This window comes from Nerophis ophidion, linkage group LG06 (genome assembly GCF_033978795.1).
Source record: "Nerophis ophidion isolate RoL-2023_Sa linkage group LG06, RoL_Noph_v1.0, whole genome shotgun sequence".
Classification (NCBI taxonomy): Eukaryota; Metazoa; Chordata; class Actinopteri; order Syngnathiformes; family Syngnathidae; genus Nerophis; species Nerophis ophidion.
The window spans coordinates 69,380,581-69,620,637 of record NC_084616.1 but is presented as its reverse complement, the minus strand read 5'-3'; the positions used below and the strand labels follow the sequence as shown (position 1 = coordinate 69,620,637).

Below are 240,057 nucleotides of genomic sequence, written 5' to 3'. Positions count from 1 at the left end.
TGAATTGCTCCCACTGCCGTGGCCTTTCCCCACCCCTAGTGCTTCACTCTAACTTTCCTCATCCACTAATCTTTCATCCTCGCTCAAATTAATTGGGAAATCATCGCTTTCTCGGTCCGAATCGCTTTTGCTGCTGGTGGCTATGATTATAAACGATGTGAGGTTGTGAGGGGCTCCACAACCCGTGACGTCACACACACATCGTCTGCTACATCCGGTACAGGCAGGGCTTTTTTTATCAGCAACCAAAAGTTGTGAACTTTATCGTGGATGTTCTCTACTAAATCCTTTCAGCAAAAATATGACAATATCGCTATCCCCGTTTAATGAGGTGGCGACTTGTCCAGGGTGTACCCCGCTTTCCACCCGATTGTAGCTGAGATAGGCACCAGCGCCCCCCGCGAACCCAAAGGGAATAAGCGGCAGAAATGGATGGATGGCATTTCAATAGGCCTTGTCACGCCAAATTTCTTCCCCCTACAAAAACTTTCCCCGCCAAAGACATTTGGTGTGACAGCCCCTCTAATGCCAGAAGGAAGGACCTTAAAGCAGCCCACACAGCTGCCTGTTTTAAAAGCATTATAATTGGCTGGTTGTCATTGGTGAAAAATAACGGTGAGGAAAAAATAACCCTTCAAGCGATTTTTGCTTCGCTAACTTTGCAGCTGTAACCCTTAAGAGTCATATAACTTGGTATTATCACGTCCTCATTGGAGTCCTTCAAGCATTAGAGGGGCTGTCACGCCAAATGTCTTCCGGGGGGAAGGTTTTTGTAGGGGGGGAGAAATTTGGCGTGACAGCCTTTTACTACGTCTGGCAACCCTGCTAATGCTCCTTCTTCGCAGGACAAAAATGTAACTGAACCACACGAGCTAATTCCTTCCGCGCGACATCCAGATATTTTCTTGTATGAAATAGTTGAATCCTGCGTATGATGACCGTATTTTATATATAATTCAGTTAAATGTTTTAATCAGACTTTTTTTTTTTAAATAAATTTCTATTTAAAAAAACAACAAACATTTTTTTTAAAATCACATCAACATAAAAAAACACAATATACACTTACAATTAGTGGTTTTAATCAGACTTAATTTTGTATTTTTTTACTCATCGACCTCATTTCCGGTGGCGGCGGAACTGACGTCAGAGTTCTCGGGCAAAACAAGCACATGTGAGGACTGCGTGGTAAGACGTTGACTATTACCTTCTTAAATCATAGTTGTCGTGAATCGACGGGCATGGATAAACCAGGCAACTACCCTGCGCCCAACTTTGATTCGCCAACTCCAAACTCCTTCCAACTGCCATGGCAGCAGCAACCACTTCTTCGGACTAGCAGCTTCCACCCCAGCATGTGGACCTGGAGTGAAGCACCTATCCAGCCCGGTTCGGCCTACGGCGGTCAAACTACAGGGAACCACGGGGCAACGACAGGCTCCCGTCCTCCTTCAGGAAACTACGGGTCCCAATATTTATACGGTCAGCATCAATGTTAAATGTATAATAATTTATTACATACAGTGTTTCAATTCACTTCACTTCCTTCCTTCCTTACACTTAAAAGTGCGCCGCCAGTACCCGGATGTTACAACCCAAATGATAACCAGTGATCATACTTGCCAACCGGGAGGTGGGGGTTGGGGTGTGAGGGGGGGGGCGTGGTTAAGAGGGAAGGAGTATAATTCACCAACTCGAGTATTTCATATCCATCCATCATCTTCCGCTTATCCGAGGTCGGGTCGCGGGGGCAGCAGCCTAAGAAGGGAAGCCCAGACATTCCCTCTCTCCAGCCACTTCGTCTAGCTCTTCCCGGGGGAATCCCGAGGCGTTCCCAGGCCAGCCGGGAGACATAGTCTTCCCAACGTGTCCTGGGTCTTCCCCGTGGCCTCCTACCAGCTGGACGTGCCCTAAACACCTCCCTGGGGAGGCGTTCGGGTGGCATCCTGACCAGATGCCCGAGCCACCTCATCTGGCTCCTCTCGATGTATTTTATATATATTTCATATATATAAATATATATGTATGAAATACTTGACTTTCAGTGAATTCTAGCTATATATATTTATGGGCTTCACGGTGGCAGAGGGGTTAGTGCGTCTGCCTCCCAATACGAAGTTCCTGCAGTCCTGGGTTCAAATCCAGGCTCGGGATCTTTCTGTGTGGAGTTTGCATGTTCTCCCCGTGATTGCGTGGGTTCCCTCCGGGTACTCCGGCTTCCTCCCACTTCCAAAGACATGCACCTGGGGATAGGTTAATTGGCAACACTAAATTGGCCCTAGTGTGTGAATGTGAGTGTGAATGTTGTCTGTCTATCTGTGTTGGCCCTGCGATGAGGTGGCGACTTGTCCAGGATGTACCCTGCCTTCCGCCCGATTGTAGCTGAGATAGGCGCCAGCGCCCCCCGTGACCCCGAAAGGGAATAAGCGGTAGAAAATGGATGGATATATAAATAAAATAAATAGTTGAATTTCAGACGGCACCTATCAAATACACAGTAATAAAAACACAGTTGTTCTACTAACTGTACTGTGCTTGCTGGTTACTAAAAAAAACCCAACAACAACACTTACCTTTCACTATTTGAGTAACCTTTGTTCTTTCATCCATTTTCCGTTTTTTTTTTTTGTTGTTCTGCCATTTGCGCACTGGCGAGAGTCACTCGCCATCAGGTGCACAACACCACGTAAATTGTTGGCCAATCAAAAAGCAACCCCATAACGCTATAGCCAACATTCACCAGGAGATGGCAACAGACAACATGGAATCACTCTATTACAGACGGCGTCGCCATGGCTGTCACTTCCTCGTTCTTCTGCTTTGTCTCCTTGTGTGTGCAGTTTTTTTTAATTAAAATCCGTAGATCTTGTAATGTGATTGGGCAGGCAAGCTGTTTATATAACAGGAAAGCGGACGTGAAAACAGGCTGTCCACACTCATGTCCAGCTCCGGCTGAATTTCGGGAGATTTTCGGGAGAAAATTTCTTCCGGGAGGTTTTCGGGAGAGGCGCTGAATTTCGGTAGTCTCCCGGAAAATCCGGGAGGGTTGGCAAGTATGCTAGTGATTGACACTAGCCATCACCACCACCAATCCTCTCCATCGTGGCTACATATGGGAAGGAGAGGGACTTAAAGGCCTACTGAAATTAGATTTTCTTATTTAAACTGGGATAGCAGGTCCATTCTATGTGTCATACTTGATCATTTCGCGATATTGCCATATTTTTGCTGAAAGGATTTAGTAGAGAACATCGACGATAAAGTTCGCAACTTTTGGTCGCTCATAAGAAAGCTTTGCCTGTACTGGAAGTAGCAGGCGATGTGCGCGTGACGTCACTGGTTGTGGAGCTCCTCACATCCTCACATTGTTTACAATCATAGCCACCAGCAGCTACAGCGATTCTGACAGAGAAAGCGACAATTTCCACATTAATTTGAGCAAGGATGAAAAATTTGTGGATGAAGATAGTGAGAGTGAAGGACTAGGAAAAAAAAAAGGCGAGGGCCGTGGGAGCGATTCAGATGTTATTAGACCCATTTACAAGGATAATTCTGGAAAATCCCTTATCTGCTCATTGCGTTACTAGTGTTTTAGTGAGAGTATATGGTACCTGAAAGTCAGAGGGGTGTGGTGACCGCCAGTGTCTCCGGTAGGAGGGGGTAATTGTCCGCAGCTGCAGGAGGACGCAGGCTCCGCTCATGTCTACAGTAAGAGCCGATTTACTAACCAAATTTTCTCACCGAAACCTGCCGGTTGACATGTGGTCAGAAACCATGTTCGCTTGACCGCTCTGTTCCATAGTAAAGCTTCACCTTCAGGTATGTAACCAAGGAAACATCGGCTGTGTTTGTGTTGCTAAAGACAGCTGCAATATACCGCTTCCCACCTACATCTTTCTTCTTTGACTTCTCCATTATTAAGTGAACAAATTGCAAATGATTCAGCAACACAGATGTCCAGAATACTGTGTAATTATGCGATTAAAGTATAGCTTGGATCAGGCTGTAAGAAAATGTCCGCTACAACCTGTGACGTCAAACGCACGCGTCATCATACCACGACGTTTTCAACAGGACACTTTGCGGGAAATTTAAAATTGCAATTTAGTAAACTAAAAAAGCCGTATTGGCATGTGTTGCAATGTTAATATTTCATCATTGATATATAAACTATCAGACTGCGTGGTCGGTAGTAGTGGGTTTCAGTAGGCCTTTAAAAGGAAAGAAGACGAGATGGTGGATACATTTTACTTTTTGGGACAGCACTACGCTGCAAAAATTACATGGTAGTAATCAGTAGTAAATCATGATCTTAATTAAAGATAAGTCATTTTTCATTTACTTTACCTAAATATCGAAAAGTATTCATATTCTCTTCATGTCATATTATGTTCCTTCCAGTTCTATTGTTATTAGATTAGAATTGGTATCCAATCAGCATTCAGTGAGCTTATGTTGCCATGCTGTGCGAAATCTGCCCCAGGCCTTCAGACTCAACAATGCTGGTTTCTGTGCATTGTATGTGAACGGACACATACAGGTGATAGACAATTGCCATAGCCAATCAGATCAGTTGTTGTCAGTAAGACCTTCTCGCTGGCCCTGACATTCATGCGTCCTGTGATTGGATACTCACTCGGGAGTCCCAAGTAAGTATCCAATCACAAGTTGCGAAAACAAGAAGTGGCACTGAAAGCCACAGAAAACTCACCGGTACTAACAAAGAAGGAGAGCAAAATGTTGATTAGGTGGCAGATATATATTATTGCAAGGCCATTTTCCAGAAGAATTCTTAAGAGAAACTACATCTAGTGAGACAAGGTCGGCCGACACCGGAAGCTATTGCGGTGACGAAATGGTTTGCCCGCGACTTTCACACGAATCAACCAACTACGACCAACTACCGACTACGAGCGGTACTAATAACTTGTACGTCGTCGAATGGGTGCTACAAATTGTGAGTTCAAATATTTTATTTCAAAAAATGTTTATGTTTCATTGCTTTTATACAATTTTGACACTACCACATAAGATAAGTTTTAATTGCTGAAAGGGGTTAATTGAATGTTAAATGCACCGAAAAATGGACCGTTTTGTACACTGTTGAGGGTATTTAATGTAGTGTGGGAGTGGGTTTCTGTATAGTATCTCCAGCTCTGTCCATGTGGTGACATAAATTCCGGTATTTTGAGAGGTGAAGTAGGACATCACTGAAAGCCTAGGTGAGAAACGGACGGCCAGCCACTGGTAGTAGGGAGTCAAACAGTACAGAAACAGCGATGCATTATAAAACACAATAAGTTATACTGTGTCCCTTAATATCACAATGTGTTAGGAACTGAAAGAAGCAGTACCTGAGTGAACACGGGGAGAGACATGCCACATTTTGATTGTATAGGGCAGGGGTAGTGAACCTATGGCTCTAGAGCCAGATGTGGCTCTTTTGATGACTGCATCTGGCTCTCAGACAAATCTTAGCTGACATTGCTTAACACGATAATTATAAATAATTTCACTGGTAATCACAGTGCTAAAAATAATGTGCAAAATATAAAAAATTCTCATGCATTTATATCCATCCATCCGTTTTCTACCGCACCTGTTCAAGAAGTTGCATTAATGGTAAGAAGTATTTTATGTCATGATGGGGGGGTTGCAGCTTGCTGCAGGGTCGTTCTCCCAGGAAGGCAGACGGACTACACGGGACATGGCATTTAGGTAAAAACAAAAAAATATATATAAACAAAAATCGCTCACAGCGGAGGCACAACTTGGGCTAAAGAACAAAGCTAACGCATAAACAGACTAAGAACATAAATCAAACAAAACTTACTTGGCATGGCATGAAGCACGAAACTATGGCAAGGCATGAAACAAGTCAGCACAGGGCGACTGACTGGCAAAGACGAGCTTAAATACTGCCACTGATTAGTGCTCTGTAAGCAGGTGAGCGAGCGTTTTGTCCACCAGAGACAGGTGGACAAAATGAGTAACCAAGGAAACCAGACAAGGGAGTGGCTAAAAACAGGAACTTAAAGAGTCCAAAGGACAAACAGCACATTGCCAAACAAAAACATGATCAACAGAAATGACATTTTATTTATTATTGGTTAGCTTCAGAATAACAATGTTATTAAAAAGAATAAGAGACTTATTCTACTCTAAAAATGTTGGTCTTACTTAAAAATGCACGCATTTAGTTGTATTCAGTGTTAAAAAAATATTATGTGGCTCTCACGGAAATACATTCTGAAATATTTGGCTTTCATGGCTCTCTCAGCCAAAAAGGTTCCCGACCCCTGGTATAGGGCCACACAAGATAAATGGTCTTTTCCTGTTCACTATTTCATTTATCAACCGTAGTTGCGCATTTCGTATTCCTTTAAGCCCAACTATTTAAAAAAATATATATTATATTTGCTAACAATCAATCAATCAATCAATCAATGTTTACTTATATAGCCCTAAATCACTAGTGTCTCAAAGGGCTGCACAAACCACCACGACATCCTCGGTAGGCCCATATAAGGGCAAGGAAAACTCACACCCAGTGGGACATTGGTGACAATTATGACCCAGTGGGACGTCGGTGACAATGATGACTATGAGAACCTTAGAGAGGAGGAAAGCAATGGATGTCGAGCGGATCTAACAGGATACTGTGAAAGTTCAATCCACAATGGATACAACACAGTCGCGAGAGTCCAGTCCAAAGCGGATCCAAGACACAGCAGCGAGAGTCCCGGTCACAGCGGAGCCAGCAGGAAACCATCCCAAGCGTAGGCAGACCAGCAGCGCAGAGATGTCCCCAGCCGATACACAGGCGAGCAGTACATGGCCACCGGATCAGACCGGACCACCTCCACACGGGAGAGTGGGACATAGAAGAAAAAGAAAAGAAACGGCAGATCAGCTGGTCTAAAAAGGAGGTCTATTTAAAGGCTAGAGTATACAAATGAGTTTTAAGGTGAGACTTAAATGCTTCTACTGAGGTGGCATCGCGAACTGTTACCGGGAGGGCATTCCAGAGTACTGGAGCCCGAACGGAAAATGCTCTATAGCCCGCAGACTTTTTTTGGGCTTTGGGAATCACTAATAAGCCGGAGTCCTTTGAACGCAGATTTCTTGCCGGGACATATGGTACAATACAATCGGCAAGATAAGATGGAGCTAGACCGTGTAGTATTTTATACGTAAGTAGTAAAACCTTAAAGTCACATCTTAAGTGCACAGGAAGCCAGTGCAGGTGAGCCAGTACAGGCGTAATGTGATCAAACTTTCTTGTTCTTGTCAAAAGTCTAGCAGCCGCATTTTGTACCAACTATAATCTTTTAATGCTAGACATGGGGAGACCCGAAAATAATACGTTACAGTAGTCGAGGCGAGACGTAACAAACGCATGGATAATGATCTCAGCGTCTTTAGTGGACAGAATGGAGCGAATTTTAGCGATGTTACGGAGATGAAAGAAGGCCGTTTTAGTAACGCTTTTAATGTGTGCCTCAAAGGAGAGAGTTGGGTCGAAGATAATACCCAGATTCTTTACCGTGTCGCCTTGTTTAATTGTTTGGTTGTCAAATGTTAGAGTTGTATTATTAAATAGAGTTCGGTGTCTAGCAGGACCGATAATCAGCATTTCCGTTTTTTTGGTGTTGAGTTGCAAAAAGTTAGCGGACATCCATTGTTTGATTTCATTAAGACACGCCTCCAGCTGACTACAATCCGGCGTGTTGGTCAGCTTTAGGGGCATGTAGAGTTGGGTGTCATCAGCATAACAGTGAAAGCTAATACCGTATTTGCGTATGATGTCACCTAGCGGCAGCATGTAGATGCTGAAGAGTGCAGGGCCAAGGACCGAACCCTGGGGAACTCCACACGTTACCTTAACGTAGTCCGAGGTCACATTGTTATGGGAGACAAACTGCATCCTATCAGTAAGATAAGAGTTAAACCAAGACAGGGCTAAGTCTGACATACCAATTCGTGTTTTGATACGTTCTAATAAAATATTATGATCGACGGTATCGAAAGCAGCGCTAAGATCGAGGAGCAGCAACATAGATGACGCATCAGAATCCATCGTTAGCAATAGATCATTAGTCAGTTTTGCGAGGGCTGTCTCCGTGGAGTGATTTGCCCTGAAACCGGATTGAAAGGTTTCACATAGATTGTTAGACGCTAAGTGTTCATTTAACTGCTCCGCAACAATTTTTTCAAGGATTTTTGAAATAAAGGGAAGGTGAGACACCGGTCGGTAATTTACCATGAGGTCAGGATCGAGGTTAGGTCTTTTAAGAAGAGGATGAATAACCGCTTTTTTGAATGCTAGGGGAACAGTGCCCGAGGAGAGTGATAAGTTTATAATATTTAGCACTGATGGACCTAATAATACAAAGAGCTCCTTGATCAGTTTCCCAGGAAGAGGGTCAAGTAAACATGTCTGTTTTATTCCATTTACACGTTGTAACAATTCCTCTAATGTTATTTCCTCAAAACGAGAGAAACTATTTTGGAGGGCAGTATCCGCCGTATATACAATCGTGTCAGTGTTAATAGAACCCCGTTGTAGGTGGGACGCATTGTCTTTAATCTCCTTTCTAATGACTTCAATTTTCTTACTAAAGAATTGCATAAAGTCATCAGCTGAGTGGGTTGAGCTACTGGAAGGAGTCCCTTGTTGGGTTAGCGATGCTACCGTACTAAACAAAAATTTAGGATCGTTTTTATTACGGTGGATGAGATTTGAGTAATATTTAGCTTTAGCTAAGGTAAGCATGCGTTTATAAGTTATTAAACCATCACTCCATGCTTGATGGTGCACCTCAAGTTTAGTCGTGCGCCATTTGCGTTCCAGCTTTCTACATAATAATTTCTGAGCTCTAGTTTCTTCTGTAAACCACGGGGTGCGCTTTTTTGGAGCCTTTTTTAACTTTAGCGGTGCTATGTTATCAATGGTTTCGCGCAGGGCGTCGTTAAAGTTGTTAGTGAGGTTATCAATAGAGCCCACATACTTTGGGAATGGTGCCATTACCGAGGGCAGTAGGTCAGCAAGAGTTGTCGTTGTGGCTGTATTAATGTTGCGGCTGCTATAGCAGTTATTATTATTATTAGTTTGACGAACATGCGTCTGAACCTCGAATTTTATAAGGTAATGATCGGACAATACTTTAGTATACGGGAGTATCGTAACTTTGGAAACGGTGATGCCCCTGACAAGCACTAGGTCTATCGTATTACCGTTGCGATGCGTGGGTTCATTTATTATTTGTGTGAGACCACAGCTATCAATTACAGTCTGGAGCGCTACGCATGGTGGGTCCGATGGGGTATTCATATGGATATTAAAGTCCCCCATTATGATTATATTATCGGCGTGTGTCACTAGATCAGCAACGAACTCTGAGAATTCATTAATAAAGTCCGAATAGGGCCCTGGGGGGCGGTAGATAACAGCCAGGTGTAGAGGCAGCGGTGTGACAGACCTCATAGTAAGCACCTCAAACGATTTATATTTATTATTTATGTTAGGACTAAGGTTAAAGTTTTCGTTGTATATTAGTGCGACCCCCCCACCCCTTTTGAGCGGACGGGCAATATGCGCATGTGTAAAGTTAGGAGGACATGCCTCATTTAGCGCAAAAAAGTCGTTTGGTTTAAGCCAGGTTTCGCTGAGACCGATGACGTTAAGATTGTTGTCTCTGATAATATCATTAACTAACAACGTTTTAGGAGACAATGATCTTATGTTTAAAAAACCTATATTATAGGTAGTGGGCTGTTTTAGGGAGTTTTTGATCAAATTATCCGTAGTAGCAATATTAATAATGTTGTGTTTATTATGCCCGGTGCATTTAGTATAGTTACGACCATATCTAGGAATTGATACGACAGGAATTTTCCGATTGTTTGATTGTTGCTTTGATAAACTGCACACATCATGGTTAGCCACCTCAGTAACGGGGATTTTCCGAGTGTTTGTTTGTTGCTTTGATAAACTGCACGCATCATAGTTAGCCACCTCGGTAACACACATGTCCAACTCTGAAACACTCAAAGCAGAAAAAACTTGTTTTCTAATTTAACTGACTCTTTACCCAGACCAGTAGTCTCGCATTTTCCATCTAAATCCGTCTTCGGGATGGAGGAAAGTGGTGTTCTGTGGGGATTAGCCTTCTGCTTTGTTTTTAGCCCCGCTCGGCATCCGCGTTTCCGATCACACCGCTGGCGTCTGCTCCGTAGACGGCCCCCGCTGCTACTAGACTCCCCTGCTTCACAGGCCGCTGGATGTAGCCGCCGATGTATTCCCATGCTAGTTAGCAAGTCTAGCACGCAAGTGTCTATCAGTCCAAAACGGCCCGATATGTCCACATCCAGAAGTGTCTGGCGGTCGTACGTGATCACAGAGTGACCACGATGCGAGCCAGCCATAAAGTTTGTGGAATTGTTCGGTATTTCTGCCAAATGTTCCATCTTTAGCAGGAGCTCCTCGAGAGCGCAGCCCGTCCGGGCGCCGCCATCTTTGAATATACATCTTGAAGTGTAAGAATGGAAGTGTGTGTATTGAAACATGGCCTATGTCTTTTTTTTTTGCTTTTGGAGTTTGACACCTTTGAAAAATACCTACCTTGTATTTGAAGTTGTTATAGGAAATAATCACATAACATCTGGAGTCATTTTGTGTATGTGCACTGCCTTTCACTTATTCATGTAGGCCAAAATTCTGGTCGTGAATGGTATCAAGCAGGACATCAAGGTTATAGACCAACAGGCAACTATGGAAAAAAGGTACATGTTTTAATTATTAATCACTTCATGCCCTCAATTTGCTGTATTTATGCAAATGATAAATGTCTCTGCCTTTTGATCAGAGCAACAATGGACCTTCCTTTTTGCATTTTTGTGACACCTGTGACCGTGGTTTTAAAAACCAGGAGAAGTTTGAGGAACATGTTGCTCAACATGTCAAGGTAATGTATTTTTGTTACAGTACTGTCTTTGAAGTACCACCTACTCTTTTGTTATGTTGCCCCACTTTGTAGTGTTCTGTCCAAGACTGCAGCTTCACGGCTCATGAGAAAATAGTTAACATCCATTGGAAAAATGTAAGTTAGTTTTTATTGCCTATGTTGTGTTGTGCCCTTTGCTAATGTTAGTGCTCGGTCATTTCTTAGACCCATGCACCAGGAAGGAAAAGAATCAAGTTGGACACCCCTGAAGAGATTTTGAAGTGGAGAGAGGAAAGACGCAAGTTAGTATTCAGAAAATGAGCATTGCAAATGTTACGTTGGAAGTCTTTACCCTTTTTGCCTTTTCTTTCCAGGAACTATCCGACTTTGCAGCATGTCGAAAAAAAGAAAAAACTGATGGAAGGGCGAGAGAGGACTGGAGCGGTTCTGGAGACAGCTCAGTTTGGGTATTTTTTACTTCCTTCTATTCATGTCCTAACCAAGGCCATTTTGATCTTTTTAATTTTGTAATTGTAAAACCAACCCATATGCAAAGAGGTTATATTCATTTAAAGTAAAAACAAGTTTTTATATCAGCTTTGTGTTGTAGTTGGCAAAGTGTATTACTACCATTATTAATCTAGTGTTTGTCATTTCGGGACCGCCACAGATAAATGAATGCGTTACATGTGCTACCTACACAAATCTTTTTGTGCTCGCTCTTGTACACATTTTAAAAAGGATATATTATGCAAAACCAACTTTTCTTACCTATTTGGTACCGGTTTTTGTGTGTTTGGGTCTGCATTAAGTCCAGAAAGGTGAAATCAAACCTTGGACTCATTGCGTTAATATTCATAGAAAAATTTTGCCTTCCTCCAAACGAGCCAGTTGGAATATTCCCCATTTGTGACTTTTTTCCCAGTTATGACCTCAGCAGATGTCCCCATATATGGTAGAAATTTAACCTGAAATCGTTGCGGGATTTAACGAGCGCCTTTTTTTCCCTATCCTCTTGTTGTGGTGACAGACTGGCTGTTGCCATTTCGAATACTAAATACAGTATAGTTGTAACTTATATCTGTCACTAGAGTCGATAGGGAAGCGCTAAAACTACAACATGGCTGACGGGGATAAGACGCTGTCAAAGTGGAGGCACGCAAATGAGACCGCCCACAATAAGTGCGTCCTAAAGGGACAGTCGGAAAGCGGCTTGAAGATGGTCTGTAAAACATAATCCAACATATTTTTTGGACCACGGAGCGCACCGGATTATAAAGCCCACTGCCGATGAGCGGGTCTATTCAGGTATATTTTCATAACTAAGATGCACTAAATGGGCTATATTATATTATATATATATATTTTTTTCATTTAAAACACTTCTTTGTGGTCTACATAACTTGTAATGGTGGTGCTTTGGGAAAAATGTTGCATAAATTATGTTTTACAGACCTTCTTTAAGCCGCTTTCTGACCATCTCTTCAGGATGTGTCGTTTAGTGGACAGTCTTATTTACGTGTCTTCACTTGGACAGCGTGTTATCTTTGCTGGTCCGGTAAAATGTAGCAACCAGAATGTCACAAATCGGCGGACTGAAATTCTGACCGGAAAGCGGAGCTTAGCCAACCCATTATATACTAAAACATCTACCCTGAAAGGAACCTCTGCCCTGTGCTCCTCGATGAGGGTCTGCACCGGAGCTAAACAGCAGGAAAGGTGCAACTACTACATTATTACCTGTCACTATTTATAACACCCTGTGCAGATCTGAATGTTCATTATTTAGATGCGCGTTTGTTCGTCTCTCGCTTCAAACATAAAGAAAGATGTCTGACTCTGACAGTGCATTTCTCTTAGCACTTGAGCGTGTTTGTTTAACAGAGGAATAAACTGAACAGAGTAACCCCTTTTTCAGTCATTCACAATCTTTGTCTTAGCAGAGATGACAGCGGGGCGCTCACAGTACAGAAAGCCTTGCGACTCGCCAGTGAGAAGTTCCACAAAGTAACACAAATTACGAGGAAAACCGTAAGATTATAAAGCCAAGCTATTGTCGGAATATTTTTGCTTCAAATATGATCAGCAATATGAGCCCATCAACACATATGGACAAGCGAAAATTCCGCCGTGATCACGCGATAGCAGTAATTAAAAAGCTTATGTCCGACCACACTTTTCCAACTGGTAAAAAAAAACTAAACAAACTTTAAGATGTTCAATATTTATTAGGGTTAAAAATCTTAGTATATTTAAACGCTTACTGAAATGCGATTTCCTTATTTAAACGGGGATAGCAGGTCCATTCTATGTGTCATACTTGATAATTTCGCGATATTTCCATATTTTTGCTGAAAGGATTTAGTACAGAACATCGACGATAAAGTTTGCAACTTTTGGTGCTGATAAAAAAGCCTTGCCTGTACTGGAAGTAGCAGAAGATATGCGCGTGACGTCACGGGTTGTGGAGCTGCTCACATCTGAACATTGTTTACAATCATGGCCACCAGTAGCGAGAGCGATTCGGACCGAGAAAGCGACGATTTCCCCATTAATTTGAGCAATGATGAAAGATTTGTGGATGAGGAAAGTGAGAGTGAAGGACTAGAAAGAAAAAAAAGACAAGAGGGCAGTGGGAGCGATTCAGATAGGGAAGATGCTGTGAGAGGCGCCGTGGCAGCCGTGGGGGTGACAGGACCAGTCGGCCTGGCCCAACCGCAACAAGGGATAGAGCCATACAGCATTGAACGTGACGCTGACGGTGATGGTCAGGAGGACGCTGCTGATATTGATGCTGGAGTAGCACACGACATAGATCGCCTTCAGAATACAGAATGGTAAAAATGATCGCTGCATAATACACTGTACTTTGTGTGTGTGGTCCAATCCACCCGTGTTCGCTTGACATCTCTGTTCCATACTAAAGCTTGACTGTCATCTTTCGGAAATGTAAACAATGAAACACCGGCTGTGTTTGTGTTGCTAAAGCCGGCCGCAATACACCGCTTCCCACCTACAGCTTTCTTCTTTGATGTCTCCATTGTTTATTGAACAAATTGCAAAAGATTAACCAACACAGAAGTCCAGAATACTGTGGAATTTTGCGATGAAAACAGACGACTTAATAGCTGGGCACGATACGATGCTGGCACAAAATGTCCTCTACAATCCGTGACGTCACGCGCAGGCGTCATCATACCGAGACGTTTTCAGCATTGATATATAAACTATCAGACTTCGTGGTCGGTAGTAGTGGGTTTCAGTAGGCCTTTAATTTTTCTTTGTGTATTTATTTAGGATAATAAAGTTATTTACCTTCCAAATACAGTAAAATGGTAAACTATCTTACAGTAATGAGGAATATAAGTTTATTATATAATTTTAAATGATTACTTGCATTATTATTATATATTATGATTACATTACCTTATTGATTTATAGTTTTTATTGGTTATTTCTTCAGATTATGATGTAGACATAAGCTTTTGTTTTAATGTGTGGCACTTGGAGACAAAAATATGTTGGCAGTCTAAAGGTAACATGTCCTCCTTTTGTTATTTTTGCAGTTTTATGTATAAAATATAAAAATCCCAAAATGAATCACAATGGCAATTTTGAAGGGAAAAAATCGCAATTAGGTTTTTTTTTGCAAAATCGTACAGTCCTATTACATAGTGATGTTTTACATTGGCTGTTAACTATACAATTTTTTCAATAGAAATCAAACATTAGCTGTGTGTTTATTCAAAATAAAATGAAAAATGTTTCTCTATTTTCCTCTTTAATGTCTCTTTTCTAATCCACTTTTTTTTTGCTTCCAAGTCTTTTTGACAAAATCCTCCTTAATTGGACAAGTATATGAGCTTTGAAACACCAGTTTGCTAGCAAAGTTTTGACCCGCCATACTCTACATTTGATTGGCTTTAACCCCACAAAAACTGGTGTACTGATAGGCTGCTTGTTCCTGTCATTCATATGAGCTCTGGGTTTCACAGAGGACAGCGCTGCGCAGTGAGCACGCGCACTGCAGCAGGACAGGAGAGATGACAAAAATGGTGAAAATAAGACTTTCGTGCTGATCAGATTTAGTTACTTGGCCTAGTATTAATGCAATTGGGTCAATAGTGTCAGTGGTACTTCATTGTATTGTTGCTTAAGTCAAACTATTTACCAACCTTGTTGTACTGTGTTCTGATATTAAGACGAATGAGAGGCAGAGGACGTGGCCAATGGCGTGGGAGAGGGTTCCAACGGCAACATCCCCAAAGTCCTCATCCATTGGACAGTGGCACTGCAGTAAAACAACTCCTACCCATCACACAGTCCAACCCGGATTGTGATCCATTGGGAGTGTTGCTCAAAAGTGACAATGGTTAGTGAAGGAACAACATGTCAAAATCCGAGGTTTGCAGCCTCAGCAGTTTTCATGCATTTGTGAGCTGTAGACTTCAGCGCGCTGCACTAAGGTGAAGCACGATCGCTCTTTTAATGAGTGGCCTCTGTTGAGTGTTTGTGCTGGGTCCTTTGGCGGCTCAGACTGTGACTTTGTATATGACCATAGTCTTCTGATGACACTGTTGTATTTTACTGTATATTGTACTGTGTATTGTAATTGTCTTCCCTCACATTTCCTTCAGATTCCGAGAAAGAGGATGCAACGGCTACCTCCAGTGGTGCTGGCCTAGTTGTGGCCCCGAAGCAGATGAGCTCAGCTCTGGGGTCTCTTGTGGCCAACTATGGCTCCATGAGTGAGAGTGAAAGTGATGATGAAGCGCACAGTGAGTTGACCACTTTGTTATCAACTTACTTCTGAGTCTGTACATCTGTCTCTCTGCATGTAGTTTTAGTGACTATTTGGAAATGACTGTATAAATCGATCCATCCCGATTCTGCACTTACACAATGAAAATGTCTCGACTCTGTTACAAAAAACAAACATACTTTATCTTTTCTCTTCACCATTAACGTTGGATAGTTTTAAACCAGAACTGTAAACAAGAATCTAAAAAGTGCAATGCCATCCCTGTGAATAGATACTGTTTCTTCAAGTGCAAAATTATAACAGTAAACATGTAAGCTGTTTCTTGTGACACTTGTTTTGCTGGCACAATCAGACTGCATGTATAAACCCTGTTTCCATATGAGTTGGGAAATTGTGTTAGATGTAAATATAAACGGAATACAATGATTTGCAAATCATTTTCAACCCATATTCAGTTGAATATGCTACAAAGACAACATATTTGATGTTCAAACTGATAAACATTTTTTTTTGTGCAAATAATCATTACGTTTAGAATTTGATGCCAGCAACACGTGACAAAGAAGTTGGGAAAGGTGGCAATAAATACTGATAAAGTTGAGATATTCTCATCAAACACTTATTTGGAACATCCACAGGTGTGCAGGCTAATTGGGAACAGGTGGGTGCCATGATTGGGTATAAAAACAGCTTCCCAAAACATGCTCAGTCTTTCACAAGAAAGGATGGGGCGAGGTACACCCCTTTGTCAACAACTGCGTGAGCAAATAGTCAAACAGTTTAAGAACAACATTTCTCAAAGTGCAATTGCCAAAAATTCAGGGATTTCAACATCTACGGTCCATAATATCATCAGAAGGTTCAGGGAATCTGGAGAAATCACTCCACGTAAGCGGCATGGCCGGAAACCAACATTGAATGACCGTGGCTTTCGATCCCTCGGACAGCACTGTATCAAAAAGCGACATCAATCTGTAAAGGATATCACCACATGGGCTCAGGAACACTTCAGAAAACCACTGCCACTAAATACAACTGGTCGCTACATCTGTAAGTTCAAGTTAAAAAGCTACTGTGCATAGCGAAAGCTATTTATCAACAACATCCAGAAACGCCGCCAGCTTCTCTGGGCCCGAGATCATCTCAGATGGACTGATGCAAAGTTGGAAAGTGTTCTGTGGTCTGACGAGTCAACATTTCAAATTGTTTTTGGAAATATTCGACATCGTGTCATCCGGACCAAAGGGTAAGCAAACTATCCAGACTGTTATCGACGCAAAGTTCAAAAGCCAGCATCTGTGATGGTATGGGGGTGCATTAGTGCCCAAGGCATGGGTAACTTACACATCCGTGAAGGCACCATTAATGCTGAAAGGTACATACAGGTTTTGGAACTACATATGGTGCCATCTAAGCGCCGTCTTTTTCATGGACGCCCTTGCTTATTTCAGCAAGACAATGCCAAGCATTCAGCACGTGTTACAACAGCGTGGCTTCGTAAAAAAAAGAGTGCGGGTACTTTCCTGGCCTGCCTGCAGTCCAGACCTGTCTCCCATCGAAAATGTTTGGCGCATTATGAAGCGTAAAATATGACAGCGGAGACCCCGGGCTGTTGAACGACTGAAGCTCTACATAAAACAAGAATGGGAAAGAATTCCACTTTCAAAGCTTCAAAAATTTGTTTCCTCAATTCACAAACATTTATTGAGTGTTGTTAAAAGAAAAGGTGATGTAACACAGTGGTGAACATGCCCTTTCCCAACTACTTTGGCACGTGTTGCAGCCATAAAATTTTAAGTTAATTATTTGCAAAAAAAAACAAACGTTTATGAGTTTGCACATCAAATATCTTGTCTTTGTAGTGCATTCAATTGAACATGGGTTTGAAAGGATTTGCAAATCATTGTATTCCATTTTTGTTTACATCTAACACAATTTCCCAACTCATATGGAAACAGGGTTTGTAACTTTGAGATTTTATTGTGGATGCTAGAAGTGTGCTCCGGGTTTTTTGGCACATTTGATGATGTGTGCGAGGATATTTGTAAACGGTACTTCTCGAGTTAGACCTACCGTGCTTTCATCATTGTGCGCTTGCAGTACATCAGCGGTAATCTTACAAGACTCTCAGTTACAGATATATAACTGAAAAAGCTTGACTCCATCTCCTAATAGTAGAGAATGCGTTAGAAAAAAATCTGGAATCCAGATGGTGATGCCGATCAACTCTGAAATCAGGGTAATGCGGGGTCTTAAAATGTCTGAAATGTAATCATGTGAATTTAAGTTCTTCGATCAAAATCTGTACTACTTGGAAATACTATGTCACATCCTGGGTAATTCCTCTAAGTTCGAAATGGGCTTTGATGTGGTGAAGAAAACAGGCATGTTTTATTCTGACAAAAGTTCATAGGTACTTTTAAAAATACCATTTTAAATGACAAAAATGCTACCTCCTCACATAAGCGAAATATTTTAATGTTGGTATGGTTAAGAAATGTGGAGGTAGTTGAGCACCAGAAATGAGTTGTAATAAAAATAATAAATAGAGGAACTTTGGTGCAGAATAACATGCTGAAGAGCATTCACACAATCATCATCGTCTTTGGCGGTCACTTGAAGCGAGTATGACGATCCTCCTGGTAGGGGTGTATCCCTTTATGGAGGATGCCTGTGCGTGGCTTAGTTTAACGTGGGGAGACTTCTGCACAGACAGTCACCACACGATCTTTGACAGAATCGGGTCAGGGTCCAGTGGCATGGTGTCCAAGATGACTGGGGACCCTTTTCTGCTGCAGCCTTCTTCCGCCATTGCAGCTTTTGTGGTAGTTCTTAAATCTATCGTCTTCGCCTGCTCTGCCGTTGAGGTCTTCACCGTATCCCTGGCTAGGAGGCAGTCAGGTACTAGGCCTTTGCCAAGGTCCACCTGGGGTAACAGTAGTAAAGGGGTTAAACTCCTAGTGCCCCAAGACCAATAGAGCAGTGGTTCTCAACCTTTTTTCAGTGATGTACCCCCTGTGAACATTTTTTTTAGTTCAAGTACCCCCTAATCAGAGCAAAGCATTTTTGGTTGAAAAAAAGAGATAAACAAGTAAAATACAGCACAATGTCATCAGTTTATGATTTATTAAATTGTATAACAGTGCAAAATATTGCTCATTTGTAGTGGTATTTCTTGAACTATTTGGAAAAAAATATATAAAAATAACTAAAAACTTGTTGAAAAATAAACAAGTGCTTCAATTATAAATAAAGATTTCTACACATAGAAGTAATCATCAACTTAAAGTGCCCTCTTTAGGGATTGTAATAGAGATCCATCTGGATTCATCAACTTCATTCCAAATATTTCTTCACAAAAAAATAAATCTTTAACATCGATATTTATGGAACATGTCCACAAAAAATCTAGCTGTCAACACTGAATATTGCATTGTTGTATTTCTTTTCACAGTTTATGAACTTACATTCATATTTTGTTGAAGTATTATTCAATAAATATATTTATAAAGGATTTTTTAATTGTTGCTATTTTTACAATATTTTTTGAAAAAAATCTCACGTACCTCTTGGCATACCTTCAAGTAGCCCCAGGGGTACGCGTACCCCCATTTGAGAACGACTGCAATAGAGGAGCCTCCACTGCCAGATGCACTTTAAAGTCATGCTCAGTACACTCACCCAATTAAGTGCTGAACACAATAATAGTTGCAGTATCGAGTGAAATGTATGTTCTTTTTTTTAAGTCTTTGACAGTGGTCTTTTCTAAAAAATAAAAAAGGAGTTCTCTCTGTTTCAGCCCCAACTATGCAAAAAGCCAAAGAAATGCCCCAAGAAAACAAGGTTGTGCAAAATCAGCACACACAAGCTTCCAGGGTCTCCAATGGCTGGTCCAATCAGAACATGGCAAACAACCTAAGAGGAGGAGGAGGACGAGGACGAAGAGGGAGAGGAGGAAGGCGTGGTCGAGGTGGACACTGTGATATGCCAATGGGACGGAGGCCTACTCTCCTTGAGATGGTGAGAAGCTGGCATATATTGTACAGTCAAAGTAGGGCTGGGCGATATATTGATATAAACGATACATCGCAGGTTTGTCTCTGTGCGATACAGAAAATGACTATATCGTAATATTCGATTATATGTTCTCCCACACTTGCTTTTAGCTGCATGCATTACTTTACTGGCGTTTCTCTCTTTTTCTTATGTCACCTTCTCACAAAGACATAAAACAAGCCCGCCTTGGCTACTGACGCGCATGTAGCGACACACGCTCTCGCCGAGAGCTAACGTTAGCTGAGGCAGGTCGAGTTAAAGTTAAAGTACCAATGAATGTCCCAATCATACTAGATGTGGCGAAAGTATTCTCTGCATTCGACCCATCCCCTTGACCACCCCCTGGGAAGTGAGGGGAGCAGTGGGCGCGGCACCGCTGCTGCAGGAATCATTTATGGTGATTTAACCCCCAATTCCAACCCTTAATGCTGAGTGCCAAGCAGGGAGGTAATGGGTCCCATTTTTATAGTCTTTGGTATGACTCGGCCGGGATTTGAACTCACGACCCACCGATCTCAGGACGGACACTCTAACCACTAGACCACTGAGTTGCTTTTAGCTGCTTGCATTACACTACAGGCATTTCTCACTCCTCCTCGTCTCTCATTCTCACAGAGACGGAAAACAAGCCCGCCTTCTTACATACGTTACATACTGTCGCGAATGTAGCGTCATATGCTCTCGCCGAGCAGAGAGGTAGCAGCATGGCTAACGTTAGCTGAGGCAGGTCGTAAAAGCAGAGCGAAGCAAGATGGTGTGAAACTGATCACAAATGGAGGAAGAACAATAAATGCCCAAAATAAAGAGCAGGGGGTCCATCATCTGGTGGTTTGGCTTCAAGCGGGAAGATATTCAGCAGACAACAGCAATATGCCAAGTATGCAGCAGAAGTGTTACTACAAAAAGGTAGCAACACTATTAATTTGTTCTTTCATTTAAAAAGTCACCCGCGAGAGAATGAAAAGTATTTAATAAATACAGTTTTGGTCAATTGACTTAGTTGTGATTTCCCTCTCTGCATGGAAATTTAAAAGGAGCATATATTAATGCAGTATGAAGAAGAATGTTTTAATGTAGACACATAGAATCATCATACTGCTGTGATTATATGGCCAAGGCAAAATATCGTAATATATATTTTATATCGCAATATGGCATAATAATATTGCAATTTTAATAAAAGGCAATTTCCCCCAGCCCTAAGTCAAAGGTTTTTTTTATTACTAAGCAATTTTGAGATGACTTTCTGTTTTGATTCGTCTAGCTCCTCGCACCAGACATCCGCCATGAGAGGAACATCCTCCTGCAGTGTGTTCGATACGTGGTCCGAAACAACTTCTCTAGGCTGGAGAACCAACCTAAACTCCAACCAGGGATTGACTTGAGACAAGCTATCGGAAGTACAGAGCAAGAAGTTGAAAATGAAAAGCCGTCAGTGGAAGCCAGAACTTTGTTTTCCTCTTTGGTTACTGAGGAGAGATGTTCTGTCAAGGATGGGACCACGTCTCAAAGAGCCACCACAAAGCCAGGAGTTAGGGAGGAGGAGATGGTGACTAGTCAATCTAACGCGGGTATAAACTTGGCTGTTAATCACTGCTCGCCACAGAATCATCTGGCTCAGTACCCACTTAGTCACCAATCTGCCCTTGGACAGCCGGGTGACTCAACTGGCTGTGGACCGACAGATGACCAAACCGACCCTGTTTTACCAGGAGACCAGACTGTCTCTGAAACCGCTATTTACGAAGATGGCTGTAGTTTACCATGTAACAAAGCAGTTTATGGACTCCCAGAGGAAAAAGTTTGCTAAGTTGGCCCCAGACCCCCTCGTGAGCAAACATCTTATAGACTTTTAAGTGAGAAAACTGGCCCTGGAGTGAAGGGTTATCAAGCTGCCTCTGGGATCACCAAACGACCAAACTGGCTTTGATTCACCAAACTGGCCCTGGTTTACCAGGAGAGCAAACAAATTCTGAACCGGCTATTTGCAAAATGGCTCTGGTTCACTATGTGACAATGCTGTTTATGGACTCCTTGAGGAAATGTATGGCTATAGTCTATTTGATGCTCCTTGTGGACAAGCTTGCTGTGGATTCCCCGGTGACCACATTTTCACCAGAGTCATTTCAAGTGACAAAACAGCCTCTGTTATCAATATGATTCATGATGATGAAATACGGAAAATTGGTATTCATCGAAAAATTCAGACTTATTTGGCTTAATTTGAATTATGACATAATTTTGGCTGATTTATATTTTGTAGAATATATTGATAAAATATATTTTTCTCCAAAAATAAATGTTAACAAATCAGAGCTATGTAGATTTTTGTTGTCGTTGATTTTAAGTTCGAACTGCCCAGTGACATCTGGAAAGTATTCACAGCGCTTCACTTTTTCCACATTTTGTTAAGTTTTAGCCTTATTCAAAAATGGAATTAATTAATTTTGTCCTCAAAATTCTACAGTCAATACCCCAAAGTGACAATGTGAAAAAGGGGTTTTATCTTTTTTATTTTGCTAATGTATTGAAACAAAATGTTTACATAAATACTCACAGCCTTTGCTCGATACTTTCTTGATGCATTTTTGGCAGCAATTACAACCTCAAGTCTTTTTGAATGCGGTGCCACCAGCTTGGCACACCTATCTTTTGGGCAGTTTTGCCCATTCCTCTTTGCAGCACCGCTCAAGCGCCATCAGATTGGATGGGAGATGTTGGTTTTTATTCAAGATGTCTCTGTATATTGCTGCGTTCATTTTGGTCTAGTCAGGGAAGTGACCAAGAACTTGATGGTCACTCTAACAGACCTACAGCATTCCTCTGTGGAGAGAGGAAAACCTTCCAGAAGATAAACAATCTCTGCAGTAAACCACCCATCAGGCCGGTATGGTAAAGTGGCAAGACTGAAACCATTTTTTTCGTAAAACATTTTTTGTCAAAATGCACCTAAAAGACTCTCAGGCGAAGAGAATCAATTCCCTGGTCTGAAGACACAAGGAATAAACTCTTTGGCGTGAATGTCAGGAAACTTGTTTGGAGGAAACCAGGAACCACTCATCACCAGGCCAATACCATCCCTACAGTGAAGCATGGTGATGACAGCATCATACTGTGGGCATGTTTTTCAGCGGCAAGAACTGGGACACCAGTCAGGATTGAAAGAAAGATGAATGCTGCAATGTACAGAGACATCCTGGATGTAAAACCAATGCTCCCCATCCAACCTGTGAAGCTTGAGAAGTGCTGCAAAGAAAAATGAGTGAAACTGCTGAAAGATAGATGTGCCAAGTTGGAGGCGTTGTATTAAAAAATACTCCAAGCTGTAATTGCGGCCAACGGTACATCAACAAAGTAGTGTACAATTGCTTGGGAATCCTCAAGTAAGTATGTGTGATTTGTAAAAAAAAAAAAAATCACAATAAATATGTATAGTTTTATAAAACATTTTCAAGTTATCAAGGGGCATTTGAGGACAAAAATGAATTTATTTCATTTTGGGATCAGGCTATAACGTAACCAAATGTGGGAAAACATTAAGCACTGTGAATACTCTCTGGATGTTGTGTACAAACCCCGTTTCCATATCCATCCATCCATTTTCTACCGCTTATTCCCTTTTGGGGTCGCGGGGGGCGCTGGCGCCTATCTCAGCTACAATTGGGCGGAAGGCGGTGTACACCCTGGACAAGTCGCCACCTTATCGCAGGGCCCGTTTCCATATGAGTTGGGAAATTGTGTTAGATGTAAATATAAACGGAATACAATGATTTGCAAATCATTTTCAACCCATATTCAGTTGAATATGCTACAAAGACAACATATTTGATTTTCAAACCATTAAACATTTTTTTTTTTTTGCAAATAATCATTAACTTTAGAATTTGATGCCAGCAACACGTGACAAAGAAGTTGGGAAAGGTGGCAATAAATACTGATAAAGTTGAGGAATGCTCATCAAACACTTATTTAGAACATCCCACAGGTATGCAGGGTAATTGGGAACAGGTGGGTGCCATGATTGGGTATAAAAGCAGCTTCCATGAAACGCTAAGTAATTCACAAACAAGGATGGGGCGAGGGTCACCAATTTGTAAGCAAATTGTCGAACAGTTTTAGAACAACATTTCTCAACGAGCTATTGCAAGGAATTTAGGGATTTTACCATCTACAGTCCGTAAAATCATCATAAGGTTCAGAGAATCTGGTTAAATCCCTGCACGTAAGCGATGATATTACGGACATTTGATCTCTCAGGCGGTACTGCATCAAAAACTGACATCGGTGTGTAAAGGATATCACCACATGGGCTCAGGGAAATTTCATAAAAACAATGTCAGTAACTACAGTTAGTTGCTACATCTGTAAGTGCAAGTTAAAACTCTGCTATGCAAAGCAACACCCAGAAACGCTGCCAGCTTCGCTGGGCCCGAGCTCATCTAAGATGGACTGATGCAAAGTGGAAAAGTGTTCTGTGGTCTGACGAGTCCACATTTCAAATTATAATTGGAAACTGTGGACATGGTGTCCTCCGGAACAAAGAGGAAAACCACCATCCGGATTATTATAGGCGAAAAGTTCAAAAGCCAACATCTGTGATGGTATGGGGGTGTATTAGTGCCCAAGGCATGGGTAACTTACACATCTGTGAAGGCACCATTAATGCTGAATGGTCCATACAGGTTATGGAGCAACTTATGTTGTCATCCAAGCAATGTAATCATGGACGCCCCTGCTTATTTCAGCAAGATAATGCCAAGCCACGTGTTACAACAGGGTGGTTTCGTAGTAAAAGAGTGCAGGTACTTTCCTGGCCCGCCTGCAGTCCAGACCTGTCTCCCATGGAAAATGTGTGGTGCATTATGAAGCGTAAAATAGGACAGCGTAAACCCCGGACTGTTGAACGACTGAAGCTCTACATAAAACAAGAATGGGAAATAATTCCACTTTCAAAGCTTCAACAATTAGTTTCCTCAGTTCCCAAACGTTTATTGAGTGTTGTTAAAAGAAAAGGTGATGTAACACAGTGGTGAACATGCCCTTTCCCAACTACTTTGGCATGTGTTGCAGCCATGAAATTCAAAGTTAATTATTATTTGCAAAAGAACAAAGTTTATGAGTTTGAACATCAAATATCTTGTCTTTGTAGCATATTCAACCGAATATGTGTTGAAAAGGATTTGCAAATCATTGTATTCCGTTTATATTTACATTTAACACAATTTCTCAACTCATATGGAAATAGGGTTTGTATTACCTGGCTTTGTAAAGTCTGTCTGTCTACTCGGGCCTGCTAATTTCCTGCGTTTTTAGGTAAATGCCACACCATACAAATTAATCAATATACTAAAATAACATACAGTGAAATAAAATACAAATTATAATAGTAACGATATGAACAACACAACAGAAATAGTTTTGAAAAAAAATGACGCGTCCTGAATAGTTCGATGTCACCACCAAAGTATTTATTCGATATTGATACCTTACCATGAATTGATTAACGTGGACCCCGACTTAAACAAGTTGAAAAACCTATTCGGGTGTTACCATTTAGTGGTCAATTGTACGGAATATGTACTGAACTGTGCAATCTACTAATAAAGGTTTCAATCAATCAATCAATCAAACCCGCCCACCACAAGATGGCCGCCTGTCAGGTGAAGGAGTTTGTTCATTTCCAAAAGCTTGTTTTGTCTATCCTTCTATCAATTTACGACCACTTGTCCCTCTCGGGCTCGCCTGGAGCCTTATTCAATTTGATGTCATTTTAAACAAATTTTATTTTCTCTGTTGAATTTTATAATTGTACTGCTTTTCCTATTTTTTTTCCCTCGTGTTACACTTTGACCTGACCAATATATTTAGAATAACTACGGAAAGCGAGACGTGACATATTGCGTCCCAAGACCAAAACTGCTGATAAATACGGTATACTTAGTTGAATTAGTTTAAATTACTGTTCGCTCCATTTTGTCCACTAGTGACGCCGAGATCATTATCCATGTGTTTGTTACGCCTCGTCTCGATTACTGTAATGTCTTATTTTCGGGTCTAGCATTAAAAGATTACAGTTGGTACAAAATGCGGCTGCTAGACTTTTGACAAGAACAATCAATCAATGTTATTTATATAGCCCTAAATCACCAGTGTCTCAAAGGGCTGCACAAGCCACAACGACATCCTCATAAGGGCAAGGAAAAACTCACGACCCAGTGGGATGTCAATGTGAACGACTATGAGAAACCTTGGAGAGAACCGCAGGACCCCCAGGGGAGACCGGATGCAATGGACGTCGAGTGGTTCTAACATAATATTATGAAAGTCCAGTCCATAGTAGATCTAACATAATAATGAGAGTCCAGTCCATAGTGTATAGAAAATGTGCTCACAAAGTACTTATACAAACAATTTAACACTATAACTAAACACAAACTTTCCAGGCAGAAGACATAAGCACTTTGAATTGCCTTGTGTACGAATATACAAGAACAAGAAAGTTTGATCACATTACGCCTGTACTGGCTCACCTGCACTGGCTTCCTGTGCACTTAAGATGTGACTTTAAGGTTTTACTACTTACGTATAAAATACTACACGGTCTAGCTCCAGCCTATCTTGCCGATTGTATTGTACCATATGTCCCGGCAAGAAATCTGCGTTCAAAGGACTCCGGCTTATTAGTGATTCCCAGAGCCCAAAAAAAGTCTGCGGGCTATAGAGCGTTTCCATTCGGGCTCCAGTACTCTGGAATGCCCTCCCGGTAACAGTTTGAGATGCTATGTCAGTAGAAACATTTAAGTCTCATCTTTGTCATGAAAAAAGGACGTTTTTGTCATAAAAAAGGGAAGTTTTTGTGGTTGGTGCACTAATTGTAAGTGTATATTGTGTTTCTTATGTTGATTTAAAAATTAAAAGGATTTTTTTAAAAATAAAAATGAATAAAAATTCTCCTGCGGCACGGTACCAATCGGGCCACGGCCCGGTGCGGCCCGGTGGTTGGGGACCACTGCCCTAGGGGAGGGGGGTTGCCCACATATGCGGTCCTCTCCAAGGTTTCTCATACATAGTCATCATCGTCACTGTCACCAGTGTTTTTCCTTGCCCTTATGTGGGCTCTATGGAGGATGTGGTTGTGGTTTGTGCAGCCCTTTGAGACACTGGTGATTTAGAGCCATATAAATAAACATTAATTGATCTCGGAATTCGATCTGGGTTTTTATGGGTAAGGTCGCCATGACAACAAGTGTAGCGACAACCCCCTCCGCCCCCCAGTGCTGCTGGAAGTTATGTTTAACTCAGCAGAAGTATACTTTTACAACAAGAAACAGGCGTCCTGACGTCCTTGCTAAACATTTGTAAACGTCAAATGCTACGTACCACCGCGTAACTCGCTTTAAAACATTTAAAACGGTGCGTCCTCGTGTAACCATTCGATCAGTGACGTCATTGATGTTACCCTGGCAATGGCGACGGAAGCAACTTGGGACGGCAACTCGGTGGAAAAGACTCAATAGATAGCGCGTTGCCAATTCGACGTGAACACGCGTTACAGGTGCCAACCATGGCCGATAATTGTGTTCAAGTTCACCCGCCCTTCGTGGAATTCAAAGACGTGCAGGTGGGCAAAGTTTACAAGACCACCGTCATGGCCACTAATGCTGGCAAAGCAATGAGGGAAATATGGTTTGAAAGGCCCAAGCGAAAGGTAAAGAATGCTATATTGTTTTCAACTTGTTTTTTTTTCTGTATGACTATTTTGGATTGATTGATTGATACTTTTATTAGTAGATTACACAATTCAGTACATATTCCGTACAATTGACCACGAAATGATAAACACCCGAATAAGTTTTTCAACTTGTTTAAGTCGGGGTCCACGTTAATTAATTCATGGTACAAATATATACTATCAGCATAATACAGTCATCACACAGGTTAATCATCATAGTATGTACATTGAATTATTTACATTATTTACAATCCGGGTGGTGGGTTGAAGAGCTTTGGCTGATATCAGTACTTCAGTCATCAACAGAGAAATGGACATTGAAACATTGTAGGCCTTTATTGTCATTGCAACAAGTAGAACAAAACTTAGTTTTCAGCACAAACCTGTTCAAGATTAAACAAACAAACAGTGTACAGCAGGGGTGTCAAACTCAAATACAGAGTGGGCCAACATTTAAAACTGAAAAAAGCCGCGGGCCAAGGTTGAACAAATTAACCTTTTAATAGGGAGCCAAACAAGTGTTGCATTGAATATTGAACAAGCAAGGCTTATAGAACTTTATAGTGACATACAAAATCAAGTTTCAAATAATAATAATTAAAAAATATCCATCCATCCATTCATTTTCTACCGCTTATTCCCTTTTGGGGTCGCGGGGGGCGTTGGCGCCTATCTCAGCTAGAATCGGGCGGAAGGCGGGGTACACCCTGGACAAGTCGCTATCTCATCGCAGGGCCAACACAGATAGACTGACAACATTCACACTCACATTCACACACTAGGGCCAATTTAGTGTTGCCAATCAACCTATCCCCAGGTGCATGTCTTTAGAAGTTGGAGGAAGCCGGAGTACCTGGTGGGAACCCACGCATTCACGGGGAGAACATGCAAACTCCACACAGAAAGATCCCGAGCCTGGATTTGAAACCAGGACTGCAGGACCTTCGTATTGTGAGGCAGACGCACTAACCCCTCTGCCACCGTGAAGCCCAAATAAAATAAAATAAAATAAAATATAAAATCAAATCAAATCAAATCAAATCCCAAATATCAATGGCATATCAAATTAAATTTAAATCCAAATTGTATGACTCTTTTCTATTTGCAGCCTTTTGGGGTAAATATCAAAATAAACTTTTTCCACAGGCCAATAATGAATTTGAAAGTAAAATAACAATAAGGAATGAATCAAACCTTCAAGCCTTGAAGTAGCAAGAGAGAATGCATGAATAAAACATTAATTATTGCTCAGTTTGCTACACTGATTTGCTTTAACAACGCTTATACAACTTAATAGTGCAAAATCCATCCATCCATCCATCGATTTTCTACCGCTTATTCCCTTTTGGGGTCGCGGGGGGCGCTGGCGCCTATCTCAGCTACAATCGGGCGGAAGGCGGGGTACACCCTGGACAAGTCGCCACCTCATCGCAGGGCCAACACAGACAGACAACATTCACACTCACATTCAAACACTAGTGCCAATTTAGTGTTGCCAATCAACCTATCCCCAGGTGCATGTCTTTGGAAGTGGGAGGAAGCCGGAGTACCCGGAGGGAACCCACGCATTCACGGGGAGAACATGCAAACTCCACACAGGAAGATCCCGAGCCTGGATTTGAACCCAGGACTGAAGGAACTTTGTATTGTGAGGCAGACGCACTAACCCCTCTTCCACCGTGAAGCCCAAATAAAATAAAATAAAATAAAAGCCCAAATATCAATGCCATATCAAATTAAATTTAAATCCAAATTGTATGACTTTTTTCTATTTGCAGCCTTTTGGGGTAAATATCAAAATAAACTTTTTCCACAGGCCAATAATGAATTTGAAAGTAAAATAACAATAAGGAATGAATCAAACCTTCAAGCCTTGAAGTAGCAAGAGAGAGTGCATGAATAAAACGTTAATTATTGCTCAGTTTGCTACACTGATTTGCTTTAACAACGCTTATACCACTTAATAGTGCAAAATCAACTTTCAAAAAACATAACAGAAATAAAAATTAAATAAAAAATGTAATGCCTCTTTTCTATTTGCAGCCTTCTGAGGTAGATATCAACATTAACTTTTTCCACAAGCTAATACATTTGAAAATAAAATAACAGTGAGGTGGTCGGAGTTGGGGTGTGGCGGGGTTTGGTGGTAGCAGGGGTGTATATTGTAGCGTCCCGGAAGAGTTAGTGGCACAAGGGGTTCTCTGTATTTGTTCTGTTGTGTTTCGGTGCGGTTGTTCTCCCGAAATGTGTTTGTCATTCTTGTTTGGTGTGGGTGCACAGTGTGGCGCATATTTGTAACAGTGTTAAAGTTGTTTATACGGCCACCCTCAGTGTGACCTGTACGGGTGGCTATTGATGAAATATGCATTGCATTCACTTGTGTGTGTGTACACAAGCCGCATATACTATGTGACTTGGCCGGCACGCTGTATGTATAGAGGAAAAGCAGACGTAACGACAGGTTGTGGAGAACGCTAAAGGCAGTGTCTTTAAGGCACGACCCCAATATTGTTGTCCGGGGAGAAATTCGCGAGAATGGTTGCCCCGGGAGATTTTCGGGAGGGGCACTGAACTTTGGAAGTCTCCCGGGAAAATCAGGAGGGTTGGCAAGTATGAGTATAAGCGGTGTTACACCGGCACCGCCTCTGTATAATACCTGCGGGCCAGCTCTAATGATAATTTGATATTGCCTCAAGGGCCAAATGAAATTACACGGCGGGCCAAATTTGGTTCCCATGGTGTACAGGGTTACAGAACAAGAACGCTGATGGGTCGTAAAAGATGGTAAAAAAGTAAACGCTGGGGAAGGATGAGTAAAAAAATACAATCTAGACTGGGCTCCTAAGGGGGGCCAGTTCGGAGTGAGAAAAAACCTCCATAGCAAAGCACATATACATATTTTAACATACATCTCGAGATATCTAGCAACAGAGGGAAGGTAGTTCAAGGTCATGGTGGTAGGCCGCAGCTCTCAGGCGCTGACCATCCATTCATCACCCTACGGGATTGCGTCGAGGGCGTCGGATTGGGGGACGGGGGTGTATGTGTGGCGTATATTTTTTTTTTGTAGATGTGTGTGTGTGTGTGGGCTTCACGGTGGAAGAGGGGTTAGTGTGTCTGCCTCACAATACAAAGTTCCTTCAGTCCTGGGTTCAAATCCAGGCTCGGGATCTTCCTGTGTGGAGTTTGCATGTTCTCCCCGTGAATGCGTGGGTTCCCTCCGGGTACTCCGGCTTCCTCCCACTTCCAAAGACATGCACCTGGGGATAGGTTGATTGGCAACACTAAATTGGCACTAGTGTTTGAATGTGAGTGTGAATGTTGTCTGTCTGTGTTGGCCCTGCGATGAGGTGGCGACTTGTCCAGGGTGTACCCCGCCTTCCGCCCGATTGTAGCTGAGATAGGCGCCAGCGCCCCCCGCGACCCCAAAAGGGAATAAGCGGTAGAAAATCGATGGATGGGGTGTGTGTGTGTGTATAAGCCCATAGTGCAGGGGTCGGGAACCTTTTTGGCTGATAGAGCCATGAAAGCCAAATACTTTAAAATGTATATCCGTGAGAGCCATATCATATTTTTTAACACTGAATCCAACCAAATGCGTGCATTTTTTCGGTAAGACCAACATTTTTAGAGTATATTAATTCTTTTGAATAACATTGTTATTTCTTGAACAGGTGCGGTAGAAAAACGGATGGATGGATTAAAATGCACGAGAATGTTTTATATTTTGAACGTTATTTTTAACATCGTGATTATTCATTACTTATCGTGTTAAGCAATGTCAGCTAAGATTTATCTGAGAGCCAGATGCAGTCATCAAAAGAGCCACATCTGGCTCTAGAGCCATAGGTTCCCTACCCCTGCCATAGTGTGTCTCTGTTCCGTGGCCTTGATGTATTTGCCGTCGCTAGTCCAAAGTTCACAACAACAGGTGTGTGTCCATGAGAGACAAAAAAGAGAGTTTGTTGTGTCTTCCTGCAGTGATCTTCAGGAGAGTCTCGAAGCCAGGGAAAAAAATCCAAGTTAAGATTATTTGTATGCGAGTGAAAATAAAATTTGCTTTTCACTCTAAATTTGTCCATGACTGGTCCTCAAAAACTGCGGGGTAGACAGTCCGATGTAATCCACAGTTCTTCCCGCATCCTCCAATCATTTGTGGCAGCTTTGGGGTACTTTGAAGACTGCCAGCAACTTCCAATTTGTTGCCAAAAAGTTACCAAAAATTACCGAAAAGTTCTATTTTGGTTTCATCTGACCACATGACATCCTCCCAATCCTGTGCTGTATCATCCATGTATCCATTTTGGTATCAATCAATCAATGTTTATTTATATAGCCCCAAATCACAAATGTCTCAAAGGACTGCACAAATCATTACGACTACAACATCCTCGGAAGAACCCACAAAAGGGCAAGAAAAACTCACACCCAGTGGGCAGGGAGAATTCACATCCAGTGGGACGCCAGTGACAATGCTGACTATGAGAAACCTTGGAGAGGACCTCAGATGTGGGCAACCCCCCCCCTCTAGGGGACCGAAAGCAATGGATGTCGAGCGGGTCTAACATGATACTGTGAAAGTTCAATCCATAGTGGCTCCAACACAGCCGCGAGAGTTCAGTTCAAGCGGATCCAAGACAGCAGCGAGAGTCCCGTCCACAGGAAACCATCTCAAGCGGAGGCGGATCAGCAGCGTAGAGACTTGTCGTGTTTGGAGGAAGAAGAATACTGAGTTGCATCCCAAAAACACCACACCTACTGTGAAGCATGGGGGGGGGAAACTTCATGCTTTGGGGCTGTTTTTCTGCTAAGGGGACAGGACGATTGATCCATGTTAAGGAAAGAATGAATGGGGCCATGTATTGTGAGATTTTGAGCCAAAACCTCCTTCCATCAGTGAGAGCTTTGAATGGTTGACCAAATACTTATTTTCCACCATAATTTACAAATAAATTCTTTAAAATTCCTACAATGTGAATTCCTGGATTTTTCTTTTCACATTCTGTCTCTCACAGTTGAAGTGTACCTATGATGAAAATTACAGACCTCTGTCATCATTTTAAGTGGGAGAACTTGCACAATCGGTGGCTGACTAAATACTTTTTTGCCCCACTGTATGTGTGTGTGTGTGTGTGTGTGTATATATATATATATATGTGTATGTATGTATGCCTAGTTTAGTCTACACACAAGTGTTTAATTTCTTTCCTCTTAAAGTAAAAGTGTCCCCTATCGTTACATTTACAGCATTTTATATACTTACATTTCATTTAAGTGTTGTCCTCTTTCAGTAAAGGTGTCCCCAGACAAGCTTTGTTTAATTTACAGCTCTTATATGTATAGAATACAGGAGGCCAGGCCTATATGCTCATGTACAGGCTAGTTACAATACATGGATTTAATAATTTATCTAAACATGTCTACACAAGTTCAAGTGTTTCATGTATTTTTTTTGCGCGTTAAACTGCAAATCTTTGTTTAATTTACAGCACTTTAGCTATGTTCATTGTTAATATAACTAAATGCTTTCTTGACTTCCCCTTCCTTAATGACCACCAAGTGACCCCATGGGCCAGGGCCAGGGTCCAGAGGCTAATATGACGTGTGAAATAATGTTAATGAAATCAAAGCATTTAGTTTTTTCATATACTGGATACACATGTTTCTATGCATTTCACGGTTTTGCGGAGCCAAACCCTCAAATTTCTTTCGGCCGTGAGGAGTGTTCCTTATTTCCGGTTCTGAAAGGTGGCGACCCTAGTAAGAAAATATCATTTTGTGCATTTTTGTTTTGCTTCATGTTTGTTACTCACTTTTTGCAAACAACTAATGGCCAATTGTGCAAATTCGATACTTATGTCATTATGTCTATTATTAATGTGCAAAAACTTTCCAGTATTTATACTTTCATTTATTTAATTTGTATTTATCTTTATGTATATTTCACAGTATTTACAAAATAAGTGATTACATTCCTGTGTTTCTTTCTCTTCGTGCTTTCTTGCAGATATTTAAATTCTCAGCACCCAGATCTGCTAAAAACGTAGCTCCAGGTTTGTCTGTGAGTGGCGTGCTGGAGTTCACCCCGCAGGAAGAAGAGGAGATCAGAGACTGTATTAACATTCACATAGACGTGACACAAACCATCGAAGTGCCTCTTCGTGTGTAAGAAGGCATCTAATTTTTCCAAATAATATACATTGTTTGTGGACATGTCCTTTTTTGTTTTCATGTAGTTATCCAAGGGGTTGCGCTCTATCCATGGATTTGAAATTAGACTTTGGCTTCGTTTCTGCCAGCGGCCAGATGAATAGCAGACGTCTTCCTATTACCAATAAAGGCTCATCATCAGGTAAATGATCTCTTAATATAAACTATTTTGGTGGTAGATAGAGTTCCCCACTTTCTTAATTTTTACGTCATCTTTGGGGACAGTAAAAACTCATTGGAGCCCTGACCTATTGGTATATAAAGTATACCACAGACCAAGTGGTACACATTTGAGGGCGGAATAGAATAGAATAGACTTTATTGTCATTATATGTGCATATAACGAGATTAAAGACTCCAACTCAAGGTGCGGTTGTGGGAATCGCCTGTTTGTCTGCTTCAGTGCAGCTGGCGTACCACACTGCATAGCACGGTGGGTAGAGCGCCGTGCCAGAAACCTGAGGGTTGCAGGTTCGCTCCCCGTGTCTTACCATCCAAATCGCTGCCGTTGTGTCCTTGGGCAGGACACTTCACCCTTTCCCCCAGTGCTGTTCACACTGGTGAATGAATGATGAATGATAGGTGTTGGTCGGAGGGGCTGCAGGCACAATCTGCCAGCCACGTTGCCGTCAGTCTACCCCAGGCCTGTTGTGGCTATGAAAGTAGTTTACCACTACCAGGTGTGAATGAATGATGGGTTCTCACTTCTCTGTGAAATGCTTTGAGTGTTTAGAAAAGTGCTATATAAATCTAATCCATTATAAAACATGTTTAAAGAAACACTATTGTGTGCATAGTAGGGGTGTAACGATACACAAAAATTTCGGTTCGGTTCGTACCTCGGTTTAGAGGTCATGGTTCGGTACAGTAAGAAGACAACAAAATATCAATCAATCAATGTTTACTTATATAGCCCTAAATCACTAGTGTCTCAAAGGGCTGCACAAACCACTACGACATCCTCGGTAGGCCCACATAAGGGCAAGGAAAACTCACACCCAGTGGGACCTCGGTGACAATGATGACTGTGAGAGTCCCATTGCTTTTATGAGCGGTCAAGCAAAGCAAAAGCCAAAACAAAAACAAAAAAAAATCAAAATTTTTCCTTTTTTTATTTTATTTTTATTTGTGGCGGTCGTGATTCTTTCGTAGCGGGCCGCCACAAATAAATGAATGTGTGGGAAACCCTGCACTCTACTGAAATGTTTCTCTCTTATATGCACAACTGAAATCCTCTCATACACACAACTGAAATTGATAGAATTTCAGTTGTGTGTGTGTGTGTGAGGAAATTTGAGAGAATTTCAGTAGTGTGTGAGAGGATTTCAGTAGCGTGTATGAGAGACAAAAAATATCAGTAGTGTGTTAGAGAGGTATTTGTGAATAATGTCCCGAATGACTCCTCATAAACATGCTTCCAGTTGTTTGTACACACTTGTAGTGTTGCCAATTTTACTACAAAATAAGAGACATGTACATAATGCCATGGTGGTGTCAACATAATGTGGGAATACAGAGTAAGCTTATATTAATATTCTGATTCAGCTGGAGATACAAAAAGTGTGTATGTTCCCTTGATTCCTTACTGTATTATTGTAATAACTGAAACTTCAAAGAAAACACAATTTAGCCGTTTTCTTGGGGCTGTGAAACCCATGTCAGTTAGCCTCACCACATAGAAAACTGTACAGACATGTCTTTTTTTATTTTTAGTTTTTTTTTACATTTAATTTGTATAATTTTTATTTTGTTCTTGTATTTTTAACCTGTTCTGCAGTCGCTGAAACACAGCTTAGAACCATACACAATACTTCTGTTGCTATAATATTTTTTTGTCGTTTATTCTGTGATATTCTTTACCAGTTTGCCCGTTCATGTGTGTTTGTGTTTTGAAGGTGTATTCCATGTGATGCACAGTGGAGATTCTTCCATCCGACTATCACCCTGCACTGGAGTCGTAGCGGCTGGTGCTAAAAAGTGGCTGAAAGTTGAATTACTTGCTGACAGACCCAAACACGTTGATGAGAAGTTAATGTAAGATTTGGTTTTTGATACATATCAACAGTTTCTGCAGGTTATTCATTCTAGTTTATTGCACAGGGACATGCACAATGCTCCTTCTAGGGAGGCTTTCTATATCGGGTCCCTGTTTTTTTATGCTCAGCACTCATTTGGTGCCCTATACAGGTGGGATACCGCCCACAATGCTGCTCATATAAAGTGGATAGTCACACCCATACTGTGGCGATCTTGAGTCACACAGGAAATTGCCACAGCCAGGCTAATCTCATCTTGTAAACAATGCGTGTTTGGCAAACAGTCAATCACACAGCAGAAAATAACGTAGGGTCATCAACTCAGACCACTGTGTCTCACGGTGTGATCAACAAAAACACAAGGCATGCTGGAAAGCCCCATGGCACAGTTTTTTAACATCCTGTAATAAATAATACATGATCCTAATAATACTTCTATTTATCATTATTGTATCTGCAGCAACTAACGCAGGACAAACCCTCACATGTTAGGGTCACGTTTCCAGTGATCTTGTCACACCTGGGTGACGTATTGTCTGGGTTTTGTTTGGTTTCATGTTGTCTCGTCATTTCCTGTTTTATTTTGAAAGGTTAACTCTCCCTCTCGTTTCAGGTCACTTGCCCTTCCTCCTGTTTCACTGGTCTGATGTCTCTCCTGATTGCCTGATTGTGCCCACCTGTGTCACCCTCCCTCATGTGTATAAATGTCTGGTCTTCCTCTTGTCTCGGGCCAGAGTATACTGTTAAACCTTGGTGAGAATGAGGACTCAGGTGCAGAAGGGGGACAATTGACACAGGCGTTAAGTTTTCTTTGAAATCTCTTTGAACAGAGTGATTAAAGCAAAGCGGCTATGGAATCTATGATAAAGACATAGGCAAAACGCAATAAACAGAAAATCATTCCATAGGGAGGAAAAAGGCAATAGCAAAATTACACACAAATCTTCTAACAAAAGAACAACAATCTATGATTAGCTAAAAAAAAGGTAAATCACTCACGCAGAGGAGACAAGAACTTTTTAACAGAAAGTGCGCTATAAAAAGCTGAGAAAACTACAAACTAAAGCACTCCAAGAGGAGGGGGAAAAAAAGGAGGCAAAGCACTGAAATTAGACACAAAATTCTTGACCAAAACCTTTAACAAACAAAATCACTCTTTCTCAGAGGAAACAAAGAAATCAATAAATAAGGCAAGGCAATACTTAGCAAAACTTGGTACAAGGCTGGAGGCACGTAGCGAGACGATATACTCTGGCACAAGACAAGAGGAAGACCAGACATTTATACACATGAGGGAGGGTGACACAGGTGGGCACAATCAGGCAATCAGGAGAGACATCAGACCAGTGAAACAGGAGGAAGGGCAAGTGACCTGAAACGAGAGGGAGAGTTAACCTTTCAAAATAAAACAGGAAATGACAAGACAACATGAAACCAAACAAAACCCAGACAATACTTCACCCAGGTGTGACAAGATCACTGGAAACGTCTCCCTATGAGAAGTGTGCTGTTAGAAATTTGTAATAATTTGTGCAATTTCTTTGTTAAAAAAGCGATGTAATTTACGACCAAAGTTGATTAAAAGCCAACCACATGGACATGTTACATCATTAGATTCATCACATTGTATTCTTGTGGGTTTCTAGCAAACTAATAATGTACATGCACCTTTACATGGCTCTGCACCACAATGTGATGCATTTACTAACTCGCACTATTGACAAACTTAACCGTCTTGTTCGAATAAATATATGTTTCTAATTTTGCATCTTTAGGGTCAAACTTCAAGGCTGCTCTCCTGTGGCTCTCAATATTAAGGCTCAGGTGGTTGACCAGCATCTTGAGATCTTGGACACACAGGTACTACAGCCAGTTCTTTTGTTCACTGTGATGTGTCTTTGACTAAGGATTTTCATAAGTCAAATCTGATTTGTTAGATTTTGCCTCTACTTAACTATGAGTTGAATCTATGGCTTTGTTTTTTAAAGGGAGAAACAAACTGTTATGATGTATAGTACTGTTCACGGTCTAGTCAAGGGGACTCATGCAGATCTAGCCGCTGTGAGGTATTTTTTCCAAAGTTATTCAATTAAATGGATAAATAACAAATACTGTCTTTTATTGAATTTAGCAAAACAAAGATCTCAATTGCGACTTTTTTTTTAACCTCATAAAAGGCAAAACCACACTGATAGACCCCAAACTCTCTTGGAGGGAGGAGGGGGTTTAATGTTGGGCGATTCAACTGCGAGGTTGATAGTCAAATCAGACTCCTACAATTGGAATCATTGAATCTCCGACTATTCACAGCAAGCTCTACTGTTATGTATTTTGTCATTGTGTGAATATACTTTTTAATTTTCCTGAATGAACTCTCCTGAAGGAATCAATAAAGTACTATCTATCTATCTACTTGCTGTGCAACATTTGACAGGGAGTATCTCTGTCCTGCCTGTGGTTCGGACCCGCCTACTTTGGGACATCTTGTGTGGAGCATGTGGTCTTAAACAACAACGGGCCAGATGCATGTGACTGGGTTTGCTTGCTAAAGGAGTCTGCTGCTGGGACCGAAAACGTAAGTCATGTCCCGGGGAAAAAAAGCACACCATGTGATATGAAGGGAAGCAAGACAAAAAAAAAGAATAAAATCAGTTAAGGTCCTATTCTCCCATTCTCCCAACTGTTTATCTATGTGCATATTTCCCTTATTCATATTCATATTATCCTGCCTCTGGACCAGGGCCGTAACCAGGATTTGACAAATATCAAGGTTAAAAATTGGTGGTCTAAGAGGAGCTTTGAAATGCTGAAATCATGGGCATTCCAGCACCATATGAATAATATTTGAGTAACACAATGAACGATCCACAAAAAAAAAAATACTATGCTGAAGTTTAGCATGTTAAACAATTTCAACATCATTAAAACATACATTTAAAAACATTGGATTATTTCAAGGCTGAAAAATTAAAAAAGTTTAAAATTAATTACTGGTTCTTGCTCTAATCAAAAAAAATTTTGATCTCTTTCGGAATTGAAACTAAACCACTTTTGCAAGATCTTGCAAACGATCGATTCGCTACTGCAAATCGGTTCTCATTGTTTAAAATAGCCGTTCAAAAGACACCACTTGTTTGTGAACTTCACATCTTCAACAGGTAAAGACAGGTAACTCTGATAATTGGGGCCGAGACTGAAAACCATAAATAACTTTACCCTAAGTCGACAAATCGGTGCCAATGTCAGACGCATGTTGGCTGTTGTCACAGTCACATGGACCCTATTAGTTGCCCAATATAGGATATTATGCACCAATGCATGTACATGTAGGAGCCAACTTTTGTACAAAGGAATAAACGTAACTGAGGTGACATAAGATGAATGACATACATTTTTCTAAATGAATGGGTTCTCACTGAAACTGAATGGTAAGACATTTGAATAATACTTACCTGTCTACTCAAAGTGAGGAAATGGGTCAGTTGAAATGAATGTGATGTTTCTTTTTAGGGTGGAAATCTTGACAAGAGCACAGATGCCGCCCTGCTATCCAAAATTGAAAATTGCAGTCCAGTCACCCCAATCTTATCTTCGGTATTGGAGTGTATTCCAAACCAAGGCCACCTGGGACCATATAAGAAAACTACTGTGGCAGTCCGCTTCAGTCCCATTGCTCATAGGTAAACTTGAAAATGAGTAGGGAAAACACACTCACCATTACATTGGCAAGGAGACAAAAATCACCTTTTTTAATTTCCTTTCCTCAGATTACGTCAGAAGAAGAGTGATCGCCTAGCATCCCGGCAGGACTATTGTCTTTTTCTGCACTTTGACTCAGTTAGGAGTAAACATGGCTTCACTCACCCAAATGGTATGCATATTAGAGTATTAATTTGGTGGTTTTGTAAACACTTAAATTTGACCGACATTTTACTTCCTATTCACTGCAAAGTAAATTTAAAAATGAAAGCATTGTAGTAATATTCTGGATTTTACCACAGCAACTAACAAAACGTAACAATTTAAATTGTTTTTAGATCGTTAGCCACTGTGAGTAAGATTTGTGCATGCATTTAACTCTACTGTCATTGTAGTATAGACATACATTACCACAGCAGCTCTGTTAGAGTACAACATATGACACTATGAAAAATGAAAACACAAAAATAGAAGTAATCCATGCACAAATGAAGTAAAACAATGCCAGCAAATTTTCAAACTACCATTGGTTAAAAATCTATAATAGGACCCATTCCAAAAGGGTATTTTGGTGTGGGTTATGTTCACAACCGCTCGTGTAATTGTTAATTAGCCAATTTGAAAGGCGTTGACATGAACAGGTTCCACTGTACAAACCCCGTTTCCATATGAGTATGTAAATTGTGTTCGATGTAAATATAAACGGAATACAATGATTTGCAAATCTTTTTCAACCCATATTCAGTTGAATATGCTACAAAAACAACATATTTGATGTTCAAAGTGATTAACTTTTTTTTTTGTTGCAAATAATCATTAACTTTAGAATTTAATGCCAGCAACACGTGACAAAATAGTTGGGAAAGTGGCAGTAAATACTGATAAAGTTGAGGAATGCTCATCAAAAACTTATTTGGAACCTCTCAAAGGTGTGCAGGCTAATTGGGAACAGGTGGGTGCCATGATTGGGTATAAAAACAGCTTCCCAAAAATTGCTCAGTCTTTCACAAGAAAGTATGGGGCGAGGTAAACCCCTTTGTCCACAACTGTGTGAGCAAATAGTCAACCAGTTTAAGAACAACGTTTTTCAAAGTACAATTGCAAGAAATGTAGGGATTTCAACATCTACAGTCCATAATATCATCAAAATGTTAAGAGAATCTGGAGAAATCACTCCACGTAAGCAGCATGACCGGAAACCAACATTGAATGACCGTGACCTTCGATCCCTCAGACGGCACTGTATCAAAAACCGACATCAATGTCGAAAGGATATCACCACATGGGCTCAGGAACACTTCAGAAAACCACTGTCACTAAATACAGTTTGTCGCTACATCTGTAAGTGCAAGTTAAAGCTCTACTATGCAAAGCGGAAGCCATTTATCAACAACATCCAGAAATGCCACCGGCTTCTCTGGGCCCGAGATCATCTAAGATGGCCTCATGCAAAGTGGAAAAGTGTTCTGTGGTCTGACGAGTCCACATTTAAAATTATTTTTGGAAACTGTGTCCTCTGAACAAAGAGGAAAAGAACCAACCGGATTGTTATAGGCGCAAAGTTGAAAAGCCAGCATGTGTGATGGTATGGGGGTGCATTAGTGCCCAAGGCATGGGTAACTTACACATCTGTGAAGGCACCATTAATGCTGAAAGGTACACACAGGTTTTGGAGCAACATATGTTGTCATCCAAGCAACGTTATAAACCCTTGCTTATTTCAACAAGACAATGCCAAGCCACGTGTTACAACAGCGTGGCTTCATAGTAAAAGAGTGCGGGAACTAGACTGGCCTGCCTTTAGACCAGACATGTCTCCCATTGAAAACGTGTGGCGCATTATGAAGCCTAAAATACGACAACGGCGACCCCTTTCTTGTGAAAGACTGAGCATTTTTTGGGAAGCTGTTTTTATACCCAATCATGGCACCCACCTGTTCCCAATTAGCCTGCACACGTGTGGGATGTTCCAAATAAGTGTTTGATCAGCATTCCTCAACTTTATCAGTATTTATTGCCACCTTTCCCAACTTCTTTGTCACGTGTAGCTGGCATCCAATTAATAATTATTTGCGGAAAAAAAAAAGTTCATCAGTTTGAACATCAAATATGTTGTCTTTGTAGCATATTCAACTGAATATGGGTTGAAAATGATTTGCAAATCATTGTATTCCGTTTACATTTACATCGAATACAATTTCCCAACTCATATGGAAACGGGGTTTGTATTTACTATTATCAGGAACATTTTTACATTCTTACGGTTGGTAACACAGAAACTGTGTTGATTTTCTTTAGACTCTGCAAAGGTACCAACATCTGGACTAGTTCCTGAAGGGTTTCGGTAAAAAACCGTGTCCTCTGCAGTAGACATTTGTTTGGAAATAAAATAGCCAAAGTGTCCATTGCAAAGGACATTGGGTGTCAGGAGGATATACTTTCTCACACTTAGTGACTCACAAACATTCTCTTGTCTTGTCTCTCGACAGGTAGCAGCATTGTTGAGCTAGCAGTGACAGGCTCCGGGCTGCCTGTTGCTCTGCGTCCAAATCCATCAGAGAGTTTTGACTTCTCCACCTGCAATGTGGGCCATCGTGCAGAACGCCTTTGTGTGCTGCAGAACCTCTGCCCACACCTTTCTGTCAACTTTCGATTCCGCAGGTTAGCGCATTTCAGCAGCGAACCCTCCTTCGGCACCATCGCCCCTGGACAGTGTCAGGTAATACCAGGAGTTGTTGTTAAAGCACAGTATTGTAGTTAAATGGTGTTTTCTCTATGTTGCTTCCGCAGGATGTAGTTTTGTATTTCAACGCACGGCAGCAGGGAAAGTTCCAAATGTGCCAGAAACTTGATGTTTTGGGGTATGTTGTTGGCCGAAGAGGTAACACCAGTGAGGATGACGCTAAACTCAAGTTTGGCAGCTTCTACACCATTAATCTACATTTATCAGCGATCGGCAAAATTGCGTTGATGCCACCTGTGCCTAAATTAAATCCCGGTAAGTAATAGAAAATATTGGATTGTATTAAAGGGGCTGTTTGCAACCTTTACGCATATGCGTAGTGGGCGCTAACTTTTCAAAGTGTTTTAAGCATTATACCTCACCCTCTTCCGGTTTTCATCATGTGATGAAGTAACTACGGAAATATGGACAGAAATGTAAAATATATCCATCCATCCATTTACTACCGCTTATTCCCTTTTGGGTCGCGGGGGGCGTTGGTGCCTATCTCAGCTACAATCGGGCGGAAAGCGGGGTACACCCTGGACAAGTAAACACAGTAAATAGAATTTTTAGACAGAATGTAAAATGAGGCTTGATTTTAACATTACTGCTTTCTTTGTGGACAAAGAAATACACATATAACATGCATATATTTTTACAAAACAATAGAACCCCATTAATAATTAATACACACAGAACCCATAACAAATTCAATTAATTAATTAATTAATTAGAAAATATTCAAAACATAATGCTAATGACTTCAACATGAAGGCACTGAGCCATGGGGCTGTTATAATTCAATATTTTAATTGTTTAAAGGCCTACTGAAATGAAATTTTCCTATTTAAACAGGGATAGCAGGTCCATTCTATGTGTCATACTTGATCATTTCGCGATATTGCCATATTTTTGCTGAAAGGATTTAGTAGAGAACATTGACGATAAAGTAAGCAACTTTTGGTCGCTAATAAAAAAGCCTTGCCTTTACCGGAAGTATGTGCGCGTGACGTCACCGGTGTGAGGGGACCTTATATCCTCACATTGTTTATAATGTGAGCCACCAGCAGTAAGAGCAATTCGGACCGAGAAAGCGACAATTTCCCCATTAATTTGAGCGAGGATGAAGGATTCGTGGATGAGGAAAGTTAGAGTGAAGCACTAATAAAAAAAAGAAAAGGCGGCGGCTCCAGGCGGCGGCAGTGTGAGCGTTTCAGTTGTAATTAGACACATTTACTAGGATAATTCTGGAAGATCCCTTATCTGCTTATTGTTTTAATAGTGTTTTAGTTAGATTATAAAGACATAACTCAATGTCTGATGGCTGCGGTGAACACACCAGTGTCTCAGAGAGAAGCCGAGGAGCCAAGCTCACAGCTGCCTTTTTTGACAGCTACTGCAGGAGGACGCATAATCCACTGATGTCTCCGGTAAGATATATATCACAATTTTCCCATCCAAAAACATGTTAGTTGACGAAAAGAAACATATTCGCGTGACTGCTCTGTGTTAAAGCTTCACAGCAAACAAAAAAACACCGGCTGTGTCTCGGTGCTAAAGGCAGCTGCAATCCACCGCTTTCCACCAACAGCATTCTTCTTTATAGTCTCCATTATTAAATGAAGAAATTGCAAAAGATTCAGCAATACAGATGTCCAAAATACCGTGTAATTATGCGATGAAAAGAGACGACTTTTAGCTTTAAGTGGTGCTGAGCTAAAATGTCCCCTCCAACCAATAACGTCACAAACACACGTCATCATACGCGTCATCATTCCACGACGTTTTCAACAAGAAACTCCGCGGGAAATTTAAAATTGTAATTTAGTAAACTAAACAGGCCGTATTGGCATGTGTTGCAATGTTAATATTTCATCATTGATATATAAACTATCAGACTGTGTGGTCGGTAGTAGTGGGTTTCAGTAGGACTTTAATTTACGTATACTATTCTATATGACATTCTGTCTGTAATAAACATTTTATTATTAAAACTAATTCTTATTAAGTAAAAGTTAAAGTTATGATTTATTTCTTGTATTTAAGAAGTAAAAAACTCTTCCATCAGGTGTACAGTATGTAGTAGCCAGGGTTGGTTTAGTTCAGGGGTCCCCAAACTTTTTGACTTGGGGGGCCGCATTGAGTTAAAAAAAAATTGGCCGGGGGTGTGTGTGTGTGTGTGTGTGTGTGTGTGTGTGTGTGTGTGTGTGTGTGTGTGTGTGTGTGTATGGAAATTTATACGGCAGAGGGGTTAGTGCGTCTGCCTCACAATACGAAGGTCCTGCAGTCCTGGGTTCAAATCCAGGCTCGGGATCTTTCTGTGTGGAGTTTGCATGTTCTCCCCGTGAATGCGTGGGTTCCCTCCGGGTACTCCGGCTTCCTCCCACTTCCAAAGACATGCACCTGGGGATAGGTTGATTGGCAACACTAAATTGGCCCTAGTGTGTGAGTGTGAATGTTGTCTGTCTATCTGTGTTGGCCCTGCGATGAGGTGGCGACTTGTCCATGGTGTACCCCGCCTTCCGCCCGATTGTAGCTGAGATAGGCGCCAGCGCCCCCCGCGACCCCAAAAGGGAATAAGCGGTAGAAAATGGATGGATGGATGGATGGATGGATGGATGTAAATGTGTATATATATACTCCTCGATACTAAATGACTAAAGAGTGTGCATTTGCCGCGATGATATGATGTTATCGATGGGAAAATGCATTTTTTGACATTATGATTTGCCTGAGCCACTAGGAGACCCCGAGAGTAACAAGCGGTATAAAATAGATTAGAAAGTACAAATAAGAAAAAAAAAAATTATACTTCCCGCGGGCTGTAATGATGAAACTGACAGAAAAAGTTAAATTCGATCGGGAACAAGTGATTAGATTTTGGGGGTGATCCGGATAATTTATTTTACGTTACCTTACGTTTACATTAGGAGGCTGAACTTTTTCGTGTTCATGCTACACCCAAAGAGAAAAAGACAGTGAATATCTGACGAAGGTTCACTAATTCCACTCTTTTATGGCACAAACATGCCCAAATGTTGATACCTGTGCAAAGAATGAACTCTCTTGCAAAACAAACAAACAAAAAAACATGCACAGACGTGCCTATTTAATTTATCCTTTGATTTGCTGAGGTTTGTTTCTCTGTTAATTAGTTAGCAATATAACACAAAACTTTATGGGTGGATTATGATTAAACTTTCAGGGCATGTCAGAAATGGGAATTGGATCAAGTGATTAGATTTTGGGGGTGCAAAATCACCGTCTTTATTCTGGATTCTTAAAGGATTCTTTACTATCGGTAGATACGGCCTGCTGGAGGTGTGCATTCTCTTAGTACTTTTCTAGGTATTTAATAAAGTAATTTCTGTAATGTACACTATTTATATTTTATGTCAATGAAAACTTAATTATTGGCTACTATTTCAGGTATTACACCACAAGTGACCAATCCGAGCGGATCCCGTCCTCGCGTTCCATCTTCTGAGTTGCCCCGCTGCTATGGGATGGTGCGTGCTGCAGTGCTCAACGCCTGCAAGACCAATTTCCACATGCATCACAGAAAGGGTCCAAAACCAGATGGTGAAGTTTATGTGGCTCTGCCGAATGACCGATCCAGCAGTGTCCGACCATCCTCACCACACACGCAATACAGGTAGTGTTAGGAACACATACCTCAAAAGTTACACCGAGGTAACATCCTGTGTTTACAGGACCATCTTCACTGGAGTACACCGGTATAGCTTTGTGGATCCTGACTACAGCTTTACTTGGCAGGAGACGGAGCAAAGACAGAAACATAAACAGACTTACGCCGAATTCGTCAGGCAACTCAGACAAACACGACTGCAAAAGATTAAGACCAAGTAAATACAAAAAAATACATTTGCACTCAAAATGATCCAACACTCAGGTTTCTAAACTTGCCATATTTTGGAACAAATCAAAAATACAAAGAAAATGTTTCTTACCAAGCTTCTTGTAAATGGTCTTGTAGTCCATTTAACAGCTCTTTGGTAAATCGGTTTAAATGGAATAGAATATTTATGTAAAATGTGTTTTTTAATTAGCAATCTATTGAAACATACAGTGGTGGCAGAATTATTTCAAGTGCAACTGTATACTTATAAAAGTAGCATGTGATATTAGACCAATCTTTGTTATGTTTGGTTATTAGACAGGAAGCCCAAATGGAGAACTATGGGATTATAGCTTCTCAAGGCCTTGTACCTCCCAAGATCCTCATCAGTGACTTGAATGGGAAACAAAAGTCCAAGAGCAAGCCTAAGCTTGCTTCCTTTGGCCGGTCCCAGGGCATGACTGTCAGCAGAGGGCAGGTCAGTCTCTTAAATGATGATTTAGTATTCCACACTAATGTCTGCCATGTTTAAGGGAACTTGTTAATTGTCTGTATTAAATTTGGAAGATGTGAAGGAAGGGGTTTATGAGTTGGTCAGTCGGTCACTAAGTTATCTGAACAAAACATCCACTTTGTGTGGGAGGTCCAACCCTTCATTTTCTACCGTTCGCCCCTTTCGGGGTTGCAGAGGGTGCCGGAGCCTATCTGTGCTGCAATGTAAAGAGCATCCATCCATTCTCTACCGCTTATTCCCTTTCGGGGTCGCGGGGGGCGCTGGCGCCTATCTCAGCTACAATCGGGCGGAAGGCGGGGTACACCCTGGACAAGTCGCTACGTCATCGCAGAGCCAACACAGATAGACAGACAACATTCACACTCACATTCACACACTAGGGCCAATTTAGTGTTGCCAATCAAACTATCCCCAGGTGCATGTCTTTGGAGGTGGGAGGAAGCCGGAGTACCCGGAGGGAACCCACGCATTCACGGGGAGAACATGCAAACTCCACACAGAAAGATCCCGAGCCTGGATTTGAACCCAGGACTGCAGGACCTTCGTATTGTGAGGCAAACGCACTAACCCCTCTGCCACCGTGAAGCCCAATGTAAAGAGCAGTGGTTCTTAATTTTATTTTATTTGATTTTTTTTTTCGAGGTACCGGACCCCACCAATTACATATGCATATTCACCGAACCCTTCTTTAGTGAAAAAAAAAAAATGTAAAATGTAAAGAGCAGTGGTTCTTAATTTTGTTCGAGGTACCGAACCCCACCAATTACATATGCACATTCACCGAACCCTTCTTTAGTGAAAAATAAAATGTTTTTTTGTTTTTTTCAAATTCAAAACAAAGTTATACGTTTTTGGTAACACTTTAGTATGGAGAACATATTCTAAGTAATATATACTTAACTTAGAGTTATTTGGTTAGGGTTAGGGTTAGAGTTATAATAAGTCCATGCCAAATAAGGCATCAATAAGTAATAAATAATGATTAGTTAAGAGCCAATATGTTACTAATTTGCACGTTAATAAGCAACTAATTAATGGTGAATATGTTCCCCATACTAAAGTGTTACCATGTTTTTTTACTGGTGCACAAAATGCAAACATGAAAACCAGCACAGTGCATAAACTCACAACAAATTACACACCTGCAAATCAGTCAGCTGTTGCCGTACCCGTAATATGCCGATAGGGAGAAGTTTATATTTACACGATGAGTCGGGTGTGTTTTGACCTCCGCCGGACCCCTGAGGCTAACTCACCGAACCCCAAGGGTTCGATCGAACCCAGGTTAAGAACCACTGGTATGGAGCATTTCTACCTTTAAGGTACTCAAAGCACTTTGACACTATTTCCACGTTCACCCATTCACACACAAATTCACACACTGATGGCGGGAGCTGCTCTGCAAGGCCCTAATCACTACCCATCAAGAGCAAGGTTGAAGTGTCTTGCTCAAGGACACAATGGACATGGCTAGGATGGCGGAAGCTGGGGATCGAACTACGAACTCTTATGTTGCTGGCACAGCTGCTCTAACAGGCGAACCACGCCATCTCCAAAAATGTGTTTTTATAGTTACTCTGGTAGAATCCAGGTAAATACTGCATTGCTTTACACTGAACAGGAAGTGACTGTGTGCAAGTTAACAATACTACAATGTTTAATAGAAATGACAATTTCGATTCTCTTATTTTATGTTGACAAAAACTGTTAACCATATATGTTTTAGGTCAACGTAAGCGTGCACATTTTTGAAAAATGCTATGGACCAGGACTTGATGAATTGGTCTACATAGTCAAGGTGTTGACATAGATGGTACCAACGTAAACAGGTTGCACCTTATTTTAAATATCAATCAATCAATCAATCAATGTTTATTTATATGGCCCTAAATCACAAATGTCTCAAAGGACTGTACAAACCATTACGACTACGACATCCTTGGAAGAACCCACAAAAGGGCAAGGAAAACTCACACCCAGTGGGCAGGGAGAATTCACATCCAGTGGGACGCCAGTGACAATGCTGACTATGAGAAACCTTGGAGAGGACCTCAGAAGTGGGCAACACCCCCCCTCTAGGGGACCGAAAGCAATGGATGTCGAGCGGGTCTAACATGATACTGTGAAAGTTCAATCCATAGTGGCTCCAACACAGTCGCGAGAGTTCAGTTCAAGCGGATCCAAGACAGCAGCGAGAGTCCCGTCCACAGGAAACCATCTCAAGCGGAGGCGGATCAGCAGCGTAGAGAAAATATCTCAATAATAAGGAATTATTGGTATTGTTATAATTTGTTGAGGTCAAATAAATATGTCCCTACAACCCTGGTGTAGAAGCTTGTCAATGGTACGGCATGGGTCTTTATACAGTTGGGTGTCTTGCAATGTAATTTAAGGTCATTGAACAAAATATGGGCTTCACGGTGGAAGAGGGGTTAGTGCGTCTGCCTCACAATACGAAGGTCCTGGGTAGTCAGGGTTCAATCCCGGGCTGGGGATCTTTCTGTGTGGAGTTTGCATGTTCTCCCCGTGAATGCGTGGGTTCCCTCCGGGTACTCCGGCTTCCTCCCACCTCTAAAGACATGCACCTGGGGATAGGTTGATTGGCAACACTAAATTGGCCCTAGTGTGTGAATGTTGTCTGTCTATCTGTGTTGGACCTGCGATGAGGTGGCGACTTGTCCAGGGTGTATTCCCCCTCCCGCCCGATTGTAGCTGAGATAGGCACCGGCGACCCCAAAGGGAATACGCGGTAGGAAATGGATGGATGGATAAACAAAATACTCAACATGACATTTCTAGATTGGGTGTATTTAGCATTTTATTTTATTTGTCACTGAGTAAAGCATACTGCACCTGTTCACACGGAACATTTTTGGAAGGTGAAAGCATAGAACAAAGAAGAACTGAATTGTATTTAAATGCTGATGTAAATGTATGATCTATAGACTGCATAATGTTATGTTAAATTTGTGACAATATTTATATTTAAATAAGTGCCATAAAGCGAATACGGATGTAGAAATGGCAGTAAGATTATTCTGGTTGTCCTTGTACTGTTATAAATATTGTATCTCCCATCAAGGTGTCAGACCAGTTGCATGCAGTTCCAGCTACCAGCCAGGAGGTGGCAGACTGTGACAGGACTTTGACAGCTCAGCAGCTTTATCAAGTTGTCATTGGTATGTTTTGCACCTTTTAATGGTGAGGATGTAATCAGAGTTGTATGTGTTTTACATATTTCTGTGTCCTCTCTCATATTATGACAAGCTCCATTATTCGTGGACTTTGGTGAGGTGTGTGTGGAGTCGGTGTGTGTGCAGAACCTGGAGCTGACCAATCACCTGTCAGTGTTTGTGAGGGTCCAGTTAGAGGTGGACTGCCCTGAGCTGCAAGGATTGTCCCCATTGTCTCACGTGCTACCACCAGGATCCCAGAACCAAATACCTCTGACCTTTCAAAGTCACCGGCTGGGTGATTTCTGCAGGTTTGAGGAAGAAGAAAAAGTTTTGTGTCTCCATTCATTCTAAGCAAACCAGTATGGTTGTTAGAAATAACATTTTTTGGGTATCTTTTGAACGCACAGTAGACAAATTAGTATTTGATCTCGTGCTGAATTTTTAAGTTTACGCCCTGACAAAAAGGATATGAAGTGTACATCATTTTTGATGATAGCATTATTGTAACAAAGAAAGACCAAATATAAAAAAAACAATATAAGATTTTAATGTATTTGTATTGGATTGAACTAAATAAGTATTTGATGCAAAGGTGAGTAAGAACAACCTATAATAAATGATGAAATCACCAGACTTGGACGATTTTCATCCAGATGTTTAATTTGGTTGAATAAAAGCAGATACACAGACATGACACAAAAATACAGTAATTTCAAATGGCAACTTTCTGGCTTTAAGAAACACTAGAACAAATCAAGAATAAAAACAGTATTGTAACATTAATTTTTAGATCAAATTATGGAATCACTGAATTCTGAAAAAAACACCAAGGATTACCCATGTAAATTTTAATTTCCAAAGCTAACACCTGCATCCCATTTAATGTGTTTATTAATTTGCGGTTAATAAGTAGTGTTTACACCTTGGAGAGCTGTTGCGCCAGATGGGTTGACATGAATCATTGCTCCAACACGAGATATGTTAATTGAAACAACAAAGAAGATTATCAAATTTCTTCAAGAAGGTAAATAATAACGCAATGTTGTAAACAATATTGATTATTTAGTCTGCTGTGTCTAAAGTCTAGACTAAGTACTGTACACAAAACATGAAAAGGTTGTAAAAGGCCAGAATACTGGTAGACCAAGGAAAACATCAAAGTGTCAAGACAGAATATTTAAAGAAATGTCTTGAAAACAGAAACTGTACACCAAAACAAATGGGTGGAAACTGGAGTCACCGCCTGTGACCGAACTGCAAGAAACCGCCTAAAAAAAATGGGATTCAAACACAGAAAAGTTAAACAAAAGCCATCACTAACAACTGAACATAAAAAACAAGGTTACAATGGGCTAAGAAAAAGCAATTGTGGACTATGGATGACTGGATGGAAGTCATATTCAATGATCAATTGCAAATCTGCATTTGGCAAGGTAATGATGCCGGAACTTTTTATTGTGCTGTTCCAATGAGATTTGTGAAGACGACAGCTTGAAAAAAAGGTGCACATTTCCACAGTTATTGATGATATGGGGCTGCGAGTCCGGTAATGGCACTTAAGAGATGGCTGTCATTACATCTTTAATAACTACAAGTTTACATTGACATTTTGGGTGTAATAACATGTGTGTGTGTGTGTGTGTGTGTGTATATATATATATATATATATATATATATGTATATATATATATATATATATATATATATATAGTTTGTTTCTGTTATGTATATATTAGATGGATAGATAGATAGTACTTTATTGATTCCTTCAGGAGAGTTCCTTCAGGAAAATTAAAATTCCAGCAGCAGTGTACAGAGTTGAGATCAATTTAAAAAAAAAAAAAGTAAATAATGGGGGTTTAAAAGGAAACAAAATAGAGAAATATTACAAAAAGAATAAAAACAATGGGAATAACAATATAACAGTAAAATAAGAATATAACAAGACAAAGTAGGCAGTAGTGACCATGTTATAAAAACGTATTGCACTGTTAATGTTTTGCATCCCATGTCATCCTAATACCCCCCGGCCCCCGTCCCAGAGAGGAGTTGTACAGTCTAATGGCGTGTGGGACAAAGGAGTTCTTGAGTCTATTAGTCCTGCACTTGGGATGAAGCAGTCTAGCACTGAACAGGCTCCTCTGGCTACTGATAACGCTATGCAGAGGGTGACTGGCATCATCCAGGATGCTCACTAGTTTGTCAACAATCCTCTTCTCTGCCACCGTCACCAGTGAGTCCAGTTTCATTCCCATTGTAGAACCGGCCCGCCTGATCAGTTTCTCAAGTCTGGAGCTGTCCTTCTTAGATGTACTGCCCCCCCAGCATACTACCATGTAGAACAGAACACTGGCAACCACAGACAGGTTTAATATTATTAGGATGTTTGGGGATGACGACATCGATGTTCAATACGAGAGTGTATATTGCCATACAGAGCAGAAATTGAAGACTTTCTTGGAAGAAAGATACATTAAGTCAATGTCATGGCCCTGCTTGCATATATTTGGATTTCAATCTAATTAAAAATCTGTGGTGGAAATTGAAGAAAATGCTCAATGACAAAACTCCAACTTGCAAAGCTGATCTGACAACAGCAATCAGAGAAAATTAGAGCGAGATTATCGAAGAGAACTGTTTGTCACTTGCCTCAGAATGAAAGCCAGAAGTGGTGCAGCATACTAATAGTGGTGTGTTGGAGTGTTTTGTGTTTGTTTTTCACAGTTCCATAAATGGTTCCTCAGAATTGAGTGATTCCCTATAATCACTGTTTGATCTAAAAAATAAAACTGTTCCTATCAACATTTTTATTCTTGATTTCTTTGTGTTTCTTAAAGCCAGAAAGTTGCCATTTGAAATGACTTCAGTTTTGTGTCATGTCTATTGTCTGCTTTTTTTTCTACAAAATTAAACAACTGAATGTACAACCTCCAAGACTAGCGAGTCCAGATGGTTGTGGTTGTGTGTTGTTATTGAGCAACACATTGGTTAAACTGGGTGAAACCTAGGCTGCAAGTTTCCCGGGTTGGTAGACATGCAGCAGATCTGTTGCCTTCTGTCAACTTTTCCAAATGACTCTTTCGGGAAGGAGACTGCTAAATGGGGAGGGGGTCTCTTTCTTTGGTCTATAGTGGATGAGTGGTCAGTCGAAGGGGCATGTGTTCCGTGGTTTCCTTGCCTAGGCCATACTTTCTGCAGGTGGTGTCCACCGCTCTGCTGATCTTTTCAAGCCACTTTTGCAGGTCGGGGTGATGGCCGCTATGCAGGCAACTCGATGTAACTTGCTCACTTCTTGTTAGGTCATTCTCTTCACGTCTATTGATAATTTCACCATTAGCCACCTGTTGTTTTTAGCATTGTTCACGCTTAACCCGTAAATAGAATTCCCATTTGGTGAATGTCTTTATCGATCATCACAGCACGGTAATATAGATTATTTTAACACTTAATTAAGGCCAAAAACACATAGAATATGCTTTTATTAAAAGTAAAAAAAAAAAAAAAGTACTTAAAAAAAAAATCTGCGATATAGTCAAGCTGCAAACATGTAGCAATTGACTATATTTAAGGATCCACTGTATATTTATGTATTTAATTGTTTTCATCTCCAGACCTGTGTCTTATAAAGTGAATCAGCAACATCCTGGACAGATTCTGGTCAAGGCCGTAGTTGTCCGAAATTATTTGGAACTGTCCACCCAATTGCTGATTCTCAGTCCCACTCGCAACCTGCTGGCATCATCAGGCTACAGGAGTTGGATTACCCTTCGAAACCCACGGAACCAGGTGGCTGAATTTACTTGGTGCCCGGTTGTTCCTGAAAGCGGCATCCTCTTCTCCATTCGACCAGCCACAGGTTCCAAAATTTTTATACATGCGCAATCACCACGCCTTTTGTATCACTTTTACCTTATTGTGTTGGATTTAAGTGGACTATACCCAGTCTATCTCTCTCCACCAGGTACAGTGGAGGCATACAGGGAACTAGAATGCGAGGTGGTGTGGCACGCCTCTTACTCGTCCCCTCAGGAAGGAGACTTTGATCTCTATGTCCTGGATGGAAACGTTCAACGCCTTCACTGCATTGCTAAGGTCTCAAATGACTAGTTTCATCATGATCATGTGCTCAATGTATTTACTTAATTGTTGTACTTAATTTCATGGCCAACATACAGTGGAGCAAAAAAGTATTTAGTCAGCCACAAGTTCTCCCACTTAAAATGATGACAGAGGTCTTTAATTTTCATCATAGGTACACTTCAACTGTGAGAGACAGAATGTGAAAAAAAAATCCAGGAATTCACATTGTAGGAATTTTATAGAATTTATTTGTAAATTATGGTGGAAAATAAGTATTTGGTCAACCATTCAAATCTCTCACTGATGGAAGGAGGTTTTGGCTCAAAATCTCACGATACATGGCCCCATTCATTCTTTCCTTAACACGGATCAATCGTCCTGTCCCCTTAGCAGAAAAACAGCCCCGAAACATGATGTTTCCACCCCCATGCTTCACAGTAGGTATGGTATTGTTGGGATGCAACTCAGTATTCTTCTTCCTCCAAACACGACGAGTTGAGTTTATCCCAAAATGGATACATGGATGATACAGCAGAGGATTGGGAGAATGTCATGTGGTCAGATGAAACCAAAATAGAACTTTTTGGTATAAACTCAACTCGTCGTGTTTGGAGGAAGAAGAATACTGAGTTGCATCCCAAGAACACCACACCTACTGTGAAGCATGGGGGTGGAAACATCATGCTTTGGGGCTGTTTTTCTGCTAAGGGGACAGGACGATTGATCCGTGTTAAGGAAAGAATGAATGGGGCCATGTATCGTGAGATTTTGAGCCAAAACCTCCTTCCATCAGTGAGAGCTTTGAATGGTTGACCAAATACTTATTTTCCACTATAATTTACAAATACATTCTTAAAAATTCCTACAATGTGAATTCCTGGATTTTTTTTCACATTCTGTCTCTCACAGTTGAAGTGTACCTATGATGAAAATTACAGACCTCTGTCATCATTTTAAGTGGGAGAACTTTCACAATCAGTGGCTGACTAAATACTTTTTTGCCCCCAATGTATGTAAAATATTGCGCTTATTCTAAAAGAGGACCATATGCTTGACCAAGGATAGAAACGAAGAACATGATGCTGTAAACAATTTACAATGCAGTTCTTTGAAATTTGGGCGTTGACTGGTTTGAGAATGTTTTTGATTGATTTCTTGAAATCAATCAGTCTGGGACAGGGTTTCTGCAAAAAAGGCAGTCCGTGAGGAAACTTCCGCAGTCACCAATTATATGTGTTTAAAATACCCCAGTACAAGGTGTCCTCAAAATCTGGACAAATATTCTAGACAAAAATGCATACATTTATTTAACATGAGTTCCTCTGCAAAGGATGTGTCTCTCAAAACGATATTAAAATATATTGAAAAATACTTTAAATTTATTATCTATCTGTGTTAGGGATAGGCTCCAGCACTCCCGCAACCCACAGAGGGACAATTGGTAGAAAATGGATCGGTTATAATTTATGTAATTTAATATTCAATGTTACATATCAATCAATCAATCAATGTTTACTTATATAGCCCTAAATCACTAGTGTCTCAAAGGGCTGCACAAATCACCATGACATCCTGGGTAGGCCCACATAAGGGCAAGGAAAACTCACACCCAGTGGGACATCGGTGACAATGATGACTATGAGAACCTTGGAGAGGAGGAAAGCAATGGATGTCGAGCGGGTCTAACATGATACTGTGAAAGTTCAATCCACAATGGATCCAACACAGTCGCGAGAGTCCAGTCCAAAGCGGATCCAACACAGCAGCGAGAGTCCCGTTTACAGCGGAGCCAGCAGGAAACCATCCCAAGCGGAGGCGGATCAGCAGCGCAGAGATGTCCCCAGCCGATACACAGGCAAGCAGTACATGGCCACCGGACCGGACCCCCTCCTCAAGGGAGAGTGGGACATAGAAGAAAAAGAAAAGAAACGGCAGATCAACTGGTCTAAAAAGGGAGTCTATTTAAAGGCTAGAGTATACAAATGAGTTTTAAGGTGAGACTTAAATGCTTCTACTGAGGTGGTATCTCGAACTGTTACCGGGAGGGCATTCCAGAGTACTGGAGCCTGAACGGAAAACGCTCTATAGCCCGCAGACTTTTTTTGGGCTTTGGGAATAACTAATAAGCCGGAGTCCTTTGAACGCAGATTTCTTGCCGGGACATATGGTACAATACAATCGGCAAGATAGGATGGAGCTAGACCGTGTAGTATTTTATACGTAAGTAGTAAAACCTTAAAGTCACATTTTAAGTGCACAGGAAGCCAGTGCAGGTGAGCCAGTACAGGCGTAATGTGATCAAACTTTCTTGTTCTTGTCAAAAGTCTAGCAGCCGCATTTTGTACCAACTGTAATCTTTTAATGCTAGACATGGGGAGACCCGAAAATAATACGTTACAGTAGTCGAGGCGAGACGTAACAAACGCATGGATAATGATCTCAGCGTCTTTAGTGGACAGAATGGAGCGAATTTTAGCGATATTACGGAGATGAAAGAAGGCCGTTTTAGTAACGCTTTTAATGTGTGCCTCAAAGGAGAGAGTTGGGTCGAAGATAATACCCAGATTCTTTACCGTGTCGCCTTGTTTAATTGTTTGGTTGTCAAATGTTAGAGTTGTATTATTAAATAGAGTTCGGTGTCTAGCAGGACCGATAATCAGCATTTCCGTTTTTTTGGCGTTGAGTTGCAAAAAGTTAGCGGACATCCATTGTTTAATTTCATTAAGACACGCCTCCAGCTGACTACAATCCGGCGTGTTGGTCAGCTTTAGGGGCATGTAGAGTTGGGTGTCATCAGCATAACAGTGAAATCTAATACCGTATTTGCGTATGATGTCACCTAGCAGCAGAATGTAGATGCTAAAGAGTGCAGAGCCAAGGACCGAACCCTGGGAAACTCCACACGTTACCTTAACGTAGTCCGAGGTCACATTGTTATGGGAGACACACTGCATCCTATCAGTAAGATAAGAGTTAAACCAAGACAGGGCTAATATATTACATTTAGTTTCAGAACATTTTAATTAAATATTTGTATTTATATTATTAAATATTTAATACAACACTTTCTTAATTGTTTTCATTGGGTTTTGTTTTTTTAAATAATTATGTAATTTATTATGTATCATTTATTTATCAATCAATCAAAGTTTACTTATATAGCCTTTAATCACAAATGCCTCAAAGGTCTGCGCAAGCCACAATGATATCTGCGGCTTAGATAACCCCTCCCTGGGTGACCGGTGCAATGGATGCCAAGTGGATACGGTTAATAATGTGAGAGTCCAATCCATAGTGAAGTGAAGTGAATTATATTTATATAGCGCTTTTTCTCTAGTGACTCAAAGCACTTTACATAGTGAAACCCAATATCTAATTTTTACATTTAAACCAGTGTGGGTGGCACTGGAAGCAGGTGGGTAAAGTGTCTTGCCCAAGGGCACAACGGCAGTGACTAGGATGGCGGAAGCAGGGATTGAACCTGCAACTCTCAAGTTGCTGGCACGGCCGTTCTACCAACCGAGCTATACAGCCCCATAGTGGTGCTTTAATCATTTTAAGAACTGCATCTAGTGTCGATACTTTTTCCTGTGTAAATACAATATGTGACATAATCTAAATTGAGAATTTCCATGAATTGTGTCCCCTTAGGTTGGAAGCACAAGCATTGAGCTAGCAGAGGATCGCCTGATGTTTGAATCGGTTCCCCTCAATATGCCTTCTATCCGAACTGCCGTGTTACACAATAATGGACAAAACCATGCATACTATCGAGTAGGTGCACTGCAATTGGTTGTCGTGTAGTTTTTGTTTATAGATTCAGACAACAAAATATTTCTTTGTTTGCAGGTTCTTGATGTGTGTCCTTTGCCGTGCATGGTAGTGAGCCCATACGAGGGTGTGTTGCCGAGTCGGGGAAAGGCTGTCCTGAAGATCCACTTCAACCCCGACTCTGTCATGAAGTTCGACACGCGCGTCGAGGTAAGACATTGGTGTCCGGGGGCCACTTTTGCTAGGAAGCTTGTTTCTCAGTTTGCCTACATATATTTTTGCAAAAATAACAATAAAATGGCCTGCATTAGAACATTACAAAGGATAATAAAGGCCAGGAATGGAATTTGGGGGGAGAACAGAAGGAACTTGTCACCCTTCATTTTTTCAAAAGGCAGTTTTGGCGTTCTTGCACTCGCATTTGGAGGACTCGGGTTCAAGCCCCGGGCAGAACGGAAGCAGGGGCTGGACCAGGCAGGCTACACACTACTAGCAGAATAAAAAAATCAAAACAATAGGGGGCTTGTGCTTCATTTGAGGGTGGCTATGTTGTTAAAATAATCACACCAGCTATCACCGTTAAGAGAATAAGAAAACATATTAGTGCGTCTGCCTCACAATCCGAAGTTCCTGCAGTCCTGGGTTCAAATCCAGGCTCGGGATCTTTCTGTGTGGAGTTTGCATGTTCTCCCCGTGAATGCGTGGGTTCCCTCCGGGTACTCCGGCTTCCTCCCACCTCCAAAGACATGCACCTGGGGATAGGTTGATTGGCAACACTAAATTGGCCCTAGTGTGTGAATGTGAGTGTGAATGTTGTCTGTCTATCTGTGTTGGCCCTGTGATGAGGTGGCGACTTGTCCAGGGTGTACCCCGCCTTCCGCCCGATTGTAGCTGAGATAGGCGCCAGCGCCCCCCGCGACCCCTAAAAGGGAATAAGCGGTAGAAAATGGATGGATGGATGGATGGATGGATTACACCTTATTTCCGTTGATCCATGATGGCGCGATGGCTCATAATCTTCTTTTTTGTTGAACAGGAAGATGGTTTGATCCTCAGCCAGGGCATATGAAGTAAACAGGACTCTATTAATCATCATGCAATCTTGAAAAATAGATTCAGTATTTTTACACTGTTGAGTATGTTATTTTGTAAATAAAAAAAAAAAAAAAAATATATATATATATATATATATATATATACATATATATTGTCATGATACATTGCCAGGGTCATGTTTTTTTTAGTTTAGTATTTTTTTAGTTGTTGGTTAGTTCTGTTTCAGCACTCTTGTTTCTGTTCTTAGTTGCCATGGGTGCTGATTTTTGTCACCTGCTTGTTGTATTTTACTAAGAGGGGAGATGACGGCAGACTAACACCAGGTGGCAGTAATGTCCAAAGATTTATTTATATATATATATATATATATATATATATATATATAAAAATATATATATTAACCACATATATATAATAATAATCAAAAAATAGAAAATATACTAAGGAAATGGAGTGTGAACTAGATTCAAAAGGGAATTGGTGACAGACTATGTGTAGAATTTAACTTAGGTTTGTGTTACCAAAAAGTTGTGAAGAGAGAACGCGGAAGTCCGTTGGGCAAGCAGAGGGTCCAGGGCAAACGAGAGGCATGGGGAGGCACGTGTCCAAGCGGGAGGTCGAGAATCCAAAAGGCAGTCCGGGAGGCAAGGGGAACAACAGGGGATCACAGGAGACACGGGGAGTGTCAGGTACAGAAGGCTATAATGCGGCGAGTGATGGCAGGTTTATGAAGGCAGCTCCGTCATTACCGTCAGGTGTGAAGATTGCCGGTGATTGATCGCAGCTGACGGCTGCTGCAGGGCGGAGACGCACGTGGATCGTTCCTGGCTGTTTGCGCCCGTGGCCGTGTCCCGATGTGCGCACAGACGGACGAGCGGCGCTGGCAGGAGTGTGAACCGTAACACTCTCTCTAATTAGTGGTCGGGACACTCATCTGCTCCTGGTCACTAATCAGAGAGCTATTTATACCTGCCTCGCACCACACTCTGCCTGGCAGTCTTGCTCGCTCTTCGCAACTGTGCAACTGGGCAGGCACAGCTGCATCCAGCCAAGCGCCCAGTTCTTGCGCGGCCTCCACCCCCTGTCCTGTGCCCAGCCAGGCTTCTACCTCCTGCTTGGCCCCCGCTGCTTGTGCTATGCCCCGCTCGTCAGTCCAGCCTCCTTCTGCTCCAGCTCTGCAAACGCCGTCAGTCAAGCCGCCATCATTGTCTTCAGTGGGTCTTTCACACGACGGCGCCATTGTCCTCTTCAGCAGGTCTTTCCACAATGCTGCCATTGACGTCTTTGGCAGGCCTTTCCATGACGCCGCTATCATCGTCTTTAGCGGGTCCTCACACGACGCTGTCATCTCCGTCTTCAGCGAGTCCTTCTCGATGCCACCATTTTCGTGTTAAACGAGTCCTCCAACGACGCTGCCAACTTTGTCTTCAGCGTGTCTTCCCACGTCGTCTTCGGCAGGCTCATCGTCAGCTCCAGCATCATCATTGCCTCCCGCTTGCCTCTCGCACAAGCGGCCATGAGACACCTGCACACGGTCCTCTCGTCTGCCGTTTCATGGATTCCCTCTGCATTAGGCCCAGGACCTGGGAATGGACGATTACATTACAGCTGCTGATGCGCCATGGTCCCTCACATCCGCCTCCTCGTCGGCCACCAATGTGGCCAGTCCCTGGGCGCCATCTGACTCTTTACTGATGGTTGCGAGTACATATGGCCAGGCGACCCACCGCCTAGTTCTCCCTCCGCCCTCTCGTGACTTTGGGTTTTTCGGTTTTTGTTTCCCCGAAATGTCTGGAATCCGTTCCTTAAGGTGGGGAGAAGGGAGGAGTAACTGTCATGATCCGTTGCCCGGGTCATGTTGAGTTTAGTTTAGTATTTCCTTAGTTGTTGGTTAGTTCTGTTTCATTACAGGTTATGTCTACACTAAACAAATAATTATTTAGCCTAAGCCTCGTTGCAGCCACACTAAATCACCGATTAAGGTCCCCCTTCTCAGACAATTTTTTACGTGGGTAAATGTGCCGTCTATTTCTTCAATCTCCGGCGCTTAGCTTTGTATGGACTAATCGATCGTTTACAAACTGAGCTTGGAGAGGAAGTGAGGCCAGAAAGACAGTGTCCCCCACAGGAAGTGACATCAGAAAGAACGCGCCACAGACACCTTCATAACAACCCGTTTGGTAACTCGGCGGCAACCACTAGAAAGATGGAGGCAAGTCATCCAGACATGTCCGTGTTTTTCCTTCTTGTACATGTACAGGGGCTTTTGCAAATCACACATAAATACCTTAAGAGCAGGAAACGGGCAATTGCAGCTATTTTGGATACAACACATTTCAGACCGCAACATAGCAATGTTGAGTGACTGTTTTGGATAAGTCCTGGAAGAACGGTGCCCGGTGGGATATGTTTGTCAACGAGTGTGTTGTGTCAGAGGAACGGCAAGAGAACTTTCGAGTGTCCAGGTCAGCTGTGATTCTACTCAGTGAAAAACTTTGTCCAATTGTCAAAACAGACAGTGACAATGCGGGCTCCCGTGAACAAGGGAAGACTACGAAAAATAGCGAATGCATTAGGACTGGCAAAGCAGACTGTCAGTTATTGTCCGCCATATATTTCAAACGATCACTCAACGTCTAGTTATGTACTCCATAAGTATTGGGAAGCCAAGAAGTGGTTGTGACCATCAAGTACGATCGCTAATTTCAGTCTACAAGCCCAGTGTCCTGTTGTTGTAAAATGTTTTTCATCACATTGTTTACTTTCACACGTCCTTTAAAGATATGATTCATGTATGATGGCTCAAGTGTCATTCACTGCAATAGTCTAACAGCTGCTGATGGCGAGGCAAGCAAGATTTACTGTTGAAAGAAATGTGACAATAGTCCACATTGAAACACAGGGTAAGGATACACTACCAGGTCAGAGATGACTATGATGTAGGGCTGGGCGATATATACGATAAATCGCAGGTTTGTCTCTGTGCGATAGAGAAAATGATTATATCGTAATATTCGAGTATACGTTATCACGTAGTTGCTTTTAGCTGCGGGCATTACACTTCAGGCTCTTCTCACTATTTCCTGTCTCTCCGTCTCACAGACAAGCAGGCGCACAAACTTACACACGTCACATACTTTCACGTCATACGTCACATACGTATACGCCCTCGCCCAGCAGAGAGGTAGCCGACTGGGCTACGAGTGGTAATACGACAGAAAGAAGGTGCGGATCTGGTAACAAATGAAAGAAGACTTAATTCCCAATAAAAACAGCAGGGGGTCCTTCGTCTGGCGGTGGTTCGGCTTCAAGTGGGAATATGTCAAACAGACAACCGTAATTTGTCAAGTGTGGGACAAAGGCATTGCTATAAAAAGTAGCATTACTGCTAATATGTAGCATCATTTGAAAAGTCTACTTGCTAGAGAATGAAGAGAATTTCTTAACGTCCGTAGTAACCTACCACATAGTGAAGGACGAATACTATTGGATTTCCAATTATGCAGCTCATTTTTATTTGACACTTAAATAGTCTCTGACAATCTTTCACTTTGTTTTGGAAATGACTTGAATGTTTGTGCCATTGCTTAATGACTTTGATAAATACACTTTCGGTCAATTGACTTAGTTGTGATTTCACTCTCTGCATGAAAGTTTAAAAGTAGCATATATTAATGCAGTATAAAGAAGAATGTTTTAATGTAGACACATAGAATCATCATACTGCTGTGATTATATGCATCAAGTGTTCATTCAAGGCCAAGGCAAAATATCGTAATATATATCGTATATCGCGATATGGTTTTAAAATATCGAGATATTAATAAAAGGCCATATCGCCCAGCCCTACTATGATGCGCGCATTTTTTGTTGCACATGCGTAGTAGGTCGCGTTGCACCGGCGGACGGACGCGGGAGGGTGTCTTAAACTGTAGCATTGTTGTATGTGTAGACACGGATAAGGCTAGGTGGGATTTACCCTGGATAACCTTTTCCAGCTTAGTGTAAAAGGGGCCTTAGTTGCCATGGGTGCTGATTTTTGTCACCTGCCTCTGATTAAAGGTCGAGACGCTCACCTGCTCCTGGTCACTAATCAGAGAGCTATTTTTTTTCTGCCTCACGCAACACTCTGCCTGGCAGTCTTGCTCGCTCTTTGCCACATTTACGTTGGTTCCTGTTTCACCACGCTTTTGTATTTTCCTAGTGTAAGACTTTCACGCTATTCACCCTTGGCGATTATTCTGTTTTTTTTGGCTCCACACTTGACGAGTGTCTGAGTTTTTGTACTTGTTGTCCTGCTTATTGGAATAAATCGTCTTCTTACCCATATGCTGATTCTGGACGTCCTTCTGCATCTTGGGGAAATGGCCACCGCAAAACCATGCGACCCCGACGTAACAATAATATCGGACAATTTCTTTCCCATGTATTATTACTACAAAACATGCATCTAATCCCTTCAAGCCACACCCCCTTCTCAAGCCAATTGTGTGTGTCCCACATCGGAAATAAAAATGTTGTTCCTGATTAGGTTCATACCAGAAGTTACTGGAAATAACTTTATTTCAAGGTTAAATCTACAACTGTAAAAACTTCACAAATAATATTTGGCTAATGTAATTTCTAAATAGAAAAATTAAAAGTCAACATAAGAAAAATAACAGAGTATAAATACTATACAACACAGTAAGAACATGTATTTATTACAGGTAGCTGTGAGAAACATGAGGTCCATTGAGTTCCGTGTGGGTGGATCGGTGGAGCCTCCGGATGTTGAAATCAGCGTGGTAAGTACAATATATTATGAATATGGATAGTATATTGCACATATTTTATAATGCACAATATAAATTACACATATATAATTTATATACCATTATTCCAGGAAGTATTTATCTCTACAATAGAGAGTAATTCAGAAATAGAGAACATTTTAGCTGCAACTAATAAATTAATGTATGGCGTGATCCCACGAGAAGGACAAGCGGTGGAAAATGTGTAGGCGAGGCTCATGAGGCTTTTAGGTAGAATCTGGATAAAGGTGCCAAAAAATATTTTCCCTTTCCTATTTAGATTTAATTGCTGGGTTACAGCAACATGACGAATGGGAAGTCTGTGTCACTTCCCAAAAAAATAAATTAAATAAAATAAAAACTCTAGTAAAATATCCACCGTTATGTTACTCTCTTTTACCTGTCAGTTTGGTCCTGTCTCTCCATGACTTTCATTCCAGGCTTCAAGCCCTTGATGTTCCTGCATGGCATTAACATACTGACAACAGACATCATTGTATACTATACAGCAGTGGTCCCCAACCAGCGGGCCGCAGAATAATTTTTTATTAAAAAAATAAATAAATAAATAAAAAATATTTTTATTAAACAACATAAAAAACTCAATATACACCTACAAATAGTGCACTTACGACAAAAACTCCCCATTCATGACAAAAACGTCCCTTTTTCATGACAAAGAAGAAAAAAAAAAAAAAGGACCCGACCCGATCCTGGGTCCCGACTCTGGACAGCCAGTACTTCATCTGAAATGCTGCATATCCCATAGCAACCACATACTGTCAAACATCTACACATAACTTTTACATCTCACAGAAAACCACTCAAATAATCATTAGTTTTAGCTTAAAAAAAGAACAAATAAAGCTAGTTAAGGTGTTTAGTGGGTTAAAAAAAATGCTACACATATTACACCCCCCACATGACAACAACACAAAAATATTCCATGTGGAAGTGTCCTCAAGAAAACTGCTCATATATAAGTATTTGGAGAATAATAAAGAGAATAATAAATAAATAAATAAACTCTATTTTATGGTTTATTTCAAGTTCATACAGATATTGACAAAGTAGAAACTTGGTTCTATTTGACTAGAGCAAAAGCACGATTGGAATAAATTCCACATGCAAGAACACTGTATGTATGCAACATTTTTACTTTGATTTCGCTTGACATCTCGCTGCGACTTCGTTGGTGTGCCCCCCAAAGGTTTAAACCTGTGACAACAACAACTGAATGTGATGTCTGTTGCTGTCAATTGCAAGTTTGTCCACCCAATAACGGCACAGCCCATCTGTGTAAGAGTATCAAACACAGTCTGGCCTTTACAGACGAGATTTGTTGTTATATTTTGTTATCATATTACTACTAAAATGATGTGTCTATCCTAAATAGATTTGTCTTCGAGTTCAGCGATTCCCAACAACTGTGCCACATCACCTTAGTGTGCCAAGAGCGATCATAAAGTACCATCATCTAGTGGAGGAGCATTTAATTGTTCTGTCCGTCAATATACAATACTAGCATCAATACATGAACAAAAATACATTATTTGTAGTAGATAAAAAATATTTATGAAACACTTAAAGGCCTACTGAAACCCACTACTACCGACCACGCAGTCTAATAGTTTATATATCAATGATGAAATATTAACATTGCAACACATGCCAATACGGCCTTTTTAGTTTACTAAATTTCAATTTTAAATCTCCCACAGAGTTTCTTGTTGAAAATGTCGCGGAATGATGATGCGTGCACGTGACGTCATGGACTGTCAGGAAATATTAGTGCAGCACCATTTGCGGCTAAAAGTCGTCTTTTTTCTTTGCGCAATTAAACAGTATTCTGGACATCTGTATTACTGAAAGTTTTGCAATTTGTTCTATTAATAATGGAGAAGTCAAAGTACAAAGATGGAGTTGGGAAGCTTTAGCCTTTAGCCACACAAACACACGGTTATTCCTTGTTTAAAATTCACAGAGGCGAAGCTTTACAATGGATCAGAACGGTCAAGCGAACATGGTTCCCAACCACTTGTCAACGGGCAGGTTTCGGTAAGAAAATTGTGTTAAAAAGTCGCCTCTAACCGGAGATCTGTGGAGTTTGCGCCGTCCTTGTATCTGCCGTGACTTCCCGTGGACACACTCCTCTGACTATCAGGTACTATTTAATTTCACTAAAACACTAGCAACACAATAGAAAGATAAGGGATTTCCCAGAATTATCCTTGAAAATGTGTCTAAAAACATCTGAATCCGCCCCAATGCAATCGCCTTTTTAAAAAAAATGTTTCAAGTCCTTCGCTATCAATATCATCATCCACAAATCTTTCATCCTCGCTCAAATTAATGGTGAAATTGTCGTTTTCTCGGTCCGAATAGCTCTTGCTGCTGGAGGCTCCCATTAAAAACAATGTGACGTCATCGTCTGCGAGTTCCGGTATAAGCAAGGCTTTTTTATCAGCACCAAAAGTTGCAAACTTTATCGTCAACGTTCTCTACTAAATCCTTTCAGCAGAAATATGACAATATCGCGAAAAGATCAAGTATGACACATAGAATGGACCTGCTATCCCCGTTTGAATAAGAGAATCTCATTTCAGTAGGCCTTTGAATGAGATTGGATCATTTGGCATGGCAAACCTGATGTAATTACCCGGTGTATTCACTTTTTACCATTCATACATTTTTCTTTGATGGTGTGCAGAGAGATTTTTGTATTGTAAAATTGGCTCATTAAAGGTTGGAAAACATTGCCCAAGTTGACTTACTCTATCCACCACCCCTTAGACAATGTTCCAGTTCCACGGCGTCCATCTTGGCTGTCAGAGAGCAGTGCCGTTTAAGCTGACTAACCACTCGTCAGCTCCGGCTCGGATAGCCTTCGACCTGTCGCAATACCCAAATTTCACCCTGAAGCTTCCCCAGTGCTCTGCAAGTAAGTATGCATGCACACCATTCTAAACTCCTTTGTCACAACATTTTCACTCTGATTTTACAGCTCTTTTATTTGTTTTTACAAGGAAAGAGTGATCAGGTTGTGAGTGTTGTGGAGATAGAGGCTTACCAGACAGTCAGCTGTTCTCTTGTCTTCTCCCCTACGGAGGTAAGAAACTTTGTCCAGGTCGTCCTCGTGTTAGAGTGTTTCATGGTTACGACACAGTTGCATTAGTTAATACTTAAAAAAAAAAAAAACACTAATTACTTGCACCAGCAGAAGAATACAGGCCAAAGAATACTTTGGAATCGCTACATTTAGGAAGGACAACGTCACTTTTATTCTCTTTAATTAGCTTTTTGCCTTTAATGAAGTTCCCCAAGTGTGAGGCACCCTCTTCTGATGGCAGTGCATCAAAGTAAAGTCAAAAGTGAAGTCAAATTAGACTAGTCAACTATTGGACCATCCGATTTGGTAAGAGTCTGATTTGACGATCAACCTTGCAGTCGAATCGCCCGACATTGAACCCTCCTCCGCCGTCCATATGAGGGAGGCCAATTTAAGTACCCAAAAACCCTGAATACAGTGGATAGATAGATAGATAGATAGATAGATAGTACTTTATTGATTCCTTCAGGAGAGTTCCTTCAGGAAAATTTAACATTCCAGCAGCAGTGTACAGAGTTGAGATCAATTTAAATAAAAGTAAAAAGTAAATAATGGGGGTTTAAATGGAAACAAAATAGAGAAATATTACACTAAGAATAAAAACTAAAAAGCAACAATGGGAATACAAATATAACAGTAGAATAAGAATATAACAAGACAAAGTAGGCAGTAGTGACCATGTTATGAAAACGTATTGCACTGTTATTGTTTTGCATCCCCTGTCATCCTAGTACCCCCCGTCCCCCGTCCCAGAGAGGAGTTGTACAGTCTAATGGCGTGTGGGACAAAGGGGTTTTTGAGTCTATTAGTCCTGCACTTGGGATGAAGCAGTCCAGCACTGAACAGGCTCCTCTGGGTACTGATAACGCTATGCAGAGGGTGACTGGCATCATCCAGGATGCTCACTAGTTTGTCAACAGTCCTCTTCTCTGCCACCGTCACCAGTCCAGTTTCATTCCAATTGTAGAACCGGCCCGCCTGATCAGTTTCTCAAGTCTGGAGCTGTCCTTCTTAGATATACTGCCCCCCCAGCACACTACCATGTAGAACAGAACACTGGCAACCACAGACTGGTAGTACATCCACAGGAGTTTTTTGCAGATGTTGAAGGAGTGCAGTCTCCTGAAGAAGTACAGGCTGCTCTGTCCTTTCTTGTACTGATGGTCCGTGTTTGTCCGATGTCTAGAGAGGAGGGGCCAGAGTTCTCCTTTGGACACAAGGACCACCGTGACACTGCAGTTAGAAGCCACCCGTCAACCCGGGTGGAACGGGCTGGAAATAGTACACGGCGTGCTGAGAAATGCAGCCACCAAGATGTAGTTTCAACCAGTAGCTTCAATCCTTAACCATGTTCCAACTCTTACTTCCTTTGAATAGTCTAGTCCAGGGGTCACCAACCTTTTTGAAACCAAGAGCTACTTCTTGGGTACTGATTAATGCTAAGGGCTACCAGTTTGATACACACTTAAATAAATTGCCAGAAATAGCCAATTTGCTCAATTTACCTTTAACTCTATTATTATTATTAATTAATGATATTTATCTTTGTGGAAACACTGATCATCTAAATGATTAATCACAATAAATATATATTTTTGATTAAATGTTTTAAATAGGTTAAAATCCAATCTGCACTTTGTTAGAATATATAACAAACTGGACCAAGCTATATTTCTAACAAAGACAAATCATTATTTCTTCTAGATTTTCCAGAACAAAATTTTAAAAAGAAATTCAAAAGACTTTGAAATAAGATTTAAATTTGATTCTACAGATTTTCCAGATTTGCCAGAATATTTCTTTTGAATTTTAATCATAATAAGTTTGATGAAATATTTCACAAATATTCTTTGTCGAAAAAATAGAAGCTAAAATAAAGAATTAAATTTAAATTTATATATTATTCTTTACAATAAAAAAAATACATTTACTTGAACATTGATTTAATTTGTCAGGAAAGAAGAGGAAGGAATTTAAAAGGTAAAAAGGTATATGTGTTTAAAAATCCTTTTTAAGGTTGTATTTTTTCTCTAAAATTGTCTTTCTGAAAGTTATAAGAAGCAAAGTAAAAAAATAAATGAATTTATTTAAACACGTGAAGACCAAGTCTTTAAAATATTTTCATGGATTTTCAAATTCTATTTGAGTTTTGTCTCTCAGAATTAAAAATGTCGAGCAACGTGAGACCAGCTTGCTAGTAAATAAATAAAATCAAAAAAGTAGAGGCAGCTCACTGGTAAGTGCTGCTATTTGAGCTATTTTTAGAACAGGCCAGCGGGCGACTCATCTGGTCCTTACGGGCTACCTGGTGCCCGTGGGCACCGCGTTGGTGACTCCTGGTCTAGTCGTTTGATCGTCTTCTTAACGCTTTGCCAGAGCAGAAGCTAAATTGACAGTGCCGATCTGAGAACCTCATTAATCCATATCTCTATTGTGTTTGTTTATCTTAGTGTTTTTTATGGCGTCTGTGTATTTGCGGGAATCCCATTAGTTGTGTTCCATTCAAATCAACTGATTGGCAACTATGAGAAAAATTTAACAAGTAAGAGGAAACACGGAAAAATCCTTACTTGAAGTCAGCCTTCTAATCTTGATATCTACAATATGAAGATATAGTAAAATACTTAAACTGAGAAATGGAGATCGACATTTTCCACATGCTTGTTCTAATCCAGGGGTTCAAACCCATGGCTTGCGGGCCATTTGAAGTCCACAAGCCAATATTGTGTAGCCCTCTACGTAACTTCATAGTTTTGTGTAATTGTGGCCATGCACCCTTAGCAGCTAATAGCTAAATACTGTATATTATGTGTGTGAATGTTGTCTGTCTATCTGTGTTGGCCTTACGATGAGGTGGTGACTTGTCCAGGGTGTATTTGCCCAAGTGCAGCTGGGATAGGCTCCAGCACTCCTCACAACCCCGAGAAGGACAAGCGGTAGAAAATGGATAGATAAATTATGGCAATCTTGAATCACACTGAAAGACAGTAACAGTGCAAACACAACAATTACAGCACAATAAGTACAGTGGGGAAACACAAAAAGCAACTTCCTTTAAGCAAGTGGAGATGTCTCTGAACATCTGTCAAGATATAACATTTTTACATTAAATTTTACATTCATAATCCCTAAAAGATGTCCATTTTTTTTCTATATTTAAAGGGGAACTGTAATTTTGGGGGAATAGTTGCCTCACAATCCTTATGTAAGACAAGAACACATATATGTTATGTGTTTTATGTTTTAATGCATTCTATGTTGTAAATAAATGCAATCAAAAGTCCGGTTACAATAGAGCCTATGGGAGCCACTCTATTCTGTCTATAAAACCCCTTAAACATCCAAACAGTTCTATTAAGGTTTTATACACATGATGTATGTATATATGTATTGTAGTAACGGACACATTAATATTTACGTATTTTGATCATTTCAAGGATTAATATAAAAAATGCATCACATTTGTCACAAAATGTAATGGAGTATTGTTGGCACTTTTTGGATGGTTATTTATTGGGTGTTAAAGGCTCCGTTGTAAGCGAACTTTTATTAACGTTTATTTACGAGTTAGAATGCATTAAAAGATATCCATCCGTCGTCATTTCTTTCATAATGATTGTGAACGATAGGCAAAATTTCCAAAAAAGCGCAATTCCCTTTTAAAACACTTCCGTGTGGTCGACATAACATGTAATGGTAGTTCTTTGGTCATAATTTTGCAAAGATTGAGGTAGCGACTTGTCCAGGGTGTACTTCGCCTTCCGCCCGATTGTAGCTGAGATAGGCACCAGTGCCCCCCCGCGATCCCAAAAGGGAATAAGCGGTAGAAAATGGATGGATGGATGTTTTACAGACCATCTTCAAGCCGCTTTTTGGTATTTTAGGTCTTATTTACGTGGCTCCACTTCATCAGCGTCTTCTCCCTGCCATCTTTGTTGTAGTTTTTAGCGGTTCCATAGCATTACCTCCCTGCTTGGCACTCAGCATCAAGGGTTGGAATTGGGGGTTAAATCACCACAACTGATTCCCGGGTGCGGCACCGCTGCTGCCCACTGCTCCCCAAACCTCCCAGGGGGTGAATAAGGGGATGGGTCAAATGCAGAGGACAAAGTTTGCCACACCTAGTGTGTGTGTGACAATCATTGGTACTTTAAATCTATTGATAGATTTAAGTTACAACTATACGCTACTTTGTATCGGAAATGGCAACAGTGGAGGAGGATATATGCTCATTTGCATGCCAGGTCGCCCCACAACAAAAGGTTAATGAAAAAAATAAGCTTATTGACTACAGCATCAGACTACAATGGTGGATGTGGCGCAAAGCTCTTCGAGTAAAACTTTACCATATAATCTGCTGAAGTCACCAATGGGGCAAATGGAACGTTTGGCGGAAGTTTGAAGGAAGGTAAGATTGTTTTATAAATATCTCTGCAATGCCTCCATGGTTTGATTTCAAATTTTTGGGACTTATGCAGATCCTAAATACACAAACAAATACACTTTTCTCACCAATTGGTAAGACAAGTTGGTTTTGCATTATAGGGCCCCTTTAAGCCTTACACTCAAGGTCACTATATCCATAAATTTAGTCACATGGTTAAAACACCTCACCCCGACTCTACCTCAAGATTGAGACCACATCATTTTAGTATAATTACCTTTAAAGTATGTTTTTGTTTTTAACTTCAGATAGCTGAATATGACTTTGCCCTACCGCTGATGGTTAGTGGAATAACATGGTCCGTTGCTTCTCCACCGCCTTCAACCTCGTCCGTCTCAACCTTTTTGTCATCGGGATCCAGCAAATCCATTGTCAAAGTGCTGCCCTGGTCTGTCGGCATGAAAAAACAACAACCACGCATACAAGCCACAGGTGGGCTCCCTCATGTGATGACGATTATGACGTTGGTGTTTATAATGTTGCCTCATGAAGTCTCTTTCCTAAAATAGTGCTGCTTGCTCCACTGGAAGTGTCCCCTTCAAGTCTACAGTTTCTCATTGATGATGATGCGCAACAGTCTAACTCTTGCACTCAGGTAAATTTCCTTAACAATTGCAGTGCAACCTCTTGAAGTCGACCCCTTTTATATCGACATTTCTAAGTTAAAGGCCTACTGAAACCCACTACTACCGACCACGCAGTCTGATAGTTTATATATCAATGATGAAATATTAACATTGCAACACATGCCAATACGGCCTTTTTAGTTTACTAAATTGCAATTTTAAATTTTCCGCAACGTATCCTGTTGAAAACGTTGCGGTATGATGATGACGCGTGCGCGTGACGTCACGGATTGTAGCGGATATTTTGATCCAGCACCGATCACAGCTATAAGTCGTCTGCTTTAATCGCATAATTACACAGTATTCTGGACATCTGTGTTGCTGAATCTTTTGCAATTTGTTTGATTAATAATGGAGACGTCAAAGAAGAAAGATGTAGGTGGGAAACTGTGTATTGCGGCTGCCTTTAGCAACACAAACACAGCCGGTGTTTTCTTGTTTCCTTGTTTACATTCCCGAAAGCTGACGGTGAAGCTTTACTACGGAACAGAGCGGTCAAGCGAACATGGTTCCCTACCACATGTCAACCGGCAGATTTCGGTGAGAAAATGGTGGTATTAAGTCTTACCGTGGTTATGAGCGGAGAGCTTGCGTCGTGCCTCCTGCAGCTGTGGACTCGCTCGTCTCCTCCAACCGGCCGCCCCAGACTGTCGGATGCTTACACGGTGGAAAAAAAAATCCCAGCCTAGCTGCCTTGCCTCTTCGAGAAACGTGGCTTCCATCGAAGACACTGGCGGTCACCACACCCGTGGCCACACTCTTCCGACTTTCAGGTACGACCATACAATTTCACTAAAACATTAGTAACACAATAAGCAGATAAGGGATTTTCCAGAATTATCCTAGTAAATGTGTCTAATAACATCTGAATCGCTCCCACTGCTCTTGTCTTTTTTATTTTTATTTTTTTTTTCTAGTCCTTCACTCTCCCTTTCCTCATCCACGATACTTTCATCCTCGCTCAAATTAATGGGGAAATCGTCACTTTCTTGGTCCGAATCGCTCTCGCTGCTGGTGGCCATGATTGTAAACAATGTGAGGATGTGAGGAGCTCCACAACCCGTGACGTCATGCGCAGAGATCATCTGCTTCTTCCGGTACAGGCAAAGCTTTTTTATTAGCAACAAAAAGTTGCGAACTATCTGTGATGTTTTCTACTAAATCTTTTCAGCAAAAATATGGCAATATCGCGAAATGATCAAGTATGGCACGTAGAATGGACCTGCTATCCCCGTTTGAATAAGAAAATCTAATTTCAGTAGGCCTTTAAGTTCTGGTCCAATGTGTTCTGATTTTCACAGTGGAACTTTGATCTCTGAACTTATTTTGTTATTGAACAGGGTTTGTAAATCAAAAACTTTCACATTGCGAAGCAAATTTCTCCATAAGAAACAATGTAAATATATATATTGGGTTACAGCCCCAAAAAGGGACAAGCGGTAGAAAATGGATGGATGGATGGGGTTACAGCCTTGACAAAAGTATCCATTTTAGTGAAGGTTTGTACACTTTGAACTTTGAACACAATATAAAATACGATATTATACTGTATATTTATACAGACATAAGAAGGGTGTGATGGATCGTTATAATAAATAAAGTAAAAACAACCACAAGCTGCTGTATACTCTGCTCTGCCAACACGCACACACAGAAGTCACTATAGTGGCGTCTAACAAAATCCCCAATTCAACAACTAAATTGCTAAAATAATAGATATTCAAAATAGTAAACTCCACCCACAGTAACATCGGCAGTGGAAAGTTGACGAGAAGCAGCAGACATATGAAGAAGGAACGGAGCCGGAGGAAAGAGGAAGGGGGAACGAGAGGAGAGATACTGTCTTTTTCTCCGCTGTGAAATAAGTTTGCTTTGGCATATTTTTCCAGAAAAGACCATTTTCATCATATTTAAATGATGTGGTTACTCACAATGGTGTGGTCATGCTTTTTAACGCCATTATAATATCACAGTCAAAATGAAAGCTTGTTCCCATAGGCACCATAAACTGTTAATAATGTTTAGACAAAAGTGTATATTATATATACTATTATATATATTGTATTTATATAGGTGTGTGTGTGTGTGTGTGATGGATATGTGTGTATTTTGGGTATATGCATGTGTGTATGATTGTGTGTGTATGTATATATATGTACATATATATATGTATACGTATATATATATATATGTATATATATATATATATATATATATATATAAATTGTATATATGTGTGTGTACATATGTACATATGTAAGTGTGTGTGAATGTAAATGTATTATATATAGACAATATATAGCAGCAACCACTGAATAGAATTATATTATATATATTATTGTAGTATATATTGTATATATATATTGTAAATGTATAGGGGTGGGACCTAATAAGTTTACTTCTTCCCACTCCCTTTTTAGCTAATCTTGACATCTACAAAAGATTAGGCATATGTAATGTTTTCAATGTAGGTGTAAAAATAATGTATCTATATATTTCTTTTGTATTTTATGTCATTCGCTTGTTTTGTTTGCATGGCTCAAAATAAACCCATTCATTCATTCATTATGTACTTTTCGCAAATAGTTTTTTTTTAACTCCACAGCCATTTGCTCCCTTTTTCCACGCTGGTCTATTGAATTCTCGGGATCAGATTGAGTGAGCAAAATGGACAAAACTTGTCAAAAGGCGAAAAAAACACAGGAAAGACACACAAGCTGAAGTGCTGAACGTTAGTCCTCACATCAATGTTGTGCCCTCCTCACAACAGTGTTGTGCCCTGCTTTTTTGTTTGCAGGCGCCTGATTGAAGCGTTCGTAGACAGAGACATGGTTTGCACACAAAAGGAATATTTGGCTAGATTTAAAAGATCATAAATCGAAAAGTTCACAAAGAGAGGGGTTCCTAAATCTAACTCGCTGAAGCCAAGGTTACCACATATGACCACTTTTCTTCACATAACATTTGAGAGCTATGAGTGTGACTTATATGGAAAAATGGATCACTTTATTTCGACAAGCTGTAGAAATTTTAACTTCATCCTTATCGCAAAGCAGCGTGAAATGAAGCGCCTCAGACCCCCGATGGGTCGGAGTCTGAAGCGCCCCAGACTCCCGATGGGTCGGAGTCTGAAGCGCCCCAGACTCCCGATGGGTCGGAGTCTGAAGCGCCCCAGACCCCAGATGGGTCGGAGTCTGAAGCGCCCCAGACCCCAGATGGGTCGGAGTCTAGCTTTCCAAGTCTTCTTTGCCATGCCTTCATGCACTTTTCGAAATATTCTTCAGGGGTCTTCTACAGAATGCTCACAGCATTGTAAGCAGGCGCCTTGTCATGGTGAAGCAACCAGGAGTTTTTATGCCATCACTCTATCCTCTTTTTGCACTCCAAACGATGCAAATGAATATATGTTATTAGCTTCATTTCAAAGTATCATGTGGGTCTAAGCGCAAAATGTGTGAGGTTATTCACAAAAAAGTAATACCTTCACAATTAAAAATGTTGAATACGCTACACACAAAATGTTTGGGACACTTGGTTTTCAGTGTAACGCTAATAAATACATGACTACAAGCTTTATAGGTGAACTTAATTCCACTAATCTGCACTTCGGAATGCTCTATCTCAGGGGTCACCAACGCGGTGCTCACGGGCACCAGGTCGCCCGTAAGGACCAGATGAGTCACCCGCTGGCCTAATCTAAAAATAGCTCAAATAGCAGCACTTACCAGTGAGCTGCCTCTATTTTTTAAATTGTATTTATTTACTAGCAAGCTGGTCTCGCTTTGCTTGACATTTTTAATTCTAAGAGAGACAAAATTCAAACAGAATTTGAAAATCCAATAAAACATTTTAAAGACTTGGTCTTCACTTGTTCAAATAAATTCATTTATTTTTTTACTTTGCTTCTTATAACTTTCAGAAAGACAATTTTAGAGAAAAAATACAACCTTAAAAATGATTTTATAATTTTTAAACACTTATACCTTTTTACCTTTTAAATTCCTTCCTCTTCTTTCCTGACAATTTAAATCATCCATCCATCCATCCATCTTCTTTCGCTTATCCGAGGTCAGGTCGCGGGGGTAACAGCCTAAGCAGGGAAACCCAGACTTCCCTTTCCCCAGCCACTTCGTCTAGCGCTTCCCGGTGGATCCCGAGGCGTTCCCAGGCCAGCCGGGAGACATAGTCTTCCCAACGTGTCCTGGGTCTTCCCCGTGGCCTCCTACCGGTTGGACATGCCCTAAACACCTCCCTAGGGAGGCGTTCGGGTGGCATCCTGACCAGATGCCCGAACCACCTCATCTGGCTCCTCTCCATGTGGAGGAGCAGCGGCTTTACTTTGAATTCCTCCCGGATGGCAGAGCTTCTCACCCTATCTCTAAAGGAGAGCCCCGCCACCCGGCGGAGGAAACTTATTTCGGCCGCTTGTACCCGTGATCTTGTCCTTTCGGTCATGACCCAAAGCTCATGACCATAGGTGAGGATGGGAATGTAGATCGACCTTCCGGCTCAGCTCAATGTTCAAGTATTTTTTTTTTATTGTAAAGAATAATAAATACATTTTAATTTAATTCTTCATTTTAGCTTCTGTTTTTTCGACGAAGAATATTTGTGAAATATTTCTTCAAACTTATTATCATTAAAATAAAAAAAGATATTCTGGCAAATCTAGAAAATCTCTAGAATCAAATGTAATTCTTATTTCAAAGTCTTTTGAATTTCTCTTAACATTTTTGTTCTGGAAATTCTAGAAGAGGGCTTCACGGTGGCAGAGGGGTTAGTGCGTCTGCCTCACAATACGAAGGTCCTGCAGTCCTGGGTTCAAATCCAGGCTCGGGATCTTCCTGTGTGGAGTTTGCATGTTCTCCCCGTGAATGCGTGGGTTCCCTCCGGGTACTCCGGCTTCCTCCCACCTCCAAAGACATGCACCTGGGGATAGGTTGATTGGCAACACTAAATTGGCCCTAGTGTGTGAATGTGAGTGTGAATGTTGTCCGTCTATCTGTGTTGGCCCTGCGATGAGGTGGCGACTTGTCCAGGGTGTACCCTGCCTTCCGCCCGATTGTAGCTGAGATAGGCGCCAGCGCCCCCCGCGACCCCGAAAGGGAATAAGCGGTAGAAAATGGATGGATGGAAATTCTAGAAGAAATAATTATTTGTCTTTGTTAGAAATATAGCTTGGTCCAATTTGTTATATATTATGACAAAGTGCAGATTGGATTTTAACCTATTTAAAACATGTCATAAAAATTATAAAATTAATCTTAATTATAAAAAATGTTCCATGAATTCTTTTTAAATTTTTTTTCAAAAAGATTCAAATTAGCTAGTTTTTCTCTTCATTTTTTTCGGTTGAATTTTGAATTTTAAAGAGTCGAAATTGAAGATAAACTATGTTTCAAAATTTAATGTACATTTTTTTCAGATATTTTTCTCTTTTAAACCGTTCAATTAAGTGTTTTTTTTAATCAAGTTTCATGAGGGGTTCCCTCAATAATCTCCTGATGATTGAGGGAACCCCTCATGAAACAGTTCTGTAGAGACGAAGTAGTCTTGTGATTTTTCCCACACCTACATATTGCGCTCTACCACGGTATCGAGCACTATTCTCTGGATAATCCAATCAAGATATATATATATATATATATATATATATATATATATATATATATATATATATATATATATATATATTAAAGGTAAATTGAGCAAATTGGCTATTTCTGGCAATTTATTTAAGTGTGTATCAAACTGGTAGCCCTTTGCACTAATCAGTACCCAAGAAGTAGCTCTTGGTTTCAAAAAGGTTGGTGACCCCTGCTCTACATTGTTTCTTTTGCAATCCAAGACATTGTTGAGGTTTCCTTTCATACTCAGACAGTAAAGCTGCAAGCAGAGTGCGAACAGAGCGTCAGTTGGCACAACATCCAAGGGAAGAGTTTGTGCTGGCGATTGGACTGCAGTGAAACAACATCACCGGAGGACGGAGGAGAAAAGGACCAGCCTCGTTTGTTTGTGTTTCCATCATCGGGTTGTCTGACGCCTGGCCAGTTAATCTGCTCGGCAGTCAGCATCATGCCCCAGGCTATCGCCACACGTAAGAAATTACCAGAGAACTCGCATTCATCTCTTACTGGCAGTATTTTCACATTTTCTATCCTGGTAGGCACAGTGACCGAACTTTCGCTCAGTCTTTACCTGGGAGACACAGACAGCAAGATGGGGGAACCTTACAAAGAGCTGCCAGTCACTATTATCCACCAGCTGCCCAATATCATTATCACCCCCCCACAACTGCTCCTGACACCAGTTCCCCTGGAAAGCAGCATTACAGCAAGACTCACCCTACTGGTCTCAGGATATACCAGGTGGCTACACAAGCAAACAGTTTTTATTTTTAGATGGAATATAACTCACAAAATGTTCACATTTATCATGTCATTAATTATAATAACTTAGCATGTTGCTACTACCAATATGTCTTTTATTGGTTATCATTATGTTTGTTGTGGTTGTTTGCCAGCTATGTGCAACAGTTTTAGGAGCACACACGCACACACACACTCATAGAGTGGAGCAAAAAAGTATTTAGTCAGCCACCAATTATGCAACTTCTCCGACTTAAAATAATGACAGAGGTCTGTAATTTTCATCATAGGTACACTTCAACTGTGAAACACTGAATGTGAAAAATAAATCCAGGAATTCACATTGTAGGAATTTTAAAGAATGTATTTGTAAATTATGCTGGACAATAAGTATTTGGTCAACCATTCAAAGCTCTCACTGATGGAAGAAGGTTTTGGCTCAAAATCTCACGATACATGGCCCCTTTCAGTCTTTCCTTAACACGGATCAATCGTCCTGTCCCCTTAGCAGAAAAACAGCCCCAAAGCATGATGTTTCCACCCCCATGCTTCACAGTAGTTATGGTGTTCTTGGGATGCTACTCAGTATTCTTCTTCCTCCAAACACGACGAGTTGAGTTTATACCAAAATGGATACATGGATGATACAGCAGAGGATTGGGAGAATGTCATGTGGTCAGATGAAACCAAAATAGAACTTTTTGGTATAAACTCAACTCGTCGTGTTTGGAGGAAGAAGAATACTGAGTTGCATCCCAAGAACACCACACCTACTGTGAAGCATGGGGGTGGAAACATCATGCTTTGGGGATGTTTTTCTGCTAAGGGGACAGGACGATTGATCCGCGTTAAGGAAAGAATGAATGGGGCCATGTATCGTGAGATTTTGGGCCAAAACCTCCTTCCATCAGTGAGAGCTTTGAATGGTTGACCAAATATATATTTTCCAACATAATTTACAAATAAATTCTTTAAAATTCCTACAATGTGAATTCCTGGATTTTTTTTCACATTCTGTCACTCACAGTTGAAGTGTACCTATGATGAAAATTACAGACCTCTGTCATCATTTTAAGTAGGAGAACTTTCACAATCGGTGGCTGACTAAATACTTTTTTGCCCCACTGTATGTGAAAGGTATGTGTATATATGAATATGAATGCTTTAATATTTCCCTTTGGCTCCACTTTGGACTGGACTCTCACAGTTGTGTCTGATCCACTGTGGATTGAACTTTTACAGTATCATGTTAGACCCGCTCGACATCCATTGCTTTCGGTCCTCCTAGAGGGGGGGGTGGTTCCCCACATATGCGGTTCCCTCCAAAGTTTCTAATAGTCATCATTGTCACTGTCTCCGACGTCCCACTGGGGTGTGTTTTCCTTGCCCTTATGTGGGCTCTACCAAGGATGTCGTTGTGGTTTGTGTTGTGGTTTGTGTTGTGGTTTGTGCAGCCCTTTGAGACACTAGTGATTTAGGGCTATATAAATAAACATTGATTGATTGATTGGTTGATAATATCTTAAATGCAATACAAAAAATAAGAGTATCTTTCCTTTTAAACAGAATGTTTTCAAAAACCTCACTTTTCCTCGGGTTTGGTTTTTGAAAAATATTTTATCAAAAGTTATCCTGTTCTTTGTTTATACCAAGATACAGCCAATCGTTGCACATAACAAACTAGTCAGTTTCACCATGTAACATTCAATGAAAAAATCCCACATTTTGCTGACTTGATTTTTTTAATAAGTATAACTGCAAAATAATCCAACATGTGTCAAAGTTAGTTGTTGACGAACCCCAAGATGCAGAAAAGGAGGGAGGCATTTTGCAGGAAAACATGGTTTGATTTAAAACGCTGAGACAAAAACAAACAAAGGGTACAAACAAAAAGCGCACACCTGGGCAGATAACAAACAAAAAGAGCTAGCATGGGAACTAGAAAATAAACGGAGCTTAGCATGGAAGCTAGCAAAAACAAAAAAGGGCCTAGCGTGGAAGCTAGCGGGTAGCGAGCAGGAAAACAGAAGTCGTACTTATAATATGAAAACTAACTTGGAAGCAGGGAACGAAAGACAATAAGCTACAAACCTCTATCGAATATAGCTTACCCCAACGCTGAATTGACACGATATGATACGACACGACAGGTAGCAACGACAAGAGCGACATCGACATGACAATAATCCAGCACTGACAGGAGGACAAAAGCAGGTACAAATAGGAGCGGGCTGATTGACACCAGGTTTGGCCAGTTGCCAATCAGCCGCAGCTGAGGAGAAAGCTCACAGGGAAAAAAACAGGAAACAGACAAAATAAGAGCGCTGACAGGAACTAAAAACAGGAAATACTAAACACACACAGAGGAAAAACTGAAACACAAACAAACTGTCAGTGGCAAGCCTGACACCATGGGACAAAAGAAAGTTGGAAGTGCAAACACTTTGGAAAAAAAAAGGTGAGAACACTATTGAATTTGAGAATTAACTCATAGGCCATTATGCATGTGGCGTCTGCCTGGCTCTCCCCTTATTGCCATCCACAACAACAAAAGTCTTCGATAAAGATAAAATTGATGCTAAATGTATTTATATTTTTAAATAATCGCATATTTGTATTTAATGCATGTGCAATTCTGATTATTCTCCATAACTGTGTTTTCTGTTAATATTGTTGGGTGTCTGGAACGGATTAATCAGATACACATTATTTCTAATGGGAAAAATTGCTTCAAATTCTTACAAATTGGTTTTTGTCTGACCTTTTGGAACATATTACCGGTAGTGGTTAGAGTGTCTGCCCTGAGATCGGTAGGTTGTGAGTTCAAACCCCGGCCGAGTCATACTAAAGACTATAAAAATGGGACCCATTACCTCCCTGCTTGGCACTCAGCATCAAGGGTTGGAATTGGGGGTCAAATCACCAAAAATGATTACCGGGCGCGGCACCGCTGCTGCCCACTGCTCCCCTCACCTCCCAGGGGGTGATCAAGGGTAATGGGTCAAATGCAGAGAATAATTTCGCCACACCTAGGGTGTGTGACAATCATTGGTACTTTAACTTTAACAAAAAAGTGGTACTACTTTAAACTATAATAATAATAAAGTTTAATATTATTTATTATTATTGTTTATTGTGAGCGAACAGTGGTGCTGAATTTCCCCCAGAAATCAATAAAGTACTTTCTATTCTATTCTATTCTATTCTACTTTGACTAGGTCTCATTTAATTTTGTACAGTATTAATCATTCATGGGAGTGTGTTGTAAGTATGAAATTGCGTAACACGATACTGATTGGACCTAGAGAAGATGTATGTTCTCTTAGCTTTAGAATTTGCTTCCTGGTAGTTAAGTAGCATTTCACCCACTTTAAAACAAACCCCAAGTTCCATGTGTGTAACCTTTTCATTAAGATGTTAAATACTGTACATACCTGTTCATAAGACATTCAGCGGGTTTCTTTATGCTTAAAGGATTAAGTCAACATTCATTATTCAATGTTAGATTGGATTCTGAATTTGGCTTCAAAGTATAATGGCCGCTACTGTTTTGTTTTGAAAAAAGACATTTTAAAGCCGCCAGACTTCATGCTTGCTTTGTTGACATTTCTGTTACGTTCTACGTAGTGGAACCCAGTTATCAGCTGAGGTGGACGAGGTGGAACTAGAGCATGGAACCAAGGTCCAACCAATCTGTGTCACCTTCCCAGAGGGCAACAACATCCCTGCCCAGGACAAGGTCAGGCTTGACTTACTCTGACCATGATGTTGATGGACATGTCACCATTCACCACAGTGATGTGTTAAAGTAATGGATTTGTCACCCATGAACACAGGCAGGCACTGTGACGTCGCTGATCTGCAGAGTGTCTTTTTTTTCCACAGTCTCTCTCTCCATTTGCACAAGCATCACCTTCACTGACCACCTCAATAACAGGTGACACTTTGTGCACAGCAACAACTGTGACAACATGTAATGCTTTTAAGTGTTGATATGCAGCTTCTTAAGACGCGCGTGTCCACCTAAAGAATATTTTAGGCACCAGTGTAAATACAAGTCATTGTTGACTAGGGCTGCGAATCTTTGGGTTTCCAACGGTTCGATTCAATATCGATTCTTGGGGTCACGATTCGATAATATATCGATTTTTTTCGATTCAACGCAATTCTCGATTCAAAAACGATATTTTTCCGATTCAAAACGATTCTGTAATTATTCAATACGTGGGATTTAAGCAGGATCTACTCCAGTCTGCTGACATGCAAGCAGAGTAGTAGATTTTTTTTAAAAAGCTTTTATAATTTTAAAAAACAATGTTTTATCAACTGATTGCAATAATGTAATTTTTTTTTTAAACTAGTAAACGAACCAAAAATATGACTTATTTTATCGGTTGGGGACATCTCTACGCTGCTGAGCCGCCTCCGCTTGAGATGGTCTCCTGTGGACGGGACTCTCGCTGCTGTCTTGGATCCGCTTGAACTGAACTCTCGCGGCTGTGTTGGAGCCACTATGGATTGAACTTTCACAGTATCATGTTAGACCCGCTCGACATCCATTGCTTTCGGTCCCCGAGGGGGGGGTGGCCCACATTTGAGGTCCTCTCCAAGGTTTCTCATAGTCAGCATTGTCACTGGCGTCCCACTGGATGTGAATTCTCCCTGCCCACTGGGTGTGAGTTTTCCTTGCCCTTTTGTGGGTTCTTCCGAGGATGTTGTAGTCGTAATGATTTGTGCAGTCCTTTGAGACATTTGTGATTTGGGGCTAACATTGATTGATTGATTGATTGATTGATTATCTTTGTGAAAATATTGGACACAGTGTGTTGTCAAGCTTATGAGATGCGATGCAAGTGTAAGCCACTGTGACACCATGTTCTTTTTTTTTTACATTTCTATAAATGTCTAATGATAATGTCAATGAGGGATTTTTAATCGCTGCTATGCTGAAATTATAACTAATGTTGATACTGTTGTTGATAATATTCATTTTTGTTTCACTACTTTTGGTTTGTTCTGTGTCGTATTTGTGTCTCCTCTAAATTGCTCTGTTTATTGCAGTTCTGAGTGTTGCTGGGTCAGGTTTGGTTTCGGAATTGGATTGCATTCTTATGGTATTGCTGTGTAGTGGTTTGTTGGATTGATTAAAAAAAAAATATGTAGATTTAAAAAAAAATGAGAATCGATTCTGAATCGCACAACATATTCGATTCGTATTCAAATCGATTTTTTTCCCACACCCCTTTTGTTTACCCTCGAAAAAAACTGCAAAAGCCGGTTTGCCATGGCAACAATGTTATTAATTCATTATTATGCTTTTAGATTTAGCAGAATTTCCTGTTGTTGTCGCAGGTTTCGGATGAAGCTGTATGCTACAAGCGACAACTGCCTGTTGACTGTTTGGCCCCAAATGGCTCTCCATCGCTCCACGCAACAGATAGTTCTTAAGGCCGGTACGCTATTATTTCCACAAGCACACATCCATATTTGTCAACCAAGTTAACGGTGTGTACTTTTCCTTGTTTGTTTGCCATTAAGGCGCAACGATTATTGAAGCCATCTCAAATCACACACCGAGTTCTGCATCTGGTCCGACTTCCTCCTCCTCACCGTTTGAACCCAGCACCTCGACACCGAAGAACTCATCATCAGGTCAGAAATTGTCTCAGATGATCACAACTGTAACGGTTTTGTGGCACCTAACCAAAATGTTTTTGTTTAGACTTCTTCACACAAAGTGACAGCGGGAGTCTAATCAGCAGCCAAAGTTGTCCAAACGCAGACACCCCACTGACTGATGTCGGACTCCCACAATTCCCTGCTTCAACCTCAGCGGAGGGTCAATATTTCCAGGATGTCTTATTAGCATTGGAGAGGTGGTTTAGCCTCTTTGGCTGGCCAAGTGGGCCGTATCCCATCACAATACCACACACACTTAGAAGGTAAATTGTCTTTTTCAGTGTCACCTTGGATGTGGTCATTCCACCTGTTTGTCACTTTTTATATTCCCTTCTTCAGAACTGTGTTCAAATTTGAACTTGGTACCACAATTGGACGGACTCACCGCGTCACCCTGAATAAAGACACCAGGTATGCACATCACGGTCATGGTTTGTTTGTTCCAAACATGCTCGTTGACAGTACATTATACGTCAGTAAATCGTAATGCGCCATATTTCATTGTCTTTAATGCCATCAGTATTGTAACGCTCAAAATACTAATTCATTACATTATCTAATAGTGGAAAAGGCAGTGGTAATGGCCCCTTATTTCCTCGTTAATGATTATGATTAGGCCGGGAGCACTTTTTAAGGACCTACTGCAAAAATGATCATCGATGACCCTTGCAACATTTTTACTTCGGAGTTTAATGACTTGCTGGCAGATGTTTGGACCTTAAAGACCTACTGAAATGAGATGTTCTTATTTAAACGGGGATAGCAGGTCCATTCTGTGTCATACTTGATCATTTCGCGATATTGCCATATTTTTGCTGAAAGGATTTAGTAGAGAACATCGACGATAAAGTTCGCAACTTTTGGTCGCTAATAAAAAAGCCTTACCTGTATTGGAAGTAGCAGACGATGTGCGCGTGACGTCACGGGTTGTAGGGCTCCTCACATCCTCACATTGTTTATAATCATAGCCAACAGCAGCAAGTGCAGTTCGGACCGAGAAAGCGACGATTTCCCCATTAATTTGAGAGAGGATGAAAGATTCGTGGATGCGGAAAGTTAGAGTGAAGCACAAAAAAATAAAAAGGCGACGGCTCCAGGCGACGACAGTGTGAGCGATTCAGATGTTATTAGACACATTTACTGGGATACATCTGGAAAATCCCTTATCTGCTTGTTGTGCTAATAGTGTTTTAGTGAGATTATAAAGTCATACCTGAAAGTCGGAGGGCTGCGGTGAACGCCAGTGTCTCTGAGAGAAGCCATGGAGGAGCCAAGGTCACAGCTGCCTTTTTGACAGCTACAGGAGGAGGTCGCATAATCGCATAATCCACTCAAATCTCCGGTAATATCACAATTTTCCCATCTAAAAACTTGCTGGTTGACGTAGAGAAACATGTTCGCTCGACCGCTCTGTGTTAAAGCTTCACAACAAACTAAGAAACACTGGCTGTGTTTTGATTGCTAAAGGCAGCTGCAATCCAACGCTTTCCACCAACAGCATTCTTTTTTATAGTCTCCATTATTAATTGAACAAATTGCAAAAGATTCAGCAACACAGATGTCCAATATACTGTTGCGCGATAAAAAGAGACGACTTTTAGCCGTGAGTGGTGCTGCGCTAAAATGTCCCCTCCAACCAATAACGTCACAAACACGCGTCATCATAAGCGTCATCATTCTGCGACGTTTTCAACAGGAAACTCTGCGGGAAATTTAAAATTGTAATTTAGTAAACTAAACCGGCCGTATTGGCATGTGTTGCAATGTCAATATTTCATCATTGATATACAAACTATCAGACTGTGTGGTCGGTAGTAGTGGGTTTCAGTAGGCCTTTAAAGGCTATGTGTTGTGTTATTTTAAGGCAGAAATAAATATAGACTATTAACCAAGCTGTACACTGACTATGTACATTTTTCTCAAAGTGTCATTTCTTCAGGGTGAAAAATGTTTACAGAAATGTGAGGGGTACACCCACTTTTAAGAAGTGCATTATATAGCTTATGCACTGAAATAGAAGAAACGTTTTTACAATGAGAGTTAATAATCAAAGTTTGTAGATACATAGAAAATAAGGTAAATAGATTAAGATGATTAAATAAATAAAAATTATGAGCAAAAAAAATGACTTAAAGGGGCCTTAAAGTGTATTTTGAATATATTTACAGCGCTTCACATTTGTTGTTACAGCCTTATTCCAAAATGGAATACATTTTTTTTTCATCAAAATTCTACACACAATACCCCATCATGACAATGTAAAAATGTTTTTCAGAGCTTTTTGCAAATTTATTAAAAATAAAACCTAAGAAATCGCATGTACAAAGGACATTTGTGATTTGGGGCTATATAAATAAACATTAAACATTGATTGAATTCACAGCCTTTGGTCAATACTTTGTTGATCAATCAATCAATCAATCAATCAATGTTTACTTATATAGCCCTAAATCACTAGTGTCTCAAAGGGCTGCACAAACCACTACGACATTCTCGGTAGGCCCACATAAGGGCAAGGAAAACTCACACCCAGTGGGACATCGGTGACAATGATGACTATGAGAACCTTGGAGAGGAGGAAAGCAATGGATGTCGAGCGGGTCTAACATGATACTGTGAAAGTTCAATCCATAATGGATCCAACACAGTCGCAAGAGTCCAGTCCAAAGCGGATCCAACACAGCAGCGAGAGTCCCGTTCACAGCGGAGGAGGCAAGAAAACATCCCAAGCGGAGGCGGATCAGCAGCGCAGAGATGTCCCCAGCCGATACACAGGCGAGCAGTACATGGCCACCGGATCGGACCGGACCCCCTCCACAAGGGAGAGTGGGACATAGGAGAAAAAGAAAAGAAACGGCAGATCAACTGGTCTAAAACGGGAGTCTATTTAAAGGCTAGAGTATACAAATGAGTTTTAAGGTGAGACTTAAATGCTTCTACTGAGGTGGCATCTCGAACTGAGGGCATTCCAGAGTACTGGAGCCCGAAATGAAAACGCTCTATAGCCCACAGACTTTTTTTGGGCTTTGGGAATCACCTTTGGTAGAAATTACAGCCTCAAGTCTATTTAAATGCGATGCCACAAGCTTGGCCCACCTATCTTTGGGCAGTTTCGCCCATTCCTTTTTGCAGCACCTCTCAAGCTCCACCAGGTTGGATGGCAAGCGTCGATGCACAGCCATTTTCAGATCTCTCCCAAGATATTCAATTGGATTCAAGTCTGGGCTCTGGCTGGGCCACTCCGGGACATTTACAATGTTGCCCTGAAGCCATTTCTTTGATAGCTTGGCTGTGTGCTTAGGGCCGTTGTCCTGCTGAAAGATGAAACGTTGCCCCAGTCTACGATCAAAAGGTGTACTTTGGAACAGGTTTTTATCCAGGATGTCTCTGTACATTGCTGCATTTCCCTCTATCCTGAGTAGTCTACCAGTTTCTGTGGCAGAAAAACACCCCCACAGCATGATGATTCCACAACCATGCTTCTCTGTAGGGATGATATTGGTCTGGTAATGAGCGGTGCCTGGTTTCCTCCAAACATGATGCCTGGCATTCACACTAAATAGTTCAATCTTTGGCTCATCAGACCAAAACATTTTATTCATCATGGTCTGAAAGTCTTTCTGGTACAATTTGGCAAACTCCAGGTCTACCATGTGCCTTTTACGAAGGAATGGCTTCCGTCCGGCCACTCTACCATACATGTTTGATAGATGGATTGCTGCAGTGATGGTTGTCTTTCAGGAAGGTTCTCTTTTCTCCACAGAGGAATGCTGTAGTTCTGAAAGAGTGAGCTCCTGGGTCTTGTTCACCTCCCTGACTAGGGCCCTTCTCCTCTGACCGCTCAGTTTAGAGGGTCTTGTTCACCCCTTGACTAGGGCCTTTCTCCCCTGATCGCTCAATTTAGATAGCCGACCAGCTCTAAGAGGAGTCCTGGTGGTTCCAAACTTCTTCCATTTACAGACGATAGAGACGACTGTGCTCATTGGGACCTTCAAGGCAGCAGGTATTTTTATGTACCCTACCCCAGATTTGTGCCTCGAGACAATTCCTTCGACCTTATTTTGGTGTGTGCTCTGCCATGCATGCATTGTCAAGTGTGGGACCTTATATATAGACCTTTCCAAATCATGTTTGAACCCACTGAATATACCACAGGTGGTAAAAACATCTCAAAGACGATCAGCTGAAACAGATTTAATTTTTGACCTTCATGGCAAAGGCTGTACATGCACGTGTGATTTCTTATTTTTTTACTTTTATCACATTTTCAAAAATCTCGAAATACACTTTTTCACATTGTCATTATGGGGTTCCGTGTGGAAAAGTTTGAGGACACATGAATTTATTTCAATTTGGAATAAGGCTGTAACAAAACAACATATGGAAAAAGGGAAGTGCTGTGAATACTTTCTAGATCAGGGGTCGGCAACCTTTACCACTCAAAGAGCCATTTTGACCCGTTTCACAAAATAAAGAAAACAATGGGAGCCACAGAACTCTTTTGAAATATAAAATGAAATAACACTGCTTACAGAGTTTTTTTTACTTTGTGCTATGTATAAACCAGGGGTCTCAGACACGCGGCCCGCACCTTAATGTGAAAATTTAATGATAGTGGGGCCCGCGAGATTTTTGTGAATGCCGCTTGACAGCATCACATACCGAATGTCTGATCAACCTTTCTCGCGAATGTTTGCAGAATTTCCCTCGATTAATATTAACAAGGGCAACCTATGAAGGTGCTGCCTTTGACGCCCTCTACAACACATCCAATCAGCTTGCCAGTCCAATCACATGTTGTACGAAGCTTCTGCTGACATACGCAACCGATTGCAAGGCATACTTGTTCAACCGCCATACATATTAAACAACTTTAATACTCTTACTAATATGCGCCACACTGTGAACCCACACCAAACAAGAATGACAAACACATTTTGGGAGAACATCGGCACTGTAACACAACATAAACACAAAATAACAAATACCCAGAATCCCATGCATCCCACTCTTCCAGGCTACATTATACACCCTGCTAGCACCAAATCTCCCCACCCCTTCCGTGCGTCGGTTGAGTTGGGCGGGATTGGAGGGGGCGGGGTTTGGTGCTAATGTAGCCCGGAAGAGTATGGATGCATGGAATTCTGGGTATTTGTTCTTTCGCGTTTATGTTGTGTTACAGTGCCGATGTTCTCCCAAAATGTGTTTGTCCTTCTTGTTTGGTGTGGGTTCACAGTGTGGCGCATATTAGTAAGAGTGTTAAAGTTGTTTATATTACAACCCTCAGTTTAACCTGTATGGCTGTTGACTAAGTATGTGTTGCAGTCGCTTTCGTGCCTTAACAGACGCTGAACATAATATGACCAGTCGACATGCAGATTGCGTGATGTAAAAGCGGGCGCGACGACATGTTGAGGTTAAAGACATTTCCATCACTGCACACCCTCAGTATTGTAGTCCAGGTGAAAATTGGAGAATGTAATCCCCGGGTGATTTCTAAGAGAGGCACTAAAATCCGCAAACCTCACAAATAGTCGTTGGGGTCGGCAATTTAGCAGCTGAGCCACATCAGAGAGATCAAAGTCCGTAGCCGCGGGTTGCCGACCCCTATTCTAGATGCACTGTATCATGCAAAACAAACTTTTCTTATCTATCGGTACCTGTTTTTGTGTAAATGGGTGTGGTGGGCGTGGCAGGACCGGCTTCGAGATTAGCGACGGGTGAGTGGATGACATAGCTGACAGTGTTTGTCTAATCACCTGTCGCTCTGTTAAAGGCAGCAGCCTGGAAGGAAAAGGGGTGGTTGATGGTCGTTGTTGGTGGGTAGTGGAGCATGAGTGAGAACGAGAGCGAAATTTTACACACAAGAGACAAATTGCTGAAAAGCAAAGCCAAGGACGATTTATTTAAAAAAATAAACCTTGTGTGAACCTGGAAGAGCCTGTCATGTCGGTGTTTGGTGGTCCGCAGAACCGGGAAGAAAGAGTCTTCCACAATGGGATACCCATAAATCACGAAAATTTGAAATCAAATAATGGAGGCATGGTTGAGATATTTATAAAACACTATTGCCTATTTCCAGTTATGCTCCAAATGAGTTGTTTGGAATTTGAGACTGTAGTGGCAAACTTTGCCTAACTTTGCCTTAGTTATGTAATTTCCAGAATGGTAGAGGTTTACCCAAAGAACTTTGCGTGAGTCCGCCATATTTTTCAGTTGCAGTCAATAATTTCCTTATTTTTCTCTATTTTGTTGCCGTGGACTCGTACCTGCACATGCATCCTTCACTGTTGCCATTTCTGATAAAAAAAGGTAGTGTATAGTTCCAACCTGTATTTGTCAATAGACTTAATATGGAAGCGCTAAAAACCACAACGTAGTTGACGGGTTGGAGACGCATTCGAAGGGGACTGGGCCTGGAGGAGGTCTTTTGCATGGAAATAAGACCGCCCACAAAACCGCCCATTCTGAAGACAGGGTTAAAAAGAGGCTTGAAGATCTTCTGTAAAACAAAATCTATGCACATTTTTTATCAAAGAACCGCCATTAAATGTTATGTAAACCACAAGGTAGTGTTTTAATATGTAGGAAAAAAATCATAATATGACCCCTTTCTATAACGCTTATGCAGCGAGGAAAAGTTAAGACAAAAAATAATTGATAAAAATTAACAAATGGTAACACATCAAATGAAATTAAAATAAATGGTAATGAATATAAAAAAGAGGAAAAACAAATATAAGGATTAAATATAAACCATTAAATAAATACTGACCAAAACATTGTATAATGTCTGAAAATATGATTTTTATGTCTGAAAATATTATTATTATGTCTGAAAATATTATTTAAAAAAAAAAAAAAAAGAAGTACAAAATGTCTGGTGTGTTAAAGGAGGTGCTTTTTGTTGCACCCATTAACGTATTTATATATTTTTTTGTATTTGGAAGTTTTCTTTCTTTCAATGTATTTTATTTATTTATTTTTTCTTTTCTTGTTGTTGTTCTTTGTTTTATGTGAAGATTGCCGAAATAAAAATACATTGATTGATTAATGCGTATAATAAATATCAGATATAGTTTGTTGTTATTGTTTTTTGTTTATTTCGAACCTTTCTTTATGTAGGGCTGCAGTGGAGATGATGAATCATCTGGCTGGCAGGCAGATTCCTAATGTTCCTCACTGTCAGACCTTTTCCATGGACATAAAGCAACGTATCCATCAGCTGCTCCTGCAACATGAGGTCATTCTCGCTTTTCTCAGGTACAATTGCGTTGTAACCCTTAAGTACCTTCAAAACTTGCAGCAACAAAGCAAATAAATGTAATGACACAAATAAGAAACAGGTTTTGAAGTATAAATTTGTGTTCAGATCACAGGGAGCCTGTTTAGGTCACATCCGACCTGAGTACCTACTTGATGTGCAGGAGTTCAAGCTATGGTGCTCCTTAAAGGTATACACACACTGACTCAAAACGTTGATTTCATTTGGAACTGTCAAAATAATAATGACTTCTATAACTAATTCATTACCGCATTCATCGGAGTATAAGTCGCTCCGGAGTATAAGTCGCACCTGCCGAAAATGCATAATCAAGAAGGGGAAAAACATATATAAGTCGCACTGGAGTATAAGTCACATATTATGGGGAAACGTATGTGATAAAACCCAACACCAAGAATAGACATTTGAAAGGTAATTTAAAATAAATAAAAAATAGTGAACAACAGGCTGAATAAGTGTACGTTATATGACGCGTAAATAACAAACAGAGAACGTGCCTGGTATGTTATCATAACATATTATGTTAAGAGTCATTCAAATACAAACTCCGTTTCCATATGAGTTGGGAAATTGTGTTAAATGTAAATATAAACGGAATACAATGATTTGCAAATCATTTTCAACCCACATTCAATTGAATATGCTACAAAGACAACATATTTGATGTTCAAACTGATAAACATTTTTTTGTGTGCAAATAATTATTAACTCTAGGACTTGATGCAGCAACACGTGACAAAGAAGTTGGTAAAGGTGGCAATAAATACTGTATAAGTTGAAGAATGCTCATCAAACACTTATATGGAGCATCCCACATGTGTGCAGGCTAATTGGTAACAGTTGGGTGCCATGATTGGGTATAAAAGCAGCTTCCATGAAATGCTAAGTAATTCACAAACAAGGATGGGGTGAGGGTCCCCACTTTGTAAGCAAATTGTCGAACAGTTTTAGAACAACATTTCTCAACGAGCTATTGCAAGGAATTTAGGGATATGACCATATATGGTCCGTAAAATCATCAACAAGTTCAGAGAATCTGGAGAAATCACTGCATATAAGCGATGATATTACAGACTTTTGATCCCTCAGGTAGTATTGCATCAAAAACCGACATCAGTGTGTAAAGGATATCCCCACATAGGCTCAGGAAGACTTCATAAAACCACTGTCAGTAACTACAGTTGGTCGGTTCATCTGTAAGTGCAAGTTAAAACTCTACTATGCCCAAGGCATGGGTAACTTACACATCTGTGAAGGCACCATTAATGCTGAAAGGTCACTACAGGTTTTGGAGCAACATATGTTGTCAACCAAGCAACGTTATCATGGATGCCCCTGCTTATTTCAGCAAGACAAGTGTTACAACAGCGTGGCTTTATAAAAAAAGAGTGCGGGTACTTTCCTTGCCTGCCTGCAGTCCAGACCTGTCTCCCATCGAAAATGTGTGGCGCATTATGAAGCATAAAATACGAAAGCGGAGACCCCGGACTGTTGAACGACTGAAGCTCTACATAAAACAAGAATGGGAAAGAATTCCACTTTCAAAGCATCAACAGTTAGTTTCCTCAGCTCCCAAACGTTTATTGAGTGTTGTTAAAAGAAAAGGTGATGTAACACAGTGGTGAACATGCCTTTTCCCAACTACTTTGTCACGTGTTGCAGCCATGAAATTCTAAGTTGATTATTATTTGCCAAATAAAATAAGGTTTATAACTTTGAACATCAAATATGTTGTCTTTGTAGTGCATTCAATTGAATATGGGTTGAAAAGTATTTGCAAATCATTGTATTCCGTTTATATTTACATCCAACACAATTTCCCAACTTAAATGGAAACGGGGTTTGTAATTATAACATATAAAACATGCTATACGTTTACCAAACAATCTGTCTCTCCTAATTGCTAAATCCGATGAAATCTTATACGTCTAGTCTCTTACGTGAATGAGCTAAATAATATTTTTTGATATTTTACGGTAATGTGTTAATAATTTCAGACATAAATCGCTCCTGAGTATAAGTCGCACCCCGGGCCAAACTATAAAAAAAACAAACTGCGACCTATAATCCGAAAAATATGGTATTTTGTTTGTAATGCATATCCACATTAAGGTGGGGCGCGAGGAGGGGTACACCCTTTACTGGTCGCCAGCCAATTGCAGGTCACAGAAAGGGATCTCAGAAAGACACGCCACAGTTCTTGAAACTTTGCCAAGCAACTGTTCAATGTCACCCTAATCTTTTCCAGATTAACATCTTTAATCCAGCGTCGTGTGACAATATTGTTTCAAGGATAACTCCTAAACCAAACATGCAGTATGTGTAAAGCTGCCTTTGTCAATTTATCTCTGTTAGTTTTACCAAAAACATGTGCTTTTGTAAGGTTTGCAAACGCAAAAATTTGTTTTTAACTCAAAATGACAGTTATGTTCTTAGAATCCGGAGAAAACTCATTTGAAGCAATAAAAATTAGTTTCACGGATAGCTCGGTTGGTAGAGCGGCCGTGCCAGCAACTTGAGGGTTGCAGGTTTGATCCCCGCTTCCGCTATCCTAGTCACTGCCGTTGTGTCCTTGAGCAAGACACTTTACCCACCTGCTCCCAGCGACACCCACACTGGTTTAAAATGTAGAAATTCAGGTTTCACTATGTAAAGCGCTTTGAGTCATTAGAGAAAGAGCGCTATATAAATATAATTCACTTCACTTCACTTCAAACATGCAATATGTCTAAATATGCCTGTATTAATGTATCTCTGTTAGTTCTATTGAAAACATTTTCTTTTGTTAGGTTTGCAAACACAAAATTTAGTTTTTAACTCAGTATGACAGTATTGTTCTCAGAATCTTAGCCAAGACATCCAGGGGGTTTACCTTGCTCCTCTGCGGGAAGAGACTGCCGTCGTCCCTGAATAGATCGCACTCGGGCAGATTCAGTGGTGGTCTATTTTCCAATATTGCAGATTTCGTTGACTTTATCATTGGAAATGCATCTGCTTTGAGTGTCGCAGGATATTGACACATTCCATCCATCCATCCATCCATCCATCCATCCATCCATCATCTTCCGCTTATCCGAGGTCGGGTCGCGGGGGCAACAGCCTAAGCAGGGAAACCCAGACTTCCCTCTCCCCAGCCACCTTGTCTAGCTCTTCCCGGGGGATCCCGAGGCGTTCCCAGGCCAGCCGGGAGACATAGTCTTCCCAACGTGTCCTGGGTCTTCCCCGTGGCCTCCTACCGGTTGGACGTGCCCTAAACACCTCCCTCGGGAGGCGTTCGGGTGGCATCCTGACCAGATGCCCGAACCACCTCATCTGGCTCCTCTCGATGTGAAGAAGCAGCGGCTTTACTTTGAGTTCCTCCCGGATGAAAGAGCTTCTCACCCTATCTCTAAGGGAGAGCCCCGCCACCCGGCGGAGGAAACTCATTTCGGCCGCTTGTACCCGTGATCTTATCCTTTCAGTCATGACCCAAAGCTCATGACCATAGGTAAGGATGGGAACGTAGATCGACCGGTAAATTGAGAGCTTTGCCTTCCGGCTCAGCTCCTTCTTCACCACAACGGATCGGTACAACGTCCGCATTACTGAAGACGCCGCACCGATCCGCCTGTCGATCTCACGATCCACTCTTCCCCCACTCGTGAACAAGACTCCTAGGTACTTGAACTCCTCCACTTGGGGCAGGGTCTCCTCCCCAACCCGGAGATGGCATTCCATCCTTTTCCGGGCGAGAACCATGAATATTGACACATTCTTGTGTGGATATCGGAAAAATAACAGAGCTGATTTGACTTGTTGCGTGTAATAAGATTGAGAAAATGGCGGATTGCTTCATGTTGTGACGTCACGGGTGAAAGGTCATCGCTCGTCAGGCTATTAATTAAAAGGCGTTTAAATCGCCAAGTTCACCCTTTTGGAGTTCGGAAATCGGTTAAAAAAACATATGGTCTTTTTTTCGGCCACATCAAGGTATATATTGACGCTTACATAGGTCTGGTGATAATGTTCCCTTTTAAAACAATTAGAAATATTGCTTCTATTGTTTAAAAATATATCATACGTCAAATGGAATGAATTAAAAAACATTCCTGCAGTGTATTAAAAAAAATGTTGACATTGCATTTATTTTTCAATGTTGTGCCATCTAAAACTAAAATAGAATTATTGAACTATCCCCTAATGAAATAAATGCCAATATTTCTCTAAAACAATTATGCATGGTCATCTAAAATTAAGTAGAAGATGGATGGAATGCTCCACAAGTAAAACCCCCTTCTTTTTTTTTTTTTTTACTGCTGCTTGTCAATAAAAAAACACCTTGTGTGGGTACACTGTAATATATTGTATATGTTTGTCTTTCAGGCTAATGAGGAAGAACTTGGTGTGCCTTATAACAGTGCTCAATTTGAGTCTCTGAGCAAACGATCTTGGACTGATATGCTGCTGCAAATATACAAGGTCAAAAAAGCCTTCCATTTTGTGTCTATCATAGGTTATTTATAATTGGAACTTTTAATGGAAACACCAACCTTGACTGTTCCTCCACCAGGTTTTGGTGCTGTCTCGTGTATCACAGTGCAGTCCAAACGTAGATTGGCAAAAATGTTGTAAAGATGAAGACGGTATTCTCAACATCCACTCACTCCCCAGTAACCTGTACTCTCACCATGAGCTCCAGCTGCTATCGTGGCTGAATTTACACTATCAGTGCATGAGGGACAAAGTGTGGGGTTCAGGTATCTACATTGATAATCCTGCTTGATTTTGTGGAATGGTTGCAACTTTTCCAAAGTGCTCTTGTTCCTTCTGTTTGCAGGTACTATTCCACCAGTACGCTGGATTGTCAATTTTGACTTGGACTTGACTGATGGACTGGTGCTTGGCACTGTGCTCGCCGCCCACTGCCCATACCTGGTGAGTATGGAGGCATGAATAAAAAATGTAATCATTCATCCAATCACCCTTACACTGGAAACATGGCACTCTTAAAAAGAGTAAAAAAAAAAGATGTAATCCAAGTTAATTTTGCTTGAAATGAGCATAAATAAATCTGCCAATGGAACAAGTCATTATATTTAAAGGCCTACTGAAACCCACTACTACTGACCACGCAGTCTGATAGTTTATATATCAATGATGAAATATTAACATTGCAACACATGCCAGTACAGTCGGTTTAGTTTACTAAATAGCAATTTTTTATTTCCCGCGGAATTTCTTGTTGAAAACGTTGCGGAATGAGGACTCGTGCGCGTGATGTCACGGACTGTCAGGAAATATTAGCGCAGCACCAGTTACGGCTAAAAGTCGTCTCTTTTCATGGCGCAATTAAACAGTATTCTGGACATCTGTGTTGCTAATTCTTTTGCAATTTGTTCAATTCATATTGGAGAAGTCAAAGTAGAAAGATGGAGTTGGGAAGCTTTAGCCTTTAGCTACACAAACACACAGTGATTCCTTGTTTAAAATTCCCGGAGGTGAAGCTTTACTATGGATCAGAGCGGTCAAGCGAACATGGATCCCGACCACTTGTCAACCGGCAGGTTTCGGTGAGAAAATTGTGTTAAAAAGTCGCCTCTTACCGGAGATCTGTGGAGTTTGCGCCGTCCTTGAATCTGCCGTCGACTTCCTTCAGACCCTGGCCTCAATACACCCGTGGACACTCCTCTTTCGACTATCAGGTACTATTTAATCTCACTAAAACACTAGCAACACAATACAAAGATAAGGGATTTCCCAAAGTTATCCTAGTAAATGTGCCTAAAAACATCTGAATCCATCCCAACGCAATCGCCTTTTTTTTTTTTTACTTTGTTTATTTAATTTTTTTTTTTCTAGTCGTTCGCTATCAATATCATCATCCACAAATCTTTCATCCTCGCTCAAATTAATGGGGAAATTGTTGTTTTCTCGGTCCGAACAGCTCTTGCTGCTGGAGGCTCCCATTAAAAACAATGTGAGGACGTTAGGAAACCTCACCCTTGTGACGTCATCGTCTGCGACTTCCGGTACAGGCAAGGCTTTTTTATCAGCACCAAAAGTTGCGACCTTTATCGTCGATGTTCTCTACTAAATCCTTTCAGCAAAAATATGGCAATATCGCGAAATGATCAAGTATGACACATAGAATGGACCTGCTATCCCCGTTTAAATAAGAAAATCTCATTTCAGTAGGCCTTTAAGCTTACAGAACTTAAAAGTATCTTGAAATTAGCAATTAAAACGTATTATTATCTATACTAGTTTTGTGAAAATGTATGCTTTACAACAGGGGTAGTGAACCTATGGCTCTAGAGCCAGATGTGGCTCTTTTGATGACTGCATCTGGCTCTCAGATAAATCTTAACTGACATTGCTTAACATGATAAGTAATTGATAATTCCGCTGGTAATCACAGTGTCAAAAATATAAAACATTCTCATGCATTTTAATCCATCAATCCGTTTTTCTGCCGCACCTGTTCAAGAAGTCATATTAAGTATTTTATATATTGTTGGTTAGCTTCAGAATAACAATGTTATTAAGAAGAATAAGAGACTTATTATACTCTAAAAATGGTGGTCTTACTTAAAAATGCACGCATTTAGTTGTATTCAGTCATAAAAAAATATATTATATGGCTCTCACGGAAATACTTTTTAAAATATTTGGCTTGTATGGCTCTCTCAGCCAAAAAGGTTACCGACCCCTGCTTTACAATAACAAACCTGTGATGCGCAAATGTAGTTTTTATTTTTATTTTTTAGAAGATATCTATCCATTTTCTACCGCTTATTCCCTTTGGGGTCGCGGGGGGCGCCGATGCCTATCTCAGCTACAATCGGGCGGAAGGCGGCTTACACCCTGGACAAGTCGCCACCTCATCGCAGGGCCAACACAGATAGACAGACAACATTCACACTCACATTCACACACTAAGACCAATTTAGTGTTGCCAATCAACCTATCCCCAGGTGCATGTCTTTGGAAGTGGGAGGAAGCCGGAGTACCCAGAGGGAACCCACGCATTCACGGGGAGAACATGCAAACTCCACACAGAAAGATCCCGAGCCTGTGATTAAACCCCAGACTACTCAGGACCTTCGTATTGTGAGGCAGATGCACTAACCCCTCTTCCACCGTGATGCCCTTTTTTTAGAAGATATATTGCCTAAAAAACAAGTTCTCATCTCTCGCTGAAAAAATACTACGTAGAGGAATGTGATTTGTATTAAGTTTTGTTTAGATATTTTGACTACACATTTGTGAGTTTTTCCAGAGTGGAGGCATGGGGCGGCATGGCGTAGTGTAGCCGTGCCAGAAACCTGAGGGTTGCAGGTTCATCCATCCAAATCGCTTCCGTCGTGTCCTTGGGCAGGACGCTTCACCCTTGCCCCCAGTGCCGCTCACACTGGTGAATGAATGCTGATTGATAGGTGGTGTTCGGAGGGGCCGTAGGCGCGAACTGACAGCCACGCTTCCATAAGTCTACCCCAGGGCATCCATCTGTAGCTGTGAAAGTAGCTTGCCGCCACCAGGTGTGAATGAATGATGGGTTCTAACTTCTCTGTGAAGCGCTTTGAGTGTCTAGAAAAGCGCTATATAAATCTAATCCATTATTATTATTAGTATTATTATAAATACTTGAATCATACTGTGGACACACTTTGGACACCTTTGACATTGCTGTTAACAGAACAAACCCATAACAGTTGCTTTCATCTAAACCAGGGGTGTCCAAACTTTTTCCACAGAGGGCCGCACACAGAAAAATTTAAGCATGCGGGGGCCATTTTAATATTTTTCATTTTTAAACCATAACAAAATATATGGATTTTTTTTTAAGCCTTAGGGCTCCTGGGGAGCATAGAGGGTCTCAGTCACTAAAATGTTGAAAATAAGTCAAATTATTATTATTTTTTATTTATTTAATGCTTACAGTAAATCTCTATATCAACTTGAGGTTGATATTAAGTAAAAAAATAAGGTTTTATGCCTTTTCTTTCAAAGACAACTTAGTTTTTTATAATACAACTGAAATATGCAGTATTTAGATAGATAGATAGTACTTTATTGATTCCTTCAGGAGAGTTCCTTTATTTAGCAATTAAAGCCCTCGAAGATCAGTAATGCAGGACACCATTGATTTTAATTATTTATTATTTTTGAGTAATCACAGTGAAAATTCAATAAAATCCTACTAAATATATTTGAGTTCCGAAAGGTGATACATTTTTATTAGTTTTGTTTTTACTTTTAACACAAACATTTCAAGATCACCTTCCGATATATCCGTCGATTTTAAGTTTTAACTATTATTTTGTTTGTTTTATGCTCTTTTGTCAAAACTTTGATGTTTTTATATGGCAACCACACAACATATGCAATTTTTTTTCCACATAAAAGATGTTAAAGTGATAATTTTTAGGTAATAATTCATTATAACATACATTTTTTTGTTCTTTTTTTTTTTGGAGCAATGGAAAAAAAAGAAAAAGACAAAAGGAAAAAAAACTGCATGCATGGCAGCTTTGTGTCAACATTGCCACTTTTTCTCATTAGATTTCACCTCATTCCACTTTTTTTTTAAATGTTTTTTTTTAATTTTTGCAATACTATCAATTTTGCAATTTTTGCAGAATGTGTGGCGGGCCGGTAAACGATTAGCTGCGGGCCGCAAATAGCCTTCGGGCCGCACTTTGGACAACCCTGATCTAAACCAACAATGGAGCAAATGAATACTGTCATAAAATCCTCAATGTTTTAATGAAAGTAAAAATGCATTGAAAGTAGAGATGGACCCTTTTTCAGGTTTTCAAGTCATATGAAAACACAGATAAAGTACCGATACTGGTACCATTGTTTCTCCTTTATTGTTATAGTTATATATTTGTATGCATGGAATTTGCCTGATAAAAGGTATTCAATGTGGTTACATCGCAATGCCATGCAAAAATCATTATTGATTATGACTCACATAACTATGACTCAGAATAGGTGTACAGTTAAATGTAGATTGAATGACCGCTTCCACAGCTCATAAAGATGGTGACTTTGAACATATGAAAGGATCTGTGAAGTGAAGTGAATTATATTTATATAGCGCTTTTCTCTAGTGACTCAAAGCGCTTTACATAGTGAAACCCAATATCTAAGTTACATTTAAACAAGTGTGGGTGGCACTGGGAGCAGGTGGGTAAAGTGTCTTGCCCAAGGACACAACGGCAGTGACTAGGATGGCGGAAGCGGGGATCGAACCTGCAACCCTCAAGTTGCTGACACGGCTGCTCTACCAACCGAGCTATACCACCCCTGCTCCTATCATATGGGCAGTGATATCTAGGAAGCAAAGTGGTCTTATTATTGTGACTTTCTTCCAATAAGCCTGCGTCTCCCTCCTGTGGAACACCCCAACCACAGTTATATCGTTTAATTCTTGAATGAAATAATTTTTTATGTATTTCATGTGTACTGTGGACACTGTGACTGACTTGGGTGTTCAGTTGGATAGCATTTAGTGATACTGTATGTTACACTAAAACTCAATTTCCATACCCGTCGTAAAACAACTCATTCATATCCCAAGGACCACCTGTATACATTTTTTTTCGATATATGATCTGAGATCGGCTCCAGCACCCCCCCCCCCGCAACCCCAAAAGAACAAGCGGTAGGTAATGGATGGATGAATGGCTCTGATCCAGTGCATTTGGCCAGTATCAGACCCATCTTGATTACAGCTACTATTACATTTTAGGAAAGTAAAATGTTTTGGTTTTGTTCACTCTGACTGAGGGCATGATTTACTAAGATTGAAATAACACACACTAAACAGTTTGTGTGAACTATAAAATTTTGTGTACTATTAGTGGGCGTTTTGCGTGTGATCTACTGTGTGTACAATTGACAAGTGCAAAAGTGGTGCTTGATTGATTGATACTTTTATTAGTAGATTGCACAGTACAGTACATATTCCGTACAATTGACCACTAAATGGTAACACCCGAATAAGTTTTTCAACTTGTTTAAGTCGGGGTCCACGTTAATCAATTCATGGTAGACCGCCATATTTAATTGAGGTTTCTGCGTGTACTACTAGCAATATGTGCCCACGGACACACTGATTTACCTCCACATTCATGTTATTGTGCACTCCAACCTGAAGGATTTTGCAATGTTAAACAAGCAGGACACATCTATAATTTTTAAGACCTTTTCCGCAATATAGAATCGCAATCTAAACAACAGAAACACTTTTTAGCACGCTGACGCCATGTAGGGGAGGCAGTGGACGATCACAACAGCGTATGAAATGAATATGCATAATGCAAGATGTTTTTTTCATTTAGGAGATATTTTTTAATATATACAGTGGGGCAAAAAAGTATTTATTCAGCCACCGATTGTGCAAGTTCTCCCACTTAAAATGATGACAGAGGTCTGTAATTTTCATCATAGGTACACTTCAACCGTGTATGCTAAGTAATTCACAAACACAGATGGGGGAGGGTCACCAATGTGTAAGCAAATTGTTGAACAGTTTTAGAACAACATTTCTCAACGGGCTATTGCAAGGAATTTAGGGATTTTACCATCTACGGTCCGTAAAATCATCAAAAGGTTGTGAGAATCTGGAGAAATCACTGCACGCAAGCGATATTACGGACCTTTGATCCCTCAGGCGGTACTGCATCAAAAATCGACATCAGTGTGTAAAGGATATCACCACATGGGCTCAAGAACACTTCATAAAACCACTGTCAGTAACTACAGTTGGTTGCTACATCTGTAAGTACAAGTTAAAACTCTGCTATGCAAAGCAAAACCCATTTATCAACAACATCCAGGAACGCCGCTTGCTTTGCTGGGCCCGAGCTCATCTAAAATGGACTGATGCAAAGTGGAAAAGTGTTCTGTGGTCTGACGAGTCCACATTTCAAATTATATTTGGAAACTGAGAACGTGGTGTCCTCCGAAACAAAGACGAAAATAACCATCTAGATTGTTATTGGCGCAAAGTTCAAAAGCCAGCATCTGGGATGGTAGGGGGGTGTATTAGTGCCCAAGGCATGGGTAACTTACACATCTGTGAAGGCACCATTAATGTTGAATGGTCCATACAGGTTTTAGAGCAACATATGTTGTCATCCAAGCAACGTTATCATGGACGCCCCTGCTTATTTCAGCAAGACAATGCCACGCCACATGTTACAACAGCTAAGGTTTCGTAGTAAAAGAGTGTGGGTACTTTCCTGGCCCGCCTGCAGTCCGGACCTGTCTCCCATCGAAAATGTGTGGCGCATTATGAAACGTAAAATACGACAGCAGAGACCCTGGACTGTTGAACGACTGAAGCTCTACATAAAACAAGAATGGGAAATAATTCCACTTCCACAGCTTCAACAATTAGTTTCCTCTGTTCCCAAACGTTTATTGAGTGTTGTTAAAAGAAAAGGTGATGCAACACAGTGGTGAACATGCCCTTTCCCAACTACTTTGGCACATGTTGCTGGCATGAAATTCTAAGTTAATTGTTATTTTCAAAAAGAATAAAAATACAAAATTTATGAGTTTGAACATCAAATATCTTGTCTTTGTAGTGCATTCAACTGAATATGGGTTGAAAAGGATTTGCAAATCATTGTATTCAGTTTATATTTACATCTAACACAATTTTTCCAACTCATATGGAAACGGGGTTTGTCGATCAGCTTTGCGTTTGCTGTCAAGTTTGCACATGTTTTAGTACACGCACACCTTTAGTAGATCAGGCCCTAAATCTCATTATGGTCTTTTTAGATTTCAAGCCACTTTCAGAGGATGTACACGAAAACCTCTACACTAGAGCAGATTCTGCACAACAACATCATTGTGATCCAGGCCTTAACCACACTTTCTCTCAACATGGATCTGCAGGTAAAATGAACGTACTGCATTCTCAACTAGCCATTGTTAGCTCTGGGATTATTAGTTACCTGGAATGTCATGTATCATAATTGCAAGTTTATATGTGCAGCCCACAGACTTGTCAGATCCCAACCCAGTGCAAATGTTGATGCTGTGTGTTCATTTATATGAGAGGCTCCCACAGTACCGGCCCGTAAACACCATTACCCTCTCTGGAAGCCTGAATAGCACTTTCAGCAAAAAGGTCAATCACATATAAATATGCCGTAGCTACCTGGTAAAATATAGTTTCACTGTATTACTCTGTCCTTGCAGTAATGTGTGTGTTGTTTCGTGTTTTCAGGTGCATTTGAAAAACCCGGCGACTCGCGTGGTCAAATACCGGGCATTTTTTCTAGGAGAGGATGCCAGTTGGTTTTCCTTGCCTGACGGTTCTGCAGTGACCATTCCCTCAAAGTAAACAAGAATGGAGTCTACTCACTATCCTATGCCATCCAATTTGTAAATGCAGTACACGCTATTAGGGGTGTTACAATACGGTAACAGTGTATTTTGATTCAGATTTTTCAGTACAGTGGCATACCATGTACCCATTAAAAGGGACGGCATGAAATGCCACTGGATCGGTTTGCAGCCGAGTGTGAAGCAACCGGATTGAAAATCAGCTCCTCCAAGTCCGAGTCCATGGTTCTCGCCCGGAAAAGGGTGGAGTGCCATCTCCGGGTTGGGGAGGAGACCCTGCCCCAAGTGGAGGAGTTCAAGTACCTAGGAGTCTTGTTCACGAGTGAGGGAAGAGTGGATGGTGAGATCGACAGGCGGATCGGTGCGGCGTCTTCAGTAATGCGGACGTTGTACCGATCCGTTGTGGTGAAGAAGGAGCTGAGCCGGAAGGCAAAGCTCTCAATTTACCGGTCGATCTACGTTCCCATCCTCACCTATGGTCATGAGCTTTGGGTCATGACCGAAAGGATAAGATCACGGGTACAAGCGGCCGAAATGAGTTTCCTCCGCCGGGTGGCGGGGCTCTCCCTTAGAGATAGGGTGAGAAGCTCTGCCATCCGGGAGGAGCTCAACGTAAAGCCGCTGCTCCTCCACATCGAGAGGAGCCAGATGAGGTGGTTCAGGCATCTGGTTAGGATGCCACCCGAACGCCTCCCTAAGGAGGTGTTTAGGGCACGTCCAACCGGTAGGAGGCCACGGGGAAGACCCACGACACGTTGGGAAGACTATGTCTCCCGGCTGGCCTGGGAACGCCTCGGGATCCCCCGGGAAGAGCTAGACGAAGTGGCTGGGGAGAGGGAAGTCTGGGCTTCCCTGCTTAGGCTGCTGCCCCCGCGACCCGACCTCGGATAAGCGGAAGAAGATGGATGGATGGATGGAAGTATAAGTCAGAGAAGTAAGTTAGTTTGTACAAAACCCAAAACCAGTGAAGTTGGCACGCTGTAGATAAAACAATACAATGATGCAAATCCTTTTCAACCTATATTCAATTGAATAGACTTCAAAGACAATATAATTAACGTTTGAACTGGTAAACTTTATTTTTTGCAAATATTAGCTCATTTGGAATTTGATGCTTGCAACATGGATTTTGCCATTTACGGTCCGTAATATCATTAAAACGTTCAGAGAATCTGGAGAAATCACTGCATGTAAGCAGCAAGGCTGAAAACCAACATTGAATGCTCGTGACTTTCGATCCCTCAGGCGGCGCTGCATCAAAAACCGACATCAGTGTCTAAAGGATATCACCGCATGGGCTCAGGAACATTTCCGAAAACCACTGTCAGTAACTACAGTTTGTCGCTACATCTATAGTTGCAAAGCAAAAGCCATTTATCAACAACACCCAGAAACGCCGCCAGCTTTGCTGGGCCCAAGCTCATCTAAGATGGACTGATGCCAAGTGGAAAAGTGTTCTGTGGTCTGACGAGTCCACATTTCAAATGGTTTTTGGAAACTGTGGAAGTTGTGTCCTCCGGATCAAATAGGAAAAGAACTATCCTGACTGATATAGGTGAAAAGTTCAAAAGCCAGCATCTGTGATGGTATGGGGGTGTAATAGTGCCCAAGGCATGGGTAACTTACACAGCTGTGAAGATGTCATTAATGCTGAGAGGTACATACAGGTTTTGGAGCAACAAATGTTGCCATCCAAGCAACGTCTTTTTCATAGACGCCCCCTGAAAGACAATGCCAAGCCACATTCTGCACGCGTTGCAACATCGTGGCTTCATAGTAAAAGAGTGCGGGTACTAGACTGGCCTGCCCGTAGTCTAAAATACGACAACAGAAACCCCGGACTGTTGCACAACTTAAGCTGTACATCAAGAAAGAATGGGAAATAATTCCACTTAAAAAGCTTCAAAAATTTGTGTGCTCAGTTCCCAAATGTTTACTGAGTGTTGTTAAAAGGAAAGGCCATGTAACACAGTGGTAAAAATGCCTCTGTGCCAACTTTTTTGCAATGTCTTGCTGCCATTAAATTCTAAGCTAATGTTTATTTGCAAAAAAGTATATTTCTCAGTTCTTATGTGTAGTCTATTCAATTGAATATAAGTTGAAAAGGATTTGAAACTCATTGAATTCATTTTTTTATTTACAATTTACACAATGTGCCAACTTCACAGGTTTTGGGGTTTTATAGTTGTAAACATATTTCTATGTTTTTTACACATTTTTTTGCAAATGCGTCACGTAAATTTGACATTTACGTCATTACACCAAATTTGCTGATAACATCATTGTGTCCAACAACCAACCCCACCTCCATCCTGCCCCAACCCACCAACCGTTAAGCTCCTGAAACCCTCACCACTGCCACAAATACTGGCGATAAGTCCTGTGAGAAACACTGCCATTGTTTAGTGGAGAGGAGGAACGAAGCTACGAACTAGGGCTGCGAATCTTTGGTTGTCCCACGATTCGATTCAATGTCCATTCTTGGGGTTGCGATTCGATTATATATCGATTTTTTTTCGATTCAACGCGATTCTCGATTCAAAAACGATATTTTTCCGATTCAAAACGATTCTGTATTCATTTAATACATAGGATTTCAGCAGGATCTACCCCAGTCTGCTGACATGCAAGAGGAGTAGATTTTTTTTTAAAAAGCTTTTATAATTGTAAAGGACAATGTTTTATCAACTGATTGCAATAATGTAAATTTGTTTTAACTATTAAACGAACCAAAAATACAACTTATTTTATCTTTGTGAAAACATTGGACACAGTGTGTTGTCAAGCTTGTGAGATGCGATGCAAGTGTAAGCCACTGTGACACTATTGTTCTTTTATTTTTATTTTTTATAAATGTCTAATGATAATGTCAATGAGGGATTTTTAATCACTGCTATGCTGAAATTATGACTAATATTGATACTGTTGTTGATAATATTCATTTTTGTTTCACTACTTTTGGTTTGTTCTGTGTCGTGTTTGTGTCTTCTCTTAATTGCTCTGTTTATTGCAGTTCTGAGTGTTGCTGGGTCAGGTTTTGTTTTGGAATTGATTGCATTGTTTGTTGGATTGATTAAAAAAAAAATCGATTTAAAAAAACAACAGAGAATCGATTCTGAATCGCACAACGTGAGAATTGCGATTCGTATTCGAATCGATTTTTTTCCCGCACCCCTACTACGAACTAAAACTTTTACCCAAAATAGACTAAACCGTGACCTTATAACCGAGGTACATACCCAGCCGCAATGGTGCCATATATTTATAGCCCTAAAATTGTCCCTTTGAACTTTTTTGCTAAGATAGCAAAGCTAAATATATTATTTAATATGTGTCAATTTTGGTGCTAACACTAACATTAAAAGTGAAAAGACAGGACTAAATTGAACACTGGTTAATATGTGACTTCATGTCCCAATCTGAGCAATCTAATTTAACTTTTTCCCTTCACATGTCAGCAGATTTAACTTGTATACACAAATTGAGATTTATGGAGTATACAGTATAGCCTTCAGTGCCACAATAGCATTAGCGTGGCTGCTTTTCTCTATATGCATTACCACAACAAAGTATTTGTGTGAGGGCTTGATAACAGCATTCATTTTTCTTAGAGGGCAATATGTCAGGATCCAAGACTTGGATCATGTCATGTTCTGTGTTTGTTTCTGTTTTGTTAGACTAAACCATTCATTTTTCTTAGAGGGCAATATGTCATGATCCAAGACTTGGATCATGTCATGTTCTGTGTTTGTTTCTGTTTTGTTAGACTAAACCATTCATTTTTCTTAGAGGGCAATATGTCATGATCCAAGACTTGGATTATGTCATTTTCTGTGTTTGTTTCTGTTTTGTTATCACTGTGGCTGGAACTGTGACTGTGACTTGGGCTAGGACTGTGTCTAGGACTTGGGCTAGGACTGTGGCTAGGACTTGGGCTAGCCGCCTCCACCGGTATTCCGGATAGCTCCTCCTAGGCCGCCTCCACCGGTAATCCGGTTAGCACCTCCTAGGCCGCCTCCACCGGCACCACGGCTAGCTGTAGCAAGTCCTAGCCCAAGTCCTAGCCACAGTCCTAGCCACAGTCCTGGCCACAGTCCTAGCCACAGTCTTAGCCACAGTCTTAGCCCAAGTCCTAGCCACAGTCCTAGCCACAGTCTTAGCCCAAGTCACAGTCACAGTTCTAGCCACAGTGATAAAAAAACAGAAACAACCACAGAACACGACATGATCCAAGTCTTGGATCATGACACAAGATGCAGAATCCTACCACCAAATCATCAATGTCATGTTCTGATGCAGTAAAACTGATGCTGGATATCGAGACGGTCTGTTATCAGAGAGCTTCCTGTTGTTTTTCCCAGGAAGAGCACTGAGCTGACAGTCCGGCACAACTGCTCCACCCTGCAACCTAAAGTAGCTGTCCTTCTGCTCATCTCCGCTTCTGTTTCCAACTTGCAAGGCACCACTTTGGTCTTCAATGTGAACACCCGCGTCGAACAAATCAAAGCCGCAGTGAGTACACCATCAATTCTGGCTTCATTGGAGTGGAGCAAACTGAATGTTTGACCTTTGCTACAGAAAATAATCTTGACAAGGTTTGTACCAATGTTCGGACATACAGTCAAGCCCGACAATATAAAATTTTCAAGTATATGTATTGCTACACCCCTAAAAGGCCTGTTGCACACATGCACAGACATCAATTTGCAATTAGTGTTTATGTATTTACAATTGAATGTCATAAAGGGTGAAGTTTGTGTCCCACTGCTTTTGTCCAAATAGGGCCTGATCCAAATACAATGCACTATAGCAGTGGTTTTCAAATGGGGGTACGCGTACCCCTGAGGGTACTTGAAGGTATGCCAAGGGGTACGTGAGATTTTTTAAAAATATTCTATAAATAGCAACAATTCAAAAATCATTTAGAAATATATTTATTGATTAATACTTTAAGTTCATAAACTGTGAAAAGAAATGCAACAATGCAATATTCAGGGTTGACAGCTACATTTTTTGTGGACATTTTCCATAAATATTGATGTTAAAGATTTCCTTTTTTGTGAAGAAATTATTTGAATTAAGTTCATGAATCCAGATGGATCTCTATTACAATCCCCAAAGAGGGCACTTTAAGTTGTTGATTACTTCTATGTGTAGAAATCCTTAATTATAATTGAATCCCTTATTTTTCAATAACTTTTTAGTTATGTTTTATATTTTTTCCCAAATAGTTCAAAAAAGGCCCCTACAAATGAGCAATATTTTGCACTGTTATACAATTTAATACATCAGAAACTGATGACATAGTGCTGTATTTTACTTCTTTATCTCTTTTTTTCAACCAAAAATGCTTTGTTCTGATTAGGGGGTACTTGAATTTAAAAAAATGTTCACAGGGGGTACATCACTGAAAAAAGGTTGAGAACCACTGCACTATAGCATATCTATCGATCCATCCATCCATGTTTTACCGCTTGTCCCTCCTGGTGCAAAATTGTGTGTGCTATTAGTGCGCGGTTTGCAGGTGATCCTCTAAGACTGCGTGTCCAGTTGATAACAAGTGCAAAAGTGGTGCACACACCCTGTTACTGTAAATAAGGTTTATGCATGTATTACCAGCTAAAACTAAATAGAGATTAATTTCCACAGTCACATCATATGTTTCGAAAGTCCAACCTCTGCTGTTTTGTTATGTTGTGCACTATGTACCGTATTTTTCAGACTATAAGGTGCAAATAAAAATCCTTTCATTTTCTCAAAACTCGACAGTGCGCCTTATAACCTGGTGCGACTATTGTACGGAATTTTTTGGGTTGTGCTTATCAACCTCAAAACTATTTTATTTGGTACATGGTGAAATGATAAGTGTGACCAGTAGATGTCAGTCACACATAAGAGATCCGTGTAAACTGCAATACGATGGCAGTCACACAAAAGAGACACGTGTAGACTGCAATATGACTCAAGTAAACAAAACCAAAATTGTATATGTTCCTTTGAAAATGTACAACATTACACACGGCGCTCAAAAATGTTTTAGTAGGTGAATTTTCCTTGCCCTTATGTGGGCCTACCGAGGATGTCGTAGTGGTTTGTGCAGCCCTTTGAGACACTAGTGATTTAGGGCTATATAAGTAAACATTGATTGATTGATTGATTGACTTTTGTAAGCACCGCATGATGGATTGTCCTGTGCTTCAACATACGAGTATTGTTATGGTGTGTAAGACATTTTATCTGGCGTTTTGCAATATTACGCAAAATTAACTTTCCTTACCTTCTGGTACCTGCTGTATTTGGGAGCTGCATAAGTCCTTAAAATTTGTGCACGTCCGCCCTTGTAGTTTGTGACAAGAATGTCGTCGATAAGTTTATTCTTTTTCTCTATCCTCTTGTTATGAGACATTCACCCTCCTCTGTTGCCATTTCTAAAATACAGTAGTGTTAAGTTCTTACTTATATCTGTCAGTAAACTCGCCATGGACGCACTAAAACACACTGGTAATAACTTCAAATGATTCACCCAAGGAACTGCAGTTATTAGAGAGTTCCGGTCAGACGTTTTTTCACGGGACACATTTCCGGCGTTATTATTGCACTAGTGAGGCATGAATGAGGAGATACTGCTCCGTTATTGTTTTAATTAAAGTCTGAATGTCACTAAAACCGTTAGCTCCATCTTTTGACAGTTCTTCCACTCCCGTCCTTGCATGCTACACCTCGACAACAAAGCCATGTAAATAAGACCGCCCACAAAATGGCGCATCCTGAAGCGACTGTCAGAAAGCGGCTCGAAGATGATCTGTAAAAAATAATCCATGCAACATTTTGACCAAACAACTAGCAACATGTTATGTAGATCACGAGGAAGTGTTTTCAATTTTGAAAAGAAAAAAACCAAAAAAAAACCCTGTAAGGCGCCTTATAATCCGGTACTCCTTTATATGAAAATAGACCAGACCTGACCTGACACACTCATCGGCAGTGCGCCTTATAATCCAGTGCGTCCTTTGGTCCGTAAAATACGGTATCTTAGTCACCATTTATAGAGATTAACTATAGAAGTGTGATGTAGACAACATTAAGAACGCCAAAGGTACGCTCTGGGAGGCAGCGGTGTTGTGATGGTGCTTCTGGAATGATCCAGAAACGCATGTTAGAATGAACACAAGTTTTCATATTGGTGGTATGTTATAAATATATTGCAAAAATATGAAATAAATAACGGCAAAACATTTTTTTTTTTGCCATCAGACACCAAAACGAATCATTAGAATTTGTTTTAATAAGCTCCTTAAGTTATTTGCAGTAAATCTGTTGACATGCCCACAGATGGACGATTGTCTCTCCATTGTCTGTCTTGGCACCACATTGCCTTCTTTTTCACAACCATTTCTGTCTCTGTGCCAATTTTAGTGTTGATATATCATGCGGGTGCTAAATAATTATATTTGCATCTCCTCCTTTCAACATTGTGGCCGTTCTGATAATCAGCATATTTTTTTGCGTATACTTTACATAAGGGATCCCCAACCTTTTTTCCACCAGGGACCGGTTTAATGTATGCATTATTTTCACGGACCGGCTTTCTACTTGTGGGAGATAAAATCAGCAAAAAAATGAGCCTTTGGCTAAAATCTGGCACATTACGATTTTATATGTCCATTAAAGAGGAACATTATCATCAGACCTATGTAAGCGTCAATATATACCTTGATGTTGCAGAAAAAAGACAATTTCCGAACTCTAAAAGGGTGAATTTGGCGATTGAAATGCCTTTCAATTGTTCGCTGTAGGGGCAAAGACCTTTCACCCGTGACGTCACAACAGGAAGCAATCCGCCATTTTCTCAAACACATTGCACACACCAAGTCAAATCAGCTCTGTTATTTTCCGCTTTTTCAACTGTTTTCCATACCTTGGAGACATTATGCCTCGTCGGTGTGTTGTCGGAGGGTGTAACAACACGATCAGGGACAAATTCAAGTTGACTTGCGTGGAATGTGCTAATCAGACATATCAATGGTCACGGCATGCTAATCGATGCTAACATGCTATTTAGGCTACCTGTATGTACATATTGCATCATTATGCCTCATTTTTAGCTATATTTGCATCCAGCCTTCCCCCCCACCCACATTTAATGTCAAATAAACACATACCAATCGACGGATTCAAGTTGCACCAGTGGTCAAAAGATGCGAAAGTCCCTCGTTTGTTCTGTTCTGTCGTAGCATCGCTACCGACGATAGCGATCCTACGACAGAGATGTGTGGATATCTTGCGACACTCAAAGCAGATGAATTTCCAACGATAAAGTCAACGAAATCACAAAGGTGAGTTTTTTTGATGTTATTGACTTATGTGCTAATCAGACATATTTGCGCACGGCATGACTGCAAGCTAATCGATGCTAACATGGTATCTGGGGCGGCATGGCGTAGTGGGTAGAGCGGCCGTGCCAGAAACCTGAGGGTTGCAGGTTCGCTTCCCACCTATTGACATCAAAGTCGCTGCCGTTGTGTCCTTGGGCAGGACACTTCACCCTTGCCCCTGGTGCCGCTCACACCGATGAATGAATGATGAATGAATGATTGGTGGTGGTCGGAGGGGCCGTAGGCGCAAACTGGCAGCCACACTTCCGTCAGTCTACCCCAGGGCAGCTGTGGCTACAGATGTAGCTTACCACCACCAGGTGTGAAGGAATGATGGGTTCCCACTTATCTGTGAGCGCTTTGAGTATATAACAATAGAAAAGCGCGATATAAATCTAATCCATTATCCATCCATCCATCCATTTTCTACCGCTTATTCCCTTTGGGGTCGCGGGGGGCGCTGGCGCCTATCTCAGCTACAATCGGGCGGAAGGCGGGGTACACCCTGGACAAGTCGCCACCTCATCACAGGGCCAACACATATAGACAGACACCATTCACACACTAGGGCTAATCCATTATTATTATTATTATTATTATTAGGCTAGCTTTATGTACATATTGCATCGTTATACCTCATTTGTAGCTATATTTGCATCCAGCCTTTCCCTCCACCCACATTTAATGCCAAACAAACACATACCAATCGACGGATTCAAGTTGCCTCAGTGGTCAAAAGATGTAATCGTTGGTTAGAAGGCAATCGCCGAATTCGTCCTCGTTGCCGCTGTCTGTCGTGATATGGCTCAATAGCTTAAGTTTCTTCTTCAATTTCGTTTTTGCTATCTGCCACCACACTCCAACCATCCGTTTCAATACATGCGTAATCTGTTGAATCGCTTAAGCCACTGAAATCCGAGTCTGAATCCGAGCTAATGTCGTTATATCTTTCTGTTCTATCCGCCATGTTTGTTTGTATTGGCATCACGCAGTGACGTCACAGGAAAATGGACGTGTGGATATAGCGATGGTGAAAATCAGGCACTTTGAAGCAGTTTTTCGGGATATTGCGTGATGGGTAAAATTTTGAAAAAAACTTCGAAAAATAAAATAAGCCACTGGCAACTGATTTTTATTGGTTTTAACCCTTCTGAAATTGTGATAATGTTCCTCTTTAATGTGCATTGTCCCATGTACTATAACAAAATAGTTGTAATATACAGTACATCTATTAACAAGCTTATTGGTGTGTTTAGTGGGACAGGTGGAAGATAATTCAAAGAAAATGCGGTAGTTTATGAATCAGTTAAGGTTTCTGTGCAGAAAACGTGTCACGGACCTGTACCGGTCCCAGGACAAGTGGTTGGGGACCACTGCTGTACATGATGGCAGACACGCTAAATTAATTCCGCTTTCTATTTTGCTCATTTAGGAGATGCAATCCTCTGTGCACAAGCTTGGTAGATCAGCTTTGCGCGCGCTGTCAACATTACATGTGTTTTACTACACGCAAACCTTTATTAGATCAGGCCCTATGTGTTTGTAGAATGAATAAAGAACCAAGTTGCCTTATCAAATGTTTCAGACAAAACCAAGTGAGACCCAATGACTTTTTTTTTTACTTACTCAGCACAGAGATCACAGTGCCTTTCTTAATGTATTTCTCTCTTAACAGAAAAGTATCAAGTGCAGAACGCCATGTTACATGCTTAAAGTGATAAGACTGCCAATAAAAAATCCGTTCAAGATGGAAGCCAACTTCCAGTAAGTGCTATAAGTATTCTGAAACAATTTGCAGACAAATCTGTTGAGTGCTTTCTTCAAAATGATAAATGTGTGTGTTGGTTCAGAGTGATGCTGGTGGAGATGACAGTCAACCCGCTGGAATCGGAAAAGGGAATCGACAGGCTGATTCAACAGGTGTCTTCCAAAACCAAGTAACCGCAACACAACATGAGTTCTCAATTTGATGATATTTCAGGGGTGAATGTGGTGTTCATTTTTGAATTTACAACTAATCATTTGAACCTTTTAGAGATACTCCCAATTATGGATTTAAAGGCCTACTGAAACCCACTACTACCGACCACGCAGTCTGATAGTTTATATATCAATGATGAAATATTAACATTGCAGCACATGCCAATACGGCCGGGTTAGTTTACTAAATTCCAATTTTAAATTTCGCGCCGAAGTATCCTGCTGAAACGTTGGGGTATGATGACGCGTGCACGTGACGTCACGGATTGTAGAGGACATTTTGTTCCAGCATCGTTCCCAGCTATAAGTCTACTGTGTTGCTGAATCTTTTGCAATTTGTTCAATGAATAATGGAGACGTCAAAGAAGAAAGCTGTAGGTGGGAAACGGTGTATTGCGGCCGCCTTTAGCAACACAAACACAGCCGGTGTTTCATTGTTTACATTCCCGAAAGATGACGGTGAAGCTTTACTATGGAACAGAGCGGTCAAGCGAACACGGTTGGATCAGACCGCACACACAAAGTACAGTGTATTATGCAGCGACCATTTGGAAAGATCATGTTTCGAAGAGGGTCCCTTGCGAAGGGCAGAGATGGGCATCGCCCCCGTCCGTCGACTGGTGCTGAAGAAAGGGGCCGACCTAAGGTTGTACAGGTACGACCATATAATCTCACTAAAACACTAGTAAAACAATATGCAGATAAGGGATTTTCCAGAATTATCCTAGTAAATGTGACGAATAACATCTGAATTGCTACCTTTTTTTCCCTTTTTTTTTTTCTAGTCCTTCACTCTCACTTTCCTCATCCACGAATCTTTCATCCTTGCTCAAATTAATGGGGAAATCGTCGCTTTCTCGGTCTGAATCGCTCTCGCTGCGGGTGGCTATGATTGTAAACAATGTTCAGATGTGAGGAGCTCCACAACCCATGACGTCACGCACACATCGTCTGCTACTTCCAGTCCCGGCAAGGCTTTTTTATAAGCGACCAAAAGTTGCAAACTTTATCGTCGATGTTCTCTGATAAACCTTTTCAGCAAAAATATGTCAATATCACGAAATGATCAAGTATGACACATAGAATGGACCTGCTATCCCCGTTTAAATAAGAAAATCTCATTTCACTAGGCCTTTAAGAATTCAAGGGGCGCCCATTTAAGGACGGGGGCATATTAATACATTTTGTACATTAACTTCACTTGGGCGACATGGAAAATGCTAAATACTGTAGGTGGCGTAGCATGATTACTCAGCCACACAAACGCTCTCTTTGGACTCATGTTGAACGTTCAGACTTCAAACTGCCTATGAGTTTTAAATGGTGAAAATGGGTCAAGTAAAATCTGATTTAAAATCAATATTTACCATGACTTTATCATTGTGTCATTCACATTTGTAAGTGCAGAGACCGCATTAAAAGCAGTAGACATTTACCGAGACATGACACCATTTTCCTGTTGCTGGCAAAAAAGCTTGTCATGAATCAAAGTATGAACAGCCTTTTGTTTACAAAGGGGAAGGTACTTCTTGCAAACAGTGCCATCAAGTGACAAACTGACACAAAAACTTGATTATTTGCACATTCATGCTACCATGCTCCTACCTGGGGTGTTTTGCCCTGTGCACTACCTTTTTCTGGACATTTCAAAAGCAGTCCTGCGGTGCATCTATACTGGGGTTTTTTTTAGTACTTGGAGGGTGCGCTCATTGTAGATGTTTGCAGTCAGCCCCCGATTGTGCAAGTTCTCCCACTTAAAATGATGACAGAGGTCTGTAATTTTCATCATAGGTACACTTCAACTGTGAGAGACAGAATGTGGAAAAAAAAATCCAGGAATTCACATTGTAGGAATTTTAAAGAATTTATTTGTAAATCTATGGTGGAAAATAAGTATTTGGTCAAACATTCAAAGCTCTCACTGATGGAAGGAGGTTTTGGCTCAAAATCTCACAATACATGGCCCCATTCATTCTTTCCTTAAGACGGATCAATCGTCCTGTCCCCTTAACAGAAAAACAGCCACAAAACATGATGTTTGCACCCCCATGCTTCACAGTAGTTATGGTGTTCTTGGGATGCAACTCAGTATTTTTCTTCCTCCAAACACGACGAGTTGAGTTTGTACCAAAATGGATACATGGATGATAAAGCAGAGGATTGGGAGAATGTCATGTGGTCAGATGAAACCAAAATAGAACTGGTGTTTGGAGGAAGAAGAATACTGAGTTGCATCCCAAGAACACCAAACCTACTGTGAAGCATGGGGGTGGAAACATCATGCTTTGGGGCTGTTTTTCTGCTGTTGGGGCTGTTTTCCACCATAATTTACAAATAAATTATTTAAAATTCCTACAATGTGAATTCCTGGATTTTTCTTTTCACATTCTGTCCCTCACAGTTGAAGTGTACCTATGATGAAAACTACAGACCTCTGTCATCATTTTAAGTGGGGGAACTTCCACTATCGGTGGCTGACTAAATACTTTTTTGCCCCACTGTATGAAGTGAAGTTAATTATATCTATATTGCGCTTTTTTGTAGTGAAACAAAGCGCTTTACATAGTGAAACCCAATATCTAAGTTACATTTAAACCAGTGTGGGTGGCACAGGGAACAAGTGGGTAAAGTGGCTTGCCCAAGGACACAACGGCAGTGACTGGGATGGCGGAAGTGGGGATCGAACCTGGAACCCTGAAGTTGGTGGCACGGCCGCTCTACCAACCGAGCCATACCACCCTTCTAAATATACCGCCTTTCTAATCTTCTATAACTTCTATATAATATAACAAACGTCATTTAACCAAATACATAAGCAGACACCAAAACACATCGATTGAATTTGTTTTAATCAAGCTATCCAGTAGCTATGAAATTAAAAAATTATATTCCTGAATAGGCAATGTGTGTTCATTATTTGACGGTACAAATATGTTGACAAGCGTAAGTAGGATGGGGCGGCAGGGCAATAGCGTCCTTTCTCACAGCCGTGTGTGTAACTGTCAGTTTGCACATACTTTTTATCCTTGTCAGTCAATTCGCAAACCCCGTTTCCATATGAGTTGGGAAATTGTGTTGGATGTAAATATAAAAGGAATACAATGATTTGCAAATCATTTTCAACCCATATTCAGTTGAATATGCTACAAAGACAACATATTTGATGTTCAAACTGATAAACATTTTTTTTTTGCAAATAATCATTAACTTTAGAATTTGATGCCAGCAACACGTGAAAAAGAAGTTGGGAAAGGTGGAAATAAATACTGATAAAGTTGAGAAATGCTCATCAAACACTTATTTGGAACATCCCACAGGTGTGCAGGCTAATTGGGAACAGGTGGGTGCCATGATTGGGTATAAAAATAGCTTCCCAAAAAATGCACAGTCTTTCACAAGAAAGGATGGGGCGAGGTACACCCCTTTGTCCACAACTGCGTGAGCAAATAATGAAACAGTTTAAGAACAACGTTTATCGAAGTGCAATTGCAAGAAATTTTGGGATTTCAACATCTACGGTCCATAATATCATCAAAAGGTTCAGAAAATCTGGAGAAATCACTCTATGTAAGCGGCATGCCCAGAAACCAACATTGAATGACCGTGACCTTCGATCCCTCAGATGGCACTGTATCAAAAACCAACATCAATCTCTACGGGATATCACCACATGGGTTCAGGAACACTTCAGAAAACCACTGTCACTAAATACAGTTCCTTGCTACATCTGTAAGAGCAAGTTGAAGCTGTACTATGCAAAGCCAAAGCCATTTATCAACAACATCCAGAAACGCCACCGCCTTTTCTGGGGTCGAGATCATCTAAGATGGAATGATACAAAGTGGAAAAGTGTTCTGTGGTCTGACGAGTCCACAATTCAATTTTTTGGGGAAAATACTCAACATCGTGTCATCCGGACCAAAGGGGAAGCAAACCATCCGGACTGTTATCGACGCAATGTTCAAAAGCCAGCGTGTGTGATCGTATGGAGGTGCATTAGTGCCCAAGGCATGGGTAACTTACATATCTGTGAAGGCACCATTATTGCTGAAAGGTACAAACAGGTTTTGGAACAACATATGGTGCCTTCCAAGCGCCGTCTTTTTCATGGACGCCCCTGCTTATTTCAGCAAGACACTACCAAGCCACATTCAGCACATGTTACAACAAGAGTGCTGGTACTTTCCTTGCCCGCCTGCAGTCCAGACCTGTCTCCCATCGAAAATGTGTGGCACATTATGAAGCGTAAAATAGGACAGCGGAGACCCCGGACTGTTGAACGACGGAAGCTCTACATAAAACAAGAATGGGAAAGAATTCCACTTTCAAAGCTTCAACAATTAGTTTCCTCAGTTCCCAAACATTTATTGAGTGTTATTAAAAGAAAAGGTGATGTAACACAGTGGTGAACATGCCCTTTCCCAACTACTTTGGCACATATAGCAGCCATGAAATTCTAAGTTAATTATTATTTGCAAAAAAAAATAAAGTTTATGAGTTTGAACATCAAAAATCTTGTCTTTGTAGTGCATTCAATTGAATATGGGTTTAAAAAGGATTTGCAAATCATTGTATTCCGTTTTATTTACCTTTAACGCTATTTCCCAACTCTTATGGAAATGTCTTACTGTATCTTGGTTGACGATAATGAGGACGAAAAATGGTAGTGAATGAAAATCAACACTAGTATGAAGCAGCCTTTGTGACGTCTTTTCACCAATTTTACTAGATTGAGCAGTTGTAACTAATGTCGTGGTCGTTGAGTACATTTTCTTAACCTTCCAACCCAAGTATGTACAAAATAATGATTTTGAATTAATGTAGTGTAAAAGTCTTATTTGACTAAACAAAGGATGTTACACCTGATGATCCAGTAACTGAACAATACAGGTTTGATTCTAATACCTGAAGATGATTTGGGGTTCTTTTTTTGGACTTTCTTCCAGGAATGGGAACGTGACTTCAGAAATGAGCTGCCAGGATGAGACGGAAGGAAAGGGTTTATAGTAGTTTGACATGCAACTCTAAAAAGCTATAGCACACATCAGTGTGTGTGTGTGTGTGTCAATCCTTCAATGTGATTGACATGATATTTGTGTGACTTTGTCAGATGGTGATGGCCGTGAGTTCCTCAGCACAGTGAGCAGTGTTAGTCTGAGACCAGGGCAGTCAGACGTAATTGCCATCCACTTCCTTCCTTTCCGTCCTGGAATCAAATACTGCGCTGTGTTGCTTGTTTGCCCGCAGGTGACTGTTTTCCGCATGTGTGTGTTGAGTCAATTCTCACCTGATTCAAGGAACTTTATTGTCATAGCAGCACTCAAGAGATGGCACAACATTGAGTACCAAGGGTGCCAAATTTAGTCCAATGAGTACCATGAGAACAATAGTATGTACATAATAATGTAAATAAAATAGAGCAGTGTTTTTCAACCACAGTGCCGCGGCACACTAGTGTGCCGTGAGATACAGTCTGGTGTGCCGTGGGAGATTATCTAATTTCACCTATTTGGGTTAAAAATATTTTTTTAGCAAACAGGTCATTATAAATTGCAAATTATGTTGTTGTTAAGTGTCGGTGCTGTCTAGAGCTCTGCAGAGTAACCGTGTAGTACTCTTCCATATCAGTAGGCCGCAGCAGGTAGCTAATTGCTATGTAGATGTTGATACAACAGGAGTCAGTATGCTGGTAAAAAGGTATTGTATAAACAAGAAATAAACAAAAGGTGAGTGCCCCTAAGAAAAGGCATGGAAGCTTAGGGAAGGCTATGCAGAACAAAAATAAAACTGAACTGGCTACAAAGTAAACAAAAACAGAATGCTGGACAACAGCAAAGACTTACTGTGGAGCAAAGCTGGCTTTCACAATGTACATCCGGACATGGCATGACAATGTCGCCACAATGAAGGATAAAAACAAAGTAGATGCGGGAAGTATTGCTCAAAGGAAGACATGAAACTGCTCCAGGAAAAATCAGACAAAAATCCACCAAAATAGGAGCGCAAGACAAGAACTAAAAGACTCCACACAAGAAAACAGCAGAAAAGTCCAAATAAGTCAGGGTGTGATGTGACAGGTGGTGACAGTACACCTACTTTGAGACAAGAGCTATAGTGATACATGCTTGGTTATGCTTTAAAGTCATATCCAACAATTGCGACGACGGCTTTTTATTGTCAACTGAGTTTCGTTTTTTTAATGATTTCTGCTGGTGGTGTGCCTCCGCATTTTTTTAACTCAAAGAATGTGCCCTGGCTCAAAAAAAGGTTGAAAAACACTGCAGTAGAGTGTAAAGAGAGGAGATTTCACATAGGTGAAATGTAAATAGAATTGAATAAACAGAAAAATAGAATGAAAAAACAATGAGGGAAAACCAAACTAAATAAAAGTATTTTACATGCATTGTTTAAAGTAATATTTTACCTTTTTAACTGCTATACGAATAGGAAAATAAGATAAATGAATGATAATACAATAAAACGTGTATATAAATGCGGACGTGTGCACCCTACAGTTCCACGCTTCTGATCACATTTTCCCTTTTTGCTCCAGGTGGGTGATGTGGTTTACACACTGAAGGCATCAGCAGACTTGCCTCCTCCTTCCCTTTTTAGAGTCAGGCCCAGTTCAAACATCTTCACCATCCCTGGTAACTCTGGTAAGAGACCTACATGCTACTGTACCAGTGACCACACTTTTTATATCTATAGGGGTGTACAGTGAAGTCTTATCGTCTTGTTTAGTTTTATTGTTTAAAGGCCTACTGAAACCCACTACTACCGACCACGCAGTCTGATAGTTAATAGATCAATGATGAAATATTAACATTGCAACACATGCCAATACGGCCTTTTTAGTTTACTAAATTGCAATTTTAAATTTCGCACGATGTATCTTGTTGAAAACGTCGCGGTATGATGACGCGTGCGTGTGACGTCACGAATAGTAGCGGACATTTTGTACCAGCCGGATCACAGCTATATTGAATATATGTATTCTAGACATCTGTGTTGCTGAATCTTTTGCAATTAGTTCAATTATTAATGGAGACGTCAAAGAAGAATGATTTAGGTGGGAAGCGGTGTTTTGCAGCTACCTTTAGCAACACAAACACAGCCGGTGTTTCCTCGTTTACATTCCCGAAGGTGAAGCTTTACTATGGAACAGAGCGGTCAAGAGAACATGGTTCTCTACCACAGGTTTCAGTGAGAAAATTGTGGTAATAAGTCGGCTCTTACCGTAGATATGAGCGGAGCTTGCGTCGTTCCTCGTGCACCTGTCAAAGAGGCAACTGCGGACTCTCTTGCCTCCTGCGACCGGCCGCCCCCGAACGTGGGATGCTTCCACCGCGGAGGAGGGGAAAAAAAAGCTCAGCCTGGCCCAACCGGCTGCTTTCGCTTCGCCTCGTCGAGAAACGTGGCTTCCCTCAGAAACACTGGCGGTCACCACACCCGTGGCCACAACCCTCCGATTTTCAGGTACGACTATATAATCGCACTAAAACACTAGTAACACAATAAGCAGATTAGGGATTTTCCAGAATTATCCTAGTAAATGTGTCTAATAACATCTGAATCGCTCCCACTGCCCTGCCTTTTTTTATTTTATTTTTATTTTTTTTCCTAGTTCTTCACTCTCACTATCCTCATCCACAAATCTTTCATCCTCGCTCAAATTAATGGGGAAATCGTCGCTTTCTCGGTCCGAATCGCTCCCGCTGCTGGTGGCCATGATTGTAAACAATGTTCAGATATCAGGAGCTCACCAACCCGTGACGTCACGCGCACATCATCTGCTACTTCCGATACAGGCAAGGCTTTTATATTAGCGACCAAAAGTTGCGAACTTTATCGTCGATGTTCTCTACTAAATCCTTTCAGCAAAAATATGTCAATATCGCGAAATGATCAAGTATGACACATAGAATGGAGCTGCTATCCCCGTTTAAATAAGAAAATCTCATTTCAGTAGGCCTTTAACTGTATTATTTCAAATATGCTACAGGCTTGGAAAAACTATTAGATCCACATGCACGTTCTCATTAAATCAAATACAAGCGATGTCTATATTTGTAGTTGTCGTCGCAGCGGTGTCGATTTACATTCTATTATACGGACGTGGTTTACATTTTTTTTTTTTTTTTTTTAAAGATAATAGCATCAGTGTTTTTTGTTTTCTTCAGTGGGCTCAGATGGTTGTGTGTCGGTGCTGCGCCTCCACTGCATTGTGGGCCAGACGTGTGACGAGGTTGTCTGGCTGCCCTTAACCAATACAGCCTGGGAAAACGGTCTGGCCACTTGGGCTCAGCACAGGATGAGTGCCATTGAATATCAGAGGCGGATGTTGACGTCCACTTTGCACAGCAGCACCGTGAGGGCGAGCATGGCTGCATGTATGCTTTCCAAAAAACAGGTACATGCACATGCAGATATATTTACCCTTTGACCACAACAAATGCATTATGGAGGGTGTCCTTAAAGCCTGGACATATAATATCCTATTTATATGATTAAAAATAATAAACGCATGAAACAATTTAATGTAATAATGTTTTAAAAAGTATTGAATTAATCAATTTTGTAAATCAAAGATAATAAATAATTACATTAATATATAATGAATAAGTAAACTAATGTATTTATTTATCAAAACAATCTATTACATTGATATAAATGATGCTATGCCTAAAATATAATTTATAACATATATTAACATTAATAAAGTAAAATAAAATATATTATACAGTATCCACTTAGTTAACAATTTCAAATACCTGCAGTGTTTTTTTGTTTCTGATTTTAAATAAATGTATGATGCATTTTTGCCTATTTGTCCATGCCAGTGGTTCTCAACCTTTTTTCCAGTGATGTACCCCCTGTGAACATTTTTTTAACTCAAGTACCCTCTAATCAGAGCAAAGCATTTTTGATTGGAAAAAAAGAGATAAAAAAAGGAAAATACAGCACTATGTCATCAGTTTCTGATTTATTAAATTGTAAAATAGTGCAAAATATTGCTCATTTGTAGTGGTCTTTCTTGAACTATTTGGAAAAAAAGATATAAACATAACTAAAACCTTGTTGAAAAAAAAACAAGTGATTCAATTATAAATAAAGATTTCTTCACATAGAAGTAATCTTAAAGTGCCCTCTCTGGGGATTGTAATAGAGATCCATCTGGATTCATTAACTTAATTCTAAACATTTCTTCAAAAAAAAGAAATGTAACATCAATATTTATGGAACATGTCCACAAAAAAATTTAGCTGTCAATTGCATTTCTTTTTACAGTTTATGAACTTACATTCATATTTTGTTGAAGTATTATTCAATAAATATGTTTAGAAAGGATTATTGAATTGTTTCTATTTTTAGAATATTTTAAAAAAATCTCACGTACCCCTTGGCATACCTTCAAGTACCTCCAGGGATACGTGTACCCCCATTTGAAAACTAATGGTCCATGCTATAGGGGCGCCGTGTTTAGTAGAAGTGTTCCAAACCGGAAGTGGGAAGCTAAAAAGGATGTAGCTCTGTGCTTATTTTTCACTGCAAAATATTTGTATTTTGGTAGTCTCACCACAAACCTTTCGCTCAATCAGCAGCCTGCACTCTTACCCAATGGAGGAAGTTTTTTGTTGTGAAGCCAAAGTATCTCCTGCTAAACAAGAGGACAAGTCTTTGATATACAGTAGCGTTGGGGTTTGTTTACAAGGAGTGCGAGCCTGTGTGATGAGGAGGAACAGAGATGCAAGTTTAATGTGAGAATGTTTTGAAGAAAAAAAAAAAGACATTTGGGTGCTTTTTAAGATTTTTTTACTCCTGCCTTCAGGGAGTTAACATTTTGAACAGTGTGTGTAGCATTATATAGTACAGTAACAGTGCAATATGTAATACAATTTCGCCTCATTTAATCAGCTAAGGCATGGGTGTCCAAAGTGCAGCCCGGGGGCCATTTGCGGAAATCCAGGAATTCACTTTGTAGGAATTTTAAAGAATTTATTTGTAAATTATGGTGGAAAATAAGTATTTGGTCAACCATTCAAAGCTCTCACTGATGGAAGGAGGTTTTGGCTCAAAATCTCACGATACATGGCCTTATTCATTCTTTCCTTAATACGGATCAATCGTCCTGTCCCCTTAGCAGAAAAACAGCCCCAAAGCATGATGTTTCCACCCCCATGCTTTGCAGTAGGTATGGTGTACACGGGATGCAACTCAGTATTCTTCTTCCTCCATACACGACGAGTTGATACATGGATGAATCAGCATAGGATTGGGAGAATGTCATGTAGTCAGATGAAACCAAAATAGAACTTTTTGGTATAAACTCAACTCGTTGTGTTTGGAGGAAGAAGAATATTGAAGTGCATCCCAAGAACACCACACCTACTGTGAAGCATGGAGGTGGAAACATTATGCATGCTTTGGGGCTGGTTTTCTGCAAAGGGGACATGACGATTGATCTGTGTTAAGGAAAGAATGAATGGGGCCATGTATCGTGAGATTTTGAGCCAAAACATCCTTCCATCAGTGAGAGCTTTGAATGGTTGACCAAATACTTATTTTCCACCATAATTTACAAATAAAATTCCTACAATTTTTTTTTTCACATTCTGTCTCTCACAGTTGAAGTGTACCTATGATGAAAATTACAGACCTCTGTCATCATTTTAAGTGGGAGAACTTGCACAATCCGTGGCTGACTAAATACTTTTTTGCCCCACTGTACATATGCTGTACAGTACCAGTTGGAAGTTTGGACCTTCTCCCTCATGCTATTGATTGAACAAGTGTGTCCAAACATTCGGTACTGAAGCACTACTGTACATAGGGTTTGTGTAAAATGTAAAGAAAAGTGTATTCTTTGTGTGGATTAACTTCCTGCCTTACCATCTGTTAGGTCCAACTGAGAGGTGTTGACCACAGAAAAGGGGTAGAGTACAGTGTGGAGGTTTCTTTGCCTCAATACTTCACTGTCCCCAGCTCTGTTACAATTCCTATAAAGAAAGATGTCAACATATGGAAGAATCCTGAAGGTATGCACACTGCACAAAATCATATTTGCAATAAAATAATGTCATTACACGTTTTATATGTAAAATAATTCAGAATTAGACATATTTTGATTTTGTGACTTTGTCTATTTTAGATCATGATTGTGTGCAACTCCCCTTGCGTTTCAAAGCAGACTCCGTTGGTCAGTTTATGTGTAAGATGGTTCTGAGTTCCTGCTTCGATACCAGAGTCTACCAGATGGAGGCGCTGGTTGCTTCTCCGGTACATCTTGACTTAATCTGGACCTATTTTATATGTTAAAGGAATATTTAATCACCTCCTTGAACCTATGTGAACACATGTTAAATGTCAATTAATGAGCCTAATTATGTCAAAAGTGCAGCCAGGGGATCATTTGCGCCCTGTAGCTTGTCTGAAGTTTAAAGGGACAAGCTTCAGTTTGAACTGCGGTTTTCCGTTTGGCACAAGTGTTTGACTAGCCTCCATTCAATAGCGTTAACATATTCTTGGACGGCAAAAAATGCAAAGGGCAAAAACTTTTGAAAGAGTACAGGGGACATGTCCCTCTTGACGCCCCCCTAATTACGTCCTTGCCTGTGTGCACATGGCTGGCGATCAGCAGTGAGTGACAAGCCTGAACGCCAAACAAATTCCTCTGTGCGAAAGACAATTTGTATTCAATATAATTGTGATTTTGTGAAAAATATGGGAATAAGCGGTAGAAAATGGATGGATGGATGGATATAGAAACTTTTACATGTATATGGTCTGTTAAATCAGTAAGGGTAACGTGAGCTCGCCCGGGGGTGCTCTAATAGTTTTTGGTTTAAAATAAATATAACTGGCCCCAAACCCCTCAAAAATGTCAACTGAATGTAAGTCAATGATGAATTCTGTGCATTCTGCCCTGGATAAATATGTGAACAATTATGTAGATGACCAAATTAGGTTAAAAAAGGTGAGCCCTGCCAAAAACAGATATTCCGTAGTTTTAACTCAGTAGTGCTAAGACAGCAGCTGTGATTACAGTGGTGTTCAGTGGTGGTTTTATTTTGCATTTTGTGATAACAAATTTTTAATATACCTACAAAACCCAAAACCAGTGAAGTTGGCACCTTGTGTAAATCGTAAATAAAAACAGAACACAATGATTTGCAAATCCCTTTCAACTTATATTCAATTGAATAGACTGCAAAGACAAAATATTTAATGTTTGAACTGAGAAACATGTATATATATATATATATATATATATATATATATATATATTTGCAAATAATAATTTACTTACAATTTAATGGTAGCAACACATTGCCATTTGGGAACTGTCGGAGACCAAATTTTGAAGCCATTCTTACTTGTTGTACAACTTAAGTTGTTCAACAGTCCAGGGACTCCTTTGTCATATTTTAGGCTTCATAATGCACTACGCATTTTTAATGGGAGACAGGTCTGGACTACAGGCAAGCCAGTCTAGTACCCACACTCTTTTAATACGAAGCTATACTGTGGTAACACGTACAGAATGTGGCTTGGCATTGTCTTGCTGAAATAAGTAGGGGCGTCTATGAAAAAATATGTTGTTTCCATGGAACTGTATGTACTTTTCAGCACTAATGGTGCCTTCACAGATTAGTAAGTTACCCATTTCTTGAGCACTAATACACCCCCGTACCATACACCATTTTGAATTTTGCGCCTATAACAGTCCGGGTCGTCATTTTCCTCTTTGGTCCGTAGGACACGACGTCCACAGTTTCCAAAAATAATTTGAAATGTGGAATCGTCAGATCGTAGAACACTTTTCCACTGTGCATCAGTCCATCTTAGATGAGCTTGGGCCCAGCGGAGCCGGCGGTGTTTCTGGATGTTGTTGATAAATGGCTTTGGCTTTACATAGTAGAGTTTTAACTTGAATTTAAAGATGTAGCGACAAACTGTAGTTACTGTCAGTGGTTTTCTGAAGGGTTCCTGAGCCCATGTGGTGATATCCTTTACACACTGTCAGTTTTTGATGCAGTACTGCCTGAGGGATTGAAGGTCACAGGCATTCAATGTTGGTTTTCGGCCTTGCCGCTTACATGCAGTGAATTCTCCAGATTCTCTGAACCTTTTGATGATACAGCATTATGGACCATAGATGGAAAAATCCCTAAATTCCTTGCAATAGCTTGTTGACAAATGTTGTTCTTAAACTGTTCAACAATTTGCTCACGCATTTGTTTACAAAGTGGTGACCCTCGTCCCATCCTTGTTGGTGAATGACTGAGCATTTCATGGAAGCTGCTTTTATACCCAATCATGGCACCCACCTGTTCCCAATTAACCTGTCCACCTGTGGGATGTTCCAAATAAGTGTTTGATGAGCATTCCTTAACTTTCTCAATCTTTTTTGCCACGTGTGCCAGCTTTTTTGAAACACGTTGCAGGCATGACATTTCAAAGAAGGTAATATTTGCAAAAAATAACCAAGTTTACCAGTTCGCGCGTTAAGTATCTTGTCTTTGCAGTCCATTCAATTGACTATAGGTTGAAAAGGATTTGCAAATAATTGTATTCTGTTTTTGTTTACGATGTACACAATGTGCCAACTTCACTGGTTTGAGGTTTTGTATATTCATTGTCCATTTTTGTTTATATAGTCACGAAATATGCATCTGATGTCGCACCTCACTTTGACGCAAGTCCTCACTGTAAAAGCTTTTAGTTCAGCAGACAACAGAGAATGATTTTGCTTTTCTTTGTTGGTATTTTACATTTATCATTTCGAAGAAGGAGCCATCTCAAGGTTCAAGGTTTTACTCGTCACATGCAGAGTACACCAAAGTGAAATGCTTTTTTTTCCCATGCTCTTCAGATATTGCGTACAGTGGGATCCAAACACTAGTTTCAGAATCTAATACAGTAAATACAAAAAATACAAACATTTGAATAGCTCTGATGTACATTAATTACAAGACAAGTTGCACAATAAGTCACAGAAGTTATGGTAGAAGTATCAGTACAAGTAGAAGTACAGTAGTCAAATACAGTACCAGTGCAATATCAAATAGTATAACTGTATATACAGTATGTACAGTATAGGAAGGAACAAATATGAAGGTGTCTACAGTTATTTGGCAGTTGAGTAGTGACAGTAGTATGAACAAAGGTAATGGAACAGTATGACTTCTTTTTCCTCGTGTTTTTACATTATTTTTACATTATTTACAGTCATTGAATGAAGAGTATGGTAGTCCGGTAATTACAGTGGTAAGTAAAGTGATTCTGGTGCGTGCGGTTTTGTGCAATTGTGATAAGTCTTAATCAGCGGTGCAGTTGAGCAGTCTGATAGCTTAGGGATAGAAGCTCCTCCTGAGTCCCTCCGTGTTGGCCATGAGACTCCGGTAGCGCTTGCCTGACTGCAGCAGTGAGAAGAGGCAGTTGCTTGGGTGGCTAGAGTCCCTCACAATCTTCTTGGCCTTGGATCTACACCCCCTGGTGTAGATGTTGCAGATGGTTGGGAGCACACCTCCGATGGTGCGCTCGGCTGATCTGGCCACTCTCTGCAGTCTGTTGTGGTCGTGTGCGGTGCAATTTCCAAACCAGAAGGTGATGTTTCCAGTCATGACACTCTCTGTTGTGCATGAGTAGAAGTTTCTGAGGATCTTGTGGTTCAGCTTAAACTTCCTTAGTTGCCTAAGGAAGTAGAGACGCTGTTGTGCCTTTTTCCCCACTTTGTCTATGTATGTGGTCCAAGAGAGGTCTTCTGATATTGTCACTCCGAGGTATTTGAAGTTGGTCGATCTCTCGACCGGCGTCCTGTCTATGCTGAGTGGACTGTAGTTTCTTACCCCCCGTCTCCTAAAATCCACTATGCTCTCCTTGGTCTTGCTGACGTTCAGGGCGAGGTGGTTCTCCTGACACCACAATGCCAGGTTCTTCACTTCACTCAGGTAGGCCGTCTTAGTTGCTTTGTTGGGTCTGCTCCTGTCTCTGGCCATGCTCCCTCCACCCCAGCGGACGATGGCGTGGAACACCGCAGAGGCCACCACAGTGGATATGTTTCTTTTACTTTTTATTCATAGCTGTATGTAGTAGTGTCTGGTTGTATCTGCTGTCCTTTGATGTTTGATGTTTCCCTCTTACACACATGTAAGAGTGATTTAGGGCTATATAAGTAAACATTGATTGATTGATTGATTGATTGATGTGTTCTATGGCTATGAGTTGTTGTTTTTTTCCCTTGGCCTCAGTCTGCACCCCCTCTTCAGGGCCCAGGCTAAGACTGATTTTTTTTGTTTACCTGTATCTCATCTTTTTTGTAAGGGGCGCTGGAAGCCGGCAGATCCGTCAGCGATCCTGTTCTGTCTCCCTGTAATGTTTGTCTGATCTTGAATGGGATTGTGCTGAAAATTTCAATTTTCCTGAAGGAACTCTCCTGACGGAATAAATAAAGTACTATCTAATCGTTTCCAGAGATCAGGTCCACCATAGCTGTGTAGTCAGCAAATTTCACAGTGGAGTTGGTGGTGTTATTAGCCACACAGTCATGTGTGTAGAGTGAATAGAGGAGGGGGCTCAGAACAAAGGCCTGGAGGGCACTGGTGTTGAGGATGGTGGGTGATGAGGTGTAGTTCCCTGCTCTCACCACTTGTGGTCTGCCTGTCAGGAAAGTCAAAAGTTAAAGTACCAATGATTGTCACACACACTCTTGGTGTGGCGAAATCCAGGACCCACTGACAGAGGGTTGAGTTCAAGCCCTGGTCCTTGAGCTTAAAGGCCTACTGAAATGAGATTTTCTTTTTCAAACGGGGATAGCAGGTACATTCTATGTGTCATACTTGAACATTTCGCGATATTGCCATATTTTGCTGAAAGGATTTAGTAGAGAACATCGACGATAAAGTTCGCAACTTTTGGTCGCTAATAAAAAAGCCTTGCCTTTACCGGAATTAGCAGACGATGTGCGCGTGACGTCACCGGTATGAGGGCTCCTCACATCCTCACATTGTTTATAATCATAGCCTCAAGCAGCAAGAGCTATTCGGACCGAGAAAGTGACGATTTCCCCATTAATTTGAGCGAGGATGAAAGATTTGTGGATAAGGAAAGTTAGAGTGAAGCACAAAAAATAAAAAATTAAAATAAAGAAAAAGCGACGGCTCCAGGCGGCAGCAGTGTGAGCGTTTCAGATGTAAATAGGCACATTTACTATGATAATTCTGGAAGATCCCTTATCTGCTTATTGGTTTAATAGTGTTTTAGTGATATTGTAAAGTCATATCTCAAAGTCGGATGGCTGCGGTGAACGCCAGTGTCTTTGATGGAAGCCATGGAGGAGCCAAATTCACAGCTGCCTTTTTTGACAGCTGCTGCAGGTGGATGTCCAGTAATCCTCTGATGTCTCCGGTAAGAGCCGACTTAATATCACAATTTTCCCATCCAAAAACATGCTGGTTGACGTAGAGAAACATGTTCGCTTGACCGCTCTGTGTTAAAGCTTCACAACAAACAAAGAAACACCGGCTGTGTCTCTGTGCTAAAAGCAGCTGCAATCCACCGCTTTACACCAACAGCATCCTTATTTATAGTCTCCATTATTAATTGAACAAATTGCAAAACATTCAGCAACACAGATTTCCAAATTACTTTCCGCGGGAAATTTAAAATTGTAATTTAGTAAAGTAAACCGGCCCTATTGGCATGTGTTGTTAGGTTAATATTTCATCATTGATATATAAACTATCAGACTGCGTGGTCGGTAGTAGTGGGTTTCAGTAGGCCTTTGATTGATTGATTGATACTTTTATTAGTAGATTGCACAGTTCAGTACATATTCCGTACAATTGACCACTAAATGGTAACACCCGAATAAGTTTTTCAGCTCGTTAATCAATCTATGGTTAATGACGAGTTTGGATGGGACTATGGTGTTGAATGCTGAACTGTAGTCTATGAACACCATTCTCACATAGTTCCCCTGCCTCTTGTCCAGGTGTGTCGTGGTGGTATGCAAAACGTGTGCGATTTCATCGTCGGTTGCCTTGTTTGGGCGGTATTCAAATAGCAGGGGGTCTATAGTGGGGGGGGGGAGTAGCATATGTGGTCTTTGATTATCAATCAATCAATCAATGTTTATTTATATAGCCCCAAATCACAAATGTCTCAAAGGACTGCACAAATCATTACGACTACAACATCCTCGGAAGAACCCACAAAAGGGCAAGGAAAACTCACACCCAGTGGGCAGAGAGAATTCACATCCAGTGGGACGCCAGTGACAATGCTGACTATGAGAAACCTTGGAGAGGACCTCAGATGTGGGCAACCCCCCCTCTCTAGGGGGACCGAAAGCAATGGATGTCGAGCAGGTCTAACATGATACTGTGAAAGTTCAATCCATACTGGCTCCAACACAGGCGCGAGAGTTCAGTTCAAGCGGATCCAAGACAGCAGCGAGAGTCCCGTCCACAGGAAACCATCTCAAGCGGATCAGCAGCGTAGAGATGTCCCCAACCGATACAGGCGAGCGGTCCATCCTGGGTCCCGACAAGCGGTCCATCCTGGGTCTCGACTCTGGACAGCCAGTACTTCATCCATGGTCATCGGACCGGACGCCCTCCACAAGGGAGGGGGGGACATAGGAGAAAGAAAAGAAGCGGCAGATCAACTGGTCTAAAAAGGAGGTCTATTTAAAGGCTAGAGTATACAGATGAGTTTTAAGGTGAGACTTAAATGCTTCTCAAAGCACTTCATGGCTATGGGGGTGAGGGCTACGGGACGGTAGTCGTTGAGGCAGGCAGGGGCAAAATTCTTTCGAACAGGGACAATGGTGGGTTTTTTTCAGACAGGTGGGGATGACGGACTGTTCCAGGGACAGATTGAGTATGTCTGTGAATACCGGTGCCAGTTGGTCAGCACAGACTTTTAGGACGCAACCGGGGATGCAGTCTGGCCCTGTGGCTTTCCTGGTATTCACCCTCTTAAAGGTTCTCCTCACGTCATGTTAAATAAATAAATGATAAATGGGTTGTACTTGTATAGCGCTTTTCTACCTTCAAGGTACTCAAAGCGCTTTGACACTACTTCCACATTTACCCATTCACACACACATTCACACACTGATGGAGGGAGCTGCCATGCAAGGCGCTAACCAGCACCCATCAGGAGCAAGGGTGAAGTGTCTTGCTAAGGACACAACGGACGTGACGAGGTTGGTACTAGGTGGGGATTGAACCAGGGACCCCTGGGTTGCACCCGGCCACTCTTCCACTGCGCCACGCCGTCCCAACATGAAACAAAAACAATTACGGTGGCAAGGACTATGGCATGGGCCGAAGAACAACAAGAGATCCAACATGGGCAGAGCAAGAGATGAGTGCTGCCAGTAGAGTAATGTCGCCAGGCCGACTACCTGGCAACTACAGGCTTAAATATTTGTCATGATTGACAACAGGTGCGTGTGTCCAAACACCAGCAGCAGTTGAAAATCATGCCACCATGGCAACCAAAAACAAACAAGAGTGCACAAAAACAGGAACTAATGGAGTCTTAAACATAACTAAACAAAACATGATCACAAGACACGACATCCAAGGTTTCTAAAGGTTGCTTTCAACAGATGCACTCAGAGTACCAAGGGAGTTCTTGACCAGGGGGATCTTTTTATCGGGAGCAATAATCAGAGTTTCCGTTTTGCTTGAATTTATCTGGAGGAAATTTGAGGACAACCAGTTTTTAATAGACGATATGCACTCCAAGAACTCAGCTAAAAAGTGAAAGTCTGAATCATTGGAGGAGCATAACAGTTGAATATCCTCTGCATAGAAATGATAAGAAACATTTTTAAAACTACTGATCAACCTCCCAAGGGGCATCTAATACAACAAAAATTAAAGCTGCAAGCAGCGATGGACGGGACCGCTTTGGCTGCTGCCCCCGCGACCCAAGCCCGGATAAACGTTAGCTAGCCGGCAGCCATCTTAACAAATATTTCACACGAGGGCGAGGCACAACTAATGTTAATATTATTCAAATATTGTGTCACTGGCGCGTTTATGCCATTTATAAGATTACATACTGGGAAAAAACAAAAACAAAAAAAACGTCTAGCTCTTTGTGTGAGCGTACGGCGGCCATCTTAGAAATGTTTTTCAGCGCAGCGGTTCTTTGAAGGCTAATAAAATCAAAATCGGACCATTCATTGTCTTTACCGTAGCATAAAAAGTGCAGATGGCCTTAAAACGCCACAACAGTCAGGCACCATATGTAAGTACCCAAAATAAAGAATGTTGGATGGTTGTTTTTATGATATGCAGGCAAACGACAACTTTAAAACATACCGGCTTAGCTACGGCACCTGGCAGCCATCTTGGTATAGACAATCACAGCCCCTCCCCCACGAATGTTGGTGCGTGCGCAACAGCAGCAGACGGTAGGAAAAAAACAAACAAACAAAAAAAAACGTCTCCCTCACTGTGTCTGCGCACGACGGCCATCTTTGAAATGGTTTTCAGCGCAGCGGTTCTTTGAAGGCTGATTGAATCAAAACCGTAGCAGTGGTTAAAACTATTTCATCAACTTCGTACATTGGAAGACTGTTCAAACTCAGTGTTTTCAAAGTACGAGGAAGAACATTTCTAATTAACACATAGAACCTTATTAAAAAAGTAAAGTACGATATATACCGCAAATAACATTTAATAGCATAGTATATCTTTAGATTAGTATTGAAATGTGAAGACTATCATAGTACCTCCTGCAATCTTCAATCTTCACATGCGGTCCTCAGTGGAAAAAGTTTGGAGACCCCTATGCTTAATGGTAACAAAATTAGCACTGTTTTATCGTCAGTCATTTTTGGCATTAGTACGTGCAGTCTAGTCTTAGCATGTCTGCTGAGCAACGGCCGCACTGACCCGAGTGCTTAAACGTGACTTGTCCAGAAAGTTTGCTCTTCTGATGTGCTCAAATGAGAACATTTGTCATTTGTTCCTACAGGGAGGAAGTGTCCACTTGGACTTTAGTTCGCCCGCTCAGCATTCAGTCACACAAGACATACCTATGGTGAGTTGTTGCCATAGTAACCCTGCATTTGCATGAGTAGATCGTATAAAATGTCAAAGAGTGTTATCATGACGATGGATCCATTGCAGCACAACGAGACGCTCCAAGACTGGACCCTTCAGGTTGACTTGTGTGCAAAAGACTTCCATGGCCCCAAGGTTTTGACTGTACCAGCTGGGACAAAAACATCTTACCCTCTGACATTTCATCCTTCTTCACAATGCATCGTCCTGGTAATGTTTGATTCTTGTTTCTTTGTTTCTTTTTTATGTCCGCTCCTTTGCCAGTCTTTAATTTTCTTGTAAATACAGTTCAAACTGTTTGTCGACATCCGGAAAGTATTCACAGGGCTTCACTTTTTCAACATTTTCTTATGTTACAGTCTTATTCGTTTTTCCCTCAAAATTCTACACACAATACCCTAAGTCTTTTTAAACAAGACGCCACAAACTTGGCATACCTATCTTTGGGCAGTTTCACCCATTTTGTCTTTGCAGCACCTCTCAAGCTTCATCAGATTGGATGGGAAGCATAGGTTTTCATCCGGGATGTCTCTGTACATTGATAAATGATAAATGGGTTGTACTTGTATAGCGCTTTTCTACCTTCAAGGTACTCAAAGTGCTTTGACACTACTTCCACATTTACCCATTCACACACACATTCACACACTGATGAAGGGAGCTGCCATGCAAGGCGCTAACCAGCAGCCTTCAGGAGCAAGGGTGAAGTGTCTTGCTCAGGACACAACAGACGTGACGAGGTTGGTACTAGGTGGGGATTGAACCAGGGTCCCTCGGGTTGCGCACGGCCACTCTTCCACTGCTTTAATTTTAATCTAGTCAGGGAGGTGACCAAGAACCCATTGGTCCCTCTGTCCTAGCATCAGCCTTCCTCTGTGGAGAGAGTAGAACCTTCCAGAAGGACAACCATCCCTGCAGCAATCCATCACTGTATGGTAGAGTGGCCAGACGGAAGCCATTCCGTCGTAAAAGTTTGCCAAAATACACCTGAAAATTATTTTGTCTAATGAGACAAAGATTGAACTCTTTGGCATCAATGCCAGGTATCATGTTTGGAGGAAACCAGGCAGTGCTCATCACCAAGCCTGTTCACAGTTTATAATTTGATTTCTGAAAGGGAGTAGGAAGAAGCAGAGCTTAATCCACTTCCCATATCCTGTATTGCTGCACACAAAGTCTAGTGACATCGGACCCCAGCGAGACCCCAGGAGGAAGCTAAAAGTTCTGGTCCACCGTGTTCTTCATATTACTATTACTTGAATATTTGACAATATATGTCAATATTAGTCATAGTTGTCAACTTAGTTTTTATCACTGAGAATACCCTCATTCTTGGCCAGGTAATGTACATTTTAGGGCATTGAACCAATCACACCTGATAGTTTCACCTGTTATTTAAAAGCAGGCTTCTGTTCAAACTCAAAGACTATCTAGGACCACACCCCAAATGACCCCACAGTATTTTAAAAGTGGCCTATATTGATTTTTCGTTAGTGATGTTACAGAGTTGGATACACGTTTTAAACAATGCCAAAGCATCGGATCAAAAGGTTCATGCATTTTGGCGTGAGCTTGCACACCGTTTTATATCCATCCCTCCGTGGGGTTTTTGCAGTCTGGCTGCGACTGATACTTCACAGCTAGGTGGACGTACTTAATTAGACATTAAGTCAAGCTCTCACCCAAAGGAGGTAGGAGCTCCTCCCAGTCTGCTTCAGGCTGTGAGAAAACACTTAAAAGGTACAAAATGTATTGTTTTCATCTAATCTTAGCATGCACACAATAAGACAGAAGTGTGACATCCAGTGGCATACATGCTTTTAAAGGGGAACTTCAATTACAAAAATAAATGTTGGCTGTCATTCACAATCCTTGTGTAAGACAAGAACACATGTTTTTGTATTTTTAGGCATTCTAAATGATTAATACATGTGATCAAAAGTTTGCTTACAATGGAGCATAAGAAAGTCACACTATTCCTTAAAAAATCCTAACCCATTAAGTTGTTATATACATGCTGCATCTATATATGTGATGTAGTAACAGGCAAATTTAAATTAAGATATTTATTATTTATGTATTTTTCAAATTTTAAGTATACGCAATGTTTTTATTTTAAAAAATGCATCAACATTCCATTTTTTTTAACAACATCACTGATTATTACTCACTGCCAACTTTATGAGAGCCAACAAACATGATTAAATATCACTTACTCTGCAATGTCTGCTGTTATCATACTTGCCAACCCTCCCAAATTTTCCTGGAGACTCCTGAAATTCAGCGCCTCTCCCGAAAAGCTCCCGAGACAAATTTTCTCTCGAAAATCTCCCGAAATTCAGGCGGAGCTGGAGGCCACGCCCCCTTCAGCTCCATGCAGACCTGAGTGACGTGTCTACAGCCTGTTTTTACGTCCGCTTTCCCACAATATAAACAGAGTGCCTGCCCAATGACGTTATAACTGTAGAATGATCGAGGGCGAGTTTTTGGTTTGTTATGTGGGTTTATTGTTAGGCAGTCTCATTAACGTCCTCCCAGCGCGGCAACAACACACAACAACAGCAGTCACGTTTTTGTCTACCGTAAAGCAGTTCGTCTGCCGTAAACAGCAATGTTGTGACACTCTTAAACAGGACAATACTGCCATCTACTGTGCATGCATATGTGACAATAACATCTACGGCTTTTAGAGCAGTGGTTCTCAACCTTTTTTCAGAGAGGTACCCCCTATGAACATTTTTTAAATTCAAGTACCCCCTGATCAGAGCAATGCATTTTTGGTAGAAAAAAAAGAAAAGATAAAAAAGTAAAATACAACACTATGTCATCAGTTTCTGATTTATTAAATTGTATAACAGTGCAAAATATTGCTCATTTGTAGTGGTCTTTCTTGAGCTATTTGGAAAAAAAGATATAAAAATAACTCAAAAGTTGTTGAAAAATAAACAAGTGATTCAATTAAAAAAATAAAGATTTCTACACATACTGCGATGAGGTGGCAATTTGTCCAGGGTTTACCCCGCCTTCCGCCCGATTGTAGCTGAGATAGGCACCGGCGCCCCCCGCCACCCCAAAGGGAATAAGTGGTAGGAAAATCGATGGATGGATATACTCCTCCCCTCTTAACCACGCCCACAACCACGCCCCTCGCCCAACCCCTGACCACGCCCCCCACCTCCCGAAATCGGAGGTCTCAAGGTTGGCAAGTATGTCTGTCTTTTGGATGCCAATTGATAGAATCTTGTCATATTTTCCTTTGGATGGAAAAAATTACTCGCAATCTTCGCGAAGAATAGGGGGTAGGAACCAAGCGTTCTCGGGTCTAAATTGGCTGTCAAAGTGTAACAACTTGTCGGATTACATACTCATCCTTCTATTATTCGGGTGAGAGGCATGATTTATGATTTACAATAAACTTCCACTAGCAAGGAAGCAGCTTACCACTCGATGTCAATGTCGGCACGCAATGTTGTGATCGCTGCGCTGCTCTAAATAGTTTGTCCGTGTTAGAGCCTAAAATAAATGGTAAATGGGTTATACTTGTATAGCGTTTTTCTACCTTCAAGGTACTCAATGAGTTTTGACACTATTTCCACATTCACCCATTCACACACACATTCACACACTGATGGCGGGAGCTGCCATGCAAGGCCCTAATCACGACCCATCAGGAGCAAGGGTGAAATGTCTTGTTTAAGGACAAAACGGACGTGACATGGTTGGTAGAAAGTGGGGATTGAACCAGGAACCCTCAGGTTGCTGGCACGGCCGCTGTTGGGAGAGTAACCATAACCATATAACTAGTACTTGATTAATATTCAAATCACAAGGTGTATATTTAAAATTGTTGGTGTTTTTTGAGTGTTTGATGGGCATAATAGAGGACCTCCTATTGGCTCCGCTGTAAGAAGACTTTTTATTTATGAGTTACAATGCATTAAAAAAAAAAAAAAAACATCCATCATGTCTTTCAAAAGGATTGTGAACTTGTCTACTTGAATCTATCCCTGGCAAAAAATTATGTATCAGTTGTTATTTTTGGCATTTTGTAGAGAAAAAAAAAAAAGAGATGACAGAGATTACACAAAACATTTTATATCTATCTAGCTTTTGAAAGCACTCAAAACATCCAAAATGTAAGTTGTGGGCATCCAGTTTTATTTTTAGATTTAGCAGAGTAAAAAAAATACAGAGTAACTCAACTCACTTAAGGTTAATGACAGCCAACGCATGGTGTGTACTAGGGCTCCAAATCTTTGGGTGTCCCACGATTTCATTCAATGTCGATTCTTGGGGTCACGATTTGATTCAAAATCGATTTTTTTTCAATTCAACACGATTTTTGATTCAAAAACTATTTTTTTCCCGATTTAAAAGGATGCTCTATTCATTCAATACATAGGATTTCAGCAGGATCTACCCCAGTCTGCTGACATGCAAGCAGAGTAGTAGATTTTTGTAAAAAGCTTTTATAATTGTAAAGGACAATGTTTTATCAACTGATTGCAATGATGTACATTTGTTTTAACTATTAAACGAACCAAAAATATGACTTATTTTATCTTTGTGAAAATATTGGACTGTGTGTTGTCAAGCTTATGAGATGCGATGCAAGTGTAAGCCTCTGTGACACTATTGTTCTTTTTATTTTTATAAATGTCTAATGATAATGTCAATGAGGGAGTTTTAATCACTGCTATGCTGAAATTATAACTAATATTGATACTGTTGTTTCACTACTTTTGGTTTGTTCTGTGTCGTGTTTGTGTCTCCTCTCAATTGCTCTGTTTATTGCAGTTCTGAGTGTTGCTGGGTCAGGTTTGGTTTTGGAATTGGATTGCATTGTTATGGTATTGCTGTGTATTGTTTTGTTAGGTTGATTAAAAAATGTATATTTTTTTAAAATCGATTAAAAAAAAAAAATAGAGTATCGATTCTGAATCGCACAACATAAGAATCGCGATTCTAATTCGAGTCGATTTTTTTCGACACCCCTAGTGTGTACATTATGTCCAAGCAGAGGCGGGCAAAACTAACAATCATGGACGCATAGACGCGACAGAATATAACTCGAGTCACACTGGATCGCTTCCCCCAGCGAAAGACGCCTGTGAAGCATCCCAGAAATAAAACTAAACAGCTGAAACATTAATACACTTAACAGCTGCGATATCAGAGATTCCTAAGACCCCACCACGTCATTTAAATAGATTTACTCCATTTACACTTTTTAATAATGTGTCATTTTAGTCTTTATTTGATTTTATTGTTAGTCACCAGAAGAAAGATTTGCAGCTCTATTGGATAAGAGTATAATCAAATATGACAACACCAGAATCTAAATCACAATGTGCACAAATAGTGGAAAACCAAGCTGCAACAGGTTGAAACGTTCTTTATAGTCATTCATTTGTTTGACTGTGGACAAAGTCACAAGTAAATATGCAAATGTGCATTGGCTAGCTTTTTGTTTTGATTTGCGTTATGTCGAAATCAGTCAAAAGGTTTGCCCTTTAACAAGGTTTTGTTGATGTGATCTAGTACATGACGTAACTTTAAGTTGTTCAAACTGCACAGAAATGAATTGAAATTCAATTAAATCTCTGTCAAACACACTGATATTAGTACGTTTTTTTTATTGTCTTTGGCAGGGCAAGCTGTCCTTCCATAATGAACATAACGGGATCCAGCAAGTGTTTACTCTACGTGGAGTGGGTGAGCGCCCCCTGCCTGTGGATCATGTGGTACTACACTGCCCCGTGGGAAAGACCACCGAGACACAACTGAGCATCCCCAACTACAGTCAAACGAAACAGACACTTCAGGTGAGCAATATTGCTATCAGTTGAGTGCACAAGCAAAACGCTTCCACACACACAATTAAGCGTAATTACAAAAGTGTTTGTGTGTGGTCTGTGTGCGCAGGTAGTAACAGACATTGCAATTATAAGTGGCAATTCATCCCTGGAGGTTAAACCTGGTCAAAGCAGTGTGTACATCATGGCTGTGTCCCCTCGGAAACGAGGACAGCTATCAGGTATTTTTTGCCTTTCTTAGTAGATTTTAGTAAGATTCAATTTTAAACCACATTTCTGTTAAAAATGTATTCCCCATTGAAGCTAATTTTAAAGGCCTACTGAAACCCACTACTACCGAGCACGCAGTCTGATAGTTTATATATCAATGATGAAATATTAACATTGCAACACATGCCAATACGGCCGGTTTAGTTTACTAAATTGCAATTTTAAATTTCCCGCGAAGTGTCCTGTTGAAAACGTCGCAGCTGTAGCGGACATTTTTTCCAGCCCGATTCCAAGCTATAAGTAGTCTGCTTTAATCGCATAATTGCACAGCATTCTGGACATCTGTGTTGCTGAATCTTTTGCAATTTGTTCAATTAATAATGGAGAAGTCAAAGAAGAAATATGGAGGTGGGAAGCGGTGTATTGCAGCTGCCTTTAGCAACACAAACACAGCCGGTGTTTCCTTGTTAAAAATTACCGAAGGTGAAGCTTTAGTATGGAACAGAGCGGTCAAGCGAACATGGTTCTCTACCACATGTCAACCGGCAGGTTTTGGTGAGAAAATTGTGGTAATATGTCGGCTCTTACAGTAGTTATGAGCGGAGCTTGCGTCCTGCAGCTGGGTGGCTTCCCTCAGAGACACTGGCGGTCACCACACCCGTGGCCACACCCCTCCGACTTTCAGGTACCATATAATCTCACTAAAACACTAGTAACACAATAAGCAGATAAGGGATTTTCCAGAATTATCCTAGTAAATGTGTCTAATAACATCTGAATCGCTCCCCCTGCCCTCGCCCTTTTTTTTTTATCATACATTTTGTAGTCTTTCACTCTCACTATCGTCATCCACAAATCTTTCATCCTCGCTCAAATTAATGGGGAAATCGTCGCTTTCTCGGTCCAAATCGCTCTCGCTGCTGGTGGCCATGATTGTAAACAATGTGAGGATGTGAGGAGCTCCACAACCTGTGACGTCACACGCACATCGTCTGCTACTTCCGGTACAGGCAAGGCTTTTTTATTAGCGACCAAAAGTTGCGAACTTTATCGTCGATGTTCTCTTCTAAATCCTTTCAGCAAAAATATGGCAATATCGCGAAATGATCAAGTATGACACATAGAATGGACCTGCTATCCACGTTTAAATAAGAAAATCTCATTTCAGTAGGCCTTTTAAAGGCCTTTTGAAATGAGATTTTAAATAAGAAATGAGATTTTAAATAAGAAATGAGATTTTAAATAAGAAAATCTCATTTCAGTAGGCCTTTAAAGGCTACTGAAATGAGATATTCAGTATGTGTGTATGTGTAAATAAATGAACACTGGAGTTCAAGTATTTATTATATATATATATATATATATATATATATATATATATATATACACAGTGGGGCAAAAATGTATTTAGTCAGCCACCGATTGTGCAAGTTCTCCCACTTAATACTTCAACTGTGAGAGACAAAATGTGAAAAAAAAATTCAGGAATTCACATTGTAGGAATTTTAAAGAATTTATTTGTAAATTATGGTGGAAAATAAGTATTTGGTCAACCATTCAAAGCTCTCACTGATGGAAGGAGGTTTTGGCTCAAAATCTCACGATACATGGCCCCATTCATTCTTTCCTTAACACGGATCAATCGTCCTGTCCCCTTAACAGAAAAACAGCCCCAAAGCATGATGTTTACACCCCCATGCTTCACAGTAGGTGTGGTGTTCTTGGGATGCAACTCAGTATTCTTCTTCCTCCAAACACGACGAGTTGAGTTTATACCAAAATGGACACATGGATGATACAGCAGAGGATTGGGAGAATGTCATGTGGTCAGATGAAACCAAAATAGAACTTTTTGGTATAAACTCAACTCGTCGTGTTTGGAGGAAGAAGAATACTGAGTTGCATCCCAAGAACACCAGCCGTACGACTTCACCGTGGCCCATAGGCTAGGAGCACAACATGCCAAAGCTGACACACACTCTTGCCGGCCCTGCTACGTAAATTACTGCCAATATTGTGATAAAAGGACACACTGGAGGGACTCCAGCCAAAGATGTTTTGTGCAGTGGTGGATGCAAGGGAGCCAACCAATGGACAGATGCAGCCACCCATCACTGCAATGGGAACTTGGAAAAGAGGAGGACAGTGACATCAGGCTCATGCCCACACGGGTGGCTGGGCAGCGGCGACCACTTTGGCAGGATTTAGCAATGCTCTCACGCGCTACAAAGGGCCTCTGGTCAATGTTCGAAACCCTGCATCCGTCTGATGGTGCGCTACAAAGAGGCTGGAGAGAACCAGCAACAGGGGAGACCGTTTATGGTGCCATAAACTTTGAGAGTCGGTCCTACAAGTGGAGTATGGGGCCCGGGGTCTGGGCACATTGGTACCTACAAGACCCTAAGCCGCCTCCGCCAAGCCTTTTATTGGGGTCAACACAGAAGAGAAGTTGTTGACTATTGTGAGCATTGTGACAGCTTCATGGCAATGAAGGGCCCTGCAGACAGATCACATGCACAGCTACAGCAAATCCACAAGCAACTCCTACGGAGAGTGTGGGGATAGATGTCCTTGGGCCCTTTCCTCGCACGGAAAGATTGTAACCGCTACATCCTCACAGTAATGGACTATTTTACAAGCATACAGCCTGCCCGACCAAGAAGCTGAAACTATTGCAGACACGCTGTTGGAAGGAATGTTCCGCAGGTTCGGTGTTCCAGGGATAATGCACATCGATCAAGGCAGAAACCTTGATTCAATGTGTTTTGCAACGTTGTGTGAGAAACTTGGATCTCGGGAAGACCTGGACCACACCCCTGCAAACACAGAGTGACGGGCTTGTGGAAAGATTTAACCGCACTTTGGGACAACAGTCGGCAATTGTCACGGCTAAACGTCAGCGGGTCTGGGATTGCCATGTTCCCCTCGTGCTGATGGCATACAGGTCAGTTGTTCAAGAGTCCACTTCTTCCTCCCCGGCCCTTTTAATGCTGGGCTGAGAAATCCGTCTGCCCACTGAAATGATGATTGGTAGACCCCCGGATGTGCCAGCTGGTACGCCAAGAGACTACAAGACCGGCTGGAGTCATCCCCTGAATTCGCTAGGAACCGGCTGCGGAATTATGACGTGCACAAAAAAGGAAAACATTTCACAGCTGAAGAGTTGGTGTGTGTGTACAGCCCCCAACGGAAAAAGATGCCCAGTGACTGGATGGGCCCTTGCACAGTGTTTGAAAGACTCAGGGAAATTGTGTACTGGGTCCAACTCCCACCCCGTGGCAGAAAAGTTGTCCTCCACTGCAACCAGCAAGCACCGTATCGGGATAGGGGCACCTTTGCAGGACTAGGAGTGGAGTTATCGGGGAGATTGGACCTTAGCCCAGGGACTAAAGAGTCTTGTTGTTTGATCCTGGGGACCTCGTCCTGGCCTTCACAAGATGTCATACTTCCTGTGATTTCTTCCCCAGGCAGGGAAAAACACTGCTACTCCGACAATTGATACTTTTATTAGTAGATTGCACAGTTCAGTATATATTCCGTACAATTGACCACTAAATGGTAACACCCGAATAAGTTTTTCAACTTGTTTAAGACGGGGTCCACGTTAATCAATTCATGCTAAGAACCCGGAGACTGATGCAGCCTTTTTGTTGTCCCCCTCGAGGGACTTTCAACGGGGGAATAGTGTAACGACCTGCTGGGGTTGATGCTGTGTTTTTGAGTGGATGATATTTACAGTTCCCATGGTCGTGAATGTACCACCCCTTTAAGATGATTGTCCAAAGAGGAAGCTTTAAGTGGTTGCGGAAATGAGGGACGAGGATAGACGTGCTTGTGGGAGGAATGAAATACGTGTTGGCTTGAGCTGTGTTAGCTTAGGTTTCTCAATAAAAAAAATTAAAAAAAAAGAGCGTCAGACTTTGTGTGCACTTCTTCTTGGCGCTACAAAATATTTAATTAATTCATAAAAAAACATTTAAGAAAAACATTTTTTGGGCATTTTTTCCTTAAAATGGCTGGGGGACGTCTTTGCTCCTGTCAAAAAAAAATTCTGATTAAACCACTTTAAGTTTTTCTCATTGATTTTCAAGGAATATGTTTTTTTGCTTCCATTCAAAGTACTGTTTATTACTTTTTTCCTTGAACCAAAAATGTGTCTGGATTATTCTGGGTTAAGACAGTGAAGAAGTCATTGTAAAACTGTTTTTCCAGGTTGTGTATCATTCATTGAGACTGATGACAAAGCTGAGACAGACGGTGACACGGGTAAACATTTTAAACTTTTGTAATTGTTTTTTTTTTTCACAATATCTTGTAAATGTCCATCTGCATTCCAGGGAATTTAGTTGGACGTTATGAGGTGTTCTACACTCTGGAAATATTTTGTGAACCTGCAGCGCCTGTGAGCACCTTTACAGTGCAATGCACTGTTCAAGTAAGCTGAACAAACTGCTATCCTATATTTCCACCGCAAGTCCAAAGTTTTATTTTGCAATGTTATACACTCCCAGAGCTCAGTTGCCATAGAGATCCCAATCACTAACCCTGGGGGAGAACTGCTCATGCTGAGTGTAGACCTGGAAGGAGACGACTTGCATGGAGCTAACTGGGCTTCGGTTCCACCGCAGGAGACCATCGCCTACAAAGTCATGTTTTCTCCTGGAAAAATGGGGAAGAGCAGAGGCAGGTCAGAATTTTTTTTCATCTAAGATCCATCAGCAGATCACAATTACTCTTCCCCTTTGTCTCTGAAACGATGTTGTGGTGTTTCCTCACTGTCAAATTGAATGAGTTTTGTACAAAACATATTTTAAATAGAAAAAAACACACTGAAAAATACAGTACTAAAATAGCATTAGAGAGGAACACATTTATATCGACATCCATGGTTAGCTGACCGCTAACGTCGCATACTCAAGGAGCCAATGTATCGCTCATGCAGTCAACTCTCTCACAACACACACACTCAACACATTCACACGCACGCACACACCATACTTGCCAACCCTCCCGGATTTTCCGGGAGACTCACAAAATTCAGTGCCTCTCCCGAAAACCTCCCGGGACAAATTTTCTCCCGAAAATCTCCCGAAATTCAGGCGGAGCTGGAGGCCACGCCCCCTCCAGCTCCAACTCCAAGCGGACCCCGAGTGAAGTGTCGACAGCCTGTTTCCACGTCCGCTTTCCCACAATATAAACAGAGTGCCTGCCCAATGACGTTATAACAGTAGAATGATCGAGGGGGAGTTCTTGGTTTCCTATGTGGGTTTATTGTTAGGCAGTCTCATTAACATCCTCCCAGCGTGGCAACAACACACAACAACAGCAGTCACGTTTTCGTCTACCGTAATTAAACAGCAATGTTGTGACACTCTTAAACAGGACAATACTGCCATCTACTGTACATGCTTATGTGACAATAACATCTACGGCTTTTAGAGCAGTGGTTCTCAACCTGGGCTTCACGGTGGGAGAGGGGTTAGTGCGTCTGCCTCACAATACGAAGTTCCTGCAGTCCTGGGTTCAAATCCAGGCTCGGGATCTTTCTGTGTGGAGTTTGCATGTTCTCCCCGTGAATGCGTGGGTTCCCTCCGGGTACTCCGGCTTCCTCCCACTTCCAAAGACATGCACCTGGGGATAGGTTGATTGGCAACACTAAATTGGTGTGAATGTGAGTGTGAATGTTGTCTGTCTATCTGTGTTGGCCCTGCGATGAGGTGGCGACTTGTCCAGGGTGTACCCTGCCTTCCGCCCGATTGTAGCTGAGATAGGTTCCAGCACCCCCCGCGACCCCGAAAGGGAATAAGCGGTAGAAAATGGATGGATGGGGTTCTCAACCTTTTTTCAGATATGTACCCCCTGTGAAAATGTTTTTAATTCAAGTACCCCCTAAAATGCAAAGCATTTTTGGTTGAAAAAAAAAAAAGATGAAGTAAAATACATATGAGTTATGTCATAAGTTTCTGATTTATTAAATTGTATAACAGTGCAAAATATTGTTCATTCGTGGTGGTCTTTCTTGAACTATTTGGAAAAATATATATAAAAATAACTAAAAAGTTGTTGAAAGACAAACAAATGATTCAATTATAAATAAAGATTTCTACACATACTGCGATGAGGTGTCGTCTTGTCCAGGGTGTACACCGCCTTCCGCCCGATTGTAGCTGAGTTAGGCACCAGCGCCCCCCGCGTTCCCAAAGGGAATAAGCGGTAGGGAATGGATGGATGGATAGCTGTAAATATACTCATCCCCTCTTAACCACGCCCCCGACCCCCACCTCCCGAAATCGGAGGTCTCAAGTATGGCGCACACACACACACAAACACAAACACACTTTGTGATTGATTTGAACTCTTAATTGTTTAATTATTGTTTTACTCTTGAGTGCGTGATCTTTGTATCTCTGGATTGCAACAAATTTGCAAATTATAACTTGACAAGAGAATTCCTTTTAACAGGCATTATATTTATTCTATAGTCACTGCTTTGGTGTTTCTTCTTTTTCCAGCGTGGTGTTTCAGCCCGAGCAAGGTGCAGAGTTTTGGTATCAACTGGACTTGTTTAGCATTCCTTCGCCAGTCGTCACTCTACCACAGGCTTGCTGTGAGCTGGGCAAGTAGGTAGCAACACAAACACACACAACCACGCTGCATATTGCATGCAATTGTTCACCATGGTTGGCTGAATGCTGAGGTATTATGCACACTAGTGATCGGCATCTCTGATACCATAAACATCTTAAATTATAACCTACGATCCGATACATGTAAGACACCATTTGGCGATTGGATTAGACATGAATTTACTTACTGATCACGACGCATCATGATTCAAATGAACCCGGTCGACACTGATTCCACGTCGTCATTTCAAATTAGTTATGTTAGTTGTGGTTCCAGTGTATTTGACATCAACATGGCACATTTTGCAAATACAGTGACGTGAGTTACGTTGAGGCTTTTTCGCCACTTTGGCTTGGAGTAGACACACCAGTGGCTACATTATGGAGCTTAATAGTACTCATATCGTAAATATGGAATTGCTCGTGGAAGCACTCAAAAATGGAGAAAAAGAAGGTAAGCTGCTAGTATTCTAATTTGCTTCCTCCTCTACTGGTGTTTTATTTCTGGACATATACCTTAAATGGGTTGTACTTGTATAGCGCTTTTCTACCTTCAAGGTACACAAAGCGCTTTGACACTACTTCCACATTTACCCATTCACACACACATTCACACACTGATGGAGGGAGCTGCCATGCAAGGCGCCAACCAGCACCCATCAGGAGCAAGGGTGAAGTGTCTTGCTCAGGACACAACGGACGTGACGTAGTTGGTACTAGGTGGGGTTTGAACCAGGGACCCTCGGGTTGCGCACGGCCACTCTCCCATTGCGCCACGCCGTCCCTAAGGAAATACCTTGAGTTGAGTTGAATTGTGCTAGAGAAAATGCTGAAAGAACATAGATTGATCATTCATCTTCAAGAGGAATTCACATTTCCGGAAGCTTTACAAGGGTGGTAATATATACATAGTTTAAGAAAAATTAATAACAAGTACTAAAATGTCTTGAAATTCTGAATAAGATACAGGCAGACACTAAAGATAAAGAAACACAGGGTATGGTGTGTATGTTGATATTAATATATATGTATTTACCGTATTTCCTTGAATTGCCGCTGGGGCGTTAATTGATTTAAAACCTCTTCTCACTCCAGCGCTTACCAAAGGCATGCGTTAAAGGTAAGCATGCGCTAATTATTTTAAAACCTCTTCTCACTCCGGCATTTACCAAAGGCATGCAGTAAAAATTGGAGTGTGATGTAAGGATACCATCATGAAAAGCACATTTAATAAAAAAAAACGTTATTATGGTCTTACCTTTACTTATAAATGAAGTCCATGCCAGCTCCTTCTGATCAAAAGCATCGATAACTTGTTTATAGAAGTCTTCCTTATCTTTCTTCAGTTTTAAAAGTCTCTCTGTCTCGATGGAGATCTTCCTTTGTTACCTCCTGCTTTGATTGAAAGTCCAGTTTAGAAAAATGTTATCAGACCGCTGCTATCAGTTAGCTCGGCTCCTCACGTGCGGTCGACGACAGAATTACCTTCGGACAACTCCCCCTCCCGTTCTGCTCCGTGGGTGATCTCTTTATCCCACCGCTGCCACCATGAAGTGTTATTGTATAAATAATACACTGGGTATTTAGCACTGGAACATGCTTTATTTCAGCCCGGTTGTTTACATGGCAAACTCCACACAGAAAGATCCCGAGCCTGGATTTGAACCCAGGACTGCAGGAACTTCGTATTGTGAGGCAGACGCACTAACCCCTCTTCCACCGTGAATGTGAATGTTGTCTATCTGTGTTGGCCCTGCAATGAGGTGGCGACTTGTCCAGGGTGTACCCCGCCTTCCGCCCAATTGTAGCTGAGATAGGCACCAGCGCCCCCCGCGACCCCAAAAGGGTATAAGCGGTAGAAAATGGATGTTTACATAGCCAGCATAGGAGTAGTGGTGTTACATCCTTAAAGGTCCGTCGTGCACCCCCTGCTTCAAATCCGTTCCCAGCACATATCACGTCACTCGTTGTCACTTCTTCTGCAGCCGAGTAGTCGCAAGAAGGATCAATAGCGCCCTTTACCACCAGGAGGCGGGAGTCATTTAATGACTCATATTTGACACACGCAGCTACGGTATATTAATAAAACATTGCTGCTTACTGTTGTTTTTAGCATACCAGTATTCAATAGCTTGGACCTTAAATCCTACTGAATAGCTCTTAATCTTCTTCCCTTTACGCGATTTCAAATTACTGGTATTGAAATCAGCCTCCTCCATTTTGAAAAGGATGACAGGGGAAGTGTCACTCGTGACGTCACGAGTTTGACCCGGCGGTAATACTAAGCATGCCATCCATCCATCCATTTTCTACCGCTTATTCCGCGACTGGCGCCTATCTCAGCTACAATCCGTCACGCCAAATTTCTTCTCCCTACAAACCCCCCCCCCATTTACTTACGGCGTCATGATTAATACAGACATTTTGTTAACGCTATATTATAAAAAAATTTAAAAAACAATTTACAAACACAAGCTATGGGATGACATAAGAGGAACCGTGACCCCGGAAGTAAATGCGTCATCCCATAGCTTGTGTTTGTAAATTGTTTTTTAATTTTTTTATAATATAGCGTAAACAAAACGTCTGTATTTTTATAATATAGCGTTATATTTTCATAATATAGCATTAACAAAACGTCTGTATTAATCATGACCCTGGAAGTAAATGGGGGGGGGAAGGTTTTTATAAGAATTTTGGCGTGACAATGCGCTAATTATTTTTGTGAAGCGAGTTTGACCCGGCAGTAATTCAAGGCAGGCGCATACTATATGCCCGGCGACAATTCAAGGAAATACGGGTATATATATTTTAAGTTTTATATTTGGCTCATAATATTCAGCTTTGAAGTAATCATGGACCAGGGGAACAAAAACATGCAATCACATAATGAAAATATTTGTTTGACCTGCCTTTATCCACAGTGTGTATGCGGGGAAATGGGCTAAAGAACACAGTCCAAGAGGGGGCGACATATGGAGTCTGGCAATGGAAAAGGGGCATTCAAAGTACAATTTGTGATCTACCATTTACTCAAAACCTAATTGATGTTACGGTAAATGACTGCCAGATTCAGTTTCAGGAACAAAAAACAAAATAATTTGATGAAAAACATTTTGGTCATCTGGACACATTAGGTTCTTTCAGTCTTTTTAAAAAATCTTAATAGTTGGTTTAGAGCAGAAAATTAAATTTCTTCATCATAAATAAATAAATGATAAATGGGTTGTACTTGTATAGCGTTTTTCTACCTTCAAGGTACTCAAAGCGCTTTGACACTACTTCCACATTTACCCATTCACACACACATTCACACACTGATGGAGGGAGCTGCCATGCAAGGCGCCAACCAGCACCCATCAGGAGCAAGGGTGAAGTGTCTTGCTCAGGACACAACGGACGTGACGAAGTTGGTACTAGGTGGGATTTGAACCAGGGACCCTCGGGTTGCGCACGGCCACTTATAAGTACTTGTACATTCCGATGTACTGTATGCTGCCTCGAGCTTTGCTTTGCTATTATTTGCTTTATAACATCTCTCAGCATTCACATGCATTTTTAAGGGAATTGTAGCTTCTAGGTCAGGGGTAGGGAACCTATGGCTCGGGAGCCAGATGTGGTTCTTTTGATGACTGTTCCTGGCTCTTATATAAATCTTAGCTGACATTGCTTAACATGATAAGTAATGAATAATTCCGCTGGTAATCACAGTGTTAAAAAATAACGATCAAAATATAAAACATTCTCATCCATCTGTTTTCCACCGCACTTGTTCAAGAAGTCGCATTAATGGTAAGAAGAATTTTATTTCTCATCGGTGAGCTTCCGAATAACAATGTTATTAAAAAGAATAACAGACTTATGATGTGAAGATCTGTCACTTCATTTCTATTTGTGCTTCTTTGTTTTGTATTTACTTCCCATCAGTGCTCTTATTTTGTTTCCATTTCCTGCTTGTCCCACTGGGCGCTGTTTTTCTTCCCTCACCTGCTGTTGATTGGCAGCTGGTCCACACCTGCTACCAATCAACATGCTTCTATTCATGCTTGTCTCACGCGCTCTTCAGGGTTCGATTGTCTATTGTTTAGAACTGTACATGCAAGACTGCTTCATTCTCCTCTGTCGATGATATTAAAAGCATCTTACCTGCTCCTCGCTCTCCTGGTTCCTGCTCCTTGGGGTCGTCACTACTGCTGCCGTGCGAGTTTCTGACCTATTATAATAAGCGGTAGAAAATGGATGGATGGATAGTCTATAAATGTTGGTTTTACTTAAAAATGCAGACATTTCCTTAAAAATATTATATGGCTCTCACGGAAATACATTTTAAAATATTTGGCTTAAATGGCTCTCTCAGCCAAAAAGGTTCCCGACCCCTGTTCTAGGTGTATATAAAAAGTGATTGTTGTGTGCCTCAGATGGACCCAACAGTACATCCCCGTGGTCAACCCAACAGCAGACAAGGTGGAGCTGATTGTAGACAACAGTAACCCCAGGAACTATACTCTGGAAATGTCCTCAGGAAATACTGTAAGCATGTTTTTTTTTCTCATCCTGATCTAAACCCTGTGTTTACTTGTCAATGGTCTATGGTTGGTGTTTAATCATCTTGCAAATGCTGAGATAGTCAAGCACTAAAAAAAAAAAAAGAGTCATGCACACAAATGCTGAATGCTTTTCAGTTTCTCCATGGATTCCAATTCAGTCTGTCCACACAGCAAAAACTGAAATCAAAACAAGATTTATTATCTTAACTGTTATTGATTTGTGTCCAAATTTGAAAAAAAATATCTGACGCTATTCGATTCCTTTTTTTTTTTCTTTAAGCTGCAATGACACATATGGTCTCTTCCTGTATGTGACCTTAACAGATTGTAATAACTTATCCACATCAAATTCTAAACCTATAAGCCTACAGAAATATTTAATGTGTTATAAGAGTTGTCAAATAAATGCACCCTTGGGTCCTAGTCAGAATCATCTCTGACAATTGATCCAACACAGATGTCCATACTTTGAAGAATAAAAACATGAAGAGAATTATATTTATATAATGCTTTTTTTTTTCGAGACTCAAAACGCTCTACAGAGTGAAACCCAAATATACATCTTTAAAGGCCTACTGAAATGAGATTTTCTTATTCAAACGGGGATAGCAGGTCCATTCTATGTGTCATACTTGATCATTTCGCAATATTGCCATATTTTTGCTGAAAGGATTTAGTAGAGAACATCGACGATAAAGTTCGCAACTTTTGGTTGCTAATAAGTGTGTTGAATGACTAAAGCTCTACATAAAACAAGAACGAGAAAGAATTCCACTTTCAAAGGTTAAACAATTAGTTTCCTCAGTTCCCAAACGTTTATTGAGGGTTGTTATAAAGAAAAGGTGATGTAACACAGTGGTGAACATGCCCTTTCCCAACTACTTTGGCACATGTTGCAGCCATGAAATTCTAATTTAAATATTATTTGCAAAATAAAACAAAGTTTATGAGTTTGAACATCAAATATCTTGTCTTTGTAGTGCATTCAATTGAATATGGGTTGAAAAGGATGTGCAAATCATTGTATTCCGTTTATATTTACATCTAACACAATTTCCCAACTCATATGGAGACGGGGTTTGTACATTAGTTCGTCTCTCGTGCCTGTGCAGGTTCACATGGGTAGATAGTAGGGCTGCGAATCTTTGGGTGTCCCACGATACGATTCAAAATCGATTTTTTTTTTCAATTCAACACCATTCTCGTTTCAAAAATGATTTTTTCCCGATTTAAAAGGATTCTGTATTCATTCAAGACATAGGATTTCAGCAGGATCTACCCCAGTCTGCTGACATGCAAGCAGAGTAGTAGATTTTTGTAAAAAGCTTTTATAATTGTAAAGGACAATGTTTTATCAACTGATGGCAATAATGTTAATTTGTTTTAACTATTAAACAAACCAAAAATATGACTTATTTTATCTTTGTGAAAACATTGGACACAGTGTGTTGTCAAGCTTATGAGATGCGATGCAAGTGTAAGCCACTGTGACACTTTTGTTCTTTTTATTTTTATAAATGTCTAATGATAACGTCAATGAGGGATTTTTAATCACTGCTATGCTGAAATTCTAACTAATATTGATACTGTTGTTGATAATATTAATTTTTGTTTCAATACTTTTGGTTTGTTCTGTGTCATGTTTGTGTCTCCTCTCAATTGCTCTGTTTATTGCAGTTCTGAGTGTTACTGGGTCAGGTTTGGTTTTGGAATTGGATTGCATTGTTATGGTATTGCTGTGTATTGTTTTGTTGTATTGATAAAAAAAAAAAGATAAAATAAAATAAAAAAATCTATTTTTTTAAAATGAGAATCGATTCTGAATCGCACAACGGTGAATCGCTATTCAAATTTGAATCGATTTTTTCCCACACCCCTAGTAAATAGGGTGTCAAAATCTTCAGAAGGAAATCTGGAATGACTAGTCTTCAAATGTCTGCCCGTGCCAACATCCTATTTATGACTTCCCTCCTTGTCCAGGCTACCTGTGATCTTATCTCCATCGCTCTTGCCTTCCACCGCTCTTCCGCTGAGTTGATTTTCTCCTCGATTGTGGATCTCCTCTACTTTGCAATGTGTTTTTTACTCATTCAGAATGATTCTTTTTTATTTCAAGAGTATGCTGAGCGTAAAAAAACACACTTTGGACAACCCTGATCCAACACAAGGTGTATTTGTACCCGAGCTCAAATGTAAAATCAGTATGCCTAAACCCAACCTTTAGCAACCTTTCAACAAGAAGAGTCTGGTGGCCTTCTATCAACGTTTACTGACTATGACGACCTCAATGACTGAGAATACACACAGACATACTTAACCCTAACTCAGTGCTTCTTAACCTTGTTGGAGGTACCGAACCCCACCCGTTTCATATGAGCATTCACCAAACCGTTCTTTAGTGAAAAATACAATTGAAATGTTTTTTTCAAATTTAAGACAGTCACCGTATTTTTCAGACTATAAGTCGAGGTTTTTTTCCATAGTTTGGCCGGAGCGACTTATAGTCCGAAAAATACGGTATATGTTTTTGGTGACACTTTAGTATGGGGAACATATTCTAAGTAACAAAGACTTAATTTTGAGTTTTTTGGACACCAGGGGAACATTCTAAGTAGGGCTGCAACTATCAACTAATTTGATAATTAATTAATCTGTCGATTATTACTTCGATTAACCGATTAATAATCGGATAAAAGAGACAAACTACATTTCTATCCTTTCCAGTATTTTATTGAAACACAGCATACTGGCACCATACTTATTTTGATTATTGTTTCTCAGCTTTTTGTAAATGTTGCCGTTTGTAAATAAAGGTTTATTTAAAAAAATATATATATATATTTTTTTTTAAATAAATTAAAAAAGTAGCCTCTGCGCATGCGCATAGCATAGATCCAACAAATCGATGACTAAATTAATCGCCAACTATTTTTATAATCAATTTTAATTGATTTAATCGATTAGTTGTTGCAGCCCTAATTCTAAGTAACAAAGACTCAATTTAGAGTTATTTGGTTAGGGTTAGTGTTAGAGGGTTAGGGCCAGGGTTAGAGAGTTAAGGTTATAATAAGGCATTAATACGTACTTAATAATGAATAGTTAAGAGCCAATATGTTACTAATTTGCACATTAATAAGCAACTAATTAATGGTGAATATGTTCCCCATACCAAAGTGTTACCATGTTTTTTTTACTGGTGCACAAAATGAACCGTGCATGAACATCACTTTGTTGAAACAACAAACCCAACACAGTGCATAAACTCACAACAAATTATTTCTGCTGTTGCCGTATCCGTAATACGCCGATAGGGAGAAGTTTTCATTTACACGATGAGTCACCGAACCCCTAGGGTTCGATCGAACCTAGGTTAAGAACCACTGCCCTAACGCCTAACCCCCACACTTAATTTTAAAATTCATGTTTATAATTCTAATTCCTAAACCAAATAATCCTCACTATTTATGTTCATCATAGCAGGATTTCAATATTTATTTTTAAAGTTATTTCACTCATAATGACTGAGGTGTAGTACAGTAAGTTTCACAAATCGTATCAGTGCATTATTTTGCTGCTTTTTTGGAATCTTATTGTCTGTATGACAACTTCATGTGTGTAATTTTGTGTTTGTTTCAGTTTATTGTGGAGCCCCACTCTTCCACTCAGCTGGAAGTCCGCTTCACTCCATCATCCATAGGAGAGGGTGACCATGTAGCCCAGATAACTTTCACATGCCCTCAGGTGTTCACAAAGACACACAACGCATATTCATTGCTTACTGTTTTAATGACATTGTGTGGTTTTGAACATTATTTAATTTTGTGTTCATTCGCATGAATGTTGGCTGTATTTAAAGGCTTTCCCCTCCGATTGTGTGTATTTCTGTACGCCATAATGTCTCTGGTTTTACTGTAGATGCAGCAATGGTGCGTGTTGTTGTTTGGCCGGGGTCTCACGCCAAGCCGGGAAGAACCTCTGAGCTTCTCTTGCCCAGTTGGTTCCAGCGAGTCCATTACTGTTCCCTTCAAAAACCCCACTGAGCTCTCAGCTACACTCAGGATCACACTCACAGGTTACTTGGTGCTCCTGATGTGGATCAATTGGTTTTCTGTAATCCATTTAGAGCCACGATATAATAACAAATATATGTATACAGTGGAATCCATTTAAGTCAGTCTTGCTTATGTTGACAACCTGTCTACGTCAATCATCCATCCATCCATTTTCCTACTTCTCGTCCCTTTCCGGGTCGCGGGTGGTGCTGGAGCCCACAGTGAAGAAAATACGTATTTGAAGACCCTGCTATTTTGCAAGTTCTCCCACTTAGAAATCATGGAGGGGTCTGAACTTTTCACTGTAGGTGTATGTCCACTATAGCAGTGGTCCCCAACCACCGGGCCGCGTCCTGTCCCCTTAGCAGAAAAACAGCCCCAAAGCATGATGATTCCACCCCCATGCTTCATGGTAGGTATGGTGTTCTTGGGATATAAAAAATGATTCTGCGGCCCGGTACCAATCGGACCACGGCCCGGTACCGGGCCGCAGAAGAATTTTTTATAAAAAAAAAAAAACATTTTTTTTTTTTTTATTAAATCAACATAAAAAACACAATATACACTTACAAATAGTGCACCAACCACAAAAAACTCCCTTTTTCATGACAAAAACGTCCCTTTTTCATGACTAATTATTAAGCGTTGACCGGTCCGCGGATACAAAAAGCTTGGGGACCACTGCACTATATGACAGATAACCTGAAAAGAAAAGTCCAGTCATCACAATCTATGATTTTTTTAAACAATTTATTCGTGTGATACAGCTGAAAATAAGTATTTGAACACTCAATCAATTAATCAATCAATGTTTATTTATAAAGCCCTAAATCACAAGTGTCTGCACAAACCACAACGACATCCTCGGTAGAGCCCACATAAGGGCAAGGAAAAACTCACCCCAGTGGGACATCGACAATGATGACTATGAGAAACCTTGGAGAGGACCCGCATATGTGGGCAACCCCCCCAACCATAACAGGACATTTAACAAGGCCAAAAGGCGCTATTGCGTGACCCGGCGGGAGATACTTGCGGTATTCGCTGCTGTCCGTCACTTTAAAGATTACCTCGGCGGACTTCATTTCACAGTCAGAACCGACCACACCCCCTTGCATTTGCTTATGTCCTTCAAAGAGCCAGAAGACCAGCTGGCACGCTGGATTAAAGAGCTACAGCCGTACGACTTCACCGTGGCCCATAGGCTAGGAGCACAACATGCCAATGCTGACGCAGTCTCTCGCCAGCCCTGCTACGTAAATTACTGCCAATATTGTGATAAAAGGACACACTGGAGGGACTCCAGCCAAAGATGTTTTGTGCGGTGGTGGCTGCAAGGGAGCCACCCATCACTGCAGGGGGAGCTTGGAAAAGAGGACAGTGACAACAGGCTCATGCCCACATGAGGGGCGGCATAGCTCAGTTGGTAGAGTGGCCGTGTCAGCAACTTGAGGGTTGCAGGTTCGATTCCCGCTTGTCCCATCCTAGTTACTGCCGTTGTGTCCTTGGGCAAGGCACTTTACCCACCTGCTCCCAGTGCCACCCACACTGGTTTAAATGTAACTTAGATATTGGGTGTCACTATGTAAAGCGCTTTGAGTCACTAGAGAAAAGCGCTATATAAATATAGTTCACTTCACTTCACTTCACATGGGTGGCTGGGCAGCGGCGACCACTTTGGCAGGAGTTAGCCATGCTCTCACGCGCTACAAAGGGCCTACAATTTTGTCTTTGGTGTCTTTGGACAGCTCTTTGCTCTTAGCCATGCTGAATGTTTGGGTCTTACTGATATTATGGGGTGGGCAGGTGTCTTTATGTAGCTAATGACCGAACACAGGTGCGTCTGATTCAGGATAATACAGTGGAGTGGAAGAGGACTTTTAAAGGCGGACTAACAGGTCTTTGAGGGTCAGAATTTTAGCTGATAGACAGGTGTTCAAACACTTATTTACAGCTGTATCACACGAATAAATTGCTAAAAAAATCATGGATTTAGATTTCTGGATTTTTCTTTTTAGGTTAGCTCTCATACAATGGACATGCACCTACCGTGGAAACTTCCGACCCCTCCATGATTTTTAAGTGGGAGAACTTGCAAAATAGCAGGGTGTTCAAATACTTATTTTTTTGACTGTATCTCAGTCAATCAATTAAGTTTTAATGACTAAAAAGTGCCCCACAGCATCCAGAGCATTAAGGAACTCCGGGCGGATCACGTCCACCCCCGGGGCCTTGCCACCGAGGAGCTTTTTAACTACCTCAGCGACCTCAGCCCCAGAAATAGGAGAGTCCACCACAGATTCCCCAGGCACTGCTTCCTCATAGGAAGACATGTTGGTGGGATTGAGGAGGTCTTCGAAGTATTCCTTCCACCTATCCACAACATCCGCAGTTGAGGTCAGCAGAACACCATCCGCACCATACACGGTGTTGATAGTGCACTGCTTCCCCTTCCTGAGGCGGCGGACGGTGGTACAGAATCGAAGCGATTCTGGACCACCGCTTCGGTGCGGCGTCTTCAGTAATGCGGACGTTGTACCGATCCGTTGTGGTGAAGAAGGAGCTGAGCCGGAAGGCAAAGCTCTCAATTTACCGGTCGATCTACGTTCCCATCCTCACCTATGGTCATGAGCTTTGGGTCATGACCGAAAGGATAAGATCACGGGTACAAGCGACCGAAATGAGTTTCCTCCGCCGTGTGGCGGGGCTCTCGCTTAGAGATAGGGTGAGAAGCTCTGCCATCTGGGAGGAACTCAAAGTAAAGCCGCTGCTCCTCCACATCGAGAGGAACCAGATGAGGTGGTTCGGGCATCTGGTCAGGATGCCACCCGAACGCCTCCCTAGGGAGGTGTTTAGGGCACGTCCAACCGGTAGGAGGCCACGGGGAAGACCCAGGACACGTTGGGAAGACTATGTCTCCCGGCTGGCCTGGGAACGCCTCGGGATCCCCCGGGAAGAGCTAGACGAAGTGGCTGGGGAGAGGGAAGTCTGGGTTTCCCTGCTTAGGCTGTTGCCCCCGTGACCCGACCTCGGATAAGCGGAAGATGATGGATGGATGGATGGACTAAAAAGTGCCTACTTAAGTCAATTTTGTCAGACATGGTCAACTGGCTTAAAATGTGAGACCCAAAGGAGTCAATTCCATGAAAAGTGGTTTGTTTATGTCAACATGTGTTGTTGTAGTATTACCTTAATTATTGCTCAGCAGCGTCAAACAACAACCTACACATAGTGACTTCCTGTTCAGTGCAAAGTAGGCTTCACAATAAAGCATCAAATTCATTTATATATATTGTTAACCCCCAGAAGAAAGACGTTCTTATGTTTGTAAACTTAGTCATTGTCTTCAATACAAACAACAGAATTCCTGCAGCAGATAAGATTATAGCATATCTTATAACAAGAAATTTACATGAAATTACAACAGGGTGTTTGCAGCTTTTTGCTGCTCGGGCCCAAAATATGCTCAAATAGAGGAAAAGTTTAAAAAAATGTTTAATATTACCCATGTTCCTTATGTCTCGTCAGCCAGTCTGCGAGGCATCAACTTAAACGGATTCCATTGTATAAATGTAGATTCATAAAAAAATGTTGGTTGTTCTTACAAACACACCTTGTAATCACTTGTTGATATATTTTTGTGTGAAATAGAAAAGGATCCCAGTGTGATGTCTGACTGCCCTCAGGTGACTTCTGACAAGGGGGCATTCTCTCTGTCTTTGGACCATGCTGAAGGTAAAGTCTGTGCTTCAAATCAAAATGATGGGTTTTATAGCACAGACCAGGCGGAACACATGGAAGACTTTTGTGATGTTTTTTGCAGGAGTGACTTGACAGTTAACATCTAAATGTCCTCCAATAAGCACATGAGGTTAATATTTTCTTGTATTTTAGTGAAGTCATTTACAGAAGTAAAAAAAATATATATTAACAAGTGTCAAATAGTTTTAGTTGCATATAACTTAGACAGAAACTATACAGAAACCCCTCCATCCATCCATTTTCTACCGCTTATTCCCTTTCGGGGTCGCGGGGGGCGCTGGCGCCTATCTCAGCTACAATCGGGCGGAAGGCGGGGTACACCCTGGACAAGTCGCCACCTCATCACAGGGCCAACACAGATAGACAGACAACATTCACACTCACATTCACACACTAGGGCCAATTTAGTGTTGCCAATCAACCTATCCCCAGGTGCATGTCTTTGGAAGTGGGAGGAAGCCGGAGTACCCGGAGGGAACCCACGCATTCACGGGGAGAACATGCAAACTCCACACAGAAAGATCCCAAGCCTGGATTTGAACCCAGGACTGCAGGAACTTCTTATTGTGAGGCAGACGCACTAACCCCTCTGCCACCGTGAAGCCCCTATACAGAAACATAATTCAATTTATCGCGTCATCAGTGGCGTGTCCAGACTTTTTTAAAGGGATGCCACAGGGTTGGCACCTTGTTCTGCAGGGGTGGCACCCATAAAACAATCAGTCTACCCCAGGGGCAGCTGTAGCTACTATAGTAGTTTACCACGGTTAACACCAACAAATATGAGGGGGATCTTCTTGGAAGACAATTGCTGACATTAAACAATATTGCAAAGCATTGAGATGTTGCAGTACGTCAGACCACGCAAAATACACATACATATGTCAAATTTACTTTTTAATAACACAAATCTCCCGTCCAAAGGCAAAACCTAGTAACTCACTTCTAGCTGATTTTGAGAAAACAAAAGGAAAACCAATCTATCTTGATGCTGTCTTACAAAGATCTACAAAGTCATCAAACGTATAGATGTTTTCTTGAGCTTTCATTTTTCTTGCCAATTGAGCCATGGATTGAATCTGCTCTCATGAACGTGTGCCTTTTCTCCGGATATTTTATCACAATCTCGGGTGGGCCCCATTCTGCGTTTGCACATTGGGCGTCCAGTTTTTATTTTGACCTCCACAGTTATCTGCCCAAAAGAGTATGCAAGGGGAAGAATCAAGAACAATACATTTAATGAAGGTGCTTGCAACGTCCTGGGCCAATCTTCCAAATATCCCCTCGGGCCATAATATCACAAAATCAGGTTGACCGCCGGCCCCCATTCGTGCAAATGTCTCATTAAAGACAAAAAGGCGACTGACAAAGAAGCTCTGATTGGTCCCTTGAGATACTAGGTTTTTCTGTTGTATCTACGCGGTTATGTGGTCGTTGCTAGGTCCTGCCATGCGCGTAACAGCTTACTTACGGAACAAATTACAATATCGCATACACTAATGTAAAGCATATCACTCCAAAATTATTATCAGCTCAGTTTTGACCAAAATTGAGTTACTGGGTTTTGCCTTTGGACGGGAGAAATATACTTTAGATCAGGGGTTTCAATTGCGGCCTGAAAGACGTTATTTTGCGGCCTCCACCTTAATATGAAAGTTTACTGTTAGTGCGGCCCCCGAGTTTTGTATGAATGGTGCTTGACAGCGTTGTGTAGGGAGCTGAAGGAATCTACCAATCACATAGATTGGTAGATCTACCGTCACTTGCGTGATGCAAGCAGAGAATCTCTCCCCCCCTGTTCCCCTCCTACTACCGTATTCTCCAAACAGAGAACATTTTTGTTATTTGGGTCCAGAATGGCTCTTTCAACATTCTGGGTTGCCTACCCCTGCGTTAGTGGAAAAGCGGCAAATGAGTGAACGCGACAGAGACGTTGCCATGGAGACGAGGGTTTTCTAACGTGCCTGGCAGACACCTGTCCGTCAGTAACAACAGTCCCCTATAACCTGGAACAATTCAAATCATCGTTATTTGTTTTTTTTATTTAATTTGCATTGCCTCACAATTCTTGATCCTCATTTTGTTCAATTATATTTTGATTTTATTTTGTGTTGAAAATAAAAATATAGACATTTAAACATATATTTTTTAAGAAATCTTTTTTTGCGGCCCAGCCTCACCCAGACTCTGCATCCAGTGGCCCCCAGGTAAAGTGAGTTTGAGACCCCTGCTTTAGATTGAAGCAAAGAACATATATTCATTACAATTATTGAAACAGTGACATTCATTGATGGTCTTATGAGCAATAGCATTTATTTTAGCACCTATTTCCATTCAGTGATAGTTTCCGAGCTTTTTTTCTTTGAATTAATTGAATAATTATTGTATGAACGGTTAAATTGTAATATATGACAGCCTATTAAAACGTTACAATCGTTAAATGCACTTTTAGATAATCTTTATGTCAAAAAAAAAAACTTTTGGAAATAAGCCAGCATACCTGACACACTGCCATTTTGGGAAAGTCCATCCATCCATTTCTACCGCTTATTCCCTTTGGTGTCGCGGGGGGCGCTGGTGTCTATCTCAGCTACAATCGGGTGGAAGGCGGTGTACGCCCTGGACAAATCGCCCCCTCATCGCAGGGCCAACACAGATAGACAGACAGCATTCACACTCACATTCTCTGGGATATACGTCACTTCTACCTTTTAAGAGAAGGTTATCTCTGATCTTTTAGTAAACATTACCTTCATAAGGAAATTAAGAAATTGGTCTAACATAGAAATAAAAAAATATCTTAGTCAAAATTAAGTGTTGTTGATTTTGATTTATTAGTTATTTTATCTTTCTTTGATTTTAGTTTTTGCTATGTTTGCAGATTTACAGATCAGCAACGGGGGCAGTCTGAATGTGCCGGTGGTGTTTGCGCCCAAGTCTATGGACCCACAACAGGCTTGGCTATGCATCACCATGAAGCCACTTGACATTATTACTAGCATTAAAAGGTGTGTTGTTGTTTTTTATTCATTTCTAAAAGCAAAATAGATAATCCTAACTTGAGTGTTGATGTCAAAGAATGGAATTGAGGGCAGGCTGGATATGTTTATGTTGACCAACTCTTCAAATCCTGGTGCTCCATGTACATTGTTTTTCCCCCCTAAATTTAAAACACTTTCTTATGGTCTATATAACATGTAATGTTTGTTAAAAACTTTCCATAGATTTTGTTTTACAGACCATCTTCAAGCCGCTTTCTGGCTATTTCTTCAAAATGTGCAGTTTGGTGGGCGGTCTTATTTACAGTGGGGCAAAAAAGTATTTAGTCAGCCACCGATTGTGCAAGTTCTCCCACTTAAAATGATGACAGAGGTCTGTAATTTTCATCATAGGTACACTTCAACTGTGAGAGACAGAATGTGAAAAGAAAATCCAGGAATTCACATTGTAGGAATTTTAAAGAATTTATTTGTAAATTATGGTGGACAATAAGTATTTGGTCAACCATTCAAAGCTCTCACTGATGGAAGGAGGTTTTGGCTCAAAATCTCACGATACATGGCCCCATTCATTCTTTCCTTAACACGGATCAATCGTCCTGTCCCCTTAGCAGAAAAACAGCCCCAAAGCATGATGATTCCACCCCCATGCTTCACAGTAGGTATGGTGTTCTTCGGATGGAACTCAGTATTCTTCTTCCTCCAAACACGACAAGTTGAGTTTATACCAAAAAGTTCTATTTTGGTTTCATCTGACAACATGACATTCTCCCAATCCTCTGCTGTATCATCCATGTATCCATTTTGGTATAAACTCAACTCGTCGTGTTTGGAGGAAAAAGAATACTGAGTTGCATCCCGAGTACCCCATACCTACTGTGAAGCATGGGGGTGGAAACATCATGCTTTGGGGCTGTTTTTCTGCTAAGGGGACAGGGTGATTGATCCGTGTTAAGGAAAGAATGAATGGGGCCATGTATCGTGAGATTTTGAGCCAAAACTTCCTTCCATCAGTGAGAGCTTTGAATGGTTGACCAAATACTTATTTTCCACCATAATTTACAAATAAATTCTTTAAAATTCCTACAATGTGAACTCCTGGATTTTTTTTTTGTCAAATTCTGTCTCTCACAGTTGAAGTGTACCTATGATGAAAATTACAGACCTCTGTCATCATTTTAAGTGGGAGAACTTGCACAATCGGTGGCTGACTAAATACTTTTTTGCCCCACTGTATGTGCCGAAGCTCTCCTCCAGGCAACACCCCCTTCGACATGTGTCTTCACCCAGTCAGCCATGTAGTAGTTTTTCATATCGAGTCGACTGACTGATATAATAAGTCAGAACAATACGCTAATTTATATTCGAAATGGTAACCGTGGAGGATTTTAGCATGTGCATGTACGAGCCAGTCTGCCTCATAACAAGAATACAGAGAAAAAAAGGAACTCGCCGACTACATTGTTAGACTACAACTAAAAGAAAACTGGCGGACTCGTGCAAAGCCCTTTGGGTAAACCTCTACCATGTATGGAGATATCCGCTGACGTAAATTAGCCAAAATATGTCAGTAAAATCTCAAATTCCCAACGGCTTATTTGGAACAGGCTTGGAAGGCTAACCTTACTCTCGCCAGACCCTCGTAGTTCGCTGAGTTCAGCACAAGGGTCTGGGCTGAAAGGCATTGCAAACTCCTTCCAGATAGCAAAAAATAATAAAATAATGAACCAATCAGGATCGCCGGGCAGGGTTTCATAGATGTGACGTAGCGCCGAAGGGACTGTTTGTTTCAAACAAAGGCAGCACGGAGCGAGGAGTCGTGTGCTGACATTGATTCTGCTATTGCAGCTGTTTTGCGACATCGATCGAATATTAATTATGGTCGGAAGGATGTTTTGGCTCTTCTTCCGACCGGGTTTGGATTTCCCAGTGTCGCTCATATAGCGTCACGGGTTGATTTTGATGTGAGTGGTTGAAGTAGCACGTCATTCGAGATAACAGACCAGTGGTTTCTCCAATCACATACAACGATTTTTTGCAAGGCTCCGCCTTCTGAAATACGTCTACTATTGAGAACACCCAGATTCTTGTGTGGAGCTCAGCGAACGACATTATTGGAACGCAATATTGTTTTATAAATATTTTCGCCATGCCTCTATTGTTTGATTTAAAGTTTTCAGGATTTATGCAGATCCCAAATACCCCAACACAGATACCACCAGTTAAGAAAAGTTGGTTTTGCAAAATAGGACCCCTTTAAGTCAATGTTGACACACATGGTTGACCGCTTTAGTCGAAAATGTGGCACCCAAAGTGGTCATTTCTATAACTAATGGGTTTGTTTATGTCGACATGTGTGGTAACCTTGTATACTTCATAATTATCATTTGCGTGACTGTGCAAAGCAGATTTGCGGTAATGTAAAAAGCAATAAAAACCAGTGAATAAGGGTGACACAGGAGAGGAACTACCTTCAAAGCTTCGGATGCTGTGACAAAGGAGTACACATCTCAGTGTCAAGCCAGATAATGTGGGTTTATGTTTGATCATGTTATGTTTTTGGACTCTTGTTTTCCGTTTTGCACTTCCTGGTTTTGTTTGTTTCCATAGTTACTCATTAGTTTCCACTTGGTCTCCAAGTCACACCCCTGTCCTCAGCCTCACACCTGCTAGTAATCATCATCACAGTCATTATTTATACCATTCTGTTTCTGTCCTCGTCCTGGGAACTTTGCATACTGCTTGCTAAGCTGCTTACTTACTATGACCACGCACCTACCTTGCCTTGCCACGCTGAATATTGATTTGACCACGCCACGTAAGATCTTGTTTATATTTATACCTCTGTGCAAGTCTTTGGTTTGTTCTGTACCATTGATAGTATATTTTGTTTTATTTGTATATAGTCATGCCATTGTGCTGTTTTGTTTGAAATTTAGTATACATTTTTATCCACCACTGAGCGCGCCCTTTGTTTTGCCTTTTTGTATTCAGTTCGTAAATAAATTAATCATGTTCTCACATTCACGCCTGGCTCATTCCAAATTCCCTCTGCATCGAAGAAGCAAAACTAATCCAAGTCAAAGTCCTGACACTCAGCCGTTCTTTAAAGGCCTACTGAAATGAGATTTTCTTATTTAAACGTGGATAGCAGGTCCATTCTTTGTGTCATACTTGATCATTTCGCAATACTGCCATGTTTTTGCTGAAAGGATTTAGTAGAGAACATCGACGATAAAGTTCGCAACTTTTGGTCGCTATTAAAAAAGCCTTGCCCGTACCGGAAGTAGCAGACGATGTGCGCGTGACGTCACCGGTGTGAGGGTTCCTCACATCCTCACATTGTTTATAATGTGAGCCTCCAGCAGCAAGAGCTATTCGGACCGAGAAAGGGACGATTTCCCCATTAATTTGAGCGAGGATGAAAGATTTGTGGATGAGGAAAGTTAGACTGAAACACAAAAAAAAGAAAGAAAAAGCGGCGGCAGTGTGAGCGTTTCAGATGTGATTAGACACATTTACTAGGATGATAGGTTGATTGGCAACACTAAATTGGCCCTAGTGTGTGAATGTGAGTGTGAATGTTGTCTGTCTATCTGTGTTGGCCCTGCGATGAGGTGGCGACTTGTCCAGGGTGTACCCCGCCTTCCGCCCGATTGTAGCTGAGATAGGCGCCAGCGCCCCCGCGACCCCGAAAGGGAATAAGCGGTAGAAAATGGATGGATGGATGGATTCTGGAAGATCCCTTATCTGCTTAATGTTTCAATAGTGTTTTAGTGAGATTGTAAAGTCATACCTCAAAGTCGGATGGCTGCGGTGAACGCCAATGTCTTTCAAAGAAGCCAAGCTCACCGCTGCCTTTTTTGACAGCTGCTGCAGGGGGACGCATAATCCACTGATGTCTCCGGTAAGAGTCGACTTAACATCACAATTTTCCCATCCAAAAACTTGCTGGTTGACGTAGACAAACATGTTTGCTTGACCGCTCCGTGTTAAAGCTTCACAACAAACAAAGAAACAGAGGCTGTGTCTCGGTTGCTAAAGGCAGCTGCAATCCACCGCTTTCAACCAATAGCATTCTACTTTGACGTCTCCATTATTAATTGAACAAATTGCAAAAGATTCAGCAACATAGATGTCCAAAATACTGTGTAATTATGCGATGAAAAGAGACGACTTTTAGCCGCAAGTGGTGCTGGGCTAATATGTCCCCTCCATCCCGAGACGTCACAAACACATGTCATCATTCCGCGACGTTTTCAACAAGAAACTCCGCGGGAAATTTAAAATTGCAATTTAGTAAACTAAAAAGGCCGTATTGGCATGTGTTGCAATGTTAATATTTCATCATTGATATATAAACTATCAGACTGCGTGGTCGGTAGTAGTGGGTTTCAGTAGGCCTTAAATCCTCCTTTCTATGACTAACAAAACACACCATGTAGGTTTGAAATTGCGGAAAACCATGTCAAAAATACTTTATTGTCACCAATTCTCTGTTTGTCTTTCGGTTATGCCAACAAGCGCTTATGTCGACATAATTCAGCCATGCTGAGAAATGGTCAATTTAACTTAGTGTCCTCCATATACATATTTAACAGGCCACTTCAGAATCTGTCGACCATCTGTTGGATCTACCCTCTCTGCGGGTTTCCAGTCAAAGAGGCGGAGGACAGCTCAGCGCTCTGCGTGCTCCGGTGTGAAGTGGGCTGCCAGACGGAAAAGAAGCTTGATGTGCTGCTCACTGGATGTGAGTGCTTTCATCTTTTTGTCTAATTGGAGTTGGGGTGTCAAGCAATATACTAGGCATGGGCAAACTACGGCTCACAGGCCATACAATGTCCACTTATGTCTCAAGCCATTTGCACATTTAAACGGTTTCTGGAACAAAAGGTTCTGTGCTTTCTAGTGATGTACCCATGTCACCGAGGTAATTCAAGAGACCGCATTACAGCAGCTCCAAGAAGACCAAAGCAGAGTGGGGTTTTTTTTTTAAAGAGGAGAAAAAGGGATGGAGGCCTCTGCCTGTTCTTGGTTACTGTACACCATGGCTAATTAATCAGAATCAGAAATAATTTAACCATAAATATTTTAATAATCCTGAGGGGAAAATAATATTTTCAGCACAATCCCATTCAAGAGTAGACAAACTTAAATGTTTTGGTTTTAAGGATAAAGGGAACTGACTTCTCGCTCTCATTTGTCATATTCCTGATAAACTGATGTTTTTACAGGGGAACTGCACTCTTTTTCCCTATCATTCACAATCATTATGAGAGACAAGAACACATTTTTTTTTGTAAGGAGTTGTGGTGGATAGGCCGGAAGCTTAAACGGCAAACAAAGTGGTTTTAGTACAAAAGTTTTATTTACCCATATTCAAAAGTACAAGTTGGATTGAATTGCCAATGCAGACAGACAGCTTCCTCCGAAGGATTCAGAATCAAGCAAAATCATGCAAATCATATCAAATATTGGTCTCCTGGCTTTTTATATGTTTTCCTCATCTGTCAAGGTCTAGTTGTTTTGCAACTGCTGGCTCCAAAACAACAGTGGATCCCTTAGCCATAACAAACAGTCAAAAATTTTTTTAGAATGGTCAGAGCGACCACAAACTCAACTTTCCCCTACGTATGATCCTTTGGTTCTGAATAGGAAAAAAAGAAAAGAGCAGACCTCTTAAAGCTTTTTGACAGATTTTCTTTTAGGACTTCAACAGACACAAAATATGGTATAAAAGTCAAAAATTCCACTACAGAGTTTAAAGATGATAAAAAAAAAACACTTGAAAGATGCAGCTTATGGTGTCACCATTATAGCCTTCAAAGCCATCTATCTATCTATCCATCCATCCATCTTCTTCCGCTTATCCGAGGTCAGGTCGCGGGGGTAGCAGCCTAAGCAGGGAAGCCCAGACTTCCCTCTCCCCAGCCACTTCGTCTAGCTCTTCCCGTGGGATCCCGAGGCGTTCCCAGGCCAACCGGGAGACATAGTCTTCCCAACGTGTCCTGGGTCTTCCCCGTGGCCTCCTACCGGTTGGGCGTGCCCTATCTAAACAACTTCAAAACCGTGAATCAATATTTTATATACACACTGCAAGTATATAATGTAGTAACATACACATTCATAGAATTATGTAATATGTTCAATATTACATATTATTTTGGTCATTTTATGCATTGTCGGAACTAATTTCCTCGGCGCATTTATTTCTGTTTCCATAGTAGCGCACCTCCAACTTTCGGCACCAAAAATGTGGCTTCCTACTTCGGAATACAAACACGAGTGTTTTCTAACCATGGCAGACTTGATAATAGATAATAAGAATGACTGTTTTTGTACATACGAAGATTCACAATCTTATCATTTTGAAGCTGAATATATGGAGGATGAACTCATTTATACATGCGAGCATGAAGAGAGAGTGAAACGTTGGGGGAGATGGGTGCCGAGAGGGTGAGGTCAGCATACAGGCTGCGGAACATAAATTAAGTATTTTTGGAGGTTCTTGAATGCATTTTTAAATTGACTTAGAGGTAGAATGGATTGCGCCCTTTAACTACATTGCTAGCCACCGGAAAAGGGTGGAGTGCCATCTCCGGGTTGGGGAGGAGACCCTGCCCCAAGTGGAGGAGTTCAAGTACCTAGGAGTCTTGTTCACGAGTGGGGGAAGAGTGGATCGTGAGATCGACAGGCGGATCGGTGCGGCGTCTTCAGTAATGCGGACGTTGTACCGATCCGTTGTGGGGAAGAAGGAGCTGAGCCGGAAGGCAAAGCTCTCAATTTACCGGTCGATCTACGTTCCCATCCTCACCTATGGTCATGAGCTTTGGGTCATGACCGAAAGGATAAGATCACGGGTACAAGCGGCCGAAATGAGTTTCCTCCGCCGTGTGGCGGGGCTCTCCCTTAGAGATAGGGTGAGAAGCTCTGTCATCCGGGAGGAACTCAAAGTAAAGCCGCTGCTCCTCCACATCGAGAGGAGCCAGATGAGGTGGTTTGGGCATCTGGTCAGGATGCCACCCGAACGCCTCCCGAGGGGGGCACATCCAACCGGCAGGAGGCCACGGGGAAGACCCAGGACACGTTGGGAAGACTATGTCTCCCGGCTGGCCTGGGAACGCCTCGGGATCCCCCGGGAAGAGCTAGACGAAGTGGCTGGGGAGAGGGAAGTCTGGGCTTCCCTGCTTAGGCTGCTGCCCCCGCGACCCGACCTCGGATAAGCGGAAGAAGATGGATGGATGGATGGGCTAGCCACCTAAAACGAGCAGATTTGTAAAAAACAACAACTTTTGTCTTCTTGTCTCTTAAAAGTATTGTGAATGAAAGGCAACATTCCAAAATAAGTGCAGTTCCCCTTTAAAGGACCCACTGCAAAAAAGCCACTCAAAAATAATCTATTTGACCGAGCTCTAGTATTTTTAGGAATCTGCTGCAAAAAATGTTAGTCCTTTCCAAGATTCTTTATCTGAACTCATGGACCGGTCCAGTGTCATTTATGGGCCGGATTTGGCCCCCGGTCTACCTGTTAAATATAGCACTGCTGTAGTTGATCACAGTTTTTGCACCTCTGTTTACTGTTTTTTGTTTCACTTGTTCAGTTTCCCCAGTGCTTGTCGAAGGCTTCCGGTGTGAGGTGCGTTCAGAGGGTGAAGCACAGGACTGCCTGTCCGCCTCCATCCTTGCAGGGCGGAGGGATCCTAAGACTGGTGTGGTAACGCTCACCTTGAGTCTGATCTACTTTCCGGTCAAGCAAAGCAGGTGATCCGAAAAAACATAAAAAGTTTTCTAACATTATTGGTGATTATTATTTTCTAATCAGCCCAACCTGAGCACAAATAGCCACACCCTAAACCAAGTGTTGACATTTCATTTTTCAAAAGAGTCGAAAAATTAGACTGAAAATATTGTGGAGGGCTGTGCTAAACAGGCTGAACCTAATCATGCAACAAAGTCTATTCTGTCATTTGTAGCGTAGGAAGGTTGAAATTTAAAGTATTAACTTTCAAACGCTGCTAAGTTTGTTACATTAGTGTTGTTTTATGAAATTATTCCTGTGCTCTCTGACCGCTAGTTGTTGTTTGCATATTTGTACATCTAAGTGTTTGTGTTTTGAATTGTCTTCTCCTGTTTGATTGATTGATGGATTGAAACTTTTATTAGTAGATTGCACAGTACAGTACATATTCCGTACAATTGACCACTAAATGGTAACACCCGAATAACTTTTTCAACTTGTTTAAGTCGGGGTCCACGTTAATCAATGCATGGTAAACATAGTTCAACATAGATTTCAAGTTTTATTCGTCACATGCAGAGTACACCAAAGTGAAAGGCTTTTTTCCATACTCTTCAGATATTGCGTACATTGGGATCCAAACACGAATTGCAGAATCTAATACACTAAATACCAAAAATACAATAATTTGAATAGCTCTGATGTACATTAATTACAAGACAGTAAGTTACAGTAGTTATGGTAGAGTTATCAGTACAAGTAGAAGTACAGTAGTCAAATACAGTACCAGTGCAAGATCAAATAGTATTGGAGCAACAAATATGAAGGTGTCTACAGTTATTTGGGAGTTGAGTAGTGACAGTAGTATGAACAAAGGTAATGGAACAGTATGACTTATTTATACTCTTGTTTTTACATTATTTACAGTCATTGTTGAACCAAACATAGCGTTGGCTGATTTGTTTAGGTGGATGTGTACCATTTGTATGTTGACACAAGCTCCACGTAGAAGTTACCATAGCAACACAAATGTCCTAACTTTTTCCCGCCAAGGGCTTTATACTAAAAAATCAATGAACAACGTTGAAATTCTCAAACTTTTTATTTATCACTGGCAAAACATATTATCAATATTTCAAATTTGTGTTGTTACTTACTCATCTTAGGTCTTTTATCCCAATTGTTGCTGTTTTTTTGTTCTATAATTATATTTTAAAAAAATAGCTGTGAGCTGCATTCTGGATTTGATGTAGTGGACTACACACAAAATAAAGACCAATACAATTTTTTCAATAATTTTTTTCAATAAAAATTGTAATAAATACATTTCTTGATTATTCAAATAATATCATTATTTATTGGTCAATAGTTTTTTGCATTTTTCTGTTTTGTGGTTGGACAAAGGTTTAATAGGCAATGGATTTCCTCATTCTTTATAGCAGGGGTCTCAAACATGCGGCCCACAACCGCGAGACGTTATTTTGAGGCCCTCGCCTTGATGTGAAAATTTTATGTTGGTTGGCCCGCGAGGTTTACATGAATGGTGCTTTACAGCGTCGTACTTTTATACCCTTGATTTTTCCAGGAGACTCCCAATGTCAGTGCCCCTCCAGGGATAATCATTCTCTCGAATTTCACCTCAACAACAATATTAAGAGGGCACCGTGGAGGCACTGCCTTAAGCGTCCTCTTCAACCTGTACTCACAGCGTGCCAGCCCAGCCACATGTTATAGCCGGTATAAAAAAACACAGTAAGAGACAGCAAGACATAGTTGATCAACAGCCACACAGGTCACACTGAGGGTGGCTGTACAAAGAATTTTAACACTGTTACAAGTATGCGCCACACTGTGAACCCACACCAAACAAGAATGACAAACACATTTTGGGAGAACATCCGCATCGTAACACAACAGAACAAACACCCAGAATCCCATGCATCCCTAACTCTTCCGGGCTACAATATACACCCCTGCTCCTCCCAACCCAACCCCAACCCCACAGTGATAAAGTTGTTTATACGGCCACCCTCAGTGTGACCTGTTTGGCTGTTGAATAAGTATGTCTTGCAGTCACTTCCGTGGGTCTGCGGAAGCCTCATACAATATGTGACTGGGTCTGCACACTGTTTGTATGGTAGAAAAGCAGACGAGATGGTAGTTCGTAGAGAACACCAAAGGTAGTGCCATCACGACACGCCTTTACTACTGTTGCCCGGGTGAAAACCGGGAGAATGATTGCACCGGTATATTGACGGGAGGAGCACTGATATTCGGGTGTTTCCCGGAAAAGTCACAGAAGTCGGCAAGTATGTTGCTAGGGCGGGAAAGCCATTCAAAGAAAGTGAATTCATTAAAAACTGAATGTTAGATTTTAGGGGCTTCACGGTGGCAGAGGGGTTAGTGCGTCTGCCTCACAATACGAAGGTCCTGCAGTTCTGGGTTCGAATCCAGGCTCGAGATCTTTCTGTGTGGAGTTTGCATGTTCTCCCCGTGAATGCGTGGGTTCCCTCCGGGTACTCCGGCTTCCTCCCACTTCCAAAGACATGCACCTGGGGATAGGTTGATTGGCAACACTAAAATTGGCCCTAGTGTGTGAATGTGAGTGTGAATGTTGTCTGTCTATCTGTGTTGGCCCTGCGATGAGGTAGCGACTTGTCCAGGGTGTACCCCGCCTTCCGCCCGATTGTAGCTGAGATAGGCGCCAGCGCCCCCCGCGACCCCGAAAGGGAATAAGCGGTAGAAAATGGATGGATGTTAGATTTTATTAAGAAAAGTTTTCTTGCGGCCCAGCCTCACCCAGTTTCTGCATCCAGTGGCCCCCAGGTAAATTGAGTTTGAGACCCCTGCTTTATAGGGTTTTCATTGGAATTTCACAACATTGCAGATGATTGATTTGCAGCTTAAAGTTGTTTGGTCCAAAGCTCTCTGTGTTGCACCACTGGACTTTGTTTATTGATTTTTCAGACATATTTTAATTAGATGAATTGTCTAGCCAACATCAAATGCTGTATTTTTCTCTCCAACAGTAAAAAAAAAAAAAATACAATAAAAATAAAAATAAAATAATGAAAATAAAATAATAATAATAATAAAGTAAGAAACCACAGACATATGTCAACATAAAACCACAGATAGCTGCATTTCTGAATGACCATAAAAAGACAAAGCAACCCACCAGCACACAACAGGCTCATCAACCACCCACATTTCAATTGTGCTTCAATCAGGGTTAATTTGGAGATCAGTTTCTCCTACATATCTCAGAAAGGCGGCACCCCACAGTTCTTGAACCTTTCCAAAACAACCGTTCAATGTCAACCTAATCTTCACCAGTTTGAGGAAATAAGCAACATCTTAAATCCAGCGGGTGTGGCAAGGAAGCGCTGTAGCTTTTGTCACGCCTGTAAGATTATGTTTTGTTTTTTGCCATGTTTGGTCAGGTTATGTTTGGTTTTTTGGACATTTAGTTCTGTCTTTGCACTTCCTGGTTTGTTTTTGTCTCCATGCCAACCCATTAGTTTCACCTGGTCTCCTAGTCACGTCCCTGTCCTCAGCCTCACACCTGTTTTCACTAATCATCACAGCTGCTATTTAAGTCATTCTTTTTCTGTCTTCATCCTGGCATCTTCACTTACCCATGCTGGTTCCTACCTTCATGCCCTCGTTCACAGTTACATGTCATGTAAGTTTTTGTTTATAGTTCATAGTTAATTGCCTTTGTGCTAAGTTTTTTGTTTATGTCCATAGTTTATGCCATAGTGCAAGTGTTTGTTTCCATAGCCAAGTTTTGTACCTCCATTGTGAGCGCTTTTTGTTTGTCTTTTGTTAGTTATAGTGTTAAAATAAAAAGAGGCACTCACATTCACGTCTCGCTCGTGCCAAGTTCCCGCTGCGTCAAAGAAACAACTTTAATCCAAGTCACGGTCTGACAGCTTTCCAATTTAACTCAATGAGTCTTCTAGCCAACTGAGTAGTGAATGCTACAATATTCATTTTTTGGATTTGTTAAGTGTATATGATTGAGGTGCTACCCCAAATAGTCCACTTTGACGATTCGGTGTAATCATTTTGCCAGTGACCACAGACAAATTTCCGTCCAATAACTGTTCAGGGACGGGTCGAGCCAAATTATATGTATTAAATTAGCTGGAGACTGTTTGCACTAATCACACGGTACAGATATTCTGTCATACCTCTTATTTTGTCGGACTTTGGTATAATAAGTACGATGTATTAGTTTGCATTTGGATAAGGCTGTGTCTTGCACAATTAGAAGACTTATAAACTCTACTTAAAATCTCTGTCCAGCTATCCAGAGACAAAGTCGCTCCTAAATCCAAATAAAAAATGGGTCATTAATACATGTATTTTATGTTTTTAAAGCTGGAAGTGGTGTCAAAAACGCATTTTAAAACGGTCAGTCGGTAAATATGGATACCTAGGGAAAGTATGACGGACAAAACTGCAGATCTGTTGGTAATTTGAAAAAGTGTTGTTTAAGGAGTAAAAATTAATCACAAAGTTGTTGGAAACAGGTAAAAGTGTTGTCCATTTACACATCTTTAATGCTATTAATCCCCAGGCTTCACCATCTTTAAAAGGCACTATTGACAAGACTACAAATAGTCTGTAAACCAAAATAGCACTAAAACTGAACCCAAATTCTAAATTAAGTTTTTACGATTAGATTTTTTTGTAAAGCGTAAGTAGAAGAATGGATGGGCAAGTAAACCAGAGCCCTAAGAGATATTGTTTTAAATGAATTAACCTCCATAATCAGCCATAACAAAGGATGATCAATTGCTTCATATTTCTGCCAATATTTAAAAATTCAATTGTTGGTTTCCCAGTAATAAAACTTAAAAGTTCGGTAGTGCCAATCAACCCGACAATTTGGGTCTTTGTAAATATTGTTTACGTAATATGTGAGTCTTTTCATCCCAAATGAAGTCCAAAATTCTAATATAATTTACGAAAGGACGACTGAGGGAGAAAAAGTGATACACACTGGAACAAATAAATAACTACAAACATAAAAAAACAATCACTTACTCTATACAATGTCTGCTCTCACTGGCATACCGACTGATGGAATATTTAGAACTTTCAGCACAAGACCCGTGGTCCCTGTTTAGTTAGGAAATCCTCATAATCATTACTCCTTTGGTAAAACAAGCATGTTGTCACGTCTTCCTAGTGATGTCTTCAGTTCTATGTTGAATTTTGAAGTTAACCAACTTCTTGGTTTAAGGCCACAACCTCCACCAACTCAGAGGCAATGCAGCAGCAGTAGCAGCGTAGTATACCAATATGTATAGCAATAATTCTATATTCAAGATAGTCCAGAACAATAGCAACCTTCATCTTGAACAGTATCGGCCGGGGGACAAACGGTCTTTTCATTTGGATTCAAAACTTCTTGTCTCAATCCACAAAGCCTTATGAATAAAGTCAGAGGCAATCAAAAGTTTTGTTTTCATGAATTGCCGTTCGAAAACTCCAACGACTCCCTGCCGCCGGTCTTTCTTTGCTTCAGACCTGCATCCGCTCCGAGACATTCTTGGTAGTAGCTTCATTCGTGGCGTCAATCGCAGCGTCATTTCTTGACGCTCACTGCTATTTAACATCAGCATTGCCTTTAAATTCCTCGGGACCCACATCAGCGAGGACCTCACCTGGGATCACAACACCCAACAAACAATAAAGAAAGCCCAGCAGTGACTGTACTTCCTAAGAAGGCTGAGAAAATTTGGTATGCCACCCAAAATTCTCAGCAACTTCTATACAGTAGAAGTACAGTTGAGAGTGTCCTTACCAGCTCAATCACGGTCTAGTATGGAAACTGCACTGCTAAGGACGGGAAGGCACTCCAGCGAGTGATTAAAACTGCTCAGTACATATCAGGAGCAGCCTTCCCCTCACTACAGGACATGTACCCTACCAGGGCCACCAGGAGAGCTCACAACATCATAAAGGACAGTACACACCCCCAGCACAGTCTCTTCAGCCTCCTACCATCAGGCAGACGATACAGGAGCCTGAAATCCAGGACTATGAGACTGACAAACACTTTCTACCCACAGGCCATCAGGCTTGTGAATGCTAACTTGTGAATACTAGCTCCCCCCCTGTTTTTACCCATGTCTTTTTAAACAAAAGATAGCTACCTTGACCACCCCCGAACTGTGAACCATCACTGTAGACACTTTTCACCTTTGATCACTAAAGACACTAACTGCTGCTGTGAACCAAGGTCACCTCCATATTTATACTGTTGGCTGTCAATCAGAATGTGCAATAATGTTATGTTACTTACTGTGCCTTGTATATACATTTTATTTTTTTATTTTTAGCTAAGTACTGTGTGACTTGTTGAAGTAGATGGACTAGCAAAGTCAGATTTTCATTGTATGGCAAACTGTCTAACTGTAAATATGACAATAATCCATCCATCATCCATCATCTTCCGCTTATCCGAGGTCGGGTCGCGGGGGCAACAGCCTAAGCAGGGAAACCCAGACTTCTCTCTCCCCAACCACTTCGTCTAGCTCTTCCCGGGGGATCCCAAGGCGTTCCCAGGCCAGCCGGGAGACATAGTCTTCCCAACGTGTCCTGGGTCTTCCCCGTGGCCTCCTACCGGTTGGACGTGCCCTAAACACCTCCCTAGGGAGGCGTTCGGGTGGCATCCTGACCAGATGCCCGAACCACCTCATCTGGCTCCTCTCGATGTGGAGGAGCAGCGGCTTTACTTTGAGTTCCTCCCGGATGGCAGAGCTTCTCACCCTATCTCTAAGGGAGAGCCCCGCCACACGGCGGAGGAAACTCATTTCGGCCGCTTGTACTCGTGATCTTATCCTTTCGGTCATGACCCAAAGCTCATGACCATAGGTGAGGATGGGAACGTAGATCGACCGGTAAATTGAGAGCTTTGCCTTCCGGCTCAGCTCCTTCTTTACCACAACGGATCGATACAACGTCCGCATTACTGAAGACGCCGCACCGATCCGCCTGTCGATCTCACGATCCACTCTTCATATGACACGTCATATGACAATAAACAATCTTGAATCTATTAGAGACGTAAAATTTGTAATTCTGAGCCAGTAATTTCCGGAAGTTATCTCATCCTGTGAGAAGCCTCCATTTTACTAATGATTTCCAATGTTGCAAAAATGTGTAGAATAACAATTAAAATACCACATTTCTGTCAACAAAGATTTGCGTCAGCCTTTGATTGTTGGCTAATATAGCTAATATAGACACTTACGTGTTGCCTTCATTATAACACCTATATAAGGCTTTTAATTTTTGTTGCGGCTCAAGGCGGACTTGTATTTTTTATTTTTGGTCCAATATGGCTCTTTCAAAATTTTGGGTTGCCGACCCCTAGCCTAATACGACCCAAACAAATAAATATTACATTATTATTATTATTATGAATGTCTCTTTTACTACATTACATATATACCGTATTTTTCGGACTATAAGTCGCAGTTTTTTTTCAGAGTTTGGCCGGGGGTGCGACTTATACTCAGGAGCGACTTATGTGTGAAATTATTTACACATTACCATAAAATATCAAATAATATTATTTAGCTCATTCATGCAAGAGACTAGACATATAAGATTTCATGGGATTTATCGATTAGGAGTGACAGATTGTTTGGTAAACGTATAGCATGTTCTGTATGTTATAGTTATTTGAATGACTCTTACCATAATATGTTACGTTAACATACCAGGCACCTTCTCAGCTGGTTATTTATGCCTCATATAACGTACACTTATTCAGTCTGTTGTTCACTATTCTTTATTTTAAATTGCCTTTCAAATGTTCCATCTTGGTGTTGGGTTTTATCAAATAAATTTCCCCCAAAAATGCGACTTATAGTGCAAGGGTCGGGAACCTTTTTGGCTGAGAGAGCCAAGAATCCAAATATTTTAAAATGTATTTCCATAAGAGCCATATAATATTATTTTCAACACTGAACACAACTAAACGCGTGCATTTTTAAGTAAGACCAACATTTCTAGAGTACAATAGGTTTCTTATTCTTTGTAATAACATTGTTATTTAGAAGCTAACTGTGGAGAGGGTGTGGCCTGCGGGCCTCCAGCGAAGCGGGGTGTGCCACGACCGGCCTCGAAATCAGCGACAGGTGCGTAGTCGGCCCACCTGGGCCTTGTTATCTAATCACTTGTCGCTCTGTTATAAGCAGCAGCCAGGAGGAGAGACGGGGTTGGGGCTGGAGCCAGAGCGAGAACGAAAGAGAAAAAGACAATTGCTGGAAAGCAACTGAGAGACTTATTGAAACATAAAACAACATTGTAACCCTGAAACAGGCTCTCATGTCGGTGCTTGGTGCCCCCAGGAGGGCAAGCCCCACACTAATCAATAATAAATAAATAACTTTTTACGGTTAACGCAACTTCTTGAACAGGTGCAGTAGAAAACGGATGGATGGATTAAAAATGCAATAGAATGTTTTATATTTTGAACGTTATTTTTAACACTGTGATTACAACTGGAATTATTCATTACTTAGCGAGTTAAGCAATGTCAGCTCAGATTTATCGGAGAACCAGATGCAGTCATCAAAAGAGCCACATCTGGCTCTAGAGCAGGGATGGGCAAACTACGGCCCGTTGGCCTTTTTAATCCGGCCCGCCAAATAGTAGAACACAATTAGGCAAAGATGTTTTGAGAATTGCCACAACAAAACTAATACTAGACTTCGACGCATTGGCAAAATAAATGGTGATAAACAACACTGCTTCCTCTGAAAGAGTGTAAGTGTTAATTAACCCTGTAATACCACTTTTATGTTTCTTTGAGGTTATGATATGGTATTGTTGAAAATAGATGTATAGCCCATGTTTGGGAAGTCTACTCTTGGTTTCAACAGGTATGATATGCTTTGGAATGCATCATGTGTTCGCCCGGCCCGTCTGTCAAATTTCAATAGCCAATTTTGCCCCTGAGCCAAAAAGTTTGCCCACCCCTGCTCTAGAGCCATAGGTTCCTTACCCCTGCCCTAGTGCGACTTATATATGTTTTTTCCTTCTTTATTATGCATTTTCGGCAGGTGCGACTTATACCCCGGAGCGACTTATACTCCGAAAAACACGGTACTTACAGCGCGTGTATAAAACAATGATGGAGGTTTTTCGATGTTTCAGAGCCCTTAATCGGCGGAATAGAGCAAATCTCCTTACCGCCATTGTTAGCGGAGTCCTGATAGTGTTTATTTACGAGTTAGGATAAATAAATCATTGTGAATGTGAGAAAAAATTTGCTGAGAGTAAAGTCACATAAACTGTGTGATTAATCTGATGAACCAACTTGTTATTTTTGGTATTCCTAATTAAGAAACAAATATAATTATTAAAAGATTACGGATTTTTGCCTATGTTTTTCAGACTTAAGGGACACTATAATATTACTGCAGCCAAGGCATAACTCTTGTTTGTCTTCCTGCTTGTACATTACATTTGGTTTTCTGCTGACAGGAGCCATTCATCAGCTCTGATCTTAATCTGCATGAAAACATTGTGGGTGCAACACCGCCCACTCCACAACAAATATCTTCAGCTGAATAGTCAATGATAAGACGAGGAGGCCCAGGCATAATGAAGTGAAGATGCTTTAAAAAATATTCTTTGGTATCAACACTTTGTCTGTGTGTGTTTATACAGGTGCACAGCAGTCCTCACAGTGCAGCACACATCTGGACAAATTTGGGAGTTTCCCATTGATGTGATTGGCACCAAGCCTCTGGTCGATGACGTCATCGTCACTGAAGCCACCGAGTTTGGTAAAACATCAGCGGTGGGATTCTACTTGACCAGCACCACCCGGTGTGTACCATTATAGTCTTGTTTTCTATTTCTTCCAAGTTGAAGGAAATCTTTGACTCCCTTTCCTTTTCAGTAACATTTGCACCACACACACAACAAAAGAGTTAACGCTAACATCCCACATCCGTCTTTTTTAATTGGCAATGGCTTCGTCTCAGTCTGCTACATTAACATCCAGGTACTGACAGCGGATTGCATTTACTCGTACTTCTCAGTGTGAACGCACTCATGCACTGCAAAGACAAAGGACTTGATCTACTATGACCCAAATACTACATTCTGAACAGCATGTGCAAATGATAAAATTGCGAGTACTATTAGTGGGCATGTTGCAGGTGATCTACTAAGACTGAGTGTACAATAAGAACTGCAAAAGTGTTGCAGACCACCCTATTTAACGTATTTTTGGACTATAAGTCATAGTTTGGCCGGGGGTGCGACATATACTCCGAAGCGACTTATGTGTGAAATTATTAACACATCACCGTAAAATATCAAATAATATTATTTATCTCATTCGCGGAAGAGACGAAGAAAATGTCAGCAATCGTCACACACATGTCAACCAATAAGAATTTGGCAGAAGTGCATTGTGGGTCATGGGATGCTAACTGCCATATGCTATATGCTACTGCCGTAGCTATTAAAATGGATCATTTCATCGTTGGCGGTAACTTATAAAAACTGAGAAGGGGTGAACAAAAATGGCACCGAAAAGGAAATCGTGTACTGCAGATTATAAGATGGAAGTCGTGAAATATGCAGCAGAAAACGACATACTTTTGGAGTTGGCAGAGTTGTTTAGAAGAGACATCAAGGAAGAATATTTCATCTGATTTATCGATTAGGAGTGACAGATCGTTTGGTAAACGTATAGCATGTTCTATATGTTATAGTTATTTGAATGACTCTTACCATAATATGTTACGTTAACATACCAGGCACCTTTTCAGTTGGTTATTTATGCCTCATATAACGTACACTTATTCAGTCTGTTGTTCACTTATCTTTGTTCATTTTAAATTGCCTTTCAAATGTCTATTCTTGGTGTTGGATTTTATCAAATAAATTTCCCCCCAAATATGCGACTTATACTCCAGTGCGACGTATATATGTTGTTTTCCCTCTTTATTATGCATTTTCGGCCGGTGCGATTTATACTCCGAAACGACTTATAATCCGAAAAATACGGTAAATGAGGATTTTGCGTGTAGTACCCGCTGTCCCTATGGAGACACTCCTTTCTCTCTACGTTCACGTTACCATGCTTTTCAACCTGGGACATTTTGTGATTTTTTTGAAAAATGGATGGAGAGATTTAACATACCATACCAACTTTATTCATAAAGCCCTTTAAAAACAACCACAGTTGAAGATCAAAGGGCTGTAAACCACAAAGAAATAGAGGCAAATGACAGACTAAAAAATAACACTTAAAACAGAAGTAAAATACACATTGAAAAAGCAAATACAAATTACCCTAAGAACAATTTGTGCAGCAGCTCACGAGCTGAGTATGTCAGTACCGTAGCTGTGTAAGCGGCACTAAAGGTACTTTCTCTGCCTTATAACGCTTATAATAACATGCGTAATACCTGGTTAAAAATCAGGACACAGAGTGTAAGAGGATGATTGTCGATGTTTTTTTTATATTTTCTAAAAGGGTTTATTTACAATACATTACTCCCATTAGCGACATTGTTAGTCCCCTCGTACTCGCCGTATATTACAATTTTGATTACATAAAAAAAACACAATCATATGTGTTGTTGTCTTAAATAGAGATAGTGAATGATAAACAACATTCCAAAGAAAGGGAAGTTCCTCTTTAAATCTTTTATTGACTCCAATATGGAATTGCTGGATAAACTTTTATTTCTAACAGATAACACACAACAACAACAGATTCTCTCAGTTTGAAGTGATCGCCTTCTTCCGATGTATTCTGATGTAAATGGACCCGTTTGCAAACATGATCATATATGTATTTTCTCCTTCCACTATAATATATATATATATATATATATATATATATATATATATATATATATATCCCACCATTATATATGAATAGTTTTTGTTCATATAGAATATATGTATATATATATATATATACACCACTATTACAGTGGGGCAAACAAGTATTTAGTCAGCCACCGATTGTGCAAGTTCTCCCACTTAAAATGATGACAGAGGTCTGTAATTTTCATCATAGGTACACTTCAACTGTGAGAGACAGAATGTTCTTGGGATGCAACTCAGTATTCTATTTCCTCCAAACACGACGAGTTGAGTTTATACCAAAATGGATACATGGATGATACAGCAGAGGATTGGGAGAATGTCATGTGGTCAGATGAAACCAAAATAGAACTTGTTGGTATAAACTCAACTCGTCGTGTTTGGAGGAAGAAGAATACTGAGTTGCATCCCAAGAACACCACACCTACTGTAAAGCATGGGGGTGGAAACATCATGCTTTGGGGCTGTTTTCCTGCTAAGGGGACAGGACGATTGATCCGTGTTAAGGAAAGAATGAATGGGGCCATGTATCGTGAGATTTTGAGCCAAAACCTCCTTCCATCAGTGAGAGCTTTGAATGGTTGGCCAAATACTTATTTTCCACCATAATTTACAAATAAATTCTTTAAAATTCCTACAATGTGAATTCCTGGATTTTTTTTTCACATTCTGTCTCTCACAGTTGAAGTGTACCTATGATGAAAATTACAGACCTCTGTCATCATTTTAAGTGGGAGAACTTGCACAATCGGTTGCTGACTAAATACTTTTTTGCCCCACTGTGTGTGTGTGTATATATATATATATATATATATATATATATATATATATATATATATATACACATATATAATGTATATATACACATATATAATGTATATATGCATAAGAGACAAGAGTGTTTTTGTTAACATTTTTCAAACAAATTGTGTTTAAATTCTCAGAAAGCCTGAGCCGTTCGCTGCAACATTCCAGCCAGGCAGCAGCAGTGAGTTTGCTGTGACCCCGACATCCGGAATGTTGCCGCCCGCCGATTCTAGCGGTGCCCTTATCAACATCTTTTTCACCCCCAACATCAACAATAAGAGACACAACGCCAGACTGACCATCACGGTGAGCTCCACCAGAATTAAACACACACTCTTCATGCCACTTCTTTATGGTTTGCAACACCGCATTATGTAATGACGGGTGCATTTTGTAATAATCTGCAGTATTTTCTTATACCATTTTTAAATGCATAAACTTTGCCGCATTCCGTATTGCAACATGTTACAAAAGTTCTGACACGATGGGGCACTTTTTAAGAAAACGAGTGAACGTCTTAGGACATTTCACTACACTGGTAAACTTTTTTTTTTATCACTTAGTGTAGCTATTGTCTTTAGCTTGCAAACATATTCTCTGTTCTAGTTTAAAAAAAAACAGTTACATTGTATACTGCAAAAACTGAAATCTGAGTAAGATTAAATATCTCAAATAAGGGTGATATTTGCTTATTTTCTGTCTGATAAAAGAATTCATCACTCAGTAGATTTTATGTTAGTGTTTTACTTGTTTTAAGGGTTTTAGTCCTAAATTATCTCAGTCAGATATTACAGCTGGTTGCTGAGATTTGATGACCGATATTGAGTAAAACATGCGGGAAACTACAATTAACTGTTGCAAAGCTGTGTCACTAACACTCAGAAGTTTAAAACTACCTTTTTAAAGTAATAATTTCTTACTTCAAGCATGAAAAAAATAAATCATGATGCCGACCGAGCGCATATCATTATGTCAAGATAACGGCACTAGCATTTACTTCATTTAAAGGGGAACATTACCACAATTTCAAAAGGGTTAAAAACAATAAAAATCAGTTCCCAGTGGCTTGTTGTATTTTTTTAATTTTTTTTCAAAATTTTACCGGTCTTGGAATATCCCTAAATAAAGCTTTAAAGTGCCTTATTTTCGCTCTCTTCGAAGACACTGGCCATTTCCCTGTGACGTCACACAACACAGTGCTGCCAATGTAAACAAACAATGGGAATACCACAGCAAGATATAGCGACATTAGCTCGGATTCAGACTCGGATTTCAGCGATTTAAGCGATTCAACAGATTATGCATGTATTGAAACAGATGGTTGGAGTATGAAAGTATTGAAGAAGAAACTGAAGCTATTGAGCGAATAGCTATTGACGCTATTCATAGCCATAGCATGGCCGAATAGCTGCGTTAGCATCGCCGGTAAAATGTGCGGACCAAACGATCAGGACTTTCGCATCTTTTGACACTGGAGCAACTTAAATCCGTCGATTGGTAAGTGTTTTTTTTCGCATTAAATGTGGGTGGAAGGAAACGTAATATAGTTGCAAATGCATCTGCAGGTTATCCATACATCTCTGTACCATGTCTGCTTTAGCACCGCCGGTAAATAGCATGTTAGCATCGATTAGCGTAGCATGTTAGCATCGATTAGCTGGCAGTCAACATCAACAAAACTCACCTTTGTGATTTCGTTGACTATCGTTGCAAATGCATTTGCAGGTTATCCATACATCTCTGTGCCATGTCTGCCTTAGCATCGCCGGTAAAATGTGGAGACACTTTGGCACATTCAATGGGGGTCTGGCGGCAGACACTTTCGCATCTTCGGGCCAGTGGTGCAACTTGAATCCCTCCCTGTTAGTGTTGTTACACCCTCCGACAACACACCGACGAGGCATGATGTCTCCAAGGTTCCAAAAAATAGTCAAAAAAACGGAAAATAACAGAGCTGAGACCCGGTGTTTGTAATGTGTTGAAAATTAAAATGGTGGGTGTGTTACCTCGGCGACGTCACATTCTGACGTCATCCCCTCCAGCGCGATAAACAGAAAGGTGTTTAATTCGCCAAAATTCACCCATTTAGAGTTCGGAAATCGGTTAAAAAAATATATGCTCTTTTTTCTGCACCATCAAGGAATATATTGACGCTTACATAGGTCTGGTGATAATGTTCCCCTTTAAGAATATTTTTCAACATATTGAGCCAAAAGGTCTCATTATTTTTTCTACGAAGAATTGAGTAAAACATGCTGGAAACTACAATATTAACTGTTGCAAAGCTGTGTCACTAACACTCACAAGTATGAAACTACTTTTTTAAAGTAATAATTTCTTAGTTCAAGCATGAAAAAAATAAATCATGATGCCGACCGAGCGCATATCATTATGTCAAGATAACGGCACTAGCATTTACACCATTTAAGAATAGTTTTTCAACATATTGAGCTATAAAGGTCTCATATTATTTTTTTCTACAAAGAGTTGAGTAAAACATGCTGAAAACTACAATATTAACTGTTGCAAAACTGTGTCACTAACACTCACAAGTATGAAACTACTTTTTTAAAGTAATAATTTCTTACTTCAAGCATGAAAACAATTAATCATTATGCCGAGCGCTTATCATTATGTCAAGATAACGGCACTTGCATTTACTTCATTTAAGAATATTTTTCAACTTATTGAGCAAAAAGGTCTCATTATTTTTTCTACGAAGAATTGAGTAAAACATGCTGAAAACTACAATATTAACTGTTGCAAAACTGTCACTAACACTCACAAGTATGAAACTACTTTTTTAAAGTGATAATTTCTTACTTCAAGCTTAAAAAAAATAAATCATGATGCCGACCGAGCGCATATCATTATGTCAAGATAACGGCACTAGCATTTACTTCATTTAAGAATATTTTTCAACTTATTGAGCAAAAAGGTCTCATTATTTTTTCTACGAAGAATTGAGTAAAACATGCTGAAAACTACAATATTAACTGTTGCAAAGCTGTGTCACTAACACAAGTATGAAACTACTTTTTTAAAGTAATAATTTCTTACTTCAAGCATGAAAAAAATAAATTATTACACCGAGCGCATATCATTATGTCAAGATAACAGCACTAGCATTTACTCCATTTAAGAATATGTTTTCAACATATTGAGCTAAAAAGGTCTCATATTATTTTTTTCTACCAAGAAAAGTGCACTTGTTATTAGTGAGAATATACTTATTTTAAGGTATTTTTTAGTTTCATTGAGGTTAGCTCATTTTACTGGTTTTGTAAAGCCAAAATGTTCTTGTTCTATTGGAAAATAATTTTGCTTAGTTCAAATAAAATACCCCTAATTTTTTTGTTTTTTTTTCTTGTTTTTGAACACTGACTTTTTGCAGTGTATTTAAGTTTGACCAATGAAACATCCTAACTAGATTCTTAAAATGCCCTCTATTTTAGATGGAATACTTCATCTTATTGTTGATTTTTCTAACCTAGGCATCAATTTTGATGGTTTAATAAAAAATCTGCCAAATTGTTTCATTTTCTAAAAAAACAAAAAAACATTGCAACTTTGTGGTGACGTTCGCAATTAAAACAAGTTATCACAGACTATTACAAAATGCAGCATAGTTACTAAATTGGGTGAAAATGTGTTACAATGTTGTTACTTTTTGACGCAGGCGTCAGGCATGCAATGGACGTATAATGTCACGGGCGTAATCCCTCCCCCTGATGCAACATCCTCCGTTGATGCTCCGGTGCGACCCAGCAGTGAACGTCAGCGCAACTTTGTAACAAGAAATCTTCGTGTGCCGGCTCTGGCAAATTCAGCTCCACTGAAAGTCCGCAGATAACTCATCTCCGCTTTCCTTTATCCCGACACGATTTGCCATTGACTCAATTTGAACCTTTTTTAACACCGCTGGATGCCAGTACAGGGGGCTACGTGGTTATATTTGTGTTGCTATGGTAACTGCTACACAACGCGTATCATTATATGTATGCTATGCGTCCACAAACTTGGAAGAATGTGAAAAGGGACTGATTGAGATTTTCAACAATTTTGCCTTATTGTGTTGGATATTAATAAGATATTTTACTTAAAGCACTTGCCTATCATAGAATAGAATAGAAAGTACTTTATTGATCCCTGGGGGAAATTCAGTATCACAGTTTGCTCACAATAGACAATAAATACTATACAGCATTATTCACATGTGAATAATATAAATATATTATAGATATATTCTACATTTAAGTACAGTCAAGAAGGAACATACCGTATTTCCTTGAATTGCCGCCGGGGCGCTAATTAATTTAAAACCTCTTCTCACGCTGGCGCTTACTAAAGGCATGCAGTAAAGGCAATCATGCGCTAATTAAAACTCTTTCTTTAACTTTTAATCAAAAGCGTTCAATCTCTCTTCTGTGCTTATTTGAAGCCGAAACGACAAACGGCCTCAGAGGAGATAATGTTTGAAAAAAAGCGTCATTTTTTAGCCAACTTTTGTATTGAAGTGGGAATAGCAAACTTCCTGTTGATTTTAGCCGGGGGGGTCTCAGTGGATGAAATATAGGTCAAACTGAGACCTACGTAGTGTTTCTTGTTTCATGTTTCTACGACATTCCTAATGGAAGTTACAAACAGTTTTGTCTGTGTTTTCCTTCTAGGGGGTGTTAGAGCGCAATTTTGAGTTTTGGGGGTTTGGTTTTTTTGATTAAATCGCAATTTTCGGTAGTCCTGATGTGTGTGTCAAATTTGGTGAGTTTTGAAGCATGTTAAGGGGGTCAACTTACAGCTCGAAGAGGCGGCGGTATAATAATAATGAAATCTTAGAAATTCAATCGGGTCCTCTGTCCCAAAGGGACATCACAATTTTGAGTTTTGGGGGTTTGGATTTTTAATTAGATCGCAGTTTTCGCTAGTCCTGATGTGTGTGTCAAATTTGGTGAGTTTTGAAGCATGTTAAGGGGGTCAACTTACAGCTCGAAGAGGCGGCGGTATAATAATAAAGAATAATAATAATACAATCTTAGAAATTCAATAGGGTCCCCTGTCCCAGAGGGACATCGCAATTTTGAGTTTTGGGGGTTTGGATTTTTGATTAGATCGCAATCTTTGCTAGTCCTGATGTGTGTGTCAAATTTGGTGAGTTTTGAAGCATGTTAAGGGGGTCAACTTACAGCTCGAAGAGGCGGCGGTATAATAATAATGAAATCTTAGAAATTCAATCGGGTCCTCTGTCCCAAAGGGACATCGCAATTTTGAGTTTTGGGGGTTTGGATTTTTGATTAGATTGCAATTTTCGCTAGTCCTGATGTGTGTGTCAAATTTGGTGAGTTTTAAGCATGTTAAGGGGGTCAACTTACAGCTCGAAGAGGCGGCGGTATAATAATAATGAAATCTTAGAAATTCAATCGGGTCCTCTGTCCCAAAGGGACATCGCAATTTTGAGTTTTGGGGGTTTGGATTTTTGATTAGATTGCAATTTTCGCTAGTCCTGATGTGTGTGTCAAATTTGGTGAGTTTTAAGCATGTTAAGGGGGTCAACTTACAGCTCGAAGAGGCGGCGGTATAATAATAATGAAATCTTAGAATTCAATAGGGTCCTCTGTCCCAGAGGGACATCGCAATTTTGAGTTTTGGGGGTTTGGATTTTTGATTAGATCGCAATTTTCGCTAGTCCTCATGTGTGTGTCAAATTTGGTGAGTTTTGAAGCATGTTAAGGGGGTCAACTTACCGCTCGAAGAGGCGGCGGAATAATAATAAAGAATAATAATAATGAAATCTTAGAAATTCAATAGGGTCCTCTGTCCCAGAGGGACATCGCAATTTTGAGTTTTGGGGGTTTGGATTTTTGATTAGATCGCAATCTTCGCTAGTCCTGATGTGTGTGTCAAATTTGGTGAGTTTTGAAGCATGTTAAGGGGGTCAACTTACAGCTCGAAGAGGCGGCGGTATAATAATAATGAAATCTTAGAAATTCAATCGGGTCCTCTGTCCCAAAGGGACATCACAATTTTGAGTTTTGGGGGTTTGGATTTTTAATTAGATCGCAGTTTTCGCTAGTCCTGATGTGTGTGTCAAATTTGGTGAGTTTTGAAGCATGTTAAGGGGGTCAACTTACAGCTCGAAGAGGCGGCGGTATAATAATAAAGAATAATAATAATACAATCTTAGAAATTCAATAGGGTCCCCTGTCCCAGAGGGACATCGCAATTTTGAGTTTTGGGGGTTTGGATTTTTGATTAGATCGCAATCTTTGCTAGTCCTGATGTGTGTGTCAAATTTGGTGAGTTTTGAAGCATGTTAAGGGGGTCAACTTACAGCTCGAAGAGGCGGCGGTATAATAATAATGAAATCTTAGAAATTCAATCGGGTCCTCTGTCCCAAAGGGACATCGCAATTTTGAGTTTTGGGGGTTTGGATTTTTGATTAGATTGCAATTTTCGCTAGTCCTGATGTGTGTGTCAAATTTGGTGAGTTTTGAAGCATGTTAAGGGGGTCAACTTACAGCTCGAAGAGGCGGCGGTATAATAATAATGAAATCTTAGAAATTCAATCGGGTCCTCTGTCCCAAAGGGACATCGCAATTTTGAGTTTTGGGGGTTTGGATTTTTTATTAGATCGCAATTTTCGCTAGTCCTCATGTGTGTGTGTCAAATTTGGTGAGTTTTGAAGCATGTTAAGGGGGTCAACTTACAGCTCAAAGAGGCGGCGGTATAATAATAAAGAATAATAATAATGAAATCTTAGAAATTCAATAGGGTCCTCTGTCCCACAGGGACATCGCAATTTTGAGTTTTGGGGGTTTGGTTTTTTGATTAGATCGCAATTTTCGCTAGTCCTGATGTGTGTGTCAAATTTGGTGAGTTTTGAAGCATGTTAAGGGGGTCAACTTACAGTTCAAAGAATAACTAAATTGGCCCTAGTGTGTGAATGTTGTCTATCTGTGTTGGCCCTGCGATGAGGTGGCGACTTGTCCAGGGTGAGAAAGGCTCCAGCGACCCTGAAGGTAGAAAATGGATGGATGGATATGTTGACTATTTTTAGGTAACAGGAACAGATTATTTGGTTTTGCATTTATTCCATTGGGTTGATTGAGTAAGTCTTTGTCAGTCCTTTAAGAACAAAAAACCAAGAGCCACTTTTGTTGTCAAAATAAACGGGTTGCACTTGGACAGGAATTTACGGGGCTAGCGGCCTAATATATTTGATAAGATCTTATGTTTTAGGCAGTGATGGTCATTTCCGCTTCTTCATCCAAGATAAACCGTTAAGTCTGTCACCAACACAAGTGGAATAGCATCATTAAGACTTCAGTGAGTGTTATGAAGAGGGCATTATTTCATTCTGCCGCCATCACCCCCATGGTGCTCTCTCATCCTGGCTCATTATTATACCGACGAGTAAACAAAAGCCTCCGCCATCAAGTCTCTCCAGCCTTCCTTTTGTTTCTGGATGAATAAACAAACAGCACTCCATTAAACCCTCTTTCTTCTCCCCCTGCTTTATTTTTTGTCTTTAGTATGCAAAGGATGAGCAGATTCTTTGGTGAGAATTGAATAAAGCCGTTTTGTATGTTTACCCCCAAGAAGAATGCGAGTGGATGTAAGTTAGCGGCCACAGCATTACTTCTACAGCAGGGTATTGTAAAACTACAATTGTAACACAAACTATGAAGGATAGGACAGACCAGACCTCCGCAAATTACGGCCCGCGGCCCTAAAAGATTTTTAACCCGGCCCACCGGATGTTCTACATAATTTTTTGTTACACCTTTAACATCAAAACTGTAGCCGCCATTAATTATGGGCAGTGCTTTTTTGAAATTACCGTAAGTCTTGAACTATACAAAAGTATTTCAATGGTCGAAATCTGCGCTTTTGAGTGTTATGGGGCGGTTTAGCTCGGTTGGTAGAGTGGCTGTGCCAGGAACTTGAGGGTTGCAGGTTCGATTCCCGCTTCAGCCATCCTAGTCACTGCCGTTGTAGCCTTGGGCAAGACACTTTACCCACCTGCTCCCAGTGGCACCCACACTGGTTTAAATGTAAAAATTAGATATTGGGTTTCACCAGGTAAAGCGCTTTGAGTCACTTTGAGAAAAGCGCTATATAAATGTAATTCACGCCACTTCACAAAGGAAGCAAAACAAAAAGCGCGCACAAGGGCGGAGAACAAACTTGACTAGACAACAAAAACTAGCAATATGGCATGACTATAGAAACAAACAAACAAAACTCAACAACTGTGACATAACAAAACTCAGAAACTTATGAGGCATGAGCGGGAGGAAAACTAGGCAAGGCATGGCATGAAAGGAGTTGAGGGATACGGAAATTGCCAGGCTGGACACTTGGTAACTGTGGCTTAAATAATAGCAATGATAATTACCAGCTGGTGTGATAACTTAGGACAGGGGCGTGACATAAGGGCAAGGTGAAAATCAAATAGTTGCTATGGAAATGAGAGAAACAAGGAAGTGCAAAAGTGGGAAACAAGTGTCCAAAAAATAACCAAACATGACAAAAGCGAAACATGAACACTTTATCTCTTTTTTTCAACCAAAAATACTTTGCTCTGATTAGGGGGTACATCACTGAAAAAAAGGTTGAGAACCACTGGCATAGATTATAGTATTGACTCGCATAAGTGAAGTGAAGTGAATTATATTTATATAGCGCTTTTTCTCTAGTGACTCAAAGCGCTTTACATAGTGAAACCCAATATCTAAGTTACATTCAAACCAGTGTGGGTGACATAGTGATGACATATGATGACATAGTGCTGTATTTTACTTCTTTATGTCAGGACTTGGACTATGGGATGGTTTGTTTTTCCAACGCAAAGGGAAATTAGCACGAGCCAGACGTGAATGTGAGTACATTTTTATTTATATACTAACCAAAAGGCAAACAAATTGTATAACTCGGTTGGTAGAGCGGCCGTGCCAGCAAATTGAGGGTTGCAGGTTCGATCCCCGCTTCTGCCCTCCTAGTCACTGCCGTTGTGTCCTTGGGCAAGGCACTTTACCCACCTGCTCCCAGTGGCACCCACACTGGTTTAAATGTAAAAATTAGATATTGGGTTTCACCAGGTAAAGCGCTTTGAGTCACTTTGAGAAAAGCGCTATATAAATGTAATTCACTCCACTTCACAAAGGAAGCAAAACAAAAAGCGCGCACAAGGGCGGAGAACAAACTTGACTAGACAACAAAAACTAGCACTATGGCATGACTATAGAAACAAACAAACAAAACTCAACAACTGTGACATAACAAAACTCAGAAACTTACGAGGCATGAGCGGGAGGGAAACTAGTGTGGGTGCCACCCACACTGGTTTGAATGTAACTTAGATATTGGGTTTCACTATGTAAAGCGCTTTGAGTCACTAGAGAAAAAGCGCTATATAAATATAATTCACTTCACTTCACTTATGCGAGTCAATACTATAATCTATGCCAGTGGTTCTCAACCTTTTTTTCAGTGATGTACCCCCTAATCAGAGCAAAGTATTTTTGGTTGAAAAAAAGAGATAAAGTGTTCATGTTTCGTTTTTGTCATGTTTGTTTATTTTTTGGACACTTGTTTCCCACTTTTGCACTTCCTTGTTTCTCTCATTTCCATAGCAACTATTTGATTTTCACCTTGCCCTTATGTCCCGCCCCTGTCCTAAGTTATCACACCAGCTGGTAATTATCACTGCTATTATTTAAGCCACAGTTACCAAGTGTCCAGCCTGGCAATTTCCGTATCCCTCAACTCCTTTCATGCCATGCCTTGCCTAGTTTCCCTCCCGCTCATGCCTCGTAAGTTTCTGAGTTTTGTTATGCCACAGTTGTTGAGTTTTGTTTGTTTGTTTCTATAGTCATGCCATAGTGCTAGTTTTTGTTGTCTAGTCAAGTTTGTTCTCCGCCCTTGTGCGCGCTTTTTGTTTTGCTTCCTTTGTGAAGTGGAGTGAATTACATTTATATAGCGCTTTTCTCAAAGTGACTCAAAGCGCTTTACATGGTGAAACCCAATATCTAATTTTTACATTTAAACCAGTGTGGGTGCCACTGGGAGCAGGTGGGTAAAGTGCCTTGCCCAAGGACACAACGGCAGTGACTAGGAGGGCAGAAGCGGGGATCGAACCTGCAACCCTCAATTTGCTGGCACGGCCGCTCTACCAACCGAGCTATACAATTTGTTTGCCTTTTGGTTAGTATATAAATAAAAATGTACTCACATTCACGTCTGGCTCGTGCTAATTTCCCTTTGCGTTGGGAAAACAAACCATCCCATAGTCCAAGTCCTGACATAAAGAAGTAAAATACAGCACTATGTCATCATTTTCTGATTTATTAGATAGTATAACAGTGCAAAATATTGCTCATTTGTAGTGGCCTTTCTTGAACTATATGGGGAAAAAAGATGTAAAAAAATAACTTAAACAAGTGATTCAATTATAAATAAAGATTTCTACACATAGAAGTAATCATCAACTTAAAGTGCCCTCTTTGGGGATTGTAATAGAGATCCATCTGGATTCATGAACTTAATTCTAAACATTTCTTCACAAAAAAGAAGAAATCTTTAACATCAATATTTATGGAACATGTCCACAAAAAAATCTAGCTGTCAACACTGAATATTGCATTGTTGTATTTCTTTTCACAGTTTATGAACTTACATTCATATTTTGTTGAAGTATTATTCAATAAATATATTTATAGAGGATTTTTGAATTGTTGCTATTTATAGATAATTTTTAAAAAATCTCACGTACCCCTTGGCATACCTTCAAGTACCCCCAGGGGTACGCGTACCCCCATTTGAGAACCACTGTTCTATGTCACAGCAGCTCAGACAAAAGGACAAAGTGTCCGAAACAAATACGGAAGCACATTTTTACGTGATAATATATCATATTGTAGGTGTTTATTACACTTTGCATTCATATTTTGCTGTTTTTTTTTCAAATTTATTTGTGTTTTCCTTGATTGTAAAAGATACACAACTACGGAGGAGCTGGTTTGAGAAGTAAAAGAGGAGCGATGTTCATATGTTGTTAATATTTAGTGTGTTATTGTTCATAGTTAATATCGTAAATAAATGGGTTGTACTTGTATAGCGCTTTTCTACCTTCAAGGTACTCAAAGCGCTTTGACACTACTTCCACATTTACCCATTCACACACACATTCACACACTGATGGAGGGAGCTGCCATGCAAGGCGCTAACCAGCACCCATCAGGAGCAAGGGTGAAGTGTCTTGCTCAGGACACAACAGACATGAAGAGGTTGGTACTAGGTGGGGATTGAACCAGGGACCCTCGGGTTGCGCACAGCCACTCTTCCACTGTGCCACGCCGTCCCCCACTTTCTTTATTTTCATGTACATTTTGGGTGTTCCATTCAGAAAAAAACTGTAAAAAAGTGTTTTGAGGTGGTCTTTCATAACCTTTTTAGAACTCTATCAGACATTGTGACTTTTGGTATAAATATTCCTGATAAAAGAAAGGGACCCAAACACACACACTTACTTTACAACAGGTTTTTATAGCTAAATTTGCATTTATAATTTAAACACACATACACCTTAGCTCCCAAACCCGTTTTTTTCTGTCTATGTTACCCTCTGAATCAAAATATTTGCCCAGCTCTGGGATAGACTTTATTTATCACACAATGGGGAAATGATGTGCTTGCAGTGCAGATACAAAAAGTCACGACAAATCACCATTATTACATCACGAATAGACTTAAGGGAAAGGTCAAAGTAGTTTGTTCGTTTTTGTCAATTTTTACAAAGAACTCCCTTCTCATGTGTGCAGGTATGACAAAGTTTGTTGAATCATTTTTGTTTTGTTGCATGGTGCAAACGTTTGTGCACACTATGTGCTATTTTTATTTTTTTTTCGTTGATTTACTTTTGTAGCTGTATGTAAAAAATCGCGGCAGTGGTTGTTTGTTGTCAGATGCAAAAATATTGTTTATTTCTTGGAATGAAATTGAATTAAATGAATGTTTCTGCCAATATGGAGGATTATATACTGTATCCAAGATTAAATATTTCTCTGAACTGGACTTTAAGACAAAATGAATGCGATCATACAAAGTTTGTTTTGATGGAGGATAGCTATGGGCTGCTTCAGATACAAATGCAAAAAGGTAAGTGTGGAGAGGCACAGCCGGCGAACAAGCAGCGGGGCATGGCACGCTGGAACCCGGCCCAAGAAGGAGGCAAAGAGGCGGAAGACGCGGCCGTGCGGAGAGTGTGCCGGGAGCAACGCCGCGATCGAGTTCAGGTGCGTGGATCGCGCACCTACACACAATTAGTAAATCTCCTTAAATTGATTAACGTGTACCTCGACCTAAACAAGTTGAAAAACTTATTCGGCTGTTACCATTTGGTGGTCAATTGTACGGAATATGTATTGAACTGTGCAATCTACTAATAAAAGTATCAATCACTCAATCAATCAATCCTCTGGGTGTATAAAAGGGCAGCAGCGGAGGGAGGTGGGGCAGAAAGAGTTGGAGAGGCAGAAGTGGATGCTGAGCGCAGGAGCACACCGACGCGGAAAGCGGAAAAGAAAGCGGAAGGCCAATAAGTGACCCAACGGAAGACGCAGCTTGTGATTTGAAAAAACAAAGCACGTCAAACCTGCTCAAGAGCAAAATGTCCTTCCTTGATGGTCCGTGGAACCCGCACGACGGCAAGCGACTGTCACACTAACATACACTCACAGTACTTGATTTATTTTGTTAAAAGCAAATGGGGCCAAAAAGTATTTAATAACTTTATCAAATAGTTTGACGCATTTATCATATCATAATATCATTATAACGTTTTTATGAAAGTGAATAACTCCCTTTTTTCCCCCTGTAACTCTAATGTGCAACCTAAATCAACAATGACTAGAGCTGCACATATGAATTTAAGTAAAAAAAAAAGAAAAAAATAAAGAAGAAAAAGTATGTATGCTTCACCTGGTGTTTAGTTTACCGCATGTCACTGATGTGTATATATATATATATATATATATATATATATATATATATATACTGTGTGTGTGTATATATATACATACATATATATATATATATATATATACACATACATATATACACATACATACATATATATATATATATATATATATATATGTCTTGATTGGATTATCCAGAGAATAGTGCTCGATACCGTGGTAGAGCGCAATATGTATGTGTGGGAAAAATCGCAAGACTACTTCATCTCTACAGAACTGTTTCATGAGGGGTTCCCTCAATCATCAGGAGATTTTAATGGAAGCATTCACATACAATGGTTTATATAGGGCACAGAGTGGGTGGGTACAGGCAGGCGTAGGGTGTGGTGATTGGCTCATGTGTTACCTAGGAGGTGTTTCCGTCTGTGACGGCATGTTGATATGATTTCACTGCGCTTGTTGAGGGATGACAGGTCTGGATGATATATAATAAACAGTTTCTCTTTTAAGCATAGGTTGCATCTTTTATTACCACTGTTGTAAGGTGTGCTGGATGCAAGAATTTGCCATGTTATTGAATATTCAACATTGTTGTCTTTGAGGTTGCAAATGTGCTTGCTGAGTTCTGTGGAATTCCGCAAGGTCTGGTTTCTAAAGGAGGCCTCGTGATTATTTCATCTGGCTTTAAACGCTCCTTCGGTTAATCCTACGTACGTGTCGGATGTGCTAATGTCCCGGCGTGTTAACTTTTGCTTGGTAAATGACTGATGTTTGCAAGCACCCCCCGTTGAGAGGGCAATCAGGTTTCTCACGGCAGTTACATTCCTTATTGGTTTCAGAGTCGTTTAGTCTGGGGGAAGGCGGTCCTTTAGCAATTGTTTTGTTGTGGTTTGAAATGATTTGTTGTGTTATTCATACACCTGTAGCTCAATTTAATGTTGTTCTTGTTGAATATTTTTCTTAGGGTGTTGCCTTTGGGGAAGTGTTTGTCGATCAGAGTGAGGAACTTGTGGCCGATATTGGTTGAGACTTTTTTGCTGAATGGGGGGTTGTACCAGATGATGTTTTGTTTTCTGCTCTTTTGTAGCTGGTTTCCTGGCATGGGTTCATAGGTGAGCGTGAAGTTTAATCTGCTTTCATCAAGTGCTTTCTGGTACGGGGGGGTTGCTTGGTCGAATTCAGCTTTGCTAGATGACAGCATCGATAGCCTTTTATTAATTCCGGTAGGTATTCTTTTCGTGTTGGTGGGTGGGTGGTTGCTGTCATGGTGCACGTATTGGAGTGTTGTGTTGGGTTTCGTGAATGGCTGGTAGCGGTTATTTCTCAGGTTGAAAGTGACGTCGAGGAACTTGACGGTTTGATTGTCTGCTTCAATCGTGATCCGTAGCCCGTTCTCTTTGAAGATTTGGCATATGCGCTTCTTGGTGTTCTCGCTGCTCCTTGGCGAGGCGCGCATACTGCCAGTCCGTCATCACGGTAAATACCAAGGTTCAGGTTGAGGCTAGCAAGCTGGGAGAGGAGGAATCTCCCAATGAGTTCACACGTTTCTGCTCCCTCAAAACTCCCCATGGTAACGTCAAATGTTGAATTGTTCTTTTTTTTGCCATGGTGTACTGTTGCGGATGAGTATGGAGTTCTTTGCGTGGATGATGATGTTTCTTTCGTTGCCTGTGATTGAGTGGTAGTCCGAGGCGAAGTCTAGTGCTTGGGTCAGTAGGTCTCGCGTGATGGAAGGGTAAAATTCTTCGATGTCGTAGGAGATAAAGTTGTGTTGTTGTTTGTCTTGGATGTTGTTAAACCGTTTCATTACTGCTGCTGTATTTCTCCATTGGTTAAGTGGTGTTTTGTCCTTGATTTTTGTGTTGATTCTGTCCAGGATTATTTTGCTGATTTTTCCTATTTCAGATTTAGTTGGGTTTATTAGTCGGCATGTTGGGTTATTTGCGAAGTTGGGTTTGTGGTCCTTCAATGTGATGAAGGCTTCCTTGTTGGCTGTGGCGTCCACCCTGTCCTCAATGTCCAGTTCGGTTGCGATCCTCTTGTTTTCCAGGTGGATGTTCTGTAAAGTTTTGGGTTGCGCTTTTTTGTATGATTTGGTGATGCTTTTGTCCAGTAAAGTGTTATGTTCTGCTATGTCCATTCTGTAGAAGTTTGTGGTTTTATTGGCGGCTATGAGGTTGCTTACTTTCTTGATGCGCTCCGTGTCATTTTTCAGCTTGGTGAGGAATGGGTTGCGGGCTGGCTTGAATTTGACTGATTGTATCATTTTGAGCATGTCGTTCGCAAAGTCCTTTAATTCCTTGACTGTGGGTGGGTTCTTGGTAAATTTGAATCTGTAAGTTTCCTTTTGCATTCCTTTTGTTTCAGGGTGGAGGAAAAAGTGTGCTTTCCATCGCATCCTATGAGTCTTTGCCTGTAGTCCTTCTGTGCGGGTATGGGAATGTTCTTCGTGGAGTAGTCGATGCTGAATTTTTCCATTTCGGATCGTCGTACAGTGCTCAACAAATGTCAATTTGGAGCGGGATATGTCTTGATTGGATTCTTGCATCCAGCACACCTTACAACAGTGGTAATAAAAGATGCAACCTATGCTGAAAAGAGAAACTGTTTATTATATATCATCCAGACCTGTCATCCCTCAACAAGCGGCAGAGCTCATACTTCCTAAAAACGTGTGACGTCTTGCGTACACGTCATCATTACACGACGTTTGCAAGACGAAACTCCCGGGAAATTTAAAATTGTAATTTAGTAAACTAAAAAAGCCGTATCGGCATGTGTTGCAATGTTAATATTTCATCATTGATATATAAACTATCAGACTGCGGGGTGGGTAGTAGTGGGTTTCAGTAGGCCTTTAAAGCTTCTGTGAAAGGATTGCAGTCTACCTCGTCTGTATGCAGATGTGTCATATGAGCAAGTTTTAATGTTGTAAATGTGATGTTTTATGTGTTGTTTACTGTTTTTATTGTAACCTTGCTGCTGCCCTCTTGGCCAGGTCTCCCTTGGAAAAGAGATTTTTGATCTCAATGGGATTTTACTTGGGCTTCACGGTGGCAGAGAGGTTAGTGTGTCTGCCTCACAATACAAAGTTCCTGCAGTCCTGGGTTCAAATCCAGGCTCGGGATCTTTCTGTGTGGAGTTTGCATATTCTCCCCGTGAATGCGTGGGTTCCCTCCGGGTACTCCGGCTTCCTCCCACTTCCAAAGACATGCACCTGGGGATAGGTTGATTGGCAACACTAAATTGGCCCTAGTGTGTGAATGTGAGTGTGAATGTTTTCTGTCTATCTGTGTTGGCCCTGCGATGAGGTGGCGACTTGTCCAGGGTGTACCCTGCCTTCCGCCCGATTGTAGCTGAGATAGGCGCCAGAGCCCCCCGCGACCCCGAAAGGGAATAAGCGGTAGAAAATGGATGGATGGATGGGATTTTACTTGGTTAAATGAAGGCTGAATAAAATAAAAAAGACAAAAGAAAAACAAACAGCCTGCATTGCAGCTTCGTGTAAACATTGCTACTTTTCACCGTTAGATTTCACCTCATTCTACTTTTTTTTGTGGTTTGTTTTTTTTAATTTTGCAATAGTGTAGCCGAGTGTCCTGGGTTCGCATAATTTGGGTACTGATAAAATAAAATAATAAAAGGGAGTCATGAGAGCAGGTCCGGTCTCCACCACTTTATTGTTCCCTTCTTTACACCTTTCTCCATATACGTATATCACCTTCTTCAACAACCCACCTTTATATAGACCTCTTACGGCAACACTGGAGGGACACCCTGAACTGTTTGTTACATACGTCCCCCCCTCAATTAGAAACGTCCCCGTTTCATCACAAACAAAAATAAGTAACAAACAAGGGGAAATAGAACAGAGAAAAGAAAAAAAAATTCAAAATTCACAATAAATCAACAATATATTTTTTTTACACCGTATTGCATAGGCTAACACACTGGCCCCTCAAAACATGCAAAAACTCCCAGATGCGAAGGATGTCACTCCAATCGCCCCATTTGTAAGATAGTTCAATTATGTGGAGGAGGTCGCCCCCAGCGAGATGGTCCGATGGTGCGCAGGAGGTTACCCCAGTCACCCCCTGCGAGATAGTCCATTTGTGAGATAGTTCGTTTATGACGCTCCATCATGCCATCAGACTTGGGGTTATAGGCAGTGGTACGCGTTATTTATTTTTATTCTTTTTTCAAGCAACATACAGAGTCTAATTGAAGGGGAAACACCCTGGGGCCCCCACGGGAACCTCCGGGCCGCATCCAGAACGTCCATGACCACCCTCCGGGGGGCCGACAAACCTGGGACCCGCCCACGGGGACGCTAAGGGCACCGACGGGTCCGACACGCTCTGTACTTCTCACGCCACCGTCGGCTGTCTCTCGGCGCGAAGGGCCAGCAGCAAGACCGCAGCCGGGCCACGCCCGCAGCAAACACCTCCACGCTCTCCCCCGGAGCACGCACACTCGCCGACAGGTTGGCCCCGAACCGGTCCATTAATTGTCTTTGTTTAAAAGCTGCCCCCAGTCTCCCACGGGACGAGTCGGGAGGATCCGAAAAACCTCACCAGCTCCTGGTTGCAGTTGCGGTCGGCTCCCTCCGTCGGTGAAAGGAGCGGTTAAACAAAAAGTCCACTTTCGACATTCATGCCGTGTGAGTGTCTGTCAAACAGCGCCTCCGGGCTTAAAAAGAGTCGTGGTCACCACACCACGTGTCCGCAAAATGGCCGGGAAGCTTACTTAGCAGCTAACTCGAAATTCACGTGTCCCGTGTAAAACTTTCGTCTTCTTGTTTTTTTCAAAAACAGCAGTTAAAATAATCCCACCGCTGCCACCAATGTAGCCGAGTGTCCTGGGTTCGCATAATTTGGGTACTGATAAAATAAAATAATAAAAGGGAGTCATGAGAGCAGGTCCGGTCTCCACCACTTTATTGTTCCCTTCTTTACACCTTTCTCCATATACTTATATCACCTTCTTCAACAACCCACCTTTATATAGACCTCTTACGGCAACACTGGAGGGACACCCTGAACTGTTTGTTACAATAGCATTTCTAGAATATTCGGCGGGCCACTAAACAATTAGCTGCGGGCGGCAAATGGCCCCCGGGCCGCACTTTCGACACGAAACCATATCAGATAGTCACGTAACAACCTCTCCTTACTTACGTCGCTTATATGAGCTGAGCCGCGTCCTGCCGCCATGGCTCCCGATAATTGTCTCGGCGTGCTTTCCTCCTTCTAGGACCCAGTGAGTGTACCTGCCGGTCCCCCAGGACGTGTGACGTCAGCGGCTTCAGTTCAGGAGCTCCCGGGTGCTCTGCTTCAGTCGTGCCCAACAGGCGCATTTCCCGTCAGGCGCGCAAAGGCGGCGGAGGACACACCCACGAAAAAAAAAAAAAAAGACCCCGACTTTTCTCCGCGTCCTCGCCCCCGCTGCGGCGACATGTCCTCGGCCGTCACCGAGACTGAGGAGTCGGTGCGGAGCTCCGCGCTGACGCCGCTCAAGCTGGTGGGGCTGATGTGCGTCTTCCTGGCGCTGTGCCTGGACGTCGGTGCCCTGATGAGTCCTGCGTGGGTGACGGCGGACGACCAGTACTATCTGTCTCTGTGGGAGTCCTGCTGGAAGCCGGCCAGCACCGACAAGTGGCAGTGCAGCAGCACGCTCGGCTCAGGTAAGAAAGGGTCCACTCACACGCTATGGAGACACTCTTCTAAAGCACAGGTGTCACACGGAAGGCCCACGCATCATTGTATTTGGCCACTCAAAATATTCGTCTGTAAAGTACTTTATCTTTAATTACTAAATCTATGTTCTTTACATTATGAAAACACAAGCCCCGTTTCCTTTTGAGTTGGGAAATTGTGTTAGATGTAAATATAAACGGAATACAATGATTTGCAAATCATTTCAACCCATATTCAGTTGATTGCACTACAAAGACAAGATATTTGATGTTCAAACTCACAAACTTTTTTCTTTTTTGTTAATGATAATTAACTTTGAATTTCATGGCTGCAACACATGCCAAAGTAGTTGGGAAAGGGCATGTTCACCACTTTTACATCACATTTTCTTTTAAAGCGGAACATTATCACAATTTCAAAAGGGTTAAAAACAATAAAAAATCAGTTCCCAGTGGCTTGTTTTATTTTTCGAAGTTTTTTTCAAAATGTACACCTCCCGGAATATCCCGAAAAACTGCTTCAAAGTGCCTGATTTTTACCATCGCTATATCCACCCATCCATTTCCCTGTGACGTCATACAGTGCTGCCAATACAAACAACAATGGCGGTTACCACAGCAAGATATAGCGACATTAGCTCGGATTCAGACTCGGATTTCAGCGGCTTAAGCGATTCAACAGATTACGCATATATCGAAACAGATGGTCGGAGTATGGAGACAGATAGCGAAAACGAAATTGAAGAAGAAATTGAAGCTATTGAGCGAATAGCTATTGACGCTATTCGGCCATAGCATGAGTGTACCTAATGAAGTGGCCCATAGCATGGCTGCCTTATTAGCATCACCGGTAAAATGTGCAGACCAAACGATCAGGACTTTCGCATCTTGAGACACTGGAGCAACTTAAATCCGTCGATTGGTAAGTGTTTGTTTCGCATTAAATGTGGGTATCTAGTTTCAAATGTACATACAGCTAGCGTAAATAGCATGTTAGCATCGATTAGCATAGCATGTTAGCATCGATTAGCTGGCAGTCATGTCGTGACCAAATATGTCTGATTAGCACATAAGTCAACAACATCAACAAAACTCACCTTTGTGATTTCGTTGACTTAATCGTTGCAAATGCCTCTGCAGGTTATCCATACATCTCTGTGCCATGTCTGTCTTATCATCGCCGGGAAAAATGTGCAGACACTCTGGCAAATTCAATGGGGGTCTGACGGCAGATTTCTTGCCAGTGGTGCAACTTGAATCCCTCCCTGTTAGTGTTGTTACACCCTCCGACAACACACCGACGAGGCATGATGTCTCCAAGGTTCCAAAAAATAGTCGAAAAAACGGAAAATAACAGAGCTGAGACCCGGTGTTTGTAATGTGAAAATGAAAATGGTGGGTGTGTTACCTCGGTGACGTCACGTTCTGACGTCATCGCTAAAAGAGCGATAAACAGAAAGGCGTTTAATTTGCCAAAATTCACCCATTTAGAGTTCGGAAATCGGTTAAAAAAATACATGGTCTTTTTTCTGCAACATCAAGGTTTATATTGACGCTTGCATAGGTTTGGTGATAATGTTCCCCTTTAACAACACTTAGTAAATGTTTGGGAACTGAGGAGAGACCTTTTTGAAGCTTTTCAGGTGGAATTCTTTCCCATTCTTGTATTATGTACAGCTTTAGTTTTTTTTGTAAGCATTTCACCAATCTCGCGCACTTTGCAAATTATACGTAATTTCCATTGTGCGCGAACAATTTGCATATCGCAAGACGAGATTTAAGACGGGATTTTGTGGATGGTTTAGTCATTAACCCTACATTATTATATTTTATAAAAAGTAAACCAAGTTGTGGTAGTAGTTTAGTCAGTAGTTTAGTCGTGGATGTACACTTTATAGTGGTTGGGGTTAGGGTTGGACTGATTTGAGGGCAGTACTCAGTTTTATTTACCTGACTACAAATGAATAGATTTACATAAGTATTTAATAAATTATTTTGACACCAAAAACATGTATTTGCGCCCATTGATTTGCAAAATAATAATTAACTTAGAATTTCATGGCTGCAACACGTGCTAAAGTAGTTGGGAAAGGGCAAGACACTTTACCCACCTGCTCCCAGTGCCACCCAGACTGGTTTTAAATGTAACTAAGATATTGGGTTTCACAATGTAAAGCGCTTTGAGTCTTTTGAGAAAAGCACTATATAAATATAATTCACTTCATTTCATTTCAACCCATTTACCATTTATCATTCTTAACTATAGTTGGATCTGTTTAGCAGAGCTTCTAAAACTTGTAGCTCATCCTCCTTATGTTTAGGATCAACAATATTAGTTTATGGATCATAATTTTTCCCAAAGTAATTGTTGTCGCTCCCAAAGTCTGCATGTTTTGCATTGTTGTTGGTGATGAAGGGATCCGCGGTTCATACCTCGACGTCATGCGACGACTTGTCCGGCTAGCTCATTATCTCTCAAAATGGCTTCTGAATCCCTGTGAGATTGATTGTTTGATTTACTCGCTAAGTTTGGAAGTCTTCCGGTGTCACACATCAGATATATATGATAATAGCTTCAATATAGAGACAACTTGCTTTTCCTTTTTAGTAGTACTTTTAAGTTAATGAGAGAATACGCACAAAGCTTGATTTGACTGACAGTGAACGAACACCAACATTTTAAAGGCCTACTGAAATGTGATTTTCTTATTTAAACGGGGATAGTGTCATGTGTCATACTTGATCATTTCGCGATATTGCCATATTTTTGCTGAAAGGATTTAGTAGAGAACATCGATGATAAAGTTCGCAACCTTTGGTTGCTAATAAGAAAGCCTTGCCTTTAAGGGAAGTAGCGGACGATGTGCGCGTGACGTCACGGGTTGTGGAGCTCCTCATATTGTTTACAATCATGGCCACCAGCAGCGAGAGCGATTCGGACCAAGAAAGCGACGATTTCCCCATTAATTTGAGCGAGGATGAAAGATTCGTGGATGAGGAAAGTGAGAATGAAGGACTAGAAAAACAAAACAAAAAAAACCAAAAAAACTAGATGGCAGAGCGATTCCGATGTTATTAGACAAATTTACTAGGATAATTCTGGAAAATCCCTTATCTGCTTATTGTGTTACTAATGTTTTAGTGAGATTATATGGTCCCACCTGTACAACTTGAAAGTCGGAGGGGTGTGGCCACGGCTGTGGTGACCGCCAGTGTCTCCGAGGGAAGCCACGTTTCTCGACGAGGCAAAGGCAGGCGATGGGGCCGGGCTGCCTCCTCCCACAGGTCGGGGGCGGCCTGTGGGAGGAGGCAAGAGAGTCCGCTGCTGCCTCTTTGACAGGTGCAGGAGGAACGACGCAAGCTTTCTGCTCAAGTCTACGGTAAGAGTCGACTTATTACCACCATTTCCTCACCGAAACCTGCCGGTTGACATGTGGTAGGGAACCATGTTCGCTTGACCGCTCTGTTCCATAGTAAAGCTTCACCGTCATCTTTCGGGAATGTACACAAGGAAACACCGGCTGTGTTTGTGTTGCTAAAGGCGGCCGCAATACACCACTTCCCACCTACAGCTTTCTTCTTTGACGTCTCCATTATTAATTGGACAAATTGCAAAATATTTAGCAACACAATAGTCCAGAATATTGTGGAATTATGTGATGAAAAGAGACGACTTATAGCTGTGAACGGTGCTTGACCAAAATGTCCTCTACAATGCGTGACGTCACGCGACGTTTTAGCTTGATACTTCCGCGCGAAAATTTAAAATTGCAAATTAGTAAACTAAACCGGCCGTATTGGCATGTGTTGCAATGTTAATATTTCATCATTGATATATAAATTATCAGACTGCGTGGTCGGTAGTCGTGGGTTTCAATAGGCCTTTAAGGTTGCTCTACCAAGAGTGCGTATCTTGGACAAAGGTTCCTGGTGACATACAGTATTTACTGTAAGTCAAGGTGGAGAATTCTGCGTGGCCAAAATCTGCACCTTTTGCGCATCTTTCCCCTCTTTGTGCGTATGGGAGAATTGGGCTATCGGTGAATCGTCAGACATGTTTTCACTTGGCTGTTACCGGAAAAACGCTATTTTTCTTGGAACAACCTGAGAAATGCTGGAGAAACTAATCTGGAACCTAAATCTGGAATTAGTGAGCCTTGCTAGAAACAAACAAACTCCAATTTACTTCCACTGCAAACTGGCAGCTGATTACAAGCAGACCATAAAGTTTAGTTTTGTAAGTATTTTACTTCTCCACATTAATTCTACCTTTTACGTTTACGCAGGCTTACGAAAACACCATTCGGTGCTCTGTCTGCTGCCGGAATCGTGTGTGTGTGTGTGTGTGTGTGTGTGTGTGAGTGTGTGTGAGTGTGTGTGTGTACATGTGTGTGCGAGCACCATCAGCGGCCACATTGAGCTGACCTATTTGTGGACAGTCTCTTCTGAATATTTCAGGTCACACCCTTATTTCCACATTTTTATTGCTTCATTGCACAGTACTTCTTTCGCTTTTAAGTCCACCCGTCAACCAGCACTTCACTGCTCTCCAAATTGTATTGGCTGTTCAATGTGTCAGTCGTTAGGATTGGATGTAATTGGCCCGAAGCGGTGTAGTTCTATGCCACGGTTTTTGTATGATTAGGTTTTGGACAACGTTAATGCCTGTAATATGTCTAAGGTTTTTTTTCCACAAATTGTTGACTCGGTACCAAGTCTCTGTAAAGAGTGGATATCGTGTCACGGTCGAGAATGTGGTGGCAAGGTGAGTGAGTGAGTCAATTGCTCTGTTGAGTGTTGCTGGGTCAGGTTTGGTTTTGGAATTGGATTGCATTGTTATGGTATTGCTGTGTATTGTTTTGTTGGATTGATGGTATTAAAAATTAAAATCGATTCTGAATAGCACAACGTGAGAATCGCGATTCAAATTCGAATCGATTTTTTTTTCCCCCAGCCTAGCTTCTATCCCTCCATTTCATGCACTCCTCTGTCCTTCTTTGTGAGGAGTTATGCAAATTAATGGCACGTAAGCAAAGGATTTTTTTATGGTGTTTGTTTTGCTTCTGGGGAGGAGCATCCTGTCACTGAACAGATTTTTCTGCACACTGATGATGTCCTGCAGTGAGTGGCTGGTTTCATGTTTGTTTTTTCTTTGTTTGCTCGTCCAGCCTGAAGGGATTCTTCCTGAAGGTGCTGCCTCCCCAGCAGACCACAGTGTAGAATATTACACTGATACACCCAATGATGGCTGTGTTATTTGCATACTTCTGAATGTGACACAGCTCAGAATCGGAGCAGAAACTTGTCTGAGGTGTAAAGTGTGAAGAGGAAGTGGACCAGCACAGGTGCTTGTGCTGCTGACCACTGTGTCAAACGTGACGACCTCCAACAGTACATACTGTAGTCTGTCAGTGAGGTAGCTGGAGAGCCAGGTTTCCAATTGTTTTGCAGAATGTACATTCTTTCCTTCAAATCAATGTCCATTTTTGTTAAATTGACCTGTTTATGTCACTGCCTCTCAGACTGGCTGATTGACTGACGTCAACTTAAGTGGTTTTTGACATAACTGAAATTGAAATTCTTTCATCTCCGTAATATCGCTAAAATTTGCTCCATTTCGTCCACTAGTGACGCCGAGATCATTATCCATGCGTTTGTTACGCCTCGTCTCGATTATTGCAACGTATTATTTTCGGGTCTCCACATGTCTAGCATTAAAAGATTACAGTTGGTACAAAATACGGCTGCTAGACTTTTGACAAGAACAAGAAAGTTTGATCATATTACGCCTGTACTGGCTCACCTGCACTGGCTTCCTGTGCACTTAAGATGTGACTTTAAGGTTTTACTACTTACGTATAAAATACTACACCAGGGGTCTCCAACCTTTTTGAAACCAAGAGCTACTTCTTGGGTACGGATTAATGCGAAGGGGCTACCAGTTTGATACACACTTAAATTATTTAATTTAATTTATTTTTATTTTTTGTTTTTATTCAGTCATTGGTGGAGCTCCGGATAGTATTTGAATGTCGTTTTTAATATTTTTGTGCAGCACTTTGGAAACATTTTGTTGTTTAAATGTGCTATATAAATAAAATGGATTTGATTGGATTGGATTGGATTAAAATAATGCCAGAAATAGCCAATTTGCTCAATTTACCTTTAACTCTGTTATTATTAATAATTAATGATATTTATCTTTGTGGAAACACTGATCATCTTAAGGATTTCTGACAATAATAGATATTTTTGATGACATGTTTTAAATAGGTTACCATCCAATCTGCACTTTGTTAGAATATATAACAAATTGGACCAAGCTATATTTCTAACAAAGACAAATCATTATTTCTTCTAGATTTTCCAGAACAACATTTTTTAAAGAAATTCTAAATACTTTGAAATAGGATTTAAATTTGATTCTTTAGATTTTCCAGATATGCCAAAATATTTGTTTTTTAAATTTTAATCATAATAAGTTTGAAGAAATATTTCACAAATATTCTTTGTCGAAAAAACAGAAGCTAAAATGAAAAACTTAAAATGTATTAATTATTCTTTAAAATAAGAATTTTTTTTTTACTTGAACATTGATTTAAATTGTCAGGAAAGATGAGGAAGGAATTTAAAAGATAAAAAGGTATATGTGTTTAAAAATCATAAAATCATTTTTAAGGTTGTATTTTTTTCTCTCAAATTATAAGAAGCAAAGTAAAAAAATAAATGATTTTTTTTTAAACAAGTGAAGACCAAGTCTTTAAAATATTTTCTTGGATTTTGAAATTCTATTTGAGTTTTGTTTCTCTTAGAAGTAAAAATGTTGAGCAAAGCGAGACCAGCTTGCTAGTAAATAAATACAATTAAAAAAATAGAGGCAGCTCACTGGTAAGTGCTGCTATTTTTAGAACAGGCCAGCGGGCAACTCATCACGGTCCCGCAGGCACCGTGTTGGTGACCCCTGTGCTACACGGTCTAGCTCCAGCCTATCTTGCCGATTGTATTGTACCATATGTCCCGTCAAGAAATCTGCCTTCAAAGGACTCCGGCTTATTAGTGAGCTTATTAGCGGGCTATAGAGCGTTTTCCGTTCGGGCTCCAGTACTCTGGAATGCCCTCCCGGTAACAGTTCAAGATGCCACCTCAGTAGAAGCATTTAAGTCTCACCTTAAAACTCATTTGTATACTCTAGCCTTTAAATAGACTCCCTTTTTAGACTAGTTGATCTGCCGTTTTTTTCTTTTTCTCCTCTGTCCCACTCTCTCTTGTGGAGGGGGTCCGGTCCGGTGACCCAGGATGAACAGCTCATCCAGAGTCGGGACCCAGGATGGACCGCTCGCCTGTGTATCAGTTGGGTACATCTCTGCGCTGCTGGTCCGCCTCTGCTTGGGATGGTTTCCTGTTAGCTCCACTATGGACGGGACTCTCGCCACTGTGTTGGATCCACTTTGGACTGGACTCTCACGGTTGTGTTGGATCCACCATGGATTGAACTTTCACAGTATCATGTTAGACCCGCTCAACATCCATTGCTTTCGGTCCCCTAGGGGGAGGGGGGTTGCCCACATATGCGGTCCTCTCCAAGGTTTCTCATAGTCATCATTGTCACTGACGTCCAATTGGGTAGGACTTTTCCATGACCTTATGTGGGTTCTACCGAGGATGTCGTTGTGGTTTGTGCAGCCCTTTGAGACACTGGTGATTTAGGGCTATATAAATAAACATTGATTGATTGATTGAAACGAGCCCCGGCTTCTGACTACGTCCAGACACAAAAAAATTGTGATGATAAAGGATTTCCTCTGACATGGTTGACTTCCATTTGTGCACATTTCTATCTAGATTATTGTGTTTTTATATGATATTTTATACTTGAGCTGCTTTTGTCTGTCTTGACCATATTGACAAAGTTTTGGTACATCTGCAAACCTTTTCTTTGGTGGCTAAAAAATCTAATAAAAAAAATAATAAGTGCATTTTGTTAGTTGCTGTGGTAGAATCTTAGTTAATACAGCCATGCTTTTATTTTGAAACTTAGTTTCACTTACCACAAAGTAATTGTCGGCATTTTTAATAAAGGAAAGCTGTATCTGTTTTTTGTAAATTTCGCCCATCATCCACAATATTTATACGAGTCAAGGACACAGACATATTTACATTCACGAAAAACTGCTAGTACGAGGCAGCTAACAATGCAAATAATGGGGATAGGATATATTTTGCCCTCTAAAAAACACCCAGCAAAAAAAAAGTGCAGTTTTCCGATAATGCTGTGCAATTAGTTATGTTGCCCTTGTGGTTTCACACTTCTTAGTGATAATATTAAGGATAACGTTATCAACACTACAACACATAACATAAACAAACCATTTTTTCATTTGTCGACATCTGTTTTAAGACATCCATCCATCCATTTTCTACCGCTTATTCCCTTTCGGGGTCGCGGGGGGCGCTGGCGCCTATCTCAACTACAATCGGGCGGAAGGCAGGGTACACCCTGGACAAGTCGCCACCTCAGACAGTGGTTCTCAAATGGGGGTACCGTAAAAACTACAGCAAACAGTTGCTAAATAGCACCTGTAGAATAGTAAAATCAAAAATTGTTTATTATGCAGTGGATTCATGAACACCAAGAAACAGTAGATAACCTAAATCAGTACGGTTGTAATATGTACAAAACCCATTACTTTACTGTGAAGTACTGTACTGTAAAGTTCAAATTTAAATGACGATAAAAAAGAAGTCTAAGTGGAAACAGTAAAAATATTTAAAACGCATTCGTAAATACTGTAATACAAATTCTCTAAAATGTACGGTTTTATTTTAAATTTAAAGATTGAGCAGATTGTACATTGTGTGACGGAAACATGGCCGAGAGCCGGTGAGTCCGCCCCTCTTAATGAACTTCTGCCTCCGAAGTATTCCTACTTTATTTCTCCATGGTCGTCCGGTCGAAAAGGAAGACCATTAGCAGTTGTTTTTGAAAATTACTTTAAATGCCGTCAGATCCACTTGAAATCCTCCTTTTCAAGCTTCGAACTGTGCATGTTTGAGCTGGAGGGGGCATGGCTTCCAACTCCAGCTGAATCTCAGGAGAAAATTTCTTCTGGGAGGTTTTCGGGAGAGGAGCTGAATTTCGGGAGTCTCCCGGAAAATCTGGGAGGGTTGGCAAGTATGCTCGCAATCGACGTAATGGGCACCCCTGACTTAGATGAATTACTTACCATGAATTGATTAATGTGGACCCCGACTTAAACAAGTTGAAAAACTTATTCGGGTGTTACCATTTAGTGGTCAATTGTACGGAATATGTACTGAACTGTGCAATCTACTAATAAAAGTATCAATCAATCAATCAAAGATGATCATTATTATCAAACCATATTATATCAATGTTTACATCCAGAGCAGCCATCTTTTACACCAAGTTGGGGCTCGTAAGAATGCTCAGACTTTCCCAGTAAGTAATCTGACCTCAAGGGGCGTTTCAGTTAAATTTCCGACTAGGAACTCGAAAATTTCGACTTGCCAGTATTAATGGAACACACCATATACCCACCATCCTTTCACTTTTATCAGAAATAGGTTCTGGTTCTTACGGGTTAAATAGGCCAGTCAAAGTCAAATGATTCATGAAGAGAATTGTTTAATTGAAATACAAATGTGAGAGAAACAATTTTCTGCTATGTAAAATTTCCATGAAAAAAAGAAATGTGAAAGCCACTCATGCAAATGAGTCTCAGGCTGTATTATTTTTAGTTGTGCTTCATATTGCTCGTTTTTCTTATCTGACTTTTACCACATCTGGGCTTGTTTTGCTTTTACCCGGCCCGATAAAAGAAGGAGCAAAATTGATGTAGCAATATGGGCCAAGGCCTGTGTGCGATTTAACTGCACATTTACACTGCCACTATCTATAAATACAGCAAGCACAGCTTTTTTAGTGCAGGCTTTTTGTCAACTTCGGTGTACTAAGTGCTCCTTCCCTTCCTGACCTTTCTCTCAGTTTCATGGCCTCTTTCCTCCACTCTTGTAACATAACTCTGTTTTATCTTCTTTCTTTCCTTGCCTCCACCTTCATTTTCAGCCTTCCATCCAACAACATACGTACTTTCATCACATCATCCTGGATTCACTTCTCATTCCTCCTGTCAATTTTCCTTGCCTTTGCGCTTTTTATCCAGTTCTTTCCAGGCGTCGCTTCTATTTTTGGAGCTGTCGCTGTGTCGCTTTTGATCCGTATCTGTGTTGAGGTATGAGATATCGTAAATGACTCCATCACCCCTAACAGACTTTGCTCTTGTGTGGATTTTATTTTTAGAGCAGCAATGATCTATTTTTGAAATATTGGAAAACCTTTTCAACAAACAATTCATAGTATAATTTCCCCAAATTGTCAGAACATCATTTCTTGAAACCACTGGCGGACTGTGCATTTCCCACCTAGGCCTTCAGTGATGTCCGACTTCAATGATCTCCTCTCAAAATACCGTCACTACATGACCATTGCTGGAGAAAAACCATGCAGGAACACATTTACTGGGCATTGAATCACATCCATAGTGTACAAAACTGGTTATTTTCTGGCGCATTTACAAATAAATTAATCCACATCAGCAATTAAGACATATCTTACCATATTTCCTTGAATTGCCGCCGGGTATATAGTATACGCCTGCCTAGAATTACTGCCGGGTCAAACTCGTTTGGCAAAATAATTAGCGCATGCTTAGCATTACCGCCGGCTCAGGATTAACGCCGGGTCAAACTCGTTTCGCAAAATATTATTTTTATTAGCGCATGTCTAGAATTTCTGCCGGGTCAAACTCGTTTTGCAAAATAATTAGCATATGCCTAGAATTTCCCCCGGGTCAAACTCGTCACGTCACGAGTGACACTTCACCTGTCATCATTTTCAAAATGGAGGAGGCTGATTTCAATCATTAGAAATCGCATGAAGGGAAGAAGGTTAATAGCTATTCAGTAGGATTTAAGGTCCAAGCTATTGAATATGCTAAAAAGAACAGTAAGCATCTATGTTTTATTAATATACCGTAGCTGCGTGTGTAAAATATGAGTCATTAAATGACTCCCACCTCTTGGTGGTAGAGGGCGCTAGTGATCCTTCTTGTGAATACTCGGCTGCAGAAGAAGTGACAACAAGCAGCAAGAGTGAGCAGCGATCGTTTATTTTTTCCTCTCGCTTGCACTTTTAACATGGAGGATTACATATCTAAAATAAAATACTTCTCTAAACTGGACTTTCAATCGAAGCAGGAAGTAATAAAGGAAGATCTCCATCGAGACAGAGACTTTTAAAACTGAAGAAAGATAAGGAAGACTTTTATAAACAAGTTATCGATGCTTTTGATCAGAAGGAGCTGCGCATGGACTTCATTTATAAGTAAAGGTAAGACCATAATATTGTTTTTATTTTTATTTTTATTAAATGTGCTTTTTATGATGGTATCCTTACATCACACTCTAATTTATAAGCTCAGGCCTAAATTTACCGCATGCCTTTGGTAAACGCCGGAGTGAGAAGAGGTTTTAAATTAATTAGCGCCCCGGCGGCAATTCAAGGAAATACTTACTGTGGTACTGTCAAAATTAAAATGGCAAAAAATATATTAAAAGTGAAAAACTAAAATATTTGAACTCACAATTTGTAGCACCCATTCGACGGCGTATAAGCCCGTGGTGCCCCTCGTCGTCATTTCCCCATTTCATCACCAGAACAGCTGAGCTAGCTTTTGGAATTGGCCGACATTGTCTCACAAGATGTAGTTTCTCTTTAAATATCCTTCTTGAAAATTGCCTTGTAAATATAAATCGGCCACCAAATCAACGTTTTGTTTTCCTTCTCTGCTATACCGGTCTGACTACGGCACAAAACTTCCTGCTAAATTGCAACTTGTGATTGGATACTCACTTTGGAATGACAAGTGAGTGTCCAACCACAGTCTTGTTAACATCAGGCGACTTAGATAGGCTACTGTCAACAACTTTTGATCTGATTGGCTATCACAACTGTCTATTGTTGATTCTGAAGGTCTCGGGCAGATTTGGTACAGCATGGCAACATATAAAACAACCGCAATGGAAGGAGCATAATATGACATGAAGATAATATGAATACTTTTAGATATTTAGGAAAAGTAGATTAAAAAATGACTTTAATCTTTAATTATGATCATGATTTCTGGTTATGTTAGGCTTGAAGCCTACACCCGTTTTGGCCTTGCACAAAAATGCAAAAAGTCAGATTACACTTCCCAATTGATTGATTGATTGATATTTTTATTAATAGATTCCACAGTTCAGTACATATTCCGTACAATTGACCACTAAATGGTAACACCCGAATAAGTTTTTCAACTTCTTTAAGTTTGCTTGTTTTGGGAAGTTTGCAGTTTTGGTTTTAGTGTCTGCAGTGAGGTGGCGACTTGTCCAGGGTGTACCCCGCCCTCCGTAGCTGAGATAGGCGCCAGCGCCCCCGTGAGCCCAAAAGGGAATAAGCGGTAGAAAATGGATGGATGGAAGTTGTTTAAGTCGGGGTCCAAGTTAATCAATTCATAGTGATTTCTCAAACTTTGCCATCAAAATCAAACCATCAACTTTGATTGATTGATTGAGAAGTTTGACATCTTAAAGAATTGAATCCATATAATGCATTAAAAAGGCAAATGGATGGCACAAAAATCAAAAGGTTTGTTTCCATTGTCGTCCATTAAATATTCATCACATTTGATACATTCAATAATAAAAGATATATAACCTGTCACATGTATATTAAAAAATGATAAATTATGTACCCCGCCTTCCGCCCGATTGTAGCTGAGATAGGCGCCAGCGCCCCCCGCGACCCCAAAAAAGGGAATAAGCGGTAGAAAATGGATGGGAAGGAAATTATGTACACATACACAGTATACATGTCAGGTGATTAGAAAAACAATATATACACAAAAAGGGGGATGGGGGATTTATACACTATGTACATGACACTATGTACATGACACTCTGTACATGACACTATGTACATGACACTATGTACATGACACTATGTACATGACACTATGTACATGACACTATGTACATGACACTCTGTACATGACACTATGTACATGACACTATGTACATGACACTATGTACATGACACTCTGTACATGACACTCTGTACATGACACTATGTACATGACACTATGTACATGACACTATGTACATGACACTATGTACATGACACTATGTACATGACGCTATGTACATGACACTATGTACATGACACTATGTACATGACGCTATGTACATGACGCTATGTACATGACGCTATGTACATGACGCTATGTACATGACAATATGTACATGACACTATGTACATGACACTCTGTACATGACACTCTGTACATGACACTATGTACATGACACTATGTACATGACACTCTGTACATGACACTATGTACATGACACTATGTACATGACACTATGTACATGACACTCTGTACATGACACTCTGTACATGACACTATGTACATGACACTCTGTACATGACACAATGTACATGACACTCTGTACATGACACTCTGTACATGACACTATGTACATGACACTCTGTACATGACACTATGTACATGACACTCTGTACATGACACTCTGTACATGACACTCTGTACATGACACTCTGTACATGACACTATGTACATGACACTCTGTACATGACACTCTGTACATGACACTCTGTACATGACACTCTGTACATGACACTATGTACATGACACTCTGTACATGACACTCTGTACATGACACTCTGTACATGACACTCTGTATATGACACTATGTACATGACACTGCACATGTTGACTCTAAGAGTGTGCAAAACAGAATGAGAAAATATATATACACTATAACCACATATAAACCTGTTTGATGCTTCGAAGAGTTGCTGGGGATCAATTTTGGTTCAGATCAATCAATGTTTACTTATATAACCCTAAATCACTAGTGTCTCAAAGGGCTGCACAAACCACCACGACATCCTCGGTAGGCCCACATAAGGGCAAGGAAAACTCACCCCCAGTGGGACATCGGTGACAATAATGACCCAGTGGGACGTCGGTGACAATAATGACTATGAGAACCTTGGAGAGGAGGAAAGCAATGGATGTCGACCGGGTCTAACATGATACTGTGAAAGTTCAATCCACAATGGATCCAACACAGTCGCGAGAGTCCAGTCCAAAGCGGATTCAACACAGCAGCGAGAGTCCCGTTCATAGCGGAGCCAGCAGGAAACCATCCCAAGCGGAGGCGGATCAGCAGCGCAGAGATGTCCCCAGCCGATACACAGGCAAGCAGTACATGGCCACCGGATCGGACCGGACCCCCTCCACAAGGGAGAGTGGGACATAGAAGAAAAAGAAAAGAAACGGCAGATCAACTGGTCTAAAAAGGGAGTCTATTTAAAGGCTAGAGTATACAAATTAGTTTTAAGGTGAGACTTAAATGCTTCTACTGAGGTGGCATCTCGAACTGCATTCCAGAGTACTGGAGCCCGAACGGAAAACGCTCTATAGCCCGCAGACTTTTTTTGGGCTTTGGGAATCACTAATAAGCCGGAGTCCTTTGAACGCAGATTTCTTGCCGGGACATAAGGTACAATACAATCGGCAAGATAGGATGGAGCTAGACCGTGTAGTATTTTATACGTAAGTAGTAAAACCTTAAAGTCACATCTTAAGTGCACAGGAAGCCAGTGCAGGTGAGCCAGTACAGGCGTAATGTGATCAAACTTTCTTGTTCTTGTCAAAAGTCTAGCAGCCGCATTTTGTACCAACTGTAATCTTTTAATGCTAGACATGGGGAGACCCGAAAATAATACGATACAGTAGTCGAGGCGAGACGTAACAAACGCATGGATAATGATCTCGGCGTCTTTAGTGGACAGAATGGAGAGAATTTTAGCGATATTACGGAGATGAAAGAAGGCCGTTTTAGTAACGCTTTTAATGTGTGACTCAAAGGAGAAAGTTGGGTCGAAGATAATACCCAGATTCTTTACCGAGTCGCCTGATCAGGTCGAGATTGAGTTGAGCCATGATTTTATGGCAGTTTTGAAATTTAGTAGGGAAGTTTGAATTTTAAAGGCCTACTGAAACCCACTACTACCCACCACGCAGTCTGATAGTTTATATATCAATGATGAAATATTAACATTGCAACACATGCCAATACGGCCGGTTTAGTTTACTAAATTGTAATTTTAAATTTCCCGCGGAGTTTCTTGTTGAAAACGTTGTAGAATGATAACGCGTGTGCGTGACGTCACGGACTGTCAGGAAATATTAGCCCAGCACCATTTGCGGCTAAAAGTCGTCTCTTTGCATCGCGCAATTAAACAGTATTCTGGACATCCGTGTTGCTGAATCCTTTGCAATTTGTTCAATTAATAATGGAGAAGTCAAAGTAGAAAGATGGAGTTGGGAAGCTTCAGCCTTTAGCCACACAAACACACGATGATTCCTTGTTTAAAATTCCCAGAGGTGAAGCTTTACTATGGATCAGAGCGGTCAAGCGAACATGGTTATCGACCACTTGTCAACCGGCAGGTTTCGGTGAGAAAATTGTGTTAAAAAGTCGCCTCTTACCGTAGATCTGTGGAGTTTGCGCCGTCCTTGTATCTGCCGTCAACTTCCCTCAGTGGACACACCCCTCTGACTATCAGGTACTATTTAATCTCACTTTAACACTAGCAACACAATAGAAAGATAAGGGATTTCCCAGAAGTATCCTAGTAAATGTCTTTAAAAACATCTGAATCCGTCCCAATACAATCGCCTTTTTTTTTTTTTTAACATTATTATTTTTTTTTTTCTAGTCCTTCGCTATCAATATCATCATCCACAAATCTTTCATCCTCGCTCAAACTAATGGGGAAATTGTCGTTTTCTCTGTCCGAATAGCTTTTGCTGCTGGAGGCTGCCATTATAAACAATGTGAGGATGTAAGGAGGCCTCACCCTTGTGATGTCATCGTCTGCGACTTCCGGTAACGGCAAGGCTTTTTTATCAGCACCAAAAGTTGCGAACTTTATCGTCGATGTTCTCTAATAAATCCTTTCAGCAAAAATATGGTAATATCGCGAAATGATCAAGTATGACACATAGACTGGACCTGCTATCCCCGTTTAAATAAGAAAATCTCATTTCAGTAGGCCTTTAAGGTCTGTTGGTAGTGCATTCCAGCGTGTGTTGGCTAAATAGTAGAATGCATTTTTTCCCTCTTGTGTAGTACCTGTGAGCATCACTTTGGGGAAATAATTGGACAGGTACTTGGGGACAGTTTCTCTGAGTATTTTAAATAGCAGCAGATTGCATTTTTGTGTACTCTTTCCTCAACTCTAAGCCATCAAAATTTGGTAAAGTGGGCTTGAGTTAGGTGAGTCCTATATGGGAGGTTGAGCAGGAGTCTCACCAGCTTGTTTTGGGGAGTTTGTAGTTTTGGTTTTAGTGGCTTGAGGATACTGGTGAACCATAAGGTGCAGGCGTAGTCAAAATAACACTGTATGAGGCCTCCGGCAAGGGTCTTAAGTGTATCCCTGTTGATAAAACGCAGAAATCCTGTCCAAAAGTGTAGTTTTATTATAGAGCAGGGGTTGGCAACCCACAGCTCTGGAGCCACGTGCGGCTATTGGATCACTCTTATGTGGCTCAGCTGCATACTTGCCGACCCCCCTATTTTTCCGGGAGAGTGCCTCTCCCAGAAATCTCCCCAGGATAACATTCTCAAATTTTCACCCGGACAACAATATTGAGGGCGTGCTGTGATGGCAATGCCTTAAACGTCCTTTCGACCATGTTGTCGCGTCTGCTTTAATACCATGTTATCTGAGTGCCGGCCGGCCACATCTAGTGTGCGGCTGCTGACTCAACGCACAAGCAACTGCAAGGCATACTTGTTCAACAGCCATACAGGTTACACTGAGGGTTGTGATATAAACATTTTTAGCACTCTTACTAATAAGCGCCACACTGTGAAAGCACACCACATTTCGGGAGAACATCCGCACTGCAACACAACATAAACACAACAGAACAAATACCCAGAATCCCATGCATCCCTAACTCTTCCGGGCTACATTATACACCCCTACTACCCCGCCTCCGTGCGTGGGTTGAGGTGGGCGGGGTTGGGGGGCGGCATTTGGTGGTAGTGGGGGTGTATAATGTAGCCCGGAAGAGTTAGGGATGCATGGGATTCTGGGTATTTGTTTTGTTGCGTATATGTTGTGTTACAGTGCGGATGTTCTCCCGAAATGTGCTTGTCATTCTTGTTTGGTGTGGTTTCACAGTGTGGCGCATATTAGTAAGAGTGCTAAAGTTGTTAATATGACAACCCTCAGTGTAACCTGTATGGCTGTTGAGCAAGTATGCCTTGCAGTCGCTTATGTGTGTCTGCAGAAGCCTCATGCAACATGTGAATGGGCTGGTAAGCTGTTTGTTACGATTGTAGAGGGCGCTACACGCATTGTCATCATAGCACGCCCTTATTATTGTTGTTTGGGTGAAAGCCAGCAGACAGTCGAGAGAATGGTTGCTCTTAAACTCAATAGTCTCCCGGAACAATTGAGATGGTTGGCAAATGTGATGTTGTCAAGCGGCATTCAAATAAAACTCGCGGGCCACACTAATATTACATTTTCATATTAAGGTGCGGGCCGCGTGTCTTAGACCCCTGGTTAATACTTAACACAAAGCAAAAACAAAACTTTGTACGCTGTGTTTTTTCATTTTAAATTTCTCAAGAGTCTTGTGGCTCCCATAGTTTTCTTTATTTTGTGAAACGGGTCAAAATGGCTCTTTGAGTGGTAAAGGTTGCCGACCCCTGTTATAGATCTTGGTTATTTGCTTTTAATGCCATCTTTTCACCCGAAAAGATGGTGATTATGGTATCACCTGCTTTAATCGTAAAGCCCGGGGATTCACATAGGTTGTGCTTGGACCCAAATAGGATGGACTCTTGTTTTTCCCAGGAGTAGGGACAGTTTGTTATAGGAATGCCAGAGATAGAGATTACTTAGTTCGGTGCGAAGTGCACTTTTAACCTTCAATTTGTCCCTGTCCGAGGCCAGGATTGCAGAATCGTTCGCGAACAGGAACAAATTGGGCAATTACGTATGTGAATTAAATACATAGCAAGCTTAAAAAATAAACAAAGTGCCCATATACAATAAAATACACATATAGTACATACATTATACACATTTATAAGAATAAAAAGGTGCATTAGGGTGGAAGGTGGCGTACACCCTGGACAAGTCGCCACCTCATCACAGGGCCAACACAGATAGACAGACAACATTCACACTCACATTCACACACTAGGGCCAATTTAGTGTTGCCAATCAACCTATCCCCAGGTGCATGTCTTTTGAGGTGGGAGGAAGCCGGAGTACCCGGAGGGAACCCACGCAGTCACGGGGAGAACATGCAAACTCCACACAGAAAGATCCCGAGCCCGGGATTGAATTCAGGACTACTCAGGACCTTCGTATTGTGAGGCAGATGCACTAACCCCTGTTCCATTGTGCCGCCCTGCCTGATACATATAGAACAGGGGTCGGCAACCCAAAATGTTGAAATAGCCGTATTGGACCAAAAATACAAAAAAAAATCTGTCTGGAGCCGCAAAACAAATTTAAAAGCCATATTACAAACAGATAGTGTGTCATGAGGTATAAATAGAATTAAGAGGACTTAAAGGAAATTAAATGACTTCCAATATACCTACAAATGACGCTGTTGTAACACGTGCTGAATGAGGCTTGGCATTGTCTTGCTGAAATAAACAGGGGCGTCCATGAAAAAGACGGCGTTTAGATGGCAGCATATGTTGTTCCAAAACCTGAATGTACCTTTCTGCATTAATGGTGCCTTCACAAATGTGTAAGTTACCCATGCCTTGGGCACTAATGCACCCCCATACCATCACAGATGCTGGCTTTTAAACTTTGCGTCGATAACAGTCTGGATGGTTCGCTTCACTCTTGACACAATGTCGAATATTTCCAAAAACAATTTGAAATGTGGACTCGTCAGACCACAGAACACTTTTTCACTTTGCATCAGTGCATCTTAGATGATCTCGGGCCCAGAGAACCCGGCGGCGTTTCTGGATGTTGTTGATAAATGGCTTTCGCTTTGCTTAGTAGAGCTTTAACTTGCACTTACAGATGTAGTGACGAACTGTATTTGGTGACAGTGGTTTTCTGAAGTGTTCCTGAGCCCATGTGGTGATATCCTTTAGAGATTGATGTCGGTTTTTGATACAGTGCCCTCGGGGGGATCGAAGGTCATGGTCATTCAATGTTGGTTTACGGCCATGCCGCTTACATGGAGTGATTTCTCCAGATTCTCTGAACCTTTTGATGATATTATGGACCATAGATGTTGAAATCCCTAAATTTCTTGCAACTGCACTTTGAGAAATGTTGTTCTTAAACTGTTTGACTATCCTTTCTTGTAAAAGACTGAGCATTTTTTAGGAAGCTGTTTTTATACCCAATCACGGCACCCACCTGTTCCCAATTAGCCTGCACACCCGTGGGATATTCCAAATAAGTGTTTGATGAGCATTCCTCAACTTGCCACCTTTCCCAACTTTCTTTATTACGTGTTGTGTTGCTAACATCAAATTTTAAAGTTAATGATTATTTGCAAAATAAAAAATAAAAAAGTTTATCAGTTTGAACATCAAATATGTTGTCTTTGTAGCATATTCAACTGAATATGGGTTGAAAATGATTTGCAAATCATTGTATTCTGTTTAGATTTACATCTAACACAATTTTCCAACTCATATGGAAACGGGGTTTGTAGATACACTATGTAGAGATTCAAAGCTACAGTTACCATCAAAGTATTGACTTCAATATCATCAACCATGTACTGTAGACCTCGTAATCAGAGCCTGAGCAGCAAAGCAAGTGCAGGTGCGATGCAGACCACTGAATTTTGCAAGCATGTCAGGTATGGCAAAAAAAAATATTTTTGAGGGTCTTTAAAATGAAATTTTAAAATTGGCTCTCTAGTTTAATTTGTTATTTTCAAGCAAGCCTCTTAAGGACAAAATCTAGGAGGATGATGTTTAAAAAAATTATTGCGAATGAGTTGTGAATTGGCGTGAGAATTTAAATTGTGTCTTCGTACCTGAACAGTGCTTAGGTTTGGCCGAAAGAGCGTTTGATTTAGAAAATGTAATTAGTGTTTTAGCTAACCTTTATTCCAGGGGTCACCAACCTTTTTGAAAGCAAGAGCTACTTCTGGGTACTGATTATTGCAAAGGGCTACCAGTTTAATAGACACCTAAATAAATTGCCAGAATTAGCCAATTTGCTCAATTTACCTTTAATAAATAAATATATATATATATTTAAAAAAATGGGTATTTCTGTCTGTCCTTCCGTCATACATTTTTTTTCCTTTTACGGAAGGTTTTTTGTTGAGAATAAATGATGAATAAAACACTTAATTGAACGGTGTAAAAGAGGAGAATACAGGAAAAAAAATGAAAATTACATTTTGAAACATAGTTTATCTTCAATTTCGACTCTAAAATTCAAAATTCAACTGAAAAAAATGAAGAAGAAAAACTAGCTAATTCGAATCTTTTTGAAAAAATAAAAAAAAAGAATTTATGGAACATCATTAGTAATTTTTCCTGATTATGATTCATTTTAGAATTTTGATGACATGTTTTAAATAGGTTAAAATACATTTTAAAATAGGATTTAAATTGGATTCGACAGATTTTCTAGATTTGCCAGAATATTTTTTTTGAATTTGAATCATAATAAGTTTGAAGAAATATTTCACAAATATTCTTCGTCGAAAAAACAGAACCTAAAATGAAGAATTAAATTAAAATGTATTTATTACTCTTTACAATAAATTAAAAAAATACTTTAACATTGATTTAAATTGTCAGGAAAGAAGAGGAAGGAATTTAAAAAGGTAAAAAGGTATATGTGTTTAAAAACCTAAAATAATTTTTATGGTTGTATTTTTTCTCTAAAATTGTCTTTCTGAAAGTTATAAGAGGCAAAGTAAAAAAAAAAAAAAAAAGAATTTATTCAAACAAGTGAAGACCAAGTCTTTAAAATATTTTCTTGGATTTTAAAATTCTATTTGAGTTTTGTCTCTCTTAGAATTAAAAATGTCGGGCAAAGCGAGACCAGCTTGCTAGTAAATAAGTAAAATTTAAAAAATAGAGGCAGCTCACTGGTAAGTGCTGCTATTTGAGCTATTTTTAGAACAGGCCAGCGGGCGACTCATCTGGTCCTGACGGGCGACCTGGTTGGTGACCCTTGCCTTATTTCCTTCCTTTACGTGTCATTTCTTTTCCAGACTGGCAGATTGTCACGCTGGCACTGTTGTTAGGGGGCGGGGCCCTAGTGCTGATGTCCTTCCTGGTGGTTCTGGTGGCCGTGTGCATCGGCACCAGGTGGCGGTTCTACGGCCCGGTGGCCTTCATGCTGTTCGCCACAGGTTAGTACACAGACCACACAAGTTCACATCAACGAACTGGTTCGAAACATGTTTTTTTTGTCAAAAAAAGAAATAAATATCATGATACATTTCCTTTCATCCTTCTGTCTTCATCTTCCATTCTTAGTTCTTTCCTTTTTTTTTGCCCCTGCATGTACAGTAGAGAAAGTAAATATTTGATCTGATTTTGTAAGTTTACCTTCTTACAAAGACATGATTAATCAAGAAAGTACTTCTTACGGCTGGGTCTGGGATGGAACAACAAAGGAGGAGATGAGACTGAAGTTAAATGTGTGCAAAAGATTATTTGATACAACAAAAGACAAAATTAACATATATGTCAATCAATCAATCAATGAATATTTATATAGCCCTAAATCACTAGTGTCTCAAAGGGCTGCACAAACCACAACAACATCCTCGGCTCAGAGCCCACATAAGGGCAAGGAAAAACTCACACCCAGTGAGACGTTGGTGACAATGATGACTATGAGAAACCTTGGAGAGGACCACATAATATGTGGGCAACCCCCCCCAGGGAACCTATGGCTCTAGAGCCAGATGTGGCTCTTTTGATGACTGCATCTGGCTCTCAGATAAATCTTAGCTGACATTGCTTAACACGATAGGTAATGAATAATTCCGCTGGTAATCACAGTGTTAAAAATAACGTTCAAAAGACAAGACATTCACATGCATTTTAATCCAACCATCCATTTTCTATCGCACCTGTTTAAGAAGTCGCATTAATGGTAAGAAGTATTATATTTATTATTGGTTAACTTTAGAATAAGTGAATTATATTGTGAAGTGAATTATATTTATATAGCGCTTTTTCTCTAGTGACTCAAATAAATAAATGGATTGTACTTGTATAGCGCTTATCTACCTTTGAGGTACTCAAGCGCTTTGACACTACTTCCACATTTACCCATTCACACACACATTCACACACTGATGGAGGGAGCTGCCATGCAAGGCGCTAACCAGCACCCATCAGGAGCAAGGGTGAAGTGTCTTGCTCAGGACACAACGGACGTGACGAGGTTGGTACTAGGTGGGGATTGAACCACAGACCCTCGGGTTGCACACGGCCACTCTTCCACTGCGCCATTTACAGTGTCAAACGCTTTTTTAAAATCTAAAAATACTGCTCCAACATACTTACCCTGGTCCAAACTACCCTTATCATTTCGGTGAACTGGCACACAGCTTTTTCAGTAGAATGTTTGGGCCGGAATCCAAATTGTTTAGGATTTAGTAAATGATTTTCCTCTAAACGGGTCATCAATTGCCACCAGCTTCTCAATTACCTTTGAAATCACAGGCACAATTTAAATTGGTCGATAATTGCATGCCTCATTTGCTGCACCAGACTTAAAAATTGGTGTCACAACAGCTGTTTAAAAACTTTGCGGGAATTCACCATTTTTAATTGATAGATTTACTACATGTAATATGGGTTTTGGTAATATTATAACAGGTTTTCGTCGAAGAGGTTACTATATTAAATACATATTTTGCTTTTAAATTGTTCAGATGGCTAATGATTTCCAGTACCTTGTTTTGATTAGCTGTGTTATGTGAAAAGATGAGGGTGAATCTTCCGTATCATTGCATTGTAGCATTCTTGGGATAAAACTGTCTACAAGTTGTTGAACCATTCCATTAACAATAAGTTTAAATATGCAATTTCCTGAAGTAGATTTGCAATTGGTTAATTTATTGATATTATTTCCAAATGAGTGAACCATTTCCTCGAGAATCTCCAAACATCTGCATGAAGTAAAAAGACAAGGACTTTCTCAGTTCACTAACCACTAGAGGTAGGAATCTTTGGGCATCTCACGATTCGATTACGATTCAAGAGCTACGATACGATTACAAATTAATTATTAACGCAGTTATACATTGTTTTTTGTTTTACTAAAAAAGTGTTTATCACTTGCAACTTAAAAAAACCCCAATTCATTTGGAAAAAAAACAGTTCAATAATTTCTCACATTTATTAACATTTTTGTTAGCGTTGAACAGAATAAATAGCTTTTTACCTACAAGTTGCCTCTTGCCATCTTCTGCATTTTTTAAATCTCAAAAACCATCGCCAACAAAGCGCTTTACATAGTGAAACCCAATATCTAAGTTACATTTAAACCAGTGTGGGTGGCACTGGGGGCAGGTGGGTAAAGTGTCTTGCCCAAGGACACAACGGCAGTGACTAGGATGGCGGAAGCGGGGGTTGAACCTGGAACCCTCAAGTTGCTGGCACGGCCACTCTACCATCCGAGATGTACTGCTCCAATAACAGCGTTATTAAAAAGAATAAGAGACTTGTTATTCTCTAAAAATGTTGGTCTTACTTAAAAATGCACGCATTTAATTGTATTCAGTGTTGAAAAATATTATATGGCTCTCACGGAAATACATTTTAAAATATTTGGCGTTCATGGCTCTCTCGGCCAAAAAGGTTCCCGACCCCTGCTCTAGGGGGACCGAAAGCAATGGATGTCGAGCGGGTCTAACATGATACTGTGAAAGTTCAATCCATAGTGGATCCAACACAACCGTGAGAGTCCAATCCAAAGTGGATCCAACACAGCAGAGAGAGTCCCGTCCACAGTGGAGCCAGTAGGAAACCATCCCAAGCGGAGGCGGATCAGCGGCGCAAAGATGTCCCAGCCGATACACAGGCGAGCGGTCCATCCTGGGTCCCAACTCTGGACGAGCGGTTCATCCTGGGTCCCGACTCAGGACAGCCGGCACCTCATCCATGGCCACCGGACCAGACCCCCTCCAGTGGGACAGAGGAGAAAAAAGAAAAGAAACGGCAGATCAACTGGTCCAAAGCAAACAAATGTGCCAAAAACAAGACTGGAACAAAGCCCTAGCCATCAGCCAGGAAAGAACAAGCAGAGCAGAGAATTAGCAGAGACAGGAATCCTGGATCCAATGAGCAAAACCACATGCAGGTGTGAGATCTGCAAACCAAGAGGGAGCGAGAGAAGAGCAACCAAGCAGGCAAGAACACAGAGCCCTTGCTCGCAAACATGAAGGAGAGGAAGTGAAGTGAAGTGAATTATATTTATATAGCGCTTTTCTCTAGTGACTCAAAGCGCTTTACATAGTGAAACCCAGTATCTAAGTTACATTTAAACCAGTGTGGGTGGCACTGGGAGCAGGTGGGTAAAGTGTCTTGCCCAAGGACACAACGGCAGTGACTAGGATGGCGGAAGCGGGAATCGAACCTGCAACCCTCAAGTTGCTGGCACGGCCGCTCTACCAACCGAGCTATGCCGCCCCCAGGCAGGCCTGAACACTTTTGGCCTATGTCAGAAGTGGAAATGATAGTATGACAGCGTCTTTACGGACCAGAAAACACTTGGTGATGTAACCAAGGGCAACAAAGCAAGCACCTGGCCACCAGGAATAAACTTCTTGTACACAGAATACTTATCATACTGCTTTTTCATTTTACACTAAACCACAACAACACACTTCTCTGCCACCCCCTGAGCTTTATACACTATGAACCTAAAAGCAATTGCAAAATCAATCAAGTTATTTGAAGGGTACGGCCTTTCCTAGTTGAACTTAGGCCTTTTATTAATATCTCGATATTTTTCGGCCATATCACGATACACTACATATATCTCGATATTTTGCCTTAGCCTTGAATGAACAATTGATGCATATAATCAGCAGTATGATGATTATATATGTCTACATTAAAATATTCTTCTACATACTGCATTAACATATGCTCATTTTAAACTTTCATGCAGAGAAGAAAAACCACAATTAAGTCAATTTCCCAAAACTGTATTTATTAAACAGTTATTAAGCAGTGGCACAAACATTCATGTCATTTCTAAACCGAAAGTGCAAGATTGTCAGAGACATTTTAAAACAAGCTATCAGTGCACTTTTGTGCATGATGTCACTAAGACGACACATTCAAACACTAAATTAAAGTGCACTTTTTGTACAGAACGCAACAATAGTTTAAAACAAATAAAGTACACTTTTGTGCATGATGTCACACAAGACATTTCAATAACTGTCAAATAAAAATGAGCTGTGTAACAGGAAATCAAATAGTGTATGTCTGGGGTCACCAACGCACCAGGTAGCCCGTAAGGACCAGATGAGTCGCCCACTGGCCTGTTCTAAAAATAGCTCAAATAGCAGCACTTACCTGTGAACTGCCTCTATTTTTTACATTTTATTTATTTACTAGCAAACTGGTCTCGCTTTGCTCGACATTTTTAATTCTAAGAGAAACAAAACTCAAATTGAATTTGAAAATCCAAGAAAATATTTGAAAGACTTGGTCTTCACTTTTTTAAATAAATTCATTAATTTTTTTACTTTGCTTCTCATAACTTTCAGAAAGACAATTTTACAGAAAAAATACAACCTTAAAAATGATTTTAGGATTTTTAAACACATATACCTTTTTACCTTTTAAATTCCTTCTTCTTCTTTCCTGACAATTTAAATCAATGTTCAAGTAAATTTTTTTTATTTTAAAGAATAATCAATACATTTTAATTTAATTCATCATTTTAGCTTCTGTTTTTTCGATGAAGAATATTTGTGAAATATTTCTTCAAACTTGTTATGATTAAAATTAAAAAAATATATATTCTGGCAAATCTAGAAAATATGTAGAATCAAATTTAAATCTTATGTCAAAGTCTTTTGAATTTCTTTTAAAAATGTTATTCTTGAAAATCTAGATGAAATAATGATTTGTCTTTGTTAGAAATATAGCTTGGTCCAATTTGTTATATATTCTAACAAAATGCAGATTGGATTTTAACCTATTTAAAACATGTCATCAAAAATATATATTTATTGTGAGAAATCATTAAGATGATCAGTGTTTTCAAAAAGATAAATATTATTAATTATTAATAACAGAGTTAAAGGTAAATTGAGCAAATTGGCTATTTCTGGCAATTTATTTAAGTGTGTATCAAACTGGTAGCCCTTCGCATTAATCAGTACCCAAGAAGTAGCTCTTGGTTTCATAAAGGTCGGTGACCCCTGGTGTATGTCCCTTGCTATGTGGTAGGTTACTACGGACGTTATTAAACTCTGTTGACTATTTTTTTCATACGATCTGGAAATAGTTGCTTCGACATTTTGTTGGTGTGGCACCGAACGGAGATGTTGACATGCAGTTTCAAGCACTCTTCATTCTCTAGCGGGTGACTTTTCAAATGATGCTACAAATTATCAGTAGGTGCTACTTTTTGTAGAAACACTTTTACCGCATACCATTTTCTACCGCTTATCCCTTTGGGGGATGCGGGGGGTGTTAAATTTGCAAAAGAAATGAAGTTTCTCAGTTTGAACATTAAATATCTTGTCTTTGCAGTCTATTCAATTGAATTTAAGTTGAAAAGGATTTGCAAATTATTGTATTATGTTTTTATTTACGAAAAACGTGCCAACTTCACTGGTTTTGGGTTTTGTACAAATTAACATACAAACCTTATTGTTTGTTTTTGTTTGATTATTTTGTCTTCTAACCTAAGGTAAAGTAAGCTAACTAAATCAAATACCGAAAATGCATAATAAAGAAGGAAAAAAACATATATATGTTGCACTGGAGTATAAATCGCATTTTTGGGGGAAATTTATTTGATAAAATCCAACACCAAGAATAGACATTTGAAAGGCAATTTAAAGTAAATAAAGAATAGTGAACAACAGGCTGAATAAGTGTACGTTATATGAGGCATAAATAACCAACTGAGAAGGTGCCTGGTATGTTAACGTAACATATTATGGTAAGAGTCATTCAAATAACTATAACATATAGAACATGCTATAAGTTTACCAAACAATCTGTCACTCCTAATCGATAAATCCCATGAAATCTTCTCCCTCGATGTCGCTTCTAAACAACTCTGCCAACTCCAAAAGTATGTCGTTTTCTGCTGCATATTTCACTACGTCCAGCTTGTAATCTGAAGTACATAATTTCCTTTTTGGTGCCATTTTAGTTCAGCCCTTCTCAGTTTTTATAAGTTACCGCCAACGATGAAATGATCCATTTTAATAGCTACGGCAGTAGCATATAGCATATAGCAGTTAGCATTCCATGACCCACAATGCACTTCTGCCATGACCCTCCCCCGCCGAATTCTTATTGGTTGACGTGTGTGTGACGATTGCTGACATTTTCTTCGTCTCTTCCGCGAATGAGATAAATAATATTATTTGATATTTTACGATAATGTGTTAATAATTTCACACATAAGTCACTCCAGAGTATAAGTCGCTCCCCTGGCCAGACTATGAGAAAAACTGCGACATATAGTCCGAAAAATGCTGTGTTCTGCCATTCCTTTTACCCTCTCAGTTGTATCTGCTGTGTTAAAGGAACATGTTTTCTTCTCTAGTGGTTCTGCAGACCTGCAGCTTGGTGCTGTACCCCATCAAGTTCATTGAGAGTATCAACCTGAAGATTTACCACGAGTTCAACTGGGGCTACGGCCTCGCCTGGGGCGGGACCATCTTCTCTTTCGGCGCTGGCGTTCTCTACTGCCTCAACCCCAAGAGCTATGAGGTGTACTACTAGCTCCCATCACACCTACGGTACATGTTTGGAAAGGTTATCAGGAGGATCCTCAGGGCTGGGGGCAGAGGATACGGTTCGGGTGATTAGTTGTGTTAGAGCCTAGAACTCAAGGATTGTTGCACACACGTTTACACTGCCGCTTCCATGCCGTCATGTGTCTGAAAGAACTTCCGTAATATTGCCAGTGAAGAGCTAAGAAATAGCTATGGAAGACGTTGGATTTGGATGTGTTTGGATGTGCAGGTGGCAATGTCCTGCAGTGTTTCTTCACAGTTACATTTCTCAAACGTTCATAATAGAAAGCAAAAGAAACACTCCAAAATAATTCACACAGTCAAAATCAGTCACTTACTGTGAAATAGCAGAAGGAAAACATACAACCCATCTCTTCTTTTCCACATACATAACCATACTATCATTGTCATCCTAGCTTTGTCCCAAGGCTATGGAAATGGATCAAACTGTGTTATAGATTAAACTATCTGTCAGTATTAGCAAGGTCTTTAGAGTAAAACTACTCATTCGGATCGGTCAGACAGTTGCACAAATTAGCTAAAACTTCAATGCTAAATAAATGAGAAGATTATAGCACATGTTGATGATGGCATATTGTCACGACTGACTGCTAGCAATCTGCCATTGATCTTTTTGGCCAGACTTTGCAAACTTATCACCTTCCGAAAAACAATGCCTAAAATGTGAAAATAGTAGGGGTGTAGCGGTACCTGTATTTGTATCGAACCGTTTCGGTACGGGGGTTTCGGTTCGGCACGCGGGCGTACCGAACAAGTTCGGAAGCAGAAGTCTTCACAAGCTGCTCTGCTTTCTGCCTCTGTCTCTGCCTCATTGTCCCGCCCACACGACCATCTGATTGGTTACATACAAAGCCAATCAGCAGTGCGTATTCAGAGCGATGTAACGGCCAATCAGCAGTGCGTATTCAGACTTCAGAACGATGTAGTGAAGTGAAGTGAATTATATTTATATAGCGCTTTTCTCTAGTGACTCAAAGCGCTTTACATAGTGAAACCCAATATCTAAGTTACATTTGAACCAGTGTGGGTGGCACTGGGAGCAGGTGGGTAAAGTGTCTTGCCCAAGGACACAACAGCAGTGACTAGGATGGCGGAAGCGGGAATCGAACCTGCAACCCTCAAGTTGCTGGCACGGCTGCTCTACCAACCGAGCTATACCGTCAATGCTTTAGCGTCGAGCAGATATTCCTCTACCCAAATTATACTAAACACTTCCCAGTCACAACTATTACAAACATCATTATTAACCCGTTGACCTTTTAGAAACTTAAACTGCAGCTCAGCTCGCTCACAGTATAGGCTTGAGATGAAGGCTAATTAGGTTGTAGCGTAATGTTAGCTAATTTTTCTGTGTGTGTGTGTGTGTGTGTGTGTGTGTGTGTGTGTGTGTGTGTGTGCGTGCGTGCGTGTGTGTTTTAGGGGCAGCAAAGCCCTGTCTGTCTGTTATTTCATTGAACTCCATTGTGTCTAGGGAGGAATAGTCTCTACTATTGCAATTGTACTATTTTTTTCAGCTGTAATTACATCAATCATTAGTAATGTAGCAGCCTAGTTTTGAATAGCAGGGTCCCTGCTGTCACATGTTGATAAAAATACAACATTTACATAATAAAAGTCAACTACAGGCTTCCCAAATTCTGTAATAAGTTAAGCATAATGAGTTGACATTAAACAGTTTCAGTGGAAGCTGTTTAATGTTAAACTTTTTATATGTAGAAGAAAGGTTTTTTCATTTTATTAAATCAAAGCAACAACTTGAGGCAGTTTAATGTGGATTAACGTGGGCAGAATTATTATAGTGTTCCCAATGTTAAAAGGATAAATCCATTGTTTACAAATTTGGTAAATAAATAACCCAAAAATGTATATTTTGTTGATTCGTTACTGTACCGAAAATGAACCGAACCGTGACCTCTAAACCGAGGTACGAACCGAACCGAATTTTTTGTGTACCGTTACACCCCTAGAAGATAGTGGGTTGAAAAGCTTGTACACTTAGGGCCTGATCTACTACAGCAGGGGTGTCCAAAATGTGGCCATTTGCGGGCCAGAACTTGGTTTTGATCGGCCCGCGACACATTCTATAAACACACTAAACAGGTCCCAAATTACAGCAAAAAACTATGAAAAATAAAACGGGATCAAATCCCCCCCCAAAAATGGGACCTGAAAACCAAAATGGCCAACAACTTGAGTGTCTTACTGTGTAAAGTCTTTGAGGCTTTCCGTATGTCCTGTCATGGTGAAAAAGTGTGCACATTTCTTGTGACACATTATGTTTTTGAGTGTACTAAATCTCTCAAAAGCGTTTCAGTTGACGGTATAATAGCAATATTAGTAAATAAAAGCTTACTTTCGAGCACAGTTTACAGAAATACAAATAAAATAGTTATTAAAATAATTAGGAATTATTTTATTGCTTTGTTATCTATAACACAAAGCTAAGATGTAAAAGTTTTTTTCAAATGTTAGCATATGTTCACCTACATTAATTTAGTTTGAGTATTTTTTATATACAAAATGTATAAAAGTGGCCCTCGCATCCGTCAATTTTTCTCTGGTTGGCCCTCGCTGGAAAATTGTTTGGACACCTCTTTACTACAGGTTTGCGTGTATTAAAACACGTGCAAACTTAGTAGCACACACGCAAAACAGCGGACCATCAGAACATCCACACTACTGGAAGGCGAAAATGCTCATTTCAGTATTCAGCACACGCGGTGTGATTTATCAAGACTAAAATTGTTCTGCGTGAGCTTTTTTGTGTGTTTATTTAGTTTGCCTGAAATGTGCGTGCAAAATGGCAGTTGTACAAAAATAGCTGTGAAAAAGAAAGTAATTGTTCTGCTGGGGGCGGTATAGCTCGGTTGGTAGAGCAGCCGCGCCAGCAACTTGAGGGTTGCAGGTTCGATTCCCGCTTCTGCCATCCTAGTCACTGCCGTTGTGTCCTTGGGCAAGACACTTTACCCACCTGCTCCCAGTGCCACCCACACTGGTTTAAATGTAACTTAAATATTTGGGTTTCACTATGTAAAGCGCTTTGAGTCACTAGAGAAAAGCGCTATATAAATATAATTCACTTCACTTCACTGCCTGGACGCACGTATGCTTGTTTACATATATGGACTGTCAGAAATGAAAGTATAATACATATCGTTAATTCAGCAATACCATCTTCTAATTTTGTAGCTACTAGATGACATAAGGCCTGAACAAAGGCATTTCGGTGCCTGTGTATTTTTTTTAAATTTGACAATGTTTTGCAGTATGCCTTTTTTTTTGCATCTGAAAGATTTCAGGTCATGCTCACAGTTATTGCCAACATCTACACAGGAGCGCACCAAAAAAGTGGGTTCTGTCGTAGATGCACTGCAACACTGCTTCTGATTTGCCCATAAAGAGTGGTACTTATATGTCTGCTGCATGTTTCAAAACATAGAAAATGGCACATGTAAGATCCTGATAACATGAATGTGCAGTAAATGAGTGCCTCCAATATAAAAGCTGCAAAGTACACGCAAAAACCTAATTTGAATAAGGCGGTCTGTGCCGGGTATCAATTGTACACGTAGTTTTACAGTAGTAGATCACACGCTACACGCCTACTAGTATACACTTGCAATGTTATAGTTTGCACACTTAGTAGATCAGGCCCTTACACTTACAATAGGAATGGGCGATACTGCAAATGTTGGTATCAATCTGATACCAAGTAAATACAGGGTCAGTATTGTCAATAATAATACGAATACAATTACAAACCCCTTTTCCATATGAGTTGGGAAATTGTGCAAGATGTAAATATAAACGGAATACAATGATTTGCAAATTATTTTCAACCCATATTCAGTTGAATATGCTACAAAGATAACATATTTGATGTTCAAACTGATAAACGTGTTTGGAGGAAGAAGAATACTGAGTTGCATCCCAAGAACACCATACCTACTGTGAAGCATGGGGGTGGAAACATCATGTTTTGGGGCTGTTTTTCTGCTAAGGAAAGAATGAATGGGGCCATGTATCGTGAGATTTTGAGCCAAAACCTCCTTCCATCATTGAGAGATTTGAATGGTTGACCAAATACTTATTTTCCACCGTAATTTACAAATACATTCTTTAAAATTCCTACAGTGTGAATTCCTGGATTTTTTTTTTTCACATTCTGTCTCTCACAGTTGAAGTGTACCTATGATGAAAATTACAGACCTCTGTCATCATTTTAAGTGGGAGAACTTGCACAATCGCTGGCTGACTAAATACTTTTTTGCCCCACTGTACATACTGAAACCACCCTTGATATCGATACTATCAACATTTGCATCGAACCACTGTTAACCGAACCGACCTTAAACATCACACATAACTTATTTACTGTGCAGTAAGTATGAATTATGGAATGCTGGAGAGGGCAGTTAACCTTCAGTCAGTCATAAATATCATCACTTTGCGAGATGCTTTAGATGTCTCAAAGAGCTGAGTGAAAGGTTCAGTGAGGGTCATGGATAAAGACGATGTCACCTGACAGACGGTGTCACACTGTCCTGACACCATGACAGTGATGCTTAGACCACAGCTTAGTCTAACTGTTTAGCTCGCTGAGACATGGGCTTTAGTGGTGTTGTAGGATCAAACATATTTTAATATAGGAACAGTGCAGTTGAGCAGTGCCTGACTGGTTGACCATAAACCACAAAACTCGTTGATCAGGCTCTGCCATGAAGCTCATTGTCATGACAACATCGAATCAAATACCTCAGTAACTTTTCCATCAACTGGAGTAATCTATGATTCTGCCAATAGTAGTGTTATTCAAACTCCATCATCCTGCAGTAAGACATAATAAAATATCTGGGTATGAATATTGCAGACTGTCCATGAGTGTCTGATGATCAGTATATCAAATCAAACACTTTCACACCAACCACCAGAGGGCCAACAAAAGACAGTGAAGTCATGTGAGAGTAAGAGTGGGACGTTGGGAACAGAGGGGCACAGTAAAGTTAAAGTACCAATGATTGTCACACACACACTAGGTGTGGTGAAATCTGTCCTCTGCATTTGACCCATCCCCTTGATCACCCCCTGGGAAGTGAGGGGAGCAGTGGACGGCAGAGGTGCCGCGCCCGGGAATCATTTATGGTGATTTAAAGGCCTACTGAAATGAGATTTTCTTATATAAACGAGGATAGCAGGTCCATTCTATGTGTCATACTTGATCATTTTGCGATATTGCCATATTTTTGCTGAAAGGATTTAGTAGAGAACATCGACGATAAAGTTTGCAACTTTTGGTCGCTAATAAAAAAGCCTTGCCTGTACCGGAAGTAGCAGACGATGACGTCACAAGCGTGAGGGCTCCTCACGTCCTCACATTGTTTATAATGGGAGCTTCCAGCAGCAAGAGCTATTCGGACCGAGAAAACGACAATTTCCCCATTATTTTGAGCGAGGATGAAAGATTTGTGGATGATGATATTGATAGCGAAAGACTGGAAAAAAAATTAAAAAATAAAGTTACAAAAAAAAAAAGGCGATTGCATTGGGACGGATTCAGATGTTTTTAGACACATTTACTAGGATAATTCTGGGAAATCCCTTATCTTTCTATTGTGTTGCTAGTGTTTTAGTGAGATTAAATAGTACCTGATAGTCGGAGGGGTGTGTCCACGGGTCTCTTGACGCCAGTGTCTGAGGAAGGTCGACGGCAAGCTCAGCTGATCTCTGGTAAGAGGCGACTTTTTAACACAATTTTCTCACCGAAACCTGCCGGTTGACAAGTGGTCGGGATCCATGTTCGCTTGACCGCTCTGATCCATAGTAAAGCTTCACCTCTGGGAATTTTAAACAAGGAAACACCGTGTGTTTGTGTGGCTAAAGACTAAAGCTTCCCACCTCCATCTTTCTACTTTGACTTCTCCAATATTAATTGAACAAAATTGCAAAAGATTCAGCAAGACAGATGTCCAAAATACTGTGTAATTGCGCGATGAAAAGAGACTACTTTTAGCCGCAAGTGGTGCTGCGCTAATATGTCCCCTGTTTTCAACAAGAAACTCCGCGGGAAATTTTAAATTTTGATTTAGTAAACTAAAAAGGCCGTATTGGCATGTGTTGCAATGTCAATATTTCATCATTGATATATAAACTATCAGACTGTGTGGTCGGTAGTTGTGGGTTTCAGTAGGCCTTTAACCCCCAATTCCAAGCCTTGATGCTGAGTGCCAAGCAGGGAGGTAATGGGTCCCATTTTTTTTATAGTCTTTGGTATGACTCGGGGCTTGAGCTCCCAACCTACCGATCTCAGGGCTGACACTCTAACCACTAGGCCACCGAGTAGGTAATCTGGCTGGTCACCAGTAGATCCTGAAAATATTAGGAAAGATAAATGCATTAACGGATAAGAGCCATTCCCTCCCACGGAGAGACCCACGGGGTGAAAACCCGGGAACATGCCCTCACTCACCGGCATTCTCAAGGCACACAACTCCTGCTTGTTCCCCAAAAGCCGGAAATGCTCCCGCATTGGGAAACCAAAGCTCACCCTTCAAAGCTGTGTTGCAGGATGTGCACAGACAAATAAATCATCAAGTTGCACAGACACATTAAGTACTAACAACACGTCCCTTCATTCCTTAACCGACATCCTAGGTCCGCAACTCGAAGCTAGCAATCCGAATAGAGTTGGCTCTGTAAACTGCCATGTTCACAAAACCCTGACAACAGCCACAAAAGCAGAGGGCCCAAAGTAGAAAACATTGTTAACATCCACTGTGCACCAAGTGACTCGGTATCCATCCACCTTTTAAAGACATGCCGAATACTTATACATGTATAAAGTTTTTAGGGGGGGCCAAAGACATATCCTATATACCAGGGGTCGGCAACCCGTGGCTCCGGAGTCGCATGCGGCTCTTTGATCAGTCTGGTGTGGCTCAGCTACATGCTTGCCGATCCCCACAATCTATCTGGGAGGTTTCTGATTTCAGTGCCTTTTCCAAAATTTGCCTGGGGTAAGCATGCTCTGATTTTCACTCGGACAGCAACATTGAGGGCGGGCTGTTAAAGCAATATCCATATCGTCCTCTAAATCATGTCGTCATGCCCGCATCAACACAACATTAAGTGCGTGCCGGCGGATCATGTCTTGTGTGAAACCCCTTCTACAATACTACGGTTACTGCAAGGCATATTTAGTCAACAGCCATACAGGTTGCACTGAGAGTTGTGATATAAACAACTTTAACACTCTTACTAATATGCGCCACACTGAACCAACACCAAACAAGAATGACAAACACATTTAGGGAAAACATCCGCACTGAAACACAACATAACAAATACCCAGAATCCCATGCATCCCTAACTATTCCGGGCTACATTATACAACCCGCCCTCCCCCCCAACCCTGCCTACCACAACCAATATATATATATATATGTATATATATATATATATATAGAGGGAACATTGTTTGGGGGTATCCATAATACGTCGATAGGGAGAAGTTTTTATTTACACGATGGCTGAGGCTCCACCGAACCCCTGAGGCCGACTCACCGAACCCCTAGGCTTCGATCGAACCCAGGTTAATAACCACTGACTTAGAGCAATGTCAACACATCTAGAAACACAAGCTGATGTTATTGATACTAAGGCAAAATACCTAATTAAGAACATATCCATCCCATCCCATCCATTTTCTACCGCTTATTCCCTTTCGGGGTCGCTGGGGGCGCTGGCGCCTATCTCAGCTACAATCGGGCGGAAGGCAGGGTACACCCTGGACAAGTCGCCACCTCATCGCAGAGCCAACACAGATAGACAGACAACATTCACACTCACATTCACACACTAGGGCCAATTTAGTGTTGCCAATCAACCTATCCCCAGGTGCATGTCTTTGGAAGTGGGAGGAAGCCGGAGTACCCGGAGGGAACCCACGCATTCACGGGGAGAACATGCAAACTCCACACAGAAAGATCCCGAGCCTGGATTTGAACCCAGGACTGCAGGAACTTAGTATTGTGAGGCAGACGCACTAACCCCTGTTCCACCGTGAAACATTAAGAACATATATTGACTGCAAATCATTGAAACAGTAACATTTCTGAGGTGTCTGAGCATTTTTGAGAGTGTGACATATAAGTCAAGTCAGGCTTTTAATAGCAGACTTCAGTTTAAAAGTTGACTGTTAATAACTGACATTGCAGTAAATAAAGCATTGCAAATTTTAAATGGCTTTAAAATTATATGGAATGGGATTTCCATATCTTAAAGTCCTACTGAAATGAGATGTTCTTATTCAAACGGGGATAGCAGGTCCATTCTATGTGTCATACTTGATCATTTCGCGATATTGCCATATTTTTGCTGAAAGGATTTAGTAGAGAACATCGACTATAAAGTTCGCCACTTTTGGCACTTCCTGAAAAAGCCTCGCCTTTACCGGAAGTCGCAGACGATGACATTGATTTTAATGGGAGCCTCCAACAAAAACAGCTATTCGGACCGAGAAAACGACAATTTCCCAATTAATTTGAGCGAGGATGAAAGATTTGTGTTTGAGGATATTGATAGTGACGGGATTAAAAAAAAAAAAAGTAAAAAAAAAAAAAACGCGATAGCATTGGGACGTATTCCGATGTTTTTAAACACATTTACCAGGATAATTCTGGGAAATACCTTATCTTTCGATTGAGTTGCTAGTGTTTTAGTGAGTTTAATATTAGCTGATAGTCGGAGAGGTGTGTCCACAGGTGTCGACGGCAGCTGTAAGGACGACACAAGCTCAGCTGATATCCGGTAAGTGGCGACTTTTTAACCACAATTTTCTCACCGAAACCTGCTGGTTCACATGTGGTTGGGATCCATGTTGGCTTGACCGCGCTCTGATCCATAGGAAAGTTACAGCTCCGGGAATTTTAAACAAGGAATCCCCGTGTGTTTGTGTGGCTAAATTCTAAAGCAGGGGTCACCAACGCGGTGCCCGCGGGCACCTGGTAGCCCGTACGGACCAGATGAGTAGCCCGCTGGCCTGTTCTAAAAATAGCTCAAATAGCAGCACTTACCAGTGAGCTGCCTCTATTTTTATTTTATTTTATTTATTTACTAGCAAGCTGGTCTCGCTTTGCTCGACATTTTAAATTCTAAGAGAGACAAAACTCAAATAGAATTTGAAAATCCAAGAACATATTTTAAAGACTTGGTCTTCACTTGTTTGAATAAATTCATTTATTTATTTTACTTTCCTTCTTATAACTTTCAGAAAGACGATTTTAGAGAAAAAATACAACCTTAAAAATTATTTTAGATTTTTAAACACATATACCTTTTTACCTTTTAAATTCTTTCCTTTTCACTGCTGACAATTTAAATCAGTGTTCAAGTAAATGCCTTTTTTTATTGTAAAAATTAATAAGCTAAAATTAATAATTAAATTAAAATGTATTTATGTTTTTTCGATGAAGAATATTTGTGAAATATTTCTTCAAACTTATGATTAAAATAAAAAAAAAATATTCTGGCAAATCTAGAAAATCTTTAGACTCAAATTTAAATCTTATTTCAAAGTCTTTCGAATATCTTTTAAAAATGTTGTTCTGGAAAAAGTAGAAGAAATAATGATTTGTCTTTGTTAGAAATATAGCTTGGTCCAATTTTTTGTATATTCTAATAAAGTGCAGATTGGATTTTAACCTAGGAAAAAAAATGTACGGCGAAATGACAGACAAAAATACCCATTTTTATATATATATATATATATATATATATATATATATATATATATATATATATATATATTAAAGGTAAATTGAGCAAATTGGCTATTTCTGGCAATTTATCTAAGTGTGTATCAAACTGGTAGCCCTTCGCATTAATCTTTAATTAATTTCTTATTAATTTCTCGCATTAATTAAATTCTTGTTATATTCTTATTTTACTCTTGTTATATTCTTATTTTACTGTTATATTGTTATTCCCATTGTTTTTATTCTTTTTGTAATATTTCTCTATTTTGTTTCCTTTAAAACCCCCATTATTTACTTTTTACTGTTTTCTTTAAATTGATCTCAACTCTGTACACTGCTGCTGGAATTTTAATTTTCCTGAAGGAACTCTCCTGAAGGAATCAATAAAGTACTATCTATCTATCTATCTAATCAGTACCCGAGAAGTAGCTCTTGGTTTCAAAAAGGTTGGTGACCCCTGGGCTAAAGCTTCCCAACTCCATCTTTCTACTGTGACTTCTCCAATATTAATTGACCAAATTGCAAAAGATTCAGCAACACAGATGTCCAAAATACTGTGTAATTATGCCGTTAAAGCAGACGACTTTTAGCTGTGTGTGTGCGCAGCGCTCATATTTCCTAAAAACGCGTGACGTCCTGCATACACGTCATCATTACACGACGTTTCCAAGACGGAACTACCGGGAAATTTAAAATTGTAATTTAGTAAACTAAAAAAGCCGTATTGGCATGCGTTGCAATGTTAATATTTCATCATTGATATATAAACTATCAGACTGCGTGGTGGGTAGTAGTGGGTTTCAGTAGGCCTTTACTATAGTAGTGGTACTGTGTTAGGATATGGAAATCCCAAAAATTTTAGGACATTTAAAGTGTGTCACTGCGAGTTCTTATGGGTTAAAAATGACCTACATACGTCCTTTGATTTTTAAATATGCACTTTACAGTGGTCCCAGCTAAAATAAAGTAATTGCACCATCAGTTCTGATTCCAGACTGTGTCACATTCCACTGAAAAGCAAACGTTTGTGATTGGGCACGATCATCTTGTATGTTTTAGCTCAGGTCATTAGTTTGATCATTTGGTATTAAATGTGGCTTTTAACATGTTTCCTGCAGAAACTATGTAGGCTAGGGAGTTACACTGTCTAATGATGTGCATAGAGATTTAGGAGCCATGTGCAAGTGTGTTATTGAGTGACGGCAGAGAAAAAGTGTGTCCATGTATGTGTGTTGGAATGTTTTAGATGCCTTTGTAGAGATGTCACGAAGCAGCATTTATTTGTACACTGACACAATAAAGCTCTGA

The 240,057-nt window shown here is 40.7% G+C and overlaps 3 protein-coding genes across 4 annotated transcripts; all 3 read left to right on the top strand.

Annotated features, from left to right (window-relative positions):
• The first annotated feature begins 1,119 nt into the window (after positions 1-1,119).
• Positions 1,120-22,083, top strand: nufip1 (nuclear FMR1 interacting protein 1). Of its 2 annotated transcripts, none has more exons than XM_061904733.1 (10): positions 1,120-1,482; positions 10,712-10,785; positions 10,869-10,967; positions 11,040-11,102; positions 11,172-11,248; positions 11,321-11,413; positions 15,149-15,309; positions 15,584-15,724; positions 19,508-19,728; positions 21,029-22,083. In XM_061904733.1, the coding sequence occupies exons 1-10, from the start codon at positions 1,242-1,244 to the stop codon at positions 21,572-21,574; spliced, it is 1,716 nt and encodes a 571-aa protein (XP_061760717.1). In that variant the 5' UTR covers positions 1,120-1,241; the 3' UTR covers positions 21,575-22,083. The 2 variants fall into 2 exon arrangements, with proteins under 2 accessions (XP_061760717.1, XP_061760716.1); XM_061904732.1 differs by having other exon boundaries at positions 1,121-1,482; positions 15,149-15,318.
• Positions 22,084-27,061: 4,978 nt separating this feature from the next.
• LOC133554616 (cilia- and flagella-associated protein 47-like) lies at positions 27,062-190,232 on the top strand. The gene is made up of 67 exons (XM_061903567.1): positions 27,062-27,472; positions 33,504-33,661; positions 33,733-33,848; positions 35,602-35,740; positions 37,518-37,602; positions 38,177-38,317; positions 39,253-39,422; positions 39,510-39,613; positions 41,931-42,160; positions 42,232-42,439; positions 45,596-45,821; positions 45,880-46,032; positions 46,344-46,503; positions 49,622-49,718; positions 49,807-50,023; positions 53,327-53,571; positions 53,677-53,807; positions 57,447-57,569; positions 57,645-57,776; positions 63,332-63,409; positions 66,209-66,360; positions 66,449-66,524; positions 71,217-71,400; positions 71,478-71,563; positions 77,472-77,691; positions 77,761-77,962; positions 81,590-81,701; positions 81,799-81,899; positions 83,315-83,415; positions 83,501-83,614; positions 83,685-83,904; positions 83,981-84,052; positions 90,767-90,904; positions 91,014-91,095; positions 95,289-95,384; positions 95,476-95,662; positions 95,743-95,840; positions 102,705-102,821; positions 102,922-103,056; positions 103,156-103,268; positions 107,636-107,786; positions 113,325-113,413; positions 113,500-113,586; positions 118,576-118,628; positions 118,740-118,876; positions 120,183-120,288; positions 121,813-122,042; positions 124,533-124,668; positions 124,782-124,909; positions 133,631-133,696; positions 133,786-133,929; positions 139,371-139,544; positions 139,645-139,756; positions 143,958-144,011; positions 144,083-144,180; positions 144,257-144,432; positions 146,258-146,365; positions 150,790-150,901; positions 154,555-154,659; positions 154,834-154,990; positions 158,622-158,705; positions 161,614-161,740; positions 166,333-166,481; positions 169,333-169,492; positions 179,169-179,330; positions 182,297-182,465; positions 185,839-190,232. The coding sequence occupies exons 1-67, from the start codon at positions 27,329-27,331 to the stop codon at positions 186,010-186,012; spliced, it is 9,111 nt and encodes a 3,036-aa protein (XP_061759551.1). The 5' UTR covers positions 27,062-27,328; the 3' UTR covers positions 186,013-190,232.
• A 10,107-nt stretch (positions 190,233-200,339) lies between these two features.
• On the top strand, positions 200,340-229,924 carry LOC133555177 (transmembrane protein 47-like). Its single transcript, XM_061904731.1, has 3 exons — positions 200,340-200,819; positions 222,230-222,370; positions 228,784-229,924. The coding sequence occupies exons 1-3, from the start codon at positions 200,591-200,593 to the stop codon at positions 228,960-228,962; spliced, it is 549 nt and encodes a 182-aa protein (XP_061760715.1). The 5' UTR covers positions 200,340-200,590; the 3' UTR covers positions 228,963-229,924.
• Positions 229,925-240,057: the final 10,133 nt, after the last annotated feature.

What these genes read in the sequence shown, in the direction of transcription:
- nufip1 (XM_061904732.1), top strand. Translation starts at nt 1,242, where the DNA reads ATGGATAAACCAGGCAACTACCCTGCGCCCAACTTTGATTCGCCAACT. An exon ending in ATGTTGCTCAACATGTCAAG is followed by an intron (nt 10,968 to 11,039) that starts GTAATGTATTTT and finishes CCCACTTTGTAG; the next exon opens with TGTTCTGTCCAAGACTGCAG. An exon ending in GTTGCTCAAAAGTGACAATG is followed by an intron (nt 15,319 to 15,583) that starts GTTAGTGAAGGA and finishes CATTTCCTTCAG; the next exon opens with ATTCCGAGAAAGAGGATGCA.
- LOC133554616 (XM_061903567.1), top strand. Translation starts at nt 27,329, where the DNA reads ATGGCCGATAATTGTGTTCAAGTTCACCCGCCCTTCGTGGAATTCAAA. An exon ending in ACTGACCACCTCAATAACAG is followed by an intron (nt 81,900 to 83,314) that starts GTGACACTTTGT and finishes TTGTTGTCGCAG; the next exon opens with GTTTCGGATGAAGCTGTATG. An exon ending in TCGAACAAATCAAAGCCGCA is followed by an intron (nt 107,787 to 113,324) that starts GTGAGTACACCA and finishes CTCTCTTAACAG; the next exon opens with AAAAGTATCAAGTGCAGAAC.
- LOC133555177 (XM_061904731.1), top strand. Translation starts at nt 200,591, where the DNA reads ATGTCCTCGGCCGTCACCGAGACTGAGGAGTCGGTGCGGAGCTCCGCG. An exon ending in CAGCAGCACGCTCGGCTCAG is followed by an intron (nt 200,820 to 222,229) that starts GTAAGAAAGGGT and finishes TTTCTTTTCCAG; the next exon opens with ACTGGCAGATTGTCACGCTG. An exon ending in CTTCATGCTGTTCGCCACAG is followed by an intron (nt 222,371 to 228,783) that starts GTTAGTACACAG and finishes TTTCTTCTCTAG; the next exon opens with TGGTTCTGCAGACCTGCAGC.